Source organism: Schistocerca americana, chromosome 5, assembly GCF_021461395.2.
Source record: "Schistocerca americana isolate TAMUIC-IGC-003095 chromosome 5, iqSchAmer2.1, whole genome shotgun sequence".
NCBI lineage: Eukaryota > Metazoa > Arthropoda > Insecta > Orthoptera > Acrididae > Schistocerca > Schistocerca americana.
Genome location: NC_060123.1, coordinates 85,217,964 through 85,474,010, shown reverse-complemented (window position 1 = coordinate 85,474,010; position 256,047 = coordinate 85,217,964). Strand labels below are relative to the sequence as shown.

General features: G+C 41.3%; 1 protein-coding gene across 2 annotated transcripts; it reads right to left on the bottom strand.

Moving 5' to 3' along the window:
* Positions 1–32,097: 32,097 nt before the first annotated feature.
* On the bottom strand, positions 32,098–153,145 carry LOC124615767 (transmembrane protein adipocyte-associated 1 homolog). 2 transcript variants are annotated; one of them, XM_047143865.1, is made up of 9 exons: positions 152,913–153,145; positions 152,518–152,726; positions 151,231–151,363; positions 112,048–112,210; positions 93,038–93,234; positions 91,740–91,800; positions 78,271–78,454; positions 42,807–42,936; positions 32,098–34,287 (listed from the first exon to the last, which is right to left on the bottom strand). In XM_047143865.1, the coding sequence occupies exons 2-9, from the start codon at positions 152,655–152,657 to the stop codon at positions 34,138–34,140; spliced, it is 1,158 nt and encodes a 385-aa protein (XP_046999821.1). In that variant the 5' UTR covers positions 152,658–152,726; positions 152,913–153,145; the 3' UTR covers positions 32,098–34,137. The 2 variants fall into 2 exon arrangements, with proteins under 2 accessions (XP_046999821.1, XP_046999820.1); XM_047143864.1 differs by having other exon boundaries at positions 34,149–34,508; positions 152,913–153,142.
* Between the last annotated feature and the right edge of the window lie 102,902 nt (positions 153,146–256,047).

The following is a 256,047-nucleotide window of genomic DNA, read 5'->3' as shown; positions in this document are numbered from 1 at the left end:
TGATTCATCAGCCTTAGCAGAGAATAGGTATGGGGTTGGTCCAAAAGAACCTGTGGCCAGCCTAATATCCTCATAGTGGAAAGCATCAATGATTTTTAAGTAAGAACACCTCACCGATCTACACACTGTGCACCTATAGTCTAGCCACGAATGCACAAAAGCCATGTTTCCCAAGACCTGTGGCTAAGGCACTTTGATATTCATTGCCTTCAGGGTTCTGGCTTTCAGGTCTCTCAGGTGTGGCAGCAACTATAATTTGCAGTAAAAAATGAGGCCCAGAAACTACTGTGAGTCCTTCAAAAGTAGAACAATGTCCCTCACATTCAACTCAGGTAAATTAAAAATATGATGAGAACAGGTAAAATGAACACACACCACACACACGCTTACTTGTGGAAAACTACCTTCGCAGCCCACTCCTCCAATCTCCACACTGTGAGTTACAACTGGAGAGTCGCTGTTGTAACATTGGACGAGGAGCAGAAAACAGCAAGATTGTCCACAAATAAAGAGCATTGTATAGGACTATGTACAATAGATGTGATACTGTTTATGGCTATGGCAAAGAGGGTCACATTAAAACTCTGCTCTGAGGAACACCATTGTCCTGCTCAAAATGATCTGACAGCATGTCACCAATGCAGGACCTGAAAAATCCACTTAAGCGGGAAAAGACCATTTGAAGATGGGGAGGTGGCCATGAAAACCCCACTGATGAAGTAGGTCTAGAATACTATTTTGATGAATTAGCTCTAGAATACTCCGTCTCCAGTAGCGTTGTATGCTTTACACTTTTGTTTACACAGGAAAGTCTGCTGAATAGCCACTTCTAGCAGGGTCAGGTTGTCAACAGTGGACCAAAGTCTGCGGAATCCACACTGAAGAGTGACTAAGAAGTTGCCTGGTCTCTAACAATGAGACCAGATGTTGGTTAACCATTCACTCCAAGGTCTTTCCGACACAGCTTATTATGGTGATACTCCAGTAACTACTAGGACACGTGCTCCTTTCCAGGTTTGAAGAGAGGGATCAAAAGTCTCTCTCTCCAAGAGTTGGGAAAGTGACCCATCTGCCATATAAAATTAAAACATTTGAGTAGGATTTCCTTTGAGGCTGTAGGCAAATGTTGAAGTACACAGCACCAGATTTGGTCACGACCACGTACAGTATCAGAAGTCCCAGACACTGGTGATTCCGGCTCCCACATTGAGAAAGGAGAGTTGCAGGAGTTTCAAACACAGCCAGCTGGCTGAACATGGGGTTTATATGCCAGCGACAACAGGGAAAAACGTAGGAATTTTTTCACCTGGGAGGAAACTGGAAAAAACCCATTTTTTAGAATTCCAGGAATTTTTCATCATTTAAGTTTGAGTTAAATGTTTGTAATTTTGACTGGTAAGAAATGGTATACTAACATAGAATTTTACTGTAGCCCGCTACTGCAGAATAATACTGCAGCAATAAAACATAAATGAGAGAAAAACACCAATATAAAACTTCTATTGCAAAGAAAATGCGCCATTTACAACAACAAAACGCTGTTTGCATACAAGAATCTGCCTATAGCAAAATGTGTCAAAGGCTTTAGGACAAAACCTATGTGATACTTCATAATAATGAACTGCTTTCGATGAGTGTGGTGTTGCAACTGTTTAAATTAGATTCGATTGAGTAGTTACCAGTAGGCTCATATGCATCTGCAGAGCTGAAATCGTGTATGAGCAGCGCCTTCTCCCACTTCTCGCTACTTGAATTGTGGCTGTCAGATATGCAAGCAGAAGCTGCAAGCTACCAGGAAAAATTTTCCTGGTGCACCCAAGCTGCCAGATTCGTGCATGCGCAGAGCAGGCAACAGCTGTGGAGGGTGGAATTCTCCACAAGACTCCCATTTATGTTTCATGATTTTGCTGTTCTCTCTTCTTATGCAGCCCTCACGTCAAATGAAAACAAAACAGATTTCTGTGGCTGGGAGCTATCAAATGAATTAAAATACATTCACATAATTGTGGAAGACTAAAATATGTTATTAGTTTCAGTTTTCTGATTTTATTTCCATGTTATTGGCAATCAAGCATTAACCATTTTGCAGAGTAATGAAGTTATTTATGTCAGAGCGCTAAGGAAATTTGGCTTTTATTAATCTTTTCCACAGAGGCAGTCAATTTATTTGAAACGAAGTGTTTCATTCCACACTATTAGCGTGTTTCAGCTATTCGATGGATTTCAGAGGCACATTTTCATCTCTAGCATGCATGGTATAATGCCATAATAAAGAACCAAGCATGAAATAATACAGCAATGGTACTCCAAGATAATTGGCTTCTCAATAACTGCACCAAAAAGCTTTAGCAGAATTTTACATGTCTGCCTTCTGTGAAACACAATGTTTTTCGATCACAAGACATGTTTCAACACTTGTCTGGTACCTCTTGTACGCTTGACGTTATTACTTAATTTGTGTTGTTTATGCCTTAAATTTCCAGAACACCATTCTTCAGTAAATTACAGACTGGCAGCACACTGCGTTTTATCGTCGTTCGTGCTGCTTAACAGTGATGTTGCTATTGGTGACTACATCAAGTGTCCTATGCTCTGCATATTTCCTGTCATTTGCTGGCGAGATGACATGGCGTGATCTCTGATTGGCTGACAAAAGTGGATCACAATCTCCATTTCAGTGCTTCGGAAACTAAAATTCTGTGTGTGGTGGAATTCGTATTTATACTTTTGTAATACGAAAATATGCAGTGTACATATTGCTGCACATAAAAGATCTTTCCAAAACACATTATTTTTTTCCTGTGTTTTGTTTTCTAAAGTGACGGGAAGTTCTACAAGTCACTTAAAATGGAGAAAGTGTATTTTCACCCAGAAATTGTGTATTTTCACCTGGGAAAAGGAGTTTCTGCAACTGGGAAATCTGGGAAAAATCCAGGATTTTTTTTTTCCTTTTTTTTTTTTCTTCTTCTTCTTGTCCACGTATACACCCTGTGAACAGCATCCGGTTAGCCATGCTGAACATCCGTTTTGGTTCTTGTATGTCTGTCATTGTGACTGGAGGTCTGGAGGAATTCGGCTGTTCACTTATGTAAGAAAATGAAATGCCTACAGCCGTCATTAATTGTATGGCTATTAGTTTTGGTGCTTCAGTGTACCATCTTTAGGCCTTTGCTGATGCTGAGAAGGTAAGGCCTCAAGGGAGTAGTCAATGGAATGAAGGTCATCAGTTGCTTCCCATTCAGCTGAGTCTGCTACGGTGGAAGAGCAGAAAGAGTGGCCAATTTCTGAGGACGATCCAATAGCAGCCACGAAATGAGTGGGACTGTCCTTATTGAGGATGCATAGCTCCTGAGACATTACGGGATTCTCCAAGACTTGACCCCTAGCACAAGTGGGCATTGTGGTCTCCCAGGACATGAGGCCAGAGGAGTGGTGCGTGTTATTGATAAACAAAGTGACCTCTCTCTTGGCCTTTTCCACAGTCAGGTCATCCTTGAGGAGATGGTTGATTTGGGGGAGGGGGGGGGGGGGGGGAGGACCAAACAGCGAGGTCATCGGTCCCATTGGATTAGGGAAGAATGAAGAAGGAAGTTGGCTGTGCCCTTTCAAAGCAACCATCCCAGCATTTGCCTCAAGCGATTTAGGGAAATCATGGAAAACCCAAATCAAGATGGCCACATGCAGGTTTGAACTGTTGTCCTCCTGAATGCGAGTCTAGTGTGTAACCACTGTGCCACCTCACTTGGTCTCTTGCGATAGAATGTATAGTCTTATAGGATAGGGGCATCAGATACAATTAAATGTGTTTCCTGCAAACACATGCACAGTTTCTGTTCCTCCCGTGTCCTGAAACCTTTTATGTTCCATTGTAATATTGGAGCCATCTATCATGGGGGATGCACTTTCAACTTGTCTTTCCACCATGGACATGAGTCCATAGTGGGAGGTGTGTTTTTTGCCTGGGTAGGTTTTGTAGCCAGAGTCACGGAAATGGTAGTGTTAGTGCTGGACAGTGAACCAGTCTGAACCTGTGGAGGAGCAGGGAGCTCTGCAATGTTGGCAACCACGGCCATATCTGATGTTCTGGGAAGAGGTATGGGCTTTGAAGTAACTGCAGCAGCATAACTGAATTGACAAATTCTTGACAGTTGACACTTCATGTTTTGGAGCTGATTTCCGTCAACCAAAGTACTCAACATCATGCCCAATTTTTCACTCTCCGAACTGCCCCACTTTTAATTGGTCAATTCACTTCCAGTTCCTTGTCTGGCTTTCTTTCTTGATGTGCTTGGATCCCGAATCCTGGGTCTGACCCTTTTATTTCATACTTCATCATACGTGATAAACGTACCACAAATATCTGTCTCTCTCTCTCTCTCTCTCTCTATGTCTCTCTAACACACACACACACACACACACACACACACACACACACACACACACGCGCGCACACACAATGCTAATGAAATACGTTTCATACAAGCACCAACCAAACACTGGTGGATCCTTCTGCACAAGATGTGATTCAGCATCAAATATACATTTGTTATAATTACAGAGATTGGCTTACATTAGAAACTGTCACAGGACATTGCATGAAGCCAAATTTTAGAAGGCCACAACTCAACATTATGACAGGATCATCAGAGTTTTAAATATAACAATGTCATCCAGTATAGATTTCTGATTACCACAAAGAAGACACGTCAATGGATTGTGCGTGTCTGCAAGTTGACGTGTCTTCTTTCCAGTAAGTGGCAATCTGTCTTTTCCTATGTTGTTGATATTCCTACCTAGTTTCCATTGTTTTATTCATCCAGTATAGTGGTGAAGTGCAGTGGTTAGTGTATAAACCCTATGTGTTGAAGGTCGTAAGTTCAATTCTCATGAGATATAGTAACATTTTTTTATTTGTAAATCTAATCAAAATACTTTGATTATTATTTTTATTCAGTTAATTGGTATAAACATTCTTTTTATTCTTTAATACTTTGCCATTTCATTTTCATTGTTGTATTGACATTTTTTATGTGCTCTTTTCTTTCCTATGATTCTGTTTTCATTTGGAATCTGTTTGTGTCGCCAACAGTTGGGAATGTGACAGCTCATGTAACCAGTGTGAAGATAGTTTCAGGTAAACAACGATAGTGAGCAATTACAATTTGCTGTAAGTGCTGAAACTGACATTTTTCTGTCTCGAGTTTGGTCGTAGAGGCTAGCTTTAATCATGGTGTCCAAACAGATTGCAATTTTAGTTCTGCCGCAGATTGTTGACCACTGTTTTCTGGGATATATTGCACATCATGAGGTTGTGATTAGGTTAGGTCATGAGTTTAAATTCAGGGCTACAAAACGCATCACCTGCCTCAGTTCAATAGTTAGTCACCGAAAACCAGTTATTGACAGAGCATCTCGCATTTCTATCATACCTCGTGGTGGCTGCCTCCAAAACTGCTATGCGCTAAACTTTAACAGCATTTTTGAAGTGACCTACTGTGTTTTTGTGTCATCTATAACTGAGTGGTAGCAGGCAGCTGAAGTGACAACACTGTAGCAGAAAGTGATAGAAGTAAACTGTCCAGTGATCAGACTATAGTGCTAACACTAGTAAACCCCGTTTCTGTAGTATCACCAGGTTTTTGAACTGGTGTTTGAGATCAGACGCAAAGGAGGCAGTGAACTTTGGGGACTGTGTGACATTATAGATACTTTTCTCCTCACCATGTGAGTTATGCATAGTTGTTTTAATTTTCTGTATTGTCCTTCCTTCAAGGAAGACACTATAGTCCCTATTCCAGACAGGGTGATAACCAGAGCAGTTTACACACTTCAGAGGTGGTGAACAACCAATTTCTTCATGGGCAGCCTTACCAGATTTGCCACAAGTGGCTTCTCCCTTACAACCTAAGGTGATGTGCCCAAAGTGTTGGCATGTGAAACAGTGCATTGGGTTGCGAAAATAACACCGCATGCTGAGGCGAAGGAAACTGCACTTACATTCTCTGGAGGTTCCGTGCTGCTGAAAGTCAGTCTAAACTAGTCTGATTTCACACTTCATTACTACTACTCAGCAATAAGGTGTTCCTGGCGTTCTTAACCTTTAACTCATGAGCAGAGATCTCTCAGATCACACAAAAATTTTCGAACTAACTCTCCAAGGTCAGTGGGGACTGGGTGTTTGTGTTGTTCCCATCATTTCATCATCATCATTCCAGAAACTGGCTAAACTGGACTGTGTAAAGATTGTGACCTTGTACGGCCGCTGGTGACTGAGCAGTTGAGCGCCTTGCAAGCCAAACATCAGCATCATCCGAGGTCAGTTGTGGTGGAATGCTTCTATACACCCCCTCCCCCCCCCCCCCCCCCCTTTAAATTGCCAACCCTACAATGTTTGTTATTGGCTGCATTATCATCTTGTTTGTTCCTTGTTGACACAGATTACTGACAAGTGTTAGGGTCTCCTAGACTGTGCCTCACGAACTACATACCTGTTTTCTTCAGTATGATACATTATAGTACAAAATGTGTTCAGGAGAACGCATCAGTTTTAACTTTCTTGAGTTTGATGAAACTGTTAGTTGGTGGATGGAGGAAGGTGTCAACCACATATATCAAGAAATAGATGAAAAAGACAATGATTTTACAGAAGTCAGTGATTATAGTTCTGTTATTGAACAAGAGTATCATTAAAAGAACTTCAGGATAACTGTGTTGGGGATCTGTCAGTTTCTACAGCAATGTACTTAAAGAATTATTTAAGTGTTTGTGCGTCCACACGTGCACACACACACAATGTATGTATTGTGTGTGATAAATAGTAAAAGGCTGCACACTTTATTTAGTGCAATAAAACAGGGAGCATTCACACAACACTACATAAATTATAAATTTCAAATATTTGTGCCTCAAGTCTCAGTTTAAACATAGGGGTGCCAGAGATCCCATCTAATAGAATATGTTACACGAAAGCCACCTCGTAAGTTAAAGGTTAAAAGTTTCGTCGTATACATAGCTTGCACCTTATGCTTTGTAGTGTCAGACTGCTATGGAACTTCTGGATTTTTGAATGCTTTTGTCCTCATTCCCAAGAGCAGTGAAGCTATTGGAGACAGGTAGACAGAAGCAATCAGACTTTCAACCTTTCCTGGATCATTTCACTGATTTCTAGGGCTTGGTTATAAATCAGCCTTCTGTTCTAGACCTAACATTACTATTGCTCTATACAAAGCTTGCTAACTCTTCTTGTGCCACTGTGGAATCAGCTTGCTGTTATTCTAGTATTGTGTAGCAGCAGTGATAATCACTGCATCTACAGAAACCACCAGCATCATTTCTCACTTGGGTTGTATTAACATCATTCATGAAAATAACACTGACCTTCCTCAGATTGATTGCCACACTTGATGATTATGCACCAGTTTGCATACGTGTACATCGTGACAGTCAGGGATTTGATTCACAAGCTTTGTTGAAAGGATAATATCAAAGGGATATTGAAAACTAATGTTTTGATAAAATGTTTTGGAATGAGAATTACTTAATGACAACTGCATTATGTAATTTGAAGGTACAATAACTTTTAAGCTTAAATAATTTGCATAATCAAATTTACTTATGACCAAAATGAAAATGATTCATAAAGATAATTTAATTGCAGAAAAAGTTTTTATCAAACAATGGAAAATCCAGGCTGGAATATAACATTATGAAAAGAATAGTTGCTACTCACCATACAGAGAAGATGCTGAGTCAAAGACAGGCATAACAAAAAGACTGTCAGAAAATAAGCTTTCAGCCAACAAGACCTTTGTCAAAAAACCAGACGACACACACACACACACACACACACACACACGGCTGCAGTCTGGCGGCTGAAGCCACACTGCGAGCTGCAGCAGCAGCATTGCACGATGAGACCGGCAACTGGGTGGGGGTAAGGAGGAGGGGGAGAGATAGTAGGGTAGGGGTGGTGGACAGTGAAGTGCTGCTGGGGAGTGTGCAGGGACGAGGTGGAGAGAAGGTAGGGCAGCTAGGTTCTGATGGGAGGTTAGACGGAGGGCAGGGGGGAGAGGGGGTTAGTGAAAAAGGAGAGAGGTAAAAAGACTGGGTGTGTTGGTGGAATGAGGGCTGTGTAGTGGTGGAAAGGGAACAGGGAAGGGGCTGGATGGATGGGAACAACACTAACGAAGGTTGAGGCCAGGAGTGTTATGGGAATGTAGAATATTTTGCAGGGAGCGTTCCCACCTGTGCAACACAGTAGTTTCAGCTCTCTGAGACTGCAGACATGTGTGTGTGTGTGTGTGTGTGTGTGTGTGTGTGTGTCTACTGCCGAAAGCTATAATTGTGTGAATCTTTTTGTTGTGCCTATTGCGACTCAGCATCTCCGCTATATAATTAAAACATACATTTAATCAGAGTGCAGTATCTGTTGAATGAAGCCAATAGACAGCAGACGGACCAGCATTAATAAATTCACTGAATGGTCCTGTGTACTTTCTCAGAGGGCAGTCTCTGACAATATGATGAACAGTTTGTTCTTGGCCCTCACAATCACTGGCTGGAGAGTCTCAAAGTCCCCACTTGTGCATCAGAGCATTGTACCTGGCGTTACTGGGTCTTATCATGTTCTGCTGAGTCCACTCAATTATCTTTAGATCAAATCCTGGTAGAATGGCAGATGGACCTTGAACATCTTGATGTTTTATTGTTGCAGCATTCCACTCCTGCACCACTCATCTTTAAGGTGAAATGTAAGATGACTATTAAATGTGAATACCTCAACAAACTAGCCATTGATCATAACACCGATATCATAGCTCTCCAAGAATCCATTCTAAATGGAGCAGCAATTAAGGACAAAAAGTGAGTAGGTTTATGATTTGCAAAGAATTGAATGCATTTATAGTGCAGCAGCTTTTTATAATGACTGAGTATTTAGCTATGATTGACAGCTGCACAATGCCATTATTCTAAAATCGAGGCAGCGGCCTGGGCCATTGTATATCCAGTCCAAAAGTTCCATATTTTCCTTTATGGCATCAAATTCAGTCTCATCCCAATCATAAGCTGCTTGTGGCACTTTTTGGTCATCCTCTGCACCTCCCAACAGGACCACACAATAACTCCAGCATATCACTATGAGATTTGCTACAGATCATTAGCACAGGATGCAGATGTCCATGGGAACTTATCCAGTCTTTGAAAATACTGAGGTTGTCTGTTTTCAGACTGATGATCTTTCACAGTAAATGGTTGATTGACTACCAGTAACAGCCCATCGCATAGCCCAGACCATCCGTCACGATCCTGTACTCAGTCAGGTGGCTCAGTTTGTGTGTGATGGCTGGCCCAAGCATTTTCCCACCAAGGTGTCTGGTCACTCCACAAATACTTCGTCATCAGCTGTCAGGTGTTGATGGCATGCTGCTCCTTAGCACCAACTCTGATGAACCCCATGTAGATGTCCTGTTCCTGCTGGCTCGTATACTTGCACTCCTACACCGTGGTCACTGGGGCATGACCCACATGATGGTCCTTGCATGGCCTGGCATTGATTCAGAAATTAAGAAGGTTGTTCACGAATGCAAACAGTGTGCCAATCAGCACGCACCACCACCACGAGCAATACAATTACGATCTTACACTCCATGGCCCATGCCAAGTCAGCTGTGGGACCACATCCACATCAACATCAACTTTGTAGGACCCTTCAGTAATTCCCTGTGGCTGATAGTATTGACGCACTGTTCAACTGTCCATATGTTTCGGGCATACGCTCTACCACAACAGAGGCTTCTGTGTGGCCTCTCACCCAGATTTTCGTGATCAAAGTGTTGCCCTGTATGATCATCTCCAATAATGGCCCACAGTTCACTTCGGCATTTTTTTAATACTTTCAGCACCCACAACGGTGTTACCCACCTTACTTCTTGCCTGTTTCACCCATAGTCAAATAGGGAGGTGGAGCGAATGGTGCGCCCATTTAAGACTCAGTTAAAAAAGTGCTTGTTGGATTTGCCAACAGGTTTGACGTTTGTCTCTGTTTCTCAGCAACTACAGGACCACCCAGCTGAATGGCCTTGGCCTGGAGGAAATCCTCCATGGCTACAAGCCTCAAATGTTGCTTCATCTGCTCTGCCCTGCTCCCCATGACCTGAGGTGCATTCACGTTATGCTTCGGGTGACTCTGTTTGGGTGCGCACATTTGGTCGGCAGTGCATGTGAGTGCTGGCAACAGTGTGTACGATGAGCGATTGGTGGATTTTCAGAATAGAGGCCCATAGGGTACCCCTGTCCTGCCATCAGAACCAACTGTGCCCTCAGTGGGGCCCTGAACTAGGTAATCACAGCCACTGCTGGCAGGGAATCCTTCCTGATCTTACTGGCTTCAACCTCCAGATGTTCTGTGGTACTACTGCCAAAATTCAGATATTTGGTTTTTGTCATGCTTATTATGAGGCCCCACTTTTCACACTCCTCTCTTATCTTCCAAAGCATGTACTCAGCATCATTCTAGTCATCAGCTATGATGACCTGGTCATCAGTGAAGAGAAGTGTGTACAAGATTTTGTGACCGACAGGGACTCCCATGCCCACAAATCTGTTCCTCAGGCTTTAAGTGCTTCCTCCCCACAGATTTTAAATAGCGTCAGTACTGAAGCACACCCTTCGAGTAGCCCTTCTGTGACAGGAATATCTGGTGACACTGAATTTGCTACTTTGACAGAGCTCACAAAATTCATATAGAAACTGTTTTAATTGCTTTTGAAAATAAAATTAACTGGATAGATAAAAAATGTGGTGGCAAGAGAACATACTTACAAAGGTGTCTGCAAGATTTTGGAGCCAGTGGCTCCTTTTTCCAGCAGAAGGGTTGAAGGGGAAGAAAAAGATGCGAAGGAAAAGGACTGCTGAGGTTTGGGAAAAGGGAAGCTTGGAAAAGTTGCCCAGAACTCTGGGTCAGGGGATACCCACCAGACGGGATGAGAAGGGTAGGCTGATTTTTGGGGACTGCACCTGACTAGATTTGAAAACCTAAGACCTTAAGTTTTTGGTTTTGTTTTGCTTTACGGAGCAAGAAACAACTCGGGTCATACGCACCCAAATCAAAACTATAGAACATGAAGACAGAGAGGAGTTAAAAAATGACTATATATCAGTCCCAATTGACATAACAGAAGACAGCTAAAAACAGGCATGTGGAAAAAGGGCTAAGAAGGACACCATACAGAAACAGAGGTCCAAAACTAAGAATTAAATGGCCTTCTCCATATTGCTTTGGTAGATAAAAAGTAAGACGCGGTTGATAGCCCGTGTGTCATTTTCTAAAATGACCGATAACTCAGATGGCAAACCCAAGCAGGAACATAAACAGTTAAAGAATGGACATTCCATTAGAAAGTGGCGGACAGTTAAAACTTGAGCGCAATGTGTATATAGTGCTGAGGCAGCTCCACTTATCAAACGACGATGGCTAAAAAGGCAGTGCCCAATATGCAGCCTAGTTAAAATGACCTCCTCCTGGCGGGAGGGCCGAAAGGAGGTCATCCAAGCTGCTGGGAGAGGCTTAATAAGCTGGAGCTTATTCCCGTGAAGGGAGGACCATTGGCGATGACAAAGGGACACCACCACCTGATAGACGGCAACAAAGAGATCATCGGAGGGAACATAGGAACTCACAAGCTGAGCTACGAGGACTGCAGCCTTGGCAGCAGAGTCAGCAGCCTCATTTCCTGGCATACCGACATGACCAGGAAACCACAGAAACATCACACTGGCTCCACCAAGAGTGAACAAGTGACAGTTTTCCTGGACCTGCTGCTCTAAGGAATGTGTGGTGTAAAGCACAAATAGACTTTGAAGGGCGCTGAGTGAGCCTGAGCAGAGTACACAACCGAAAAGGCTGTGTCACCTGATGTACTGTGTGGCCTGAAACAAGGTGATGAGCTCGGCTGTAAATATTGAGCAGTGTGCTGGAAGCCAATATCGAATAAGAGCTTAAGGGTTGAAGATAGGCTACTATGTAAGACAGAGATTAGTGCCGAAACATCATGCACGAGATAATAAGAGCGTAAAGCTATGTGCATTGTATGTGACAGGGAAAATACACAGGTCAGAAAATGAAAGATACAGAAAACTAAAAGGGTGTAAAAGAAGGAATAGTTACTGTCAAGGAAAGCTGAGGCCAAAGAAATTAACATAAATTAAAGCCAGGTGGGTGGCAGGCACCAAGGAGTGTTGTAACACCAGTTCCCACCTTAGCATGCTCTGGAACAGGATATTGTGTGTTGCCAGTATACACCCTCTGCCCGTGCCCATTCATCCGAATGGATAATTTCCCCTCAAGGGGGTCATCACTTTTCGGCGGGTGCGAACTTCTGCCCAAGGGGGTCACCAGTTTTTGGCGGGTTTGTACTTGGCTACCACAGCATCTTTTCCCTTCCATGCTGCATGTCTATCTTCTTCTTGTTCTTTTTCCCCACCCTTGGGGAACATGTTTGCACTGTTTTCGGAAATGTATCTTGCATTTTTTGTAGTCAATATCAGAATACTCTCCACTATTTTTCAACTTTTTTTCCTTTCTTCCCTCACCTTCTCTTGTCCTTCCTCCGCTTTGGCATTTGAGGTTCCTCTTTTTCTTCTTTCTCCCTGTGCACTCCTGAAGGCCGGCCCAGGCATCTGATGTGTAACAGGTGACTGGGTAACGCATAATTCCCAGCTCCGGGTTGACACATGTACTCCTGATACAGGCCAGGCCCGAGCTGCTACCTTCCGAAACTGCCGACTGGTTCCTCTGTCATATGTTCAGGAAGTGTGAACAATCACCTAAGGTGGGTGTGCCCCCATCTCAAGGGGAACCCATGTTGGATGGTGCGCACCATCAGAGACGCTGGCAATCATCTTCACAGTGAATGGCTTCAAAATGTAAACAGAATGAGGCTAACTGTCCAAAGACCCCACCCAGCAGCACCATGGATCCTCATGGTTTCATGTACTGAACATTGTCAGTCTTGCTATGGTAAATCCGTTTATTATTAAGAAAGCTGTTAATGCAACTGTTGGGCCTGTAAATCCTGCTCTCGTTTATGCAATGGCATTTTGCATTTGGAGACCACTTCTGATTTTCAAGCACAACTGCTTGCAGCTTCGCTCCTCCACGGCTATCCTATTCATGTCGAGGTGTTGAGGCCCATTGAATATTGAATTCTTCCCGCTGTGTTACTTACACCAGGCTTCTTGATGGTCTGATTGAGGCAGAAATCCAAGTGTACCACTCTGAGCAGGGTGTCATTGCAGTCCATTGGGTGAGGAAAAAAGTAGATGCCTCCTTAGTGCCCACCTAAACTCTCTTTCTCACTTTTGATAGAGTGGTTCTTCTGTCAAAGATCAAACCAGGTTATGAAGCTATCACAGTCAGACTGTATATGCGCTGCTACCAGTGTTGCCATTACAACCACACTCTAGAGTCCTGTTGACATGCAGCCAAATGTGTAACCTGTGGTAGCGATGCTCACAAGGGCACCTCCTCCCACGATTGTCCCATGTATCTCGATGAGCAGGCTGTCCAGGAGATCCAGGTGAAGGAAAAAGTGCCTTACCTGGTCGCTCACAAGTTGTTGGCTAGTTGGAAACCCTGCATTCTACCATCTGACATCTACAGTACTGTTCTTGCTACATCTCATTCCACAAAGGACATGGTCACGCAAGTATGCGACCTCAAATTTAGCACCACGGTGGTGAAATTGCCAAGCGTCATCTCATGGTAGTGTTCCTATGTCCTCATCCAGCGGTGCAGCACGCTACCAAACTCTCACTTCATGGGTAGGTGTCAGTAAATGGATAGCACACGGGAAGTGGTCGCTCAAGTATGTGTCAGAGAGAATCGACCACTCAGAATGATGGGCAAGCTGGGCAGTGCAGGAGGATAGGTCCAAATGGGAATAAGTGTGCATGGAGTCTTAAAGGACCATCATGTGGGTCATGCCCCAGTGACCACGGTGTAGAAGTGCAAGTATACGAGCCAGCAGGAACAGGACATCTACATGGGGTTCATCAGAGTTGGTGCTAAGGAGCAGCATGCTGTCAACACCTGATAGCCAATGACGAGGTATTTGTGGAGTGACCAGACACCTTGGTGGGAAAATGCTTGGGCCAGCCATCACACACAAACTGAGCCACCTGACTGAGTACAGGATCGTGACGGATGGTCTGGGCTATGCGATGGGCTGTTACTGGTAGTCAATCAACCATATACTGTGAAAGATCATCAGTCTGAAAACAGACAACCTCAGTATCGTCAAAGACAATCCTGATCCTCTGTCCCAGGGCCAGACAGTGTTCACATTAAGGTGTTGCAGTGCCTTTCCCTTGAGGGCAAGCACTTTCTGCTTCATATGCACAACTGCATCTGGGCAGAGGGCTCGTTTCCCAGATGCTGGCGTGAAGCCACTGTCATACTCATACCTAAGCACAGCAAGGACAAACGCCTTCCTTCCAGCTACCACCTTATTTCTCTCACCAGCTGCATCTGCAAGGTGATGAAACGTATGATTCATGCTTAGCTGGTATAGTGGTTCGAGTCTCGCAATTTACTAACCACTGCATAGTGTGGATTTCGAATGCGCTGTTCTGCAGTTGACCATCTTGTCACTTTGTCCACCCATATCATGAATGGTTTTCAACAGAAATATCAGACTATGGCCATGTTTTTTTTATTAAGAGAAAGCCTGCAACTCCTGCTGGGGGACTGGTATCCTCTGTACTCTCTACATGTGGGGCTTCCTTCAGGAATATTGAAAAGACCGAGTTTTCTAGGTAAGCGTGGGTTCTGCCGTGTCAGACACCTTTGTCCAGGAAAACGGTGTGCCTCAGGGTTCCATCCAGAGAGTCGTCCTCTCCGCTATCACAATTAACGCTATGATGACCTGTCTCCTGGCGGGCATCTCTGGCTCCCTTTTTGTTAAAGATTTTGCAATCTATTGCAGTTCTCCATGAACTGTCTGCTCGAGCGGCATGTCTCGATCGTCTTTAATGATGGAGCATCGGCAATGGCTTTTGGTTTTTTCACTGACAAGACCATTTGTATGAATTTCTCATGGTGCGATTAGTTTCTTCCACTGTCTACATTGTGGGCCTGTTGCTCTTCCATGCGTTGAAACTACCAAATTTCTGGGGCTCCTGCTCAATAGGAAACTTTCTTGGCCCTTCCATGGGCCTTGCCTGGCAGCCCGCTGTATGCTGTCCCTCAACATCCTGTGTGTCCTCAATGGTACTTCCTGGGGAGCAGATTGAACCACCCTCCTCCGTTTGCACCAGTCCCTTGTCCACTTGAAACCTGATTATCGGTGTTTTGTTTATTCATCTGCACGTCCAACCCTCTTAAGCCATCTCAATACTATCCACCACTGTGGCATGCTTTTGGCCACTGGCACCTTTTACACTAGCCCGATTGTGAGCCAGTATGCAGAAGTAGTCGAACTACCGCTGATCTACTGCCATTACTTTCTCCTCAGCAGATACGCACGCCATTTGTGTGCCATGCATGGCCACCCACCCTATGCCGCCTCCTTCGATGACTCCTCTAATTACCAGTATGTTACCTCATGGAGTTCGCTTTTGGCTCTTGCTCCACCAGCTTAACTTCACGCTACCTGCAACTTTCCTGGTGGGTGTGAACCCTTGACCAGCTTGGCTTCATGCAGCAGCCCATGTTCACCTTGACCTTCATTCGCTTCCTAAGGATACTACTCCAGCCTAGCTCTATCACCTCCAATTTCAATGTTCATGTGGAACTATGCAATAGTACCTTTGTGTACACTGATGGCTCTTTGACTGACCGTGGTGTTGGGTGTGCCTCCGTCATTGGTGCCAACATTTTTTGGTATCTGCTTCTGGAACACTGCACAGTATTTACAGCAGAACTCTTCGCCATGTATCAGGCCATGCAGTACATCCAGTGACACAGGCTTACCAATTGTGTCATCTGCTCAGACTCTTAATGGCCTACAAAGCTTCTGTGTGCTGTAACCATCCATCCATTAGTGCAATGGGTCCAGGAAAGCTGTGACTTGCTCTCTCTTCATGGAGCCAATGTGATGTTTATGTGGGTTCCTTGTCACATTGGTCTAACAAGAAATGAGGTCGCTGACACTGTTGCCAAGGATGCAGTCCTCGTACCTCAGCCCACTAGTTCCTACATTCCCTCTGATGAGACCTGTGTTGCTGTCTGTCAGCAGGTGGTGTCACTTTGGCATCACAACTGGTTCTCCTTCAATGAGAACAAGTGTCACGTTATTAAGCCTCTCCCAGCAGCTTGGGCGACCTCCTCTTGGCCCTCTTGCTGCTGGGAGATCATTTTAATTAGGTTGCATATTGGGCATTGTCTTTTTACCCATTGCCATTTATTAAGTGGTGCTCCCTCACCGCTTTGTGCACACTGCACTTGACTTTTGACGGTCCACCATTTCCTGATGGAATGCCCTTTTTCTAACTGGTTACATTCTTGTGTTTGCCATCCGAGTTATCAGCCATTTTAGTGAATGACGCACAGGCTATTGACTGTGGTTTACTTTTTATCTGTCATAGCAATATGGCGAAGGCCATTTAATTTTTAGTTGACCTCCGTTTCCGTGTGACGTATTTTACAGACCTTTGTCCACGACTCTGTTTTTAGCTGTCTTCTCTTCCGTCAATTGGGATTGACATGTAGTCATATGTAAATCCTCTCTCTGTTCTAGTTTCCACATGGATGCGTATGATCCTAATTGTTTTTGCGCCCTAACACAAAACGACAACTAACAGGTAACTTTGTGGTAGTCATGTGGATGTAAAAGGCCAAACGGTGTTTACATAACAGCTGGTATACAACATGTGTCCTGCTCACATTAATCAACTTTATACGTTCCAATGACTACTTTACCTTTGAGGGGCAGACACACAAACAGACCAGGGGCACAGCCAAGGGAACCATGATTGCTTCTTCATATGCCAACTGTTCAAGGGTCAATTGGTGTGGGTTTTCCAGGGATCCTTAAGCCCTCAGCTCCTCGTTTGGTTTATATACATTGAAGACATCTTTGCCACATGGACTCATGGTGAGCTGTTGACCTGTTAAAATTATTGGAATCTCTAAATACATTCTCCCTACTAAATTTCACATTGTCCTATTCAGAATCCCATTCCAGTTGCCTCGCCATTGACCTCATCCTCATCTAAGGTCAGCTACACACTTCTGTTCACATTAAACCTACCAACGAACAACAGTATCTACATTTTGATAGTCTCCATCCTTTCCACATCAAATGTTCCCTCCCATATAGTCTTGGCATTTGAGCAAACACATTTGTTCAGATGCAAACTCTTCACAGCATTACACCACCACTCTCACCTCAGTCTTCACTGGGCATAATTACGCCACTAGCCTTGTTCAAAAGTAGATTTCCTGCCCCATCATATCCAATCCTGGTACTTCTGACCCTCCAAAAAACAGTTTAAGATTACATCTCTTGTCACTCACTATCACCCTGCTCTTCAATGGTAACAAGACTTGACATACTAAAATCATGCCCCAAAATGACATCCAGTCTGTTCGACATTTTTCCCACCACACCTAGATTAGCTTTTTGTTAACCTCAAATCTCCAAATTGCCTTGATCAGACCCTACGCTCCTTCTGCACCCATTTCCTGCCATATAGCTCCTACAGCTGTGACCATCCCAGCTGTAATACTTGCCCTACACACCCTCCTACCATCACCTGTATCTCAAGCATGTTGTTTTGGCAGAAATCTCTGTCTTTCGTAGTACCCTGTCTTCCACCTTTAAGCTCGTAGGTTTTCAAATCTTCTCTGCTGCAGTCCCCAAAAATCAGTCTTTCCTTCTCATCCCATCTGGTAAGCCTCTCCTGACCCACAGTTCTGGGCGACTTTTGCAAACATTCCCCATTTACTAAACCTCGCCAATCCTTTTCCTTCACATCTCTTCCTTTTCCTTCAGCCCTTTTGCTGGAAGGAGGAGTCACTTTGTGTGTGTTTTCTCCTGCCACCACTTCTTGAGTAGAGTTTTTATCTATCCAATCACATTATGTTTAATTGTTTTTATGTAAATAGTTGACATGCTACTATTCCTCATAATTGTCCACAGATTGTTATGTCGTACCGTATCATAGGCCTTCTGCAAATACATGGAGACTAAATTGGCCTCTATCCCTCTGGCAATTCGCTATGAGATTCCATAAAGTGAATATTCCATCAATAATTGAACACCCTGGTCTTAAAACCATTCTGTTCTTCAGGTATTATGGCCTCCATCTGGATTCATTCTTTTAAAGATTCTCCCATTCGCACTACCGATAGTATCAAATTTATGCCCTGGTAATTCCCACAGTCCTGCCTATAAAAGCTGACAGGGTCTGGACACACAACAACATCATGTACACCTTGTTTTGTGAAGCAAAAAGGGGTTTGTAAAACCAAAAAGACACAAAGTACATTTAATATGTGTGCAGTGCCCTCAGAACACAAAAGAAGAAGGATCAGTCACAACAAAACATGACAAGCTTATCAATGCAGGACACCATAAAGATGGTCCTGCAAAACCATGTAATGTAAAATCAAGTTTTTCAATAAACAGAGCCCACTGATAATGACACAGAGTTGCTGAAACACATATAGGTAACAGGGAAAAACAAAAAAAAAAAAAAAACAGTATTTTGCACAAAAGGCGGAACCTATATCCAATAATTTTAACTGCAAATACGAAAAAATACAAGAGCTGTAGATGCAAAAGATGAGTTTTCTCCTTCTTGCAGATTAAAACAATAATAGACTTTTTCCATTCTTTGGGTACCTGATCTCTTTTCGAACACTTATGGTTTGTTTGTTTGTTAGTTTCTTACATGTTCCATAGATCATCTGAACAATTCTTTAATCAAACTTATGTAGGACGAGTCAGTTTACAAGATACATATTATTATTAGTGTTAATATTAACGAACAAACTTACTTTTAATCCTACGCATGCAACTACATTTCTTTTATTGGCGACCAGTTTTTACGTAGAAATTTGTGGGTGGAATAGAAGGAGTTTTACACGAGAAATTATTTTAAATTATATTTAGAACTTGTTTTGCTTCCTGTCAGACATTTTATGTTGTTGGGAAAATTTTTGTTCCTGCACATTGAACTCCTTTCTGATCCAGTGACAGCTTTAACAGTGAGTAATAAAAGTCATTTCGCCCTCATGTGTTGTAGATATGGACATCACTGTTGTTCCCCCAATGGTGATGGCACAGTGAAAAAGCTTAGCTTCTACATTTACTTCCAAGATTAGTAATTATATGAAAAGGTAGCTGAACTTAATTGCTTGAGAAGCTTAGTAAAATAGTTCTTCCAGTTCAAGTTTTCCTAAATACGTACACCCAAAAACATGGAGCATTCTATCCTATTTACAGATTCCTGCTCATATGCTACATCACTTGTGGGTATGACAATCTGTTGTACAGAACAGAATGTACTGTGTTTTTCTAAATTTAGGGAGAGTCCATTATTAGAGAACCACTTAATTCTCTGGAAAATGCCAGTAACTCTTCTTACACTTTATCTCCAATGGAATTTGTTATAACACTAGTATTGTCAGCAAAAAGCACCAATTTTTCTTGTTGAATGTTAACTGGAAGGTCATTCACACACAGAGGGTGATTCACAAAGATAAGCAAATATTTTAATATGTTATTCTACAATTAAATCTAAAGAAAACAGTTCAGATAAACATAGGTCCACAAATGTTTAGTTGCAGAGTTACGGCTAATAAAAGATTTTGCCTGAATTTTAGCAACTTTGCTAATATGAAGCCATCACAAAACTGTACGAGGTTAAAGCAAGGCACGATTTCCATTTATTTTGTTGTTATTGATCTCGTGAATCTAATAAAACATGTCTCAGAAAATTCTCTTCAGTAGTTATCCAGAACATCCAGAGAAGTAAAGATGTAATTTCATAAAATTTTTAACTAACTATTAGGCGCAATTTCTTTTTTAATTCCAAACAATTGCACAAAGTTTTCAACAGAAGTTGTAGAGAATTTAATTTTGGAAAAATGATGGTGATAATGGTAACTGAAACTGTATGAAAGTGTCAGACAATTTGCTTTTATTAGTACCATAGCGCACACGAATTAATGTTAAACCAGAAAAAACAAAGCTCATTGTTAAGGAAGTTATGCAGTGTACATACAATTTCTCAATACATTCACAATAAATGTTCAAAATGTCTCCACAGAGTTCAATGCATTTAGCTGTATGTGTATGAAGAGATTTTGTTGCTCGTTTCAGTTTCATACGGTTGTTCTTCATTTCATCTATTGCATTCATAATGCAAGCAAGTAATGCCTCATGTGTATTGACTTTGTCCTCATAAGCTATGTCTTTCATCCATCCCCATACACAAAAATCCATTGGTATTAAATCAGAAGATCAGGTTGGCCACAGACGTGTAGCACCACGACCAATCCGTTTCTGGGGAAAATGTTCATTTACATGTGTAGTAACGGCATTGGTGAAATGTGGAGGTACACTGACATGTTGAAAATATATTTGCAATTGCGTAGCAGGTGGAACATCTTCAAGCAAGCAGGGCATTTCTTTTTTGAATGAACTTGTAACGCCGGAAATGCATATCCTCGTATTTCCATCTATTGTACTATAATTTTTTGCTTGTTTTGTTACCTCAAGATATGACATTTCTGTGTCTTTATATATTGTAATTGTATATATATATATATATATATATATATATATATATATATATATATATAAAAAAATAGAGGGAAACATTCCACGTGGGAAAAATATATCTAAAAAGAAAGATGATGAAACTTACCAAACAAAAGCGCTGGCAGGTCGATAGACACACAAACAAACACAAACATACACACAAAATTCTAGCTTTCGCAACCAATGGTTGCCTCGTCAGGAAAGAGGGAAGGAGAAGGGAAGACAAAAGGATATGGGTTTTAAGGGAGAGGGTAAGGAGTCATTCCAATCCCGGGAGCGGAAAGACTTACCTTAGGGGGAAAAAAGGACAGGTATACACTCGCGCACACACACACATATCCATCCACACATACACAGACACAAGCAGACATTTGTAAAGGCAAAGAGTTTGGGCAGAGATGTCAGTCGGGGCAGATGTACAGAGGCAAAGATGAAGTTGAAAGACAGGTGAGGTATGAGCGGCGGCAAATTGAAATTAGAAATTAGCGGAGATTGAGGCCTGGCAGATAGCGAGAAGAAAGGATATGCTGAAGGGCAAGTTCCCATCTCCGGAGTTCTGACAGGTTGGTGTTAGTGGGAAGTATCCAGATAACCCGGACGGTGTAACACTGTGCCAAGATGTGCTGGCCGTGCACCAAGGCATGTTTAGCCACAGGGTGATCCTCATTACCAACAAACACTGTCTGCCTGTGTCCATTCATGCGAATGGACAGTTTGTTGCTGGTCATTCCCACATAGAACGCTTCACAGTGTAGGCAGGTCAGTTCCCATGAAATCCCCAAACCACCTTCCCTACCCTGTGGCTCCTACCCCTGTAACCGCCCCCGGTGTAAAACCTGTCCCATGCACCCTCCCACCACCACCTATTCCAGTCCTGTAACCCGGAAGGTGTACACGATCAAAGGCAGAGCCACGTGTGAAAGCACCCACGTGATTTACCAACTGACCTGCCTACACTGTGAAGCGTTCTATGTGGGAATGACCAGCAACAAACTGTCCATTCGCATGAATGGACACAGGCAGACAGTGTTTGTTGGTAATGAGGATCACCCTGTGGCTAAACATGCCTTGGTGCACGGCCAGCACATCTTGGCACAGTGTTACACCGTCCGGGTTATCTGGATACTTCCCACTAACACCAACCTGTCAGAACTCCGGAGATGGGAACTTGCCCTTCAGCATATCCTTTCTTCTCGCTATCCGCCAGGCCTCAATCTCCGCTAATTTCTAATTTCAATTTGCCGCCGCTCATACCTCACCTGTCTTTCAACTTCATCTTTGCCTCTGTACATCTGCCCCGACTGACATCTCTGCCCAAACTCTTTGCCTTTACAAATGTCTGCTTGTGTCTGTGTATGTGTGGATGGATATGTGTGTGTGTGCGCGAGTGTATACCTGTCCTTTTTTCCCCCTAAGGTAAGTCTTTCCGCTCCCGGGATTGGAATGACTCCTTACCCTCTCCCTTAAAACCCATATCCTTTTGTCTTTCCTTCCCCTTCCCTCTTTCCTGACGAGGCAACCATTGGTTGCGAAAGCTAGAATTTTGTGTGTATGTTTGTGTGTCTATCGACCTGCCAGCGCTTTTGTTTGGTAAGTTTCATCATCTTTCTTTTTTTATATATATATATATATATATATATATATATATATATATATATATATATGCATTTATGTCGATTTGTAATTGGTTTATTTTGTGAATATTATTTGTATTTATACGTTGGGTCTGGCCTAGGGAAAACTATGCTATCGAACGAGTACATCGATGGGTCGTGTGAAGAACGAAAGTGTGTAGGATCTTTGGAAGTGTGAACTCTGCCGCATGAAGCGCGGGCAGAGAGGGAGTCTGGCTGGAGTCGCGAGTGGAGGAGGTGTTGTGTGACGCTCCCGCGAGTTGCCGCGCTTTCCGGGTTCAGCAGCATGTAATTGCGCTCGACTTGCGATGGTAGTTTCGGACATGGTGTCGCGGATGGGAAGCATTAGCTGGTGGACATCAAGAGCCCGTTTCGCCTGGTGACCGTGTCGAGAAGAAGGCGCGCCAGCATCCAGCTTCTGCAACAGCGACGGCCGACAATGAGTGACTGTCGCCACCTCCTCGATCGACGACTTCAAACCTTCAATCAATCAACAAGGAAGACTAAAAGCACGTAAAGTTTCAGAACTGTATGGCGGACCTCAGCTTTTCAAACTGTTCAAATCACAAAATTACAGCAATGTAGCATGGACCTTTGTTGCTCATTGTCCCAATTGCATTGCCAAGCAGGGTCCCTTCCTTTTCCGAAATGAACCTGAGTGTCGTTGAAATTCAAACGCCAGCATTAAAATAATATAATTAAATTTCACTGCTTTAATTTCAAAGTTCAGTTAAAGTATTCATAGCTGGCTACAATATTTAGCTTACACGAGCACAAATTAAGAGTGCGAGTTTTGTTAGCATATTTTAGCTTACCTGTGACTGCAGCTCAGCTTGGTATGTACTAAATTTTACTATTGTTAATTGCTCAGAATCATTTAATTCAAGTTCGAAGTTAAATCTCTTATTTCTAAATTGCGTAGATTCAAGTAGGTTTTGAAATGATTGTTGAGGTAGCCCAAGACTAATTGTATTTTACTGAATTTCGATATGCTTCAGAAACAAAGTTCACTATTAATTTCAGTCACTAAATTAACTTTCAATTTTCCAGTTTAATTAATTCTTTTGCTAAATTAAGTCAGGGTGTAGCGAAATTTATTACTTCAGGCAAACATTCAGTTTTCACACAACACGTGTCAACCTTCAGTTGCCACGCTTTTAGTGCTAATTATATGTGCAATAACCTTTCTTTTTCAGTTATTATAGTAATTGTCCACAGGACTGGCGACCGTAAATTTCCCCAAATCTCAAATATCTAATTACCGCTAGTTAATTGTTAACGTAACGGCCGCACATTTACTTTCTTTATTAACTTTACCCCTTTTCAAAATTAATTTCCACCAGTTTCATTTGCATTTTTCCTTTCATTTAGATGTAACCCTTTCCTCCCTCTTTACCAACAGATTAACTTCGGTGACGATTGCTTTTCCCAAATTTCCATTAGGTACACACGGTTTAATTTTTCATTGTCGTTCAGGTCGATAAGTGAGTGGGAGGTTACAAACTGCAAGTACATCTCACCAGTTAGACGTCCTGGGAAAATGAATGGTCCAATAAAGTGTGTGTTCCAGAATGAGATTTTCACTCTGCAGCGGAGTGTGCGCTGATATGAAACTTCCTGGCAGATTAAAACTGTGTGCCCGACCGAGACTCGAACTCGGGACCTTTGCCTTTCGCGGGCAAGTGCTCTACCATCTGAGCTACCGAAGCACGACTCACGCCCGGTACTCACAGCTTTACTTCTGCCAGTACCTCGTCTCCTACCTTCCAAACTTTACAGAAGCTCTCCTGCGAACCTTGCAGAACTAGCACTCCTGAAAGAAAGGATATTGCGGAGACATGGCATAGCCACAGCCTGGGGGATGTTTCCAGAATGAGATTTTCCCTCTGCAGCGGAGTGTGCGCTGATATGAAACTTCCTGGCAGATTAAAACTGTGTGCCCGACCGAGACTCGAACTCGGGACCTTTGCCTTTCGCGGGCAAGTGCTCTACCATCTGAGCTACCGAAGCACGACTCACGCCCGGTACTCACAGCTTTACTTCTGCCAGTACCTCGTCTCCTACCTTCCAAACTTTACAGAAGCTCTCCTGCGAACCTTGCAGAACTGGCACTCCTGAAAGAAAGGATATTGCGGAGACATGGCTTAGCCACAGCCTGGGGGATGTTTCCAGAATGAGATTTTCACTCTGCAGCGGAGTGTGCGCTGATATGAAACTTCCTGGCAGATTAAAACTGTGTACCCGACCGAGACTCGAACTCGGGACCTTTGCCTTTCGCGGGCAAGTGCTCTACCATCTGAGCTACCGAAGCACGACTCACGCCCGGTACTCACAGCTTTACTTCTGCCAGTACCTCGTCTCCTACCTTCCAAACTTTACAGAAGCTCTCCTTGCGATGGTAGAGCACTTGCCCGCGAAAGGCAAAGGTCCCGAGTTCGAGTCTCGGTCGGGCACACAGTTTTGATCTGCCAGGAAGTTTCATATCAGCGCACACTCCGCTGCAGAGTGAAAATCTCATTCTGGAAACATCCCCCAGGCTGTGGCTAAGCCATGTCTCCGCAATATCCTTTCTTTCAGGAGTGCTAGTTCTGCAAGGTTCGCAGGAGAGCTTCTGTAAAGTTTGGAAGGTAGGAGACGAGGTACTGGCAGAAGTAAAGCTGTGAGTACCGGGCGTGAGTCGTGCTTCGGTAGCTCAGATGGTAGAGCACTTGCCCGCGAAAGGCAAAGGTCCCGAGTTCGAGTCTCGGTCGGGCACACAGTTTTAATCTGCCAGGAAGTTTCATATCAGCGCACACTCCGCTGCAGAGTGAAAATCTCATTCTGGAAACATCCCCCAGGCTGTGGCTAAGCCATGTCTCCGCAATATCCTTTCTTTCAGGAGTGCTAGTTCTGCAAGGTTCGCAGGAGAGCTTCTGTAAAGTTTGGAAGGTAGGAGACGAGGTACTGGCAGAAGTAAAGCTGTGAGTACCGGGCGTGAGTCGTGCTTCGGTAGCTCAGATGGTAGAGCACTTGCCCGCGAAAGGCAAAGGTCCCGAGTTCGAGTCTCGGTCGGGCACACAGTTTTAATCTGCCAGGAAGTTTCATATCAGCGCACACTCCGCTGCAGAGTGAAAATCTCATTCTGGAAACATCCCCCAGGCTGTGGCTAAGCCATGTCTCCGCAATATCCTTTCTTTCAGGAGTGCTAGTTCTGCAAGGTTCGCAGGAGAGCTTCTGTAAAGTTTGGAAGGTAGGAGACGAGGTACTGGCAGAAGAAAGCTGTGAGTACCGGGCGTGAGTCGTGCTTCGGTAGCTCAGATGGTAGAGCACTTGCCCGCGAAAGGCAAAGGTCCCGAGTTCGAGTCTCGGTCGGGCACACAGTTTTAATCTGCCAGGAAGTTTCAAAGTGTGTGTTGATTATACCACACCAAACATTTGTGCTAAATCCCTGCTAGAAATTGCATTGCACTGTTGCATGTGGGTTTGTTTCAGACCATACATGCTTGTTATGTAAATTGTTTATACCATCTTGAGTAAATTGTGCCTCATCAGTAAATAAAATGTATTTGTGTACATGCCGATTAGTATTTAAACAGTTACACCACTCCCAGCAAAGAGCAGGATCTTCCGGATGTAAATGATGCACTTTTTGTTTATGGTAAGAATACAGATTATTGTATTTCAGTGTACACCATACCTTTGTGAAATGTCTAATCATTGAGAGACATGTCGTGTACTGGTACCTGGGCTATGTTGAACAGAATCCATATCATCATCGCCTTCACGTATCGAGCACTCTTACTGATAATGAATGCTAGATAGAGAACCTGTCTCCCGTGACATTCATTCAGAATGCTCCACTACTGGTTCATGCATTTGGAATCCTCCAAGTTGGATAATGTATGCAATATTTAACTGCAGCCGTCACATTACCTTCACATTTGCCATAAATAAACACCATACTGGCGTATACCTCTGTCATACATTTGAAAGGCATCCCTATTTCATAAATAATCTACAAACTACAACAGTTACTATGTGGTTTCACTTAAATACACTGTTGTTATGTTCTTTCACTGAACAATACACAAAACTAATTTGTTTCAGGATTAGGAAACGACAAACAACTCACTAACAGTTGCCATAAAGACAAATGTTTCTACATTCTTAATGGAAGGTGAACAAATTTGCTTGTATAATAATCTTTGCTTCTGTGGATGTTCTGGAAAACTATTGCAGATACACATCTGGGACATGTTTTATTAGATTCACCAGATCAATAACAAAATATATGGAAATTGTGCTTTACTTTAACCTCTTACAGTTTTGGGATGGTTTCACATCAGTGAAGTTGCTAAATTTCAGGCAAAATCTTATTAGTCGTAACTAAACAGTTATGGACCTATGTTTATATGAACTTTTTTGTTTAGTTTTACTTGTAGAATAACATAGTAAAATATTTGCATATCTTCGTGAATCGCCATGTATAAGGAACAGGAGTGGACCCAAAATTTAATCCTGTAGGACTCCTCTTGCGATTTTTCCTGTTACTAAAATTTTTCTACCTTTTCCACATTGCCTGAATTATTCAGTACAGCCTTTCGAATTCTGTTTGTTAAGTATGATTCAAACCATCTGTGTGTACATCAACAATTACATGAAACTTGAGTTTTTCTAATAGAGTAACATTATTTACACAATCAGATGCCTTGGTAGGATCACATAAATATACCAACTAGCGATATATTATTATTTAAGGCTTTTACTATTTGATGAATGAATGAACAATGAAATGCCAAAGAAACTGGTATAAGCATGCATATTCAAATACATCGGTATGTAAACAGGCAGAATACTGCACTGCATTCGGCAACGCCTATATAAGACAAGTGTCTGGTGCAGTTGTTACACTGGTAACTGCTGCTACAATGGCAGGTTATCAAGATTCAAGTGAGTTTGAACGTGGTGTTATAGTCGGCGTACGAGCGATGGGGCACAGCATCTGTGAGGTAGTAATAAAGTGGGGATTTTCCTGTATGACCATTTTACGAGTGTACTGTGAATATCAAGCATACGGCAAAACATGAAATATCTGACATCACTCCAGCTGGAAAAGATCGTGCAAATACAGGATCAACAATAACTGAAGAGAATTGTTCCACGTGGCAGAACTGCAACCCTTCCGCAAATTGCTGCAGATTTCAATGCTGGGCCATCAACAAGTGTCAGCGTGCGAACCATTCAACGAAACATCATCGATATGGGCTTTCAGAGCCGAAGGCCCACTCGTATACCCTTAATGACTGCATGACGCATAGCTTTACGCCTTGCCTGGGCCTGTCAACACCAACATTGGACAGCTAATGGTTGGACACATGTTGCCTGGTTGAACAAGTCTTGTTTCAAATTTTATCGAGTGTATGGATTGTACGGATATGGAGACAACCTCTGGGACTGTTCAAGCTGGGGAAGGCTCTGTAATCGGGGAGGGGGGGGGGGGGGGGGGAGGGGGGCTGTGGAGTTGGAGTGGTATGGGACCCCTGACAGGACTAGATATGACTGACAGGTGACACATACGTAAGCATCCTGTCTGATCGCCTCTATCTATTCAAGTCCATTACGCATTCCGACAGACTTGGGCAATTTCAGTAGGACAATGTGACACCCCACACATCCAGAATTGGTACAGAGTGGCTCAGGGAACACACTTCTGAATTTAAACCGCTGGCCACCAAACTGCCCAGGCATTAACATTGAGCATATTTGGGATGCCTTGCAATGTGTTCAGAAGAGACCTCCACCCTCTCATACTCTTACAGATTTATGGACAGCCCCGCAGGATTCATTGTGTCAATTCCCTCTAGCACTACTTCAGACATTAGCTGAAGCCACACGTCGTGTTGCAGCACTTCTGCGTGCTCGTGGGGGACCCTACATGATATTAGGCAGGTGTACCAATTTCTTTGGTTATTCAGTGTATAAACAGAATTCTCTGTAAAGCAATCCAAACTGTGATAGGTTAAGTAAATTGTTTCCACTTAAGTATATGACTATTTTTGAGTACATGACTTTTTGGAATGATTCAGAAGAAGATATCAGTAAGAAAACTGGACGATCACTGTTTAAGTCTGTCTTTGTCACCTGTCTTATGAAGTAGTTTGGTAATTGCATATTTTAACTTGTCTAGAAAAAATTCCTTGTCTAGAGTGCATTATATAATAGAGGGAAACATTCCACATGGGAAAAATTATCTAAAAACAAAGATGATGTGACTTACCAAACGAAAGTGCTGGCAGGTCGATAGACACACAAACAAACACAAACATACACACAAAATTCAAGCTTTCGCAACCAACCGTTGCTTCGTCAGGAAAGAGGGAAGGAGAGGGAAAGACGAAAGGATGTGGGTTTTAAGGGAGAGGGTAAGGAGTCATTCCAATCCCGGGAGCAAAAGACTTACCTTAGGGGGAAAAAAAGGACAGGTACACACACACACACACACACACACACACACACACACACACACACACACACCCATCCGCACATATCTCACTAAGAACATTACTTATTGAGTTGTAACAACTTTTCAGAATTCTAATAATGGAAACTCTAAGTTGGAATATCAATAATTTAAGAAAAAGATAGATTGCTACTTACCATAAAGATGACAAGTTAAGTTGCTAACTGCTGACAGGCACAACTAAAAGACACTTCCCCCTTAGCTTTTGGCCACAGCCTTCATCACAAAAGGACAGACGGATGGAGGCGCGCGCGCGCACGCACGCACGCACGCACACACACACACACACACACACACACACGTCCGCCTTCTCCTCATCTCTGGCAGTTTGTTCCAAGCTGCCGGAGATGATGGTGGTAAGCTAATGTGTGTATTTTAGTTGTGCCTGTCTGCAACTTTTAAGAATTATGTTTGAAATACCATCAACCTCACATGAGCTTTAGTTTTTTTTAGAAATTGCATGATTTTAACAATTTTATTGAAGGATGTTGGTGCTACATCTTGTTGCTTAAAGTTTTGTGGAATGACATTTTTAATGTATTCTCTTGCTTCTTCAACTAAACCATCTAGTCCTATATTTACTTCTGCTTTTAGAAAGTGACTCTCAAAAGAACTTGCAACTTGTGAATTATCAGTCACACATTCTCATTTAGTTGAATTGTTATGGAATCTTTTACACTGGCTGCCCTATCTCCCATTTGAAGATGTCCCATATAGTTCTGATATTATTATCTGAATTATTTAATTCTGTCCGGACATGCATATTTCTGGACATTTTAATAACTTCCCTTAATATACTACAGTATTTTTTTGTAGTATACAAGTAATGTCGAATTTTGACTTACTCTGGCTTTTCCATAAATTTCCCTCCTCCTCTTAAATGACATTTTAATTTCCTTGGTTATTCTTGGCTTACTATTTTTTTTAAACGGATCTTCTGGATAATTTTTAGGAAAGTAACTTTCAAATACTGACACAAAATTACTATAGAATAAATTGACCCCAACATTAGCATCTTTTTCTGCATATACCTCATCCCATACCATTCCTTTTGGCTTACTCTTAAAACATTGTACCCCTTCTCATTAATAAGCCCCACTGCTTAGTATGATACTGCCTCATGGTGGTACGGTGCTACACTGTTTATTTCCATTAATTGTGCATCATCAGACAGTCCATTAACAATTGGATGCACATTGATTGTTGTACTGTCTATTATACAACTGGGCCAGTATATCATATTCAACCATAGGAGCTGCCTTTATTAATTCTATTTTTATTCCATCAGGACACTGTGGTTTCTCATTTTTCATATGCTTCAGAGTTTTACAAATTTCTTATAAAGTTATTTGTCGTGGACATGGATGTTCGTCTTCTTCCATCAAATTTAATGTCTCTTGCATAAATTCCTCTCTCTTCTCCATAAGCAGGGCTTGGTAATTTTTCACCCACTCCTAGCTTATTAAGATAATCCCAACATTATCTGTTTTCAACTCTCACCATCTTCAATATCTTCCACAGTGCACTTGCTCTAGTGGCACTTAAGTTTTCTTCTACAAGTTCTTCAGCTTTCAGCTGTGCCTCATTTTTTGCATCAGTAATGGCCCTTTGTGCCAATATCCATTTAGCTGCATACGTTTTACGGTAATCACCAAGCCAAATGCTCAGCCAGCCATTTGTTGTTGGCCTCTGCTTTCATGTTCAATAATTTCTCTACTTCCATGTTCTATGATGGATTCTGCCTTTCTTTTCCCAATTTTGCTTTCTCCATCTCTCTACCCATTCTGTGTACTGAAGTCCCAATAAGTATAATTTCTTTTTGATCACTTATCTTCTCCAGTGATCCCATCGGACCACCAAAAATTTTTCTTCACTTGCATCTTGGTGTCTTTATTTGGTGCATACACAGCCATGATCACAACTGAGTGGCTCCTTAATTCTAGCTGCACCTGAAGAATTCCACGACTAATTTGGTTCCAGGGTTTTGTATCTTTCTTGTATTTTTTCATAACAACTACAGAGACCCCACTTGTGACACTCTCCTCTTAGGGGACCCCACTGTGGATATATAACCATTCCATTCTTTCATACATTTGCCCTTTTTCTTTGTTTCATTTAGGGCTGCTACATCCATGTCATATTTCATTATTTCATGAAATGTTCTCTCAGTTTTAGAGGCAATCCCCTGGATGTTCCATGTACTGATATTCATTGTGCTTATACATGCCAAATTTTGTTTTCCAGAAAGATCTACCTGTTCATCTGAGGCTATTTTAATGGGACATGTTGCCATGGAATTTTTTTTTACAGTTGACAGGGTAGTTTTTACTTATGGTTTTCTTCCATTAGACAGACTGCCTTTCTGGACTACGGAAGTCAGTCTACCCTAGCCTTCTCAACTCATGCCATCTTGAGCAAAAGTAAGCTGCTGATCCTCCTTGAAGCGGTAGGCTCATGTATGCTCGTTTGCTCTTGTTATTTAAAGGTGCAAGAGAATTGCCTTTCACTACCTTCAGTTAGCTGCATACTGCTCATCTACTGTACATCATCCATTGCCCAGCAGCCAAGCGACTTCTGTATTCTTGGACATGGAAGTAGAATTTGTTTGCAGAGTTGACTTGAATACTCAGTCTTCAACCTCTGTTAACATATGGCCCTCTTATTGTAGCATTTCTTCATCTCCACTATTAGTTTTTACTTCTTAGCCTTTAGCTTTCCCTCTCCCCTCTCCGACTGTAGCTCATACTTCATAATTCAAATTATTAAATGATACATGCATTAGGTACCACATGCATATAAAAAAGAATCAATGTTCTCCTTCACATCTTGCATATAGTTTAGAATTAAGAAAAACAGAATTCTTACTAGTTGGGGAAGAAAGTGGGCACACTCTGAATCTTCCAAATTCACCTCTCCTCATTTACCCATTGAATTTGAATATCAAATTAATTACATGTCAATAATAATCTAATCTTTGAAACCAAGAAACAGTCACAAATTTCTCTTTACTTTGACCTTCCAAGTCTGATAGATAAATTTATTTTTTGTTAGGTTTCATTGTCTTATTAATGGTAAAAGTATTAGCACTTCAGCATTTGTTTACTCGAAAAATGTGGACAGCCTGCATTGGAGTAGCAATGATTAATTTTTAAATGGTTGAATCAACATCAAGGAAACTAAGATAAAAATGGATGTATGTGTTTCTTAATATTTAATAGGAAACTAAAATGAGTTTATTTGTAACAAAACAGTTCATATCAAACTTCAGTACAATTAAGTACAATGATATTTATAAATTTTATTTCATGAGCCACAGATCTGATTTTTCAATGACAGGCTCAAACTGCACTTTATCAAGTACTGATGCACAGCGTCTAAAATGTCATCTTAACAATTCCTTTTTTCTTGAAAGTGACTGGCTGATTACTTTGGCTGTAATTAGTTACATGCATACTACACAAGTACAAATAAATATATTGAAAAATTATTTTCACAAACACATAACATGAAAATATAAAATTTTCTTACAAATTTCCTATTTAAAATGGAGTAACAATGCAAAAACATATACATTTATCTAATCTCATTGATTGCACATTAATATCACAAACAAAAAACAAAATGGGAACATTGTAAATAAACACTACATAGGAAAAGGAGAGACGGTCACTAGGACACACTAATGTAAGTAGCAGATGGTACGTGGATACAGGAAGAGGCATACTTTTCTTTAGGTGCTGTATTTAAGAAATATTTAAAACGAAAGATTCAAATTTCTCTCATCTCTGGAGGTTCACACATCTTGTGTTTTCTTAGGTTATTGATCAAGGACAAAGAAAACAAACAATTTCTACATTTGGTTCTAACACTATCATTATAAGCAAACTTCACAAAATTACTTCAAGTAGTAAGAAGCTGTTTACTGTAACAGAAACCAACTTTGAAAATCACTGGACTCAAGAACACACATGGGGTAACCTCACCGAGATACATGGAAAACTAAGCAAACAAGTAAACCAAATACATGGGGTCTGGTTTCTACCATTCAACACAGTACTACTACAGTAAATGTTTCAAAAAATTATGTATCTACTTTGATGCACAGTTTTAAAAACAACAGACTGCTAAAGTTACATGTTCCTTTCTGATATGTAAACATACATTCTTAATTGTGAGAATCCACAGCCAAATAAACTTGTGAAACAAAATTAATGCAGAATACAATGCTACTTGAGAAGTTCAAAAAACACAAAGAAGATTCTAGAAGGAATCAAGTCTTCAGCGTAGCAGTAAAGTAATTTTTTCATTTAGAGAGAATGGCCTAAAGAAATCTTTCATCCTAAACACCACACAATCTAAAGCATAGTATCAAAACTGAACACTACAAATGTAAAGTTAGGTGACACCTAAAGGAAAAATCAGTAATAGTGGAACTTTTATATAGCTCAACGAAACTATCAAGAATTTTGAAACACCTCTTTCAGGAGCTGACCAATAGGAAAGAAGTATGGCCAGATTGGGTGAGAACACAAACAGGAAAGGGTGACACATATTTGAGCATTAAGTCAAGAAGCAATTAACTACCAAAAACAGTGCACACAGGTTACATTTGTTCCAATCTGGGTTTCATTCCACATACCTTTTGGTTTCTAATTGGATATTTGGGTTTCATTTGTTATTTTACATTGCCTCTTTTACAAAACACCTTTGTTCCGTTTTCATCTCGTGCACATATGCTATAATTTGGTTGGCAGTTCACAATCTTCTGTTTATAATGAGTCTGTCTGAGCAATAGTTCCACTACTGCTGATCAGCCTTTTTTATAACACATTTATAAATCACAGTAGTGGTGTGTTAAAATGGAAATTCAATACATGTTTTAAAATAAATAACAACTAAGAGAAAATATTCTCCTGCATTTACATGCAAGTGATAGCTCTCCTATAAGTTTAGCATAATAAATGAAATACCCTTTTCAACTACACTTTAGTTTTTTCTGACTAGGCTATCACATCTGACTAACTGTCAATTATGTATTCAATTTCTAGATCTAGAAATTATTTATAAATGACAGTACAAAAAACTTTAAACAATATGAGTCAAACTGCAAAACACAGTAGCTACTGAACTTCAGTACACTGTACAACAGTAGATGGTGTTTAAACCTCAGGAGCAAAATCCATTTCAATCATTATAGTAAAGAGTTTTCACATCACATCACACATTAATTAGCAGTTCAATCACTGACAGCTGCCTCCTTAGAAACAGTGAGATCACCAGCTGTTGCAGTAGGAATGTAGTGTTTGGTAAACGAGCACACATTTCCTGAGCTTGGATGCAAAATTTCAGTTCGGCACACATTATCATCAGTCTGATGAAGAATAACCTGTAAAAGTAAGCCAACTCGTCAGTAGAAAAATGTTCTGCATCCAGAATTTACTTCTGTTGGACGGTATAGTTTGACTGGTAACCACCAGTTTCTAGAGACTGAGCACTGTCAATGCTGTAACCAGTTATGCTGTCAGGACTCTGCAGTGAAGCTGCATACAATGGGTTTACCGGAGTTGTCCCATTGTCAAACTGGGTGCTGTCATATACACTGTTATTCTGTGAAAGGAAAATTATCGTACACAGTCTTAATTAAAAAATAAAAACAAAGACACATACATTTACAGCCACTAATAGGTAAGGTAAATGAAAACAACCCTGAAAGCCCACAAGAAGTGAGAGGTGTTTTGCAGCCTGCTGATGGGATAGATTTTCACCTGTATCCCTGAATGAAATGACGAACAAGTCAAAAGATAAATACATATTTTTACAGAATTATTAATTACTTCCACTTTGAGAAACAGACAGTGAACTTAGACAGTACACATGGTTGATTAGTTCACAGTTTACTTTTAACAGCACTAAGTCAGAAGGTAAGAGAAGAGTGCTAAAGGTCTATTTCTGTTTTGGCCTGCAGTGTTTTGCATATTTGAACAGATATGCTGGATAACTGTCCTGCATTAGTTGACTTGTACTAGAGGAATATAGCCCTGGACCAGAATACAGTATGTTACTTTTCTGGGTATTAGTTTGTATTTCAGTAAGTTTCTTTTTAAATATTTGATTATTGGAAGGGTATATTAGACACTATAGCATTTGATAAATATATTTAAGTAGTAACGATCATGGAGTCACACCACACTTTTTTTCCATTGTAACGGTTACCGTTATTCCACTTCACCTACGATTTTTGCTTTGCTGCTTTATAAAGGCCAATTCTCTTAGGGTACATTACGTAATGATTTCTGCACAATTTTGAAACTGCGTTAAGAAATATAAAAAATTTTATGTGAGGTATGTTAAGATGGATATCAACATATTAACAACAATATGAATCAAGAAAGATCACCATGCAGAGGAGGTATTCTGAGCAGACAGGCACTTTTAAAACTAGACTAAGCTATTTAACACAGTCCTCTTGAGATTTAAGGACTGAAAGAGGACTGTGTCCAACAGTTTAGTCTTCTTTTAAATGTGCCTGTGTTAGTGAATGCTTCCTCTATGTGGAAAGTAGCAGTCTTTCCCAATTTTATTACTGTTATTCCCACTGAGATTTCCATTTTTTATTCAACATCTTACCTGGTTAAGAACTGTGGCTCTGCCAACTTCAGAAATGTGACAGCGATTATGCCTATGTCTCAATCTTGATCATCTCAAAACAGTGATGTGTTATTAAAACAAATTTGTGAATTTTCTTCTTTGTAAGCACACACACACACACACACACACACACACACACACACACACACAATGAGTCAGGCTTTAATGTACGGCAGTTACTTCATCGTAGTATTCAGGAGCATGCTTCTATAAAACTTTTAATCCTTTACAGACTTGTGGTTAAGTTTTTGACCACGTGAAGTAAGGGTCATCATTTATCATTTTACCGATTTATGGTCAGATTTGATCTATGTGGCTGCAGTATCTCAGCAGTAACACTTTGTGAGTGAAACAGTAGGCATACTTCTCAGATGATGGTAGAGGTTCACTATTACTGTGGTTAACAAATAGCCACAAAGCATTCCCTATGACATCTGGTATACTGGGTGCCTTTTTAGTTGTAGGGAAAGCATGTTGTTGATGCATGAATTTTGCTCTTTGTGGTTTTCTCTGAAGCTCTCGGGTATACGTAAGCAATGTTTTGAAATTTAAAGTTGATGGGCATGAAAAACTTGTTTCAATTAGTTGTTCGACAAGTGTTGTGTTACTATTATTTTGCCAAAATCCAAAGCTGTTGACTTTTGTGATCTACGATGTAGGAAGGTGCTATCATCACATAGGTATGTGTGATTTGGCAAGGTAAATGATCGGGGAACATCACAGAGCATAATATATGGACAGTAACTTTTGCAATGAGATGTTATAGCCAGTACATGCTGTTTCTGTGCTGTGTTACATAGTCTGCAATAGTACCTTATATATTTCCACTTGATGACATGCATCGAACTATTTACTTTCAGGTTCTGCTTTTTTATGAAATTCCTGAATCTCAAACATCAGTCCACAAAGGCCTTAGGCAGACCTTCAGCATAACTGAAGAGAGACTGCTAGTCTCTACAGATGCAATGACGAGAAGTGGTTAGGCTGTATGGAAGGTGCTTCTAGGTATGGAATGGGTGGCAAATGTCTCAATGGAGGTATTGTTGGTGATTGGAGGGTTTGACGTGAGAGAGATGCTGATGGAGCCATCTATGAAGTGGAGGCAGACACTGAGCAAAATGGCTCATTGGGCTGGGCCATGTGAAGCAAATGGGGGAGGTTTTGGAGGAATGTCAATAGGGTGTCACCAATGAATCTTAAACAGGTGAGAGATCTGGGATTCTGAGTTGCTAGGGAGGATTCCTCTTGATGTCTCATGAATAGCTTGGCTTAGGATGGTGCCCTGTGGGTGCCCATGACTGTATAGTGGATTTGTTTATAGGTGATGCCTTCCTTTGAAGCACCTGCATAGTTAGTAGTAGTTCTCTGATTCTCTCCTTGGAACCCCCTCCACTTTCCACCCAGAGATTTATGAAGGAAAGACTGATGATCTTAATATACCACTGGGAGTGAAAATACTACTGTCACTTTTATCATCACTTCAACACTGAGAAGACTGCTTACTGATTTAACTGCTATATGGATGGTGTAGGTAGATTAACCCTCAGCATGCTATCTATAACAATTTTTTATAAAAGACGAGACTTTAGACAGCTAGGATTTTTGTTAATAATAAAAATTTCTATCAAAATTGAACGAATGTGAATATTGGCAACCAATGATTCACAGAATGACTATAATTGCAGACAAAAAAAAAAAAAAAAAAAAAAAAAAAGATAGTGGATGATTATCAGTTTGCACCCAGAACAGAAGAAGGTACCTGAGAAGCCATTCCAACTTGCTCTTTAGTAATGGAACAAACAAACAAGGAAAATTGGGATAGTTTCTTACATTTGGTGGTCCACAAGGAAGATAAGAGTTTAATGTCCTGTTCATGATGATGAAATTAGATACGAAACACAAGTTCAGACTGGGGAGGATACAGATGAAAATTGCATGTGCCCTTTTTTCAAATGAACCAGCTTCGCACTTGTCCTAACCAATTTAGGGAAATCATGGAAAACCTAAATCTGAATGGCTGGATTGATATTTGAGCTGCTGAATACAAGTCTGGTGTCTTACCACTGTGTCACCTACCTCAGTCAGCTTATAGACCTATGGAAATTTCTCAACATCATATGATTTCACAATCTTAAGATGTGTCACATTAGACAACAAACAGATAAGTAGTCTTCTGCATCTAAAAAACCAAATGGGAGTAATGGAAGTAGGGCAAACTGGAAGCATTGAAAATGGGATACTCTTGCAAAATGTTAAAAATTAAACAGATGAGTAAAATACAGAATGAAGAGGTAATAGCAAGAATAGAACAGAAAAGAAGTCCACAGAAAACTGGAAGAAAGGAAATCTATGACATTGAGGAATGATTAACTACTTTGTGCTGCAGGGACTGATATGAGGGGGAAAAAAAAGAAGAGTCAAACAAAGACTAGGATACGCAAAACAGATTTTAAGATTTTGAGTTTAGCAGTTACACATTTGAGTTGAAAATATTATCACACTACAAGAGACAAAAAACAGCAACAAACCTGTGAAAAGACTAATGAACAGTTATTTCAAGAGGATCTTTTTTCTTTCACCATTTACTCCACCCTATTTTTCACACATTGTTACAAAAAGGATAGACTGCTATTTACCACAATGAGACATTGTGAGGTGGGGGGGGGGGGGGGGGAGAGAAGAGAGGGAGAGGGTGTTACAAATTTAGCTTTCAGCTAAAGCCCTCTTCAGAAAAGAGAAGAAAACACACACACCTCACAACTGGCACCTAGGGCAGCTTGGACATGAATGCAAATGTCATGTTGAATGAAAGGAACAATCAGGTGTGAGACAAGGAATGGAGAGGGATAGGAGGGCATGGGGGTGGGGGTGGAGGTGGAGATGGGGGGAGAGCACTGTGCAGTGGAGACTGCAAGGACTAGATGAAGGCATGACAAGACAGCTGGGGCACGGTGGTAGGGGGTGGTGTGAGGAGGAGGAGGGGGGATGCGAGCAGTAAAGGGGATGAGAGGAGCAGGGAAGGGGAAAGACAGGTGGGTATGTTAGCAGAAGGTAGTCCATAATGAGGGTGAGGGGACATAAAGAGGGAGGTGGTGATAAGGCAGAGAGGGTGGAAGCTGTTGGGTAGAGGGTGTGGGGACAGCAGGTTACCATATATTGAGAGCGTGATAATTCAGAGAGCAGAGAATGTGTTGTAAGTTCAGATAAGATGGTGGTGGAGGAGAGGGTCTGGATGGCCCGGGCTGTGAAGCAGCAACTGAAATCAAACTTGTCATGTTCAGCTGCATGTTGTGCCACAGGGTGTCTATCAGGATCTTTGCCATAATCTGGCAGTGGCCATTCATCCTGGTGGACAAATGGTTGGTGGTCATACTGATGTAGAAAGCTGTGAAATGGCTGAAGCATAATTGGTATATGACATAGCTGCTTTCACAGGTGGCCCAGCCTCTGATGGGGAACAATAACCCTTGGACAGGACTGGAATAGGAAGTGCTGGGTCACTGGATTGGGCCAGAATGACACCTGGATCTTCCACAGGGATATGTTCTCTGTAGCAAGGGGGCTTTGAATGGGAGTGGTGGTGAGGATGGATTAGGGTGTTGTGGAGGTCAGGTGGGTGACAGACCACCATTTGGGGGGGGGGGGGGGGGCACGTGAGAAAGATCTTTGGGTAGCATGTCCCTCTTTTCTGGGCAATATAATAGGTAATCAAAGCCCTGACAAAGGATGTGGTGCAGTCTTTCCAGTCCACGGTTGTACTGAATGATGAATGGCCATTCCTTTGTAGCTGCTTCTTGGGCATGGTGGGACAACTGCGGGGGGGGGGGGGGGGGGGGGGGGGGGGGGGGAGTGGAACAGGAGATCTGTTTGTGGACTAGGGCTAGGGAAGTTCTTGTCACCATGCTCTGGCACAGCCATGGGCAACCGCATGGTGCCCTCCTATGCCAACCTCCTTATGAGCCATCTATAGGAAACATTTCTTGCCTCTAAAAACCCTAAAGCCATGGTTTGGTTCAAGTTCACTGATGATACCTTTATGATCTGGACTCAGGCCCAAGACACCATGTCCTCACTCCTCCATTACCTCAACTCTGGTCCTCCTCAACCAAGTGTACATCCTTCCTGGACAGTGACAACCACCCCAATCCTTACACTATCCCCTGAAATCAGCTACAATAGAGTGCTCCCTTAGTCACCCAGTACCAGCCTGAATTGGGACAACTATACCACATCCTTTGTCAGGGCTTTGACTATTGATATCATGGCCTGAAATGAGGGAAATCCTACCAGACATCATTCCCACCCCCTGTGAAAGTGGTGGTCTGTCACCCGCTCTAGCTCCACAACATCTCAGTCCATCACTAGGTCACTTTCAATTCTAACCCCTCCCCACAGGAATCATATCCCTGTGAAATAACAGTCCAATGCACCCATTCAGAGTGCTGAGCATGCTGCTGATGATAAAAGTGACAGTAGTATTTTCACTCCCAGTGGTATATTAAGATCATCAGTCTTTCCTTCATAAATCTCTGAGTGGAAAGTGGAGGGGGGTCCATGGAGGAGAGAATCAGAGAACTACTACTAACTATTTCTCTGAAACTATTTCAGTTCTACCACAGGACTATCTTACACCACCAGAAGCCGTGCCTCCTTTAAAGCAGCCATGTCGTACACCAGCTCTGCTGCAATCATTGCACAGCTTTCTATATTGTAATGACTACCAACCAGACATCCTCCAGGACAAACAACTGCTGCCAAACTTTGGTCAAGAGCATGGTAGACCACCCTATGGATCAACATGCAGCTGAACATAATATGCTTGATTTCAAGGACTGCTTCACAACTTGGGCCATTTGGATCCTCCCCTCCACCACCAGGTAACCTAAACTGCACAAATGGGAATTATCCTTCTCTGTTCCTGATATTATCCCAGTCTCTACCTCTGGCAACTTACTATCATCACTCCCTCCACTCAACAGCTTCCCCCCTCTGTCCTATCACCTCCTCCCTATTCACACTCACTCACCCTCTTTTTGTGGCAGCCTCTGCCAACACACCTTTCCCCTTTCCTGCTCATCTCGTTTTCCACTCCCCCCCCTTATGCCTCCCCCTATCTACCTGCCACACAGCCTCTTGATTCTGCACATGGCAGCCTTGTCATGCCTCCATATAGTTCCTGCATGTTCCACCAAACAGTACTCCTCTCTCCTCCCATCCATACACTGCTATCCTCCATTCACCCCACTCCAGATTGCTCCTTTCATTCAATATGACAATTGTATTCTGGTCTGAGTTGCCAGAGGTAGTGGTCTGGAGCATTATGGGTAGAGCCCTCCAATCAGCTCAGGATTTTGACAATCTAATGCAGCAGTCTGACAGAATTAGGAACAATATCCCTCTGCAGGACATCAAACACCACCATCAATCAATGTCAAGCTGAATAACTACTTGCCTAAGAGTCAGAGGTGGACCAATGTGGTGAAGCTCTTTCCCTTTAATAAATCATTCAGTTTCTCTGAAATTATCATCATTTGTTTGTCTGTATATGTACATCACATGGCCGGACAGAAGTCAAGATGATACTTATTCAGGACTCCCTCTGATGTCTACCGACGATGCTCATGCCAGGAAAGTCAATGAAATTGTGTATGCCAATTGAACACTGACTGTCCAAGAGATTTCAGAAGAATGAAACATTTCAGTTGGGTCATGGCATGAAATCCTGACACAGCATCTTCGAATGCATTGTGTTGATGACAAGTTCAATCCACAGTTCATGAGTCAAGACCAGAAAGACATTCACCACGCAATCTGAAGAGCTTTTAATAGCACAAATGAGAATGAGATGTTCCTTACGAGAATCATAACTGGTGATGAGATGTGGGCCAATAGTTGTGATGTTGAGACCAAGGTTCAGTCTTCACAATCGGATGGGAAAGGTTCTCCAAGATAAAAAAAAGATCATCAGGTCAGATCAAATGTCGAAGCCATTATAATAAGTTTTCTTTAACTTTGAAGGATTAGTTCATCATGAATTCATGCTACAGGGACAAACTTTTAATCCATGTTACTACTGGGACAAGTTGCAATGCCCGTGAGGAAATCTGAGAAGGAAATGGTCTGAAATGTGGCGAGACAATTCATGACACTTGCAACATGATAATGCACCCACACATTCATCCCTGTTGGTGCATGAATAATGCACAAAAAAATAAAATCACTATGCTACCTCCTCCTCCGTACTCTCCAGACTTTTTTTCTTTCCAAAATTTAAAACCCCATTGTAAGGACGAAGATTTGCAATGACAGACGACAAAAGAAAATTCGCAGATGGCGCTTCATGCGATTCAGCAAGAGGCGTACCAGGACTGCTTCTGGAAGTGGAAACGGTGTTGGAAGCAGTGTATCAATCGTGGAGGAGAGTATTTCAAAGGAGACCATGCACAATAAGTAAAAGATAAGAGTAGAAAAATTTATGGTAAAGTTCTAGAATTTTCAAAACAGACCTCATATGTCTGAAATTTGCATAAATTATAAAGGATTTTCACGCTTCAGTTTTATTATTTAGCTGAAACTGCACACTATTTCTTTAGAGGCAACTGTGTATTTCTGCCCTTGATATTTTTTCTCTTGCAGACAATTATCATCAATTTATTCTGTTGTCAATCATACCTTTGAACCACCTGGGAAAAACATTCAGAAGTGAAATACATAAAATAAAAAGTACATTGTGTGTTCACAATATTTATGTTCAATGTAAACAATGCCAGACGGATAAAGTCAAAAACTGTATTTGATGTGGACTTTCTGCATGTATAAGATAATTTCTCTCTGAATAAAGTATTACCATTGATTTTTAATACCATTAAAAAGTTATTCTAATGGGGGTATGCTTTTCTTGTTCTAAGTTCCTCTATTTAAAAAAGTGTTTATCTGGAAAGGTACATGATCCAGCTCAGCTTAAGTGACAATATCTGCCGATTGAAGACTGGGGCAATAACTTGGGTGAGGAAGGATGCAAGGAAGGTGGAGGGCATATCTTCCTAACTTGCTCTCCCAGCCACCAATTCTTCCACTGGTGTATATGTATTTTTAGTCTAAAGCTACTTTCTTTGTAAAGGAGTTCATGTCCATCAACTATACAATTTAATGTAGTGCATTTTGTTTGCAATCTGCATCCTCCCTAATAATTTTGGTGAACAATCTTCTATACTAGACTGCACATACTAGCCTTTACGGACTTATACTTTAGCTTACCTGATATATATAATCTGAGTCAGTCTTCAACGATGAGAAAGATTGCTGATGAGGAAGCGAAACTGTATCATCTTCCATGTTGTCATCAACTTGCGCTTTGTATGAGAACATTATACTTGGCTGAGAGATGCTAAGGAAGAAAAATAACAAAATAAACAACTATACAAATACAGGATTAAATTAACTATTTGGTTATGCTAAATTAACAGCCAAATATTTTTTTTATTTCATTGGAAAAAGTTGTCCCTAAGGAAACAACATTCCTCACTAATAAGATAAAAGCTGGTGCTTAAATTCACTAGATCATACAAGCTCAAATATTTTCATAATTAAAAAGCCTAGCTGATTCTTTAAAAAATATCACGGCAGACTCACAACTAAAACAAACAGCTGAAAAATTACAAGAGAAAGACCTTAATAAAGGCATTCTACTACACACAAGAAGAACAATCAGGAAACAGACTAATAAGCAAAAGAATCTGAGGTGACAAGACTATAATCAGGTGGTTTGCTCATTGTCACATCTTACTAAAGAAATAAAAAAGTGACAGCCAAAGTTTTGAAGCTAATGACCAAGAACAATTATACAGTTTTACATTTAGATGATAGAGGGTGACTAACCAAAAACAGTCATTAAACAATTTAAGAAATTTTAGGAGTACAGGCAACAACCCATAGAATAGTAGAGGTGCTGACTCATCAAAAGCTAAATGCCCCTATTTTCTAAGATAAGTCATAGGGTCAGTATTGCCTCAGGTGTTCCAACATTTCTACAGAATCCAAACTGATCTTCCCCGAGATCGGCTTCTACCAGTCCATTCGTCTGTAAAGAATTCGTGTTAGTATTTTGCAGCTGTGGCTTATTAAACTGATAGTTCGGTAATTTTCGCATCTGCCAACACCTGCTTTCTGGAATTATTATGTTCTTCTTTAAGTCTGAGGGTATTTCGCCTGTCTCATACATCTTGCTCACCAGATGGTAAGAGTTTTGTCAGGGCTGGCTCTCCCAATGCTATCAGTAGTTCTAATGGAATGTTGTTAACTCCCAGGGCCTTGTTTTGACTTAGGTCTTTCAGCACTCTGTCAAACTCTTCATGCAGTATCATATCTCCCATTTCATCTTCATCTACATCCTCTTCCATTTCCATAATATTGTCCTCAAGTACATCACCCTTGTATAGACCCTCTATATACTCCTTTCACCTTTCTGCTTTCCCTTCTTTGCTTAGTCCTGGGTTTCCATCTGAGCTCTTGATATTCATGCAAGTGGTTCTCTTTTCTCCAAAGGTCTCTTTAATTTGCCTGTAGGCAGTATCTATCTTACCCCTAATGAGATGACCCTCTACAGCCTTACATTTGTCCTCTAGCCATCCCTGCTTAGCCATTTTGCACTTCCTGTCGATCTCATTTTTGAGACACTTGTATTCCTTTTTGCCTGCTTCATTTACTGCATTTTTGTATTTTCTCCTTTCATCAATTAAATTCAGTATCTCTTCCGTTACCCATGGATTTCTATTAGCCCTCGTCTTTTTACCTACTTGATCCTCTGCTACCTTCACTATTTCATCTCTCAAAGCTACCCATTCTTCTTCTACTGTACTTGTTTCCCCCATTCTTGTCTATCGTTCCCTAATGTTCTCCCTGAAACTCTTTACAACCTCTGGTTCTGTCAGTAGCAAATGTATAAAGTTTCTGTTTCAGATAGTGGCCTAAGGCTGAAATTTTACAATCATGCATGAAATAAAGAGAATGGCAGCTTAAGACATCATGAAATCATTCAAAAAATTCATCACAGCTGCAGACCCGATTGCAAGGACAATTACAAATTTAAATGTTAGGATGTCTTTCCTGAAGATATTAGTATGGAGTTTAGCCTGGTACAGAAGAGAACCAAGGATGATAAAGAGTTCAGTCAAGAAGAGAATAGGAGCTTTCGAAATCTCATGCTACATGGGACAGCTGAAGATTAAATTATGGGTAGATCAAATGGAAAATACTACATTGAAAAGCAGAAAAAATTTATGACAACTTAACAAAAAGAAGGGATTGACTGACTGGACACACCCCGAGACATCGAGGAATTGCCAGTTTGGTAATTAAAGTAAGTGTGATGAGCAAAACGGCAGAGGGAGACCAAGAAACGAGTACAGTAAGCAGATTCAGAAGGCTGTAGGTTGCAGTAGTTATGCAGAGATGATGAAGCTCCCACTCAATAAACTAGTATGGAGAGCTACATCAAATCAGTTTTTGGACAGAAGACCATCACTGCTGCCACACAACAGCGAGGTTTCTTCTATACAGTTTGTAAACAGGATGTATAAGAAGGTGCCATGTGTGTACCCATGGCTGTGCTACAAATTTGTTTGTGTATCTTCAGTTGAGAAAAGTTTGTATTCAATCTCAGCTCTCTCAAGATAAGATTTCTAATTTTTAGAGATGTGCACACATTTACTTTTCACCACGTGTGTGTGTGTGTGTGTGTGTGTGTGTGTGTGTGTGTGTGTGTGTGTGTGTGTGTGTGTGTGTCAAGTCAACTGTTCTAAAGGACACTAGTCAAAAAAGTAAGTTATTTCTGCAAATCTTCAAATACCTCATCAGTTTATGGGTCTAAGAATGGTGTGGTTTGCCTGTGATGATTGGACAAGTTGTTTTACATTAGACAAGTTGTTTTACCCCAGAAAAAACTAGTCAGTCACCATTAACAGGCAAAATTTCGTTCAGACGAAAAGTAACCTACAATGACTGAATAAGTTTCTGTGAGACATATTGCAATGTTGGCCAATAAGAGTTATTAAAAATTCCAGATGATTGTAATTCTCAAGGCCTATACAATTTTTGATGTTTTAATTGGATCGCGAGTTTAACTGGCTAAACCTGAAGATGCAGCCATGAAAGCATGGATAAGATAAAATGCCAAGGCCATGTTCCTGATTTCCACATCAGCAGACAAAAATCAAATGCAAAATGTGTGTTTGTGAGGTAGCACATGGAATGTGGACCAAGGCAAAATTTACACAAGACCAACAATCACAAGCAAGTAAGTTAACTTTAACACAGAATTTTTGTGAATATCGGATGGACACGAATGATCCAGTTGTAGTACATGTAGCTAAAACTGAAAACCTGTCACTGTAGCTGAGAAAGGTAGAAGAACTGTATTATGAAGTGGATTTGCAAACTGCAAGTATATACTGACGTCAGCGGTATCATGCATTAACAACACATAAAAATTTGTGTCGGAGCGGGACTCAAACCCGGAGTTTCCTCATTACTGCAAGCGGTCACCTTTACTACGTTGGCTATCTGTGAGCAACTCGCAAATCAAATCAGACTTCAATATGTTATGTCTGTCCATACCCCTGTGCTTGCACTTCATACTTCCCACACAGGGAGGGAGAAATTTTTTATCATCATTTTAGCATTTAGAGGTATATTTACTAATGATTTACAAAATATTTGTGCTTGTACAGTGTTTACAGCTCACACTACAGTGTTCTTCACACGTCTCTCCCCATACAGTAATCACAAAGCGCGAGCATAGGAACAAATGTGACATGGAAGTTTGGGTTGGTCCAGGAGGTGTGCATGGATAGCTGATGGGATTAAGGCGACTGATTGAGGTAAGCAGGAAATACAGGTTCGAGTCCTGGTACGGCACACATTTTCGTGTGTGATTAATAAAACTTCCACCTAGCATCAATACATATATGCAATTTGCGAATCCAACAAACTTGCCTTGGACATGGATGGATAAAATGGAATACGAAAACTGCAAAGGACAAACGGCACACAATTTAGAAATTTTAATTTTGGATCTTGGAATGTTCAGAGCCTGTATAGACCAGGAACCATTCAGACTATGGTCTCAGAAACTAACAGATATAAACTGGACCTGGTGGCAGTACAAGAGACAAGATGGTTAGGAGAAGGAACTCACAAAGATGATGGATACACACTATTCTACAGTGGATGTGTAGATAAACACCAATTCGGGACTGGTTTTGTAATACACAACAACGCAGCAAATTCAGTGAAGGAATTCAAAGCTGTTAACAAGAGAATATCCTAAATAGTACTTGGAAACCAAGTGTCAGACATCACATTCATAAATGTTCAAGCCCCAACTGAGGATAAAACAGATGAGGAACAGGAAGAGTTCTATGACCAACTAAAACAAACAATTGAGAGCACACCAACCAGAAATATCAGGATTGTGCTGGGAGATTTTAATGGAAAAGCAGGAAAACAAGAATTCTTCATACCAACTATAGGAAGGCACAGTTTGCATGATGAGACCAATGAGAATGGTCAGAGGATTATCAACATAGCTATCTCAAAGAACCTGAGAGTAAGTTCGACTTACTTAGAACACAAGAGAGAACGTGGTGTTCACCAGATGGAAGAACCATCAACCAGATAGATCACATCTTGGTGGACCAGTGCTATAGCCATAGAGTCATGGATGTCAGTTCGTATAGAGGAGCTGAATGTGTGTCAGACCACTTCCTCATTGTGTGCAGGCTTAAACTCATGTTCACCTACATGCATAAGAAGGGGACACTAGAACCTGCTTTGAATGTTGAGAAACTACGAGAAAGTGCCATTAAAGAACAATATGCTATAGAAATCAACAACTGTGTTGAGGTCCTAGAGACCCTAGAACCAAGAGAGAACATGGAGGAAAGGTGGGAAGAAATAAAGTCCATGGCACTAAGTGTAGTGCAGGATATATTGGTGAGAAAGAAGATAATGAAGAAAAGGAAATGGTACACCAGAAGGCTACAGAAAAGAGAAGGAAGACGAGAGAGAAGTGGCTAGCTGACAGGGAGAATGAGCAGAAAAGGGAACATTTTATCAACATCAGAAGGGAGACAAAACGAATCCTAAGAGCAAAGAGAAGAGAATATGTCTAACCAGTTTGCTAGAACAAGCTGAGGCAGACAGCTAAAACAAGAACTCAAGGCAACTCTCCCAATACATAAAAAAATCAGAAACTTGGATTTCAGAGCCCAACATTTTTCATTAGAGATAAGAACGGCAACTTGATAAATGACAAGGAAAGAATTGTAGAAAGATGGAAAGAATACTTCTCAGAACTGTTGAATCGCCCAGATCAAGATGGGATATTACCTCCAAACACTACGTAGGAAAGAAAAGATGAAGAATGGGAAGTTAGGGAAGAAGACGTGAAGATCCCAGTCAAAGGACTCAGAAACAACAGAGCCAAAGGGGAGGACAGAATAACATCAGAATTAATCAAGGATAGAGGTGAGAGGTTTGGGTTGTTTCGGGAAGGAGACCAGACAGAGAGGTAATCAGTCTCATCGGATTAGGTAAGGACGGGGAAGGAAGTCGGCCGTGCCCTTTCAAAGGAACCATCCCGGCATTTGCCTGGAGTGATTTAGGGAAAACATGGAAAACAGAAATCAGGATGGCCGGACGCGGGATTGAACTGTCGTCCTCCCGAATGCGAGTCCAGTGTGCTAACCATTGCGCTACCTGGCTCGGTGAGGGAGGTGAGAGCTTACACTTAGAGATATATCAACTGATCCAGTTGATATGGGAGAAGGAGCCACTGCCAGAAGAATGGAAATTGGTTATAATATGCCCAATATACAAGTAGGGAAGCAAAATGGAATGTGATAACTACAGAGGAATCAGCTTGTTGAATGTAACATATAAGGTGCTGCCCATCATTATCCTACGAAAATTGCAACCATTCATAGAGAACAACATACAGGAGTACAAAGCTGGCTTTCGAAGAAACCAATCGACAACAGATCACATTTTTACACTAAGACAATTATTTGAAAAACATTGGGAATATGATAAAGATATCTACAGCCTGTTTGTCAGTTTTCAACGTGCGTAAGACAGCATCCACAGGAATAGCCTATACAATGCAATGTGGGGCTTCAGAATCCCTGAGAAGCTAGTGAGAATGGTGCAAGCTTATATGGAAGGGTCAAAGGCAGCAGTACGTTTCCAAGGAGCTACATCAGAAACATTTGAGACAAACATGCCTCAGACAAGGGGATGGTCTCTCGTGTCCTGTTCAGTGTCATCATAGAGAAAGTACTAAAAGAGTGTAGGCAACAGGAATGGGCTGGAGTAGAGACGGATGGTAACTTCAATTGTCTCGCATATGTAGATGATATAGTACTATTAAGTGAATCAAAGCACAAGTTGAAAGAAATGTACCAGAAAATGGACAATTATGCACAGAAGGTAGGGCTCAAAGTGAGTTGAGACAAAACAGAGTTCACGCAATTAGGAAGAAGACAAGAGCAGGTAGAATTTCTTAAGATAGATGGCAAGAGGTTGAAGAGAAATGGCTCTGAGCACTATGGGACTTAACATCTGTGGTCATCAGTCCCCTAGAACTTAGAACTACTTAAACCTAACTAACCTAAGGACATCACACACATCCATGCCCGAGGCAGGATTCGAACCTGCGACCGTAGCAGTCCCACGGTTCCGGAATGAGCGCCTAGAACCACGAGACCACCGCGGCCGGCAGGTTGAAGAGAGTAGACCAGTTCAAATACTTGGGATCTTGGTTTACCACGGACAACATAGAAATGGACATCAAGGAAAGAATAGCAGTGGAAACGAAACGCACGCATTCCCTCACAGAGACACTTGGCTCTAAACCGATCTCAGTGAACACTAAGATGAAAATCTACAACACAGTGCTATGCCCAGCAGTAATGTACGGTTCAGAAACATAGAGCATGACTAAGTGAGAAAGGGAAAAACTATTAATATTTGAAAGAAGAGTAATGAGGAAGATATGAGGACCAGTTTTAGATAACGGCGAATGGAGGAGGAGGAAAAACGAGGAAATCTACCTTCTGATGCAACAACCAACTACCCTACTGAAGATAAACAGCAAAAGAATACAATGGGTGGGCCATGTAGCCTGTATGCCAGATGGAAGACAGGTGAAGATGGCACCAGCAGGGAAACCAAACACCAAACGCCTCATTGGATGACCAAGGTAGCGCTGGATGGAAGACCTGGCAAAGAACCTAGCAGCCCTGGGAATTGAAGACACCTGGAGAAACTGGGCACAAAACAGGAAGGAATGGAGTCAGTTTGTGGAAGCAGCGTGTGGTCTGCAGGGCCTGTGATAACTGAATGTCTATCTATCTATGTATCTAATAAATTTAAAAACAAAGATGATGTGACTTACCATACGAAAGCGCTGGCAGGTCGATAGAAACACAAACAGACACATACATACACACAAAATTCAAGCTTTCGCAACAAACTGTTGCCTCATCAGGAAAGAGGGAAGGAGAGGGAAAGACGAAAGGAAATGGGTTTTAAGGGAGAGGGTAAAGAGTCATTCCAATCCCGGGAGCGGAAAGACTTACCTTAGGGGGAAAAAAGGACGGGTATACACTCGCGCGCACACACACACACACACACACACACACACACACACACACACACATCCATCCACACATATACAGACACAAGCAGACATATTTAAAGACAAAGAGTTTGGGCAGAGATGTCAGTCGAGGCGGAAGTGCAGAGGCAAAGATGATGTTGAATGACAGGTGAGGTATGAGTGGCGGCAACTTGAAATTAGCGGAGATTGAGGCCTGGTGGGTAACGGGAAGAGAGGATATATTGAAGAGCAAGTTCCCATCTCCGGAGTTCGGATAGGTTGGTGTTGGTGGGAAGTATCCAGATAACCCGGAGGGTGTAACACTGTGCCAAGATGTGCTGGCCGTGCACCAGGGCATGTTTAGCCACAGGGTGATCCTCATTACCAACAAACACTGTCTGCCTGTGTCCATTCATGCAAATGGACAGTTTGTTGCTGGTCATTCCCACATAGAATGCATCACAGTGTAGGCAGGTCAGTTGGTAAATCACGTGGGTGCTTTCACATGTGGCTCTGCCTTTGATCGTGTACACCTTCCGGGTTACAGGACTGGAGTAGGTGGTGGTGGGAGGGTGCATGGGACAAGTTTTACACCGGGGGGGCGGTTACAATGATAGGAGCCATAGGGTAGGGAAGGTGGTTTGGGGATTTCATAGGGATGAAATAACAGGTTACGAAGGTTAGGTGGACGGCGGAAAGACACTCTTGGCGGAGTGGGGAGGATTTCATGAAGGATGGATCTCATTTCAGGGCAGGATTTGAGGAAGTCGTATCCCTGCTGGAGAGCCACATTCGGAGTCTGGTCCAGTCCCGGAAAGTATCCTGTCACAAGTGGGGCACATTTGTGGTTCTTCTGTGGGGGATTCTGGGTTTGAGGGGATGAGGAAGTGGCTCTGGTTATTTGCTTCTGTACCAGGTCGGGAGGGTAGTTGCGGGATGCGAAAGCTGTTGTCAGGTTGTTGGTGTAATGGTTCAGGGATTCCGGACTGGTGCAGATTCGTTTGCCACGAAGACCTAGGCTGTAGGGAAGGGACCGTCTGATGTGGAATGGGTGGCAGCTGTCATAATGGAGGTACTGTTGCTTGTTGGTGGGTTTGATGTGGACGGACGTGTGAAGCTGCCCATTGGACAGGTGGAGGTCAATGTCAAGGAAAGTGGCATGGGATTTGGAGTAGGACCAGGTGAATCTGATGGAACCAAAGGAGTTGAGGTTATACACAAATATTCCGCACGTCCAGGGCCTCGCTGCGATGGAGCATTTCCTTTCACGCCGATCACCTGCCACCCTACCTAAAACCTCTTTCCTCATCACCTTAGCCAGCTTCATCCTGACCCACAACTTCTTCACTTTTGAAGGCCAGACATACCAACAATTAAAGGGAACAGCCATGGGTACCAGGATGGCCCCCTCGTACGCCAACCTATTCATGGGTCGCTTAGAGGAAGCCTTCTTGGTTACCCAGGCCTGCCAACCCAAAGTTTGGTACAGATTTATTGATGACATCTTCATGATCTGGACTCACAGTGAAGAAGAACTCCAGAATTTCCTCTCCAGCCTCAACTCCTTTGGTTCCATCAGATTCACCTGGTCCTACTCCAAATCCCATGCCACTTTCCTTGACGTTGACCTCCACCTGTCCAATGGCCAGCTTCACACGTCCGTCCACATCAAACCCACCAACAAGCAACAGTACCTCCATTATGACAGCTGCCACCCATTCCACATCAGACGGTCCCTTCCCTACAGCCTAGGTCCTCGTGGCAAACGAATCTGCTCCAGTCCGGAATCCCTGAACCATTACACCAACAACCTGACAACAGCTTTCGCAGCCCGCAACTACCCTCCCGACCTGGTACAGAAGCAAATAACCAGAGCCACTTCCTCATCCCCTCAAACCCAGAATCCCCCACAGAAGAACCACAAAAGTGCCCCACTTGTGACAGGATACTTTCCGGGACTGGACCAGACTCTGAATGTGGCTCTCCAGCAGGGATATGACTTCCTTAAATCCTGCCCTGAAATGAGATCCATTCTTCATGAAATCCTCCTCACTCCACCAAGAGTGTCTTTCCACCGTCCACCTAACCTTCGTAACCTGTTAGTTCATCCCTATGAAATCCCCAAACCACCTTCCCTACCCTCTGGCTCCTATCCTTGTAACCGCCCCCGGTGTAAAACCTGTCCCATGCACCCTCCCACCACCACCTACTCCAGTCCTGTAACCCGGAAGGTGTACACAATCAAAGGCAGAGCCACATGTGAAAACACCCACGTGATTTACCAACTGACCTGCCTACACTGTGATGCATTCTATGTGGGAATGACCAGCAACAAACTGTCCATTTGCATGAATTGACACAGGCAGACAGTGTTTGTTGGTAATGAGAATCACCCTGTGGCTAAACATGCCCTGGTGCACGGCCAGCACATCTTGGCACAGTGTTACACCGTCCGGGTTATCTGGATACTTCCCACCAACACCAACCTATCCGAACTCCGGAGATGGGAACTTGCTCTTCAATATATCCTCTCTTCCCATTACCCACCAGGCCTCAATCTCCGCTAATTTCAAGTTGCTGCCACTCATACCTCACCTGTCATTCAACATCATCTTTGCCTCTGCACTTCCGCCTCGACTGACACCTCTGCCCAAACTCTTTGTCTTTAAATATGTCTGCTTGTGTCTGTATATGTGTGGATGGATATGTGTGTGTGTGTGTGTGTGTGTGTGTGTGTGTGTGTGTGTGTGTGCGCGCGAGTGTATACCTGTCCTTTTTTCCCCCTAAGGTAAGTCTTTCCGCTCCCGGGATTGGAATGACTCCTTACCCTCTCCCTTAAAACCCATTTCCTTTCGTCTTTCCCTCTCCTTCCCTCTTTCCTGATGAGGCAACAGTTTGTTGCAAAAGCTTGAATTTTGTGTGTATGTATGTGTCTGTTTGTGTTTCTATCGACCTTCCAGCGCTTTCGTATGGTAAGTCACATCATTTTTGTTTTTAAATATATTTTTCCCATGTGGAATGTTTCCCTCTATTATATGTATCTAATAATATTTACAGCAACTGAATTGTTGTTAACAGTGTTTGTTCTTTCAGGCAATCACTGCATCATTCCTTTTATGCCTCACTAACTACATCCTCACACACAACCACCATTCCCTTGACTGGAAAATGACAAGCTATTTAAAGGTTTGCAGAGAGAAATAACATTTTTTTTATCAATTAAATATCTTAATTTATTTGACTAGCATCCCTTACAACAGTTGAATTACAATTAAGAATAAGCAATGATGAAAAGCAAAGAGTAAATGCATTTCATCTCTGAAAATTTTGAGAGTATTGAAACTAGATGCAAGCATGCGTAACTATTTCAACACTCCCAGTGATTTAGTGATTGTATTTGTCCTTTTACAATATCAATCTCTGAATGCAAATTAATTAAGTTTTGTGATACAAGATTTCCTGCATAAACAGCATAACATAAACCTACTAGTTTTACTTCACTCCCAGTGTTATGCTCTATACCAGCAGTCGTCAACTGTTTTTTCTCAAGAGCAAATTCTGACATTGTGGGGCGACAACATAGGGCCACATATGTAACAATCTTCTTAGCGCAATTATTAACATACATAAATTAGAATGAGTCCTCAGCAGACTAACTTTAGTAAAAGCGCAATAAGCTGCCCGCCGTCCCCAACGTACTGATCGTTGAAAGTCTGAACCATTCGGAACATTTCATCTCGAATGGTCTCTGCCTCAGACTGCTGTTGCCCCAAAGATGTGACATTATAATTGCCTGAGGAAGTGTTATTGTGTTCCCTGACTGAGCGGACGATTATTTGATTAACAACAGTAACTGTGCTCATATGTAAATGGATTATCCAATACGAGATACGATCACAAATGTTTACTAAATGTTATGAACATTAATTTTGCTCCACTCATTGCGATTTATTATGACAGTCCTAATTTAATTTCATATTCCTGGCTACAAAGTTGTTTCACATTTGAAAATGATGGTTTCTATAACGTGATTCACGAATTCTGTGGCAAAGTTTAAACTGATCAGCCAAAACATTGTGACCACCTGCTTAATAGCTTGTTTGTCTGCATTTGGACAAAATATGTCTCTGATTCTGCGCATCACGGACCCAACAATTTGTTGGAAGGTTTGTGGCGATATATGACATCAGATGCCTACGCTAGGTACATGTAATTCGCGTAATAAATGATTTGTGTATGTGGTTATGGCATCCGATAGTGGTCCTGACGGCTTCCAAAGGGTTTACATCAGGCAAATTTGGTCACCAAGACATCAACGTGAGTACACTATACCACTCCTCAAACCTCTGTAGCTTGGTTCTGGCTCCGAGACACGGACAATTACACTGCTGAAAGATGACATTGCCGTTGGGAAAGACATCAAGCGTGAAGGAATGCAGGAGATTTGTAACTGTCAGTGCGTCTTCCACAGTTGGTCTGTAAGTGTAGGAGAATGTCTTCCATAGCGTAATACTGATCCCACCAGCCTGCGTCTGTGGCGTGCTGCTCGTTTCTAGCCGCTGTTCACGTCGATGACTGCATTTGTGGAGACAACCATCGACCTAATGTAGCAAAATGTGATTCACCCGAAGAGCTGACACTTTTCCATTGATCGACGATTGAATCTCGGTGGTTCCATGCCCATTGCAGTCGTAATTGACGATGTCATTGGGTCAACTTGTGAACACGTATGGGTGGTCTGCTGCAGGGTTCCACGTTCAACAATGTACGATGAATGGTGTGCTCCGAAACAATTGCGCGACCACCAGCATCATGCTGTTTTGGCAAGAATGCCACAAGCCACCACCTATCTACTTTACAGAGTAGACAAGCGTACGAACCCTGCGTTCTGTGAAGAGTCATAGACGTCCAATGATTTAGCACCTAGTGGCGATTTCACTGCCCTCTTTCCTCTTTCTGTGGATACTCACAACAGTAGCAAATGAATATTTGACCATCTTCGCGATTTTCGTGATCTTGTTCACAGACTGTGTAATATTAATCTGCCCTTTGTCAAAGTCGCTTATCTCAATGGAGTTCCCCATTTGCAGACCGTATCTTCGCTAGGGTGATCACTTGTGTGTGTCTGCTCGGCTTACATACTTTTGTTACCACGTCACGTGCCCGCAACGCCACCACCCGGCATCCAATGCCACGATTGGCAGTGGTGACAATGTTTTGGTTTATTAGTGTACACCGTAGTAACCGATTGCTAAAGTCGCATACGCCCATGAGTTATCAGTACTGGAAGACAAACAATAATACACTGCTCCTTTCACAATCTCTAACTCCGCAGTGGAGTGGCCATGCTACTTACACCTCTACCTATGAGGTAAGCGGCAAACCTTATTGAACCATGGACCTTGCCGCTGGTGGTTGGTTGGTTGGTGGGTTTGTGGGATTGAAGGGACCAGACTACTAGGGCCATCGGTCCCTTTTTTCATGTACTTTAAACCCCCACAAGAAATAAAAACAAACAAAAAACAATGGACATGACAAAGGACAAGAAAGACAGAGACAGAAAAAAGGAATTAAAATCACACCGAGTGTGACAATGGTGAGCCGGAGAAAAAAAAAAAAAAAAAAAGCAGCACTAAAAACCCCAGTCTAACATTGTAGGCCAAAGGTCAGACAACTCTCTCTCTCTCTCTCTCTCTCTCTCTCTCTCTCTCTCACACACACACACACACACACACACACACACACACACACACACACACACACACACTAACACTTAGATCAAGTGATAAAAACCCCCTGTACTAATAAAACTCAAAACTAAATCTGCCATTGCAACATCATCTGATAAAAGTGCAGGAAGTGTATCAGGCAGCGCAAACGTCTGCCTGAACAGAGTTAAAAACTGGCAGTCCAACAAGATGTGGACTACAGTCAAAGCTGAACCACAGCTACATAAAGGTGGGCCCTCGTGGCGCAATAAATAGCTAGTGCGTTATCCAGGTGTGGCCAATGTGAAGCTGGCAGAGGACAACAGAGTCCTTGTTAGAGACCCGCAAGGAGGAGCAACACGCACCAGTAGCCTCCTTGATGGCCCGAAGTTCGTTGGGTGAAAGCAGGGCGTGCCATTCTTCACCCCAGGTGCGAAGTACCTTCTGCCGCAAAACTGACCTGAGATCACTCTCAGAAAGGCCAATCTCCAAGGCTGGCGCACCGACAGCCTGTTTTGCCAGTGTGTCAATACATTCATTTCCCGAGATGCCTACATGACCCGAGTTCCACACAAAGACCACAGAGCAGCTGCAATGGGCGAGAGTATGGAGGGACTCCTGGATAACCATCACCAGACGAAAGCGAGGGGAACACTGGTTGATAGCTCGTAAACTGCTCAGGGAGTCACTACAGATAACGAAGGACTCACTTGAGCAAGAGCGGATATACTCTAGGGCACGAGACATGGTGACCAGCTCGGTAGTGAAAACACTGCTGCCACCCGGCAATGAATGTTGTTCATAATGATCCACTAGAGTAAGAGCATAACTGACATGACCAGCAACCACCAGAAAGTGGCGGCGGAGGGCCTCAGGAGGGACTGAGTCCTTCGAGCCCTGTGCCAAATCGAGCTAAAGGCACAGGCGGGACACACACCATGGGGGTATACGCAGAGGGGCCCGGAAAAGAGGTGGAAGACGGAAAACCTCAAGCCCAGAGAGAAGAGCTTTGATGCAAACCATGATCGTACACCCTGACTGGTGCCACCGTGCCAGAAGATGGAGGACCGACTGAGGGAACAGGAGACGATAACTGAGATGCCCGTGTAGCATAAGTGGCCAGTAATTGCTGGCGCTGGAACCGCAATGGAGGGGCACTTGGCTCCACAAGTATGCTGTTGACAGGGCTTGTCGGAAATGCTCCAGTGGTGAGTCGGATCCCACTGTGAAGGATGGGGTCCAGCAACCGCAATGCGGAAGGGGATGCCAAACGATAAGCCAGGCTCCCATAATCTAGATGGGACAGAATTAACGCCTGGTACAGCCATAGAATGGTAGACCAATCGGCACCCCAGCTGGTGTGACTCTAGCAACGAAAAGCGCTAAGATGCCGCCAGCACGTTTGTTTAAGCTGCCGAATATGAGGCCGCCAAGTCAACCGTGTATCGAAAACCAATTCCAAAAACTGATGCATCTCCACCACAGCAAGAGGTTCGCCTTTCGCATGTAAAAAAAGACGGCGACCAGATGCTGACGGCGGGCAAAGGCCGTACAGATGGCAGACTCCAGGTGCACCATATCAGCAGCAGAGCGGCCCTGAGACGGAGCCAGAAGGTGCCGAGACGCAAGTAGCCAACTCAACCTCCGGCTCACCATGCGTTCGAGCAACTTGCACGGAACATCAGTGACACTAATGGGGCAGTAGCTGTCCGCCTCCAGTGGGTTCTTGCCAGGTTTCAACACGGGGATTACAACGCTTTCCCGCCATTGCGATGGGAACTCACCCTCAACCAGATACGTTTGGAAAGGTCTAGGAGATGTCGCTGGCAGTCCACCGACAGGTGTCTGAGCATCTGACAGTGGATGCAATCTGGCCCGGAAGCCATATCAGGGCAAGCGGCTAGGGCACTTTGGAATTTCGACTCACTGAACGGAACATTGTACAATTCAGGGTGACGTGTGTGAAATGAAAGACTCTGATGTTCCAACCGCTCTTTCAGGGAGTGGAAGGCCAGTGGGTAATTCGCAGAAGCAAAACTCTGAGCAAAATGCTCCGCTAAGCAGTTTGCAATTGTGTCGGAGTCAGTACAGACTGCTCCATTCAATGAAGGTGCAGGTATGCTGACGAGGGTCTGATAGCCATAGTCACCTAATCTTGGCCCAAACCTGCGATGGAGAGGTACGGAGGCCAATGCTGGAGACATACCTCTCCAAGCACTCCTGCTTGCGTTGGCGAATGAGGTGGCGGGCTCGCGCATGAAGCCGTTGAAAGGTAATGAGGTGTTCCAATGAGGGATGCCGCTTGTGACGCTGGAGTGTCCGCCTGCAATCTTTAATTGCCTCAGCAATCATGGGTGACCAACAAGGCACAGTCCTCCGCTGAGGGGACCCAGTAGAACAGGGAATGGCAGATTCTGCGGCACTAATGATGCCGGTGGTGACCGAGTGAACCACCACATCAATGGTGTCATTGGAAAGACACTCAATAGTGGCAATGGAGGTGAACAAGTCCCAGTCAGCCTTATTCATAGCCCATCTGCAGGGGTGTCCAGAAGAGTGACACTGTGGTAGTGACAAAGATTGGAAAGTGGTCACTACCGCACAAGTCATCATGCACACTCCATTGGACAGATGGTAACAAGCTAGGGCTGCAGATTGAAAGGTTGATGGCTGAGTACGTGCCATGTGCCACACTGAAATGTGTGAAGGCACCATTATTTTAAAGAGAAAGGTTGAGCTGTCCCAATACTTGCTCAATGATGCTGCCTCAGCCTGTTGCCACTGATCCATCCCACAGAGGGTTATGAGTGTTGAAGTCGCTCAGTAACAGAAAAGATGGAGGCAATAAGGCTATCAGCGCAGCCAGGACACTCTGCGGAATGTCACCATCCAGTGCAAGATAGAGACTGCATACAGTAACAGTCCGAGGCATCCACACCTGAACAGCGACAGCCTCTAAAGGTGTCCGTAGAGGGGCAGACTCGCTGTAAAGGGAGTGAAGGACATAGATGCAGACACCACCAGATACCCTCTCATAAGATGCCCTGTTCCTATAATAACCCTGATAGCCAAGGAGGGCGGGGTTCGCATCGCCGGAAACCAACTTTCTAGAATGCAGAGGAAAGGGTGAAGGCTGAGAAGTTGTCGGAGCTCAGCAAGACGGTGGAAAAAACCACTGCAGTTCTACTGGAGGATGACATTATCCATGGCCGAGAAAGGCGTGAAGGGACTGAGGAGGCAGATTACGCCACTGGTCACCTGCTACAACCAATTGAGTACTTGTGCCGGTGACATCCATTGTGTCTGCGAGTCTGGCGAGATCTAGGTCCTCAGCGGACGCCAGAATCTCTACCTCGCCCTCAGACGCAGAGCTTGTAGGTTGTGGTGGGGTGGGTGCCACCGCAAGTTCCTTCGTTTTAGAGGTCTTCTTCTTGGCCTTTTCTCGCTTCTCCTTGGGTTTCACTGGCTGGGAGGGCTTCACCGATTCAGTCTCCGGAACGGAGGAGGATCGCGAAGCCCTACGACCAGCTGCTTGTGGGCACTTATGCCACTGCCGAGCGTCATCCTTCCCCCTTGTGGAAACCCGGGAAGGGAGGGCCTCCAAAGGACCCCTTGCAAGTGAGAGGAGCCTAAGAAGTTGGGCGCTTCTCCAGCTTATAAGCGGGGACAGACATCCCTGATGGGTGGGGTGGGGGGGTGGGGGGGTGTTGCTCCTGAGGTAGGTGGTGCAGGAGCAACAGGGTGGGTAATGCCCCCCATGGGCAAGGGGGCATGTGGAGTTGTTGTACAGCTCGGTGGGCCAACTAGAATTCGCTGAACTGCTGGGGCTATCACGGTTGTTGTAGCGGCAGCATATGAGGAAGTCATGAGCACAGGATGGAGTCGTTCATATTTCCTCTTAGCCTAAGTATAGGTCAGTCGGTCCAGGGTCTTATATCCATGATTTTCCGCTCTTTCTGTAAGATCCTGCAGTCTGGCGAGCAAGGTAAGTGATGTTCTCTGCAGTAGACACAGACGGAAGGCGGGGCACATGGAGTATTGGGATGTGATGGGCATTCGCAATCTTGGCATGTGAGGCTGGAAGTACAGCGGAAAGACGTATGGCCGAACTTCCAGCAGTTAAAGCACAGCATTGGTTAAGGGTTATAGGGCTTGACATCGCAGCGGCAGACCATCACCTTGACCTTCTCCAGTAATGTATCACCCTCTAAGGCCAAGATTAAGGCACCAGTAGCAATCTGATTATCCTTTTGACCCCAATGAACGCTCTGGACAAAATGAACACCTTGATGCTCTAAACTGGCGTGCAGCTCCTCATCAAACTGCAAAAGGAGGTCCCTATGGAAAATAATACACTAGACCATATTTAAACTGTTCTACATCTACATCTACATACATACTCCGCAATCCACCATACGGTGCATGGTGGAGGGTACCTCGTAACACAACTAGCATTTTCTCTCCCTGTTCCACTCCCAAACAGAACGAGGGAAAAATGACTGCCTATATGCCTCTGTACGAGCCCTAATCTCTCTTATCTTTGTGGTATTTCCGCGAAATGTAAGTCTTGTGGGGTGTGATAGTAACTGAAACGTCCCCCAACCTGTCAAAAGCAAGTAACCTTCGTGACTGGGCAAAGGATGCCGCTTTTATTAATACTGACCCAGAGTGCATTTTGGACAAGCCTTCCACGTCCCCAAACTTGTCCTCTAAATGTTCTATGAAGAATTGATGCTTTGTTGACATCAAAGGCTCCCCATCAGCTCTTGTACAAATTAGGAACCCGGGCAAATAAGTGTCACTGCCATCCTGAGCCTCACGCTCCTCCCACGTTGTGGCCAGGGAGGGGAACGATTTGGGATCATATTTCTGAGCATTGAATTGAGCCAGAGAATGCTTAGAGACTGCTAGTGGCTGGCCAACAGCAAGAGATGATGTACCGCACTTCATTACGGGTCATCTGCCCTGATGCCACCCACTCTGACCAAGGGTTCTCCCCACAGGCGCCACCCACCCTCAGCAAGGGCCACCTGGCAGGAAGGCCATTGACTGGAGTCTCGATGCCCCAGGGAGATAGGCATCTACTCCTTGGTATACGTGGGGAGTTAACGGCGCAGGCGTCAGCAGAGCAATCCCTGTGTTGTCAGGGGGCTACAACCAACAGGGTACACGGTGGCCCCACCACAAAAGACTGGCTACCGTGCTGGATATTAGGTGCAAGGAAGTCCATGGTGGTCGTCTTTGCAAAAACCAACACTGCACAGTGCATTGTGGAAATCGCACCCAGGAAGGTACCCCTGCCCAAGAGATGGAGACTGAGCGGGACAGCAATGTGACGACGAGAAAGCTGGCTAAAGGTCTCAATGCACCATGTAAGGTGCCCTTCCCCAATTGGTTCGCTCTTCGGAAGAATTTGGAAATATGGAGGTCAAACCAGAGAGGGGACCATCACATCTAGGCCAAAATGCTTGAGACTCCTTTTAGTCGCCTCTTACGATAGGCAGGAATACCGCGGGCCTATTCTAACCGCCGAACCCGCAGAGGGGGCCGTTGGTGGTGAGGCTTGCATGCCTCAGCAATACATACAACCATACCGTAGGTGCAACCACAACGGAGGGGTATCTGTTGAGAGGCCAGACAAACGTGTGGTTCCTGAAAAGGGGCAACAGCCTTTTCAGTAGATGCAGGGGCAACAGTCTGGATGATTGACTGATCTGGCCTTGTAACATTAACCAAAACGGCCTTACTGCAGTGGTACTGTGAATGGATTAAAAGAAGGGGGAACTACAGCCGTCATCTTTCCCGAGGGCATGCAGCTTTACTGTATGGTTAAATGATGATGGCGTCCTCTTGGGTAAAATATTCCGGAGGTAAAAATAGTCCCCCATTCAGATCTCCGGGCGGGGACTACTCAGGACGATGTTGTTATCAGGAGAAAGAAAACTGGCATTCTACGGATCGGATCGTGGAATGTCAGATCCCTTAATCGGGCAGGTAGGTTAGAAAATTTAAAACGGGAAATGGATAGGTTAAAGTTAGATATAGTTGGAATTGGTGAAGTTCGGTGGCAGGAGGAACAAAACTTCTGGTCAGGTGAATACAGGCTTATAAATACAAATTCAAATAGGGGTAATGCAGGAGAAGGTTTAATGACGAATAAAAAAATAGGAGTGCGGTTAAGCTACTACAAACAGCATAGTGAACGCATTATTGTGCCCAAAATAGACACGAAGCCCATGCCTACCACAGCAGTACAAGTTTATATGCCAACTAGCTCTGCATATGTCAAAGAGATTGATGAAATGTAAAATGACGTAGAGGAAATTATTCAGAGAGTGAAGGGAGATGAAAACTTAATAGTCAAGGGTGACTGGAATTTGATAGTAGGGAAAGGAAGAGAAGGAAATGTAGTAGGTGAATATTCAATGGGGGTAAGAAATGAAAGAGGAAGCCGCCTGGTAGAATTTTTCACAGAGCATAACTTAATCATAGCTAACACTTGGTTCAAGAATCACGAAAGAAGGCTGTATACATGGAAGAATCCTGGAGATACTGAAAGGTTTCAGATAGATTATATAATGGTAAGACAGATATTTAGGAACCAGGTTTTAAATTGTAAGACATTTCCAAGGGTAGTGTGGACTCTGACCACAATTTATTGGTTATGAACTGTAGATTAAAACTGAAGAAACTACAAAAAGGTGGGAATTTAAGAATATGGGACCTGGATAACTGACTAAACCAGAGGTTGTACAGAGTTTCAGGGAGAGCATAAGGGAACAATTCACAGGAATGGGGGAAAGAAATACAGTAGAAGAAGAATGGGTAGCTTTGAGAGATGAAATAGTGAAGGTAGCAGAGGATCAAGTAGGTAAAAAGACGAGAGCTAGTAGAAACCCTTGGGTAACAGAAGAAATATTGAATTTAATTGATGAAAGGAGAAAATATAAAAAGGCAGTAATGAAGCAGGCAAAAAGGAATACAAACATATCGAAAATGAGATCGACAGGAAGTGCAAAGGGTTAAGATAGATACTGCCTACAGGAAAATTAAAAAGACCTTTGGAGAAAAGAGAGCCACTTGTATAAATATCTAGAGCTCAGGTGGAAACCCAGTTCTAAGCAAAGAAGAGAAAGCAGAAAGGTGGAAGGAGTATATAGAGGGTCTATACAACGGCGATGCTCTTGAGGACAATATTATGGAAATGGAAGAGGATGTAGATGTAGATGTAGATGAAGATGAAATGGGAGACACAATACTGCGTGAAGAGTTTGACAGAGCACTGAAAGACCTAAGTCGAAACAAGGCCCCGGGAGTAGACAACATTTCATTAGAACTACTGACAGCCTTGGGAGAGCCAGCTCTGACAAAACTCTACCATCTGGTGAGAAAGATGTATGAGACAGGCGAAACAGGCTCAGACTTCAGGAACAACATAATAACTAGAACATAATAATTCCAATCCCAAAGAAAGCAGGTGTTGACAGATGTGAAAATTACTGAACTATCAGTTCAATAAGCCACAGCTGCAAAATACTAACACGAATTCTTTACAGACAAATGGAAAAACTAGTAGAAGCTGACCTCGGGGAAGATCAATTTGGTTTCCATAGAAATGCTGGAATACGTGAGGCAATACTGACCCTACGACTTATCTTAGAAAATAGATTAAGGAAAGGCAAACCTAAATTTCTAGCGTTTGTAGACTTGGAGAAAGCTTTTGACAATGTTGACTGGAATACTTTTTTTCAAATTCTAAAGGTGGCAGGAGTAAAATACAGGGAGCAAAAGGCGGGGTAAAATACAGGGAGCAAAAGGCTGTTTACAATTTGTACAGAAACCAGATGGCAGTTGTAAGAGTCGAGGGGCATGAAAGGGAAACAGTGGTTGGGAAAGGAGTGAGACAGGGTTGTAGCCTATCCCCGATGTTATTCAATCTGTATATTGAACAAGCAGTAAAGGAAACAAAAGAAAAATTCGGAGTAGGAATTAAAATCCATGGAGAAGAAACAAAAACTTTGACATTTGCCAATGACACTGTAATTCTGTCAGAGACAGCAAAGGACCTGGAAGAGCAGTTGAACGGAATGGACAGTGTCTTGAAAGGAGGATGTAAGATGAACATCAACAAAAGCAAAATGAGCGTAATGGAATGCAGTTGAATTAAGTCGGGTGATGCTGAGGGTATTAGCTTAGGAAATGAGAAGCTTAAAGTAGTAAATGAGTTTTGCTATTTGCGGAATAAAATAACTGATGTTGGTCGAAGTAGAGAGGATATAAAATCTAGACTGGCAATGGCAAGGAAAGAGTTTCTGAAGCAGAGAAATTTGTTAACATCGAGTATAGATTTAAGTGTCAGGAAGTTATTTCTGAAAGTATTTGTATGGAGTGTAGCCATGTATGGAAGTGAAATGCGGACGATAAATATTTTAGACAAGAAGAGAATAGGAGCTTTAGAAATGTGGTGCTACAGAAGAATGCTGAAGATTAGATCAGCGGATCACATAACTAATGAGGAGGTATTGAATAGAATTGGGGAGATGAGAAATTTGTGGCACAACTTGACTCGAAGAAGGGATCGGTTGGTAGGACATAGTCTGAGGCATCAAGGGATCACCAACTTAGTATTAGAGGGCAGGATGGAGGGTAAAAATCATAGAGGGAGACCAAGAGATGAATACACTAAACATATTCAGAATGATGTAGGTTGCAGCAGGTACTGGGAGATGATGAAGCTTGCACAGGATAGAGTAGCATGGAGAGCTGCATCAAACCAGTCTCTGGACTTATGTCGTCGACGACAAGCATGCGGCCCGCCGGCCACAGTTTGACGACCAATGCTCTATACCATAACCTTTTTTTTTTTATGAAGTACTAAAAAATTCTCAATCACTTGCCAGTATGCATTAATCTGATGATTCAAACACTGTTCACTGCAAATGAAATACCCGGTTGCAAGACAACAGAAAAAAAATATATGAATCGAACGATACAATACTTTTACAATCTTGGGTCCTTTTCCAACAGGAAATAAATGCACATGAGGATCAGCTGGAACACTTAAATCATGTGCATCGTCCATTCCAAACTTTTCAGTTAGTCTTCTAGTATGTGTAGATTGATGTGCTAGCATTTACTTTCTCACCTGATCTTGTTTGAGTTCTACTCCCCCAAAATAATGATCATCTCTCATTGTAATATGAAAAGATTCTGCCAGTGAGATTAGCAAAGTTCTAATCACTTTCATTGAATTTGATGCAACAAGTTCATCATCTATAAACAATGCTAACATAACTTCAGCAGAGATTTTGCCACGAATGAATGTGAATCAGTTTCATTTGCTTGAAAATTAAATTGCAAAAGAAAATTTAGAAACTTCTTGTTCAACCATCGAGGAATTTGCTTGACCTCGCACAGCAATTTCTCAAGCTTGCAGACAACAGGATTCTTTCTGTCAATCAACAGGCCCAAAGGTACTTCCGTATAGATTTCTTCTCAAAAGTTATCATTTAGAAATACAGTGCTAATGTCCAACTGTATCTTGTGTATATCATTGCATGTGACTGGCGAATTGGTCTTGTAGTTGTTTCAGTGTTTTTCAATCCTGTTGTGCAAAGCCTAGCTTTGTACAGAGTGGTCCTACCATTTGTGTCACATGACACCTTGAAGGCTCAATTTCAGTCAATAACTTGCTGAATGTTGGCTCTGGAACAGTCTTCCAAATTTTGTTGTCCTCACAAGCTCACAGTTATTATAATTTACACTGTGTATGCATTACCACTACACTGTCCAACAGACAGACGGAGGGTGAAGGACGAAGAGAGAGTTTACAGGGTCCATGGTCCTTTACTCAAAGATAAGCATATATTACTCACAAAGGTCGAGGGTACAGATTAATCTAGACTCAAGTGCCAAATGCACCCAGTAAGTGTTACTGTTGACAGATTTGAGATGCAGTGGAGGCGTGTAGTTGTGATGGCGTTGTGAGAGGAGTAATACCGTACCAGCTGAGAGCGTATACCCATCAATGTGGGTTGACTGGCAGCAAACCAAATTATACTGGTTATTGGCAAAGTGTTTTAACAAAAAGTGGTTTTATACAAAGTGCCAATATTATGAGTTTGCATCTGCTTTGATGGTCAATGGACTGCAGTGAAGGATAATGTGCAGACCTTTACAGCAGTGTGTGGCAATATTTGAATGTAACTGACCTGTGGTGAGATTAAAGTGAATAGAAATATACAACAATGGTAGTGATTGTCTCCATTCTCCCATAGCTGTCAAAACTAATTAACACGTATCTATTAGGTCATGGACATTTATATGAAAGGTTAGGCTACTACATTATTTGACCATTAACAATATCATAAGTTTGATCTGGGGTGTTCCATGAGTAAGCGTTTAACAGTGGCAAGGCCATGGGTATGGACACTGTTTATGTACAGGGAGATGGCATCAACAGTGGTGACTGGAGTCCAGTCAGTGAAGGAACTAACTCATATTTTTAATGCAGGAGGTTAGGTGGTGGCCACTTGGCTTGATGTGTTTGCCAACAAGAGTCCTGAGAGTCTCAGTGGGAGTATAGTGTCCAGGACTGTTGAGTTTATGGCTTTTAGGAAGGAAAAATTTAGAAAGTGGGTATGCAATGGATTGGTGTAGTGAGGAGAAGGATGATTCTAGGTAGATAGTTTGGGTGGGGCCTAAGGATTTGAGTAGGAATTTGAGATTATGCTGGACTTCTGGGATAGGATCACCATGTCAGGGCTTATAGGACGAGAAGTGAGACAGTTGGCAGATGCTTTCTGACAGGTAATTACTGTGGTTCATATCAACAGTGTTGGAACCTTTACAGGGAGAATGATTAAATTAGGATTAATTTTGACACTGTAAATGGCTGTTCTTTCCTTCATTTAGAGGTCTGTATTTATGGAAGGGATCTTGGAAGAGAGGGTGAGACCAAGTTGAAAGTAAGGAATTTCTGGAAGGTAACCATGGGATATTGGGTGAGAGTGTCATGGCAGGTAGGTATGAAGTGGGAGGTTCGATGTAGGGATTAGGTTGGCTCTGGTTGTCCCCACAGAAGGGACTGGGAACAGAGAGTAGGTTTTTCTGGAGTTCGGCACAAGTGAACTTGGATATGGGGCTAAGAGTAAAGCTTTTGGATAGGACCGAATTCTATAGGATTGGTGTTTTTGATGGACAGGTAAACAACAGTGTTTTGGGTTGGTTAAGTTCTGAATTTTGCAGAATGTTGAGAGGGCATTTTGTGGAGTGTGGAAAAGGTCACCAAAGCACGGTTTGGATGCTATGTGGAACTCACTAGTGGGGTCACTGAGGGAAAGGTAAGTATTGACAGCTTGTGGTGGTCTGAGTTGGGAACAGAATGTCAATAAATTGAAAAAATTTTGGAGATGGTGTTCTTCCATGTTAGCGAGCAAGGGTTTCAATTTGAGAGGTGTGTTGTAGGTAGTTGGGGTTGCACAGTAACAGTATCCTGTGGAGGGAGCAGAGGAGGTTCAGAGGTGCCTGTGCCATTGAGCTTTGTTTTTCAAGTTTGGTTAGTGAGGGATAAGGATACGGACTGGTGTGGAATAACAAGATTTGAAGGTCACTGTAAAGTAGAGGGTAGAATACAGAGGGGAATTTTTATGGTTAGATCACTGGGGAGGGGGGAAGCTGGGGGTGAAATTTCTGATCTTGTTACATGAGATGATTAATTTATGTAATAGGAAACACGTGAAGCAACAGAGACAACTTTATTGTTTAAATAGCACTAGAATTGGGAGTGTTAAAGTTTAAACTATGGAATATACATCTGCTGAGGAAATTTATATATGTAACAATAATGAGTTGAATAATTACACAAACAAAAATGAAAAAAAATCATAGTTATCAAGAAATTTAGCACAACTGCTAAATTAATAGTTGTAAAAACTGAGGTCGTGCACACTTATAAATGGTGCAAAACAATCCTTAGAAAATACTGTATCTTGGCAGCAATAGTAAGTGGAAGAATTAACAAATGGGCCTCATGAAGAAATGAAATATGAAGCAAACAGCATTGAGTAAACTGTGGAGTAATGCAATACAGTTTACTAGTGCTTTTCTTTAATCAAAATAGTGGATTTATTATTAACTTTACAATGCTCCTTTATAGTTTATGAAGGAATAAGCATAATATAGCAGTTTAATGGTAGTTAATATTCACCCCCCCCCCCCCTCCCTCCCCAAGTCGGGATTCTGAGAACATACTCACTGATTGTAATCATCTACACTGGCAGTACCCTGACCACCTATTTCCCAGTTGCAGTCTTCCAGATGAAACTTCATAGCCCTGCATCTGTTCAGGATTGGGAACACTACTTCACCAACTTAAGTGTACACATATCTGTACTGCCATACAGGAAAAATGTGTAAAGTGATGCATGAAAAATTTTAGAAGGTCAGTAACAACAATGTAGGAAAAGATAGATTGCTCCTTACTGTAAGGATGACACATTAAGTTGCAGACAGGCACAATTACAGTACATTTACACATAAGCTTTTGGCAACAACATTCATCAGAAAAACAAACATACACCATTCATTCATAAAAGCAAGCTCACACCACACACATGACTGCCAACTCCTGCAGCTCAAGCCAGAATGCAACTATCACATGGGATAGAAGCAGTAGTCTGGGGGGAGGGGGGGGGGGGGGGGGGGCGGCAGGAAAGGGGATGGGATAGCAGCATAGGGGTAGGGGGAGAGAGGAGCCCTGTCTGGCAGAGCATACAAGGAGTAGAATGCCAATAGGTGGAGCATCAGGAGGTTGTTGGGCAGGGTGGTTGGTTGGTTGGTTGGTTGGGGTTTAAGGGACCAAACAGCAAGGTCATCAGTCCCTTGTTTCAAATGTGGTCCATTCCGCTAATATGACATCTCAGGAAAGTCAGAACAATAAAAGGGAAAAGGCTAAAAACGTAAAAGGGCAGTCATGTTGTCCATGGTAAAAACAAAATGAGGAAAGACAGCAAGAGAATGAACCCAACGCTATGCTGAAGCAGCATAGACAAGACCACCTGTGACTTAAAAGGTGCAACCGCTAGAATGTAGAAGTACGTATGGGAAAAGGAGACTAACCAATCCTTAAAAAAAAAAAGGGGTAAAAACAGAGTAAAAGGGGAAGAAAAGAGGATCTCAGTCAGGGAGGTGAGTCAGGAATCTCCAAACACAGCTTACAGTGAGAGACACCCAAACACTCACCGCCCTGCCCCAACACCAGAGAGAGATTAGAAACTCTAAAACTGAGAATAAAAACCACTTTCCTGGAGGAAACCGACAACCAGAGAGACCATCCGGGAATCGTCAGCCAACATCAAAGGTAAAGCGTGGGGGAATCTGTACTTAGCACGCAGAGCCAAAAGAAGGGGGCAGTCAACCAAAATGTGAGCTACTGACTGGAAGGCTCCACAACCACAAAGTGGGGGTGGCTCATCACGCAAAAGAAAACCATGGGTCAGCCTGGTATGGCCAATGCGGAGACGACACAGCGTGGTCGAGTACTTTCGGGAGAGGCGAAAGGAAGAACGCCACAGGCCTGGTGTCACCTTAATTGCACGAAGTTTATTAGACAGGGGAGTAGCCTCCCAAAAATTGGCCCATGACTGTGCAAAGTGGGATTTGATGTGAAGCTGTAAATCCGCTGCAGGAGGGGTTACAGAAAAAGGGGGGTAAGTGACTGCTCCCCCAGCCAAACGATCAGCGAGCTCATTACCCGGGATACCCACATGGCCAGGGACCCAAAGGAAGTCAATGGAACAAGCAGCACGGTGAATATCAGCAAGATGGTCACGGATGGCAGAGACCAAGGGATGGCGCGAAAAACACCGGTCAATAGCAAGAAGGTCATTCATCGAGTCCGTACATAACAAAACGCGATTGTGTTGGGACTGTTTAATAAAGGTAAGGGCCTGGGAAATTGCCATCAATTTCGCAGTAAACACCCCACATGTAGGTGGTGGCAGCAGATGATTTTCCGTTCCAACAGAGGACGTGAAGGCATACCCCACATGATCAGCAGATTTAGAGCCATCAGTGTAAAAAACAACAGCATCCCGAAACTCGCATAAAATTTGGTGGAAAAAGGAACGGAACACCAACGGGGGGATGGAATCTTTCGGACCTCGGTGGAGATCCATCTGAATTCGAGGAACTAACCAGGGGGGAAGGGGGGGGGGGGGTTGGAGGGGAGGTAGCGAGGAAGACAGGACAAAGAAGGAAGCTGAAAATCACGGCAAAGAGACACGAGGCGGAGCCCAACCGGTAAACCCGCCCGAGGGCGGGAGTCGGGTGGGCGACGTCCATGGTCTGGGAACAGGATAGAATAGGAAGGATGAGTGGGAGAGGAACGGATAACGAGTGCATAAGACACCAGAAGCTGGGACCGCCAAACAGAAAGGGGGAGGGGATCCCAGCTTCAACCAGGAGACTATCAACAGGGCTAGTAGGGAAGGGCACCGGTGGCCAAACGGATAACACGATGGTGGACTGGATCCAGCACATGCAGTGTGGAAGGAGCAGCTGAACCATAAGCTTGACAACCATAGTCCAAGTGAGAGAACTAGAGCACGATAAAGACGGAGAAGAAGGGAATGGTCCGCACCCCAAGAGGAGTGGGCAAGGAAGCGAAGGACATTGAGTTTACGGAAACATCCTACCTTCAGAAGTCTGATATGGGGCAGCCAAGTGAGCTTGTTGTCGAAAAGAAGACCCAGGAATACTGTGGGACCACAGGCAATCGTTGTGCATCGAGATAGAGCTCTGGATCAGGGTGGATCGTAGTACGGCAACAGAAGTGGACCACTCGCGATTTTGAAGGAGAGAATTGAAACCCGTGTGAAAGGGTCCATGCAGAGGCACGCCGTATAGCTCCCTGGAGCTGCCGTTCTGCAGATGCCATTGAAGAGGAACTAACCCAAATGCAGAAATCTTTCACATACAGGGCAGGGGCGACCAAAGGACCGACAGAGGCCACGAGTCCATCAATAGCAATGAGGAAAAGAAGGACACTCAAGACAGAACACTGTGGGATGCCCGTCTCCTGGGGCTGTGGAGAACTAAAAACAGTACCAACTCCAACTCTGAATGACCGATGGAACAGGAAATGGCAGATAAAAATCGGGAGTGGGCCCCGAAGGCCCCACTGATGAAGGGTAAGTAAGATATGATGGCCTCAGGCCATATCATAGGCCTTGCGAAGGTCAAAAAACACTGCAACCAAATGGCGGCACTGGGAAAAAGGCTGCCGAACTGCGTATTCCAAGCGAAGTAAATGATCGATTGGAGACCGCCCCTCTCAAAAGCCACACTGGTAAGGGGACAATAGATCCCGAGATTCGAGGACCCAATTGAGCCAACGGGCTACCATCCGTTCAAGTAACTTACAAACAACACTGGTCGAACTAATTGGCCGATAGCTGTTAACAGATAGGGTGTTCTTACCAGGCTTAAGGACAGGAACCACGATGCTATCCCTCCACTGAGAAGGGAAGTCACCCTGGAGCCAGATACGGTTAAACACCCGAAGATGATGTTGCCGTTGTGGAGCACTGAGATGTTGAAGCAGTTGGCTATGAATGGAATCTGGGCCAGGGGCCGTATCATGAGAAGAAGATAGAGCAGAAAGAAATTCCCATTCAGTAACAGGTTCATTGTAAGATTCTGACTCACAAGGGGTAAAACATACGGTGGAAGCTTCAGCCCACTGTTTCTGGTGAAGGAAAGCAGCTGGATAGGAGGCTCATGCTGATGCCACTGCAAAATGGGTCGCAAGATGTTCTGCAAGAACTAATGGGTCCGTAAAAAGGCCATCTGGGAGGTGAAGGCCTGGGAGGGTGGACTGCCGATGGCAACCTTGGAGAGAGCGAAGTGTAGCCCATACCCGTGACAGAGGGACAGTAGAACCAAGGGAAGAAATAAATCATTCCCAACATATCCGCTTGCTCTGTTTGATTAAATAACGGGCTGTAGCGCGGAGGCGTTTAAAGGTAGTAAGGCTGGCTACGGATAGGTGCCTCTTGAAGTGTTGCAAAGCTCGATGGCGATCACAGATGGCAATGGCAATGGCCATACTCCACCACTGGACTTGCCGGTGACGAAATGGTCCAGACGAGTGCGGGACAGCAAGGCTAGCAGCGCGAACAATCGCGTCAAACACGTCACGTAGGATGTCATCAATACAACCCGACAAAGAGGGACAAAACACAACCTGTGCAGTGTATAGAGGCCAATCGGCGCGTTGGAAAGACCAACGAGGTAACCTGTCCATCGGGGAGCGGGAAGGGAGCGAGATAGTCAACGGAAAATGGTCACTATCACAAAGGACGTCGTGTGGCGACCAGTCTAATGAAGGGAGGAGAGAGGGAGAAGATAGAGAAAGATCAATGGCAGAAAAGGTAGCACGACCGGCACTGAAATGAGTAGGGGAGCCATCATTAAGAAGGCACAAGTCGTGCTTTGCAATAAACTGGTCTACAAGAAGACCTCGTCTAGATGGAAAGGCACTGCCCCACAGGGCATGATGAGCATTAAAATCCTCAAGGAGGAGGAAGGGAGGAGGAAGTTGCTGAAGAAGGGCAGTTAAGGCAGCAGGCGTAAGAGTCCTGTCAGGAGGGAGATAAAGATTGCAAGCTGTGACCTCAGTGTCTAGGTGGACCCTAACTGCAACAGCTTGGAATGTAGTTTGAAGAGGAATTCACATACTAGCAATATCTGTACGGACCAACGTACAAACGCCACCAGAAACCCGCAGGGGCCTGACCCGATTTCGACAGAAAACACTGAACCCACGGAGGGCCGGTGAGTGAGCATAAGTAAAATGAGATTCCTGGAGAACCACACAAGCTGCAGAGTAAGACGAAAGAAGGGCTTTCAATTCTGGAAGGTGACGATAGTATCCATTACAATTCCATTGGAGAACCACAGAATGATGATGTAAATGGGGGCTGAACACGCTAAAGCCAGTCATACCGCCGGGTCCCCACCCGTCACCGACAATGAGGGGGCGACATCCATGAACGACAGGTCAGAATCCGGTTGTGAAGTCGGGGATGGGACCTCCGGTGACACCAGAGGCTCTTTGTCCGGGGACTTATGTTTCTTCTTCTTTTCAGGCTGAGATCGAGGAGGGCTGTGTGGCATAAAGGAGCCAGCTGCAGCACGATCAGGAACAGAAAGAGACCGGGCGACCTGGGGGCCGACAGACCGCGGCTCTCGCGGTCGTCGCGTTGCAGCAGACCTTTGGCCTGGAAGGTGCCGGGAAGGGGCATCCCAGGAGAGGCGCCCTTAACCGGCAGACGCCGAAGGAGTGGGACGCTTCTCCGGCTGGGGAGGGGGAGCAGCGCCCAGAGAAGGTGTGGGAGCCGCAGGGGAGGGGGGGAGGAGAGGTGTCTGGGATGGGGGAAGGAAGGGGTGAAGATGTAACCAAAGCGTAACTAGATGTCATGGACACAGGGTAAAGACGTGTATACTTCTTACGGGCCTCTGTGTAGGTTAAATGATCGAGGGACTTATACTCCTGTATCTTCTTTTCCTTCTTATATACTGGGCAATCTGGTGAACGTGGAGAATGACTGCCATGACAATTTACACACACAGGAGGGGAAACACAGGGACTCACCTCATGGAGTGGATGTCCACAGTCACCACAGCGAGGGGCCTGTGAACAGCAGGAAGACATGTGTCCAAAACGCAAGCACTTAAAACACCTCATAGGAGGCGGGATGTACGGCTTCACATCACATCGATAAACCATAATCTTAACTTTTTCAGGGAGGGTATCCCCTTCGAAGACCAGGATAAAGGCACCGGTATCAATTTGATTGCCTTTAGGAACCTTCTGAACACGCCGAACAAAGTGAACACCCCGCCGTCCGAGATTGGCCCGAAGTTCCTCATCAGTTTGAAGGATGAGGTCCCTGTGAAAAATCACACCTTGTACCATATTTAGAGACTGGTGGGAGGTAATGGATACAGGAATTGTGCCAAGATGGGTACAGGCACGAAGGGCTGCAGATTGGGCAGCTGAAGCAGTTTTGATCAGCAACAAACCCGACCGCATCCTGCTCAGGGAGTCCACTTCGCCAAACTTGTCTTCAATGTGTTCCACAAAGAATAAAGGTTTGGTATTGGTGAAAGTATCTCCATCAGTCCTGGTGCAAACTAGACAACAGGGGAAAGGTTTCACCCCTAGGCGACGGGCCTGACTCTCTTCCCAGGGGGTAGCCATGGAAGGAAGGCCGAAGGTGCAAGAGAAGCAGCACTTGAAGAATCAGTTCCACGGAGAGAGACGGCCGCAGAAGAATGGCCAGAGTTCTGGACCCGTATGCGTTTCATTTGCATAGCGTCTGCCCTGATACCACCCGCTCCGATCAGGGTCTCTCCTCACGGGCGCCATCCAGCCACAAGCAAGGGCCGTCTGGCGCGGCGGCCATTGCCGGGAGTTCCGATGCTCCAGGATGACGAGCAACCACTCCAAGGCACGCATGAGGAGGTCACAGCTCAGGTATCAGAAGTGTGATCCCTGTGTGTTCAGGGGGCTCAACCAAAAGGGTACATAGGAACCCCACCATACGGGCTGGCTACCGTGCTGGCTATGCACCCTAGCATCAGACAACGACGTGAAAGAAAAGGTGGAATGTACTAGGAGGGCGCACGTCGGAGACACTAGGTAAGGTGCTCTTCCCCAAATGGCTCACACTACGGAGGAGAAATTTTGTAATGGAGGTCAAACCCCAGAGGGGGACCAGGGAATGCCAAAAGGAGGAGATGATTATGCAACAAAGGCAAATTGTAAAACCAACAGAACCAGGAGGGTAGCGGGGGGCCAACATAAGCAAGGACACCAAGAGAGGGAGAGGAGAGGGTGAGGGGAAAGGAGCAAGGAGGGGAAGGGGAAGGAAATGCAGCCCTGGAGGGAAGGAAATGCAGCCCTGGAGGGAAGGAAATGCAGCCCTGGAGGGAAAGAAGGCTGCAATAGCTCGGGGCCCCGTGCTCGCGACGCACGTATCCACAAAAGAGTTGTGGATCCCCTGGGGGGGAGGGGGGGGGGGGGCAGGGTGGTGGAGAAAACGAAGTGAAAAAGGAGAGGAACGGGCAAAGATGGGCGGGTGTGTTAGAAGAGGGTGGCAAACTAAGAGGGGAGGAGGTGATAGGACAGTGGGGGTGAAGACTGTTGGGTGCAGCATGTATGGACAGTATGTTACTCTAAGTTGAAGTTGGCATAATTATGGGAGCAGAGAATGTGTTGTAAGGCTAACTCCCATCTGCACAGTTCAGAAAAGCTGGTAGTGGAGGGGAGGAACCAGATTGTTCAACTGCATGTTGTGTCACAGAGTCGTCTACTTGTTTTTGGCCACATACAGTGTTGGTCATTCTTCCTGGTGGACAGATGGTTGGTAGTCACACCAATATAAAAAGCTGTGCAATGACGGCAGCAGAGATGGTGAATGACATGGCTGCTTTAACAGGTGGCCCAGCCACTGAGGGGTAGAATAAACCTGAAAGAAGACTGGAATAGAAGTGCTGGGTGGGTGGATTGGACAGTTCTTGTACCTGCATCTTCCACAGGGATATGATTCTTGTGGCAAGGGGTTGGGGTTGGGATTGGGAGTGGCATAGGGATGGACTACGATGATGTGGAGGTTGGATGGGTGATGGAACACCACTTTAGGAGGGGTATGTCCCTCATTTCAGGGTACGATGATCAGCAATCAAAGGGAAGGATGTGGTTCAGTTGTTCCTGTCCCGGGTGGTATGGGTGACTAAGGGGGCACCACTCCTCTGCACTGGTTCTTTGAAGGCTAGGGGGTGTGAGGGGAAATGGCATGGGAGACCTGTTTGCATACTAGGTCTGGGGGGAAGTGCCGGTCTGAAGGCCTTGGCGAGACCCTCAAGCATACTTTGCAAGGGAGTTCTTGTAACTGCAGATATGCTGTCCCCAGGTGGCCAAGCTGTATAGGAGGGATATTTTGGTGTGAAATGGATGACAGCTGTCAAAATGGAGGTACTGTTGTGCTTGGTGGGTTTAATGTGGACATACGTGCAGATGGAGCTATTAGGGAGGAAGAGGTGGTGGTTAGGAGGCTAGGAAGGTCTCCTCTAGATGACCCATAAACAGGTTGGCACAGGAGGATGCCATGCAGGTGCCCATAGCCTTCCCTTCGAAGGAGAGGTAGTATTGGGTTAGGATAAAATTAGTAAGGTGTATGAGGAATGAGGTAGTGGGTTTGGAGTCTGAAGGACATTGGGGAAGGTAGTGTTCAGCTCCGGTAAGAAAATAAGAGTGAGGTATGTTAGTGTATAGTGAGATTGTGTCAACAGTGACGAGTTGGGATCTAGGAGGTAAAAGAGTGGCAATGGTGGATGGTCAGTGAAGGAAGTGGGCATCTTTGACGTCGGAGGCTAAATTACAGGCATTTGGTTGGGGGTGCTGGTCAATGAGGGCCAAATACTTTCACTGGGGGCACAATAACCAGCCACAATTGGGTTTGTAGATTTTGTGAAGAGAGAGAGAGAGAGAGAGAGAGAGAGAGAGAGTGTGTGTGTGTGTGTGTGTGTGTGTGTGTGTGTGTGTGTGTGTGTGTGTGGGGTGTGTGTGTGTGTGTGTGTGTGTGTGTGTGTGTGTGTGTGTGTGTGTGTAGTGGTATCATTGGGTTGAAGAGGGAAATGGATTCAGGGGAGAGGTTCTGGGAAGGGCCTTGTGTTAGACTTCTGAGATGGGATCCCTCTGGCAGATTTTATAGGCGGGGCTGTCAGATAACTGACATATGTCTTCTGCCAGATAGTCACTGTTATTTGTAGCACTGGTGGAACCTTTGCAGATAGAATGACTAGGTCAGGATTTGTTTTGAGGTTGCGTATGGCTATTCTTTCTTTTGAGGAAGGAACCAGGGGAAGGATGGTGATGCTATGTTGGAGATAAGGAATTCCTGGCAAGTGACCAGCAGGTGGTTAGGTGGGAAGGGGGTGGGACCACAGTTGGATAGTGGTGTGAACTGGAAGAGGCAAGGTTCAATGTCAGAATTGGGTTGGCTTTGGTTGGAGGGATTGGCAGCGAAGAAGTTTTTCCACTGCAGGGATCAGGATAAGGAGAGTATGTCTCTGACAAATCCAGCACCGTTAAATTTGAGTGTAGGACTAAAGGTGATTCTTTTGGATATGACAAATTTGTGTGGAGCTGAGGATTTTGGTGGAAAGGTTAACAGCAGCATTACAGGAATGTTTTGACTCTGGATTTGATGGATTGATGCTAGGGAGTTTTGGGAGATGTGGCAGGTTGAAAGGTCAGCTAGTCAGGGTTTAGATGCTATTAAGGGGTGGACAAGGAGGAACACTGTGGGCAGGATAGCAGTTGGACAGTGGTGCCTCGAGATGGCAGAAGCATGTCACCAGGTTGGCTAACGTAAAGAGATGGTGTCTGGAATGCTCCTCCAGGTGCTGGAGAGCAAGGGAGTCAATCTCAGAGATGTGATGTATGAAGCAGGGATTGCATATAGCAGTATCTTGTGGAAGGAGCAGAGGTGGTTCTGGGATGCTTGTGCCATGGACATGTGGTTTTGCAGTACCAGGTTTGTGAGGGCAGAGACTGGCAGAATCTGATAAACTGAAGATCACTGCAAAAGGAGGTGTTGGATACAGAGGTAGGAATTTTTATGGTTAGCCCACTTGGGGGGGGGGGGGGGGGGCGCGGGGATTCCAGCATTTGAGAAATACTATGTGGGACTGTGTTTTAGCCAAGGAAAGGGATATTTTTCTGAACTGGGGCACTAAGATGACACAGGGGTCCATTGTGGCAATAACTATGTAAAGGAAATGTTAATGAAGTGGAAACGGGCAAAATAGGTGTTGATTACCACTAAATATTTCAGTCAACTATGCATTTGTTTATCAAGCTACTGGAAAGGCAAAAGAAGATGTGCATACAAATTTCAGGCACACTTCATAACAGAACTGCTGAAAACTTGTGGAAAGAGACTGTGATGTATGATTTTGAAAGAAAGTTTGCTTCACAGAATACTGCATTGAAAATTCATTTTATGTGATCACTTAAGTTTTAATTCCTGATAATTTCATTAATTTTTGACGAATTATTCCTGTGATAGAGCAATTTAAAAAAACTGTGAGCACATGAGATATACTACTGTTGTACAAGTTTATTACATTTAAGAACTCTGTGAACTACATGAAGTGTTCGGCATAAATACAGAACAAGAAGTGACTAAATGTTTTGATATATAGACATACAATTGAAATTATTTACAAAAAAAATTATAAATTAATTTATTTTCTCATATAAAATTCCCAGAACACACAAACCTACCTGAAAAACTCACTCAGAAATGTGTGATACACAAGTGGTGTTAACAGGGTGAAGTAGATGCATGTCGTGACATCAACCACACAGAGACCATCAACAATACCATAATTCAGAAGCCCACTTCCAATTGATTGTGTCAAATTCAGTACAACGAGGAAGAAAATGTAGAGGTAGAAGGAACGTTTAGCTGTTGGAGGAAAGAAAGACAGTTTTAAACTCAGTGGAAAAAAAGTGCAAAAAAAGACATCATTTATCTTTGTCAAACTCTAGAACTAACTACTTTTAGAATTTATAATCCTACCACATTTGAGAATAATTAGTGCTAATCAAGAAATAGCACCACATACACAGTGCTAAATATTCCCATGTTTAGCTGTCAGATAATTATTATGTTTCTCATAGTTTTCCATCTTAACAACTTGCAAAAGATTTAGGACTATGCTAAGTGCAAAACAAAGAATATAGTCTATAACATCAAATTAGCAGCAGCATAATCACAATATTCACTGCCTTGTAGTACTTACTTACAAGTACGTACCAAGGCAAAATCTGGCCTCAGAGTTTTGAAGTTTTATAAAGAATTATCAAGATCCAAGAAGACAGCTCTCTCTGAACTGCACAATGACTTTACAACTGAATACTATGAAAATAACTTCTCCCAGTGTATCAAATGTTCAAATAATTTATGTGACGGCACATGCCTGTTGAGAATGTAAATTATTTGGACAAGCGGATATTCTACAAAAGATATATTCTGGCAACAATAAATAAGACTGAACAACATAGCTATTAACACAAGTGAAACCACCATTCCAAAATGATATCATTTATTCTTCACAAATACAAAAGTTACATACTTATCACAACACTGTAACTGTATGATACATTTGAAGTTCACAAAAGCAGCATTTTAAGACATTATATCACGTTACCTGCTGAAAATAAATCTAGACAAATCTTGAAGTGTGTGCAAGTTGTAGCAACATTCATCACTTCAACCAGAGTGACTGAGGATGATTACTTATAAAAATTTAATGCAGGTCGATCTTCAGATGAGATTGGAGAAAGTTTGTTGGTTGATTTCAGGGAGGTACCAAACAGTGGGTCACTGGTCCCAACAGATTAGCGAAGGAAGTTGGCCATGCCCTTTCAAAGGAACCATCCTGGCATTTTCCTGAAACGATTTAGGGAAATCATGGTGTGGGTTCCTGTAGTCATGTCCTAGTTCATGAACCATGGGCAATGTATGAATGGCCAAATAAGTGGTCCCGAGAGTCGGGATACCAGTTACTTTGGAATAAGGCTGGGCTCCTCGGACATATTCTAAGTCGTCGTCACCTTTGTGCTCATACGGCAAAGACTACCAAATCCACCGGTTAGTCCCTCAACCGTTAGTGGTAAAACTCAATGGGACTCGGGGCAAGTAAGTCTAGCAACCTGCTTCCCTGGTACTTTAAATATGATGCTGGCAATGATCAGAGCAAAATGCCTTGGACCTTTGGAGGTGACGAGTCCCACCTCTAACTGACAAACCAGGGACTCCTAAGATACGACTCGGCAAACAAATGGTAATGAGATGGGGAGCTATTAATATCAATGGGGGCTACTCTGGGAAGAAGGTAGAGCTGGCAGAGGCTGCAAGTAAGATGGGGCTGGACGTTTTAGCTGTTAGTGACATTTGGGTAAGGGGTGAGAAAGAAGAGGAAGTGGGAGAATACAAGGTCTACCTGTCAGGAGTCAAGGCAAGAATAGCACAATGGGGTGTAGGGATTTACATCAGGAAAGAAATGGAACCAAGCGTAGTCGCAATAAGGTATTTAAACGAACGACTGATGTGGATAGATTTGACAGTGTCTAGCAAGAAAATTACGATTGTGTCAGTATATTCGCATTGTGAAGGGACAGATCAAGATAAGATGGATAGTTTTTATGAGGCACTCAGTGATGTAGTTGTTAGAGTAAAGGACAAGGACAGCGTTCTGCTCATGGGTGATTTTAACGCCAGGATTGGAAATCGAACAGAAGGGTATCAAAAGGTTATGGGTAAATTTGGAGAGGATACGGAGGCCAACAGGAACTGGAAACAACTCTTGGATTTCTGTGCCAGTATGGGCTTAGTAATCACAAACTCCTTTTTTAAACATAAGAACATTCACCGGTATACTTGGGAAGGCAGGGGAACCAGATCTGTCATTGACTATATAATAACAGATCAGGAACTCAGGAAACTCAGGAAGGCTGTGAGGGACACACGTGTATTCAGGGGATTCTTTGATGACACTGATCATTATTTAATCTGCAGTGAAATTGGGATTGTGAGGCCAAAAGTGCAGGAGGTAAGGTCCATATGTAGGAGGATAAGAGTGGAGAAACTTCAGGATAAGGAAATCAGGCACAAGTACATAACAGCGATCTCAGAAAGGTACCAGTTAGTTGAATGTAGTCAATTACAGTCATTAGAAAAGGAATGGACAAGGTACAGGGACACAGTACTAGAAGTGGCTAAAGAATATCTTGGAACAGTAGTGTGTAAAAGTAGGATGAAGCAAACAGCTTGGTGGAATGACACAGTCAAGGCAGCCTGTAAAAGGAAAAAGAAGGCGTATCAAAAATGGCTACATACTAGAACTCAGGTAGACAGAGAAAGTTATGTTGAAGAAAGAAACAAAGCCAAACAGATAACTGCAGCACCCAAGAAGAAATCTTGGGAAGACTTTGGAAACAGGTTGGAGATTATGTATGGGTCAAGCTGTTGGAAAACCATTCTGGAGTGTAATTAGCAGTTTTCGAAAGGGAGGTAGGAAGGAAATGACAAGTATTTTGGACAGGTCAGGAAAACTGCTGGTGAATCCTGTGGATGCCTTGGGCAGATGGAGGGAATATTTTGAAGAGTTGCTCAATGTAGGTGAAAATACGATCAGTAATGTTTCAGATTTCAAGGTAGAATGGAATAGGAATGATGATGGAAATAGCATCACATTTGAGGAAGTGGAGAAAATGGTCAATAGATTGCAGCGCAATAAAGCAGCTGGGGTGGATGAAATTAAGTCGGAACTCATCAAATACAGTGGAATGTCAGGTCTTAAATGGCTACACAGGATAATTGAAATGGCCTGGGAGTCGGGACAGGTTCCATCAGACTGGACAAAAGCAGTAATCACACCAATCTTTAAACATGGAAACAGAAAAGATTGTAACAACTACAGAGGTATCTCTTTAATCAGCGTTGTGGGTAAAATCTTCTCAGGTATTGTTGAAAGGAAAGTGCGAGTATTAGTTGAGGACCAAATGGATGAAAATCAGTGTGGGTTTAGGCCTCTTAGAGGTTGTCAGGACCAGATCTTTAGCTTGCGGCAAATAATGGAGAAGTGTTACGAGTGGAACAGGGAATTGTATCTATGCTTATGACCGGGTTCCTAGGAGGAAGTTATTGTCTGTTCTACGAGATTATGGAATAGGAGGCAAACTTTTGCAAGCAATTAAAGGTCTTTGCATGGATAGTCAGGCAGCAGTTAGAGTTGACGGTAAATTGAGTTCATCGTTCAGAGTAGTTTCAGGGGTAAGACAAGGCTGCAACCTGTCTCCACTATTGTTCATATTCTTTATGGATCATATGTTGAAAACAATAGACTGGTGGGGTGAGATTAAGATATGTGAATACAAAATAAGCAGTCTTGCATATGCGAATGACTTAGTTGTGATGGCAGATTCGATTGAAAGTTTGCAAAGTAATATTTCAGAGCTAGATCAGAAATGTAAGGACTATGGTATGAAGATTAGCATCTCCAAAACGAAAGTAATGTCAGTGGGAAAGAAATATAAACGGATTGAGTGCCAAATAGGAGGAACAAAGTTAGAACAGGTGGACGGTTTCAAGTACTTAGGATGCATATTCTCACAGGATGGCAACATAGTGAAAGAACTGGAAGCGAGGTGTAGCAAAGCTAATGCAGTGAGTGCTCAGCTACGATCTACTCTCTTCTGCAAGAAGGAAGTCAGTACCAAGACTAAGTTATCTGTGCACCATTCAATCTTTCGACCAACTTTGTTGTATGGGAGCGAAAGCTGGGTGGATTCAGGTTACCTTATCAACAAGGTTGAGGTTACGGATATGAAAGCAGCTAGGATGATTGCAGGTACTAGTAGATGGGAACAATGGCAGGAGGGTGTCCACAATGAGGAAATCAAAGAAAAACTGGGAATGAACTCTATGGATGTAGCAGTCAGGGCGAACAGGCTTAGATGGTGGGTTCGTGTTACACGCATGGGAGAAGCAAGGTTACCCAAGAGACTCATGGGTTCAGCAGTAGAGGGTAGGAGGAGTCGGGGCAGACCAAGGAGAAGGTACCTGCATTCGGTTAAAAATGATTTTGAAGTAATAGGTTTAACATCAGAAGAGGCACCAATGTTAGCACTGAATAGGGGATCATGGAGGAATTTTATAAGGGGGCTATGCTCCAGACTGAATGCTGAAAGGCATAATCAGTCTTAAATGATCATGATGGAAAACCCAAATCTGGATGGCCATCCTCCCGAATGCGAGTCCAGTGTGCTAACCACTGTGCCATCTCACTTGGTAAGAGATTGGGGAAGAATTATATTCTAGAAACACTATAGTTTTATCATGTTGAATCACCCTGCAGATATGCTGTTTTCTGGATTCTTAAAGATAACATGAGCTGTAAAACGTGCTCCAAGAACACCCCCCACCCCTCTCCAAGAATCTCCCCTCTTTTGTTATCCTTCAGCATATTCACGAGGATAATACATAAATTTCATTGATTTGTATAGTATTTTTACACACATGGGCTACACAGACAATTAATAACATTCAAAATCCAAACACATCTGAGAGTATAATTTGGAATCTCTCTTTTCATCTGACAGCTCTTAAGAGTGTATTATTCCATGTAATGATTAGAAGGCTAATTAGATTACCATTATCACAAGGAAATGGAACTCAACATGCTGAAATATATATGAATGCTTATAATCTGTTTTGTTACTGAGGTTAATAGAAAGAAAGTGCACAAGAATTTTTACATAAAGTAGGAGAGAAATAACATGGTGAAATAAGAGGTATAACAACACGCCAGATATGCTATGCTTTCACACGTCGGAGGAGAGTCCATATTGCAGTTTTTCCATGGTATTACTAATTTTTCTGGACTGAAAATGTCCCAAGATATAATGTAGGATACAGACTGGACTGAAGACACCTCTATTATTAGTTCGTGGCATGCAAAATACACAGTAAATACTAATTACTTTTACGTGGGAGAAACCAGTGGAAAACTGTACCTCATTCAGACAGAACAGTTATCTTAAGGATAACAATTTGTTGCATTCATTTTACACGTGTTACTAGAATAATATACTGTAGGGAAGATGGTGTTAAAACAATACATACGGCTTACAAAGGATATCATGTATGCACAACTTATTGAAGAGTTAGACATTCCCACTCTCCATGTTGAGAACATCATTTCTATCTTAGATGAACAAAATGAACTGAATAATATATTCCTGTAGATTTTGTGGGACTCTTCATAGTGAGTGATTAACAAGTTCAGAATATTGGAGGAAAGTGTAGATTCAAGCCTATTTCAAATTATTTTAAAATAAAGATTTTACTGTGTTCCTCTTTTTATAATGGTCTTTGCTGAGGTTTGTTGTACATGTTTAGTTTACAATTTTCCTCCTCCTTATACATTTTCTCAATTTTTGTGCAGTGTTCCTTTGGGTGCCCACCCTGTCCCTGACACCTTGCCCTTCATTTTAGGGCTTCCATAGTTCATACTTTCTATTTTATGTTTGTGGGTTACATTCCTTCTTTCTATTCATAGACTAATCCCAAATGTGCTTCACATGCAACAGATTTTACATGTGCAGTTATTTCCTACTTTTCGACAGTTTGGTGTGCTTTTGTACTAGATTTCTATCTGACCACACAGTGCTATGAAGACACTGACTGTCATCGTTTCGCCAAAATTAAATATTCAATTAAGTGTAAGGTTTGAGTACTGTAAGTAGGTTTGTACTTTTATTTTTATTCTTGGTTTTGTCCTGTGTTCATTCTATAGGATATTTCAACTACAATTCTTGAACCTAATGGCATTTACACAGACATGCTAGAAGACTGTCGTGATCAAATCAGTTACCCAATAAAACATTGCTTCAGAAACAGCTTTTGGTGGTACTTCAACAACCTAGAAAAGACAGATTGCTACTTATCGTAAAGAAAACATGTTGAGTTGCAGACAGGCATAATTAAAAAGACACTTACATAAAGCTTTTGGCCACAGCCTTCATCAGTAAAAGAGAACACACACAAACTATTAATACATACAACAAGCACAAACATCTCACACACACATATCACCAACTCCAGCATCTCTGGCCAGAATTGCTTGTGTTTTTGAATGGTGTGTGTTTCTTTTACTGATGAAGAATTTGGCCGAAAACTTTAGTTAAGTGCCTTAATTGTGCCCGTCTGCAACTTAACATATTTCTTTACAGTAAGTAGCAATCTTTCTTTTCCTACATTGTTGATTTTCTCACTTTGAGTTTCCATAGTTTGATTTTGGTGTTATTTGCAAGATTTAATGATTTAAATACGTACAGGCAAATTTTAGCCAACACGTCAAGTCCTGCTTCTTGCAGAATACTCAAATCTCGGTTAGAAGGTGAGGCTGAATTACTTCAAAGAAATGGTCCTGAAAACATATGGACAGGAAATTCGGCAAAATACTTCCCTGTAGGCTTGCTACGGTTCTGAGGCTAGTAACTTACGAATTCAGGACCAAATCTAAATGTATTTACGACAGTTTTCTCATTGAAACAATGCTGTATGTCCTGTTTCAATACAAATGTCATTTAGGCAAAGTTTGAAGAATTTTTTGCCTTCAAGTGTCAAGTTAACTGTCTGTGGATGACTCAGATAAATTTCATACAAAACATCTATAAAACTATGAAATTTCAACAGTGCAAGTTATTTTAAAAATCTACGAGGTTGGCCATTCAATATAGCATGCGGGTGCCACTCTAGTCTTATTAGCAATGGTGTTTGATACACTTCTGAATGTACTAGTCACACATATTTTGCCATAAAACTCTGAAAGCTTGAGCTTGTTTTACAGCCTGTTTGTCAAATGGCAACTAGGTCATTCAATGACTTACAATTATTTCCGTAAATATATTTGCAAATACAGCACGCAACAAATAGAACAGAACAATGAATGGACCACATCTAAACATGTTTTAAAAATCTGTGCTTGTGCAGGGAGACAAGTTTACAAATACCATGTAGCACTGAACATACTAAGCTGAAACATATTTGTTTGCTGAATCCAGTCAGACATGATGAGAGTGAATATACATTACAAAATGTGATGAAACACATAAAAATCAAATTTTATTAAAAATTACAGGAACCAGGAATAGGTAGGTAGGTAGGTAGGTTGGCATGTGTGTGTGTTTTGTCATCAGAAACTATGAGTAGAAAATGCGTTGATTTGAAAAATGCTTAAATGCTTTCCACAACATAGATGGAAACAGGTTTCACTGATACATGATGGAGCCATTTTTCTAAGCCAGCATCACAGTTGGATGAAACCTGGTGGCACCAGTTCAGTCCACAATCCAAGTGACACTGGAATGGTGTACATCAGCTTTTGCACATTCCGCAAAGGTTGACATCTAAAAGTTCAGGATAAAGTTAATGTTTGTCACCATTTCTGATGACAAGGAATGATCCACCGCTAATTAGTACCCGAATGTCAAACTATCAGTGACAAATTTTATAAGGCAGGTTAGAAATGGTTGCCCCTATGCATATGGTTTATTTGCTCAAAGTTCTATAGGACTGGAAAATGTATGACAACATCCACCCACACTATGCAATCTTGTGCATAACTACTTGACTAGATGACTTAGTTCTTCTCCAGTGCACACTGTACTCCACAGCACTGGTACCTGTAGATGTTTTTGTTTCTCTGCCTCACAGAAATCACAGCAAATGCTCATTTTTCAGATGTTCTAGATGCCCAAAGATGTCTAAGCCCAAGTCTCAATGTTTCCACGTACTTCAAAGAAATCTTTCACTTGCAGTTTTCCGTGACTCTTGCAGATGTAGCCAAAAGCGTATTGTACTTGATGGAGATTATTTTGAAGCTTAGTAAATGTAGGTAGTTTAAATCTTTTGTTTGCTTTGTTTTACAACAGCACCCACAGGAACTTTGTAAGACCACCTTTTCAACAAAACCTTTCGTAATTCATGCAGAATATTGTGGTAATAAACTTACCAAATAACTGAAGAAAGGAGCATTAGATTTTTAAACCTAATATAATGGTATCATTAGACAGAGCATACCTCTGTTGTACAAGTATGGGAAAGAAATTTGCCATGGTATTACTGAAGAAACCATTCAGGCATGCACCCAAAATGACTAAGATTTATTGTTTTTCTAAGGCAGACAGCCAGATGCAAATCAAGTAAATGAAATCTTTACTTTTCAAATTAACTTTAAGGATAAAACTTTCAGGAACAGAAGTTAATGATGTCTCCAATTATTGTGCATAATACGGCATACACTCTTCAATCAGCTTTTGTAGCTCTCTGAAAATGAAACATGCAGTCTCTTCAGCTGTAGCACACTATTGTTACATCACTGATACTTTGAGACCAATGCCCGAGCACAGTATTAAAGCAGCAAATGCCCCACGCCCAAGCTCCACTCTTTTTTTAACCATTCACACTGTTTTCAATGTACTCACAGCTTCCACTCGCGTTTAGCGTGCTCTGAATCAGCCTCTGCACGGTATGGATGTTTCTGAAACTTTCTGGCATTCATTAAAGACAATGCTTGCTCAAAAACGCTTGATCGACATGTGGTGCCACAGTTCTCATATATTTCTCACTGTGCTAGTACTGAATTTTCTGATAAACCTTGAAAGAAAAAAAATGTGAATACAGTCATTTTGCCTCAATCAGGCTGGCATACAGAAATACGAATTTGGTATTACCTCTCAGTCCCTTTACATAATTCTGCTTGCAAAATTAGCTATGCAAGTTACATTCCATTCTGTTTTCAGACAAAATTTTACGTCCAACAATGAATAATACACTTCTTAACAACCAAGTTAATACTTCAGATGTACTGCCATCTGTAGTGGCACCATGTAAGAATAAGTCAGTCTACTTTTGCAAAATCTTCAGATGCTGAATTAGAATGGACCACATTAGATGGCACGCACGCTGCAAAGGGTGCGGGGACAATGTGTTAATGATCCAACATTACGACCATTCTTCAAGGTGAACTTCTGTAGTCATTGGTCCTAGTTGTCATATTCAAGCATTGCAATTCCTCATGTCACTGTGTCTTAAAACGTCCTCTCCCTCAGATCCCTCTTACCTCAACATCCATTATTCCAAGTTCTGTAATGGCCAGTGGCCTGGAAATAGTAATATTTCTTTTGAAAGTATCAATGTACATGTATTCAATAACAGACCAAGGGATGAGTTACCTACTTTCCCCAGGTATATTAATCTTGCATCCCAAAAATGCTCTGAATGCAGAATTGAGAACTTTCCACTTTATGTTTGCCTCACATCAATTTATCATCAACTTGGTGAATCTGAAGTGGTGTTTCACATACCTGCTCAATTGCTTGTGCTCTCTTACCCCTACTACATTTTGATGCACACATAGAAATACATTCACTTTAGATTGCATTTGCTCTAAGGCACTCATAGTTACTAAATTCAGACACGAAGAGAGTCTATGAGAGATGTGTTCCTCAGGTGCTCCAGTTTCATCGATTTATTGAATGACATACCTGTGTAAGTTCATTCAGTGTCAATTTTCTGAATTATATACTGTTGTCTGAACAAGTGAGTGCACTGCTCTTCAGTGCACACTACAAGTGTAGTGAAAGCGAGTCACATTGTGGGCACACATCTAGCAGGCCGCACTGTTCTGTCACAATTATTGAGTAGCATAATTTTCTTATGTATGGGACTGTATGTATGGAAGTGGCACATGGTTGTTAAAAAAATAACAATAGAGGTTTTTGTGGAGTCAATAAAATAAGCGTAGTCTTTGTTCTGTATTGGTCAACTTGTGTGTTAACTTTTGACAGTCGCAGACCTTTCTTGAACCTGGCAATACATGATCCTACCAATAAAGTTTGTGAGATTGCTCTCTATGCAGGCAGCATGTCGGGAAAAGGGCAAAAATAATACACAGGGAGAGGATAACGGGAGGAGTTAACTAATATTGATAAATGGTGGTCATTTAATGTTGAAATTTGACTGACATTTTTAATGAAGGCAAAAGTTCATGTACAATCTTCAAATGACAGTTAATTTCCCATGTAAATAACTGGTGCCTAGATGTGAGTCAGTCAGTAATAGTTTTACCTGCTGACATAGTATTTGCCGAACTTTTGCAAAAGCAAATCGCAGCAAAACTGATGCATTATGGAGAGATCTTTTATGCAGTGCATCAACTTAACAGTATATTTTCACAGCACAAAGAAATTACAAGAAAAAACCACCAAATAGAGCCCTTTAGCTTTGCAAACACGCAAATCAACACAACACCTGCAAATTTTGCTTCTATCAACCAATCATACCTCAGACTACACTACAGAACAGGCCATCACGACAGACATCAAAGTAGCATAATAAATTAATATTGAGATATTAATACTGAGATGAACATTCCCAGTGTTCTGTTGTACCTCCAGCAAATCAAGTAAGTGCAATGTTGCTTTATGAATTGCGTGGTTTTTCTGTTTATACTTGTGTACTAGGAAAATAAGCAGTTTAACTAGTATACCACAATAATGATGTCTCCAAAACACATCTGTTTTTACAGCTTTATTGTGTGAAAGTGTCTGGAAACATGACATTTTCAGATAAAACTGTTGCCTACTCTAAGTTAAACTGGTTCATTATTATGAGAAGGAATTCATAATAATGAAAGTAGCAAATTTTTGGAAAACATGAAAACAAATACTTCAGGCAGAAGGAGGGAAACAATGAAATGCGCTACAACGCATTTTCAGACTAGGCTGCCAACTCGTGTGGCCACAGATCCATGCAAGTCTGTGTTCACAGCTCTAGGTTCTTGGTTCAACCCTACAATAATGATGATGATGATGATCTGTATTAACTCTCAAGTGGGCGCACCAATTTTTGTAACACAAGCGGGCACGCAGTGCATTTTGTACACATTTAAAGAGTAACTGTGCTCATGTTACCAAGGCAAACATGAATGAGCAAAATCAAAGTTTAATCTTGGTTTAATTAAAACAACAACAAAATAAACTTCTATTATATTAGCTAAATCACTGTTCAATGAAGAAAATAACAATAAATTTTCAATCACTCTGACGCTGGGACAAGTCTTACTCCACAGTAATGACACACTAAGCATTAGACAGCACACCTGCATCAGATCACAGTCAACCACTTATTAGATTTCTAATTATCTCTTACACAGCTGCCTCATTGTGGGGTTGTGCCACTAAGTGCGGAATCGGGACATTTTCCTGCACAAATTTTACATTTTTTCTCGTCTAGCAGGCAGTTTATTTTATATGACTGCTGCTCACTTGGGCGTATGACAGCACAACTTAACACTGGGCTAGCTGAAGCAATAATTAAGAAATAGGCATGTAAAGCAACAATGGAATGGTACGAGACTGTGTTATTTACGGTTGGCAATGGATAAAATATACCCAAGAACTTTTGACACTACAATCAATATTGTTACTAATTTGTACTGATTAATTCTGCATAATGTCAAGTGTATATTCTTTACTAAGTAATGTCTTTGATCTACTGTAAAGTGGAAAGGTAGTGGGACACATTTACTCTTTGCAAGTTGAACCAGTAATGTGTTTGGTTCTGCGCAAACATGCACTTATCCATGTAGGATCCTCTCCTTTAAGTGATGAAATCTGAGAGCGTCCTTTGCATAAAAGGCATTAACAGTTTTATAGTGCATTTTATTGATATGTGGCAAAGTTATGCCAGTACTCTTAATGTGCAGGGTAAAATTTACTTGTTTTTCATACATATAAAACAGACTATTTATGTTTGAGTACTTTGAAACTTAACTAGAAAATGAACTAGAATATCAGTTTAGGAAAGAGTATTACTTGGAAAACAAGTGTTCTAATGTCTCACGTTTTAAAGTTTTTTTCAAAACTACTTGCTTCACAAGGTGTTGGAGGATGCTTGCAGTAAAATTTTTCTGGAGATCTCTGATTTGTAGAGGTTATTGTCAGGGTAAAGAGTGTTACATTAGTAGAAACGTAATGATCTCAGATGAAAGAGTAACCCAATTCTACCTTAACAAAAAGGATAAACCAGATTAGTAGGTTTGTAGCTAATGATTCTTGCAGTGATTACTGAGAAGCAAAGGTAGAAGGTTTGTATACTGTGTCTCCTTATTGCTTTTGTATAACAAATGTGTGTATTAATTGTACTTTATTATTATCATGTGCTATCTGGTCTTGTGTGGGTTGTGAAGAGCAAGTTTAGGTTATATTAGTTAAAATCAAAAGTAGTGATTAAAGTAAACAAGAAAAAGGGCTCATTTGCAAATCTTGTGACTGCTTAACTGCTAAAGTGACAACTGCTGTTAACCACTGTATAATTTGTCCAACTGGGTGTGTTCATTGCACTTCACAGAACAGTATTTAATGAATGTTTGCTTTGAATAGGTAAAAATAGGTTCTTTATAAATAATGCTTTTACATTATTATGCCTAATTAGGCTGGCGACCATATAACTATTTCAATTAAGAGTAATCAGTTACTGTTAATTTTTGCAAAATTATTTTCTTTTGCTAACTACCTACAGCTATTCTTACGAAATTAACGTTCGATACCAAATTTCCGTAAAGCAATCTCCGTCAATTTTCTAAACTTCTCTCAGAGGGTAACATTTACTGAAAGTTTAGGCCATATTTGGTAAATTTACTACCGCAGTAGTGCTATAAACCGATAAAAAAACAAAATGATTTTTTCCTGTCTCTAAAGTCAATATTTTATGTAAGACTAAACTATTTTACACTCAGCCTTTATAGTCTGGTGTGTTTTTCAACTATGTTTGCTGCCCTGGAACTGCAGCAACATCACAAATGCTGTAACTAAAGGAACCCAATTTAATTCCATTTTTCACAACTACTAAGGAAAAACTGACTTCCAAATATTGGTTCTGTTGATATGATTGCCTTTTCTGCCTTATTTACCCCTATAAGCTATACATACAGATTTTATTGAGTGGGAAGCACCATAACAACATTAATAAAATAATACAAATAATATTTAAAATCACAATAAAAAGGTATAAATTACTTTAGAGTGTAGTTATCTGTGTTCCAAGAAACTTTTCAATGCTGATTCAAAAAATATTTCATTGTCACCAGTTAACATAGAAAACTGGAAGCTTTACTCACTTGGCAAGGCAAGACGTTCTCTTAGTCTTGTCCATGGTAAGATTAAGATGACAAGATAAACCTACAACAGAAATTGTAAACACATTAACAGTTTTTTGCAGCACACACCCTTCACTCTTTCAGACTGATGGGAGGTGGTGGTGGTGGTGGTGGTGGTGGTGGTGGTGGTGGTGGTGGGGGGGGGGGGGGGGGGGGGGGGGGGGAGCGAAAGGCTACTGCATATAACGAGGATTTCAATAATATCAAGCAGCAAGTAAGTAGAAGTTATTCTTTTAACATCTGGCACTGCACTACTACATGAAGATTAAAGCCATACTACTCTAAATACTGCACTTGCTAACAAATGCCAGTCACTGAGCGTTCTCCAATCAACATTCTTCCATGGGCTTAAATTACATAACTAATAATGCCCTCTTCTCCATGGTCATTTGCCATTGTTTTTCTGTCATCAGGTTACATGGTGTGCAAAATCTTTCAAAGTCTGTCTCCTCATTTTATTCACTCTTTAGGAGTAGACTGACATACTGTATCTGCAGACAGTTAATTTGACTCAACACACTGGTAATGACTTGATCCAATGATTGGTTATACACAGATTATGATGATGTATTTACAGTGGCCTATTTGGTCTGTTCCCTTATTCCACAAAAACTGCAATCACAGACATTGTTTGTTTTTTATTTATTTAGCGCAAAAGAATGTTCATGTACTCTAACACTAAAAATATACTTTACCTTTGCTTCAAATGTATAGCTTCACTCTTATGTCCAAAAACTCTTATGGAGTACACAATTAAGGGAACTATATCAGGTGTGGTTTGTACCATCTGCCAATAGAATAATAAGATTTTCTCGAATTCTGGAGAGCCTGTCTAAATCAAACTCTCCCCATAATCTAACCCACTACCTCCCCTGAACAATCCAACTTCTTTCACACAGCATTGAATTTGATTTCACAGCTCTAGAAAGGATCTACACCACACTGTGGCTTGTGCTGAATTTTATTGCGTTTTGGCTGTCGGTGAACATACAGTTTATCATGTAAGAACAACCACATTAACCATCTAAGTTTAAACTCTAGGTACCCCAAATTTTTACTTAAGATGACAAAAATCTTCTCTTGACTCTATGGACAACTTAAGCTTTTCTCAAATACAAGGATAATTTACAAGTCCTTACAAAATATTACATTACATGAATCCCAATGCCCTACATGCTAGATACTTTTAAGTAATTTTAATATACAAATAAATTATCTATGAACTGTTAACAACCCATTATTTTTAGATTGTTTCTTACCAATGTAAATACAACCGAACTGGTAAACCAGAAAAGCATTCCTCCATGTCCAAATAAATTATAATCTTTCGACAGGATGTGGAAGCTCTCATCTGGTGAAACAATCTCTAGCACTCCTTGGGTAATTGTGAATCCTAATGATATGAAGGACGTCGCTAGCAACACATGGCGTATGCTGCTACGGCTGTCCAGATGACCTGCAAGCACAAATAAGAGGACATCAAGCTCAAATGTATGTTAATGACATACTCTATCACATTAAAATGGCATACAAGACCAAAACCTAGGTCTAATTAAATAAACAACAATACAGCCAAATGGTGTGTTCATTTAAAAATTATTGAATGACTATTGCACAGCAACATCAAAAACAAGTAAGAGTGTACTTCTACAATCAGTGTCAAACATCTGGTCTCACCATCAGCGTTAGCACAAGAAATCACGTTCACCCCCCCCCCCCCCCCCTCTCTCTCTCTCTCTCTCTCTCTCTCTCTCTCTCTCTCTCTCTCTCTCTCTCTGTGTGTGTGTGTGTGTGTGTGTGTGTGTGTGTGTGTGTGTGTGTGTGTTATAATTAATGGTGTAAACACATAAGTTGAAAGTACATGATACCAGAAGCAAAAAAACTCTCAGTAAACATAGGGGCGAAAATGCGTACCTGAAGAGCTACGAGCAATTTTTCATCTTTGATACTGTGAAGCAAATCTCTTCTACTGCAAGCTCCTTGCTTTTCATACTTTGGGAAGTGATAATACGGACCAAAACAGGAAAAAAAGGTCCAGTAAACATGTGCTCTAAAATGCTAACCTTAAGAGCTATCAGCACTTGTTCATCTTTGGTACTCTGGAACATAACTCTTCTAATGAAGAAGTTCTCATAATTTTTAAGGTATGCATTTTAGAGCACATGATTATTTGACATTTTTTCCTTGTTTTGGTTCATGTTATCACTTCCCAAAATATGGAAAGCAAGGAGCTTGCAGTAGAAGAGATTTGCTTCACAGTATCTAAGATGAAAAATTGCTCGTAGCTCTTAAGGTACGCATTTTCGCTCCTTGTTTACTGAGAGTTTTTTGCTTCTAGTATCGTGTACTTTAAACTTACATGTTTACACCATCAATTATGATACACCCTGTGTGTCTAATTCATTTTTTCCTTGCCCTAAATAAAAACACAAACAAGCACTGTGTAAAGAGCAAAGTTGTGTAGGTGCCTTTAGATACTCTCATTAACTTCTCTTACCATTATATGCATCACACTAAACTCACACAGCTACAAAATGAAAAGTGAATAATACTCTGAATGACTTTTAGCGGCTACTTAATAAGAACACAGTGGTGCCACACTTCCACTGACAGCACCAAAACTGCTACTGGAAACTGCAACCCAAGTCAAAGTCCAGTGCACAATTGGTGCAAATGAAATGCAAGAGGAAGTTTTCCTGGATTGCACTCAAAACATGTGGAATAGTAGTTACTTTAAAAGTTATACAGAAATGGTCCTGTCTGTATTCTAGACCTATAATGAGAAGGTACAAAAGCTTTTATGAAAATAAAATGTAGCATTTAATGCTACAGATTTACAGTACAGACCCTTTTCATAGAAATTTTGTCTGACTGTCATTAATTGAATGGTCACCCCACAAGGCTTCCTATGTATAGGGGTAGAGGTTTGACTTCATGATAATGTGTAATACGAGGGCAGTTCAATAAGTAATGCAACACTTTTTTTTCTCTCGGCCAATTTTGGTTGAAAAAACCGGAAATTTCTTGTGGAATATTTTCAAACATTCCCGCTTCGTCTCGTATAGTTTCATTGACTTCCGACAGGTGGCAGCGCTGTACGGAGCTGTTAAAATGGCGTCTGTAACGGATGTGCGTTGCAAACAACGGGCAGTGATCGAGTTTCTTTTGGCGGAAAACCAGGGCATCTCAGATATTCATAGGCGCTTGCAGAATGTCTACGGTGATCTGGCAGTGGACAAAAGCACGGTGAGTCGTTGGGCAAAGCGTGTGTCATCATCGCCGCAAGGTCAAGCAAGACTGTCTGATCTCCCGCGTGCGGGCCGGCCGTGCACAGCTGTGACTCCTGCAATGGCGGAGCGTGCGAACACACTCGTTCGAGATGATCGACGGATCACCATCAAACAACTCAGTGCTCAACTTGACATCTCTGTTGGTAGTGCTGTCACAGTTTTTCAGCAGTTGGGATATTCAAAGGTTTGTTCCCGCTGGGTCCCTCGTTTTCTAACCGAACACCATAAAGAGCAAAGGAGAACCATCTGTGTGGAATTGCTTGCTCGTCATGTGGCTGAGGGTGACAATTTCTTGTCAAAGATTGTTACAGGCGATGAAACATGGGTTCATCACTTCGAACCTGAAACAAAACGGCAATCAATGGAGTGGCGCCACACCCACTCCCCTACCAAGAAAAAGTTTAAAGCCATACCCTCAGCCGGTAAAGTCATGGTTACAGTCTTCTGGGACGCTGAAGGGGTTATTCTGTTCGATGTCCTTCCCCATGGTCAAACGATCAACTCTGAAGTGTATTGTGCTACTCTTCAGAAATTGAAGAAACGACTTCAGCGTGTTCGTAGGCACAAAAATCTGAACGAACTTCTCCTTCTTCATGACAACGCAAGACCTCACACAAGTCTTCGCACCCGAGAGGAGCTCACAAAACTTCAGTGGACTGTTCTTCCTCATGCACCCTACAGCCCCGATCTCGCACCGTCGGATTTCCACATGTTTGGCCCAATGAAGGACGCAATCCGTGGGAGGCACTAGGCGGATGATGAAGAGGTTATTGATGCAGTACGACGTTGGCTCCGACATCGACCAGTGGAATGGTACCGTGCAGGCATACAGGCCCTCATTTCAAGGTGGCGTAATGCCGTAGCATTGAATGGAGATTACGTTGAAAAATAGTGTTGTGTAGCTAAAAGATTGGGGAATAACCTGGTGTATTTCAATGCTGAATAAAACAACCCCTGTTTCAGAAAAAAAATGTGTTGCATTACTTATTGAACTGCCCTCGTAATTTTGTTTTCCCTCTTCCTTGCCATAAGGGACTTGTATGACATGAAAAATATACCTCTGTTGCAGCGATTTTCAGTTAATTTTCAACAACAGATGCGACAATTTAATAGAAGGGCTAAGCTCATCAATAGTTGACTACACAGTCCATACTTGGATCTGAAAAACAAAGACTGACAGCTAATTGTTTACAGGACAGCTACCAGCAACAACAAATCACAGCATGAGTTTGGTCACAACTGCCCTGTGTGCAGTTGTAATATTGTTCTGTTAGCTCAGTTTGGTGTTTGTTAGTTACAGGTTTCAGAGATAATTTGAACACTTCTTTTATTGAAATAATGTGGAACAAGTCAGTTTACAAGATAAATATACATGATTACTGTTAACATTAACACATTTTTTGTCCTACTCATGCAACTACATTAAAAAAAATTCTTATATCCTTTGTTTCTCAGCATGATATGTTTCTTTTATGGATTGTGTGAAGCTAACTGTGAAACTGCTTAGGAAAGTGTTAAGACTATCGCAATCCTGCTAAGCAAACTCAGCATTGCTTGCTAATAAGGAATGTCCTCAATATGAAATCATACAGCTGCTGATACTGGTACTAGAAACATATTGTGGTTGCACATAATGGCAAACTGAGAACATCCCCCTCCGCCTCAATCAATTTGTTATTCTGATCCAGGTATACACAATAGCATCAGAACGATAACTAAGTTTTTCTTATGATAACATTACTGAATTCTGGGAAGGGTATGGTACACTTCACAAGCCACTGATTGCAGTGCAATGAAACAAACTGATTGGGGACCACTCTAATGCAAATGTTGCAAAAGGGTTCAGGTCACTAGGTCTTAGTTTCTGAATAAATAGATATGGTAACACAATTTTGTATTATCATTCAAGCAGTTTCTCTTTGAATTGTATCTTCACAGTGCATCAGGTAATAAATGTCATAAAAGCATTGAAGAGACACAAATCTTTCGAATGAGACAGTTTGGCATATATGCACATTGTTTTTGCCTGATAGGAGACAGAAAAGAAACTAATTATATTCTTGAAAATGTTTGAGCATAATCAGTTAACAGTAAGAGTGTGTCTTAATGATGATAAAAAGTAGTATGCATTATGATTATCTGTAACTGCATACCACGTTATTGTAAAAAAAAGTATGAGGCAGAATTGCTAGACAGTACTTACCTTTAGAAGACAAAAACTGAGTACTGCCAATAGGCACATATAAAAGTACATGCCCCTATTTTAGCTTTCAGAACCGTTAGTTCCTTCCTCGGGAGGGAGGAAGGTAGGGACAGGTTGGGGAGATTAAAAGGTAAGATAGATCACTCAGGCCCAAGGATGAGAGAGACCAGCTATTCTGATGATGACAGGAGACAAAAACCTTTCAGGTCTGAGTGACCCATCCTTAATTTTCTGCAAATTAACTTTTGTCCCCCAAGAAAGCAACTGTTAGTTCCGAAAGCCAGGATAGTGCCATATTTCCATATGTGCCTGTTGGCAGTACTGAAATGTGTCACCTCCTAAAAGTATTGACCAGTAATTCTGTTTCAAAATTTTGTTTTTATTCTTACTTACATTATTATATTATCCTTTAATTATTGCACAAAGTAAAGGGTGGTGATATACAGGGGTTTCCCTCATGGAATGGGTGCCCACAGTCACTACACAGAGGGTATCCTGTACAGCAGGAAGACATATGCCCAAAACACAAGCACCAAAAACACCTTATCGGTGAGGGTATCCCCTTCAAAAGACAGAATGAAGGTGCCAGTATCCGTGTGGTTGTCTTTGTGACCCTTCTGCAAATGTCGAACAAAATGAACACCGACACGCTCCAGATTAGGCCGGAGTTTCTCATCAGTTTGCAGGATGAGGTCCCTATGAAAAATCACTCCCTGGACCATATTCAGAGATTGGTGAGTAGTAATAGACACTGGGACATTGCCAAGATGATCACAAGCATGAAGAGCTGCAGATTGGGTGGAAGAAGCAGCTTTGATCAACAAGACGCCAGACAGCATCTTAGTAAGAGACTCCACTTCGCCAAACTCGTCCTTGATATTCTCCACAAAAGACAACGGCTTGATGGCAGTGAATGTGTCCCCATCTGTCCTAGTACTGACGAGATAGTGGGGAAAGTATTACATTCTCCCCCCCCCCCCCCCGCCTATGTGGAAGCTAAGGAAGGGAAGCAGCACTCAAGAGCTTCCACCATTCGAAGAGATGGCTGTTTGAGAACTGCCAGATTTTTGCAGCTTGATATGCTTTATGTGCCAAGGATTTGCCCTGATGCCACTCACTATGATCAGGGGCTCTCCCCAAAGGTGCCACCTAGCCACAGCAAGGGCCGCTTGGCATGGTGGCCGTTGCCGAGAGTTCCAATGCTTCAAGAACACAAGCAACCACCCCTTGGCATACATGTGGAAGGAACAGCTCAGGTATCAGTATTGTGCACCACAAGGACTGGCTGCATGTTCTGGTGACCTAGCAGGGTAGAAGGGGGGAGGGGCTACAGCAGGGAAGGGGGGAGGGGGGTGGGGGGTGGGGGAGGAATCCACACCACAGATGCTAGGGAGGGAGTTGTTCCCCAAATGGCTCACACTAAAAACAGAAAATTTAAAGTGGAGGTCAAACCTCAAGTGGGGACCGTGATGCCAAAAAGGATGAAAGAACAGGCAGACAGAACAAAATTGCAAGCAATAAAGGGAACCAGGTGGATAGCCAGATCGATATAAATTGGAACACAGAGAGAGGGGAAGGAGGGGGCAACTGGAAAGGAGTGATTAATGGAAGGGAAGGCAGGGTGAAGGAAATGCAGCCAGGGAAAGCAGAATGGGCTGCAACAGCTCAGGGCCTCCATGTGCCACACATGAACTCTCAAAAGAACCTTGAGCCCCCTGGGCGGAGAGGTGCTATTACCTTCCCCTCCCTACCTCAACCTCCTCTTTATCCCCCACCACCCACACAGTTTCTCCTATCATGCACTGCTGCTCGCAGTCTGGTCTCAGCAGGAAGAGACAGTGGTCATGTGTGTGTGTGTGTGTGTGTGTGTGTGTGTACACCGGTAAGTTGTCTAATTCAGAAGAAGGACTTTTGGCTGAAAGCTTACTTGTTTAACAGACTTTTTTGTTGTGCCTGTCTGTGACTCAGCATCTCCTATGTTCAGTAGCACATTCATAATATTGTCAAAGTCTCAGGGAACAGTTTTTCTGCCTATGTTTATTTAATTTATTTAACGTTAGACCAGAGTTTCAAACACACAGTACATTTTGTACATCACAGTTACTTAAGAAATAATGATTTTAATATGGCAACTAGCATTAAAATGATCTAAGTGTCTGAAATGGCATGGTGAGTGAATTAAAACTGACTATGAACTAATACAGTTACATGGTGTATACGTAGACAAGGAAAAAAAAAAAAAATTCCCAGATCTCCCGGTTAAAAATACATTTTCTCCCGGGTGAAAATACACTTTTTCCATGTTAAGTGACAGTATACTTTCCCTCGGAACTGAAAACTTAAATGTGATTTGAGACTTTCTCGGCGTATTCCATTCGTGAAATCTTCTCGGGTGATCAGCCGAGTAAAGGCGTCGTCTTCTCGCAACGTTTCGAAGGGTTTCGCCTTTACTCGGCTGATCACCCGAGAAGATTTCACGAACTGAAAACTTATTTTTTGAATGGATATAGTTTTATACAGCAGCGTAGAAATTCCCAGCACTTTAGAAAATGAAACTCAGGGGGAACAAAACACGTTTTGGAAAGATCTCTGATATGCAGCAACACGTACACTGCATATTTTCATATTACGAAAGTATAAATTTGAATTCCAACAACAGGAAAAGTTAACAGTTTAAATTAATATACATAGTGTTGCTACAAGAAAAGCAAAGATTTCGCATATAATATTTGTCTTTAAGATTAATTAGCTACAATAGAAGCTCAGCTTTCACATATAATGTTGATCTGTTTAGCGCATGTTACACTTTGAGATACATCACACAAAAACGCCAGTACAATTTTTGATACCAACATAAATCTCTGATGATCTGCGCTTGAAATTCTTCTAAATGGCTTGTCATCAAAGAGTTGATTTTTAAAAGAGAGCAAATGCTACGTGATTTAAGAAATTCATCTTACATTCTCGCACATAGTTCATCTTGTGTAAAAGGAAATTTACTTTCAAAATAACGCTTTTTGAACAACAATTCACAAAGTTCCTGTGACCTGTTAGAAATAGATTCATTTCAGCCAGGGAGCGCCAGATAAGAGGCGTCACTGCACTTGCACGCCTACGGTGACATAGGAAGCCCTTATGTTCGAATGTATTAAGATCTTACAGTATGTCATAAAAGAAAAAAAGACGTAAGAGGATACTCCAAGAGCGTCAGAATTTCATGAACCATACTAAAATGCATAGTTCGCCTTACAGTGCACATTCGTATGTCCAAATTCCCAATGACTTAGGGTTCGACCTTATATGAAGCTTTTCAGTGTGGTTTTCGGGACGTAAATTTTCTTGGAGCACTAGTAGTGTATTATCTCATGTTTGGCTCTTTATTAGGGTGTAATGCCATATGTGCTAGAAGAGGAAAACGTGCACCTGAAATGCGGCGAACAGTTGAAACTAGCCAATAGTGTGGAATTAAACACTTTGTTTCAAATAAATTGACTGCCTCAGCAGGAAAGCTTAATAAAAGCCAAATTTCTTTAGCAAACCGACAAAAATAGCATTGTTGTGCTGCAAGGCAATTAATGCTTGACTGTCAGAAAGGTGGAAATAAAACAAAATCTGAAACTAGTAACATATTTTAGCCTTCAGTAATTATGTGAATGTATTTTAATTCACTTGATAGCTCCCAGTACAGAAATCTGTCTTGTTTTCATCTGACGTGAGAGCATTAAACGGAGAGGAAACAGAAAAATTCTTTCTTACCTATTAGTCATTCTATATGTGATGAGGATGCCCCTGGCAGAGACATCATGTACACTATGCACGTATTCAAAAATCAACTTATAATTCATTCAGAAATAAACTTGGAATGTGTTCAAAATCCAGCAGGGGTGCATTTCAAAATCATATGAATAATTGATAGACTGATGTGCGCTGGATGCTAGGTGCCTTGTGAAACAAGGTTTTTTCCCCTCAATAATATGAATTTGCCCCCTTCCCCCGAAATTGCCGCCCAGATCAGATACCCCGGTTTGCCCCCAGCCCCTCACTAGATACGGGCCTACTGCGCATACACGAGTCTGGCAGCTTGGGCGGGCCAGTAAAATTGTTCCGGGTACCATGTGGCTGGTTGCTGCTACTGCTGCTTACACAGCCAACAGCCACATTTCTGTAGCCAGAAGCAGGAGAAGGTACTACTCACACACGACTCAACTGCGCATGTGCATGAGCCCGCTTGCAACTGAGTAAATGAGTCTAACGTAAACAGTTGTGACATCACGCTCATTGGAGGTAATTCGTTGTTATGAAGCATTGCATAGTCTTCCAAAAGCATTTGACATATTTTGCTGTTGGCGGAAGCTTGTACGAGCACTGTGTTATTTTATATTGCACATTTCCTTTGCAATTTAAGTTTTATTTTCATTTTTTCCTCTCGTTCATGTTTTAATGCTGCAGTATTATTCTGCAGTAGTGGGATACAGTAATATCCTTTGTTAGAGTATCAGTCCTTACCAGTCAAAATTACAAAAATTTAACTGAAAACAAGAACAACAAAAAATTCCTAGAATTCTAAAAAATTCCCGGGTTTTTCCTGGATCTCCCGGTTCGTATACACCCTGAGTTAATATTGCCACAGCTACTGCCACTAATAGTGGTAGTACTAGTAGTAGTAGCAGCAGTAATAATAAGACAACAACAACAACAACAACAACAACAAAACTAATGATAGATGTTAACTAATACAGCAAGTTCTGGGGAAAGGAAATTTAAGGAGACTGCATAAGCTAAAAATACAGGGAAATAAGGAAAAGGGTGTAGAGAAACAATGGTTATCCTTATTGTTGCTTTAGAGATATACCTTAACTGTCTTCTGAAGCTGGAGATGTTATTCACTTCCCCAATCTAATGCAGGAAATTATTACAGAGTCCTATACCTGTTCTGAGGACTGTGAGAAAGTGGCTGAATGACAGAGTGGGACAGAAAGGCTTTTGCTCTGATGGGAGTGGTTGTTTCTGCATGTTGTTCAGACAAGAACAGAGGTTGAGGAGACATACGAGGGACAATGTTCATTGACAAGACAGTCGAGAAGACAGAGGGTATGGAAATGTCTGCACCTGTCAGCAGGCAACCACAATAGCTGTGCATATGATGGTGAAATGTGATCAAAACAGTCAAACGTCACAAATACGCTGAACAGCCAAAGAAAGTGCTACCCCTTCCCAATATCGTGTTAGGCACCCGGAGCACACACAAGTGCCGCAACATGATGTGGGGTGGATTCAACTAATGTCTGAAGTAGAAGTGGAGGGAATTGACACCATGGACCCTGCAGGGATGTCCATAAATCTGTAAGAGTACGAGGGGGTGGAGATCTCTTCTGAACAGCTCACTGCAAGGCATCCCAGATATGCTCAATAATGTCATTGTCCCACCAGTTTGGTGGCCAGCCCAAGTGTCCAAACTCAGGAGAGAGTTTCTGGAGCCACTCTGTAGCAATTCTGGATGTGTGGGGGTCGAATTGTCCTGCTGGAATTGCCCAAGTCTGTCAGAATGCACAATGGACATGAATGGATGTAGGTGATCAGACAGGATGCTTATGTACGTGTCACCTGTCAGTCATATCTAGATGTATCAGGGGTCCCATATCACTCAAACTGCACATGCTCCACACCATTTCAGAGCCTCCACTATCTTGAACAGTCCACTGCTGACATGCAGGGTTCACCGATTCATGAGGTTGTCTCCATACCCGTACACGTCCATCCACTCTATACAATTTGAATCGAGACTTGTCCAACCAGACAACATGTTTCCAGTCACCAACAGTCCAATGTCGGTGTTGCTGGGTCCAGGCAAGGCATAAAGCTTTGTGTCGTGTAGTCATCAAGTGTACAAAAGTGGGCCTTCAGCTCCAAAAGCTCATATCGATGATGTTTCATTGAGTGGTTCATATGCTGACACTTGGTGATGGCCCAGTATTGAAATCTGCAGCAATTTGTGGAAGGGATGCACTTCTGTCACACTGAACAATTCTTTTCAGTCACCATTGGTCCCATTCTTGCAAGATCTTTTTCCAGCTGCAGTGATATCGGAGATATTCACGGGTCACTCGTGAAATGGTTGTATGAGAAAATCCCCATTTCATCGCTACCTCAGAGATGGTGTCACACATCGCTCACACGCCAACGAACACCACATTCAAACTCACTTAAATCTTGATAACTTGCCGTTGTAGTAGCAGTAAACAATCAACAACTGTGCCAGACACTTGTTGTCTCATATAGGCACTGCCGACCTCAGCACCATTTTCTGCCTGTTCACAAATCTCTGTATTTGAATACGCATGCCAATATCACTTTCTTTGGAGATTTGGTGTACAATGAACACAGGCATTCATAACCAGACCCAGGTGCCATGAGCTTTCCTGAGAAAGGCATTGCAGGATAACATTGCTCTAATCAATAGCTGGAAGTATAAGCATTTGTTGTACAAGGTTTGTTTTCACGTTGAGAGGGGAGAGCCATAGTCTGTTTTGTTGTGCTTAGTTGTCTGACATATGGTTTCAGATGGTGGCTATTCAACAGACACCAGGACCTTCTAATGTGAAAGAGTCTAAGAATGAGAAATTCACTAATGATCAATTAAAGAACAAATGAGACTTTCATTAATGATGAATTAAAGAGCAGATGTGAATTTAGCGACAAAGTTTAGAGACAACAAATTGGAGGATGATGATTGGATTCACCAGAATGCAAAAACTCTGTATAATTATGATAGTGTGGAAGTAGAACTTTCAAATACATTTCAAACAATTTAATACCTGTCGGCAAAAATGTTGTAACCCTCACTTTTCTAAGAAATTTTTTTGTCACGTATAAACGTTGTATGTGCCAAGAGTAAGGCATGTATGAAGTTATGTTGGCAAACATGTACATTAAGCGCCATTTTTCGTCTGTTTCCTATTTGTCATGAGGCGGTCGGATGCAGAAACGTTGTAAACATGGAGCAGGAACGTTGTGTGATTAAGTCAGAGCATGTGTGAAGATATAAATAGGGGCCAGAAACGGAAAATTAAGTATAGTGAATGGAAGAGGAATGTGAAGAAACACAAATGGAATTTGGGGCAACCATATTTGGCCCACAATAGCAAACAAGTGAGTGCGTAAACGCTGTATGCCAATCTAACACAATATTTCTGTGAAATAGGAGATTCCATCTTTGGCGTTAATGTGGTTAACCCCTTTATAACTCCCTTTAGAGATTGCTACCTCTCCCTTTAGAGATTGCTACCTGCATATGTAGATACCAGCGTAACACAAAAAAATGGAGGACAACAGAGAGCTGTTTCAAGAATTCTACACTTCAGACTATAAAGCACAGACCAGACATTTGGCATCGTCGAGTGTTGAAATAGTAGACATCAAATGTAGGGAGACTGAGACCATTTCGCGCAGACACTGCACATTCAAGTACTTTTTAAGAGGAGCAGAAAAACTGCAGGTATGTCAAAAAATGTCGTGCATGGTGTATAGGATTACAGCTAGACGTGTACAAATGCTTCAACGGAAGATGAAATGTGGTGTGCCATTAGAAGACAGAAGGGGTAAGCATGTGAATCGTCCAAATAAGCTGCAGGACAGCTTGAAGGACGTGATAAGAACCCACACTGAGAAGCTACAAAAAACAAGAAAGCCACTACTCAAGACATAAGAATGAAAAGCTCTGCCTGAGATCCGATTTGAATATTTCTAAACTTTACTGACTCTTTAAAGAAGATAATCCAACAGTACAGTGCAGTCAAAGAGCTTACAGAGATATTTTAGGGGGACAATATAATTTTCGCTGTGGAGTACCACATTCAGATTCATGTGGGTATTGTGACACTGTTCCTGCAGTTAGTTAACAGTAAAAATGAATCAGAGAGAAAGAAAATCAACAAAGAAAGCAAACTGCACCAGTAACATGCAGAAGCAGCATGTTCAATGCTGGAGAAGGATACAGCAAAAGCTAAAGCAAACGAAACCTATGTTGTGATATGCACAGACCTCCAACAGGTGCTGTATTGTCCTACCCTTACCCATTCTGCAGTTTTCGATCAACATCAGCTGTCAACCTATTATCAGGCAATGCAGAACGTTGGTGACAATAAGGTGTGCATGTGTGTGTGGCCTGAAACTGTTGCTAAGCGGGGATCAGCAGAAATTAATTATGAAGTATGTAACATCTACATTTTCAGTACTAAACCCATGTGAAGAAAAAACTTTAGTGGTGTGGTCAGATCGATGTACAGGACAGAACAATAACTGGAAAATCATTGTTTTGTATCAATATCTTCTGCACATGAAGTATTTCACCTCTGTGGAGCAAAAGTTTCAGGACACAGCTTTTTGCCTTGTGGCAGGGATTTTGCATTAATTGAGAGAAATAATAAGAACTACTCTGTATATGAACCATTTGAATGGGTTCAGGTAATAGCTACTGCATGACCAAACAACTAGTTTCTGGTTTGTTACATGGGGTAGGACAATTTTATTGGTTTAAGTAGCATTGAAAAGCACGTCCGCAAAGATCAAAATGCAAAATAACGGATTATGTTTGGATGAAGATATCTTTAGACTTCCCAACAGTACTTAAGTACCGCAAGAGCCACAACTACTTGTAGCCTTGGTATTCAGCAGACTTAGCAAAACGCTCCAGGGGTAAAAATAGTATTACAGTTCCCCTGTGGTGTTAGCTTGAATGACCTACCTAGACTTTATGGTGATCCATTGCCTGTCTCTGCAGAAAAGAAAGCTAATCTGCTGGACATGTGTACATATATTCCTGAAAAATACAAACAGTTTTATGAGAACCTAAAGATAAAGTAAAGTGACAGTGTCACGGTTGGTCACACAAAATGTATGTTTGCAACAATACGTCTTGTGTGCCGTGAATAATTGTGTTATACAGTGGGAACTATTAATAATGTTTTGTTTAAACTGCATGTGCAACATCGATCCTGTTTCATTATATTCTTGTGTGAAATGAAAATGTGAACGTTCATCACTGCAAACCCTTCTTTTGTAACAATATTTCCACCTTCAGTTGAACACCCAGAAGTTCCGACATTGTATAATGCAAGTTGTATTTACACCTAATCAGAATAAAACCAATAAACAGTATTAGAGGTTAAATAATATCAGTGGTATAAACGTTGTAACCCACAAAAGTGTGCTACTCTTGTTAGACTTACAATGTTTTTGCATGGATGCCAAAAGAAAATCTGTAAATCTTGCTTTTCAGGTCACGTACTGCCACAACTTGTACACATTAATCAGTAATGGACTAATTTAATCAGTAATGGACTAATTTCAAGTGATTGTGAATGCTATTTCTGCTGTTCGTAAACCAGTTGCATAGGTAATGGTTTTTCGCGCCTCCTGTACAATTTGTATTTTGAGTGCTACAACATTTTTGCCGGCAGGTATTCAATTGTGATGGGTCATGAACCCACACTGGCAAAAGTAACTAAATGAGGTAAGACTTTGCACTATGAATCACATTACAGTAGTATCACCAGTTTACAAAGCTCGAATCTTTACACGTTCATCCCATTAGCAATAAACCAGCAGATTTCTTTAAACTGCCACTTACAGATGACATCCTTCAGTTTGTCAAAAATCAAACAATGGAAAATCCAGGATGGAATGTAACAATACGAGAGAAGGAAAGTTGCTACACACCATATAGCAGAGATGCTGGGCCATGATAGGCACAATAAAAAGATTCACACAATCATAGCTTTCAGCCTTTAAGACCTTTGTCAGCAGTAGACACACATACATACACGCACGCACACACACACTGATGCAAGCGCAACTTGAACACACATCTGAAGTCTCAGAGCTGAAACTACACTGCGAGCAGCAGCACCAGTGCATGATGGGAGTGGCGACTGGGTGGGGTAAGGAGGAGGCTGGGGCAGGGAGGGGGAGCGGTAGTATAGTGGGGGAGTGGCAGACAGTGAAGTGTTGCAGCTTAGACGGAGGGTAGGAGCGAAGGTGCGAAGGGGGTAAGTAGCGGAAAGGAGAGAAATAAAAATAAAAATAATTAAAAGACTGGGTGTGGCGGTGAAATGACGGCTGTGTATGCTGCTTCGTTAGTCACTGTCCTCACCCATCAAGGCCCCTGCCTGTTCCCATTCCAGCACTACACAGCCGTCATTTCACTACCACTACCACTGGAACACAAATTTCATAAGAGCAGAAAAAATATTCACACACAATGTTGCGCCAAACATTGGAATAACTTCAGTGGTTCATCTGTGCAGTCGAGGATATTGCTCTTGGGGTAACATTTTATACAACTCTCTTAAATTCCTGAACTAGACGAACAGGTCATTGAGCTGGGTGCTTCACTGGAAAGCTATCACCTCAAATATGAAGTAAAGAAGTACATTAGCAGCTGAAAGCTAAAATGGTGTGACAAATAAATCGAAATCCATCTTCAGTTGTGCAACAGCTTGCAATTTCTTTGAGAACTCATGATGAAACGTTTCAATTATTGAAATGTATTCAGTCATGTCTGGTCCACAAATGGCTGCCTTGAATCATAGGAAATTTTTCATGACGTGAATTCTAAGCCGATTTTTTCACTGGATTAATTTTTGTTTAATAGCATCAGTCTTGTCTGCCACATCCATTACCAAACGATTCTTCCCTTGCATTACGACCCTCAATGAATTCAAATAATTTTTTATGTCAACATTAAAAGATTTCATTACCACTCTACTTACTCTGAATTCAGTTTTATTCCCTAATGGCTGCCTTCATTCATAACATTCATCAGAAAACAAGTACACTGTACCATCTTTGCGGCTGATGTTGTAATTATCTTCCACTAAATGTTTTTCTAGCTTATAATTGTGAGATGGCAAACAAAGCCCTTTGCTGGGCCTTAAAATGATACGAAAAGTAAGGCAATTTCCATTTGTCATCAAACAAATGATGTCTCCACGTTTTCTTCTCTGGAGAAGTGTGTAGATACCATAGAACTCCTAATGCAGAGTCAAAATCTAATTTGATGCAAGAAGTATGTCAGCAAACTGCTTGGCATCTCACAAAGTGAATGCTTTGCTCTAGTGGCATCTGGATGCACCTTCACTGTCCTCTTCTTCCTCGCCCCTCAGTCCTACTCACCACTGCACTCTGAGCACTACACAGCAGTGTGGCCAGAGCACTCACGGAATGCTGTACGGCCAGGCCTGCATTACACGATGTGCAGACAGTAGGCACTGTTGAAAACCTAAATCATTTCACCAAAATTACTTGAGTGTTGTGATAAGTGTCTTAGTTATGAAGATGCTGCATCATGGAGGACTGCCCCATGGCGGGTGAGACTGGAAGGAGGGCCCACGCTCAAGTCCCGGTGTGATCAGTCACCCTGCACCTCGCACACTGTACAGGCATCTCTTGGGCAAGGGCAACCACAGCATATTGTGGCCAGTAACAGGTTCCAAGTAGAACTCAGATGGCAGCAACTGCCTCTGTTAACAAGGCAATCATTGATCCTAATTCTGTCCTTTATTATACTGTACCAAAATCCACTGGTTCTGCACACCACTCTCGTCTATTAAAAATAGACACGCAAGCTTTCTATTAAGCTATGTTCAGTGATCAATGATTTATCTTTCTGATCCAAGTAAATGTACATTGTTTGCTCCAAGCAGTGCTACTAAATGTGATGTTCTTTCTGCCTGAGGTACTGCAAAACGTACTCACATTGAATGCTATAAACAGCAGTTGTGCAGTCCCACTGGATACTTGAACGAGCCAATTCGATCATTAATCTTATGTGATGGTCAGAAGATTGTTTTAAAATAATATTTATTAACATCCTATTGATCTTCGAAGTTGGTTGTCCCTCTTATGACAGAAATACCAGTCACTTGTCCTTTTTCTGTGATGTTTCGGAGCTGCACATTGCATGCATTGTCTGCTTAATTTATGACCCACTGAAGTCATTCCTCTATTGTATGCATTGTTTGCTTAATTTATGAACCACTGAAGCCATTCTCTGGAAGACTTCCCTCAAATGTTTCAGTTCAGCAGGTAGACTTTCTGATCCCTTATGCTGGGGCATAATGGACTAGAAAGTCTACCTACCAAACTGAATGAGAGTCTTCAGAACAGTGAGTCCTTTTGACTGGGAGGAGGCATCTAGATGCCTACAAATACAGGAAAGTGTGCATTAACTTTCTATTTACAGAAGGACCTAATATGCCATCTTGCTTCCTCTATACCTAATTGTCCAGGAATGAGAGAAAGCCATCTTTCTCAGTTTCCATCATGAATTTGATGTTCACACGGATGGTGTCAATATACGACAGAAATTCTTCAAAAACTCCCCAGCTATTTGGCGACAACAAAGTTGTCATTTACATGTCTGCAGAAGCGTTTCAGTTTGAGGCATATGGTCTCTGGTTAATTCCTAAAATAAGTCCATATATACGTTGGCAATGCCAGGTGTCAAAGGAGACCCCATGCCACTCTATCCACCTGCTCATAAAAAATGTCTGCCACACTGAAAGTAAGTAGGTAGGTAAGTAAGTAAGTAAGTAAGTAAGTAAGTAGTAGTAATGACAGATTGTGATACATTCCCCAGTATCACCATCTGAGGCTCTAAATGTTTTGCCAGCAATGCTACACGATTTTTTGGAGGGCACTCTGGTGAATAATGACTTTACATCAAAGGTTATCAGCAGTTCATCTTTCTTGAGACTGACCTCCCTCAGCAATTTTACAAATTCGTCAACATTTTTCACACAGTGTTTCAATAATAGTGGCAGATATTTAGCGAGTCATATGCCAGTGAGCTGACTGTGTTTACAACTGGACACAGGGGAATTTTTTCTTTATGTACAACCAGAAGTCCATAAAAGTGAGGAGGTGCTGGAACCTCAGGTTGTAGCTGTAGTTCTTTTATAGATTCCAGTCGCAAATCAGTATCATCATCCTCCTCCTCCTCCTCTTCATCTCCATTATATTAAATAAATAATGGAACTCCAGTTGTAAATTCTGAAGACCCTAACACACTTTGTTATCTAAACATAGGCTAAGAGAGTTCACTCCAGCCTTATGTGAATTTCAGCAAGAAGTTTAAACAAATTTGGATGATATAGGTGGAGGACACTTATTTTGGCTTTTGACTTGACATTTCACAGTTTCTGGAAAAAAACACTTCAACAGAATTTGTTGTTTTTATATTTTCAGCTGAATTTAGTCCCAATTTATAGCTTACAATTGCAAGATTTCCCTTATGAGCAATATTATTGTAATCACAGCTACTCTATAATATGAAAACATGAAACGTGAAGTTCAATAACATTCAAGCAGACTTTACAGTGAAAAGAATAAATAAATCAATCACAAATAGTGACAACGCCTATACGAGGGGCATTTGAAAAGTACATGCAAAAATAAAAACTACTTATGCGTTTGTTGAAAAATAAAAAAGGTTTACCCTAGAGTCTCCTTTTAGACTTATACACTTCATCCAACGCTGTTCTGATCTGCTGATCTCTTCCGAATAATAGGAATTGTCCAAGTCTGCAAAACAGCTATTAGTTGCTCCAATCACCTCCTCGTTTGAATAAAATCTTTGTGCCGGCAGCCATTTCTTGAAATTGGGGAACAAATAGTAGTCCGGGGGAGCCAGGTCTGGAGAATAGGATTCCAATTTGTTTCACATCCCTCCTATTTCCATTAATTTTGCGACCACAACTGCTGAGGTGTGTGCTGGTGCATTGTCGTGACGGAAAAGGACTTTTTGGCAGTCCAATCGCTGGTGTTTTTCTTGCAGCTCGGTTTTCAAACAGTCCAATATTGATGAATAATATGCACCTGTAATAGTTTTACTCTTTTCCAGATAGCCTATGAGGATTAGCCCTTGCGAATCCCAAAAGACAGTCGCCATAACCTTTCCAGCCAAAGGAATGGTCTTCGCCTTTTTTGGTGCAGATTCTCCCCTGGTAATGCATTGTTTAGATTGTTGTTTGGTCTCAGGAGTATAGTAATGTATCCAAGTCCTGCGGATTCTTCCTGAACAGCTGCAGACCATCATTGCAAACACTTCACACAATTCCGCTTTTGGTCAAGTGTGAGCAACCGCAGAACCCATCTTGCAGATAGCTTTATCATGTCCAAATGTTTATGCAAAGTATTATGTACCCGTTCATTCGAGATGCCCACAGCACTAGCACTCTTACGCACCTTAACTCTTCTGTCATCCATCATCATATCTTGGATTTTATCAATGATTTCTGGAGTCTTAACCTCCACAGGACATCCAGAACGTTCAGCATCACTTGTGCCCATATGGCCACTGTGAAAATTTTGAAACCACTTATAAACTGTTCTAATCAAAGGTGCAGAGTCACTGTATTCTTTATCAAGCTTCTTTTTAGTCTCCTGAGGCATTTTGCCTTTCATAAAGTAATGTTTAATCACCACACGAAATTCGTTTTTGTCCACTCGACTTCCTTGATTCACACGAATACCAAACACAAGGAAAAAAAAGAGACCAATATGTCCGAAACTTGGTGTGTGTTCTTTCCAAAGATGCCACTAAATAAACATGACCTCGATACGTGCCAGTGGTGCAATCTCTTTGACTTTGCACAGACCTTACAAATGCCCCTCGTAGAAGCCACGAAAGCAAGATATACAATGTGAAGATAGGAAACTTAAGTATAACTCCTAAATACTTATATTCTACATATACCAACAAAGTAGCATTACTCACCAAATGCAAGGCCAAAAATAACAACACTCAGTTCCATTGCTAACAGGAAGAATCTCACAATTATCCACAGAACTTTATCTGTGTAATCACCAACAGAGACGGAGGCATTTACTGTCATGGAAACCACACAACGAATTAAACTGATGACCACATTTACCAAAACCTGTGAACAGTTAACATACAGTGCTAAGTATGTATATAATAAACAATGATATGCTTTCATTCACACAAAGCAGGATATAAAACAACAACAACAACAATACCAATAATAATAATAATAATAGTAATAATAATAATAATGACAATTATTGTAGTGTGTAACTGCCAATATCCTCAATTTGCATGTGAAAGAATCACTGTGCTTTTAAGATAAATTTAATTCTGAAGGAAAGGTGCAGAGAAGTGAAAATGAAATTAACTGAACTGCCAGCATTGATAGGCATATGTCGCTTGCTGTCTTCTTGGGAATTACAAAGAGGACAACTCACAGTCCAGTGAGCTGGCACCCCATTGCCAGGGTCCGCATGATGATCTTAGCATGAACTATAGCTTTGATTGGACATTAGTGTACAATACAAAGTCATGCTCAGATATTTCCACTATGTACAGTTCCCTGTCATGTGATCAACTTCTTTTAACACTTCTCTGATGTTGAAGCAGAAAGGTCAGACCTGTGTCTTACTAGAGTTCAGTTTCATATGGTTTTCTTCACAGTGGAGGGAGAGTAAATCTACACACTATGTCATTTTCTGTTTTGACTGCAATGCTCAGGCCTTGAAGTGAATTGCTTAGTGGAATTTGATATTAGATGGTCGCTTGTGCACATATCGTATTGCCCTGTTTCCGAGGAGCTTCCTTACTGTAATCCATTCTTCTGGTTCCTACCAACAAAAATGAACATGGAATTTTCTGCTATGATGGAAGGTGTCAACTAGGGATGTCACATAGCACTCTCTCATCAGGATGTACAGTTCAAACAGCGCTATATTGTGGCTGACAATGTTATATGTGGCTTTTGTGTTAATGAAGGCCACTTCAATACTCTCCTTTTTAATGTAATGGCTTCTTTATTTCCAGGTTTTTCCATTATGACTGATAATCTTCATGCTATACCACTGTTTACAGTTCCACTGCTCTGACGAAATCTGAACAGTTGTTCTAATCATATTCATTAGGTTTTGCAACAGACTGGACATTACCCAGTTAGACAGATATACCCAGACAGAAATATCTAAGGTTAGTTGTGGATGCAAATTTTGAACTTTACACTGAGGTGACAAATGCGATATGTACATAGACAGATGGCACTAGTTTCACATACATAAGGTCTAAAATGTCAGTGCAATGGCGGAGCTGTCATCTGTGCTCAGCTGGTTCATGTGAAAAGATTTCAGATGTGATTTTTATGGCCACATGGCAGAAATTAACAGACTTTGAATGTGGAATGATAGTTGGAGCTAGACGTATGGGGCATTCCAATTCAGGAATTGTTACGGCATTCAATATTCCGAGAGCCACAATAGCAAGAGTGTGCAGAGAATACAAAAATTCAGGCATACCTCTCAACACAGATAACATAGTGACTGACAGCCTTCACTTAACGATTGACAGCAGTGGGGTTTGTGTAGAGTTGTCAGTGCTAACAAAGCAGCAACACTGCTTGAAATAACTGCAGAAATCAATGTGGGATGTACATCTTATGTATCTGTTAGGACAGTGTAATGAAATTTGGTGTTAATGGGCTATGACAGTGGACGACTGAAACTAACAGCACGACACTGCCTACAGTGCCTCGCCTGGGCACGTGACCATATCGAATGGACCCTAGATGACGAATACAGTGGCCTGGTCGGATGAGTTCCAATTTCAAATGGTGCGAACACATAGTTGCATTTGGTCGTGGCACAGATCCTACGAAATTGAGGACACACACTGGCAATAAGGCTCTGGTGTAGTGGCTCCATACTGGTGTGGGGTTTGTTTACACGGAATGGACAGGGTCCACTGGCCTAGTTGAATAAATCATTGACTAGAAATGATTTTGTTCGGCCATATGGAGACCATCTGCAGCCATTCATGGAATTCATATTCTCAAACATATCACCATGCCACTAAGTTCACGACTGGTTTGAAGAACATTCTGGACAGTTTGAGTGAATGATTTGGTCACCCACATCGCCCGACATGAATTCCATTGAGCATTCATGGGACGTAATTGAGTGATCATGTTAGCGTAGAAAATTCTGCATCGGCAACACTTCTGCGATTATGGACAGCTATAGAAGCAGCATGGCTTAATATTTCTGCAGGGGGCTTCCAACAACTTGTTGAGTCCACGCCAGGCAAAAGGAGGTCCGACACGATATTACGATGTTTCCCACGACTTTTCTCATCTCAGTGTGTAAAGCAAGTTTACACAACCAGAGGCCAAATTTAAGGATTTAGAAGCATATTTCACTAGGAGAAAAATGGATATTGTCTTCATGAAAATTACAGAGGCCAATGAGGAAAAGAAGTAGCTGTACGAGTATTAAGACCTCAGATGGAAAACCAGTTCTAAGCCAAGAATGGAAAGCTGAGAGATGGATGGAGTATACAGATGATGTGCGAAAGGACTTTTAGGCAATATTACAGAATTGGATGAGGGCATGGATGAAGATGAGATGGGGAATATGACACTGTGAGAAGAATTTGATAAAACAGTGAAAGACCTATGTTGAAACAAGGCCCTGGAGTAGACAGCATTTCCTCAGAACTGGTGATAACCTTGAGGGATCCAGCCTTGACCAAACTATTCCACCTGGTGTGCAAGGTATACAAGAGGAGGGAATACCCTCAGACTCCAGGAAGACTGTAATAATTACAATTCCAAAGACACAGATACTGAGAGTTCTCCATCTTACCGAACTATAAATTTAATAAGTCATGGTTGCAATACACTGACACAAATTATTTACAGAAAAACTGAAAAATTGGTGGAAGCTGACCTCAGGGGAAGATCAGTCTGGGTTCCAGAGCAATATCGGAACATGTGAGACAATAGTGAACCTACGACTTATCTTGTAAGATAGGTTAAGGAGAGCCAAAACCAACGTTTAGTGCATTTGTAGATTTGGAAAACGCTTTTGATAATGTCAAATGGCATACTCTCTTTAAATTTCTGAAGGCAGAAGTAAAATAAAGGCTATTTGCAACTTATACAGAAACCAGATAGGAGTTATAAAGAGTCAAGGGGCACAAAAGGAAAGTACTGATTGAGAAGGGAGTGAGTCAGTGTTATAGCCTTTCCCCATCTTATTCAATCTGTGCACTGAGCAAGCAGTAAAGGAAACCAAAGAAAAATTTCAAGTAGGAACTGAAGTTCAGGGAGAAGAAATAAAAACTTTGAGGCTTGGCAATGCAATTTTAATTTTAATTCTGTCAGAGACAGCAAAGGACTTTGAAGAGCAGTTGGACGGAATGGACAGTGTCTTCAAAGCTGGATATAAGATGAGCATCAATGAAAGCAAAACATAGATAATGGAATGTAGTCCAATTAAGGGGAGCCGGAACGATCCATCTCCTCCATGTTAATTTTAGCAAATAGAAGGAACATTTTTTCTAAAACCATTAAACATATTGCTCTGAAATTTGGACTACATGTTCAGTGTCTGTTTCTCTACAAAGTTATAATATTACGAAATATTTAATGGTTTTTGTTTTACAATTTTTTTAAACAGATGCTTATTTTTTCTCTAAAATTTTGCACTTTTTCTTCTATAACTCTTGAATTATACAATATTTTTTTTACAATTTGTTACAAAGATGAAGGAAAAGAAGTAAACAATATTGTGTATAAATTTCATTGGTATACTGGTATCAGTATTTGATAAAATGTTCCTCAAAGATTAAAATTTTAAAGTTACGGGAAATGGCTTCCAAAGTTTGTTAATATTCCTTCCCCATATGACGGATTATCAGAATCCTCTTCTTTTTCCAGTGTTAGTTTCCTTTTCACTAGTCTTTTCTTCCCTTTTGCTGCATGTTGTAGGCTTTTATCTCTTCTTCCTGCACCTCTTAGTCTTTCTTCATCAATTAGGTGCATTGTGGAAATGGTGGTGTGTCCTGTTTGGAAACCTAAACGTTTCAGCACATCACATTTGATAATGTTTCCTTCATGGTATGTTGCCACTGCATCATACACTCCAAAATGCAATGTTTTTATCTGTACAAACACTCTTTTGGGAATCCTAACCCAAACTAAATTATTTACACTTTCATCTGGATTTTGTATTTTCGCATGTAAACACTTGTCCAATAAACTTGGCAGTGATAAATCTCTGAATATGGGCTTAATTACATCAATTACAGCATTTGGCAAACTGTTTTTATGGGCATATTCCTTTCCCGATTAGTACTTACACCATAAGTCATCACTTGTGGGGCACAGTGCATGTTGTGGGTGCTCATTTGTTGAGGCAGTATGTAAAAATAATGCCCATACTGCTCTCCTCATATGCTCAATGCTTCTTTTATTTTGCCTAATTGCACACCCATAATACCTCTGCAATCTATCAATTGCTTCATTTGTCAATCTTCCTCTTCCTCCTAGGGTCTTACCATCACTAAGCTTCTGGGATCCTAACGTCTGCTTTAGTTTGCACAAGTGAGCCCCCATGCACTTCTCCACATGTCCAATGCACTCCAGTTTTTTAATGTGAATTTCACTGCCATAAGGTTTGAGTTCCTCGACAGCTTTATATCCTTAGAATATCCTAGATAGTTAGTGTAACATACATTGTACCACTCCTGTGATCTGGAAAAAATTGCTTTCACTCCCTCTACTTCCATTGCTCCACTTGTGCCATGAAAATTTGCTTCACAACTTTCACTATATTCGTCCTTGGTATTGCCCTTACATCTACAATGTTTTGAGAGAATAGCAACATCAATTACTTTGCAACTGTCTCCACTGGTAGCTGTCACAACTCCATTTAGAGATTTATGACCTCTACACTGCCATGATCCATCAACAGCAACAGTTAAATCTCTACAATCCCATTATCTGTCACAGCTTCTTCAACTGCTTTCTTCATTATTGCTTGAGCAATATCTTCAGCAGAAGATCCCACCAATTCATTATAAAATCTAAACTTGGTTAGTGGTTTTGGCAAGTTCATAATCCCACATAACATTGTCCCTGCAGCACTGCCCTTGCCAATGCAATGCAAGCCACACACTAGCCTAACATTTGTATCATACACCTTCTTTCCACTATTACCACTACAAGGAATACTGTTAGAATTAGAAAATGAAACTTCTGCAGCACATTTGTTACATTTCAATAACATTTTACATGGCAAACCAATGTGTGAAGTTGTTTTCAATTCCAGTCCTCTTTCTTTGCAAACTTGGCATAATATGTTATGTTTCAAAATATTAGAGAGCAAGGAAATGTTAATTATTTTATTCACATCATTACTGTCACTTTCACAGTTTTCAAATTTATCTTTGCTGTCACAAAGTTTCTTGCTGGAAGAAGTTCTATCACATTCATTTGGTGTAGTCAGTGAAGCAGTCTGAGCAGCATCTCCCTTCGAAACAACAAAAGATTTCTTCTTCCACTCATTGTGCCTCTTCTTAAGCACTAGATTGCTGAAACGGGACATACTGATATCCACAAACCAAATACATAAAACAAGTACAAGCAAAATTCGTCAAATATGCAAAACTGAAGAGCTAAACACCACAAAGCAAACTCCACAAGTCAACACACATGGTATAGCATTTATGTTTACTGATATGAACAGTCACTTGTCACAGAGATAAAGCCATACAATGTTGGAAAACAAAAACACTGTCTAATTCCTCAAAGATACCCCCTGCTTGCACCGAACGAGCGGCGCAGTCAGAGGTGACACACTAAGTCGCTACAACTGTTTATGTGGTGCGTCAATTTTGCAGCAATAAAAAACATGCTTGGAATTCACTTAGAAGGGTGAAACTTTATTTGTTTTATTCAGAAAACTCCAAATAATTTTATAATGAAAAAACCAAAAAAACGTTAATTTTGTCATTTTCATCGTTCCGGCTCCCCTTAAATCAGATGATACTGAAGGAACTACATTAGGAAACGGTGACATTAAAATTTGAAGACGACTTCTGCTATTTGGGCAACAAAATAAGTGATGATGGTCAAAGTAGAGAGGATATAAAATGTAGACTGACAATGGCAAGATAAGCATTTCTGAGGAAGAGAAATTTAAGCATTAGAGATTTAAGCATTAGAATGTCTTTTCTGATGATACTTTAGTGGAGTGTAGCCATGTATAGAAGCGAAACATGGACGTTAAATAGTATAGGCAATAAGAGAACAGAGGCTTTTGAAATGTGGTGCTATAGAAGAATGCTGAATGTTAGATGGGTGGATCACATAACTAATGAGGTGGTACTGAACTGAAATGAGCAGACAACAAATTTGTACCACAATTTGACTAAAAGAAGGGATCAGTTGATAGGACACATTCTGAGGCATCAAGGGATCACCAATTTAGTGTTGCATGTAAGTGTGGAGGGTAACATTTGTAGAGGGAGACCAAGAGATGAATACAGAAAGCAGATTCAGAAGGTTCAGGTCTTAGTAGTTACCAGGAGATGAAGACGCTTGCACAGAATAGACTTTCATAGAGAACTGTATAAACAAGTCTTTGGACTGATGATCACAGTAACGATGACAACACAACTGTAAAGAACTAGAATGGAGAACATCCGACATGTCAGTTTTGCGGATTGCTCTGCTATGTGAAGTTCATGAGTATCAGTTCTTATTTTCTCTACAGCTTATATACAAAACACCAATAGAATGGAAGGAAGGATATCACAGTAATTCAACAATTCATGAAGTAGGGATGAAGATTAATATGGCATAAGAAATCTCTGCTTACACACACCACCCTGCCCCCCCCCCCCCCCCCCCATCCCCACCCACCCATCTTTTCTTAGAAACAACTCTTCCACCTACAACTACAAGAAATACAGGACACTATGGCAGCATTGAAGCCAAAGATAGGATGTATCTTATGGATACAGATTACATAACGAAATAAAATAGCTGCAAGTTCTTAAAAACATAGGGAAACAGTTTGGAGAGAAAATTAATCGAATTTACAATGCAAGTTACAGTAATTTTACTTAATGCAAACTTCAGTTCCTTTAGTGGCACTAGCACACTTACCCAATATTGATCAGATTCTGAAGGTTTGGACTAGAAAATTCTTTACATGTGATAATAGGTAGAAGTCAGGTAGTGAAAAAATCTAGTGACCAGAATGGTCGTTCAGACATATTCCAGTTTCCCTACCGCCAATGCACCTTTGTGCACTGTACACTGCCCTCATGGAAGATTTCAGTCCCCCTCCCCTCCCCATTCCCAATAATTTCCAACTACAATCATGTTCCTTCACTGATCCTTTTGAAATCATCGAGCATCAGTGTAGATTCACTACACATGTTAAAAAATTTGACAACCCCACAGGTTTTATCTACTATTGCACTTTTTGTACAATTCTTCATTCTTTACTATGCTTCCTATGCTTTGAAAAATTCTCCCACTTTTCTTCCCCTTTCATTTATGTTTCTCCAACCTTCCTCAATCACACTTTAAATTCTTTACTTTTTGCAGCATTTCTCATACAAGTCTTTTCTTTCCCCATACTGTTATTCCAATGTTGCAGCCTCAGTACCACACATTCCCAGCATGGATTTACTCTGTACTTCAGAAGACTTGACTACCTGTGATAAGAAGGTCAAGCTGCATCTAGCCAGTGACCTGGTTTGACAGCAATTGTAATCAGAGCTATGAATAACGTTGTAGAATAAACTGATGTGCTACCATGTATCATCTAAGCCTGCTTGTACCCACAAATGGTGACCATACCATGAGAATGAAAACTTTGTGAGTACACAACGCTGAGTACCGACAATCTGCACGACATGAACGTCGATGGCCTGCCACCGTCAGATGTGAATTTGGAGCAACTGAGGGTACAGGTACCACTGTCAAGTCAGTGCCAGCTATGAAATCATCATCACTGCCACTGCCACCACCTGCTGTATCAGGAGCAAGGATTCCTCCAGGAGCAAGAGTGATAGTACCAGGTGTAGGTCAACACTTAAAACAAGAAATACCAAGAGCAACTGCAAGTATTGCTGGAGCACCACCACAGTAACATGCCTTTAGTGCAGCAAATCCAGTCACAAATAGGCCAGCAACAAATATGCATACTAAATGCAAGACAAGTCACTAACACAGATCACTTTAATCAGTCTCACTTGCACTGTTACATTCAGGTACGGAGACACATTATGTGGCTTTCAAAGCACCACAGAGCTAGACCAATTGCCCAGCTCTACGATTCAATCATCGTGATTAGCATTCTGTCACTGCCAGCATTACGCAGGAAGCAGCAAAATATAGTCGTATCAAGGCACTGGTTGACATCTGAACTGCTCTGTGATGTGATCATGAAAGCTCCTGGGAAGACTGATGTAAGCGGATTTTCAGGAACTATGGACAGAAATTCTGAGGCTACAGCTCCACAGGTGTTTACCATTTGCAGTGCATCATATAAGGACTCTATGGAAAAATTAACATCACGGCCTGATAAGCTCATGTGCCAGATGGTGGCTTTCTGAACACGAAAATGATGGAAAATTCCACAAGCAGCCCACAGGAAAAGGGGCTGCACCATTTCTTGTGGATGTGGCAGTGCATACAACTCTTATAGATGCTACATGGGTATATCATATCACCACAGATCACCAAGCTCATTGTCAGGAAAGACAAATGGTATCCCCCTGCAACCAAGGGACAAGCCTGCTAGTAACAGCAGCCTAAGACCTGAAGTGTCAATCTGTGACAAGTAGAGCCCAGGTACTGCAGTTGGAAGCTCAAACTGGATCGAATGTATGCTTATTCATGCGGGCACTCTTACGGCAGAGGATATGGTGCAACAGCTTTGACCTTGCTGCAGTAGATGATTCCCCATAGCAACCTTGAGCGCCACTTCATTGTTATCAACATCAATCATCCAATTATAGGACTGAATTTCTATCCTATGATCCCATACTCAACGTGCAGAGTGGTTGCATCCTGGTATTAATAATCTGTAATAACAACCCGCAAGCTAGCACAATTTAGTGACCGGACTGTGCATTTTGCAACAGGTATGTCTCCAGTCTTGCACCTCTTAATATATTTTCTGTTACTTAGGCACCCAGCAGATGTGCTGCCTCATCGTCGTCTTAAGAAAAGAGTAAGAGTAGAAGATTGCAAACTCATCCACAAACAAAGAGCATTTGACAGTGCTCCTGACTGCGGAAAACAATGTGACATGAGGACACTGCTTTGGGGAACCCCATTTTCTTGAACATAGCAGTCAGACAAGGCATCATCAATGTGATATCAAAAACGCTGGTCCTCGAGAAACGATTGAATAAGAAGTGGCAGGCGTTCAACAGTCACCACTCATGAAGATGGTGAAGGGTGTAGTATCTCCAAGTAGTACTGTATGCTTTTCCAAGGTCAAAAAACCATATCGCCATCTCCAGTGTGGAATGGTAGCGCCTCAAACCCCACTGGGAGCGGCTCAGGTAACCTCGAGACTGGAGCAGCCAGATGAGATGGTGGTTGACCATGCGTACAAGAGTCCTACCCATACAACTGGTAAGGGCTACACTCTGGTAACTGTGAGGGGCACTACGGTATTTGCCTTGTTTCCAGAATGGAATTAATATTGCCTCCTTCTAAGTCATAGGGTACTGTCCTTCAGACCATATCTGATTGAAACAAGAGAGGAGCTGTTCTTTCACTTCAGGGCACAAATGACAAAGCAAGGCATACTGAATGTCATCAGGTCCTGGAGCAGTGTGTCTGGCTGCAGAAAAAGCTGATTCCAGTTTCCACATGAAGAATGGAAGGTTGTAGACTTCCTCATTACGCAAAAATAAATTGAACTTCACCATCTCCACAGTCCTACAGAATACCTGGAAAGCAGGAGCTTGTCTGGATGATGTAGTGACAGTAAAAAAGTGTTCAGGTTTGTCCACCAAGATCTCATTACTTCACAAGGCCCTTGCCTGAAATCTGCCTTATTTAGTCCCAAACTTGTGCAGTGAAAGTGGACCGATTAATGGAAGTCATGAATTCCTTCCAGGAAGCCCTCTTCTGTTCTTTTATCACTTGCCTTGCATGTGCTCTCTCAAATCTGAGTGCATGAATGTTTTCTGTTACTGGACGGTGTTTGAAGCTCCATAGGGCTGTTCATCTGGCCCTGACTGCAAATAGACAGTTGTCATTCCAACAACATAAGGCTGTCGTCTGAGGTGATTACTAGATTGGAGGATGCACTCCGCAGCAGCCCATTGGCCCCCAAGTGATATGGGCCACTGTCTCCTGTGCACAATCCTTTTATTCAAAAATAGCCTGTTGACTGTACTGCAACCAATTTGCCCCTTGTTTCATCCATCTTCGTGGTCTCCTGTCAGCCACCATTCTAGTCAGCAGACAGATCCACAGTGGGAAGTGGTCACTAGACTGTAAGTCTGTAGCCTCTGCCCACTGAACTGAATCTGCAATAGTGGGGAACAAAACCAAAGGCCAATGGTTGAAAAATACCCTTTAGTTGTTGAGAAATGTGTTATGTGACCTGCATTCAGAAGGCAGATATTCTCAGAACAGATGAGTCGCTCAATCATCCGACCCCTGGAACAGGTGGAAGCCGAGACCCACAGCACATTGTGTGCATTGAAGTCCCCTACTAGGAAGAAAGGGCATGGGAGTGCCTATCAGTGCATTTGCACCCAAAGCATCATTAGGTGGAAGATACAAAGAACACACTGTGATTTTAAAGGGTGCTAGAACTTTCATGGCAACTGCTTGTATGGTTGTGGTAAGAGGGTCAGGAGAGGAGTGGCATCTGTCATAAATGAAAACAGCCACTCCACCTTTAGCCCTGTCTGCAACAATATCGTCCATCCTGTAGTGGCAGTAATCCTGTAATGCAGGTGTATCTGTGACTTTATGATGTGTTTCTTGTAAGCAGATGCAGAAAGGTTTCTTCTGGACCAGGAGTTTTAATTCTCCCAAATGTGAGCGATATCCATTTAAATTCCGCTGTAACACAGAAGTCCCAGTGGGAGCCATTGTTTAGTGATGGTTATTGTTTACTTTCTTTCTCGGAGGCAGTGATTTACTGAGGAGGTCAGGGGAAACATAAGCCGGTTGCTGGCTCTCCAGTTTCTCCAACTGGAAGTTCATATTCGCAAGAGCATATTCCCCATCAAACGGGGAGAGACCTCTCCAATCCAAAGGTTTAAGTACCACTTTCTTTGACTTTTAATTACTTTTGAAAGGACATTTTTCTTTACTATACGTCGTTGCTTGGGTTGAGGGGAAGAGTTAGTAGGCTAATGATGGTGGGCACTGGTATATGGCTTAGGTGGTAAGCCCATTGCCAATGGCTTCCAAATGACTTCTGTTTCAAGTGTAGCATTTCCCCCCCACAGGTACAACAAGTGCATGCGCTTGTACTTGATCTGTGGTCAAAGTTTAAGTGGAGGCATCACACTTGGCAACTGGTGTCCTAAGGGTTGATGCAAAAGAAGTAGCAAAAACCAGAGGTTGCACAGCTTTGAAAGATTTTTTAGCTTCAACATAGGGTATACGTCTTGACTTTCAACTCTTTAATTTTCCTTTCCTCATTGTAAACCTCACACTTTCTGCTCCACACTGGGCGATCCACGGAGCAGTTTATGCATTTCGGAGGAAGTGTACACGTATTGCCCGATTTGTGAGCTGAGCCTGCACAATCGCCACACACAGCCCTCCCATTACATCCCATAGTGGTGTGGCCAAATCTTTGACATTTGAAGCATCGCACTGGGTTAGGAACAAATGGGCGAACCTTAAGATGGCTATAGCCTGCAAGGATATGTTCAGGTAATTCCGGAGTACTAAACGTTAGAATAAATGTGGCAGATTTTTTCGATTTGCCACAGACTTTCCTCATATAGTTCTGCACTTCTGTGATGCCCATATGTTTCCATTCTTCACGTAACTCCGCAGGGTCCACCTCCATTGCATTGGAGCAGGTAACCACACCCTTACTAAAGTTAAGGGTGATATGCAACTCAGCCTCGACTGGGTAGTCACCTAAGGCCTTACATCCCAGAAATTTAGATACTTAGTCTGAATTAGCATTTTCAACTAGAAGCGTTCCATTATGAAGTCATTGGACTTTTTTAGGGACCAAGCAATACCTTCCAATGCCCTGTGAATATAGAAAGGGGACCCCTTCTCAAAGGTTCCTCGGTTCTCTTGATTACAATAAAAGTGTTACGGTACACTAACGCCCTGTTACTATGATTCTGAGAGTTCTTTTTGGGGAGGAGGAGACCTGTCTCTGATGATTTGATGAGTGGGTGTAGGTACTACCTGACTGTATATCCATCCTGTCATGGGTAGTAAGTTGAGACCATTCCATAGGGATCCCATGAGACACTAAGGAAACAACTGTAGACCCAAGCAGAGTCCTTCATGCCTGAGCAAGCCTTATACACTGGAGGGTGGCAGGTGCTCCAGAGGTTGCCCGCTAGAGAGTGATTTACCTCAACAGCCATTCACGTCGTCAGCATGTAGCACACCTTGAGGTTGAAGGTTTTTTTTATAGAGGTGTGTATCTTCCTCGGAGTCCAGGCAGTGAAGCCAAGGCCCACACTCTCCGAAACACACATTACACTGCTGTGCCACATGGTGGTCACTGAAGCATGCCCAGAGTTTATGGTACCAGAGGACTGATGGCACCATTCCCCAGGCCAAGAACCCAGGGTCGCCAAGCCCGTACCCAGCAACCAAATGCTGGGCTCCTGGGGGCTCACCACCCTGAGAGAGTACACAGTCTCAACAAAAGAGTGAGAACTGTGTCAATACCTAAGGGTGAGGAACTTATGTTACCACTTTGCTGAAGTCAAGCATTACTTCATTTGTCACTTGGTGGACAAACAGTGTAGTGTTTCACACTTCATGTGGATCTGCAGGTGTTTGAGGGGTACCAGCCAATCCAGACGCTGGTTGAACTTCTTGCTCATCTTGTTGATGGACCCGCTATGGCAACATTCTCAAATGTGTTAGGCCTCACTGTCAGTCTGGTTCTACAGCAGTGCATCAACAAAGCCTGGGAAGCCGCAAGTTTTTCCTCCAAAAAGCTGATACAACAGTTTTAACAACACAAAGTATTTTCGTTGCATTTGTGTGACATCACTGGATAAAGACTCGCAAGTTAGCTCACTCAAATAGTTTATTGTAATCGAGTAATGTCTTTGAAAGAGATGAAAGTATAAAAGAGCAACTGTTATGAAAAAGATTAGTTGTCTTTTTGGTGTGTGAATGTGTGTTGCAGACTTTTCAGAGCAATGAGACGAGGCCATGTAATGCAACAGTGAATCTCTCGAGTTTGTACAAAGTGTGCCTGTCGTGAAGCTTCCAGTGTTCTGACTGATCTGTTTTCAAGATCCGAAAGTCCCATAACAAACACCAAGAGTTAGGGTATGCTACAAGAAAAGATTTTTTAAGATTATTAATATTGAGAACTCTGGTCCAATGAGATCTGCACAAGCTACTAAGAACTGGATAAATTAGTCTGGTTCTCATAAAATTCTCTTCTCTGAAGTAATTAATAGCCAAATATTTTCTCAAAGAAAATGGCTCTGAGCGCTATGGGACTTAACATCTGTGGTCATCAGTCCCCTAGAACTTAGAACTACTTAAACCTAACTAACCTAAGGACATCACACACATCCATGCCCAAGGCAGGATTCGAACCTGCGACCGTAGCAGTCGCGCGGTTCCGGACTGAGTGCCTAGAACCACCAAATAAAGAAAAATCAACAACAATGTGCACAGATCCATCACATGTGGGTTCTGTCATCAGACAAACCTTTGGATTGGAAATAAGAATTATTGTTTGAGAATTTTGTCCACAGTGAATAACAGAGAAGCTGGTCAACAGTACTGAGCCCAACCAAGTGCTAATAGAAGAATAAATAAATTCTAATCTACATTCTGGTTATCTTATGTCTGAGCATATGCTAGAAAGCAAAGGAATTCCTAATTAATGGCAGTTTGGCAACAACACAAATGGGATCAGCCGTGTTCATCCATGACGGTGAGTAACAACTACACAGCTGGGGGTCAACCAAGTGCAACCCAGCATCACAGCCAGGTCTCCACTGATCATGAATGAGTCAATAAAAACATTGAGTAGCATTGCTTCTATTACAGCAACAGATTCATCGAGTGGACTTTGATGTGTTAATAGAATCACTAGTATTGATGACTACAGGGTCAATTTGCTTGAAGAGCTGTAAGTTGTTGAAAGAGGAATTTATTCTCTGTGGTGGTGAAAAAGACAGAGTGGTGTTAGGCTGGTGTTTGATGCCACAGCTTTAAATGAAATCATAATTATGTAATGGGGCAGACCACTTATAAAGTAAGAGTTGTTGGCTAAGTTTATGGTGGTGAAATATATGAGCACAATGGACTTGGCTAGTGATAAGTTCTGTTTACTGAGGAGTCGAGGCTAAGACAGGTAGTATTTGGAAAAAAAAAAAAAAAAAAAAAAAAAAACGAAAATTTTACATGTAGCATCTAAAGGAATGATGTCAGACATATTTGACAAATGGGAAATATATAAATGAGCCACAAAAATTGATGAACAAACAGTCCAAATTTAAATACAATAATTTTTTGCTCTTTTTTAGAAATGATTGAAATTCTGTAAAGAAATTAGCTGTTGACATACCAGTAAGCTACCAAATAAAGCGACAATCTCCTAGACCTTTCTCAATACAATATCTATGTATTTAATATGAAGAGACAGACCATATGAACACACAATAAACAGCTCAAACATGGCTGTCAAATTTTATGTGTAAACAACTAAAAACACCTACTGAAACTTGAATGTACCAAGACAATCTTAACAGAGTCAAAACCAGTTGTTGTATTGATCTAATGTAGAAACAAATGTATTATACTAACGAGCCAAAACATTATGACTTCTGCCCACTGCAAGGTTGTATGTCGCCTGGTGGTGCTGAGGGCGCATGACGCAATGAAATAAATACATCAGCAGAGCAGAGGCAAATGGGGAAACGATCTAGTGGTGATAAGTGGCAGAAATACGGAAATCTGCCACTTAAGCGACTTTGACAAAAGCCAAACAATGGAAAATCCAGGATGGAATGTAACAATACGAGAGAAGGAAAGTTGCTACTCACCATATAGCGGAGATGCTGAGTCGCGATAGGCACAATAAAAAGATTCACACAATCACAGCTTTTGGCCACTAAGGCCTTTGTCAGCAGTAGACATACACGCACGCACACACGTCTGCAGTCTCAAAGAGCTGAAACTACACGTGTGTATGTGTATGTGTGCCTACTGCTGATAAAGGCCTTAATGGCTGATAGCTATGATTGTGTGAATCTTTTTATTGTGCCTATCGCGACTCAGCACCTCCGATATATGGTGAGTAGCAACTTTCCTTCTCTCGTATTATTTTGACAAAAGCCAGATTGTTGTGGCTTAGCACCTAAGAGTGAGCATCTTTGAAACAGCAAAGCTGGTCAGCCATTTGTGTGCTACCATCATGAGCCTCTTTGGAAGGTGGTTGAAGAATGCTGTAACCACGAGTAGGAGACAAGAAGCTGGACATCCATAAATCATCACAGAGCATAGTGTTTGGAGGCTTGCCCGCTCTCTCAATCAGAATAGGTGGCAATGTGGCAAATTTGCCAATAGATTACAGTGCTGGTGCGGGCAGAAGTGTTTTGAAACACTTCTCACCGTATGGTGTTGAACAGGGTGTTGTGCAGCAGAGGACCCCCTATGTGTTCCCATGTTGATCCAACAACGTTATCAATTACGATTACAGTGGGCACAGAATCATCAAGTTTGGACCACAGATCAATGGAATCTGTGTTACCTGGTTGGATGAATCCCATTTATTGTTTAACAAGATTGATGGTCGTGTCCAGACACGCTGTCATCCAGGTGAACAGGTGCTCGAAACATGAAGCACATCATGGATGGAGGCTGATGGGAGCAGTATTTGTTCTGTGGGACATTCACCTGGGTTTTCTGTGGGACCTGTGGTAGTAATTCAAGGCATCATGACAGCTGTGGGCTACATGAACATTATTAGGGGCCACCTGTGACCCCTTATGCTTTATGTCTTCCCCAACAGCGATGGCATCTTCCAGCAGGATAATGGTCCATACCACAAGACCAGAAACATGCTGCAAAAGTTTGAGGAGTATGATAGTGAACTCACGATGTCTTGGGCATCAAATTCGGCTTATCTGAATCCGATGAAACCCAACTGGGATGCTATCAGGTGCCAGCTCCGAGCCCGCAAACCAACTGCCTGCAAATCACGGGAAGTGTGCGCGACCTGTGCATACGCATCTGGTGCCACAAACATCTGAAAACTTATCAAGTACTTGTTGAATCCATGGCATGCAGAATCACTGCTGAATTGCATTCCAGAGGTGGACCAACTTGCTATGCAGGTAAGACATAAAAGATTTATTGCACTACTGTAATCTGTACACACAATATCTTTGAAAATTTAGTATGTCACATTTTGTTTATAACATTGTACCTTTTAATGTAGGCAATGGTTTGAGAATGAATGAAAATGTTCGAAACTAGCTACTAATAAAAATATTATATGTAACATTGACAAACATATTTATTAATAAATTACAATTTTATATGGGTCATATGCCAATTAAAATATTGTTTCTAATAACACCTAAGGCTGTTGACACTATTATATCAGTGGAAGCCGTACTTCAGCAACAGTTACTGACGTGCTGAACAGAAGTTGCACTGAGTTTTTAGTAGCAAGTTTGTAGTTACTGCAATACAGAGAGCAAGTGTTGTAAAAGTGTAGTTCAGAAATTAATTACAATAAAATGGAAAACTTATTTATTGGATGGAATTCGACTTCTCATTTCAAAAGTTACCAGTTCCAAATTGAAAATTAGATACCAACATATTCCTACAGCAAGAACTTCTGAAGCAGCAGCAATCAGATAGAAATATCAACAGTTCTTGCTGACTAATTATCAGCTAAGTATAAATAACGAATGTTCATTATCTGTTCAAACAATTAGTAATACAAACTGTAAATACGCTTCACTCACAGCCTGTGGCATACACAATCAATAAATGGGAATTTTTTAATTTTATTAATCTATTCTCATGACATTTAAGAACAAGAAATGATACACTACGGAACCATAAAATACTTCAGGATTACGCTCTAGGGCCACTACTTCACCATATTTGCCAAGCACTGGTTCCTGACACTTGCAGTCTCTGAGCAACTATCTGCCAGTCCAATTGAACCACCTCATTTTCACTGCCCAGTTCATGGGTTGGGGTCGATTTGGGGGAAAAGACCAAACAGCGAGGTGACTGGTCTCATCGGATTAGGGAAGGAAGTCTGCCGTGCCCTGTCAAAGTAACCATTTGCCTGAAGTGATTTAGGGAAATCACAGAAAACCTAAATCAGGGTGGCCGGACACAGGATTGAACCGTCATCCTCCCAAATGCGAGTCCAGTGGGCTAGCCAGCCCAGTTCATAACTGACATTATTCACATAGCAGGAAAAAAATGTGGTTACTGTTTTTCTGCCTCAGTCAACAGATGTTAGTGAACGTCCAACAGGAACTGGCAGGTTCACAAGGCAGCTGGATGTTGTACTGGTAAAAGGTCATGCAGCAGGTAGTGTGACCCGTACCTTTACCCCCAGTCCGAATGTGTGTTTTGGCAGCCTGGAATAGGTGACACCTGACCAATGTCACCACGGGAAGCATTGGGGCTCCCATACCGTGGAGTAATTTTACTGCTGGTAGAATGACTTCACTGTTCGCTTTAGGATGCCACTATGTGCCACATGTCCAAGTCTTAGTTATACATACTCCCACTAGTATTGCTCAGACAGCACAGTGTACCAAACAATGACTGTCAGGTATGCGCAGCAGAGCTCGTATATGGTGAGCCACTATGGCTGCTGAGAGAGTTCTCACTACCATCCTGCACAACACCTCAATTCATAATGGACCTCTGGAATAGAACAACCAACTCTGCCTCGCACCACAACAAACGAGCCACATATGCTTCCACGACTTTATCACAATGAAACAAGTCTTCTTGCACTGAAACCTGGCACGTAAAACTTTGGAGCTGCCTGACTAATGCAGCTATGCAGTTGCAGAATGAGGGGATAGGAAAGAGACTTTCTGGTTAAAAGAGGAAAAGAAAGTCTTGTCCATCAATCAATGTAATATTGTGTACCTGATTGCCTATGTCGTCACTCAACCACTGGACACCACCCCACAGGGCCGCGTGCTATCCCAAAACTCAGCAATTCAACTGCCTGCTGCCAAACCCAAGACATGAGAGCAGCACAACACCAAAAGTCAAGAGAATAGAGCACAACTGTAATGCTGCAATGCAGATGTAGTGCTGCGAATTGTCTTTGGTTAGAAAATTATCAGTCTTTAATGAAAGTAAGGGAAAGTAGCACTGAAGCATCACAGGGCATTCCACTAACAGCAACAGGTCAGCAGATGTGTGTGTGGCAACCGGTGGGTTAAAATAACAGACATTCCAGTACATTGTGCAGAAAGAAAAGTCTAGCTCAGTGATAAACAGTGCTGTACAGCTGCAACCCTTTAGCAAGTGGGGCAGTGTCACTACACCAGGGCAAATATCTCTTTTTGGCAACATGACTATGCACTGGGTTTTAGTGAAACAAATGGGCACTTCAGACATACAAATATGTCTGGATTTTAAGGCAGGGATTCCTTGTCATAAGCCAGCAGTACCACCACGACACCAGTGCAGCATCAGGCAGCTTGATGACTGGCTCAACCAGCTGCAGCCATGGGTTTGAGACAGGGCTGCACTTGATGTCTGCAATCAGTCTTTCACAGGACTTGGCTTCTCAGCCATGGCTGTGCCTGCTGACTGATGACGAGTTCCTAGCGGGACTGTACTACAATGCCAGCTGTCGGCCAACTACTGTCCGAGGGCTGCAAGTCATACTGCATGCATAGCCGTCTTCGCATTCCGTTGCAGTGAAGTGAGGGTTCGCTGAGACTACATGATGCCGACAGAAGAAGCACATACCAGCCTCCTTATGTCACCACTGTGGCTGCATACGAAATAGAGGGGCCATCTCCCATGTGGGGCGCCACCTTGTCGCAACATAAGGTGCTGCTGATGTCGGTGCCTACGTGAGGTATCACCCAGCAGCATCAGGCAGAAGCTGCCACCTGTTCATCAGCCCCAGCCATGGTCAGAGGGAGAGGAGTCCCTTGTCTTCCTTTGCCATGTACCAAGATCAGGATTAATCAAGTTCTTTGTAATTGTTAACAGTACCTGCTCTGAGCCCCACGGCCGGTCACCGCCAGCCAGATCTCACCATCTGCAGCATCGTCGATAGGACTGACTGCGGACCTTTGGTACAGAGCCGAGTGGAGGGTCTGAATCAGAGGCTGAGACGGTTCTGCGACCGTGTGGGCTGCGGATTCCTCGACTTGCGCCATAGGGTGGTGGGATTTCAGGTTCCGCTGGATAGGTCAGGAGTCCACTACACGCAACAAGCGGCTACACGGGTAGCAGGGGTTGTGTGGCGTGGGCTGGGCAGTTTTTTAGGTTAGATGGCCTTGGGCAAGTACAGAAAGGGCAACAGCCTCAACGTGTGCGGGGCAAAGTCAGGACATGCGGGGACCAAGCAGCAATCGGTATTGTAATTGTAAACTGTTGAAGCTGCGTTGGTAAAGTACTGGAACTTCAAGCGCTGATAGAAAGCACCGAAGCTGAAATCGTTATAGGTACAGAAAGCTGGCTGAAGCCAGAGATAAATTCTGCCGAAATTTTTACAAAGGTACAGACGGTGTTTAGAAAGGATAGATCGCTTGCAACCGGTGGTGGAGTGTTCGTCGCTGTTAGTAGTAGTTTATCCTGTAGTGAAGTAGAAGTGGATAGTTCCTGTGAATTATTATGGGTGGAGGTTACACTCAACAACCAAGCTAGGTTAATAATTGGCTCCTTTTACCGACCTCCCGACTCAGCAGCATTACTGGCAGAACAACTGAGAGAAAATTTGGAATACATTTCACATAAATTTTCTCAGCATGTTATAGTCTTAGGTGGAGATTTCAATTTACCAGATATAGATTGGGACACTCAGATGTTTAGGACGGGTGGTAGGGACAGAGCATCGAGTGACATTATACTGAGCGCACTATCCGAAAATTACCTCGAGCAATTAAACAGAGAACTGACTCGTGGAGATAACATCTTGGACCTACTGATAGCAAACAGACCCGAACTTTTCGACTCTGTATGTGCAGAACAGGGAACCAGTGATCATAAGGCCATTGCAGCATCCATGAATATGGAAGTTAATAGGAACATAAAAAAGGGAGGAAGGTTTATCTGTTTAGCAAGAGTAATAGAAGGCAGATTTCAGACTACCTAACAGATCAAAACGAAAATTTCTGTTCCGACACTGACAATGTTGAGTGTTTATGGAAAAAGTTCAAGGCAATCGTAAAATGCGTTTTAGACAGGTATGTGCCGAGAAACTGTGAGGGACGGGAAAAACCCACCATGGTACAACAACAAAGTTAGAAAACTACTGCGAAAGCAAAGAGAGCTTCACTCCAAGTTTAAACGCAGTCAAAACCTCTCAGACAAACAGAAGCTAAACGATGTCAAAGTTAGCGTAAGGAGGGCTATGCGTCAAGCGTTCAGTGAATTCAAAAGTAAAATTCTATGTACCGACTTGACAGAAAATCCTCGGAAGTTCTGGTCTTACGTTAAATCAGTAAGTGGCTCGAAACAGCATATCCAGACACTCCGGGATGATGATGGCATTGAAACAGAGGATGACACGCGTAAAGCTGAAATACTAAACACCTTTTTCCAAAGCTGTTTCACAGAGGAAGACCACACTGCAGTTCCTTCTCTAAATCCTCGCACAAACGAAAGAATGGCTGACATCGAAATAAGTGTCCAAGGAACAGAAAAGCAACTGGAATCACTAAACAGAGGAAAGTCCACTGGACCTGACGGGATACCAATTCGATTCTACACAGAGTACACGAAAGAACTTGCCCCCCTTCTAACAGCCGTGTACCGCAAGTCTCTAGAGGAACGGAAGGTTCCAAATGATTGGAAAAGAGCACAGGTAGTCCCAGTCTTCAAGAAGGGTCGTCGAGCAGATGCGCAAAACTATAGACCTATATCTCTGACGTCGATCTGTTGTAGAATTTTAGAACATGTTTTTTGCTCGAGTATCATGTTGTTTTTGGAAACCCAGAATCTGCTATGTAGGAATCAACATGGATTCCGGAAACAGCGATCGTGTGAGACCCAACTCGCTTTATTTGTTCATGAGACCCAGAACATATTAGATACAGGATCCAAGGTAGATGCTATTTTTCTTGACTTCCGGAAGGCATTCGATACAGTTCCGCACTGTCGCCTGATAAACAAAGTAAGAGCCTATGGAATATCAGACCAGCTGTGTGGCTGGATTGAAGAGTTTTTAGCAAACAGAACACAGCATGTTGTTATCAATGGAGAGACGTCTACAGACGTTAAAGTAACCTCTGGCGTGCCACAGGGGAGTGTTATGGGACCATTGCTTTTCACAATATATATAAATGACCTAGTAGATAGTGTCGGAAGGTCCACGCGGCTTTTCGCGGATGATGCTGTAGTCTACAGAGAAGTTGCAGCATTAGAAAATTGTAGCGAAATGCAGGAAGATCTGCAGCGGATAGGCACTTGGTGCAGGGAGTGGCAACTGACCCTTAACATAGACAAATGTAATGTATTGTGAATACATAGAAAGAAGGATCCTTTATTGTATGATTATATGATAGCGGAACAAACACTGGTAGCAGTTACTTCTGTAAAATATCTGGAAGTATGCATGCGGAACGATTTGCAGTGGAATGATCATATAAAATTAATTGTTGGTAAGGCGGGTACCAGGTTGAGATTCATTGGGAGAGTCCTTAGAAAATGTAGTCCATCAACAAAGGAGGTGGCTTACAAAACACTCGTTTGACCTATACTTGAGCATTGCTCATCAGTGTGGGATCTGTACCAGATCGGGTTGACGGAGGAGATAGAGAAGATCCAAAGAAGAGCGGCGCGTTTCGTCACAGGGTTATTTGGTAACCGTGATAGCGTTACGGAGATGTTTAACAAACTCAAGTGGCAGACTGCAAGAGAGGCGCTCTGCATCGCGGTGTAGCTTGCTCGCCAGGTTTCGAGAGGGTGCGTTTCTGGATGAGGTATCGAATATATTACTTCCCTCTACTTATACCTCCTGAGGAGATCACGAATGTAAAATTAGAGAGATTAGAGCGCGCACGGAGGCTTTCAGACAGTCGTTCTTCCCACGAACCATACGCGACGAACAGGAAAGGGAGGTAATGACAGTGGCACGTAAAGTGCCCTCCGCCACACACCGTTGGGTGGCTTGCGGAGTATTGTACTGAATCTCTAGCAGTGAATTGCTTTCATGTAATTCTTTTGGCCACACAGTGTGGGGAGTCCGCTCATGATGAGACCAAAGAAGTAGACTGGCTACCTGTTCTACCTGTTTGGTATTGCTATTTCTCTGTGTTTGTCTGACTTGTGAGTTACAAAAATGAGTAAGGTCGAGGCACAGTCAAAGCTAGGACACAAGGTGTTGCCAGTGAGGTGGTTTTGTAATCTTTAGTAAATCAGGTGGCTCAGTAAGGAGTGGATAAAGTGGTTGCAAATGATGTATTGGCAGAGAAGGATCAGAAAATATAATTACTGAGTCGTGCTATTGCTAACCTTGTTTCTCCCTTCTCTGGCAGGGCATCTGAGGATGCGATAGCATTCGTGGAAGATCTCAAGCCATTAGCTAACTTAGAGGGTTGGCTGGATAAGCAGTTATTGCAGATTATGAGGTTACATTTGACAGGGAAAGAGGAGTTGTTCTTAAGGCAAACAGGTGTGTTATGTAATGTCAAGACTATTGACCAACTGAGACATGGGTTGGAACGATGGTACACGAAGCAGAATAGTGTGCAGGTTTTTTGGGAGCAGTTGGGTATTGTGTCCAGAAGATAGAATGAGGCAGTAGAGGACTTCACGGACAGAATTACAAGGTTGAATGTTCACATCTATGAGTTATCGCAGAATGACAATGTGAAGAAAGTGGTGTTGCACAAGGCTAGCAGTGAGCACTCTATGCTTTTCTGTAGGGTTTCGCACCAGAGATGTCCAATAGGGTATTTATGGGGGCACCTGAACATCTTCACACTGAAATTAAGTTAGCATTGGAATATGAGGAAACAGAGATCTACAGGGGTGAGGTATTGAAGACATGTATTTGCATCAAATATAAAGTATTTTAATTGTAGACAAACAGGTCATATGCAGAGCTACCAGCAAAGGAGTGAAGAGGTCAACAGGGATAGCCAGTGATTTAATGGGAATGGTAGCAGGGGGGATGTAAGTAACCAACAGGGATATTAAGGTAGTAATACAGGTGGTCCAGAGAGAACAAAGGATCCATTAATCTTAGAGAACCGCAGGACCACTGACACGAGTTTACAGTAAAAATAAACCAACGGGGAAAAAATTTTGCAACACCAGAAAATAACTGATGTAGAGCAATGTAATTTCAGGAATACATTTGTCTAGATGGCTAAGTTACAGCTCTTTGACATTTGATAAAACCCACATCAAATAAAACCCACATCAAACAATAAAGCAAATCTTAATACATTTGCAGTCTCAGAAAAAAATAGGGTGCATCCAATGACCAACAATACCTCAATATGTTTAAAACTACAGATAGTAGGTTGATGGCGTTACTGGTGGTGAATTCTACAATGCATTGTTGGACATTATGGATATTTTAAGGAAGGAAGCTTATGAGTTATTGATGGATGTTAATGGAGTTAATTATGATAGAGTTTGCAGTGTTTTGGTGGAAATAAGTGAGGATTTGTTTAAGAGAGATAAAATTTTAAGGTGTATGGTTAAGTGTGAGAATTTAAGAGCTACTGATACTGTTAATTTGGAGGAAGCAAACAGTATATTTGATGCTTACAAGTATGATGAAATGATGGGTTTTGAGGGTGATTTAAATCCTACAGATGTGTTGGAGATGTATCAGGAGAATCTAGGAGTGAATAATGAAATAGAGGGTTGTTCTGAAATTATAATTTGTACCATAAATATGGAAGAAAAAGAAAGACATTGAAACTTATCATCTGAAGTCACAATGGTTAGAGAGGGGTGAAATTAAAAACATGCAACCTGTAAGTCAACTGATCAATGTTAATGACGAAAGAAAGTGTGAATATATCAAACCTAAAATGGGGTTCCAGTGGTTGTCAAAAATTTTGTATACGAACAAAAGACTGACAGTGAACAAGGAAAGAGGGCTTTAATTTGAGCAATTCAAAAAATGTAGGAAAGTGACATACAGGATATTCACAATGGCAGGATCAATTTAGGCAGTAAGAGTCGCAATGCTACGGCGTGTGTAAATAAGTGTACTTCATGTGATGTTTTTAAGAATTTTGGCAGCTATTTCTGTTTGGTGTGAAAGGTAAAGTTGGTGAATTTAAGTTGTATGTACAATGTAAGGTGGCATAACTTGGTGCACGATTTTTGATGTGCAGAGGTCGGCAAGACAATTTCATTATTTACATAAAAGAAAAATATAAATTGTTCTGTACGTAAGATTTGAGGGGAAAATTAAGGGGCTATTTATTTGTGTTACTTGTATTTTGGATGGGTTTTTCAGGTAATATGTATAGTTTATTTGTAATTAATGTCCGCACAAAACTTGGTGCGCAGAGATCATCAGACCTCATTAAAATTTTAATTGTGCGTGCGAGTAAAACAATTAGTTGCATGCCAAGTTTGAGGTTGTTTTTGATGGTATATTAGTGGGTTAATTCTATGATGTATGTTATTTTGGAAGGGTTTTGAAAAGATGTCTACGTAAATGGTTGGCGACAAATTCATAATATGTTTTAGAGAAAAACTCTGGTGATAGGTGGTATTTTACTGTAGATATAAGTAAACACTGCTGAATGCATGATGCAGTTATCTGCTGATTTCAAATGATGTGGGCAATTGTGGCACAGGGTAGTATTAGTTTTAAAGTTTCTAATCAGATGTGATAAAATTTTAGAGAAATGATAAAATGTTATTTGATTTATAGTGTTGAACAAATATTTCCTAGCACAAAAGATGTGTTTTATAGTGGGAACATGGAGAGTGTTTGAAACGTCAATGATTCCACTGAGAAGGGTGTTCAGTGCCTGATCTATAGGGTTCTCTAACTCTTATGATTACTGTTAATTAGTTGTGTGTTTATTTGTACATTTAATTAATGTGCCAAAATTTTTTAATTTGTTTTACATTAGAAAATTTATGATAATAGGACATGTCCTAGAAGGTACGTGCTGTTTCATACACCACCACAAAGATTATTACTCTTACACACAAGTACAGTATTCCATTTATTATGTTACATACTTACTTATTATGGTATGTATGTCGAATGTGATGGTACTTAATGTGCCAAATTAGTGGGCTAATGTGCCAAATTAAGTGAGAGTGTGTTTTACGTTACGAGAATGCAGGCGAGTTACTCGTCCACCTAGGGCTGTTATCAAGGAGAGCTGAATTTGCTTGCTTGGCTGGGTACGAGCTGACGGAACAAGGTTATCATGTGATCATGTGACCACCTCGCGCGCGTTCTTGTGAGTGTATATTGTCAAGGCCACATTCATGCCAAGTCTTTCTTTCTCCTCACACCCTATTACACACACACACACACACACACACACACACACACACACACACACACACACACACATCTGTGGGGCAGTAGACATAGTTCTACTTTACCACACTTATCCCTAAAATAGCATGTGTTCACGACAGTGGAATTACGAGTGTGTCTAGAATCTACCCCGAAATTCTTGAGGCACTACACCCTCTTGGTAGCGCCACACGGCCATCTCGAGCCCAGCGTTCTTGTGAGTGTATATTGTCAAGGCCACATTCATGCCAAGTCTTTCTTTCTCCTCACACCCTATTACTTGACCTCACTAACTGTGGTGTTGATAATGGCATCTTTGTCACTTTAAAGGCATTCCTGACTGTCACCACCTCACCACATCCCATCTCATGCACTCATGCCACTGGTGTGAAACTGAAAGAGTTATAATCTTTCAGATGCACAAACATGCCTACCAACTCTCATTTATGTGGCGCAACTCCTTGGTGTTGCAATTCCAATGACTGCTGGATGGAATGTTAGAGAACTGAAACTACATCTATACCTCTCATATATTGCTGATATAATCGCATTTTCAAGCGATATGCAAGAACACAGAATGTCATAGAGAAGTGTTCAAAAGATTATGAGCAGCTCATTTGATACCCAGCACGGAAATACGTCGCTTTGTGCTGGAAAAGGTTAACTATCTGGGATACATCATTAGTAGGGACAGGGAAAGGATTGATCTTAGGTTAACAGAGGTGATGCAAGAGTTTTCCGATACCATGAACAACCCAGGAATTACTATTTTTTTCTCTGTCGCACAAATTACTGTAGAAAATTCATGAAGAGTTTTGTGGATATTGCTGGGCCACTTACACAGCTGCTTAAGAAGTACCTGTCAAGTTGCAGAGCACATCAGTGTTGAGTCCAGTGTTAGTGTTTCCAGACTTTCAGGAGGAATTCATATTCTAGTGTGATGTATCAAATCATGTTCTGGGGTGCATTTTGAGACAGGAGATCAATGGGCAAGAGCATCATGTTGCCTATGCATCAAGACAGTTTAACACAGTGGAGAACAACTATTCCACAACAGAAAGGGAAATGCTTAGCTGATATACAGAGCGACATACTTCAGGTGTTACTTGTATGCAAGGAAAGGCAAGGTAGTCACAGCGTGTGCTGCTTTGGTTACTTGGTTTGAAAGACCCATACAGTAGACTGATGAGGGGGTTATTGAAACTCACTGAATTTGAGCATGAAGTAATCCAAAAACCAGGGAAGAAACACAGAAATACAGACAGGATAAACAGAAAAATCGCTTTAATAGGCACTAGGGGTCACGATCTTGGAGAATGGTTTGTTGGCTGACTGAGGGAGCAAGTGAGGTCAGGAACCAAACAACGAGGTAGTCAGTCCCTTGAGTGAAAGTGTGGTGAATTCAGAGGTAGAGACATCCGCCACGAAAGTTTTCTCATCTAGCTGGGAGCTTCATTACAGTACAAGCTAGAAGGCCAAAAATGTAATAGTTATCTTTTGTAGTGTCCACAAAAAAAGCAAGATGGAGGAGATAGTGAAGCTAGGAGGTGGGCGTCCTTGGAGCTCTGATGCAACAGGAAGTATTCCACTACTAATGTGATTTTCACTCTGCAGCGGAGTGGAAGGCAGGAGACGAGGTACTGGCAGAAGTAAAGCTGTGAGGACAGGGCGTGAGTCGTGCTTGGGTAGCTCAGTCGGTAGAGCACTTGCCCGCGAAAGGCAGAGGTCCGGAGTTCGAGTCTCGGTCTGGCACACAGTTTCAATCTGCCAGGAAGTTTCAATCTAAAAGTGATTAAAACCAAGCAAAATAGGAAGTAGGATCTGGGATCCCCCAGACCTAGCATATGGTGGGACATATGCTTCACAACCACCCTGGCTGTGCTCCAGAGGCAGATCAAAACCTTATAACTAAGAATAAAAAACATTTTCACAGAGAAAACTAAGAACCCGTTCAACCATCCATGAATCATACAGAAGTCCGTTCTTATCATGAAGGGCCAAAAGAACGGTGCATTCCTCCTAGATATGAGCTATTGTCTCACAATGTGGGGGTGGCTCATTACACAAAAGAAATTATCGATTAACCTCATATGATCAACGCGGAGATGATGCAGGACTGTGGATTCTTTCTGTGAGAAGTGGAAGGATGAGTACCATGTTGCAATTGTCACTTCAAACTGTGGAGAATTTATCAAATAGGTCAGCAGTGCACCAGACGTCATTGCATTTCAGAGGAAGCAGAGATCTCATATGCACCCGCAAATCCAGAACTGGGTTTTATAAAAGGAATGGGGGGTGAGTAAGTGCTCATCTAGCCATGTCATTGGCCAGTTCATTCCCACAGTACCCCACACGATTTGGGACCCACAGAAAGACAATTGAGCAGGCAGCATCATTAAGCTCAGTGAGAAGATAATGAATAGTGGAGACCAAAAGTTGGAAGAATAGCATCACTCAATAGCCTGGAGAATGCTTACTGAGTCAGTACATATTAAAACATGGTCAGCAGTGACTTGTTTAATAAAATGGAGGGCTCTGCTAATGGCTTTCAGTTCAGCCATACACACCCACATGTTCCTGGCAGCAAACGGTGTTTCACACCAGCAGATGTAAAAGCATGCCCCGTCTGATTCACAGTTTTAGAGCCATCGGTGTAAAAGACAGTAGTACCCTGGAAATCTTAAAGGACTGTATGTAACAGACACAGAAAGGTCACAAGAGGAGGAGGAGGAGGAGGAGGAGGAGGAGGAGGAGGAGGAAGGGGGGGGGGGCGCAACTGAGACTTTAAGATCTAGGAAGATGCCAGATCTAATCTGAAGCCTGGGTACCACCCAAGGAGAAATACATGAGACAACAGCAAGAGCACAAGCCAGGGAGGGGAGATGGAGATCCTGGCAGAAGGAAGCAAGGTGCAATCCAATTGGTAGCCCCAAAAAACCACTTGTTCATAAATGGAAAGGGATATTTTGGATGATCAAGGAATTGTCAAATGACAATTGCATAGGAGATCAAGAGCTGGTACCATCAAATCTGAAGGGGAAATATCACTGCTTTGGCAAGGAGACTGTCTATAGCACTAGTTTGAAAGCCACTGGTGGCCAGACACACATCAAGATGGTGGAGTGGGTCTTTTAAAGCTGAAGGAGCTGCCAAGCCACAAACCTGGCAACAGAAGTCCAGTTAAGATGAAACCGGGGCATGGTAAATAATAGGGATAACAATAGCATGACCTATGCCCCAAGACGTGTGGGCTAGGAAGAAGAGAGTTAAGCTTCTGCATGCAGCTAGTCTTCAGGTGACAAATATGAGGCAGCCAGGCTAGGTCAGGAAGTCGAAGAAATGAGACTGCGCTACAACATACAGGTGCTGGTACAAAAGTAGTCCCAGATCAGGATGGGTCTTGGTATGATGGCAGAAATGCATGAATTGAATTTTTGTTTAGAGAGAACTGACAAGCACAGGAAAGTAGCCATGCAGAGGCCCGCCAGGTGGCACCTTTGAGTTGATGATCAGCAGAGGCTACCAAGTGGGAGTTGTACCAAATGCAAAAATTGTGAACATACAACCCAGAGGTGACCAGCACCCCAACGGAGTTCACTGATCCATGAATGGTGATGAGGAAAAGAGTGATACTCGATACAGAGCCTTGTGAGATGCTGTTCTCTTGGACCCATGAGGAGCTAAGTGAAGTGCTGACAAACATAGAACAACCAGTGGGATGAAAACTGATGAATAAAAGTTGGCAGTGTGTCTTGGAAGCCCCAGTCATGGAGGGAGAGTGAAATGTGATGACACCAAGCTATGTCATATGCCTTATGCAGGTCAAAAAGAACTGCGACAAAGTGTTGGCATTTAGAAAAATCCTGCCTGATTACTGTTCCCAACCTAAGCACATCGTCAGTTGTGGATTGCCCTTCCTGAAATAACACTGACGGGGAAAAAGGCCCCAAAATTTGAGAAACCAGCATAATCTGTGAGTAACCGTCCTTTCAAGCAACTTTTACAGTACTTTAATTGGGCTAATTAGCTGATAACTATCTAGAGACCTTCTTGCCTGGATTAAGACTGCATCAACTATGCTATCTCACCACTGCAAGGGGAAGTCATCCTGGAGCCAAAGGTACTTGAAGACCCTGAAGAGATGTTGCATTCGGGGAACATTCAGTTGTTGGATCATCTGACAGAGAACTGAACCACAGCCTGGGGCTGTGTCGTAGACTGAGCCTGAAGTAGTTCCCAGTCAGTGAGGAGCTCATTATAGGATTCTGTTTGGTGGGGAGTTACACATAAGGGGAAGTCTTCGATTTGTCACTTTTGTAGTACAAAGGTATCTTGATAGGAAGAAGACACTGATACAGTCACAAAATGAGTTCTGAATCGATACAAAGATCAGACCCGGAACAGCTGTTACATGATGAAGGCCCCCACCCGAAATGAAGAGGCACATTTCAAACAGGGATGAGACATACCACTCCCAGCATTTCTTCTTACTGCGTTTGATTAAACAGCGAGCCTTAGCATGAATTCGCTTGAAAATGGTGAGGTTGGTCGGCAAAGGATGTCATTTGAATTGCTGCAGGGCTCATCCGTGATCCTGAATACCTACTGCAAAGGCTTGATGGGGAGAGGAATCCCAAGAGGGTGCCCTATTATGAATAGACATCAAAGAAGGATGCTTCTCTGCCTGGATGTGACAAGTGGCTCCTGAAGAACCTACTGCAGGAACCACAGGAGAGGAGGTTGGTGGGAGATCTCTTTGGGGAAGGGGTACATTAAGGTAGGGGTGGGGGCTGCAATGGTCATGTTAGCATGACTGATTGTCATACCCATGAATGAAGGCATTCTTATCTCTCGCGTGCCTTAGCATATGACAGTCAACAGAATTGTATTCCTGGATCCTCTGTTCTTTCTTGTGTGCCGGTTGGTGGTCTGCCACAGCAATTTGAACTCCTGCTGTAATGACTTTTAGCACCCACACCCAAACCTCCAGATGTCAGACACACAGATCAGTACCAAGCATTTGTCAATAGAGTATCACTCAAAACACCAATTTAGTTCGTGCTGTGTGCTGTCATCCAATGGATGTGTAAATGGTAATTAAAAATAACACCAGAACTATGGAGTCTACCCAAACTATACTTGTGAGCACTGAATGTAAAGATCTCTGGTAGATGAATTGCTTCAGCATCAGATTGTTGTACCAAAGTCATGAGTTCGAAACCCACTGATGGTGATTTTTTTTTTTTAAACAGATTATGCGTGAATATTGTGGAAAACATTTTTCTGCCACGTAAAAGTACGTTTCAGAGTTTACAGCAACGTTTTTTTGGCAGTCTGCTTTCGCTTCGTTATTTGAAAGTAGCAAACCTGTAGAGTACATTTGTACAGATGGGTGTGGTGGTGTTATCCACACAAACATATGCTATAGGTTTGCTACTTTCAACTAATGACACTAAAGCAGACAGCCAAAAGACTATCGCTAAAAACTCCGAAATGTCTTTTACGTGGCAGAAAAATGTTCTCCCGTATAACAATTTCACGTGTAACCTGTTAAATCACCATCTGTGAGTTTTGAACTCGAGACCTTTAGCACAACAATCTGACACTAGCAACTCATTTACCAGAGATCTTCTTATTCAGAGCTTCCAGGTATGGTTTGCCTATACTGTGTACTTCTAGTGTTACTTTTAATTACCATTTATGCATATTCTACTGGATAACAGCACAAAGTACAAATTAAATCGGTGTTTTTCTTGATACTCTATTAACACACGAAGTCTAGTACCGAACTGAGTGTCTTACATCTGGAGGTTTGGGTGTCAATGCTGAGGGTGCCACTCTGTGCCAGCAGACAATGGCAAGGAGTGGCCTGTGTACCAAGGAGGGGAAATAACGTTTGGGCATCTGGGAGAGGGCATTTCCGACCAGTGGACAAGCCCAAGAACCTACGTTGACATGGTGGCAGAGTGTGCATTGTGGACTATGATTTCTGAGTCACACGGAGACTTGTCGTCGTGACTGACTGTTCATCAATGTTACCCAGTTCTAACACATCATTGCAGAAATGTGTGTGTTCTGTTCTAGGTGTTTCATTATCATAAGTATGTTCGCCAAAGTTTTGTAGTTGCTGATGGCTCGTTATTACGAGTTGAAGATCAGCCTACATGGCTTTAGGTTCTTTTTTTTGTGATGTTTGTCATTGTGAAGCTTATCTGAAGCACTGGCTGCTGATATTTTGATGATGCTTGTTTTCTGGCGCGTAAGGTTACTTTATGTAGAGATCATTGGGGGCAGCCTCTCAATTGCACCGTTGATTACAGCTGAGTGATATGGTATGCCATAAGGGCACTTCCTGATAGGTCAAAGTGATTGATCTGTTGGCTAAAAGCATTTTATGGTGATTGTTCAGACTATGTATGGTTTTCTGTGTTTGTGTGCTCCTGAGCAATCGATGACAGATGGGAAATTGAATTCTGTTCCTGCATGAGTGTTTCAACATCTACGTTTTATTGCTAGTTGGGAGATGCTTGCTTGCTTTCTTGCTTGCTTGTAGTAAGCATTGGCTTCCTTGTAAGAAGTGTTTACTGGAATACAGCAATTAGCTGTTAGTAGGGAGTGTAAGACTGGTCTCTGAGGAGTTCTGAAATTTGCTTGAAGCGTATGGATGATTAAATGAGGAGACACAGAAGTAATCTGAGTGGTTCCACACAAATCCACGAGAGTATAAACATGGACAGATGATGGTGTGGAATATTAAAGAATATCTTTAAGATGGGAAACTTGAGTAATGCAAGCAAGCGAAACGGCAGAGACTGGAAGGTGGTTAGCAGAGGCAAGTGAATTACCTGTGGAGTGGCAGATCATGAAGTTGGAGAGTGGCATGCTAAACACCACATGCATGCTCCAGAAACTGACTAAGGAACTTTGGGATTATGCCAGGGCCTCGGTTAGCATTCTGACTTGAGATTTGGAAGCAGTACAAGCTTGAATACAGGTACTGGATGCAAGACTAGCCTTAACAAGGCTATTTCACTCCCTGGGTGATACTATTTGGGAAACTAGGGTGGAGTTAACCATCTACAAGTGGTCATCCACGAAGTGCTACGTGGGCAGTTAAGTCCCAGCTTGCTGTAACTCTAACAGTATTTGAGAGGATTGAGAAAGATGCAAGAATTGCCACAATTATAGCTACTAGTGGAGTGGAGCAGCCAAAGCTTGCCACTCTTCTAGCATGGTGCAATGATGGGTATAACAACAGAGTATGTATAGGTGAAAGTACAGGTAATCGGCAAGCATGTAGTGTTCAGGTTTTACATCATATATGCTTGTCCAGTGAAGTTAGCAGAAACTGGAAAATTTGTGCAAATAGCAGAAGAAGGGATGCTGTTACTAGCAGAAGATGGGGATCAACATGTGATGATGACCAAGGGTGAGCTCCAGCAACGCCATAGTGGGGTAGTGATCATATTTCAAACTTGAAAAATTTTGGGAAGTAGGAGAACATGCAGCATGCAACTCTTCAGGGGTAAAATAAGAGGGATATACTTGCAAAAAATATGTGACAGAACCGGAACCATATTTTCAGAAGGCAGATTTACACTGGATATACTTCTTTTACAATTATGTAGTGGTGGGCATTAGTTGTTATAACCAGTGGAAACTAATGAGGGTGAGATGTTTGGAATTATGAGACCGTGTGTGATGTTCTGGGACCCACATTTCATTTTCCAGCTACTATGACAGGAGTTACATCTATACCGTCCAAATGAACCTCTAGAGATGCAGCAAACTAAACCTTACATTCCTTAACAACACCTGGGAACTTAGCCTGGACCGCTCACTAAGTCAAATGGTAGCAGCCCAGGAGGATCACTGCAGACCTATTGTTGCAGCATGTGGAACAGTTCTGGTATGGTAGGCGTCAAGTAACTGAGCGTCACAATTCCCAATGCCAAGTGAGTTATTTTGCTCTGCCTCGCTCTCATGTATTTAAACGACAAACCATGGCAATCCAAGATCCTACCACTGGCGAGAGGTGATAGATAGATTTATGGAGTCAGGGATGAATGCAGTAATTAGCACAGTAGTTACTCTTCAATCTGTACATCGAGGAAGCAATGATGGAAATAAAAGAAAGGTTCAGGAGTGGAATTAAAATACAAGGTGAAAGGATATCAATGATACGATTCGCTGATGACATTGCTATCCTGAGTGAAAGTGAAGAAGAATTAAATGATCTGCTGAACGAAATAAACAGTCTAATGAGTACACAGTACGGTTTGAGAGTAAATCGGAGAAAGACGAAGGTAATGAGAAGTAGTAGAAATGAGAACAGCGAGAAACTTAACATCAGGATTGATGGTCACGAAGTCAATGAAGTTAAGGAATTCTGCTATCTAGGCAGTAAAATAACCAATGACGGACAGAGCAAGGAGGACATCAAAAGCAGACTCGCTATGGCAAAAAAGGCATTTCTGGCCAAGAGAAGTCTACTAATATCGAATACCGGCCTTAATTTGAAGAAGAAATTTCTGAGGATGTACGTCTGGAGTACAGCATTGTATGGTAGTGAAACATGGACTGTGGGAAAACTGGAACAGAAGAGAATCGAAGCATTTGAGATGTGGTGCTATAGACTAATGTTGAAAATTAGGTGGACTGATAAGTTAAGGAATGAGGAGGTTCTACGCAGAATCGGAGAGGAAAGGAATATGTGGAAAACACTAATAAGGAGAAGGGACGGGATGATAGGACATCTGCTAAGACATGAGGGAATGACTTCCATGGTACTAGAGGGAGTTGTAGAGGGCAAAAACTGTAGAGGAAGACAGAGATTGGAATACGTCAAACAAATAATTGAGGAAGTAGGTTGCAAGTGCTACTCTGAGATGAAGAGGTTAGCACAGGAAAGGAATTCGTGGCAGGCCGCATCAAACCAGTCAGTAGACTGATGACAAAAAAAGTTAAAAATTGCCCCTTTTATGTATTGGCTATATGGATTGAGGGCAGAAGTAATTACAACAGAGTTCAGAGCTGGGGTAAGACCCAAGAGACAAAGTCTCCTACATAGGCAGTCACAGTAGTGTCACAACAGTGATTAGTCAGAAAATGACTAGCCTTCATCAAAAGTAAGGAAAAGCAGCATGAAAGCACCATATGATATTGCGTTAACTGCTGCAGGTCAGTAGCTGCAAGTGTGCCTACAACCACCCACCCACACACACACACACACACACACACACACACACCAGTGGATCACACAGCAAGGAAAGGCTTTTTCATTATATGCGATTTCCTCCTGGCAGCGCACGATCAGGCTCATTTTGTTTTGGCCGATCCCTTGTAAATGTGACTATTTTTCAGTACATTAGTGAGAAACTATTAACTTTAAACATATATATGTGTGTGTGTTTAATTACTGGTCATACTGACAATATTTTTATATAATCATTTACAGACACATTTAGCTGAAATTTTATGCAAGATATGCATTTTTGCATAGGCTGCAACTGTCGAATTCCACCCTCCTTAATGAGCAGCAGCCATCTACAAGGGAACCTCCACCACTACATTTGTCCCCCTCCTGCCACGCCACTTGCACAGCCAGGAACCAATTTATTTTTTGTGTACTGTAATGGGTGCATTCCTTTGATTGTACCCAACAGCAGTAGCTTCTCATATTAGGCACATACATTTGATATACTGTATAAAAACCTAGCTGGTTCATCAATACAGTCAGACTACGGAACACATTTCATAAAAAATCGTCACATGGCGAGTCCATAAAAATGCAAGCTGGGGACCTTCTTGCAAGAGTATTAAGTTTTGCATGTAAGGATTATAATGGGGAAGGCAAACGGTCGACTTCGGTTTATTGGGAGAGTTTTAGGACAGTGTGGTTCACCTGTAAAGGAGATCGCATGTAGAACACTAGTGCAACCCAATCTTGAATACTGTTCGAGTATTTGGGATCCCCAACTGGGAAGACACTGAAGCAATTCAGAAGTGGGCTGCTAGATTTGTTGTCGGTATGTTTCATCAACACGCAAGTATTACAGAGATGCTTCAGGAACTCAAACTGGAATTTCTGGAGGGAAGGTGATGGTCTTTCCAAAGAACGCTACTGAGAAAATTTATAGAATCAGCATGTGAAGTTGGGTGCAAAATATCTTACTGCTGCCAACATTCATTTTGCGTAATGACCGTGAAGATAAGGTATGAGAAATTACGGCTCACATGGAGGAATGTAGACAATCGCTTTTCCTTGCTCTATTTGTCAGTGGAACTGGAAGGGAAACTGATCAGCAGTGGTTCAACACACGCTCCACCATGCTTGTGGATTATGCATGTAGATGCAGATGACTTTCCCTTGTGCAGAGATGCAAATGGCTGGTATTTACTAACAACAACTTCTTGTCCCTCTGCTCACACTAAAATGTCATGGTTTTCTGGCTCAACTGAAAAATCACAGACTAAGAGAATTGTACATTGAGTTCTCTGTAGGCTGCTTTCACTGCTACAGCAACTTGTTTCCTTAAGAGTTCAATGTTAACTAATACCCACTAGTATTGTCAAAATGCTGAGGGAGACCTTTTATGTACTGGACAACTTTCTTTCCTGGGTAATAAGAGATATCACTCATAGTCCACTAAGTGGCTTGGAGCAGGTGATAAATTCTTCTCTCAATGACTTATCTCCTTCAATACACCTTCAGGATTACATGTAGCTCAGCAATAAATTTTGTGGGAGATCTGCTCTCAAAAAACAGTAACGAAAGACAATGGAATTGCAACACAAGTTACCTTGCTTTGAACTATTGGCACTTATTTTAATAAAACTGTGATGCTTATTTATTTATTTTACTTTCTACATATACAGTCACACTTCGTGACTCACTGTTAAGTGCACATACTTCCTATTCTACCATTAAATGCTCCTGTGTGTGTTTTAATTAGTCTAAGCTTTCCTTCAGGTTCCCTAAAGAAATGATTCGGGGTGGGGGGCTGAAACAGTTACAGACTCCCACCACTTAAAATTCTTTCTCAAAACTTTCTGATTAGACTTTTGGGGATAATTGACATCTATGTAAATTCAGGTTTCCTGGTCTTTCTGCGACACACACCTGAGAGTAATGCAAACCTGTGACCATTCATGGTGTCCATCTCTGACCACTCATGCTGTCTGTCTCTGCACAAGTTAAAATTTCCCATTAGTCTGATTTAGTACGAGTTCTGCACACTTGAGCAATATTCTGGGATGGGTCACCAGTATTTGTAGGCAGTGTCCTTTGTAGACTGATGCAATTTCCCCAAATCCTGCTAACGAACAGTTGATACATTTAGGTATTAGGAAAATTTTACATTTATTAACACTTAAAACTAGTTTCTAATCTTTACACCACACTGAAATCTTGTCAAGATCCAAGTGAATATTCGTGCAGCCTTTTTCAGACTGTAATGCATTACAGATACCTGCTTCATCTTCAAAATGATCGAGGTTACTACCATATTCCAAGTCATCAACCTGAAGTACTAACAGTAAGAGTCCTCACATACTTTCCTGGGGCACATCTGAAGTTCATTCTGTTTCTACCAATGGCTCTTCGTGCAATATAATGTACTGCATTCTCCCTACCTAGAATGCCTGAATTCCACCACTAATTTTGGGACCAATCGTGCTACACTTCTTGTAGAGAGGGACCAATCCTGCTACACTTCTTGTAGAGAGGTGTGATCAGTTCCTTCTTCCAACTATTGGGTAGTTACCTGTCCGAGTGACCTACAGTGTTTTATGTTTACAATAGGGTTAATTCAGCTACAAATTCTGCACATAATCTGACAGATATAACCGGGCCCTAAGGCCTTGTTCAGTTCAAGAGATTTCTCCTGTTTCTCAAAATAAGTGACAGATATTAATGCATTCATCTTTGCAACAATTCGAGAATTTAACTAACAGAACTTTACAATCTACCTTTGTAGAATTTCTGCTTTTGCTGCGTAGCGAATAATTTCAGCTTCTTTATCAACCATGAATGTCAAAATACTAACTAAGGTGCCTCTAAAACTTTAAAATGTGACAAAATTTCTTTTGTTTTTATGAGAGGTCCTTTAATTTTGTCATGTAGTCTAAGGAATTACATACTGCCCTTTTTACAACCAAATCAATTTCATCTACCCCCTCTATCCATAGTTTTAGGCTCTGTATGCCATTTGCACAATAGTTTATGTTTATACGTTACTTACTGAGACTTTCTCCTCTGTCACTTCTCTCGCTTTCAGTCTAATAAGTGAATTATCCTTTCAACATATCTTTATTTTCCTCATCTCATCCATCTTTACTTCAAATACCATGTTTTAAATGGGACTGGCACAAAACTTTTTGCTGTATTATTTCTGGTTTCCTACTTTTGCCTCCCTTTCTCTTCATGGCAAGTAGGTTCCTCTTAACAATCTGAGTGATGACCCCCCCCCCCCCCTTTTTAAGCAAATGTACTCTTTCACTGATAATTAAGTTTGTTTCTCATTAGCATGAATTCTTGCAGTTTTACATAACCCAATCTCTGTTTCATACCCTCGACTTTTTGGCGGGCGCTGATAACCTCGTTGTTGTGCGCCCTAAAACACTATTGACTTTTTGGGATTTACTCTCTTCCTGTTGTGGTCAGCAGTGTTGAGACTGGTCATTCATTGGAAATACAAATACACTGGTGTAGCTCAGAGTAGAATTTTTCACGTTACCCCTCATCCTTGAGGCATTTCCATGCACAGTTATCTAAGGGGAGGGGAGCTGGCTAATGTGTGTGTATTCATTTAACCTGCCTGTACTATGGATGCAATGGCAAGGACGCTTGGCATTCCGCACATTCAAACATTTATTATTAGACATGGCAGCTTGCAGGTGTGTGTGTGTGTGTGTGTGTGTGTGTGTGTGTGTGTCACAGATGCTAAAATTGTTAACACCTGAACATATGCAGTTTCTAATATGGTCTGTTGAGAGGTTCAGTGAGATGCAGCAAAGCAAGACAAAACCAATCTCAATTCTTAGTCCCATCAACTACTGACACAGAGACAGATTCATTGGTAGGTGGGTGAAAATTACTTTTGGTAGTAGTAAATCCATACATTTGTTCTAACTCCTTACTGGCTCGCACCTGTAGCAATGGCACTCTACATGCTGATTTATCACAACTGTAGCCTACACAGTTTTTAGAAAGGTACATGATACTTACCAGTCCATAAAACGCAAGAAAAATTGGACTGCTTGTTGCCCGAAGTTTCAGACGAGCTCTATTGAAACGGAATGTCAGGAACACAAGGAAAATAAAATTTGGCATCAAGATGATGACATCCCAAATTCGTACTCTGAAAATAGCAGAAGTATGTATTTGAATAAAAGGGTTTTGTTTCCCATTTTCTCACACAAACTGACAAAGTCTACACAATAATAATAAAAACTGGGTTCTTTACGGCAATTAAATCAAATTTCGGACAAACAAGCCACTATTGTAGCTGAAATTATATCATCCATATAAAATTATATTTTTTTTAAATAACTGGTTAATTTTGAATTTTACCTGGCCATAATACAATAAACAATGCAACCATAACAGTACCACAGAATATATCAATGAAGGTCTTTTACCTTAAGATGGCAGCTGTCTTTAACACATTGACTGCAATACAACACTGAAATTACATTACAAAGCTTTTCTTTCCCAAGTACGATGTAGGCTTGTTAACAAAGGACAGTTTCAGTCATCTCATTCCATTGCTCACGTGGCAGTTATAATGGATAAACAAAAGAACTGTAGAACATGAAAGCCTACGCTTTTAATGTGGTACAATGAGCCATATTTTTGTCTGTAGGTGAATATTGATTGAAACTGAACAAATTTTAAGCCACATAAAATCAACAGCATATGTCTCAGAAGGAGAAAACTACTTAGTAATTGTGGTGATGATGATGATGATGATGATATGATACCATAATTATTAGGAGGATTAACACTGGCGAATAACGGGGCCTGACAGGCAAACATTATTTGTTTGTGTTGTTACAAGGAAAAAAGTTAGGCCTAAACCTGCCACATGTATTTTCCTTGTTCACTGGAATGTTTCGCTGATGTTTGCAGAAATTAGAAAAGATGACACTACTATGTCATAGTAAACTACAGATGACATTCAAGGATGTGAAATGGTCAAAAGTTCACAGGAGATAGTATAATCCACACGCATGTGAAATCAAATAAGAAGACAAAGTGCTGAATCACGTCATACACATACATAAGAGTTCAAAAAATACAACAGTATGAGTAGTGAACACTGAATTGCTGTAAAAATTCTTCCGAAGTATACTAGCAAAGATTTGGCTGACGCGCTTTTGTATGACAATGTAGACGTTATATAACTTAACTGATGCGTTACATTTAACATTAGGTTTCTTTGTACACAAACGATTGGTGTTCCACCTCGCAGGTTGGGCATGAAATGTAATAATGAATATGCATTGTTATTACCTTGAGTTTGCGATTTCGTAGTACAGTACTAGCTTACAAATATGTTCTTCCTGAATCGGTTCTGAAGGCGTTGTCGCATTTGGCTCCCATGTAGAAGACATCATGGTAATATATCCCACGAGTTCTCGGTTGAACAACATACGAGTGGATTCTCATCGAGTTCTGATCGCGTCCTGGCCCTAAATATTGCCATCAGCGATCGAATGATACTGTAAAACACAAAACAATATCCATTTCTTCTATTAAATTCCTCACAAACCACGGGCAACAAAACACTTCCAGTTCAAAGTTCGAGAACTATTTGCGTCACATTATCAACACCTAAACAAATATTACACACGTATCAAACGACTTTTGGGGAAAACCTATTACTGGGGATGGCAGAAATTGCTTACTACTCTCAAGTCTTCCTCCAGCTAAGTGACACATGAGGAGCTCGCAGGAATACCCGACACAACTTCAGCATTTGCAACTTATCCTCCAGATAACATGCTTTGGGCACCCATGCGTGAAACCTCACATTTCCACAAACGTCAAACTTTTCAGCATTCTCCGCCAGTCCATGCCAACGATGTTATTATCAAACTTGTGCAATAATAAACCCACTGTGTACAGTTGTTTTGCCCTAAATCAAAGTTGGTATTAGTACAAGTACCAATAAAAATTGCAAACCATCGGCATACAGTGGACAAGTCGACAAACAATTTAAGCATTACCAGGATAGATATCAAACTACAAATATTAGGACACTTTTTCCTAAATTTTGGACACACACAAAAAATCGTCTTCAGAAATAATTACAAGTGAATCGGAAAACAACATTTCATATCTACTTTGCATCACTAGGAAATTATAAAGAAATTTATAAAATTTCCTCCACGAAAATCCCTACCTTAAACAACTTTTTTTTCAGATACCAGCACACATGTTGATGACAGTCTGTTTTTTACTATTTTCTTAAAACGCATAATCTTTTGACTTTGAATATGTGCCAATTAACGAAACAATTGATTATTTAGAAATCATATTCAGTATATTATTGCATCTGGATAGGGACAACAAATACCAAAGATATGAGACAGCCTTCTTGTTAATAATAAGAACAATAATAATAATAATAATTCAGTATATTTCTTTCTTTATTGCTTATTTAGCCTGAACAGATTAGGGTCCTAAGGACCTCTCTTGAATCTGATCAGGGACAACACAAACCAAAGATATTACAAAACGTTCTCAAAAATAATAATAATAAAAAAGTAATAATAATAGACCTAATAATGATAATAATACCAATAACTTATACTAATGACAATAATAACTACAGTAAAGGGAATTTCGAATTAGCTTAGCACATTTGAAGCCACTGCAGTATCATATGTGTAAATTGTGCAATATTGTGATTACTTGGGTCAGTAAACTACAATACATTACAATCTTCAGTATTATCAGAATTGGAATGGACAAAGGAAGTGAAGAAGATTGAAATGACAGAAACAGTGGCTGATTAGGAAAGAACAATATGTAAATAGATAACTCTGCTGACAAGGGGTAGGAAGATGTTCTGGAGCAGGGTGACTGACGAGAATGAGCTGCACAGAATGTAGATAAGATGGGTAATGTGATAGAAAGTTGACCATTAGCTGTCTTTTGAAGATAGGAAGGAATTTAATTTCTCAGACTTTTGGGGTGTTGTTTGGTTATCAGTGTACTGACTGGTTTGATGCGGCCCGCCACGAGTTCCTCTCCTGTGCTAACCTCTTCATCTCAGAGTAGCACTTTCAACCTACGTCCTCAATTATTTGCTTGACGTATTCCAATCTCTGTCTTCCTCTACAGTTTTTGCCCTCTACAGCTCCCTCTAGTACCATGGAAGTCATTCCCTCATGTCTTAGCAGATGTCCTATCATCCTGTCCCTTCTCCTTATCAGTGTTTTCCACATATTCCTCTCTTCTCCGATTCTGCGTAGAACCTCCTCATTCCTTACCTTATCAGTCCACCTAATTTTCAACATTAGTCTATAGCACCACATCTCAAATGCTTCGATTCTCTTCTGTTCCAGTTTTCCCACAGTCCATGTTTCACTACCATACAATGCTGTCTGTACTCCAGACGTACATCCTCAGAAATTTCTTCCTCAAATTAAGGCCGGTATTTGATATTAGTAGACTTCTCTTGGCCAGACTTTTGGGGTGTTGTTTGGTTATCAGTGTACTGACTGGTTTGATGCGGCCCGCCACGAATTCCTCTCCTGTGCTAACCTCTTCATCTCAGAGTAGCACTTTCAACCTACGTCCTCAATTATTTGCTTGACGTATTCCAATCTCTGTCTTCCTCTACAGTTTTTGCCCTCTACAGCTCCCTCTAGTAACATGGAAGTCATTCCCTCATGTCTTAGCAGATGTCCTATCATCCTGTCCCTTCTCCTTATCAGTGTTTTCCACATATTCCTCTCTTCTCCGATTCTGCGTAGAACCTCCTCATTCCTTACCTTATCAGTCCACCTAATTTTCAACATTAGTCTATAGCACCACATCTCAAATGCTTCGATTCTCTTCTGTTCCAGTTTTCCCACAGTCCATGTTTCACTACCATACAATGCTGTCTGTACTCCAGACGTACATCCTCAGAAATTTCTTCCTCAAATTAAGGCCGGTATTTGATATTAGTAGACTTCTCTTGGCCAGAAATGCCTTTTTTGCCATAGCGAGTCTGTTTTTGATGTCCTCCTTGCTCAGTCCGTCATTGGTTATTTTACTGCCTAGGTAGCAGAATTCCTTAACTTCATTGACTTCGTGACCATCAATCCTGATGTTAAGTTTCTCGCTGTTCCCATTTCTACTACTTCTCATTACCTTCATCTTTCTCCGATTTACTCTCAAACCATACTGTGTACTCATTAGACTGTTCATTTTGTTCAGCAGATCATTTAATTCTTCTTCACTTTCACTCAGGATAGCAATGTCATCAGCGAATCGTATCATTGATATCCATTCACCTTGTATTTTAATTCCACTCCTGAACCTTTCTTTTATTTCCATCATTGCTTCCTCGATGTACAGATTGAAGAGTAGGGGCGAAAGGCTACAGCCTTGTCTTACACCCTTCTTAATACGAGCACTTCGTTCTTAATCGTCCACTCTTATTATTCCCTGTTGGTTGTTGTACATATTGTATATGGCCCATCTCTCCCTATAGCTTAACCCTACTTTTTTCAGAATCTCGAACACCTTGCACCATTTTATATAGTCGAACGCTTTTTCCAGGTCGACAAATCCTATGAAAGTGTCTTGATGTTTCTTTAGCCTTGCTTCCATTATTAGCCATAACATCGGAATTGCCTCTCTCGTCCCTTTACTTTTCCTAAAGCCAAACTGATCGTCACCTAGCGCATTCTCAATTTTCTTTTCCATTCTTCTGTATATTATTCTTGTAAGCAGCTTCGATACATGAGCTGTTAAGCTGATTGTACGATAATTCTCGCACTTGTCAGCTCTTGCTGTCTTCGGAATTGTGTGGATGATGCTTTTCCGAAAGTCAGATGGTATATCGCCAGACTCATATATTCTACACACCAATGTGAATAGTCGTTTTGTTGCCACTTCCCCCAATGATTTTAGAAATTCTGATGGAATGTTATCTATCCCTTCTGCCTTATTTGACCGTAAGTCCTCAAAAGCTCTTTTAAATTCCGATTCTAATACTGGATGCCCTATCACTTCTAAATCGACTCCTGTTTCTTCTTCTATCACATCAGACAAATCTTTACCCTCATAGAGGCTTTCAATGTATTCTTTCCACCTATCTGCTCTCTCCTCTGCATTTAACAGTGGAATTCCCGTTGCACTCTTAATGTTACCACCGTTGCTTTTAATGTCACCAATGGTTGTTTTGACTTTCCTGTATGCTGAGTCTGTCCTTCCGACAATCATATCTTTTTCGATGTCTTCACATTTTTCCTGTAGCCATTTCGTCTTAGCTTCCCTGCACTTCTTATTTATTTCATTCCTCAGCGACTTGTATTTCTGTATTCCTGATTTTCCCGGAACATGTTTGCACTTCCTCTTTTCATCAATCAACTGAAGCATTTCTTCTGTTACCCATGGTTTCTTCGCAGCTACCTTCTTTGTACCTATGTTTTCCTTCCCAATTTCTGTGATGGCCCTTTTTAGAGATGTCCATTCCTCTTCAACTGTACTGCCTACTGCGCTATTCCTTACTGCTGTATCTATAGCGTTAGAGAACTTCAAACGTATCTCGTCATTCTTTAATACTTCCGTATCCCACTTCTTTGCGTATTGATTCTTCCTGACTAATGTCTTGAACTTCAGCCTACTCTTCATCACTACTATATTGTGATCTGAGTCTATATCTGCTCCTGTGTACGCCTTACAGTCCAGTATCTGATTTCGGAATCTCTGTCTGACCATGATGTAATCTAATTGAAATCTTCCCGTATCTCCCAGCCTTTTCCAAGTATACCTCCTCCTCTTGTGATTCTTGAACAGGGTATTCGCTATTACTAGCTGAAACTTGTTACAGAACTCAATTAGTCTTTCTCCTCTTTCATTCCTTGTCCCTAGCCCATATTCTCCTGCAACCTTTTCTTCTACTCCTTCCCCTACAACTGAATTCCAGTCGCCCATGACTATACTGCATTACCCTTACATACTGCATTACCCTTTCAATATCCTCATACACTTTTTCTATCTGTTCATCTTCAGCTTGCGTCGTCGGCATGTATACCTGAGCTATCGTTGTCAGTGTTGGTCTGCTGTCGATTCTGATTAGAACAACCCGGTCACTGAACTGTTCACAGTAACACACCCTCTGCCCTACCTTCCTATTCATAACGAATCCTACACCTGTTATACCATTTCTGCTGCTGTTGATATTACCCGATACTCATCTGACCAGAAATCCTTGTCTTCCTTCCATTTCACTTCACTGACCCCTACTATATCTAGATTGAGCCTTTGCATTTCCCTTTTCAGATTTTCTAGTTTCCCTACCACGTTCAAGCTTCTGACATTCCACGCCCCGACTCGTAGAACGTTATCCTTTCGTTGATTATTCAATCTTTTTCTCATGGTAACCTCCCCCTTGGCAGTCCCCTCCCAGAGATCCGAATGGGGGACTATTCCGGAATCTTTTGCCAATGAAGAGATCATCATGACACTTCTTCAATTACAGGCCACATGTCCTGTGGATACACGTTACGTGACTTTAATGCAGTGGTTTCCATTGTCTTCTGCATCCTCATGTCGTTGATCATTGCTGATTCTTCCGCCTTTAGGGGCAATTTCCCACCCCTAGGACAAGAGAGTGCCCTGAACCTCTATCCCAGGCTGTTCCAGCCCGTCGGCTCCATTGTGAGCCGTGGAGCGCTCCCTGCTCCAGGGAGCCGTGTCGCTCGCTGTGACCAGTCAAGTGGGCCGGCACGCCGGCACGTGGCACGGCTGGCTGAGGCAGGCGGCAAGGCAAGTGTTCTGATGGTCCAGCTGTGTCTTACAAGATCGACAACCTCATACTCTTAGCTGCTAAGACGCGGTGACATTCTACACCAAGAAATACGATGTTCAGGAAATAAATAAGAAACAACTGTTTTACAAGAAATAGCGTACTAAATCTATTGGGCCTCTGTAGCTTGACATTTTCTTTTGATTACAAGATCGGAAATAGGCGTCAAAGTGTTCGCAGCGTTAATGCGGAGGATGGCCTTCATTGTTGCATCCTGAAGAAACGATCGTTCCTTACTTTTTACTGTTTTCATTGCTGAGAAAAGCTGCTCACAACAATACGTAGCTCCAAACATGCACATGATCTGAGCGGCATTGTTGTGAAGCTTGGGAAGTGTTTTTGCTCTAATGAAAGATACGATCGTGACAAATCCAACGTGTTGTAGTACCTCTCCTTCAACAAAGTTGAATTTTACAAATCAATAACCTCCAATTGAAGTGACAACAAGTCATCAGGGGAAACTGAAAAAGGAGTGCTGAACACCTTAAGTTCAATTTCCAAACTAGTGAGGTCTCGGAATCGTGTTTCAAACGACGTGATGAGCTGATTTAACTTTGCTTGGTAATCGCCGAAAGTAGTACCTTCAGGTAGTTTTAAAGAAGCAAGACGATTGAAGAACATTAAATGTCCATTACTCATCTGCCTCTCAGATAAACGTAACTTTTCCATGAACGCTTTGATCTGGTCTTGCATGTCAACAATTAGCTGCCCTTTGCGCTGCAATGACAGATTTAAATCATTCAGATGCATAGTTATGTCAGATAGGAACGCCAGGTCTGATATCCATTTTATATCTTTCAGACAACGCATTTCTTCCCCTTTCATTTCGAGAAAAAGGGATATTTCCTCACAAATGGCAAAGAAAACATAAAGAACTTTTCCCCGACTCCGCCAACGGACTGTACTGTGGTAAGGTATATCCCCATATTCCGCTTCCATATCTTTCAGGAATCCTTTGAACTGGCGATGATTCATACCGTGACGCCACACAAAATTCACACACTTCACGACATATTTCATCACGCCACCTAGCTCTACTGTTTCAGCACACAGTGCCTCTTGGTGAATAAAACAATGAAGAGTTAAAATGTCATTCCCGAATTCGTCCCGAGTTTATTTTTCACACGAGAAGCAAAACCTTGGTGACGCCCGATCATTTGTGGTGCACCGTCTGACGCTACAGAATGGAGCTTATCCCACGGCAAATTTATATTGTCCACTGATTCACAAACAGCTTCAAAAATGTCACGTGATGTTGCGGTGTAATCGAGTGGTACCACATCCAAGAGTTCTTCAGTTACTTGCAGCTCCATGTCGACACCACGCACAAAGACTGCAAGCTGAGCACAGTCCGATATGTCGGCGCTTTCGTCAAGCGCTAGCGAAAATGCAACAAAGCTCTCCGCCTTTTTCCTGAGCTGTGTCTCTAAATCCGCTGCCATGTCCAGGATTCGACGAGACATTGTTTGCTTCGACAGGCAAACCCCTTCAATTGCATACATCTCCCTTGGAAACAAACATTCTGCAACTGCTACCATTCACGATTTTACGAGTGGTCCCACCGAAAACGGCTTGCCACTCGTCGCAATGATGTGAGCGACCCTGTAGCATACTCGAATTGCAGATTCAGTAGTGTTTTCCCCACTCTCATTCACCTGAAAATTATAAACGCATTACAGAAGACGAACTGTTTTGCATGTTTTGATACCCTCCGTATTACGAAACCGTTCTTAAACTTACTCCTCCTGGTTTGTCGTTCTTAAGCCCGGCTACCAGTTCTTTGCGTGCAACGCCTTCTACCTGATCGTAGTGCGCTGCGTGAAGACGTGCATAATGTCGTTGTATATTGTACCTCTTCGCAGAATTAAATACTTTGTGACATACAAGACACTGCGGACGACCATCCCTCTCAATAAACAGAGAGGTATCCTCCAATAGAGGTACAGGGCTCCCGCGGCTAGTCATAGCTGTCATTGAACACGGATTATTGCGTCAGTTGCGGCTGCATGCGGCAAGGGGGCCGCGAGTTAGCTTTCCCCCTCCACGCGGGCTCCGAGCTGCCGCAGTGAGCGCTCCGGAGCGCTCCGGCTCCCTGGAGCTCGGTTGGAACAGCCTGCTCTATCCACTCCTCCGCCCTCTTTGACAAGGCCATTGGCAGAATGAGGCTGACTTCTTATGCCGGAAGTCTTCGGCCGCCAATGCTGATTATTTATCAAAATTTAGGCAGTGGGGGGAATCGAACTCAGAACCGAAGACGTTTTGTTTATGAATCAAAGACGCTACCCCTAGACCACTTTTGGGGTAGATTGTTCCAAAGTCAGATTTCTGATATAGAAATGATTCAGAAAACGTGTCAGTGCTATGTGACGGTACAGAGAGAATTTTAGTTTGCGTAAAAGGAGTATTTCTGCTATGCTGTTCAGACAGTATAGTAAGAGTAGAGGAAAATGACTGAGAAGACTATAAAGAAAATACAGAGTATGATAGTCTTTACATTCATCAGCACACAGCCATGATAATTGTTTATAGGCTGGTGTGATGTGATCTAAAAAGTGCACATCACGAAAGTATCACAAATAAACATTCATCACCAGTTCCAGCTTATGTGACATTTCATATGAAAGTCCTTGGAGAACAGAATCACCATAATCATGTATGAGGAGTTTTAGTGTCTTTACGAGATTCTTTTTAAGATTGGAAGGAGATACTTTTTTATATTTCTGTAGTTAATAAAGTGACACTGGCACCTTCTTACAGTTGCAGTTGTGTGCTCAGTCCATCCTAAATAATTATCTCCAAGCTCTTTGTAGAATAAGAAAAGGTTATTTCTGTGACGTTTAGGATTAATGGTGTAAGACACTCTCTGAACTGGGGAGTAAATAAGTCATTTTTGAGCGACTAAAATTGCTTGCGCTTTATGGGTTAAATTTGAAATCTATGCCCTTAGTCCTGAGACCAATACTGACGCTTGTGCCATCCCTGATATCACAAACCGTTATAGAGACCTTCTTGTGCCAATCATAAACTTGCTTAAAAACAAAAACTCACATGGAATTGATGGCATTTCCAGCAAAATACTAAAAGCTTGTTCTCAACAGATAAGTAAGATTCTCAGCCACCTGTGTAATAGCTCTCTGGAACAGGGCATTTTCCCTGATAGACTGAAATATGCTATTGTTATACCTTTGCATAAAAAGGGGTATAGATCTGATGTCAACAATTACCGTCCAATCTCCCTTCTAACAGCTTTATCCAAAATTTTTGAGAAAGTAATGTATTCAAGAGTAGCTTCACATATCTGTAAAAATGAAGTACTAACAAAATGTCAGTTTGGTTTCCAGAAAGGTTTTTCAACAGAAAATGCCATATATGCTTTCACCAGTCAAATTTTGAATGATCTGAATAACCGAACACCTCCCATTGGGATTTTTTGTGATCTCTCAAAGGCTTTTGATTGTGTAAATCATGAAATTCTGCTAGACAAGCTCAAGTATTGTGGCATGAGTGGGACAGTGCACAAATGGTTTAATTCGTACCTAACTGGAAGAGTGCAGAAAGTTGAAATAAGTAGTTCTCGTAACATGCAAAGATCAGCACATTCCTCAAACTGGGGAACTATCAAGAATGGGGTTCCACAAGGGTCAGTCTTGGGTCCTTTGTTGTTCTTATTATATATTAATGACTTGCCATTCTATATTCATGAAGAGGCAAAGTTAGTTCTCTTTGCTGATGATACAAGTATAGTAATCACACCTGAGAAACAAGAATTAACTGATGAAATTGTCAATACTGTCTTTCAGAAAATTACTAAGTGGTTCCTTGTAAACGGACTCTCACTGAATTTTGATAAGACACAGTACATACAGTTCCGTACAGTGAATGGTATGACGCCATTAATAAATATAGACCTTAATCAGAAGCATATAGCTAAGGTAGAATATTCCAAATTTTTAGGTATGTCCATTGATGAGAGATTAAATTGGAAGAAACACATTGATGATCTGCTGAAACGTTTGAGTTCAGCTACTTATGCAATAAGGGTCATTGCAAATTTTGGTGATAAACATCTTAGTAAATTAGCTTACTACGCCTATTTTCACTCATTGCTTTCATATGGCATCATATTTTGGGGTAATTCATCACTGAGGAATAAAGTATTTATTGCACAGAAGCGTGTAATCAGAATAATAGCTGGAGTCCACCCAAGATCATCCTGCAGACATTTATTTAAGGATCTAGGGATATTCACAGTAGCTTCTCAGTATATATACTCTCTTATGAAATTTGTTATTAACAACCAAACCCAATTCAAAAGTAATAGCAGTGTGCATAACTACAATACTAGGAGAAAGGACGATCTTCACTATTCAAGATTAAATCTAACTTTGGCACAGAAAGGGGTGAATTATACTGGCACTAAAGTCTTTGGTCACTTACCAAATAGTATCAAAAGTCTGACAGATAACCAACAAGTATTTAAGAAGAAATTAAAAGAATTTCTGAATGACAACTCCTTCTACTCCATAGAGGAATTTTTAGATATAAATTAAGAAAAAAAATATTTAAAAATAAAAAAATAAAAAAACACAAAAAAAAATAAAGTTGTTATATTAACTTAAGTATGTTGTTAAATTAACCTAATTATGTCATGTATTGGAAAATTCGACTCGTTCCACATCATTACGAAATATCGTATTCATGATCCATGGAACTAGTATTAATCTAATCTAATTACACTCATTGGGTAGATATAAGGCATGAGTGAAATCACTGTACAGCACTTGAAGAAAATTTTTGACTTGTGAGTTTAGCAAGTAGAATGCCAAAGTTGACATTGTCAAAAGGTTTGCTGTAATACAAAAAGCACATAATAACCGCTTGTTGTTTATCTACAGCTTGTTTCAGTTTGTCAGTCACTTTTATAAAAGTAACCATTGTACTGCAATTTTGCTGGAAAATGGACTAGTAGCCATATAAAATGTTATTTGCTGTTACACAGTTAGCGAACTGTTAATGAACTGTTTATTCTAAAGCCTTGGATAACGCTGGTAGAATGCAAATGGGCCTGTAGTCGTAATAATGTTTGGCAGATACCTTCTCGAGTGATAGTTCTCTGAGTCCCTGCTCCCAGGCTGTTGGAAAGGTGTTGGCAGTCAGAGAATGGTTAAAAATGTCCTTTATTATGGGCAGTAGAGGACTGATGAGAAGATTGGTCGTTTGTGCTGTTATATTCGGACCATTTTAGGATTTACTAGATGTAGAAAAATTTTTTCGCTTATACCAGTCACTGATACTTTTAGGCAATCTATGGTTTGCACACTTGTGCTTTGGTAAAATAAAGATATGGGCTTGCCTAATTTCTCATTTAGATCCTTGATGGGAATTAGCAGTTCAGCTGCAGATTTGGGTTTCCCTATTTCTAGACCTTGTAAATTTTTCCACAGGACAACAGGTCTGTGAAAGTCTCCTGCTAGTGAGTGGGAATACCTGAGCATTGCATTCCTCAAAGATTGATTTACACTGTTGCATTGTTGATAGAAAGTGATACGATTCTCAGAGGTTGATGGGCGTTTGTACATTCTGTGTGCTGTAGCTGTGATACTCATAAGGTGTTTGAGGTGGTCTGTAAGTTATGGTGCAGGTTCTCTCCTTACTCGCACTGTTTCTCCACTCTTCATTTCCTTAAAACCATTATATTATCTATTAAAAAGATAGAATAATCTTTCTAAATTATCAAATATTTCTATCGGTGTTCAGAATTTATCTGTTATATGACCTATGTTAAACTTTCTACCTCAAATTCCTATATTTTGAACATTAATGTGCATACATTTTCAAGGAAAAAGTACACTAGTCCAATAATTTGAAAGAGTAAAAATTGAGAAAGAAGAATTATTTAGATATATAAGGGAACTTCTGTACAGACACCATCAATTAAATCAGGTCAAATATTGACTTCAAATTATAAATATTTCAATATCTTGTTCCCCCAGTGTTGAATAATTTATGTTTGAACATTTCTTTAGCGTGTAGACAACAGATTTTAAATTACATTGATCATTTTCGATGTGTCTCATGTAGAGGTCACTCAACTATGGACATCATACTTGGTAGTTTGCCGTGTCTGGCATTACTGATTTAGAATTTCTGTGGTTTTCCTAAATTCTTTCAGGCAAGTGCTGGGATGTTCTTCATCAAGGCCACAGCTGATCACCTGTCCTGTCCTCATAAAAACATAATTATATGTCCCGTGTATATGTGTATTGTTTAGCTATGTATTTATACAATAAATGTATTATGAGGGAAATCCTATATCATTGTAAGATGATCCCTGGGTGAATAACTAAGTAAATTAAATAATTTACATACGTACATATATATGCAATTAACATAAGAGGGGCAGCAGCCTTTTCAGTAGTTGCAAGGGCAACAGTCTGGATGATTGACTGATCTGGCCTTATAACAATAACCAAAACGGCCTTGCTGTGCTGGTACTGCGAACGGCTGAAAGCAAGGGGAAACTACAGCCGTAATTTTTCCCGAGGGCATGCAGCTTTACTGTATGATTACATGATGATGGCGTCCTCTTGGGTAAAATATTCCGGAGGTAAAATAGTCCCCCATTCGGATCTCCGGGCGGGGACTACTCAAGAGGATGCCGTTATCAGGAGAAAGAAAACTGGCGTTCTACGGATCGGAGCGTGGAATGTCAGATCCCTTAATCGGGCAGGCAGGTTAGAAAATTTAAAAAGGGAAATGGATAGGTTGAAGTTAGATATAGTGGGAATTAGTGAAGTTCGGTGGCAGGAGGAACAAGACTTCTGGTCAGGTGACTACAGGGTTATAAACACAAAATCAAATAGGGGTAATGCAGGAGTAGGTTTAATAATGAATAGGAAAATAGAAATGCGGGTAAGCTACTACAAACAGCATAGTGAACGCATTATTGTGGCCAAGATAGATACGAAGCCCACACCTACTACAGTAGTACAAGTTTATATGCCAACTAGCTCTGCAGATGACGAAGAAATTGAAGAAATGTATGATGAAATAAAAGAAATTATTCAGATTGTGAAGGGAGACGAAAATTTAATAGTCACGGGTGACTGGAATTCGAGTGTAGGAAAAGGGAGAGAAGGAAACATAATGGGTGAATATGGATTGGGGCTAAGAAATGAAAGAGGAAGCCGCCTGGTCGAATTTTGCACAGAGCACAACATAATCATAACTAACACTTGGTTTAAGAATCATGAAAGAAGGTTGTATACATGGAAGAACCCTGGAGATACTAAAAGGTATCAGATAGATTATATAATGGTAAGACAGAGATTTAGGAACCAGGTTTTAAATTGTAAGACATTTCCAGGGGCAGATGTGGACTCTGACCACAATCTATTGGTTATGACCTGTAGATTAAAACTGAAGAAACTGCAAAAAGGTGGGAATTTAAGGAGATGGGACCTGGATAAACTAAAAGAACCGGAGGTTGTACAGAGATTCAGGGAGAGCATAAGGGAGCAATTGACAGGAATGGGGGAAATAAATACAGTAGAAGAAGAATGGGTAGCTTTGAGGGATGAAGTAGTGAAGGCAGCAGAGGATCAAGTAGGTAAAAAGACGAGGGCTAGTAGAAATCCTTGGGTAACAGAAGAAATATTGAATTTAATTGATGAAAGGAGAAAATATAAAAATGCAGTAAGTGAAACAGGCAAAAAGGAATACAAATGTCTCAAAAATGAGATCGACAGGAAGTGCAAAATGGCTAAGCAGGGATGGCTAGAGGACAAATGTAAGGATGTAGAGACCTATCTCACTAGGGGTAAGATAGATACCGCCTACAGGAAAATTAAAGAGACCTTTGGAGATAAGAGAACGACTTGTATGAATATCAAGAGCTCAGATGGAAACCCAGTTCTAAGCAAAGAAGGGAAAGCAGAAAGGTGGAAGGAGTATATAGAGGGTCTATACAAGGGCGATGTACTTGAGGACAATATTATGGAAATGGAAGAGGATGTAGATGATGATGAAATGGGAGATATGATACTGCTTGAAGAGTTTGACAGAGCACTGAAAGACCTGAGTCGAAACAAGGCCCACGGAGTAGACAATATTCCATTGGAACTACTGACGGCCGTGGGAGAGCCAGTCCTGACAAAACTCTACCATCTGGTGAGCAAGATGTATGAAACAGGCGAAATACCCTCAGACTTCAAGAAGAATATAATAATTCCAATCCCAAAGAAAGCAGGTGTTGACAGATGTGAAAATTACCGAACTATCAGCTTAATAAGTCACAGCTGCAAAATACTAACACGAATTCTTTACAGACGAATGGAAAAACTGGTAGAGGCCAACCTCGGGGAAGATCAGTTTGGATTCCGTAGAAACACTGGAACACGTGAGGCAATACTGACCTTACGACTTATCTTAGAAGAAAGATTAAGGAAAGGCAAACCTACGTTTCTAGCATTTGTAGACTTAGAGAAAGCTTTTGACAATGTTGACTGGAATACTCTCTTTCAAATTCTAAAGGTGGCTGGGGTAAAATACAGGGAGCGAAAGGCTATTTACAATTTGTACAGAAACCAGATGGCAGTTATAAGAGTCGAGGGACATGAAAGGGAAGCAGTGGTTGGGAAGGGAGTAAGACAGGGTTGTAGCCTCTCCCCGATGTTGTTCAATCTGTATATTGAGCAAGCAGTAAAGGAAACAAAAGAAAAATTCGGAGTAGGTATTAAAATTCATGGAGAAGAAATAAAAACTTTGAGGTTCGCCGATGACATTGTAATTCTGTCAGAGACAGCAAAGGACTTGGAAGAGCAGTTGAATGGAATGGACAGTGTCTTGAAAGGAGGATATAAGATGAACATCAACAAAAGCAAAACAAGGATAATGGAATGTAGTCTAATTAAGTCGGGTGATGCTGAGGGAATTAGATTAGGAAATGAGGCACTTAAAGTAGTAAAGGAGTTTTGCTATTTGGGGAGCAAAATAACTGATGATGGTCGAAGTAGAGAGGATATAAAATGTAGACTGGCAATGGCAAGGAAAGCGTTTCTGAAGAAGAGAAATTTGTTAACATCCAGTATTGATTTAAGTGTCAGGAAGTCATTTCTGAAAGTATTCGTATGGAGCGTAGCCATGTATGGAAGTGAAACATGGACGATAAATAGTTTGGACAAGAAGAGAATAGAAGCTTTCGAAATGTGGTGCTACAGAAGAATGCTGAAGATTAGATGGGTAGATCACGTAACTAATGAGGAAGTATTGAATAGGATTGGGGAGAAGAGAAGTTTGTGGCACAACTTGACCAGAAGAAGGGATCGGTTGGTAGGACATGTTCTGAGGCATCAAGGGATCACCAGTTTAGTATTGGAGGGCAGCGTGGAGGGTAAAAATCGTAGAGGGAGACCAAGAGATGAATACACTAAGCAGATTCAGAAGGATGTAGGTTGCAGTAGGTACTGGGAGATGAAAAAGCTTGCACAGGATAGAGTAGCATGGAGAGCTGCATCAAACCAGTCTCAGGACTGAAGACCACAACAACAACAACATAAGTGCTGAACAATGAAACTATAGTATTGTTGTTGTAGTCTTCAGTTAAGAGGACTGGTGTGAAGCAGCTCTCCAAACTAGTCTATTCTGTGCAAGCCTCTTTACCTCTAAATTATTTGAGCCTGCTTTTTGTATTCATGCACTACTTAAGGTATTATATTACAGTGCAAATTTCAATCATAAAAGGATTTAAACTATAATATTTAAAAGTTTATGTTAACTGAGTAATATGTGTGGGTATATACTGGCATGAGAGTAGGATAGAAAAATCGTGCCTGAAGTGGCTGAGATTTTTTGTTTGGTAAATTTCAGTGGCATCTTCAAGCAAAATTTATCTATGTTTTATCATTTTGTAGGGTTACTACTAGGCAAACTTTGTAGGTTTACATGGGAATGAAGTGCTCGAGTTGCTCAGAATGCCACTCCATGACTGTGAAAAAGGTAATAATAAATGAGCCATTTTAGTTTAAAATTAAAATATTGACTTTTCAGTATATTATTAGAAAGCATGGATGATTTATAACAGAATTTTAAAAATACTTAGGCTGATACTCAGTTTTGATTTTTCTTCATATGAATAGTTCATTTGAAACTATAACAAGCAGTGTTTTATATTCTGATAACTTCTAGCCAAATATATGATGCAAATTATTAGAGAAAAGATATTGCTTGCTCACTGTAATATAGTTTAATAAAAAGAAGGGAAAAAGAAAGAAAAAAAAGCGAAGTTTGCATACTCATATTTGTGACTTAAATTGCAAAAACTTCGTTAGTTGATTGCCAGTCAGCTGTGCATAATAAAGAAAGCAGATACCTGTAATCTTTTTATCGAAATAGAAGTTAGATTTGTAGTTGTTCATTTAAATTTCGACGCACTACTATTGCTGGTGCATACAATACATCATATTGCCAAAATAAAAATATAACAATGGGAAATGAAAGAATTAACAAGCAATATATACTAAATCTTCACCACTAATTAACCTGCCTGAAGTATTTCTGTGAGGAACACATGAAATAACACATTGCTAATGTTGTGTTCCTATGTCAAGGAGAGACTTACCAACTGAGTCCACGTAGCTTAGCCTCCTGGCTGTGTTGCGTTTATGTTGCACAAAATTAAAATTAAATGTTCAGACATTTATTGTGACCCTTCCAGGTTGACATCGGTAAATTCTTTGCCTATTACAACTTTTTGTAGTAAAAAGGAACATCTGATTTACTATGTAGAGTTTAGGGAGATAAATTGTAGGAAGGTAATTTGTAGAAAAATAATTTGTAGGGAGATAATATGGACCTTATTGCGATATCAGTTGTTTTTTGCATTGTGAGTGAAACTTGATATAAATTATAGACAAGTTAGATCTTCCAGTTCTGTCTAGTGATTTGAGTTCCTCAAAGGAGCTTATTTTAATCCAGCAGGTTGCAGAAGCTGACTGCAGTTGCAGAATTCGACAATTACAACCAACTTTAGTCGTGTCATCAACACCACTGTCAGCTGACATCCAGAACCAATGTACTGTCCTCAAATAGGTGGTGAACAAAAAATTTCTCCCCATTTAAAAACTAGATACTTCTTTGAATGTTCAGAAAGTATAAGTAGAACCTAAGCAGAACTGAATGCAGAAGTCAGAACAATAGTTCTAGAAGTACTATTGTCAGGTCTCAGGGAAAAGATAGGATCAGCGAAACAGAAAATGCAAGAGACAATAAAAAGGGAAGTTCAGGATTTAGTAGATCAAGGTTATCTCATTATAGAATTTGCAAATGTACCGTCAAATAGAGGTGAGGTCTGAAGGAACAATGAAGGAAATAGATGAGCTTAAACATGATGTCACTCACACCAACTAAAAAATTTGTCTACATCATCTCGGATCTTCCAACAGTTACTCAACTTCAACTCCTCACCATACCCCCCAGCAAACAACTGCAGATTGCTCCCCACCATGTCCACCTAATCATTTATCTATGTAGATGTCCTGACGACATCCTTGATAAACACTAGCCATCGAGGGCAACATACTGGGCTCTATTATGTGAGAAATCTTCGAGCCACTCACATATCTTTGAACTTACTCCATTTGCTTGTACATTCATTAACAGCCTGCAATAAGGTATCGTGTCAAATGCTTTTTGGGAATCTAGAAATATGGAAGCTGCTTGTTGCTCTTCATCTAGTTTATATCATGTGAGAAAAAGCAACTGAGTTTCACTTGAGGGATGGTTTCTAAAACCATACTGATTCATGGACATAAGTTTCTCAGTCTCAAGAAAGTTTATTACATTCGAACTGAGAATATGCTCAAGGATTCTGCAGCAAATCGAAGTAAGGGATTTTGGTCTGTAATTTTGCAGGTCTGTTTGTTTACCCTTCTTATAAGTAGTAGGGCAAACTGGTTCTGGTGTGTTTTGTTCATGTGGATTGCATACATTCAGCAGCAAACAAGCATATTTTGTTATACAGATTGATTTATAACCTGTGTGGATAATCCATCCTTGTGAGAACCCTCCACCCCTACCCATTCCCGGCCTCCTCCCCCACCCTTCTGGGAAATCGTCAACCCACTCACCTCCCCATTGCTGATACAAGCACTCTTCTTTTATCAAATTAATTGACTAATTAAATAAATTGATTCATTAATTATCCTCTCCCCCTCCTGGAAAATACCCCATCTCTCTCCTCCCACCTACTTCCCCCTTCCTGCCCAGAAAAAAATTGGACCAAAAATCACTCAGTCTATGTAGAACTGTTGGTGTGGAAGGTGAAAGTATTATCCTGTCCAGCAACCACTTCTTCTAATTATGTGATTGCACAACTGCAGATTGGAGGTGTTGTCTTGTTGGAAAATTTTCGTGTGTGTGCTCACCTTTATGTGCAGGGAACGACTGGGCTAGTGCACAGTGCCATCACCCGAGGACATCCCGCCCATCACCACCTCCCACCTCACCTCTTCCAGAAAAAAATGGCCAGAAAAATCACTGAGCTGGTAGACTGGAAGGATCTCAAATAGGAAATTCAAGTACATGGAAGAAAATATAATAATATTTTGTTTATTTATAAAATCCAATTTACAGGAGTTGGATCTCTCTTTTATTTGGTGGAAAAAGTTCATCATTTTCTGCTGTTTTGGAAGATGCAGGTCGAAAAGAAGTAATTAAATATGTAAATAGAACGTCTTTTTCCGATCGTGCATGGAATACCATCACGAAATTGACATCAACATACCTCCCCACACGAAATTACACTGTTAAAAATCTTCACACTGACCACAGGCCAGATGAGCTGGGTGGTCGAGCCAGCATGGACATTGCTTCTTTTTACACCATGGGCCACCGTCGTCAGCAGGGGCAAGACTGGAGGTGTCAACATTCCCAAGTGTCTACTTCCCCTCAAACAAAGCATTAGGTGCCAGCATCCCTTTGACCCCAGGCTCACTTCTTGTTTTGCTCCCAAATACTCACTTCCCACACCAGTTCAATGGAAGCAGCTGCTCTACTGTGCAGATACTGACTGAGTTAGTTTACAATGCCACCAGTAGAGGATGCTGGGAGAATCAACCTCCCTCCAGTCCCTTCCTCCCCACTTCTTCACCCCTTCCTGTCGGACAAAGCATCAGGTGGTGGCAGCTCCTTGACACTGATTCCTGTCGAGACACACGTTTTCTCTCTCTCTCTCTCTCTCTCTCTCACTCTCTCTCTCTCTCACTCTCTCCCTTCCTCTCTCTCTGTCTGTCTCTCTCTCTCTGTTTCTCTCTCTCTCTCTCTCTCTCCCTCAAGTAGCTACTTCCCACCCACCGAGCGTCTGTCATGTACCGCACTAACACCTCCTTTGTCGCGAAAAAACTAGGTACACCTTTGGATGTCTTGAAAATAGACCCCCCCACTTTATCAAACTGGTTGACTAATTAATTAAATCGATACCCTCTGTATGGGAAAGTTTTTCCTTGCTTCCTATTGGTGGATACTAGGACTGGAATGTTAGGTATGAAATTCTCATATTCAATTTCGCTACTGCCTGCTTTCCATACCACTCCTTCCCCTTCCAATGTTTTCCTAATTTCATGTTGGCAGATAATGGCACAGGTAGGTCGTTTGGCAGGAAGTCCTTTATGTTGTAGGTAGCTGAAAATTTCAAATTTCAGATTAGTTCGATGCAATGTCCTTAAACAATTTTTCAGGAGACAGGACATGGGGATGGACTGGCATATGTGCTCATAATACCACTATCGGAAACAATAAATTGATCAATTGGGAATTTGACGTTGCGATTAGGTTTTTAAAGCACAATGTAATCCCTAAGTTAGTTCTCTAAGCTATAATTCAAATCAAATCAAATATTATTCTCGTTAAATAACTTAGTGTTGTAATAGACAGCATCAAAAAATACAAGGAAAGGTACCAAAAACACAATACAATACATGCATACAGGTTTTTTTAAAGGTAGCAAATAGTTTTTAAAAAATATACAGAAAAGAAAAGTATTTACAGTTATACGTCACCCTGGATCAAATTTGTCACAGTATATGATACCGCCTATATTTTCACTACATGCTATAATCATCATTCATTCTGGAGGCGTCTCAAGTTTTCTTCGAATTCCAGAATGTTGTAGGTTGTATTCAGAATCAGCCAATTTTTTAGTTTCTTCCCTAGTTGCTGTACTGGCTTTTCCCTCAGTGTTATAGGCAGTTTGTTGAATAGCTTAATCCCCATGTAGTTATGGCAGTTTTGGGTTGATTGAAGAACGAGAACCAGAATGAAGAACGAGAAGGAGGAAGAGAAGAAGGAAGAGGGGTACACCAGGTGATAGAACAGTAACAACAAAGTATACCACTGCAGGATAGAGTCCACTGTGATGTACTGAAAAGCACTAACCACTACACACTTAAACCATGAACCATTCCATAGTAGCAGTTGTCATGGCTAGATTCCAGAAACACTCATGCATCCTGTGTGCTCATGCCCCAATGTCCATACGCAGAATGCCCAGCCAGAGGTCATGCAGCGCTAGTTGTCTCCATGGACTCGTGTCTCAGCAATAGTGCCAGGTATGCAGCTGGACTTGCCCCCCCCCCCCCAAAAAAAAAGGAACGCCCAGCCATGGAGGGTGTCCAAGATGACTGGAGTGATAGAAATTCAGATGTTATGGACATGTCCAGTGGCAAGACTTGTCAGTGATCGACACAGTTAGGTCAACTGCAACCACCTGACTGGTTTGGGAGGCTGAGTGGTGAATCGCCCCTAAAGCCAGAAATGTCCATTTGCTCCAGTCACCAGATATCTCCCCCATGAACCCGGACTCCGGACAGAGTCTTTGTAGGAAACAAGCCACATATTTATCAGGGTAATTACAACTAAATATTAGGATCTTAGTGCCAGACTGGTGACATTCGACGCAGACCAAAGTACAGAAAATACCTCCTCCTGATGACTGTAGTTCTGGAAACAAATTTCCCCTGCAAATCTTTATTCTTCTTATGTCTTGAAATAATTTTCCACGTACAATCTTTCATCCACCTTAAGACTATCAATGCACTGAAATTGCAATTCTCCATATAAAATCTATACTCCCTTATGACCGAACATAGTCATTTTCTTTGCACATGTCGGAATGCTGACCACAATAACTTTATACTCCAACACATTCATACTTCCTATTACCGTTTATATATGTATTGTATATCCACACACACACACACACACACACACACACACACACACACACCACTCACACCGATTCTCCTCTGTTCTAGGAAATTATTTCACATTTAAGCCTCCAGAGGCATTCAGATTCGAGAACAAACAGCAAGTATTTTCAATCAGCAGTTTCAAAATGTGTTGCACTCTGCCAAGACGTCTCTCAAAGAAGTGTTGTAAAGCACAGGCGTCCAGCACTATGTGATAATTAACAGACATCACCAATATGGGTTGGTGTACTCTAATAAATATCGCAGTCAGTAGAGCGACAAAGAAGATATGAAGGTCTGCTTAGGGCAGTTTATGAGAGGACTTACTGTATATCCTTTTGGTTACAGCTGTATTGCCTGCCCTGTTTGTACACTACAGCAATCCAGTTGAAACCTGAATACATCACCCCTTACAGTCGGATATACTCTTCAATGCGTTGAAATCGGAATTCCCTATGTCAAATCTATCTTCTCCTTACGATCTAAGTTTTTACAATAATAGTAGTGTGATCACTTCCCACACACATGTGGTGATATGTCGGATCAGTAACCACAGTAGCTTTACATTCCAACAGCATGACATACGCCACAAGTAGCGTGATTATAGGTGTATAGCGTCAGAAAAGTTATGGTATGTCCGCACATACTCCAGCTGCATGCCATTTTGCACGGCCAACCATAGCTTCCGAGCAGCAAGAGCCTCCCCACCACATCGTTGTTATCACATATTTGTCGAGGAATAAGGGGCATAATTACAATTAAAATTCCTTACGTCTTTTATTTATGTTACTTATGTTCTTGCACAGTAGCTGGCGTTTCCCAGAGCAGATGAACTGATAGCCCCAGCCAAGTCACAGTCCCCTGCTAATTCCCTCGATGTTTCATCATGTACTGTTCCTTAGTTAGAGGCTGTCTAGTAATCCATCCGTCACTGACTACGTAGAGAGCTATCACAACGATAAAAATAGCACACTAACTTAAACAGCACTAACTGATAGTGTACAAATAAATTCAGAAGCATAATACCTACAATTCATTGACAGTGAATGACAGTCTATAAATATACCCTGCACATGAAGGGCTTATTTCAATAGTGATACAAGTCCACTTTTCAAAAAAAAAAAAATGGAGTCATCCTCACGTACGTACTCACACAAGTCGTTTTTAATTTATTTGCATTGTGGGACAGCTCCTGGGTCGTCCTGCTGAGCAGAGAGCACCTAAATGTTGACACATTAGAGAAAGCAAGCATGAATTTATTTCAGTAGTGGTACAAGTCCGTGTGCATTTGTGCATTGCAGCTTGTTGCTGTTTCTTGCGAAGATGGTGGATTCAGGAGCATTATCAAGTGACTGTGTTACAGTTGATGATCCAGATTTTCAAACGATTGCAGGTAAAAAGAATTTACTTACTTTTCTCTCAGCATTATAGACATTTTGTTCCAAAAATGAAATATGCGAGAATGAAGGTCATACTGACAATAACAATGGAAAATGACGGTGTCCATCTTAATGTATTTCACATATACATATGTTTCTATCATCTGGTGCTGTATAAATCATAACTTGTGTTACTTTCTATCTAGATACCAGTACCTATGACGATGAATCTTCCAATGAAAGTGCAAAAAATGACGAAACAGGAGACACTGTTCCTGATGCCTGTGCGAACGGTGCAGCCGTAAATATGGGGACAAAAAGGAAGCGTAGTCGAAGCAAGAAGGATACAAGGAAAAAGGACATATATGAAAAGCATATTCGAAAGAAAAAAAGGAAGACTGGGGAGTTATATGTCACAGCAACTGGTAAAATTTCTCCTCCAAAAACATTTCGCAATATAAACTGCAGGTGTGCATGTATATGTTTCAATAAACTTTCCAGAGGATGAGGAAGAAGTTATTTGACCATTTCTGGGCTATGGGTGACATTAATCGCCAAAATAGTTATCTGAATGGTTTATGCACGTATCATTCAGTTAACTGCCGACAGCCAAGAGATGGCTCTGGTTCTCAGAATAGCTGTATTTATGAATATCGATTACATGTGAACAGAAACTGTGCAATAGTATGCAAGAAGTTTTTATTGAATACTTTTGAAATTTCTAATGGATGACTCTCTAGGCTTTTAACAAAAACCAAAGAAGAAGGTACAGCTCACGTTTATGGAATGGGGAAACATCAGAACAAATTCTCCGTACCAGAAGGTCTGATCGAGGATGTAAAGGTACACAATAAATGCTTTACAGTTCCCGAGAGCCATTATGCAAGGAAGGATAATCACCAAAAAAGTTTTTAAATCCTGAGCTGTGTGTGGACAAAATGTACGATTTGTGCAAAGATAAAGGCATATCTCAGAATTAAGAAATTGTGGGGGAGCACATCTATTGAAAAATCTTTAACAAAGACTTCAACTTGTCATTTCGACCACCAAGTAAAGACACTTGCTCTTTTTGTGACAAATTGAGCTTTAAAATGGACGCTGCTTCAAAGTGAAAAGGAGCTTCAGCTTAGGAGGGCTGAAGCTGCAAGAACAGCAATGGCTACAGACACAGCATGCAGTGAAGAGGCGGATTCCCAAATGTTTGTGTTTACCTTTGACCTGCAAAAAGCACTTGCATTTCCTAAACTGACAACTCGATATCGTACTACAAAAGAAACATGTACATCTATAATTTTGGTTGCCACAATTTAACTGACGGAAAAATCCATATGTTTGGGATGAAATGTCTGGATCAAGGGGTTCACAGGAAATTGGTACCTGTTTATTGAAACATATTGAAAAGTGTGTCACTTCTCAAAAACAGGTAGTTGCGTACAGTGACATGTGTGATGGGCAAAACAGGAAAATAAACATTGCCCTAACACTAATGAAAGTAACACATTAACAGGTTTATATACAATGTTCAATTTATTTTATTTCAATAGTGGTACAGCTAGATTACATCCACTTTTCTGCCTAAAATGCTGCTGAAATTAATGATCCAAACAAATAGAAAGAAAGGTTCGTATCTAGCAACAAGCCATAAGCTTAAATATTTCTGATATCTCAACTGCAGATTTTTCAGCGCTCATTTAACTTTAGGACTCTGTATTTCAGAATGAACAAAAATGAACTTGTACCACTATTGATGTAAGCCCTTCACATGTCCTAAGGTGTCAGAGTCTTCGCTGACAGCACAGCGTCTCTCTCTCTCTCTCTCTCTCCCTCTCCTTGTTATTTTTGTAACATTCAGTGGAGTCAAACTATGAACTACGAGGGTTGTAACTTAAGCAGTGGCAACTATTTATTCACAACCGATACAAAAGAGTTTCATGTTTGCACCTGTTACTGTCCTTCAAAGTAGTCACCAGCATTGTGTAGAACCCGTTGCGAGTGATGTGGAAGACGTAGTATATCGTTAGCAGAGTCTCTTCTGTTGATGGTGCGAATGGAGCGGTCTAAAGTTATGGTGATTCTCGTGTTCGACTGTGGTGGTGTTATCCTAACGCATTACATTCCTCCATGGCAGACCGTCAGTGCACAGTATTGCTGTTTGTTTTTGGAACATCACCTGCATCCAGCTTTGCGAAAGAAGAGGCGACACTTTCTGGTCAATCCACCCATCATTTTTCACGACAATGCGCGGGCGCATACAGCGCAAGCTGTGGCTGCTCTGTTCGGTCAATGGGACAGGGAAGTACTGTACCATCCACCATACTGCCCGGACTTAAGTCCTTGTGACTTTGATTTGATTCCGAAGATTAAGGAACCACTTCGTGGCATTCGCTTCAGAGCTGTTCCAGAGATTCGACAGGCAGTAGACCGCTCCATTCGCGTCATCAACAGAACAGGCTCTGCTAACGGTACACTGCTCCTTCCACATCGCTGGCAACGGGTTGTAAACAAAGCTGGTGACTACTTTGAAGGACAGTAACAGGGGTGAAGATGTAAATCTTTTGTATTGGTTGTGAATAAATAGTTGCCAGTATTTAACTTCCAATGTAACCTGGTAGAGAACTCAATAAGATTTTACTGTCTCTCTCCTCCTATTATACCATATGTGTGTGTTGACATCAACCATATCTGGTGATCCTATGTGATCAAAGTCGCTTTCGTGACCTGTGTACAGTTTCGTTGACTGTACTGGAGGAAGGTCATATCCCACAGACTATCAATCATAAAAGTGGATTCTTGCATTGTTGTTTCATAAGCAGTTTGATATATTGTTTTTTGTTGTAACACATTGAAGCAGTGTATCACTACAGTTATGTTCACATCCAAACATTTCATTTTTCTACCATGACTTTGATATCTGTGTCAGGTATTAAACCGACATTAAGGATACAGGGTACTTAAAAATGGTGGAAAAATCGAAATTTTTTATGGCTTTATTAAATTGTATAGTCTTTCCTGATTATGTTGATATATACATTATAGGGTTTCAAATGAAAAATGACCTATATATACAAAATTTTAAAGTTACAGTCCACCCCCTTTATTTCTGTTACAGAAACCAGCAGTATTTCGCAAAGAACTGAGAACTTTCTGTTTCCAGCGATTATGCGAATGATACATTGTATATATTGGTACAAGTGTAGGTTTCTAGTGTCTGTAAGTGATTATCTTTGCTAGCATTCACTTTTGTTTCTCTGAAGCAGTTTGTTCATGTGTAACTGAATGTTTGTTGCCCAATTGCTACATGTATTTGTGGAAGTACATATCCTTTAGTGTGCTATAAATACAAACTACGCCACACATCAAGAAAATCAATAAAAGGAACTTCCTTGATAACGAGTTCACAAACAAAGCAAGCCACACTGTTGACAGCAACCTATGTATCAGTTCTTCTGGGGAGAAACTCCCACTTGGCACACTTCCTGGTGATTCAAATTTTTGTGTTAACAATGATGCTGTTTATAGTGAATTTGTTGTTGTTGATGTGGGCATCTTACCTTTTCGATAAAGGAAGTGGCGAAATGCAAACAATGTGATGGTGTAGGCTGTCTGGAAATAACTGAACAACAAAGTAGCAGGAAGGGTTTAGCATCAAAATTAGTTGTTCTGTGCAGATCCTGTAATAAATCTACCTCTAAAATGACTTTGAACGTTGTGCATAATTCATATGATGTGAATTTGAAATTAGTGTATGCAATGTGTGCAATAGAAAAAGGAAAAAAGGCTGTTCAAACGTTTTGTGGTTTGATGGATCTTCCTCCTCCTTCCAGTAGGTTCAGCAAGTACATAAAAATATTTTTACATGCCTTGATGGTTGTGTCTAAAGGATCTATGAAACGTGCAGTAGAAGAAACTGTATTAGTGGAACCAGGGACATCGCTGTTGCAGTTGATGGGACATGGCAACATTAGGACATCATTCCTTTAATGATGTTGTAAGTGCTACTTCTCTGGAGAATGGGAAAGTTGCTGATGTTGAGTGCTTATCTAAGTACTGCCACACCTGCCATGGTAACACTGAAGGACATATTGAACATCAGTGTTCTAAGAATTACGATGGTTACAGTGGATGTATGGAGTGTGATGGAGCTCTAAAAACATTTCAGAGGTCGGTGCCCGCTTATAACGTTAGATATACGAAGTACCTAGGCCGCCTACTTTCATAAGTTGTCCACAGATGACTACCCTGTTCACAGACTTTGCTGTAAAGGAGCATATCCTTAGTGTGGTTACCAAAAAGTAAAAAAAGTGGTCAAATATACCATCATAAGCATTCTCTTCCTGAGCCTGTTATGAATGGAATAAAACTAATTTTTAGAGACCCGAGTGACCATGTTTGGTAAGTAAATGTCTTCATGGGGGCACTCAGAATACAAATGAAAGTTTCAACCATTACATATGGGAAAGATTAGGCCCAAGAATGTTTTTGCAGGACTAAATACATTAAAAGTTGGTGTACTAGATGCAGTGATATGTTTCAATTATGGATTGATAGGAAGGTTGGAAGTCCTGAGAAATTTAGGCATAAAATGTGGCTCTAATATGGAAGGTCAATTGCTTGCGCGTGACAGACAATGGGTGCATGAAGCTGAAAGATTCGCTCTTCAAGCTACCAAAGAAGTAAGAAGTGCTAAAAGGAATGCCAAGAGGAAGTTTGAAGATGAAGAAATGCTGCATAATGAATACTGCTTCAGGAATGTTCTTAGACACAGTTTAATTGGACTTATATCCTCATTCACAATTTCCCACAAGTTGTATTTTTCAGAATTGAGGTACAAATATTTCCTAAACTTTATAAAGCATTGATCTAATTTTTTTCTGTAACTTGCATTAGTCCATACTTATGTAGTAGGCCTAAGCTTTGTTGCAGAATCAACTAAATTTTAGAAAGAATAACATTTTTGTTAGGAAAAAATTATAAAAATTAAAATATAAGATGTAATACCTTTTTATCCTTGTAATATACATAATAGACGGAATTAAATAGGTCTAGTACCTCAGCCATCATGTCATGCATATCTGGGAAAAATTTGGTCTCCTTCAAATGTATATCATGGATTAAATGGTACCTCAATTTGAGGAAGCATTTTGGAAAAAAAGTTTGCATTCATTTCTTTGTAATTTTTTAATAATCCTAAGCAGATTCAAAAATATTACAAATGCTTCTAATCTGTTTAGAAAGTGTACTGCATTACTTGATATCAACAAAAAAATCTGTAAAGCATATACATTATAAACAGTTTCTGAAAGAAGTAGGTGTTGATTTTTACATAATATTGAGCCAGAAAAGTACCCTGTATCCTTAACACATTTCAATCCACTGACTCTCACAGAAAGCTGAATATCGCATGGTGTAAACTAAGCTGCTCCCACAACAGAATGGTTGAAGTAAAAGACAGAGGCAGTGTTTCTTATTGACAAAAATGTGTAAGACACCTCATTATATGGAAACTGGAAGAGTTTGCGGTATTGTAGAGCATTTCTGAACAGCTGTCTGAATGTAACAGCCTCTACATTTAATGATGACCTCTACATTTAATCCCATCTTCTACCATGACAGGGTACCAGATGCTTTGATGCTCTGTTTTCGAAGAGACCCGGAGCACTGATTCCCCATATTGGTGGTGCATAGTGCACCCAGGTATGTGATCGCTGTTTCAGTGTCCTAGGTGGTAGTCATCCTGACCTGAACCTTTGGACACTGCGTCTTTCATTTTTACGACTTACAATGCATAACTGCATGTGGAACAAGAGAGTATACTGCAGGCAAGGATAGAATACACCTTCAGTCCCATTGGTGGAGGAATGGAATCATTTTCACACACCCAGGTGAGCAGGTAAGTATCCTCACCCCTCCACATTCTTTGTCATATTTTCATCAGTTTTACGTATTTTGGACCAATTTTCGTAATTTTACCAGGTTTTCCGAAATTATAACGCACTTTACTCAATTAATCGAGGTCCAGACCACTACCCTTGAAGAGTTCGTGATCGAATGTGTTGAGAGTATTTTTCTATTTTTACATGGATACCTGAGAAGATTCAGCATTGATGGCTCTGATCACTATGGGACTTAACGTCCGAGGTCATCAGTCTCCTAGAACTTAGAACTACTTAATCCTAACTAACCTAAGGACATCACACACATCCATGCCCGAGGCAGGATTCGAACCTGCGACGGTAGCGGTCAAGCAGATCCAGACTGTAGCGCCTAGAACCGCTCGGCCACTCCGGCCAGCATTCAGCATTGATCACTGACAAGTGTTGGCAATGGATATATTGATAATATCTGAATTACTACCACTCCAGTCGTCCTGGACACCTTCCATGGCCAAGTGGTCCTTCCCAGTGGGCTGAGTCCAGCTGCATACCTCGTGTTCTTGCTGAGAAGCACATCCATGGCGGCAACTAGCGCTGCGCGACCTCTGACCTGGCGTGCTGCATATCGACATTGGGACATGAGTGCATGAGATGTATCAGTATTTCAATGATCTCCAGCTTCTAACCATGACGACTACTACTGTGGAATGGCTCGTGGTTTAAGTGTGTAGTAGTTAATGCTTCTCAATACATCACAGTGGACTCTATCCTGTAGTGATACTCGTTGTTTTTACTATCATATGACATGGTAGACCCTTCCTCCTCCTCCTCCTCCTCCTCCTCATACTTCGTCCTGGTGTAGCTGAGAGAAACAACTTAGAGATTATACAATGCTTTAAAAACATAATTGCAACGTCAAATTCCCGGTAGATAAATTTATTTTTTCTGATAGTGGTGTTGCGAGCACACTTACAAGTCCAGCCCCGTACCTTGACTCCTGCAAATTTTTTAAGGACATTGTTTGCAGCTGAGCTGAAATTTGAAATTTTCAGCTACCTCCAGCATAATGGACTTCCTGCCAAATGACCCACCTGTGCCAGTATACGACAACAGGATGCAAGGAGAAAACCCAGAAGGTGGAAGAGTAGGTTTTGAAAACCAGACAGTTGCAGGATCGCATCCCAGAATTTGCCACCACATTTTCCAGTCCCTAGCATCCAGCAATAGGAAACAAGGAAAAACTGCACCACACAGAGGGTATTGTCTTAATTAAGTAGTCAATCAATTTGATAGAGTGGAGGGCCTATTTCCAAGATGTCCACAGCTCGGGACGTAGCACATATACACTACTTTGATCAGGACGAAAGAAGAGTTAATGAGGTATACAAGAGATCCTCGCTGGGCGGGAAGCAGCCACTTGAGAGAGAGAGAGAGAGTCTGTTTCAACAGGAATTTTTTAGATATCAATAACAAAGTGTTGGGGCAATGTGATGCTTTGTTCGATAGGAAGTAATCAGAGGGGCGAGGGAGTAGGGAGAGGGGGATTAGAGGGATGAGGAGTGGGGAGGTGGCATCTCCCAGTATCCTCTGCTGGTGGCATTGTGAACTAATTCAGTTGATATCTCCACAGCAGGGCGAGCACATAGAGCAGCTGCCTCCACTGACCTGGTATGGAAAATGAGTATTTCGAAGCAAAACAAGAAGTGAGTCTGGTATCAAAGGGACGGCGGCACCTGATGATTTGTTCAGGGATTAAGGAGCAGGTGACCAGAAGCTGCTACTGAAGGTGGTGGTCCAGTACTCCCGCAGTTGCTGCCTGCTGTTCATCGTGCATGCAGCCGTGATCCCGTCGTCGCCTGGTAGTCTGCGGACAGCATGCATGAAGATGCAAGTGTGTACATTCAGAAAGTTCCAGGTCCAGAAATCTGGAGCCAGGACTGTCAGACTTAGATTGAGATCCTCAACGGGGCTTCAAACCAAAGGATCTTCATCAGCTCTGGAAACAACAGTGCAAATTTCAAGCTCTGCTTGCACTCCACGAGTGAGGCCAGCAGTCTTCACCACCTCCAACAGCTGCCAGTATGAACTGAGGGCCCCATCAGAACCCATACGATGGATATCATTGGTGCCAACATGAGCCACAACTTTCAGATGACTGAACCCTGCACACCCAACAGCTGCGGGCAGGCCGCCTCCACATCTCAAATGGGGCCACCTGGCAGACATGTCGAGTGCACATTGGCTTTTTATCCAGCCCTGAATCCCATCTGTCTAAGGCCTAACGCTGGAACTCCCAATAACTTGTAAACACCTCCCACTGTGTGCCTTCTCGGAGCTTGCTGAAGCAGCGGCCACAGCAGGGTTACCACCCACTACTCACTCTACGGTAAGGTTGGAGCCACCATGTCGGGTACACTAAGAGATGCCTTGGCAGCAGAGCCCTTGGGTAAAACAAGCGACACCTGAAGAGTCCCATGTGATGTGCCAGATTCTCTGCCATCGCTAAACCCCAAGTCAGCAGCCTGAAGGTGACTGACTGAAGTCAAAAGCTCATTCAGCTGTTTGCAAACTGTGGCTAGCTACTCCTGCGTCCACACACAGCAAGCACACATGGCAAGACTAACTGAGGAAGAAAACTATAAAAGCAGGCAGGATCACAGATATACAACTTTCTACTGTCGTGAAGTGTCACCAATGGACACTGATGGGTTAATGAGCTATGTAGCTGGCTGTTCAGTGAGCAACTACTGTACTACAGACTGAATGAATTTATCCTTACAAAAACGTGAGATTAAACCTCTTAAACAGAACAACAAGCATGAAATTTAATAAATGTACCATGAGGTTCATAATAAATCATGTGGATGTGGACATTGATCAATGAGTAATGCTAAATATGGAAGAGTTTTATACTATGTACCTGCTCTTGTCATTTTAAATTAAAATACTGGTTACAGAGCTGAAAGCAAATTCAGGCTAGAATTATTATGACACAGAAGAGAAACCAATATGGTTATCATGTAACTGATATGGAGGAGGTGTTGAAAGACAGAGAAATTTCATGTCTAGGAGTAATCAGCGTAATAATAGAGGAAAAACTCAGGAGAGGAATAATACGGCGATTCTGGGACTTACCCCTCAAGTAAATGAAATGACTAATGAATTTTTAGGTACCAAGATGAGAACTTGCTAAAGGAAGAACTACTGGAAGAACATGAACAACCAGATGCAAAAACAGTAACATTAATAATGAGAGGATCAGTATGGGGATAGCCTGCGTATTTCTTGCTTGGCACTGGATCAGATATAAGCATTATTTCGAATGAGTTTTGGAAAAGAAATAAGGAAATTGGAAAGTCGATCATATCCTGTTACAGGACTATGCATTATAGGCACTGCAGAGTCAAATTAGAAAAAGAAATGGCCAAAGGTGTTAATAAATTTTGAATTAAGGAACACAGATACCAACAGTTTATGCCAGTAGTGTCAGGTATGAATGTAAAAGTATTGTCAGGTATGGACTGGATGGTGGAAATTGGTATAGTAGCTAATTTAAATTATGAACAAAAAGGGGAAAGTGTGTATCCCCTCAAAGACGAAAGATAGAGGTAAGAAGCAACTGGTTTCTTGGAGAAAATTGTGAACCCAGAGATGAGGAAACAAAGGTTAATCTAAATGAGAAAGAGAAAGAGGTAACAAAGAAATGGAAAGAGGAAGTGGGAAGGAAATATAATGGAACTACTATCTTAGATTAATGCGAGAAAAAAATTGAGAAAGTACTAATAGTATATAGAGCGTATGCAAGTAAACTTAAGGACAAGAATTATACTGCGTTTTTAAACCTCCTTACCTCATATTTATGAATGTAAGAGACAGTACGTAAAGAGTTAAACAAGATGATGACATGGGAAATTATTGAACGAACAGATACCCCATACAGCAATGCATTGTAGTTAGAAAACCAAGTAAGAAAATGCACTTAGTTCTAGATGCTCGTACACTGAAGCAAGCACGGAAGTGAAGAAGGATTGCCCCATGCCTATAGATAAGAAGTGAGGAAGTGCGTACATAAACAGCAGTTTAGAAATCAAAGAGACCACGCTTACAACACACCTTTAAATAAAATGGGTTCTCCAAAGAAGATTAAAACCCCAGGCAAATTAGAAATTCCAGCAGAACTTTCTTTAGCATGGTTTTAAATGGAATCTTCCATAACACAGCTGAAGTAGACATATAACAATAGCTAATAGCACAAGAAATTGACTTCTACAAGGTGTGGTACACCATCTCTACCGAGAAACATAATCAGTGACGAGATTTTAAGTGTCCTATACAGTCAGTAGGTGGAAGACCAAGTTCTGGTAAACTGTGTCATGAAAGACTACCACAAGACTGAAGGGTGAACCATTGTGACTGCCCCACTCCAAGTGGCCCAGTGTGGCAGACAGCTGAAGTACATAGATAAGTCTGAAAGGAGCACAGAGCAGCAGAGATGCTCTGGCCCCAGTACTACAGAATACCCAAGAACACACTAGGGAAGTCACAGTCATGGACGACCCTGGACAAATGATCAGAGGTATCTTGTCAATCTCTTTTAAGACTGCAAAACTGAAACTGAAGAAGTTTGAAGAAGAGCAGGAAAACGGTACTGCATACACTGAAACTCTGGAAAGAATCGAACATGAGAATCTAATTAGTAAAACAGCAAAGAGCACATGCAAACACACAGTGCATCACAGATGAAAGAATACATTTATTTCAACATATATGCTTATCGCCTTCACAATACATCATAACAAGGAGATGACAATAAGTACTTCAAAGTTCATAAGAAAGGTACTTCACTCACTGACACGCCCTCCTTCACCCTTGTCCTTGACTTCCACTAACTTCTGAACCTCTGATGAGTTTTCAACCTCAGGTTTTCAGGAAGCCAGTGACGTACTAGTCCCTTGCAATTTATTCCAAACTTACGTTGTTGTCTTCCACTTCCTTCTGCATAAAGAAAATCTCCAGATGCATGATCTGCACAATCTTCAGCAACTTTCTTCACACCATGATTATCGATGATATCTTCACAGGATGGGACAGCAAAGAATTTGATTAATCTCAATGAGCAAACTGTTCATCCACTTCGCCTATCTTACAGATACACTCACTACAGCAAACTCTGCTTCAATGGTAGTTAGTGCAACAGTTCACTTTTTAAAGTACTACAGCTTATAACAGCTGTCAGATATCCACTGAAGGATTCACAGTGATCTGGACCGGCTTCCCAGTCTACATTGGTATTCATATTGATTTTCTTAGGAGTCTTGCAGTTTGTGAGCACTTTATTTATTGTAACTCGCAAATAATGTAGTGTGTGTTTGATGGTACATCAGTGCTCCTCTCACGGATTGGTGCTGAACTAACTTAAATAAGTCATTGGATGTGTTAGGTCTGGCCTTGTACCCACTGCCAAGTATAGAGGACTTCCAATTGCAGTTCTGTATTTTGATACATCCTGTCGTTGAGCTTGCCTTCATCTGCCACTTTTTGTAGCTGTACATTCATGATGAGAGTATTTTCACAGATATGCAGTTTTCATTTTGGAATTCCTCGAAGATTTCTTTTGCATATGCTGTCTCGTATAAAATCATTGTTCTATATTCTCTTTTAACTCAAAATGACTGAGCCACTCAAGGTCCCTTAATTCGAATGTAGCACTTATGATATTTTTAATTTTCTTTGTTTCGCTGTACAACATTATTTCATCTACATATGCAGTCACAAAGAATTCACACTGTAGATCATAGTAAACACATTAGCTAACTACAGACTATGGCATACCTTGTTTGTGCAGAAACTCATCTAGTGTTCCACTACATCTTTTACTGAACTGATGCACTTGTCCAGTCTGCAGATCCACTCTCCATTATTGAATTCCTCTTGTTCTGGTATGTCATTGAATTTCTTTAGTTTGTCTGTGAAACCAATTGGTAGATACACATTGACTCCATCTTTTACATCAGCATATGTCACAATGACATCTAACTGATGAATTTCCAATTGCATTCAATAGCTAGTACCATCAACAGTCACACAGTTTTCAGTTTTACAAATGTACTGTATTATTTATCAGAATCAATTCTTGATCTTTGCTCATTTCCTAAAGGTACCACTGCGTCTGGCAATTCCTTCATTTTCATCACACTTCGATTTGAAAATCCATTTCTTCAAATCGTCTTTGTGTTGTTAGTTTGTGGCGTAGTTCGGTTCTGAATTAGGTTATCCAGTTCAAGTGACAATGCATTTTGCCCTTTGTTTTAAGCAGTAGCTGACGTGTCTTCCTGTGCATTATGTGGATCTTTGTCTATTGGTATATTCTCCTTTTCAACTGCACACCCCTTCCTTCCATGTCCTGAAGTCTGTCAGACATTCTCCTGGTTTGACTTGTCACCCAGAACACGTTCTGTAGTTTTCGTTTATTTTAGGTTCTCGTAGTTTACAGATACTACTATCTGTTGTAAAGTAAACGTTCTGAGCACTTTCATCCTCCCCTTCAGTCTCCTATTTTACATCATTGTGTTTGGAAGCTATGCATTATTTTAAATCTTCATTTTGTTTGCCATCTGGTACTTCCCCTGTTTCCATAATATCTACATTCTGTAATGTTCAGCCATCATCTACAATGGCTGTGGTCTTCATATCAGTCACAAGGTAACAACTTTTTTCAACTTTGAAGGACAGATATTTTCATGAAATACAACATCTCTGGCAATCATTATATTTTCCTTTTCTGGTTGCCACAATCTGTAGGCTTTTAAGATTTCTGAATATCCAACCATTAAATGAGACTATCCTTTTGATTCAAATTTGCCACACCAGTTTTTATTTTTTGCCCACAAACAATATCTGAATAATCATAGATGATCAGTATTTGTTTCTCACCCTCGCCATGGTTTGTAGGGACTTTCTTCACCATTTGTTGTTGTTGGACATCTCTTTTGCAAGTAATTTGCTCTTGCTGTTGCTTCGCCCCAGAAATTTTGTGACATTCCATTCTCCAAAAGCATGCATTACGCAGTATTTAAAAAGGTTTTTTAGAACCATTCTGCAACACAGTTTTGTTGAGATGTACCAGGTGTGGTCAACTGCCTCCAAATTCCTTTATGGAAGTGTTCCCTAGCAAATGACAGGGAATATCACAACCATGGAGTCAAAGCATTTAAATGCACATACAGGACGTTTCTGTAAGAGCGTGCAAAAATATAACGGGATATAGAGAATGCTACACTGAACAATTTAGAGATGGGAGACATTGGTCGGAGAAGCCAGCTTAAGGAGGAAGTAAACTTGTTTACCTTTGTGTCTAGGATTACTGTTTTCCACCTTATTTACAACTAACATGTGTACAAAATTACACATACAGTGCTGCTTATATATATTCTTTATCTCCTGCATGGAAAGAAGGAGGACGAGCCTGATTACCAGGAAATCATGATGCCGATTTTCTTTACTTTACTAGTCCATAAGGTGGTTCTGTTGTATAGTATTTAGATTGTCCCATGACAGAATGTGCTATGAAACAACGACAGATCCATTCATTAATCAGTGCTATTTGGAGTCGTGCATTACAATATGATGGAGCAGTACCTGTAGTTTCGCAGAACTCACTGACATGCAAATTGAGTAAGGGTAAGTACATTGAATGTTCTCGCTGCTGAAACGCTGTACAGGGAACGATTTCCTAACAGGCATAATCCGTCATGACGAGAATGCAAGAGACTAGTTCATTGGAAAGAGCGAATGAAGGCATGGCATGAGGACCACTCACACACCCGATTTTGAGGAGGAGGTGCTGGAATGTGTTGCTGTGGTCCCCACTACAAGTACTTATCGTGTTGCACATGAAATGGCCGCTGCACAAGTAGTTGGGCTGCGTTGTTACCAAATTTATTGAGAATGGTGGTTCCAAAATGGTGGCCATGGATGTGGTAATGTAGCACTGATGTCACGGTGGGGAGTTCAAATTTTGGCGGGAAAATAGGCAAATTGGGCTATCTCCGCTAACCTCACTCCACCTCCTTCCTTTCCCCAAATGGAAATTGGTGGGTTAAGGACTCAGACTATGGTGGGCTGCTGGACAGGATGGGCGTAAATCTTTTATTTTGTATGCATTGTGGTATATTGTTTATTTAAACAATTTGAACTGTCATGGATAGTAGCTCTACCCAGAGTGTTCAATCTGAGGTCTGTAGTCCAATTGACCTAGTTCATAATACCACCACCAGAGGTCGCTGTTGGCCCTCCCCATATCCCCTCCCCTTCCTTATCATAATCCAAGATGGTGGTCTGGGGAAATAATGGCGGGAAATTCGCTTGGTCTCTGCTGAGATCTCCAAGAGGATTGACGTAATCCTTTACTGTATACAATGCATTTGATGGATACAATGTCTATGCTGGAGAGGGAGGAGTTTAACAGGAATATTAACTGTAATCACACAGCTGAGGGCTGTATCAATAGCCACCTGCACGATGCATGGAAAGCAGTGATATTTGGTGAATGTATGAAGTAGATGAAACTCTTAATCAAATAATGAAGATGCAATTGAATGAGGCTAAGTTACACTTTGTAACTCATTCTGACAAATGCATGTGCTGTAACTGTAGATCATTCGATAAAAGTCCAGTCAGTCTTCTGAAATGCAAGAGGCAAGAATTTCATCCACTCTGGTGCATGCGCTCACGGCGCCAGCACAAGACGGTCACAGTTCGGCCATTCACTAAGCACTTCCTGTTGCGCTGGAAATATCTGCAGTATTCCTCCTTTCCATCCCTAGTGCATGGAAGCACCTTGTCGTTGAACACGAATTACTTCAGGAATTGTTAAATCCGATGTTAAGCGATGTGCGGAATATTGTCACATACATATCTTGAAGATGTCACAGGAACTAAATCTACGACTGCACAAAGAGAGAGAGAGAGAGAGAGAGAGAGAGAGAGAGAGAGAGTACTTTGCAGATGACACAAGAATATTTAATTTGAGGAGAAATTACACGTTTTATTTCGAGGAATACCATCACCACACTTGAACACTGACTCTAAAAGAAGATTGAGGCTCATTTGTGAAAGCTTCCTGAGACAGTTTGCACGCTTTTACGGAAAATATCAAAATTTCCCCTTGTCCTTGAGCAGAAGCTGCTTCATGTGCTATTAAAGCCAATCGAATATGTCTCTAAATACTCTTTCAAAAAGATCGCTGCACAGTAGTTTGCTTCAGTTTTGCGATGTATATCGCCAAACTCGAACAATAACTCTAAAAAGATCAGGGCACACTTGTAAAACCTCCTAGTGTTCCTCCCTGAGATAGTTCACGCGCTTTTGTGGGAAGTAGATCCCGAAACCGATATTAGCTGCAATGTCTCATTTTACACGCCAATGCAACTATATCTGGAAGTCGAAACAAATATCTGGGGAAACCAAACAGCACACTGACCACTAATACGTCCAAGGAGGTATGACTACAGCTTTGTTCACACCCACACGTTTTGTTTTTCCATCAGGACTTCGAGGTTCACAACTGACATTAACACATTTCGATTCACTGGCTCACACTGAAAGCTAGACATTGCATGTTGTAAATTATGTTATTGCTGCTCACACAACACACAGAATGATTGAAATAAAAGACAGAGTTGTGTCTCTCAACGATAAAAAAATGCGGACGACATCACAACATATGAAAAATGGAAGAGTTCCACAGCATTGTGGAGCGTTTCCAAACAGCTGTCTGAAGGTGATTGGTGACCTCTACATTTAAACTCATCTTTCACAGTGATGGGATAGCAGACAACCCAGTATCCCATTTCGATTGATTCCTTATATTGCAATCATGTACGTGATCACTGTTTCAGTACTAGTCATCCCCGGAAGTTGTTGCTCCCACCAAAACTCTCTCTCCACTTCTCTGTACTTTTCACCAATAGCGTTCTTGCGGTGTCAGCTATCAAATATCTGATAGAGAGTTGCTGTATGGTTTTTTTAACAACATTCCATTATATGTCTATTGAGGTAATAGTGACACATGCAAGTTGACCACTGTCTTTGATGCTTTCCTGGAAAAAAGAGAACCATCTGCCTCTAAATTGATTTACATCTGCTTTAAAGGATGACAGCAAGTGGATGAAGTGATCGGTTGAAATAGGATTGTAACGAGGTATGATTTAGTGGTGGACTGATGATGCATTCTAGAGAGAGGGAGATGTTACTGCAGGTCATTTATCATGCATTTGACATCCTTTTCCCGTTGTTCTCTTGGGATGTGTTAGTTGTGTGTCCACCCAGGAATTAGTTCCTGTCAGCTCAGCAACTATTTTAAAAACATTACAAATTCAAGAGAAAACATCGAAAAAGAAGCGAACAAAAATTACAGAGCTGTTTTCATCCATGTTGGGACAAATTCCCTCCGCGGATACAGCGAAGAGAAAATTATAAACGAATCAAAAAATATAATCCGATCAGCCAGAAAAATTTACCCTGCTTCCAGGATAGTGATCAGTGGAATCATAAACAGGTGGTCAATGAGTGACATTTATATCAATCGTATCAATTACAGAATTTATGATTGTTGTGACAGACTAGGTGCTATATTAAAAATTATTTGTTTAAATGAACACAGTCTTAGCTCTAATACAATAAATATTTTAAATAAAATTGAAAATTTCAATGTTGCAAGCAGCTACTGCAGGGAGAAAAAATCTAATGGACGTTGCTGCATACTCCTGAACTCTTCTATAAGCTATGAAGTGAAAACAGATTTTAATTGTTTAAATGAAGACTGTATATTCGAAAGCTGTTGTGAAGAGATTAAGGGCCTAAATATGTTAATCATTCCAGCTTATAGAGTTCCAGAAAGGGCTTTAGTCACACCATTCCTCTCCAAATTCCAGTACACACTAGAAAACTAAAGAAAGAAAAGAAGGAAAAATTGTAATAACAAAAGATTTTAAATAAACATTGCAAATGACAATGAAGAATCAACAGAATTTATTGATTCGGTTAAAAGTCTGGTTTTAAATTAAATTTTTTGGAGTACACCAAAGAAAATATTCACTAAGCAACATGCATTGACAACATTCTAACAAATTACTACTTTGATAATGTACTTAAATTCTCTCAAGACTTAGGACTTTCTGATCACTCAGCCGTGTTTGTCTCACTGCCAAAAACTGATAAACGTAATATGAGAAAAACTTATATCAGGAGAAGTTCAATAAAACAAATATTTAAATATTCTATGAGAAACTAAGTAAATTTGAGTGGTGTTTTGGGTTGATGATTCAACAAATGAAAACTTTAGTACATTCTTAAACAGTTTTCTTGAAGTATTTAATGAAACTTTCCCACCAAGATCATATTGCAACAAAACAACAGTAAGGTAAGATGTATCACACCAGGAATAAAAATATCCAGTGAGAGGAAAAGGAAACTACACAATCGGCTGAAGTACAACAAAGATCCTGATTTTGTAAGATATGTTAGGAACTATAAAACTATTTTTAAAATAGTTGTGAAAGCTTCAAAACAAATGGCAGATAAAAAATTCATTCTAGGGCAGAAAACTAAAACAAGGGCAGTACGGTCTGTAGTTAAGTCTGAATTAGGTGTACCAAAACACAAACAAGATATTTCAAAAATCAAACTTAAGGAAAAATCGGTTGTAAATCCAGCTCAAATATCTGACAGCTTCAATGAGTACTTCATAAATGTAGCAAAATCTGATTTAGACATAGCAAATTATGGGCAGAAAGAAATAGTTTTGGGGTAAAAGGCAATACCAGTGACTGTCTTAAAAAATTCAACAAAAACTCGCAAAATTTGTTGAAAATGTAATACTCATCTTAAAAGACAAAACCTCTGCTGGCTGGAATGGGATGCCCACCAAAGTAATTAAAAAATTTTATAATATAATAGCTCATCGTCCCTCCCCCCCATAATAAACAAATCCTTTGAGTAAGGTCACTTCCATAATCTCGTGAAATATGCGGAAGTAAAACAATGTTTATAATTGGTTCTGGGGATAATATGGGAAATTATCGCCCCATTTCAATACTCCCTGTCATATCAAAAATATTTGAAAAAATTGCTGCTTTACATATACAAAGCTTCATCACACAGAATGATAACATTTCACATAACCAATTTGACTTCCAACAAGGCAAAAACACAGTAGATGCAGTGAAAGAGTTTATTGAAAAAATTGCTTCAACACTAGATAGGAAAGCTAATGTTGCAGGAATATTCTGTGATCTTACAAAAGCATTCGGCTCTGTAAACCATGCTCTGATGCTTTTGAAACTCAACAGGTATGGAATAAGGGATATTGCTTTGAAATGGTTTGAATTACATCTCTTGGAGAGAAAATAAAGGGTAGTAATCATATCAGATGGAGCAGATTACGTCTCAGAGTGGAAAACTGTGTCACATGGTGGACCTCAAGGCTCAATGCTTGGACCTTTTTTTATTCCTGTTCTGTGTAAATGACTTTCCTCTCAATATAAATACTCATTTAACTTAGTTCACAGACGACACTTCTGCTCTAATTGAAAACGAAAATTCTTACTATATACCACAGAGTGCTATGAATACCTTAAGTAACTTGAAAACATGATTCAGTCTAAATGGCTTAAGGTTAAATATCTCAAAAACCCACATGATGTGTTTTAAAACCAAACAGTCGAACACTGAAGAAATCTGTATCAATCAAAACAATCAAAAAATGGAAGATCTTGACTCAGTCAGGTTCCTGGGAATAAACATAGACAGAACTTTGAGTCGGAATTCTCATATAGGATATCCAGCAAATACATTAAACAGCCTTGCATTTGTAATAGAAGTTTTAGCCATTGGGACTAATATGGCCACCAGAAAAATAGCATACTGTAGCTACATTGAAACTGTTATTCAATATGGAATAATTTTATGGGGAAACTCTGGAAACGTCAAACGAATTTTAAAGTTGCAAAAAAGAATCATTTGCAACATATACTCTGCACAGCCAAGGGCATCGCATTATTTAAAGACCTAAAAATATTAACTGTCCCCTCTTTATACATCTTTGAGGTGGTTCTTTCCTATGCATCAGAGCTGATCTATTAAAAAAAATCATTTTGAACACTCATACAACACAAGACATAAGGAAACCTTTTTGCTCACCTCACATTGCTTAAAATTGCATATTCAGATTCCTCAATATTTAGTCATAAAAATTCAGTACACAATAAAAGTGTGTGACATAATGAATATGAAGATAAATATTTTAAAAAGCGAGTGACATGATTGTCTAATTGGACGATGCTACTAGTCTGTGGAAGATTTCATGAAGGACGAAGCAATAGTTTGAGCTGGATCCCTAAAATGGAATAAAAATTTCTGATAATAATAGCAGATGTAAATACTGTAAAAATACTGTAAGTTTAACAAATTTAAAAAAAGTAAATTCTCTACAAAGTATTATTGTGTGAAAAAATTTCAAATAAGCTAATTGTAACCTTGACATGTCACCTGTACATCAAACATATGTTCTGAAACTGTGAACACTATGAGACAAATAAAACACATTACACATTACATTACATTACAACCCGCATTTGACTCATATGCAATTGCGTGTTCTGTGTGTGACTTAGAGCACTATCTACATGTAATCGTTAACAGCAAACCTCTCCATACAACAGTCATCAATGGACTTCCAACTCATGTGTGATGATCATGAAACATGTCCATCCTGTTTTGACATCCTCCTCTAGCTGAACGAATATTTATGTAATGTACTCCATTCCCCTACTGCATCTTGGGCATAAAATCGAGTCTCCAGTTTCATAACTACGGTGATTTTAAGTTAGTGGAAGGTGTTTTTGAGGTACTGTTATCTCTGTGGATACATCTGCTTGACAGATGTCCTGTTTATGGAGTTAGTGGCAGTATGACATGGAATTTCACATGTCTTATGCAGCTGCTATTCGTTTTTTGTTTCCTTGTGAGAGGCATTCTCTGATGCAGACGATCATTTTATAGGACTGATGTGAGCATAGTATAATTTGTGAACCACGATCCGATGCGAACAGCAGGTGCTACACACGCCTGGAAAGTTGTATAGTGCATGTATCACAAAGACTCTATATTTTTTCTCTTTGGTGTAGAAGAAAGTAGTCTTATCATCTTAGTGTTTGTCACCATAGTGAGTGGGATAGAAAACTTGCAGAGTGGATGTATGTCACACGTTGAACGTTTATGCTCTGCATTAGAGTGCATGTGTTTATGTTCTATGATCATTTGTCTCTTTATCAGTACCTTCTTGGTGGTGACCCCAGACACTAGAACAATTCTTTAGAATTGACAGCGTAGTTGATTTACGTAAAATGCTTCAAACTCCATCCGTCTGGAGCTCCATCATGCACAAAACCACACTTTCTTCTTAACCATCTGTTATATCATCACAACACGTTCATATCTACTACACACTGATAAGGGATGCTAACATACCTTACAAAATCAGGATCTTTGTTGTACTTCAGCTGATTGTGTAGTTTCCTTTTCCTCTCACTGGATATTTTTATTCCTGGTGAGATGCATCTTATCTTACTTGTTATTTTGTTGCAATATGATCTTGGTGGGAAAGTTTCATTAAATACTTCAGGAAAGCTGTATAAGAATGTACTAAAGTTTTCATTTGTTGAATCATCATCCCCAAAACACCACTTAACTTTACTTAGTTTCTCATAGAATATTTCAATATTTGTTTTATTGAACTTCTGGAGAGATTTGGTGCCCATGGATGGGTGCCATGAGTAAGACTGGTGCAGAACAGTCTTAGCTGAACAGCAGTTATGGACTTGGTTTGCACTGCTCCTTCACGAGAAGTGGAACGTAGCGGTCTACCTCTTGTCAGCTGCAAATTAAATCGGTGACAGTGGTGCAGGGAGAGTCGGCCAAAGACAATGCGAGGAGCTCATTCATTCTCTAACTTTATCGTCAGAATGCGAGAATCCTCTATGACTCCCATCTGAAAAGGGAAGACGAGCAGTCGTAATCGTAAATTATGCACTATGATCTAAGTGGTAGAAATATAGCGTGGACTAGACTAATGTCTGAAGCGGTGCTGGCAGGTTGATACCGTGAATCCTGCAGGGATGTCCATAAATCCGTAAGAGTACGAGGGGGTGAAGATCTCTTCTGAACAGCATATTGCAAGATATCGCAGATATGCTCAACGATGTTCATTTCTAGAGAGTTTCATGGCCAGCAGAAGTGTTTTAACCCAGACGAGTGTTCCTGAAGCCACACTGTAGCAGTTCTGGGCGTGTGGGGGTCGATTGTTCTGCTGGAATTGCCCAAGTCCATCTGAATGCACAATGGACATGAGTGGATGCAGGTGATCAGACAAGATGCTTACATACATGTTACCTGTCAGAGTCCTATCTAGACATGTCAGGGGTCCGATGTCACTACAACTGCATGCATCCCACACCATTACAGAGCCTCCACCAGCTTGAACAGTCCCCTGCTGATATGCAGGGTCCATGGATTCATGAGGGTGTCTCCAGTCCAATACAAGTCCACCCACTTGATACAATTTGAAATGAGACTCGTCCAACCAGACAACATGTTTCCAGTCATCAACAGTGCAATGTAAGTGTTGATACTCCCAGGTGAGGCATAAAGCTTTGTGTCATGCAGTCATCAAGGGTACATGAGTTGGCCTCCATCTCTGAAAGCCCATATCGAAGATGTTTCATCGAATGGTTTGCACGTTGATACTTGTTGATGGCCTAACACTGAAATTTGCAGCAATTTGTGGAAGGGTTGCACTTCTGTCACATTGAACGATTCTCTTCAGTCGTCGTTGGTCCTGTTCTTGCAGGATCTTTTTCCAGCCACAGCGATGTCAGAGATTTGATGTTTTACCAGATTCCTGATATTCACAGTACACTTCTGAAACGGTCGTACAGGAAAATCCCCACTTCATCGCTACCTTGGAGATTCTGTGTCCCATCGCTTGTGCGCTGACTGTAACACCCATCCAAACTCACTTAAATCTTGATAGCCCACTACTGTAGCAGCAGTAACCGATCTAACAACTGCATCTGACACTTATTGGCTTATATAGGTGTTGCCAACCACAGCGCCGTATTCTGCCTGTTTATATATTGTATTTGATTATGCATGCCTGTACGAGTTTCTTTGGAGCTTCAGTTTATATGTTTGAGAATTAACAATGAGTGATTGTACTGCACAGTCATCTATATACATTTGCTATCTAGTAAATGGTTTAGCGATGATACAGAAAGAGTGTCATTGGTCAGTGCTGAAATTACAAAAATCTGGTAAAACTGCTGAAACTGACTGCATTATCAACTGTGATGCTTATTACAGCACACTGTTCCATATTGACAGTGTCTGTTCCATCCCATCCGTCCACTGGTACATTGTTGATTTCCACTGAATGATGACTGACATCACTTGTTTGAGATGGAGGGAGAGTCATGGTGTAGACAACACCTCCCAGGGATGGATAGCACTGAAATAGTGATCGTGTACATGGCTGAAATATAAGGAATCACTCGAAATGGAACATCAATCCATCTGCTACCCTGTCACTGTGAAAGATGAGTTTAAATGTAGCGGTCATCAATCATCTTTGGACAGCTTTTTGGGTTGAAATGCTCCACAATGCCATTAAACTCATCCACTTTCCATGTGTTGTCCAGCCTTCTGCATTTTTTTTTTTTTTTTTTTTGTCGGTAAGAAACACCGCCTCTGTCTTTTATTTCAATCATCCTGTGTGTTGTGGGAGCGGCAGCGACGTAATTTACACAACTTTCAGTGAGAGCCAATGGATTGAAATGTGTTAATATCAATTCAGAACCTGTCACAGACCTCGAACTTGTAGCAGAAAAAAACAAACCGTATGATGGTGTGCAAAGATGTAGTCATACATTTCTTGGAGGTGTTACAGCAGAAAAAACAATTTAGCAACAACGACGCAGGAACCCTCTCCAACTGATAGTCTGTGGAATATGGTCCTCCTACAGTACAAGTGACGAAACTTGACTCTGGTCTGTGTAGGTGAATTCAATCAATGGCCACCTGTTCCAATGGAAGCTGTATGTTTAACAGGATCGCCACATCTGATCGATGGCAGCACACAGGTACTACATGTTTCTCGATACACTGGAAAGATGCGGTAAAAATCTCATCAGTTCTCTATCAGATAGTTCGTAGTTTTCCTCTATGGTATGGTACAAAATAACGATGGTAGAGAGAATATATGGGTGAGAGACGTGAGATGCATATGCCCTTCACTTTGCAGAAACGGTATGTAGTTTGGAAATGCACCACAATGCAGTAGCAAAATCCTTGTCCTTCTTCGAGTTTCCATAACTGCTCGTATAGGTCTTTACTGCTACCTGGTGTTGCAGGGGAAAGTTTCCTTTGGCGCTGGCCTTACACATTGTACATGGTTGGCAGAGCTATACCAACATGTTCCTGTTAGCACCGAGTAGTCAAAACACGGTCCTGTCGCAGTTACTCACCTCATCCTGTTTCTCCACGAGTTGCAGAAGGTAGTAGATACAGCACTCTCCGACTTCTGGTCAGTTTTGACTTAAATTGGAACGATCACATGAAGAAAGTTCTAGGGAGGGCAGGGCAGAGACTGAGGAACAGTTACAAGATGCATAGGGACTGTCTAAATGGATATTGGAGTTTTACTGTATGGGTTTCTTAGCAGATAGGTTCGAAAAAGGTGACTCTTTTCGAGATATGAGAGTGTCACAAATACGATTCACTAGTGGCCATAATCATTAAAAGACATCTCCATAGGATTCAATGCAGTTATGTGGGTGAATGGAAAGACTTGATTCCAAATCGCAGACAGCATTTCTACCAGAATGCGTAAGACTATAGATCTGGAAAACCAGTGTATTGCTCATAGGATTTTGTACATTTCTTAGGACCTCAGTCTAGCATTGCATTTTTTTAAAGGGATTCATCACATAGCACACCATCTACTGTGTGTGATCATTTTCAATCAACCGTCATCCTGCTCTCCTACAACCCAGTGGATATATCACAGGGCCTCTGACATGGCATTGAGATAGAATGCGTTTAAATACTGTTTGTTAGCGTAAGAAGTATCTTGCGGCAGCATGAGAGAGCTGGAGATATCGGCTTAACAGCATCTCCCTCAGCTGAATAACTTTCTAAATTCAGTGAAAAGTGTGATTTTATTACGAGCTTAGACTGCTGGCGAAGTGCAGCTGCGCTTTCGGTCCGTTAATACACACTCTAGTGATCACCGACTGCATTCAGTGTCGCGGTATTTTTGTGGAAGACCACTTCATTCAGAAGCAATACCACACCTCGATTTATAAAGCTTGTATAATTTTGAACATGGATATCGCTAGACCGATTTTTATGCAGGCTGATAGTAACATAGTCGTTGCAATCGTGTTTTTAAAATCTGGCCGCTTATAAGACGATTATGTCTCTCTTCCTAAGACACAGTGGTACCACTCGCAAAAAAAGCAAATGAAGCATGTCCATTCATCGTGGATTTTCGCTCAGTAGAGTTTGGTGTCAACAGCATTCAGTTATAGGCGAAGTATTATACTTAGTAGAGGATGTATGATAGATTCGCTGTGATCAGCAGGCTTATAAAGTATGTGTTGGGGTGTTACTGTGGTCAATATTCCGACATGTGCAAAGAAAATCACTATGTCCTGCCGCAAGGAAGGTTGGATTTGATGAGGAAAGTTGCAATTTCAGCATATCCATAGCTGTAAGGGGAATGAAAGATTTTACGTGGAAAGCTATGTCCAGTCATAAGGAGGATATACACTCCTGGAAATTGAAATAAGAACACCGTGAATTCATTGTCCCAGGAAGGGGAAACTTTATTGACACATTCCTGGGGTCAGATACATCACATGATCACACTGACAGAACCACAGGCACATAGACACAGGCAACAGAGCATGCACAATGTCGGCACTAGTACAGTGTATATCCACCTTTCGCAGCAATGCAGGCTGCTATTCTCCCATGGAGACGATCGTAGAGATGCTGGATGTAGTCCCGTGAAACGGCTTGCCATGCCATTTCCACCTGGCGCCTCAGTTGGACCAGCGTTCGTGCTGGACGTGCAGACCGCGTGAGACGACGCTTCATCCAGTCCCAAACATGCTCAATGGGGGACAGATCCGGAGATCTTGCTGGCCAGGGTAGTTGACTTACACCTTCTAGAGCACGTTGGGTGGCACGGGATACATGCGGACGTGCATTGTCCTGTTGGAACAGCAAGTTCCTTTGCCAGTCTCGGAATGGTAGAACGATGGGTTCGATGACGGTTTGGATGTACCGTGCACTATTCAGTGTCCCCTCGACGATCACCAGTGGTGTACGGCCAGTGTAGGAGATCGCTCCCCACACCATGATGCCGGGTGTTGGCCCTGTGTGCCTCGGTCGTATGCAGTCCTGATTGTGGCGCTCACCTGCACGGCGCCAAACACGCATACGACCATCATTGGCACCAAGGCAGAAGCGACTCTCATCGCTGAAGACGACACGTCTCCATTCGTCCCTCCATTCACGCCTGTCGCAACACCACTGGAGGCGGGCTGCACGATGTTGGGGCGTGAGCGGAAGACGGCCTAACGGTGTGCGGGACCGTAGCCCAGCTTCATGGAGACGGTTGCGAATGGTCCTCGCCGATACCCCAGGAGCAACAGTGTCCCTAATTTGCTGGGAAGTGGCGGTGCGGTCCCCTACGGCACTGCGTAGGATCCTGCGGTCTTGGCGTGCATCCGTGCGTCGCTGCGGTCCGGTCCCAGGTCGACGGGCACGTGCACCTTCCGCCGACCACTGGCGACAACATCGATGTACTGTGGAGACCTCACGCCCCACGTGTTGAGCAATTCGGCGGTACGTCCACCCGGCCTCCCGCATGCCCACTATACGCCCTCGCTCAAAGTCCGTCAACTGCACATACGGTTCACGTCCACGCTGTCGCGGCATGCTACCAGTGTTAAAGACTGCGATGGAGCTCCGTATGCCACGGCAAACTGGCCGACACTGACGGCGGCGGTGCACAAATGCTGCGCAGCTAGCGCCATTCGACGGCCAACACCGCGGTTCCTGGTGTGTCCGCTGTGCCGTGCGTTTGATCATTGCTTGTACAGCCCTCTCGCAGTGTCCGGAGCAAGTATGGTGGGTCTGACACACCGGTGTCAATGTGTTCTTTTTTCCATTTCCAGGAGTGTAGTATTTGTATTTGCAGAGCCACAGCCGTCAGGAGGGGATATTTCTGATACTTCGCTCATAGTCGAATGTCATCAGATTGAAGCTGCTATCGTGATATTTAACTGTAATTACAGTGATAAATATATGGCTGACTTCCTAGGACGATTCTGGCTGGTGTGCAGTGCGTGTGGCTGAGGTAGTCTGTGGCCGGAATGATTGACACTTCCAGCTTATAGCGGCAGCCGTGGTCTTGAGCTCCCGAACTGGACAAGCTGAGGGACAAGAATGCAGCTGATCTAACCGTGTCGCCCTCTAGGCAGGTGAATAGCGAACTAAAACTCAGTGCATGTTGGGCAGCTTTCGTGATCTCGTTTGTTGGGAGTATTCTCCGTGGAAATGTGAGAAGATTCAGTATGGGCGTCTATTTGTGATGTACAGTTATTCACTCCCATGTAAATTGACTGGTTGACTGCTTGAACTGCCATTCTGTACATTTCCCGTCTTTTCTTGGTTGAGACAACATCGATTGTGATGGGTGTTGTGTACATCTATGTGGTGAAAAACAGGCGGAAGAGACATTTCCTGGATCTCTAGACGTGAGAAACATCTTAACTGACTTTGTAAAGTACAAGGATGATTTGGAATCTGTTATCACTGATATCGATATTCGTTAAAAAATACGAGTGGAACTAACACTTTCCCCTGTTTTCGAGTTTTCATTTAAAGATCTTCGCAGATGAGACATGTTTATAGTTACTCAGTGTTTTGGAGCACGTCCCATATAATGAGGTAGCTAAAGTGTCGATATTGTAGGGATGTAATTTCCACTCCTTATCTTCGGATTAATAATGCGCAAGCGATCGTTATCGTCCTGCTATGCGCTTCATATCGAAAAGTATACCATAAATGATATGATATTGTGGCACACCATGTGAGTCTGGAGATGGCTGTAGAAGGCATGGCAACAAGCAAGCAGGTTGTGGCTAGAAACAGTAACGCCTTTGTGCCTGGGGAACCAGCCCAACCTTTGTACAACAGTTCAGAGAGTGGCTGCCGTCCACGGAGGGCACTCTAATTGACATTAGCCCAGCGTGTGTGGTGGGCCAGTTGCCTTGTGACTGCGGGCCACAGTGAATGACCGACTGACCTCCCAGGAAATATCTAGTGCTGAGACTATATACGGTGCAAGTGCCTATGTTTTATGGGCTCTGTCTGTCTTCGCGGTATATGTATAAGTGTCTGGTGGTCGATAGCTATATGCAGGATGCAGAAGCGATGCTTTGTATGGTGCAGGATACGAGTTGTGTTTACTACATCGATACGGTATGGTGGCACAATCGTTTGTTGTCACATAGTCTAGTTGGGGAAATGTTTCAAACCAAATAATTCAAGCTTTTCTCGACAATAGCACAGTAGTGTAACTGAGGAAGTGTCTTTGGCGATAGTTTCCGTAAATCGTGATCTGTATACCACTTTTGAGGTTCAAATGGTCCAAAGGCTCTGAGCACTATGGGACTTAACATCTGAGGTCATCAGTCCCCTAGAACTTAGAGCTACTTAAACCTAACTAACCTAAGGACATCACACACATCCAGGCCCGAGGCAGGATTCGAACCTGCGACTGTAGCAGTCGCGCGATTCCGGACTGAAGCGCCACTTTTGAGGGTTTAACAGTCAGTGCAATATGACTTCTGTATGTTTTTCGATCTGTACAAATAGTCCGCCGTTCAAAGTCTCGTAATTTGTCCGTCTGCAGAAAGTGGTGGACAGTGGTCCCACACCGGCAGCAGCAGTTTGACCCGTAAATTCAGTAAGAACCAATGAGAATGCTCCATTCACAGGATGTTCCATGACATCAGAGAGGCACAAGAGACCATTTGTGTGGTGCATAGGAGTCTCATTTGTGTGGTGCATAGAAGTCTCTACAGACTGGTTCGAACAAGTCAGGGGCAAGGTATCTAAAGAAAGTTCCATGACGCCTGGGAGTCACGTGATGACTTCTTTGTTCGACTGTTCACAGACAAGTCCAAGCAGACCATCCTTCTCTAGTTCGGGCAGGCAGGATGCTGTCTCCCACTCGCCACTGTGGCTTTAGATCATCTCCAGACCAGCAGCTGTAAGACATTGAAAATTCACCGAAAATTCCAGCCCCTTTTCTCGTCTGTAGGACAATACTCCGCATTTTTTTTCATGATCTGTTGTGGGATTCGAAATACCTCATGAACGTTTAGATATCTAAATGTTCTGATTTTTCCATCTGTGCTTAGACAGCAGTGTGCTTTGAGAAGTGAAAAAAATGGTTGAAATGGCTCTGCGCACTATGGGACTTAACATCTGTGGTCATCAGGCCCCTAGAACTTAGAACTACTTAAACCTAACTAACCTAATGACATCACACACATCCATGCCCGAGGCAGGATTCGAACCTGTGACCGGAGCGGTCACGCGGTTCCAGACTGAAGCGCCCTTGAGAAGTGAGAAAGATAAAAGAAGAGCCTTAACATCCCTGACTCCAACAGCAAATGTAAACTAAGCCCACTCAGCGTTTCAGAAAAGTGATAAACACTACAGCAGCTGTAGGACTCAGAAATTTTTCTCTCTCTGGCAGTGTCTTCAAATAGGCCGCTAAAACTCGAAAAGTATTGAGCGTCCTGATCAGAGTTACAGACATACTTATTTCGACTTCCAAATATAGCTGTTTTTGCGTGTAAAATAGGGTATTCCAGCTGATATCGGTTTTGGAATCTATTTCCCACACGAGAACGAGCAAACCGTCTCAGGGAGGAAGTTTGGGAGGTTCCTGCCGTGATCTTTTTAGAGTCCGTGTTCGAGTGTGGCGGTATACAATGCGAAATTGAAGCAAACTACTGTGCATCGATCTTTTTGAAAGTGTATTTAGAGACATATTCAATCGGATTTAGTAGCTCCTGAAACAACTTGTGCTCAAAGACAAGGGAAGGATGTGGTATGTCCCACAAAACAGTGCGAAGTGTCTCAGGGAAGTTTCACAAGTGGGCCACGATCAATTTTTTGAGTTCAAGTGTGGTGGTGGTATTCTTCGGAATAAATGTGTATTTACATGGCACATTGTTTAAATATTCTTGCATCATCTTCAAAGCTCTCTCTCTCTCTCTCTCTTTCAGCAGAAGTACATTTAATTCCTATAACAACTTCAAGATATGTATGTGACAGTATCTGCACATTTTTAAACACCAGATTTAACGACTCCTGAAGCAGTTCATGTTCCACGACAAGGTGCATCCGTGCGTCAGGGATGGAAAGGAGGAAGGGAGGAAGAATGCAGGAATTTCCAGCGCGACAGGAAGTATTTAGTGCGTGGCGGACATGTGGCTGCACCATGGTGTGAGCACTTGCGCCGGAGTGGGTGAACTTCTTGTCTCTTTCGCTTCAGAAGACTGCCTGGAATTTTATCAAATGATCTACAAATATAGCACATGCGTTTGTCAGCACGAATTGCGAAGTGTAACTTAGCCCCATCCTGCTGCATATTCATTATTTGATGAAGCATATTCATCTTCTTCATATATTCACCAAATATCATTTTTTTCCAGCCATCGTGATGCTGGCTATCGACACAGTCTTCAGCTGCATGATTACAGCTAAAGTACCTGTTAAATTCCTCCTTCTCCAGCACAGACATCTCATCCACTGAACACATAGTACACAATAAACAACTGCGCCCATCCTCTGGGGAAGCTCAGCACAGACTGATGGAATTTCCCACCATTTTTTCTCAGACAGCCGTCTTGGATTATGACACAGGAGGAGTAGGGAGGGAAGAGGGGGAGGGCCAACATCGCCCTCTGGTGGTGGTTTTGTGAACTAGATCCATTCCATTCCGGACCTAAAAGTGAGCACGCTGGATGGAGCTAATGTGTGTGACAACTCAAACTGATTAAATAAACAGTACACTACAATGCATTCAAAATAAAGACTTACATCCATCCTGTCCAGTAGCCCAGCAGCAGACTGAGTCCTTTTCCCACCAATTTCCGTTTTGGGGAGGTGGGGTGAGGTGAGGGGAGTGGGTAGAGTTAGATTAGTGAAGGTAGGTCAATTGACCTATTTTACCGCCAAAATTTGAACTTCCTGCCATGAAGTCAGCACGATGTTGCCACATTTATAGCCGCCATCTTGGTACTGTCATCTTGAATAAATTTGGCAAAAGTGCAGAGTGGGATGGTGTCCTTGCAATGTTTGTGATTCACTTTGCACCAAGGGTCGCATTGTGTCAGTGGTTGTTCCAACAATGGACTGATCGACCACATTTCCTCCAAATCGTGCTGTTTACTGTTGAGGCCTCGTTTGATCATGGTGATATTTCAAACAGCAAGAATAGCCATGTGTAGGATGACGTAAACCTTCATGCTGTGGTAGAGTCACACCACCAAATACTTCTTGCTGTGAATATCTGGGCCAGCATTGTAGGTTATAATCCCATTGGGCCATATTTTCTATCTGGTCACCTGAATGGCCATCTGTATTTGAGGTTCGTGCAAATAATTCTACCTGAGTTAATGAAGAATGTAGCCCTAAGTGCTTGTGACAGGACGTAGATACATGATGGTGCACCACCTCACTTCACTGTGGATGTCCACAGCCACCTCAATGCTGTATTGTCTGGTCGCTGGACTGGAAGGGGAGGTCCTGTTCCAAGGCCTGCGAGATCACCTGACCTGAACCCCTTGATTACAGGGTGAGGCAGTGAAACGGCACGATTTTGTAAAACCACCAAAGATTTATTTACAAGTAAAATCATAATAGTTGAACATGGATCTCAAGTACAAGAGTGGAAATTAAAGATTTAACTTAAAAACAATCATCTTTTAAATATGGTGTCAGTGAGGTGTCGTCCTTGGTTTTGCACACATTGTCTAAGCCTGAGATGAAATTGTCCCATGACGTTTCGTAGCATCTGTACTGGAATGTTGTTAATTTCCTGTCGAATTCGCTCCTTCAGGTCTTCTTTTGTTCTTGGTGGATTTTCCTGGAAGACTTTGCACTTGAGGTAGCCCCAAAGAAAAAAGTCTGGTGCCGTCAGATCTGGTGAGCGGGCAGGCCAGGGGAAATCGCCATTCCTGCTGATTAGACGTCGTGGAAATGCAAGTCTGAGCAATTCCATTGAGACATTAGCAGTATGGCTTGTTGCACCATCTTGCTGGAAGAGTGTTTCAGCATCTGGATCATGTCGATCAATTCCAGGCAGACCAAAAATGGTCAAAATGTCAGCATAACGTCCAGAGTTTACCGTCACTGTGTTGCCATCTTCATCTTCAAAAAAATAGGGCCCCACGATTCCACGAGATGACACTGCGCACCAGACTGTTACTTTTTCAGAATGGAGAGGTTTTTCATGAAGTTCGTGCGGGTTATCTGAGGACCAATATCTGAAGTTTTGCTTATTTACGTACCCACTAAGATGAAAGTGGGCTTCATCACTCATCCATAAGTTATGCACTCTTTCTTCATTTCGTTCAATAACGTTAAGCATTGACTGGCAAAAGCGTATACGGTTATTGTAGTCATTAGGTTTAAGGGCTTGCACTACCTGAATTTTGTATGGATGATAGTGAAGGTCACTCTTCAAAATCCGTCTTACTGATCGATTGCTGAGACCAAGTTCTGCGCTGTGCCATCTCGCTGATTTTCGCGGACTTCGTCCCAACGCTTCGCGCACACGATTAATGTTCTCGGGTGTCCGGATTGTTTTTGTGCTGCCGCCTCTTTTCTTTGTTGTGCTAGCAGTAGCTTCAAAGGTTTTAACCCAAAGGAGAATGGCTTTCCTTGATGGCACGGGAGCCCGTGGCGGCAGGTTGAATTCACGACGAAAGGCGAGTTGAGCACCAACCACACTATCCGCGTTTTTGTAATATGCCTTTACGGCATATGCACGTTGCGCACTCGACCAACGCTCCATGGCTACTGAAACTTCCACCACTCTAGACGCCCAAGGTCACTTCCCCCACTCTCGCAACCCCCCTCCGCGCCCGACAACCACTATCGAAATCGTGCCGTTTCACTGCCTCACCCTGTATTTCTTATGGGGATATGTAAAACCACTTGCGTACGAGACCCCAGTGGATATGGAGTTGGAATTAGTTGCCAGTATTGTAGCTGTCTGTGATGTGATTCGAAACATGCCAGCGATGTTTGTCAGTGTGCTTCAGAATCTTGTTCGCTGATGTCATGCTTGCATTGAGGTTGATAGCCGTCAGTTTGAGCACATTTTGTAAGATACAATACAAATGGTGCGTTCATTGTGTCAGTGATGGTATCTGCAGTTAACTATAATTAATGTAAATAAAAAAGGACACAGTAACGTGATTTTATTCCTATTACCTCCTTAAGTTGGCTTCTCCAGCCGCAGCTACCATACCTCAAATTGTTCAGTGGAGCATCATCTATATCCGCTTAAATTTTTGCGTGTTCTTACAGAAACATCCTGTATATTATATTCATGAAGCATGTCCACAGTGTATAATAGCTCAGATCGCACTGAAATCTTTGACTCTACCCCAGACGTTCCTTTCCTCGCTCACCAGCGAACAGTGTCCCACTCAAATCCTCACAGATTCTTTTTGCAGATAGTCTTCAGATTATTTATCACATATTCGCTTCTATTGCCTGAACAATGCATTGCTATTCTTTTCTGCTGAAAATTTTCTGTACAGACTTTGCATTCTTTGAATGACTGAATCACTTCAGTTTTGATTTTAAGTAAATATGTGGGGACACAGAGAAATCGATATGAAGGGACTTTCTGACCAGGGCCACGGAATGGTGATGTGGAACCTCTGTGACCAAGAACCCAGTTCGGACCGAGCGATTCTAATGGAAGTGGTCTCTTGTATTCTCGTATGTTGACCAAACGTTTGTCCGCACATAATGGTGTTTGTATATTATTATCACGTGACCTATTACCACCTGGAGTTGTACTTCCATATTGGTGAACCTGACACAAAACACTGTAATGTGCCATGAATTAACAATGAGTGCGAAGTTTAATCCATTTGCTGTTACACACAGCTCTAGAGCTACAAATCCTTCCATAACGAAGGGAGTGCAGTGTGCCTGTTACCTCAAGCAACAAACTATGTGGGATATGGAGCAAAATGTGTGCAAACGCCACTTCACAAAACACAGTGACTGTAAATCAACGATGGCTACCTTCCAAGTCTTTATTAACAGACTTGTGGGCAGACATCACGCAGGCCTGCTTACAGGACAATTCATGTTCTGTTTTAGTGAGAGCAGACGCCATGCAGATTGCGTCTTCCACATCTGCCGTGCCACGACCACTAACGGTCGACATAGACCCCTCGCACACACAACCTTTTCGCAGTACTAGCGCCATGTTCACTCCCTCAACCATGTTGCAATCGATGGACCCAGCATTTGTCGTCACATATCATTTAGTTCCAGGTGTGCGTCAGATGTTGGGATTCAAAGGCCAGTTTACTGCTACACCACAAGTAAAGCTACCACCATTCCAACCTGAACAAATGTTGTTGTGGTTCACAATGGCTAAGAGTGTTTTCGCCACATCAGGCAGTGTGAATGACAATTCGAAGTTTGTAATGGTAATCTGTCATCTTCCAGAACATGCAGAACTCATAAGCGAAGCAGTTCTTTCTCCTAAGCTGCTCAACAAATACGACTTAGCGAAAACAGCCCTACTAAGATGCATCACCTGCACCCCTGAACAGAAGGTGCTGCAAGTAATTTACAACGAAAAGCTCACTGAGGGAACTCTCTCAGAATTATGAAGCCATCTACTTTCTCTGGTTGATCCCTCTACACCATGTGTACACCAAGGAATACCCACAGAAGAGCTTTGGTCCATGCACCTCTGTGGCACATGAGAGCTGTCTTCATTGTGTGGCACCATCTCTCTACTCAGCCATTGCTTTGAGGATGTTACGCCATTGTACAATGGCGAGAGATGCTGCAGAGGTTACAAAGAACTGTAATAAGTGCCAACACAAATTTTCGTCACTGGCTCGTAGTGATAGTATTCTGGACAGCCAAAACGCGGTACCCAAGCTTTAATAAATGTCTTAGCTAAGGATTACACTCAGTAGAAAACTCTGTCGGCAATGGAGAGGGAATTTGTAGCCATCTGACTTCAGTAGCGGTACCTTGAGGACTAGGTGTACGTCGCAGAAGTGCCTGCACAATATTTCAAAGCTGCCTATTGGTGTTTCACATGTCAACCGGCTTTACTTTATTGAAAGTCGCATCAGCACACAATCACCATCTGCCTTGATAATACCCAAACGATAACTGTGCGACAAAATAGGTGCAGAACCCCTAATTACATCAACCAGTCACCTCCCCTCATCCACAATGACTTTCTTTTGAATGCATTGCGGGAACAGCAGTGATCAATGTCTTGTAAATAATTACTATTAAAAACAGTCTTGATCACGATTTATTTAACAAGGTGACCGGTTTCGGCCACTACTGTGGTCATCTTCAGACCATTGAGTAGGAACCCCTTTCTGTTGGAGAATCCAACAGAAAGGGGTTCCTACTCAATGGTCTGAAGATGACCACAGTAGTGGTCGAAACCGGTCACCTTGTTAAATAAATCGTGATCAAGACTGTTTTTAATAGTAATTATTCACAATGACTTTGCATGACAGATGCCTCTACATCTGAGGTCTTGACACATGTGCACCATGCCTCACGTGTTATTTGAAACGCACACTGCAAACATATGACTGCAGCTGCAGGTGGCTAATGACATTTCCTTGTACAAGGCACTCGAAATCTCATAGTTCATCTTTCTGACAAACTGTACTGTAAGTGGATCTTGTATGTCACTGATGTCGCCGAGCCGGTGATAGGACTAGACTCGTCTTGTACCACCATGCCTCACAACAGCTCATCCAATTTCATCATGAGCCGCAAATTAAAATTTGCTCCTGCCGATGGCCCACATCAAGCACCTACTACTATGCGAGTACATTACCATACTACAAGAAATCGACACAGATTAGGATCAGTTTATGAGACCTGTGTCGACTCCCAACGATTATGTTCTCATTATGATGACCTGTGCCATCAGATAATTGAAACGTCGCTCGCACACGCTGATGCAGCTGACCAAATCCAATGCCTGAGATATAACAACACGGCAGTGGCGGACACAGCCACGCCCCCACTGGATGGGCGTGCCTCGCTGCTGTAGCCCAACAACACTGCAGGGCACAACATGGCGGGCTGTCAAACAACAAAGGTTAATATGGCGCTATCTGCTTCGCTTACCCATCTGCAGCGAGTGCATTCCAATCTGTTGTGTGACACTCCAAGGGTTAGATGCAATTAGGAACGATTCTACTCTCCATATCAACACCACACTGAGTGTGCCCATCCACCACAGGATATGACGCCCTGCATCTTCTCCTCTTCAGGCAGCTAAGACAGCAACAGATGAGATGTTGCAAGTGGGTGTTGTCTGTCCTGACAGAGACTGGGCATGCCCCATAAAGTTAGTGCCAAAGAAAGACGGTACTATGAGACTACAACTCACACAATCCTCGCACAATTCATTATGTCAACCCAGTACTGAACATCCAAGATTTCACACATTTGTTTGTGGGAGCAATGATTTTCAATGTAACTGACTCTCGGAAAACCTACTAGTTGACACCCGTGCACCCACATGATAGAAGTAAAACCGCCATCATCACTCTATTCAGAACTGTCTGAAGTCTTGGTGATGTTATGCAAACTAAGAAACGCAGCACAGTCATGGAAATGATTCATAGATGGTGTACTTTTCAAGACTGATTGTTGCTGTGCCTACCTAGATGACATCATTTTTTCTGCTGACACACTCAGCCACAAACGGCATTTCGAAGTAGTTATCACTATTCTCTGTGATGCAGCTGTCACCATCAATGAAAATAAATCGCCACTGCGAAAAATATGAAAGCATGTTCCTTGACCCTATTCTCAATGCAGAAAGCATAAAACCGACTTCAGATCGAGTTGAATCACTTTGCCAACTGCCCCCTCCGCAAACTTCCATGACCTTCGTCGGTTCCTTGGCATTCTGAACATTTATCGATATCACTTAACCTCATGCAACTGAAGTACAGGCACCTCTCACTAACGTCCTAGGCTGCCATCACATACAAGGTAAGCGAAAATAGTGTGGATTGCAGAAATGCATTCGATTGCTGTAAAGAATTTCTAGTGATGGCAGTATCCTTGGCACACCCGATACTGGACGCCCAAATTATACTTACAACTGATGTCAAAGACTGAGCTATCAGCCCTGTACTGCAACAGGAGATATCAGGTACCTCACAACCTCTCAGATTTTTCTCTAAGAAACTGACAACGCTGCAGTCAAAATAGTCAGCATTGGACTGGGAGTTCATGGCAGTGTATGAAGCCATACGGCACTTTCATGAAGATATAGAAGGGCGCCACATCACCATTCACATAGACTGCAAGCCGTTATCATGGAGCTTCGGCGACAGAACCCCAGGGAATACCGACATTTCGATTTAATCGCGCAATATTTAACCAGCAGTCGGCAGTCGCATGTAGCTGACAGCAGAGTAGCGTGCTACCTGTCGTGAGTGCGTACGATCTTTCTCAGCCTGGACTGTACCAGACTGGCGGAAGAAGAAGAAAAGGAGCTGTCAGACCAAGCCTTGTTCATGGACACTTCGTTACATCTCACATTCGGACGACGATCAATTCCTGGGTCACAAGTCAATCTTCTTTGCGATTATCTCACCACAGCATCCACACAATTCTCCCCAGCTCCGTGAGCCGAACGGTCTTCGACTGTACACAAGATCTTGCGCATGCAGATGCCCACCCCACGGCATGGCTAGTCATTGAGCAATTTGTTTGACTGGGTGTTACATGTGAATGTCGCGACTGGACGCGCACATGCCTCGACTTTCAATAAAGTAAAGCCGGTTGAAATGTGGAACACCAATAGGCAGCTTTGAAATATTGTGCAGGCGCTTTTGCGACGTACACCTAGTCCTCAAGGTACTGCTACTGAAGTCAGATGGCTACAAATTCCCTCTCCATTGCCGACAGAGTTTTCCACCGTGTGGAGCCATCCCATTAACAGCCATCACAGTGTAATCCATAGCTAAGACATTTATTATAGCTTAGATACCGCGTTTTGGCTGTCCAGGGTACTATCACTACGAATCAGGAACGACAGTTTGAGTTGGCACTTATTACAGCTCTTTGTAACCTCTGTGGCATCCCTCGCCATTGTACAATGGCATACTATCCTCAAAGCAATGGCTGAGTAGAGAGATAGTACCACACAATGAAGACAGCTCTCACGTGCCACAGAGGTACATGGACCAAAGCTCTCCTGTGGGTATTCCTTGGTGTACAAATGGTGTGTAAAGAAGATCTACAAACCTCACACATAGAGATACTCTACATTGAGGCAATAACACTGACAGTCGAATTTGTGCAACTGGCACACACACCTGAACCCTCAGCCCTTCCAGCAATGGCACAACGTGTGAAGAACCATGTATGCTATTCACTTGCAGCTCCTCTGGCGTCACACACCTCAACCAAACCGTTCATAGGTAAGAGACTTATGCATTACAAACACATCATGATTCATGATGATGCTGTACAAATGACATTACAACTGCCATACAATAACTTGTTCTGAGTAGCCAAATGGAGAAACCATGCCTTTGACACTGATATCAATGGGAACACCACAACGACCTCAGTCACCAGACTGAAGTCTGCGTGGACACCTATCACTAAAGATGACATGAATATTTTACAAAATTACGACGATACAGACGTCTCACACATCTGTGAATTGTGTAAGGCCCAACCAGAAACAGTCACGATCGATGAACAAGGGTTTCATCCAGATGAAGCTGCGGTCAAGTTAGTCGACAACAACCCATGCATTGAAGCGAAACATGCTACCCCACAAAGCACTACCAAGGTGATTGCTACTTGTACCAGTCTTCTTCGGACTTATAGTCTTCCATCAATGGTGGGTTTCACAACAGGCGAACTAACAGTCAATCTGCCTACAAACACCACGAAAGATGTGGTTATCCCGGACATCCCCCCATGAACCATGGACCTTGCCGTTGGTGAGGAGGCTTGCGTGCCTCAGCGATACAGATGGCCGTACCGTAGATGCAACCACAACGGAGGGGTATCTGTTAAGAGGCCAGACAAACATGTGGTTCCTGAAGAGGGGCAGCAGCCTTTTCAGTAGTTGCAGGGGCAATAGTCTGGATGATTGATTGATCTGGCCTTGTAACATTAACCAAAACGGCCTTGCTGTGCTGGTACTGCGAACGGCTGAAAGCAAGGGGAAACTACAGCCGTAATTTTTCCCGAGGACATGCAGCTTTACTGTATAATTAAATGATGATGGCGTCCTCTTGGGTAAAATATTCAGGAGGTAAAATAGTCCCCCATTCGGATCTCCGGGCGGGGACTACTCAAGAGGACGTCGTTATCAGGAGAAAGAAAACTGGCATTCTACAGATCGGAGCATGGAATGTCAGATCCCTTAATCGGGCAGGTAGGTTAGAAAATTTAAAAAGGGAAATGGATAGGTTAAAGTTAGATATAGTGGGAATTAGTGAAGTTCGGTGGCAGGAGGAACAAGACTTTTGGTCAGATGATTACAGGGTTATAAATACAAAATCAAATAGGGGTAATGCAGGAGTAGGTTTAATAATGAATAAAAAAATAGGAGTGCAGGTTAGCTACTACAAACAGAATAGTGAACGCATTATTGTGGCCAAGATAGACACAAAGCCCATGCCTACTACAGTAGTACAAGTTTATATGCCAACTAGCTCTGCAGATGATGAAGAAATAGATGAAATGTATGACGAGATAAAAGAAATTATTCAGGGAGTGAAGGGAGATGAAAATTTAATAGTCATGGGTGACTGGAATTCGTCAGTAGGAAAAGGGAAAGAAGGAAACATAGTAGGTGAATATGGATTGGGGGGAAGAAATGAAAGAGGAAGCCGCCTTGTAGAATTTTGCACAGAGCACAACTTAATCATAGCTAACACTTGGTTCAAGAATCATAAAAGAAGGTTGTATATCTGGAAGAATCCTGGAGATACTAGAAGGTATCAGATAGATTATATAATGGTAAGACAGAGATTTAGGAACCAGGTTTTAAATTGTAAGACATTTCCAGGGGCAGATGTGGATTCTGACCACAATCTACTGATTATGAACTGCAGATTGAAACTGAAGAAACTGCAAAAAGGTGGGAATTTAAGGAGATGGGACCTGGATAAACTGACTAAACGAGAGGTTGTAGAGAGTTTCAGGGAGAGCATAAGGGAACAATTGACAGGAATGGGGGAAAGAAATACAGTAGAAGAAGAATGGGTAGCTCTGAGGGATGAAGCAGTGAAGGCAGCAAATGATGATCAAGTAGGTAAAACGACGAGGGCTAATAGAAATCCTTGGGTAACAGAAGAAATATTGAATTTAATTGATGAAAGGAGAAAATATAAAAATGCAATAAATGAAGCAGGCAAAATGGAATACAAACATCTCAAAAATGATATCGACAGGAAGTGCAAAATGGCTAAGCAGGCATGGCTAGAGGACAAATGTAAGGATGTAGAGGCTTATCTCACTAGGGGTAAGATAGATACTGCCTACAGGAAAATTAAAGAGACCTTTGGAGAGAAGTGAACCACTTGTATGAATATCAAGAGCTCAGATGGCATCCCAGTTCTAAGCAAAGAAGGGAAGGCAGAAAGGTGGAAGGCGTATATAGAGGGTTTATACAAGGGCGATGTACTTGAGGACACTATTATGGAAATGGAAGAGGATGTAGATGAAGACGAAATGGGAGATAAGATACTGCGTGAAGAGTTTGACAGAGCACTGAAAGACCTGAGTCGAAATAAGGCCCCGAGAGTAGACAACATTCCATTAGAACTACTGATGGCCTTGGGAGAGCCAGTCATGACAAAACTCTACCATCTGGTGAGCAAGATGTATGAGACAGGCGAAATACCCTCAGACTTCAAGAAGAATATAATAATTCCAATCCCAAAGAAAGCAGGTGTTGACAGATGTGAAAATTACCGAACTATCAGTTTTATAAGTCACAGCTACAAAATACTAACGCGAATTCTTTACAGACGAATGGAAGAACTGGTAGAAGCGGACCTCGGGGAAGATCAGTTTGGATTGCGTAGAAATGTTGGAACACGTGAGGCAATACTAACCTTACGACTTATCTTAGAAGAAAGATTAAGAAAAGGCAAACCTACGTTTCTAGCATTTGTAGACTTAGAGAAAGGTTTTGACAATTTTAACTGGAATACTCTCTATCAAATTCTGAAGGTGGCAGGGGTAAAATACAGGGAGCGAAAGGCTATTTACAATTTGTACAGAAACCAGATGGCAGTTATAAGAGTCGAGTTGCATGAAAGGGAAGCAGTGGTTGGGAAAGAAGTGAGACAGGGTTGTAGCCTCTCCCCAATGTTATTCAATCTGTATATTGAGCAAGCAGTAAAGGAAACAAAAGAAAACTTTGGAGTAGGTATTAAAATTCATGGAGAAGAAGTAAAAACTTTGAGGTTCCCCGATGACATTGTAATTCTGTCAGAGACAGCAAAGGACTTGGAAGAGCAGTTGAACGGAATGGACAGTGTCTTGAAAGGAGGATATAAGATGAACATCAACAAAAGCAAAACGAGGATAATGGAATGTAGTCAAATTAAGTTGGGTGATGCTGAGGGAATTAGATTAGGAAATGAGACACTTAAAGTAGTAAAGGAGTTTTGCTATTTAGGGAGTAAAATAACTGATCACGGTCGAAGTAGAGAGGATATAAAATGTAGACTGGCAATGGCAAGGAAAGCGTTTCTCAAGAAGAGAAATTTGTTAACATCGAGTATAGATTTAAGTGTCAGGAAGTCATTTCTGAAAGTATTTGTATGGAGTGTAGCCATGTATGGAAGTGAAACATGGACGATAACTAGTTTGGACAAGAAGAGAATAGAAGCTTTCGAAATGTGGTGCTACAGAAGAATGCTGAAGATAAGGTGGGTAGATCACGTAACTAATGAGGAGGTATTGAATAGGATTGGGGAGAAGAGAAGTTTGTGGCACAACTTGACTAGAAGAAGGGATCGGTTGGTAGGACATGTTTTGAGGCATCAAGGGATCACAAATTTAGCATTGGAGGGCAGCGTGGAGGGTAAAAATCGTAGAGGGAGACCAAGAGACGAATACACTAAGCACATTCAGAAGGACATAGGTTGCAGTAGGTACTGGGAGATGAAGAAGCTTGCACAGGATAGAGTAGCATGGAGAGCTGCATCAAACCAGTCTCAGGACTGAAGACCACAACAACAAACAACAACATCCCGGACATGCATCCTGACATTCAATCACGGTGGACAATTTGAGCCAAACATCAAAAATGAAAGAGCCAACACCAGCCACGCCCATTTCTCGCTATGGTTGGTCACTGTGCCATCCTCCATGAATGGTGTTGTACCAGATATATGCCCTCTCCATGCTCCAATAAGTAACACTGATCAACATTTCACATGATCAGCAATCACACCTTCCAGTACTCCAATCTCTGTGGGGACATCGAGACAGTGACATAAAGAGAATGTAGGTCCGCCCCCAGTAGCTGAGTGGTCAGTGCGACAGAATGTCAGTCCTAAGAGCCAGGGTTCGATACCTGGCTGGGTTGGAGATTTTCTCTGCTCAAGGACTGGGTGTTGTGTTGTCCTAACCATCATCATTTCATCCCCATCGATGCGCAAGTCACTGAAGTGGCGTAAAATCGAAAGACTTGCACCCCGCAAACAGTCTATCTGACAGGAGGCCCTAGTCACACGACATGAGAATGTATGCACTGTAAATGTTTACTGCACAGTTTTGACATCTTCGGAAATGGCGTTTTCGACTTTGTTAAGATTATTTGAAAATGGGTCTTGGTCCAAAACTAGTAACTGAATGAATAACAAGTAATAATTTGCAACTTGGACTGGTTTTTCGTTCTATTGATTAACAGAAGTTGCTTACCCAAGCTACTCCAACATGCTGGAAGTTCATAAAGAGAATCGCTGACTACAGTGCAGAGTGGGGATGTGGAACCTTTGCAAACAGATTCCAGTTCAGACGAAATGATCATAGATGGTACTCACCTCCTGTATTCTTGTATGTCGAATAAATCCTTATCTGCAGATAAGGTTGTTCATATATGTTATATCATCACCTACTACTGTACAGAGGTGTACATCCACAAATATATTAGCACACATCTCGAGTAATCATTAACAAATGTGACAACATAAGTAGTAGGGCAATGTTCGTTCTGGGACATTTTGTTTGTATGGGTTGAATACATTCAGGGGCAAGCATACATACAGTGGAAAATATAAAGCTCTCTTATTTTATTTATGACATCCTGGGGTTGATTTATGACCCCCTGTGGATAATTGATCCTTCTGAGAAACACCCCATCCCTCCCCCTCCACCTCTCCCACCCCTCTGGGAAATTCTTAACCCCTCCACCTACCCCTTGCTGATACAAGCATGCCTTTGACATCATATTAATTGACTAATTAATTAAATCAATCAATTAAAGAACCCCTCCCCCTCTGGGAAATCGTTCAGCCTTCCTCACCCCTACCTCACTACCCTCCTACCATCCCTCATCTGGAAAATGGTGGGGAAAAGAATCAGTCTGTGATGAGCTACTGGTGGGGAAGGACATAGGGTAGTTTATTTTCTTTATTTTGGATGCTAATCTGTTGGACATTAGCGGGAAAAGCTCAGCCCTAGTTTCCTCTCCCCTCCCCCTACCTGGAGAAACAGCGGTAAACGCTCACTCTATGCTAAGCTATTGGACTGGAAGGTGCAAGTATTACCTTATCCAGCAACTATATGTTCTAATTATGTAATTCCACTGATGCAGATCGGAAGTATTGTCTTGTTGGAAAATTTTCGTGTATGAGCTCACTTTGAAGTGCAGGGATCGGTTGAGCTAGTGACAACGCCACCACAGGAGGACATCCCATCCCTCTCCTTGGCCGATCCCTCCCCACCCCTCCCAGGAGAAAACTGTCGGGAAAAATCGCTGAGCTGATGGAGTGGAAATGTCCCACGAAGGGAAATTCAGCTTCAGTGCAGAGGACATAATAATACATTGTTTATTTATAAAATTCATTTTGCATACCAATTTGTGGGGATTGGATCTCTGTATATGGCGAGAAAAGCACATCATTCTCTGCTGTTTGTTTAATATTGGAAGATGCAGCTCTTGAAAAATACATCGAAAACAGGTAATTAAATACATTAATAGATCGATTTTTTCCGATCGCACAAGGGATTCTGTCGTTAATTGACATCAATGTAACTCACCACATGTAATTACACTGTTAACTACCTCCTGGCTGCATCTTCACACACATGCCATCCCTGAGCTGCGCCACATACTGTTGTCCACAACAATGCTCCAAGCCACCTGAGAAGCATGCACGTGCTGTCAATTAGAAGCCATGGCGCACCTGGGCTCGAGACATCGACCCACACTGCTTTGTGATGGACTGCCAGCTGTCTACCCTTAAGTTCACATCTGCAGTATTAGTGCATACACCATATAGGGACCGTCGGTCAATATCGAAATTACATGATGGATACTCAACGCCCAGAGAGCTCCACTGTCTGGGACAGCAGGCACAAGATACGTTTTTTTGCGACTGTCCGGCAGCTAGATCATACCTCCTTTGTTCACTGTGATGTTCTTCACTGGGGAATTCCCACCTTAGGTTGCTACTTCCGGTTGTAGCACACCCACAATCTGCTCCCAAACGCTAACCTTCCACCCCAGGCCAGTGGAACCAGCTGTATATGTGCTCACCCTGCTGTGCAGATACTGGCTGAGTTAGTTCACAATACTACCAGCAGAGGAAACTGGAAGAGGCAACCTCCCCACCCCTCCACCCTTCAATTCCCTCCCCTCTTCTCCCTCGCCACTCCACTTACTTACTGTCAAACCAAGCATCAGGTGGTGGCAAACTTTGATACAGGTGGTGACAAAACCTTTGATATTGATACTTGGGAAGTTCTTGTTGAAACACATGCTCCCTCTCTCTTTCTCTCCCTCTCTCTCTCTCAAGTGGCTACTTCTTGCCCAGGGAGCATCTGCTATGTACTGCACTAACCACTCTTTTGTCCTGAACAAAGTAGAGGATACCTGGTTAATTCCAAGCTTTGAATGTATTGGAAATCGTTCAAATTGGTTAACTACGTAATTAAATCGATATCCTCTGCGTGTTATAGTTTTTCCTTGCTTCCAGTTGATGGATACTAGGAATGGAATATGTGGCGGTAAATTCTGGGAATCTATTCCGCAACTGCCTTGTTTCCAAACCATACTCTTCACCCTTTCTTGATATTCCTTGCATCCTATTGGTGGATACTGGCACAGGTAGATCGTTTTGCAGGGAATCCATTACACTGGCGGCAGCTGAAAATTTCGAATTTCACCTCAGTTGAGCGCAATGCCCTTAAACAATTTGTGGGAAACAGGGCATGTGGTTTGACTGGCATGTGTGCTCACAATACCACTATCAGAAACAATAAAATGATCAGTCAGGAATATGATCTTGCGATTGGGATTTTAAAGCACTATATAGTCCCTATAAGCTACACCACGAAGATGAACGAGGAGGAGGAGGAGAAGGGATGGTCTACCACGTAATAGGGTGATAACAACAGTGAACCACTCCCACCTTTCTGCTGCAAGACAGAGTCCCCTGGACTTTACTGAGAAGTAGTAAACACTGCACACTTAAACCATGTTCCACTCCATATTAGTACCTATCACAGTTAGATGTCAGAGATCACTTAAACACTCTTATATACTGTGCACTCATGTCCCAAATTCCACATACAGCTCCTCAGGCTAGAGGTCTCACGGTGCTAGTTGCTGCCATAGACACACGTCTCAGCAATTGCTCCAGACCTGCAGTCGGATTCACCCTGCCAGAGAGGACCGCCCAGCCATGAAGGGTGTCAAGATGACTGGAGTGGTAGGAAGTTGCGTGTTATCAATATATCCAGGGCCAAAACTTGTCAGTGACTGATACTGAATCTTCGCAAATATCCATGTAAGAAATTGGAGAATACTTGCAACACACACAATAACAAAGGCTGTCAAACACATACTGGGCATTAGTTCGCTGTTCAGCCATCCAGAGGGCGACATGGTGAGGTCGACAGCATCTCCCTAGCCTGACTGGTTCAGAAGGCTCAGTGGTGGCTTGCACCTTAAGTCAGAAATGTCCATTTGTTCCAGCTACAGGGTACTTTCACCATGTGCCTGCACACCAGGGAGCTGTCCTAGGATGCCAGCCACAAATTTATCAGTCTAATTGTAATTAAATATTACTACTGTAGCGCTAACCTGGTGATATTTGACAATGAGCAAATCATCAGAAAGACCTCCTCCTAATGACTGTGCCTCTGGAAATTTCAATTTCCCACATAAATCTACATCCTTCTTATGACTGGACATAATTTTTCACACAAAATCTTTCAACCCTCCTATGGCTATCGATGCACTGAAATTGCAATTTTCCATGTCAAAGCCATTTGTCCCTTACGATTGGACGTAGTCATTTTATTGATTCTGTTGAAACACTGACCATAATAATATTATTTTCCAACAGTAAAACGTCTCTGACAAGTTGGATGATTATCATTTATAGGTGTACAGCGTCCGAATAATTATGGTATGTCCACACTCACACCAGCTGGGTGCCGGTTTGCAAGGCCTACCATAGCTTCCCAGTAGCGAAACCCTTGCGCCACAACGTCGTTACGACATATTTATCGATGAATAAAGGGCGTAATTACAATTAAAAAGCTCTCTTGTCTTTCATCTATGTTATGTAAGTTCTTGACAATAACTGGAGTTTGCTAAAGTAGGAAGAACTTATACCCCAGCCAATTCTCTCGAAATCCCATCATGTGCCGACAGCACTGTTCCATAGTTACAAGGTTGTCTAGTTATCCACCTGTCACTGACTAGGTAGAGAGCTATCACAACGAGAACAACAGCACACTAACTTACAGGAGAAAATTCAAAACACTGCAGCGTATTCTCAGTTTACACAAAGAAATTCAGAAATATAACACCTACAATTCATGGATATTATGAATATCCCTCAGTAGATGTCCTAATCTTCTTTATCCTATTCCTGTGATTACCAAGTTATAAATACGACAGTGTAATGGTGTCAGAGTCTTCGTTGACAGCACAGTATCTCTCTCTGTCTCTGTGTTGTTTTTGTAATACCCAACATAGTAAAATTAGGAGCTATAAAAGCGTCGCTAACGTCATGTGGTAGATACCTCAATAAGATTTTACAGCGTCTCTCTCTTCTGATATATCACAAACACGTACTGTCTGCGTGTTGATATCGACCATATGTGGTGATCCCATTGGTCCATTGGAGCAGGCAGATAATAGTTAAATAGTTAAATATACTCGTAAGAAACCTTGTAACAAACCATGGCTTACTAAGGGTATAAAAATATCTTGTAACCGGAAAAGGGAAATGTATCTGTCAGCAAGAAAGAGTAGTGACCCAGAAACTATCAAAAATTATAAAAACTACTGTGTTATATTAAGAAAAGTTATTAAAAAATCCAGGAGTATGTGTATCATGTCTGAAATCAGCAACTCTGATAATAAAATTAAAACAATTTGTAATATTATTAAAAGAGAAACAGGTCAACCAAGAGCAGAGGAAGACAGTATTACCATCAAATTGAATGAAAACTTTACCAACAATAAGTCAGAAGTTGAAAATATTTTTAATAATCATTTTCTAAATGTTGTGGATATAGTAGGATCCAGGTGTTCATTAGAAGATGCTAGGCTGTTAATGGAAGAGGCCATACCTATGCAATTTGATACAATTGAAATCTCACCCACTTCTCCCTCTGAAATTAGGAAAATAATAAACTTGCTTAAAAGCATAAACTCACATGGAATTGATGGCATTTCCAGCAAAATACTAAAAGCTTGTTCTCAACAGATAAGTAAGATTCTCAGCCACCTGTGTAATAGCTCTCTGGAACAGGGCATTTTCCCTGATAGACTGAAATATGCTATTGTTATACCTTTGCATAAAAAGGGGGATAGATCTGATGTCAACAATTACCATCCAATCTCCCTTCTAACAGCTTTATCCAAAATTTTTGAGAAAGTAATGTATTCAAGAGTAGCTTCACATATCTGTAAAAATGAAGTACTAACAAAATGTCAGTTTGGTTTCCAGAAAGGTTTTTCAACAGAAAATGCCATATATGCTTTCACCAGTCAAATTTTGAATGATCTGAATAACCGAACACCACCCACTGGGATTTTTTGTGATCTCTCAAAGGCTTTTGATTGTGTAAATCATGAAATTCTGCTAGACAAGCTCAAGTATTGTGGCATGAGTGGGACAGTGCACAAATGGTTTAATTCGTACCTAACTGGAAGAGTGCAGAAAGTTGAAATAAGTAGTTCTCGTAACATGCAAAGCTCAGCACATTCCTCAAACTGGGGAACTATCAAGAATGGGGTTCCACAAGGGTCAGTCTTGGGTCCTTTGTTGTTCTTATTATATATTAATGACTTGCCATTCTATATTCATGAAGAGGCAAAGTTAGTTCTCTTTGCTGATGATACAAGTATAGTAATCACACAAGAATTAACTGATGAAATTGTCAATACTGTCTTTCAGAAAATTACTAAGTGGTTCCTTGTAAATGGACTCTCACTGAATTTTGATAAGACACAGTACATACAGTTCCGTACAGTGAATGGTATGACGCCATTAATAAATATAGACCTTAATCAGAAGCATATAGCTAAGGTAGAATATTCCAAATTTTTAGGTATGTCCATTGATGAGAGATTAAATTGGAAGAAACACATTGATGATCTGCTGAAACGTTTGAGTTCAGCTACTTATGCAATAAGGGTCATTGCAAATTTTGGTGATAAACATCTTAGTAAATTAGCTTACTACGCCTATTTTCACTCATTGCTTTCATATGGCATCATATTTTGGGGTAATTCATCACTGAGGAATAAAGTATTTATTGCACAAAAGCGTGTAATCAGAATAATAGCTGGAGTCCACCCAAGATCATCCTGCAGACATTTATTTAAGGATCTAGGGATATTCACAGTAGCTTCTCAGTATATATACTCTCTTATGAAATTTGTTATTAACAACCAAACCCAATTCAAAAGTAATAGCAGTGTGCATAACTACTATACTAGGAGAAAGGACGATCTTCACTATTCAAGATTAAATCTAACTTTGGCACAGAAAGGGGTGAATTATACTGGCACTAAAGTCTTTGGTCACTTACCAAATAGTATCAAAAGTCTGACAGATAACCAACAAGTATTTAAGAAGAAATTAAAAGAATTTCTGAATGACAACTCCTTCTACTCCATAGAGGAATTTTTAGATATAAATTAAGAAAAAAAAGAAAAAAAAACAAAAATATTGAAAAAAAATAATAAAAATAAAAAATAAAGAAAAAAAAACACAAAAAATAAAGTTGTTATATTAACTTAAGTATGTTGTTAAATTAACCTAATTATGTCATGTATTGGAAAATTCGACTCGTTCCACATCATTACGAAATATCGTATTCATGATCCATGGAACTATTATTAATCTAATCTAATCTAATCTAATCTAATCTAATCTGACCAAGGTCACTTTCATGGAACTGTGAACAGTTGTGTCACCTGTACTGTAGGAAGACCATATCCCACAGACTATAAATCACAACAGAGTGTTCTTGTGTTGTTGTTTCATAAGAAGTTTGATACTTTGTTTTTCGCTGTAACACATCGAAGCAGTGTATGACTACAGCTGTGTACACATCCATGCATTTTGTTTTTCTACCATGACTTTGAGGTCTGTGTCAGGTACGAAAACGACATTAACACGTTTTGATCCACTGACTCTCATGGCAAGCTGAACATTGCATGGTATAATTTAAGCTGCTCCCATATCACACAGAATGGTTGAAATAAAATACAGAGGCAGTGTTTCTTTTTGACAAAAATGTCGAAGACAACTAAATATAAGGAAACTGGAAGGTTTCGGGGCATTGTGGAGTGTTTCCAAACAGCTATCCGAAGGTGATAATCTCTACATTTACTCTCATCTTCATCGACATCTACACTCTGCAAATCACCGTGAGGTGCACCAGTCATTGCAATTTCGTTCCATTCCATTCGCATATGATGCACAGGAAGAATGATTGCTTGAATGCCTCTGTGTATATTGTAATTATTCTTATCTTGTCCTTATGACCTCTATGTGAGAGCTAAGTAGGGGGTTGTAATATATTCCTAGGCTACACATTTAAAGCTAGTTCTTGACACTTGGTCAATAGACATTCTCAGGATAGTTTACGTCGGTCTTCATGAGTCTTCCAGTTCAGTTCCTTCAGTATCTCTGTGTCACTCTCCTTATGATTAAACACACCTGTGACCGATCGTGCTGCCCTTTTCCGTATTCATTCAATATCCCTTCTTAGGCCCAGCTCAGCTGCAAATTCAGTATAGAATCTGACAGGGATTCCATTGGACTGTGGAGCTTTGTTTAGTTTTAACGATTTCATCTGCTTTTCAGAACCACTCACACTAATATTTATTTCATTCATCTTTTCAGTGTCATGAGGATTAAATTGGGGCAATTCTCTTGGGTTTTCCTTTGTAAAGGAGCATTTGAAAACAGAGTTAAGCATTTCAGCTTTTGCTTTGCTACCCTTCAATTTCAATTCCTGTCTCATTCCTTAGGGACTGGACACTAACTTTGATGCCACTAATAGCTTTTACATACAACCAGAATTTCTTTGAATTCTGTGAAAGATCACATGACAATATTCTGCTATGGTAGTCACTGAAGGCGTTTTGACAGCCAAACGCATTTCATTCAACATCTATCTATCTATAGCGCTATTCTTTGTTTTACATCTGTTATGCAGTAATCTCAGTTCCTTTAGAAGTTTCTTTACAATGACCGTATACCATGGAGGTTCCCTCATTATATTAACTATTGTATTGGGTACTTATCTGTCCAGTGCATGGTCAACTATTCTTTTAAAATTGAGCCAGAGCTACTCTAGATGCTTCTGCCCTAAGCTGAAAGTTTCACACTTGACATATGACACTACTGATCTTTTATAAAGTTTACTGAACATATAGATCTCCTTGCTTGTTTTAGTTGTCCTTTGTACTTTGGTAATCATTGTTGCCACAAAAGCAGTTTCGATGTGGACATCCACAAAGAGCTCGGGTCTTTTTGTTACCATTAGATTCAATATATTTGCATTGTGAGTCGGGTTCCTAACTATCTGTTCTAGGTAGTTTTCATATAAGGCATTTAGTAAAGTTTCACAGGAAGTGTTATCACACCTACCACTAACAAAGCTTTAATTTTCCCAGTTGACTGTTGGATGGCTTAAGTCTCCACCAATGATTACAGTATGATTGGGGAAATTATGTACAAGTGAACTGAAGTTTTCTCTTAAGTATTTAGTCACATCAGGAAATGAGTCTGGTGGACGATAGAAGGATTGTATTATAATTTTATGCCCACTCCTGATACCGAATCTTGCCCAGTCTCACATGCAGCTTCAATTTCCACCTTGGTGAATATGCGTTTCTTGTCTACTGCGACAAATACACCACATCCATTTCCTATTTGCCTATCCTTTCGCTATACACTTAAATTTTCCGCAAAAATCTCGTTGCTATCAATTTCAGGTTCCAAAAAGCTTTCTGTACCTATTTTTATTTGAGCTTCACGCTTTTTGTGAGTGCTTCAATCTCTGGCACTTTCTTGCGAATGCTTCGACAGTTTTCCATTAGGATTTTAATACTCTCACTGGTGTGAGGCACTTCTTTCGATCTGGATCTGACACTTCTGGGTTTCCTATGGCAAACATTATCTGGATTGGATGGAGAGTCGCCCAATCTAAAAAACCTTTGCGTGCACCCCACACATAGTCAGCTATCTGAGTAGCAACCTCTGATGTGTAGTGCATACCTGACACATTTAGGGGTGACCCTACAGTTCTCAATCCTATGGCGCAAGTCCAGGAAGTCGCAGCCTACCTTGTCACAGAACTTTCAAAGTCTCTGGTTCAGTCCCTCCACTCGACGCAGCACCATTGGCCCATTGTCAGTTCTGGGGACAATGCTGCAAATACCGAGCTTCATTGAAACTCCATGTGCAAGACTGATCTTCTCTGCCAGTCGCTAGAATAATCCAAAAATGACCTATGATCACAGACGACTGGCCTCTTTTGCTTTTGTTTCACTGTGCGCTACAATATGCAGTTGGTTGCACCCTGTTCCCTCAGTGGCTGCTGGAATAACCTCTTCAACACATTTAATGAGGTCTTCAGGCATACACACTGAGTGCACCTGGAGTCCTTTCCTTTCCCTTGCTGCCATTTCAGTAAGGGGTACAGTCATTTGTCATACGATTGAAATGCTGATGATTAACGGACCCCTATCACCATGCATTTGCCTCCTTCTGACACCAGACAAAACAGGTTTCCACAAAACTGGTGAAGTGAGCCCCACTGGCTAAGTTTCAGTTTCAGAGAGAGAGAGGGAGAGAGAGAGAGCACCTCAAACTTGCTGTGTCGAGTCCTCCCTGGTTCCCATCCACCCTGTACAGGATGCATAGATCTACCATTGGCACACTACTCACAGTCAAGTGGACAAGTAATGACAGATTCTGTACATTCTGCAGAGTAAACAGGATCCACAGGAGAGGGTGGTTCTGGGGTACTTCTGGTACAGGTATAAATGATACATGACTCTTGTGAGCTTTTCCAACACACCGATTTGCTGCAAGTACCAATCGTTTGACAGCAGTCAGGGTGATTTCCAGCTGCTCATGTATGCTTCTAATTTATTTATATGTATTTTTCATTAATTATACCACCTTTAGGCTGCAGTTTGTTTCCAAAAATGTCTATTTACTATATTCAAAATTTCATTAAATTTATAATTCAAAATGTTCAAATGTGTGTGAAATCTTATAGGACTTAACTGCGAAGGTCATCATTCCCTAAGCATATACACTACTTAACCTAAATTATCCTAAGGACAAACACATACACCCATGCCTGAGGGAGGACTCGAACCTCCGTCGGGACCGCCGCACAGTCCATGACTGCAGCGCCTTACAAATAGACAAATAGAAATAGACAAAAATGACCGCAAATTACTCCATTAAAAGGATATTTAACCAGTTCTTTAGGAATATTTCCTCCAAGTGAATCAAATAGAAAAGTGTTTCCTTATTCTTGTGATAGCAGATCCAGTGTGAGCCAGCATGATTAGATGTATTCCAGATTCATATTCTCTTGGATGATTAGGTAATTCATCAATCATAACAACACCATGAAAGTATTCGATTTTTAACTGTTTAGCAAATTTTCTACATCAGAATTACTTAGTGCATTATGATACATACAGATTATTTTTTTCAGTTTCTTATTTCAGCTTCCCCAGTGCTAAATTACATCTTTTTTGTTCTTCTCATTCCTTATCTTTTTGTTTCTATCTATCATTGTTTTTGCTACTGCACTGGCATCAGCTAAATGCTATAATGCAAACAATAATAATGTTAAAAATCCAGCTCCGTATTATGTTAATCCAGACCTTTCTTTCTTTTTTGTTAGATATTCAATAATTTTTCTTACAGCAGGAATACCACATGTTATTAGCAAATTTCCACCTATCTTCTTATCTCAGTTTCTTTTTTCTGCATCATTGAAAAAATTATTCTAGTTGGAAAACCAAACTATTTGTCACGCTTCTCAATTGGTCACAATCCCACTTTATTTATGAACTTCTCTGAAAATAACCCAAGTCAACGAAATTGGTATACACCCTCCGAAACTTCAAAAGCATCAAAGACAATATCTGACAGAATTTAGAAAAGGTAACAAAATTACGTGAATCACATACAACACTGTTAATAATTACATGAATACTGGGGGGATTCACCAACATCTACCCACTTTTGAGTATAACCATCATCTCTCAATACTAAAACTTGAAGCAATACAATATCAAAGGTTTTAATACTGTGTAAACATTCCCCACATGTTTTGACAACTGGCATATATGATTCACGGTCACGGCAGGAAATGCGCAAATGGTGAAATAGCAGCTTTTATGTCATTGGTCAGATCTCATCAATTATGGCAGTTAAATATTTTTTTCATAATGTGGGGCCGCAGTCATAATACATTTCCTTAAAGTCAGTACCACCATTAGACTGTTGTTTATTTACAGTGTTACATTTACACTTACACAATCACGATTTCGGCTTCAAAGCCATTACCAAGTGTTTTCTTAAAGCAGGTTAGACAATAACAGTGAAATACATACCAAGTGATACAACCATATAACAATCCATATATGTAATGCTTACTTACAAGTGTCATAATTGGCTAAGATGACACACTGTCGTTTTACAAAACACTATTAGACACATTGTCTAAGAGTCGATATTTCTGGCAGAGCCTACTGCTTTGATTCGTTATTGAGTACACCATCTTGGCTGAATTACAGTTGGCTAAGTGTCAAATAGTCTTGGTCAAAGAAATTCCTATTACAAGCAGGTGACCTTTTTTAGTCTTTGGACTCAGTGTCCAGTAGGATAGGAAAGGTTAGGAGCAATCGATTTTCTTTGGTAGTTGTTACATCTTTGCAGTACCTGTTTCTCTTAGTACAAAATGAAGTTGCCTGCTCAGTTTAAAGTACATTTTTGTAGCTAAATATATAGCTTTGTATATGAAATTAACACGTGGCCAACTCTAAGTATATTTACCTACTAAAATGTACTTTAAACAACGTCAGTGACTAGCTGGAATTTTATATTTATAGATGCAGCGAATATTATCGAGAGGTTTGTTACTGTTTATGTTTATGAGCAGGTAACTTCATTATATACTAAGATAAACAGGTACTGCAAAGATGTAACAACTACCAAAGAAAATAAATTGCTAACCTTTCGTCGGCCATAGATACTAATAGACTGGGCAAGCAGTGCAGCAGCTATACATCTGGCGTGGATGCAACATAGAATCACCCTGACTGTTGGCAGAACTTCGGCGGGAGTTCAAGGCAGCATTCTGTTTCCTGATTTCACTTCCAGTATTTCTCAGTGGATTTCCTGCTAACTTCACCACATTAAATGTAGTTTATGTAAACACAGCTAGAAGTGATAAATTATTGCGTAACCACTGTACAAATTTAGTTTTACAGCCATTACTTCACAATGAACTTTGTGAACTGCTGAAACACTTTCGATGTTCGGCAATATATTCGCCGCGAATATTTCAGTGTTACCAATTATGAGATGAATTCTCTACTAACAATACACGTTATGTACTGCATAAAATGTAAATATTGCGTGTGTGTGTTTTAGTGCCTTGGTTGTAGAAAGTTTTATAGACTTCATAAATCGGCATAAACAACGAAACCTGTAACGTAAACATACGTGTTCACATCGAATGTAACGAACTCAATTGTGTCGTTCACCCACAAAACGTAAAGCAGTTTCATTTGAAAGCTCTATTTTGGTTTAAACAGTTTGTTTCGTAGATGTATCAAATAAGATATCTACAAAATCAGTACCTACTTACATGAATACTTGTTCCACAGATTATGAATACGATACTTCACAATGATGTGTCAGTTTAATGAAAGGTAGACCTATCATTACATGACAAATCTTCCAATCACTTATTTATACCTAAAAAATCGTCTACTGAGTAGGAGCTGTCATTCATAGATTCTTTTAGTTTGATTTTAAATGCTGGTTGACTATCTGTCAGGCTTTTAATGCTTTTTGGTAAATGACCAAAGATTTTTGTAGCAGCATATTATTTCTCCCATACATTACAGCTTATTATCTGGAAACTAACATAGGCCATACAACTACCTTTTTGCAAATGGTATTCAGTATTTGTTTCTGATATTCATATGTTTTGTAACTGGGAAGTACAAAATAAAACTAAACCCTGATGAGAAATCAAACCCCTAACTTGTTTTTGCAAATTGTTCTTTAAAATAATACCAGCATAATTCACCCCTTTTTGTACCAAAGTCAGATTTAATCCTGGATAGTAAAAATCATCCTTTCTTCTTATGTAGTAGCAATGCACATTGCCATTGCTTTTGGAGTGGGAAGGGTTATTGGTAATAAATATCTCTCCCTCCCTCTCTCTCTCTCTCTCTCTCTCTCTCTCTCTCTCTCTCTCTCACACACACACACACATTATATATATATATATATATATATATATATATATATATATATATATATATATATATATAGGTGTGTATGTGAGGACGGATATGTGTGTGTGTGTGTGTGAGCAAGTGTATACCTGTCCTTTTTTCCCCCCTAAGGTAAGTCTCTCCACTCCCGGGATCGGAATGACTCCTTACCCTCTCCCTTAAAACCTACATCCTTTCGTCTTTTCCTCTCTTTCCCTCTTTCGTGTCGAAGCAACCATTGGTTGCGAAAGCTTGAATTTTGTGTGTATGTTTGTGTTTGTTTGTGTGTCTATCGACATGACAAAGCTTTCGTTTGGTAAGTCACATCATCTTTGTTTATACATATATATATATATATATATATATATATATATATATATCTTCTTCAAAGTGCTTCGAACAGATGCGTGTGTGCGCAGTAGGCTTGAAATCTTTTCATTTCACTGCCTGTATCCACATCTGCCTGCGCCCTTCATCCTTTGGAAACCTATACGAAAGAGAAAAAGCAGCTTTGTAGCTTACCACTTCAAGAAATATATACGATTGCAATGTGCGCCTGGAAACACACACAGCACTTCAAACCGCCAATTTACGTAACTGTGGCGTTCTGGGTAAGGATATTACACACAATAGTTTATCAGTATTCAAGAAATGCTGCTAAATTATACTAATAATACTTACACGTGAAATTTAATGTTACTTCCCTTCACAAAATGCTCGGTACAACCATAAGCACAACAGGATACCACCATTGTTTTTTTCAATAGCACGTGGTATAGCAGTAGAGATGTTGGTGCCATGAAATATACGTCATGACCAGTCTACCAATATCTATGGTCGAAGTAACCTTTCCTATCCTACCGGACACTGAGTCCAAAGACTAAAAAAAGGTAACCTGCTTGTAATAGGAATTTATTTCCAAGATGACCGCCGAGTAAGTGACGCCAGAAACCATTTCCAGAAAGTTAAGTGATTTAGACAGGAATATAATTTAGTTTAACGCCGACAACAAATGAAATACGTGCATTAGTGTATCGTTTAGTCTTGCTGTTAAAGGTTTGACTTTTCTTTGCGTATTTTTTCAGAAAACACGAAAAGATCGTAACTTCGCGAAGTCGCGCTTAGGCTTAAATTTTGTAAACGTGTTTGTTTCTTGTTTCACGGTAATTTAACTAGTTTCTCGGTAACAAATAAGGAAACTACCGTAAATAGCGTATAACTTCATTGTTTTAATACAGATTTCAGGAAAACAGCGTAACTTTATATCAGATACTTGCCTATATACATTTGTTTATAGGCCTAATTCTCGTAACGTTTTCGGAGAATCAAAGTTAAAGTATCTCGTTTAATTGTCCTTTTTTTCATTCCATCGAGTGAAATATATAATAAATAGCGTATACCTTCGTTGTTTTAATACAGATCTCAGAAAAACAGCGGAATTTTAAACCAGAAACTTGCTTATATACATTTGTGAATAGGCTTAATTCTTGTAACGTCATTTTTGATTTTCGGTAATTTAATTGATTTATTCTAGCTAAAGTATTATTTTTGCCATGAGTGAGAAGTGCCTGACATGCCATAGAATTGTTAGTTCTGGGGTTTGGTGTGATGGATGCAGTAGTTTTTTTCACTGGGGGGACTGCAGTGGCGTGGGTGTTGGGAAAGTGGATCAGGCTCATCAGTGGTTATGTAGGATTTGCAGCAGAGATAGGAAGATAGTGGAACAGGAGGGGAAAATTGCTGCCCTTCAGGCTGAGCTAGATCAGGCTAGGGAAGATCTGGACAGGTTAAGGAGGGAGAAGGGCAAAGAGAGGTTGGATGTGGCAACAGGTAGCAGAAGGAACAGGCCTAGAACTAAGTCTGACAGTTTTGTGGTGAATGTCAAAAATAAGTTTCACCTGTTGCTTCAGTTAGAAACTGATGAGCCTCAAGCAGAGGTAGGTGTAGACAGGACACAACAAACTTTCAATAGGAAATTGAAAAAGAATGTAGGAAAGTCATCGAAAAGGAAGAAAGTTTTGTTGTTAGGCAGTTCTCATGCCAGAGGTGTAGGCCAACTTCTGCAGGAGGAATTAGGACCAGAATACCAGGTCACAAATTTTTTCAAACCAAGTGCTAGTCTGGATCAGGTGACAGAGGATTTAGGTTCACTCTGTAAAGGATTTACCAGGGAAGACACCGTGGTTATTGTGGGAGGGCCAGGGAACAGCATCGACAGAGATCCTGGGTACAGTATAGAGTGTGACCTGGTAAAGATTGCGTCGGCATCGAGACACACCAATGTTGAATTTGTATCTGTCCTGAGACGCCATGACCGGCCTCATTTGAACTCTTCTGTTGGGAGAGTTAATTTGGAGTTGGAACGGCTGCTTGGGTCGGGTGCGGGGGCTCATATTGGTGTGGTTCCTGTTGATTATCTCAATAGGTGGGACTATACCAGGTACGGCCTACATCTCAACAGGAAAGGGAAGGGGAAACTGGCTGGGGTAATAGCAGGAAATTTAAGGGGGGGAGGCACTGCCATGAATGGTAAAATACCAGTGGTTACAGGTGTTGGAGCAGCACCTTTTTTAGGATAGGTAAGACAGAAAGATGTCAAGTTCTACGAGAGGTCAGGATTGAAACAAATCTTCAGTTTAGGAAAGAAATTCAACAGGACAATTCTAGCACATTGGATCACCAATCACAACTATCAAATATAAATTTTCACCAATCACCAGAAATTTTATCTCCACCAAGTTGTATCTCAGTCCCAGGTAATTGCATTGATAAATTAAAGTCACCCAACCCAGTTGACATAATCTGCCTCTCTGAACACCATGTGACCACTGGTATAGGAACTAGGTCTAAGCACAATGAGAAACTAAGACAGGAGAGTACTGCAAATGTTAGAATAAGGAAAGGTTCTCATAAAAGTATAATTAAAAATAATGTAAGTATATTTCATCAAAATATTGGGAGCTTAAAGAACAAAGTAGATGAGCTTCTGGTTTGTTTAGAAGATTTAGAAGCTGAGAATGAAATAGATATACTATGCCTGTCTGAGCATCACATTGTTACTGATATGGATAAGGTAAATGTAAGTGGTTATAAGCTCTCTGCACATGCAATGAGAGAAAATATGGAGAAAGGAGGAGTTGCCATATATGTCAAAAGTTATCATTGTGCAAAAAGTATAGAAACAAAAAAGTTTTGTGTAGAGAAACATATAGAAGCATGTGCCTGTGAGCTTAAATTAAATAAAGGCACATTTATAATTGTAACTGTATATAGGTCCCCATCAGGAAATTTTCATCTATTTCTGAAAAATTTGGACTCCTTGTTGTGCTATCTGTCAGACAGGGGGAAGCAAATTATTATTTGTGGGGACTTAAATGTAGATTCTCTGAAAGAGGGTAATAGGAAAAATGACCTTAAAGTATTACTCGGTTCTTTCAATTTGACACCCGTTATTGATTTTCCTACTCGGGTGGTAAAGGATAGCAGCTCACTGATAGATAACTTCTTTATAGACCAAGATAAGTTTAACCAGATAAATGCTCAGCCTCTTGAGAATGGTCTTTCTGATCATGGTGCACAGCTAGTCACAATATATGACATAGCTCCATTCAGCAATACTAAACAGTCCTCCAAAGTAGTACGTTCGGTCAACGATTTAACAATTGCAAATTTCAGGGAAAGCCTACAGCAGTTAGACTGGGATGAGGTGTACCGTGAACCTGATGCCAATTTAAAATATAATTTATTTCATGACATTTTTGTAAATGCATTTGAAATCTGCTTCCCCAAGAAAATAGTTAAATATACTCGTAAGAAACCTTGTAACAAACCATGGCTTACTAAGGGTATAAAAATATCTTGTAACCAGAAAAGGGAAATGTATCTGTCAGCAAGAAAGAGTAGTGACCCAGAAACTATCAAAAATTATAAAAACTACTGTGTTATATTAAGAAAAGTTATTAAAAAATCCAGGAGTATGTGTATCATGTCTGAAATCAGCAACTCTGATAATAAAATTAAAACAATTTGGAATATTATTAAAAGAGAAACAGGTCAACCAAGAGCAGAGGAAGACAGTATTACCATCAAATTGAATGAAAACTTTACGAACAAAAAGTCAGAAGTTGAAAATATTTTTAATAATCATTTTCTAAATGTTGTGGATATAGTAGGATCCAGGTGTTCATTAGAAGATGCTAGGCTGTTAATGGAAGAGGCCATACCTATGCAATTTGATACAATTGAAATCTCACCCACTTCTCCCTCTGAAATTAGGAAAATAATAAACTTGCTTAAAAGCATAAACTCACATGGAATTGATGGCATTTCCAGCAAAATACTAAAAGCTTGTTCTCAACAGATAAGTAAGATTCTCAGCCACCTGTGTAATAGCTCTCTGGAACAGGGCATTTTCCCTGATAGACTGAAATATGCTATTGTTATACCTTTGCATAAAAAGGGGGATAGATCTGATGTCAACAATTACCATCCAATCTCCCTTCTAACAGCTTTATCCAAAATTTTTGAGAAAGTAATGTATTCAAGAGTAGCTTCACATATCTGTAAAAATGAAGTACTAACAAAATGTCAGTTTGGTTTCCAGAAAGGTTTTTCAACAGAAAATGCCATATATGCTTTCACCAGTCAAATTTTGAATGATCTGAATAACCGAACACCACCCATTGGGATTTTTTGTGATCTCTCAAAGACTTTTGATTGTGTAAATCATGAAATTCTGCTAGACAAGCTCAAGTATTGTGGCATGAGTGGGACAGTGCACAAATGGTTTAATTCGTACCTAACTGGAAGAGTGCAGAAAGTTGAAATAAGTAGTTCTCGTAACATGCAAAGATCAGCACATTCCTCAAACTGGGGAACTATCAAGAATGGGGTTCCACAAGGGTCAGTCTTGGGTCCTTTGTTGTTCTTATTATATATTAATGACTTGCCATTCTATATTCATGAAGAGGCAAAGTTAGTTCTCTTTGCTGATGATACAAGTATAGTAATCACACAAGAATTAACTGATGAAATTGTCAATACTGTCTTTCAGAAAATTACTAAGTGGTTCCTTGTAAACGGACTCTCACTGAATTTTGATAAGACACAGTACATACAGTTCTGTGCAGGGAATGGTATGACGCCATTAATAAATATAGACCTTAATCAGAAGCATATAGCTAAGGTAGAATATTCCAAATTTTTAGGTATGTCCATTGATGAGAGATTAAATTGGAAGAAACACATTGATGATCTGCTGAAACGTTTGAGTTCAGCTACTTATGCAATAAGGGTCATTGCAAATTTTGGTGATAAACATCTTAGTAAATTAGCTTACTACGCCTATTTTCACTCATTGCTTTCATATGGCATCATATTTTGGGGTAATTCATCACTGAGGAATAAAGTATTTATTGCACAAAAGCGTGTAATCAGAATAATAGTTGGAGTCCACCCAAGATCATCCTGCAGACATTTATTTAAGGATCTAGGGATATTCACAGTAGCTTCTCAGTATATATACTCTCTTATGAAATTTGTTATTAAGAACCAAACCCAATTCAAAAGTAATAGCAGTGTGCATAACTACAATACTAGGAGAAAGGATGATCTTCACTATTCAAGATTAAATCTAACTTTGGGACAGAAAGGGGTGAATTATACTGGCACTAAAGTCTTTGGTCACTTACCAAATAGTATCAAACGTCTGACAGATAACCAACAAGTATTTAAGAAGAAATTAAAAGAATTTCTGAATGACAACTCCTTCTACTCCATAGAGGAATTTTTAGATATAAATTAAGAAAAAAGAGAAAAAAACCCAAAAATATTTAAAAAATAAAAAATAAAATTTAAAAAAACATTTAAAAAAATAAAGAAAAACAAAAAACACAAAAAAATAAAGTTGTTATATTAACTTAAGTATGTAGTTAAATTAACCTAATTATGTCATGTATTGGAAAATTCGACTCATTCCACATCATTACGAAATATCGTATTCATGATCCATGGAACTAGTATTAATCTAATCTAATCTAATCTAAGACAATTTGACACTTAGCTAACTGTAATTCAGTCAAGATGGTGTAGGGCCTACTCAGTAATGAAAAAAAGCAGTAGGCTCTGACAGAAATATCGACTCTTAGACAAAGTGTCTAATAGTGTATTTTAATACGACAGTATACCATCTTAGGCAATTTATAACACTTGTAAGTAAGCATTACAAATATGGATTGTTATACTTGTTATGTATTTCACTGTTATTGTCTAACCTGCTTTCAGAAAACACTTGATAATGGCACATTGAAGCCGAAATCATGATTGTGTAAGTGTAAATGTAACACTGTAAATAAACAACAGTCTAATGGCGGTACTGACATTAAAGAAATTATGGCGGTCGCCGTAATTTACGCGCGCAGCTGTATTTCGCGACAAATTACTCTTATTAGTCACTATCAGGATGCTGTACTCATAACAGTACAAAATATCAACTAAAATAATGCGGCTGCAATAATTTTGACACGCAAGAAGAAATAGTTCTAATGAGAGGATGAAGTTTATATGTACTGGTGTTTCAACAATGACTATCGTGCAACTATTAGTTCACTAATGGTACTTTTATTTTCGATAGCAGAAAGCAAACATAAACAAGCAAAGAATTGATTTGAATTGACTCCATAATTCTACTACTTTTAATAGAGAAAGAAAGTTTTTAAATCAGGGGATAGCGTTTGGCGAAATATCTTAACTTTTCGTTGCATACCACGCCATTGCGCTCGGCAGCACGACGTCGGCGGGTTACGATGTGAGCCGGACACAGGCAGTTCCGCTTGTTAATCTTCTTCAGCGAAACGCGAACAAAGTTTCTGCACGCCTCTATCAGTAATCCGGTGGCGATTAACAAACCACAAGACGCTGTTATGCGACCGTTGTTGACATGTCCCCTCTTGCAAATGACATCACACAGACAGACAGCGTTCGTTTATACATTTTGTGCACTCTCTGTGACGCTTTTGTCTATAACTACACTACATAGCCGTAGCCACAAATACACAGCTCATAGAATTGTTCTTTTACGTGATGCACACCATAAATAATGACCACTCTGTTCTCGCAGTTCAAACTTCTGTAATGTCATTGAAAGTCAGATATACTGCACAGTTAATTTAAGTCTCCACTTTCACGGCTTGATAGAATGCGAAAGACAATAGTTCTACCACCTGAATATCAAAGCCAGCAAAGTTCATTCGCATAAAAGCACTGTTCGTGTCGGTCACAACGAAGTCTTCTTACCTGCACTTTCACAGTCCGGTTTACTTGCTCCTGAAGCCCGCTGGCGATTGCATTTCGTACCGCAGTGGTAAAGCGAATTGACATTCTCATAGTTCGGTATCACTGTCCATACAATCATGGGTGCTTTTCGAAAAAACGTAGTATCTTTTTCCCGCGCACGCTTCACACACGCATCGTCCACCATACGATCTACTTCAGATCCTCTGTTCGACTATCAATCGTTATCGCTTTCCCCTGTCATTATCGTAAAGTACATAAATCTTTATCAATGTTCTTGACTGCATTTTTCACAACTAATAATATACCAAAAAAGAAATTTACAAACTTTTCCACAGCTACAAAGCAAGAAACATATTTATCCATTGCAAACGACATAATCACAATTACATCTTTACATTTAAAAACCACAGTAGTACGTTCATCACCATAATTACGTATGCTGGTAGGAACAAAAGAAAAAAAACGAAAGAAAGTCATGGCAAAAAAAATTTATATGCGTAATTAGCAATGCCTTCACAAGTACCAGTCGTGCTTTAATCTACAGTTATCCGAAATTCCGGGGTTAAGGACCTGGCTGCTCAGCTCTCCAGTGACGCCTGGCTCCAAATTAATCAATATTTATGCAAAACCTATATTCTCACAAAGAGTGTGTTACATGGTAGTCATTCTAACCTACCAACGACTCTGAATAAAGTTTTAACTTGAACTTACTGTTAACAATCTGAAAATGTTCTGAGACTACTACCCGGAAGTTAACTAGCCATAAGGAAAGTCAGTAGTTTTCCTGAGCTTGGAAATTTAATACGAGTAACTCTCAAATCTGTTCTACGAAACGAGATCAAAAGTTTGTGCCAGTATTTAGTAAAAACATCAACTATGTAGCAAAAGTTTACTCTCAAACTCTCTTTCACACATCGACGGCGGTTCTGCAACATAAATGGTCCACTTACCTCGATATTGCTGCAGATCTGCGCACGTAACTCCTGACTGCAGCTACATAAGAGATCTCAGAAAAGCAGTGTTGAAGAAACTGAGATTTCATAACTACACGTTTGAGGCCGCTATAAGCAAAAATAGCTGAAAATAGTCTCATGGACTCTAAAGAATAAATCGGAAATGGGTTGCTGTTCAAATTTCTAAGTTCAAAGGTCCTTTTAAACTTGAATTAGGATTTTTTTATTGCTATTAAGCAAGATCATCAGCCCACATGTGTTCAAATCATTAAAGTTCCTGTTCACAGTCCTCATCACACTCAAACAGCCAGAACTTTTCCTATCCAATTCCGAAATCATTTACGAGAGTAACACAGTCAATAAAATGCTATCTACTTTTGCACTCGGCATTCAGTGGTTGTCTTTGAACAAAGTTTTTTGCTCGCCATAAATATTCAGTAAAAAAAATACTTAGTACCGCCACACTTTTAGTTCAAAGTTTACACACGCCATTTTCTCCAGAACAAAATATCTCTCGACTCTTAAAATTTCGCAAATAGTTAATGGTAAACACCAGCTACCTTTATCAGTGTACCGAAACGCCGAAGTCACAATATCACTTCATTTTACACATAATGCGTTCGGACACTTTCAGCACGACCGGCTGCTTCGAAAGCTAGTCCACTACCTGCTCCTTCTCTCTCTGCCTCTACAAGCAATATCTCACGCGTTAGGTGGCAAACCATCTCTCTTCTTATTGGCTGTGCAGAATTACGGCCAATCAGAACTGACTTTCAGGGCGCGGCTCGCACCAAAATCTATTAAGAACCAACCACTACTCTCAGCTCATTGACGTCATTAAAATAAGCAACTCAAAACTCTCTCGTTAAATAAATAAGATGAAATAAACTTTAAGCTGTACTTTACATCTGGAAATTAACTATATAGTCGCGAACGTTCTGGCTGTTTCTTGCATATTCAAACATGCTTGGACATCCGTCTTCCACTAGTAGGGGAACCACTGGTAGATTCGTTCCCACGATACAAAGCTGAAACACTTGCAAGTTCCTATAGAGAATTACAAACTGAAAATTTAATATTGGCAAATGTCTCACATACACTCACACAAGTACTCTCTTTCACACTCACCCTAACACAAAACGTAAATATCTACTTGCAATTCTTAAAGTTATTACTACAGCAAAATTACGAAAGGTTTTCTAAAATGAGAACTTTCCAGATTTGAATCTAAACACTGAAGGTGTTATCACATCTTCTCAAATAGTCACAGCTGGTGAACTATTAACATATATTGATTTAGTTTTTCAAGTGTCGGATAATTATGTTTTTTACTGACTTTTCTTTTTTTTTGAACTTCCAAATTATGACAGTTATCGACTTCAGATTTTGACACATTGTTCCTTTACGCAACACAAGGTTATGTACCTAATATGAAGTTCCTCAGGCTACTTCTAGATCAGTTATTAACTTTTTTTAGTTCCAGAGAATGTAACTACTCTGCAAGCGCCTCTCCGCTACTTTCACACGCTGCAGTCACGCCATATGGTCATGACGCACGTCTGCAGGACACAGCTCGCCCATTGCAGATTGTATAAGATTCTGACTGGGTACATTGGAATCCACATAAATTCATACAAGAAAACTTTAATAGACAAATTGGCAATCGCGTCCTAGTTGCGACGCCTCATGTGCGTTATATCTCAAAGTCGAACCTGTGCCTATAAGTTACGAGGAAGAGCACCAGCCACGCGAAGAATCGGTACATTTAGAAAGGTGATATTTTCTGAATACTTTCTGGTAGAGATTAGGAAGGGGGCCTTTCTGGGTTATTTTCGAAACATTTGCAAAATTGGGACACATACTGTCTTTCAAGAATTGTTTTCTCTTTGCTATTGTTGACGGTAACAAGCGAACGCGATGCAAGTGAGTCGCAGAGAAACAATCGATATGTACAGTACTAACTTCGAGATATATCGCATACAGAGGGCATGCTCACAAACTGTGTAATGCTTTTTTAAAAAAAAAAAAAAAAATGCAATCACGATGTTTTTGAGCAGCATTAACTTTTAATTAATGCTATTGGACCAAAGCATCATTTACAATGTATTTTACATTTTCCTACTATTGCAACGACCAAGGACTGTTCCAAATGTTCAGTAGTAAGATTGTATCTTCAATTACTCACAACATTTTTATAAGCAGAAAAGGTCCGTTCTATATCAACTGAGATAGCTGGGCAGTATTTGAATTTGGGTGCTATGTTGATACTTACTGTTTTTGGTATAAGTTCAGCTATCTCATTAATAAAACTATCAATTTGGCACAATGGTTCGAATCACAGGTTATAGTTTAAAATGTTTACGAACTTTTCTTTAAGTTTTCTTGGGAATCCCTCCAGCAATGACGAGTTCACTAGAATAATTTTATTCATTAAGATTCAACGCCAAACGTTGAGTTTCAAACTTTAATACTTGCAGGTATAGAGGAAAAATGAGAGCAAATCACAGCAATGTCTTTTAATACCGGAATCATTAAAAGCTTCCTTGCACTGGCAAACTGCCAAAGCCTCTGCACTATCGAAGTCGTTTACCACCACTTTAATGGCCTCAAAACGTTAATTGCAAAACAACACAGCTTCTACCCACGTACCCCAACGATTACCACTGGTTTGGGAGGTAAAGGCACATTTGGTGATTTTTCTTTGAAGGTCTTGATGCGAGCAGGAGCCTTTAGGAACAATTTCTGTGTGGATGAAATCAGTTTATTTACATTCATAAACGTGGAACGCATTTCTTCAGCAAGCCTATGTACCCCATGAGCAAAGCACGTCACATGAAGCAAATTTAGATAAAATCTTTGGAGGGTTTTTCCTGCTTTAATCATATAGGGAGCAGCATCTGAAAAAAACACAAACGCCCTTTCATCTGCAGAAGATTCTGGAGATATTTTCCTAATACCCTCATTCACAAATCTGGCAATTGTAGAATGATTTAGTAAGTTCTTTGCAGGCCACGAAATAGGAAGAAGAAGGCTTTTCTTCTAAAGCACCAATAATTAAATTTGCAATGTAACGGCCACACGTGTCTGTAGTTTCGTCAGCTGAAAACCGGATAATGCTGTCCTTCACTTCATTGCGTCTTCCAGAACATTTGCATAAAATGTCGGTATGTAATTTTTGTGCAATATAGATTCATCTTATATATTCTGATTTAAGCAATATTTGCGCAGGAATTCTTTGAGGATAAGATTTGTAAGTTTGTGAAGAGGAATATTGCTTGCAATGAATGCTACATAGATCCCTGTTAAACCGACTTCTTTTCGTACATTTGGACAAATCCCTGCTACTGCAACTAACTCCTGCGATATGAAGACTTGTCTTGACCTGCTGGTCTATTTGAAACTCTTTTTTTTTTCTTTTTTTTTTTTGCACGAAACGTTTTTCTCGCAAACGCGACCATATAAAACTATTCCGTCATGTGTAAATGTCCCAGGATGGTCAGCTATCGTTTCTGTTTTCGGGCGGCATGGCACACAACACGTTACACACTATAAACATCGCAAACACGTTCAACTGTGCACAAGTAAATAGAAAGCTAAAAATGACAGCGGATGGGATTAACCAGGGCGCGGGCGCAGGAGCATTGACTCTGTCTGCCTGTTCCTGTTCTGTAATGATTTCACAATGCAGTGGCCTCTCGGTTAGCGACTGCACGCAGCTCTAGGTCGCGGTCAATCTGTGAGCCATCAAAACTAGATCGAGCTAGAGACCACCGATCTAAATTTTTAAAATATTGTAAACATAGAGTGAAAATATGCATCGTCACTAGTTTTCAGTTAAAATATGCCATAACCGGTGAAAAGGAGCCAAAAGGAGCCAAACATGCAAATACAAATGCAACATGCAAATGCATACATCTAGTCTAGTTATGATCCAAATGCTATACGTAGATATTCTTGTGAGCCAGTTCAGCAACAAGTGTATGAACATGTATCGCCGTCATATAGCAGCAATACAAATAACATACCGTCTCCATTGTATGTGGGAAACGAGCATATTTTAAATCATGGAGTAGGAAATGCATTAGCAGAAGTGTTACAGGATGAAAGTCTATTAAAATACAGTCAATTCCAAGTCTTCATCCGTGAAAAGAGAACAGTCCATTCAACTGTTTTTCTCAAAGTTTTTAGAAACGCTTTTTCGCTGTATATGGACGGATAGGCAAAAGATATGTTATGATCATCAGATTCATACTAGCTGAAGCAGCCATGCATGTAACATTGCCGATCGTTGTATATATTATGAATAATTCCAGTGAGCTTTTCTGAACAAATTATGGTCAGCTTCGGTTCAGGAAAGGCTTCGAAAAATTTTGTTCGAACCAGAACCGTTCAATTCACGCCAAGATAATCTTCGTCATTACTTTGAGAAATATTTGAACATGACACATTGCTGGGATGAGCCCGTGTCTTCGCGAGACGCAATACGTGTATTAAAAACACGATCACCATTCCACGTAAGGGAAAAGTTAATAGAGGTACCAGACAATGACGTAGAAGAATTTCTTTAGGTGTTACAATTAGATTTACTTGATATCATTAAAGAAGACGTGCGTAATGTGCGGATCAACAGTTACGGCATGCCTCAATCTGAATTGGAAATAGCGCAGGTTAGCCAAACTAATCCACGTGCGCAGAATACTGCCAACAGCATGGCACAGCAAAACATGTCTTCACAAAAGAAGACGAAGTAAATATTCTAGAATTCGAATCGAGAACAGCTGTCAACATGAGTAACGTAGAAGTAAATATCCTCGGAGTAGTGAAGCAACTTAAATCACTTAATAGAAGGAAGTCTTCTGGTCCAGACTGTATACCATTTAGGTTCCTTTAGGAGTATGCTGATGCATTAGCTCCATACTTAACAATCATATAAAACCGTTCGCGTGACGAAAGATCTGTACCCGAAGACTGGAAAGTTGCACAGGTCACACCAGTATGAAGAAAGGTAGTAGGAGTGATCCACTAAACTACAAGTCCATATCGTTAACGTCGATATGCAGCAGGATTTTAGAACATATATTGTGTTCGAACATTATGAATTACCTCGAAGAAAACGGTCTATTGACTCACAGTCAACATGGGTTTCGAAAACATCGTTCATGTGAAACACAACTATCTCTTTCTTCACGTGAAGTATTGACTGCTATTTACAAGGGATTTCAGATCGATTCCGTATTTCTGGATTTCCAGAAGGCTTTTGACACTGTACTACACAAACAGCTCTTAGTGAAATTGGGTGCTTATGGAATATCGTCTTAGTTATGTGACTGGATTTGTGATTTCCTGTCAGAAAGGTCACAGTTCGTAGCAACTGACGGAAAGTCATTGAGTAAAAAAGAAGTGATTTCTGGCGTTCACCAAGGTAGTGTTATAGGCCCTTTGCTATTCCTTATCTATATTAACGATTTTGGAGACAATCTGAGCAGCCGTCTTCGGTTTTTTGCAGATGACGCTGTCGTTTGTCGACTAATAAAGTCATCAGAAGACCAAAACAAACTGCAAAACGATTTAAAGAAGATGTCTGAATGATAAGAAAAGTGGCAGTTGACCCTAAATAACGAAAAGTGTGTGGTCTTCCACATGAGTGCTGAAAGGAACTCGTTAAACTTCGGTTACACGATAAAGCAGTCTAATCTAAAAGCCGTAAATTTATCTAAATACCTAGGTATTACAATTACGAACAACTTAAATTGGAAGGAACACATAGAAAATGTTGTGGGGAAGGCTAACCAAAGACTGCGTTTTATTCGCAGGACACTTAGAAAATGTAACAGATCTACTAAGGAGACTGCCTACACTACACTTGTCCATCCTCTTTTAGAATACTGCTGCGGGGTGTGGGATCCTTACCAGATACGGCTGATGGAGTACATCGAAAAAGTTCAAAGAAAGGCAGCACGTTTTGTATTATCGCGAAATATGGGAGAGAGTGTCACAGAAATGATACAGGATTTGGGCTGGACTTCACTGAAAGAAAGGCGTTTTTCGTTACGACGGAATCTTCTCACGAAATTCCAGTCACCAACTTTCTCCTCCGAATGCGAAAATATTTTCTTGACACCGACCTACATAAGGAGGAACGATCACCAACATAAAATAAGGGAAATCAGAGCTCGTACGGAAAGATATAGGTGTTCATTCTTTCCGCACGCTATAAGAGATTGGAATAACAGAGAATTGTGAAGGTGGTTCGATGAACCCGCTGCCAGGCACTTAAATTTGATTTGCAGAGTATCCATGTAGATGTAGATGATGCAACCATATCAGAATGCGTACAATAATAACAATGACACGCATTCAAATGGAGGCAATACAAACAAAAATCGTGAATCCGGGAACAATAACAACAGTTATCGACGTGGAAATAATGACAATCACACTCAACGTAGCATGCAAAACTCAACGTGTCAAAACAATTGCGGACATTGTGGTTTTCCATACTTTAATAACCAGCAAAGTCATTGGCAGCCACCAACAACTGTTACGCAACAAAACTGTAATTTAATGAATAATGGTCAACCAAGCAACAATAATACAACAAATCAAAACATGACACCACGCGCACACCAAGACAACCAAACGAAACGGTGACTGGAAAAGATAGTATCTGAGTGTAAATATTGTGGACGTGGCGAGTGAAGTCATTCCAGCAACCACACCCCCAGGTGGCGACTGAGGAATGCGTGGGGGACGGTGACACAATAACAGACATATTTTATGTACCGAATGAAAAACGGTACAAAAACACAACTAAGGATGTAAACAAGCCACCATATACTTTTACTAAAGTACAATTACAATGCAAGTTTAACAGGCGGTCTACTTGAGGATCATACTAAGTGTCAATCACAAGTAAAAGAGATCGATCTAGCAACGAGTAAAGGTATTGTAGGTGGTGTACTGACGAGTATTAGGATTGATACAAGAGGACTAGATTCTAAATAAATTCACTCTTCATTATTAATAATAAGGGCCATTAGGGAGTAAATGGTTTAGCAAGTAAGTATTAGAATTTCAGTGTTAGAATGGACAATTTTTAGATCTTAGCTGCGCTGCTTGGAAAAAAAAAATGGTTCAAATGGCTCTGAGCACTATGGGACTTAACATCTGTGGTCATCAGTCCCCTAGAACTTAGAACTACTTAAACCTAACTAAACTAAGGACATCACACACAGCCATGCCCGAGGCAGGATTCGGACCTGCGACCGTAGCAGTCGCGCGGTTCCGGACTGAGCGCCTAGAACCGCTAGACCACCGCGGCCGGCGCTGCTTGGAAAGAAAATGCTGTAGGACAGATTGAATATAAGTATTCTGTTTGTGGGCCAGTACAGTGAGAAAGATCTCCTAAGTACAAAGCAGGCAGTACTGGCCTTTTTGGGTTGTACCAAAAAGATGCAAACTCTGAACAAATGTTCCAACAGTAATTAAGTTTCATTCTTGATAATTTAGTCTTGTTTTCTTGCCAAACGGCAATCATCGCCTTATCACTATTTCCTACCTGAGGCTAGCTTGAGGTTATTCACACAAGGTCAGGTGCTGATGCTATACCCATCTATTTTGACCTGCAATATTATGGTGAGCCTTGATGTTTTTGAGTCTTTGTCTTTGTAGATTGTGTGTTGTAGTCTTTGGTGGCTCTCTTGTAGCTTGCAGGAGGCCTTTGTTCTCAATGGGATAACACAGGCTACTTTCATTCATTCATTTATTCAAACCTAAAGACATTGTAGAGACAGACATAGGTGGACCGCACCCTAGAAGTAGAGGTAGTGTCAAGTGTGTACTCGCTCTGTATGAACTTTTCTCAAAATATTTGAAACTATTTGCCATAAAATGTGCGACAGTCAACACCATCATTAAACAGGTAAGTAGAGATTATATACCTAGCATTTGCAAACCTCTCTCCATTCTTTTGGACAATGTATCATCACACAGGTTATAAGTGGACGAAGTTTTTAAAAGATAATGAGACCAAAATTATTCTAATCTCAAGATTTAGCTCTCAATCTAATCCTTGCAGAAGGGTACACAAGAAACTAAACCATATTATCCAAACGTATGTATCAGGAAATCATTCCAAGTTGGTGAACTATTTGTCCCTTTTCGAGGACGTTTATAATAATTTGCGAATATATGACTAATTATGCACCTACAGAAATTATTTTAGATGTAAAGGATCCCCTTCCGAAGATTCATGGACAACCGGAATCCTACAAAAACAAGGTAAGACATGTATTAATTACCCTAGCAAATAACGCCAGAACCAGAAAACACGAATTCGACAAAACTGTATAACGATTTCAGCAATTTACAATAGATGTACAAATACTTTTGTGTACTAATCCAAAATCTTGTGCATTGGAGCGACGTAACCCTAGGTGGGTGCTTCTTTATGAAGGTCCATACATCACTACTTGCATCCCATGTGCTGGATCGTATTTGTTACAAAATCCTAGAACAAACGAAAGAGCTGGATTATACCATCATAGAGAGTTACATAAGTTTCATATACAGGTATAAACAAAATCATTAAGAAAAAAGTGGGTAGTTGCGTCACAGATCACGAATGTATAGCACAACACCCTGTCTACAGTGTACAAATATACAAAATAAGATATTTTATTTCAGGTCAGCAGCTAAGATGAAAGAAGAGATGGTTAGGAAAACTGCTTTATTATGATTCAAATGATCTCTATATGATGAATGATTTACTTAATTTATTATGCTACATTATGAAGGTTATGCTATCCACTCAGGAATTTTGTACATAACAGTAATGACAGAAGATGGAGCGCATATGAACCTGACACAAACAGAAATCATTCTTAGAAACAAACTACTTTTCAAGACACAGAATGAAACAACATATTTTCAGAATATAATGGAAAATGTCAAAGAAAGCAGACAAATGATGTAGATGAACAAAATCATTAGACAACATTGGAAAACAGATTAGGCCCCACAAGTACATCACATGCTGCATTTTGTAGCTGGTTTTAGAGCATTTTAAATTCTTACTTTAACTGTAGTATTTGACTCATAGGTATGCACTTGAGCTCACGTGTCATTGTGTGAATACGATTTATTCAATTACTACTGAAACCTGAAAGAAAAGATTAGTCTTTTCTTTCAGGTTTGAGTAGTAATTGAATAAATCGTATCGTGACATAAACGAAACATAGAATTGCTGCATAAACAAGTGTATAGTAGAGTGCTTAGAATGGTAGAAATAGTTAGACAGAAAAACTTTTAAAACAACTAATGAAATCATATAAATGATGACAGGAATGTTCTAAGATAGCATAAACTGTGATAAATTGAAACATTGAAGTTCAACGTAGTCTACAGTGAAAAATGGACGACACTATCGAAAATAGTAAAAAAAAATATCAAAGACTGCATATGATGGACAGTCTGCAAAGACATTAAAAATCATTAATAATTTGATGACATGAGTAATATATATTGTACATATAACGAACATTTACTTTGTACATAAAAATACGAATTGTATTTATTGTACTCACTGTTACATATTTACCTTGTTATTTCTATGTTAAAATATATGATTTCCTCTTCTATTGATGATCTTGATGTAACAAGTCAAATGTTTAACCACCTGTGACAAAGTATCACAGAGTTGCACACTGTACTGTGCAAAGACTGGGATACAGCGGGCTACCGTGCATATCTGTGACTGTTGAAGTATGAACGTTGCATGACGTCGGTTGTGACGTATTCTGCACGCACTGAGACTGCAACAATGCGCCAAGAAGCGTGGCGCGAGAATTTATACTTGATTATTGTATAAAAATATGACACGGAATTGTTATATGTACGTTTTTGAAGAATATTGTAGACAAACCTTAGAAGTAAATAGTTCGACTGTAGTTAGACACTCAGCCTCACTATTTAGGGGGCAGTATAATAGATCATTAAAAAATCTGTAAGGAATAAATACGTGGAGTAGCGGAAAAGAATTAATTTATATACATGAGACAGGCAACAAAAAGACAAAAATTCCAATAATGATTATTCTCCTGTCAAAGTTTGGAGAGGAAGGTATTATCATCATCTTAAATAAAGTAAGTCACCAAAAACATTAAGTTTCATTTAAGAAGGCAGTATCAAGACTATTTGCTTCTGTCATGACTAGTCAGTGTTTGTATATCACAATTTCGCAGCAATCAGCCAAGATCATTGATGTAGCATTATGATGTTTAACTAACATTTTATCTGCGGTCTTGTATTATAGTACGTGTCCTTTCAGACCAGCAACCTGTATCTTCAAAATATTGGTCTGATGTTTCGTCTGGCGACAGTAGAAATTCTAAATTGTGAGAATGCAACTCAAATCTGTAATAAGTATTTTTATTTTTTATTTACACATCAAGTTCCATAGGACCAAATTGAGAAGCAAATCTCCAAGGTCATGGAACGTGTCAGTACATGAAATTACAACATAAAAGTAATAACAGATAAAAATAAATGTTTATGAACCCGAAAAAAGCCAGTTCAAGAGTTTAAGTAAACACAATCAACAATACAACACGAATCAGCTTGATTTATTAAGTAACTCGTCGATAGAATAGGAGTGACCCATGTTCGATTTGAAAGCATGTGAATTACTGCTAAGATTTTTGAATTCCAGTGGTAGCTTATTGAAAATGGATGCAGCAGTATACTGCACACCTTTCTGCACAAATGTTAAGGAAGTCCGATCCAAATGCAAGTTTGATTTCTGCCGAGTATTAACTGAGTGAAAACTGCTTATTTTTGGGAATAAGCTAATATTGTTAATAAGAAATGACAGTAAGGAATATATATATATATATATATATATATATATATATATATATAATATATATAAACTACATGAAATTTCACAAAAAACCGGACTACAGATATCTTATGAATAAACCCAATATATGGAAAGGCAGCCAGAAAATAAATCCCCTTTAATAACAAAATATGGTAAAATTGCACAAGTCTGCCATTTTAAATACCTCGGTGAAACTATACAGTCCTCAGGATTAAACCGAATTGCCAATGAACAAAGAAAGAAGTCCAGAGGGATTTACAGCAGATTAACATAAGAAATCTCGAAGATCGCGTCAGGCTGGTAAAAAAAGGACAGAGGAACGGAAGAAGGAGCATTCTGAGAGGATGAGGAGGTTTTGGGAAGCATAGAAGAAAAACATCCGAAGATGAAATTATGAATTCAAGTTCAATCGCTCTCCTAAAGGGGAACAATCGTTATAATAATAATAATATATATATTGAGAGGCCAGTGTCAAAATACCCAGACTCGTGAACAGGGGTCAACAAGAGGTTCGAGAAATTACACCACTTATTGCCTGAACCACCCATTTTAGAGCCAAAAATGTCCTTTTAGAATGGGAAGAGTTACCCCAAAATATAATACCATAGGACATAATTGAATGAAAATAAGCAAAGTAGACTAATTTTCGTGTCGAAGTATCACTCACTTTCGATATTGTTCGAATAGTGAAAATGGCAGCATTAAGTCTTTGAACAAGATCCTGAATGTGGGCTTTCCACGACAGCTTACTATCTACCTGAACACCTAGAAATCTGAACTGTTCAGTTTCACTAATCATATGACGATTCTGTGAAATTAAAACGCCAGGTTTTGTTGAATTTCGTGTTAGAAACTGTAAAAACTGAGTCTTACTGTGATTTAGAGTTAGTTTATTTTCTACAAGCCATGAACTTAGGTCATGAAATGCACTATTAGAAACCAAGACAATGTTGCACACAACATAATTTACTACCAAGCTAGTGTCATCAGCAAACAGAAATATTTGAGAGTTTCCCATAATACTAGAGAGCATATAATTTATATAAATAAGGAACAGTAGTGGCCCAAACACTGATCCCTTGGGCACCACACACTTGACTGTACCCGACTCAGACCCCACATCACAGCCATTCTCAACATTGTTAATAATGACCTTTTGTTGTCTGTTGCTAAAGTAAGAGGTGAACCAATTATGAGCTACACCCTGTATTCCTAAATGGTAAAACTTCTGGAGCGATATTTAGTGATCAACACAATCAAATACCTTAGTTAAATCAAAAAATATGCCTAGTGTACGAAACCTTTTGTTTAACCCATCCAGTACCTCACAGAGAAAAGAGAATATAGCATTTTCAGTTGTTAAACGACTTGTACATTTGACAGCAAATTGTGTGATATGAAATGATCAATTATCCTTACATACACAGCCTTTTCAATAACTTTTACAAACACTGATGGCATAGAAATAGGTCTAAAATTATCTGCATTATCCCCTTCCTCATTTTTATAGAGCAGTTTTACTACTGAGTACTTTAATCGTTCAGGAAACTGACCATTCCTAAAGGAAAAATTACAAATATGGCTAAATACAGGGATAGAATGTGCAGCACAGTACTTCAATATTCTTCTAGGCACTTCACCATAACAATGAGAGTTCTTAGTCTTCAGTGATTTAATTATTGATTCAATCTGCCCCTTGTCTGCATCACAGAGGAGTATTTCAGACATCAATCTTGGAAAGGCATTTGCCAAGAAAGTTATATGATTCCCTGTAGAAATCAAAGTTCTATTTAATTCACCAGCAATGCTCGTAAAATGATTGTTAAATACTGTACATATATCTGATTTATCAGTAACAGAAATATTTTTACTGTGATCTGACTTTATATTGTCGACCTTGTGTTGCTGACCAGACATTTCCTTCACAACTGATCATATGGTTTTAATTTTATCCTCTGAATTAGCTATTCTATTTGCATACCACAAACTCTTTGCCTTCCTAATAACATTTTTAAGCACCTTGCAGTACTGTTTGTAATGGGCTACTGTAGCTTGATTGTGACTGCTTCTAACATTTTGATATACTTCCCACTTTGTTCTACGTGATATCCTTACCCCACTTGTCAGCCACCCTGTCTGACTATTGCTGCTAGTTCCATGTTTAGAACATTGTAATGGAAAGTAACTCTCAAAGAGCATGAGAAATGTGTTAAGGAAAGCATTATATTTATCATCTATGTTATCGGCACTATATACATCCTGCCACTCATGTTCCTTGACAAGATTTAGAAAACTATCTATTGCTGTTGGATTAGCTTTCCTACATATGTGACATTTGTTTGAGTACAAAAGCCTTTTAGTTTTAAAATTTGTGCATCATGGTCTGAAAGGCCATTCACACTTTTACTAACAGAATGCACCTCTAGTAATGAAGAATGAATAAAAATATTGCCTACGGTTGCACTACTGCTCCCCTGCACCCTAGTTGGAAAAAACACAGTCTGCAACTGATCATATGAATTTACGAGATCCAGCAACATCCTTTCTCTTGCACCATTGTATACACAATTTGTACTGAAGTTCAAAAATGGTTCAAATGGTTCTGAGCACTATGGGACTTAACATCTGTGGTCATCAGTCCCCTAGAATTTAGAACTACTTAAACCTAACTAACCTATAGACATCACACACATCCATGCCCGGGGCAGGATTCGAACCTGCAACCGTAGCAGTCACGCAGTTCCAGACTGAGCGCCTAGAACCGATAGACCACCGCGGCTGGCATGTACTGAAGTCACCACATATAACTAATTTCTGGTACTTCCTACAAAGTGAATCAAGAACCCTCTCTAGCTTGAGCAGAAATGCTCTGAAGTCAGAGTTAGGGGACCTATAAACAACAACTAAAAGTTTAGTTTCACTAAATTCAACTGCCCCTGCACAACATTCAAATATCTGTTTAGTGCATTCCCATGATACGTCTATTGACTCAATTGGAATACTATTTTTTATGTACATAGGCACTCCTGCACCCTGCAAGGAACTACTTGTTAAATAGCCAGCTAATCCGTCCTGGTAACGGAAGCCTCTGAATTGCCAAATTATTTAAGTGGTGCTCTGATATACCAATAATTTCAAAGTCAACATTTATAAGCAGTTCACTAACTTTATCTGTAATAGCTCTTACATGTTGATGAAATATGCTAATTCCATCTCTACTTGGAAACATGATGTCCTCTGAAGGTGAGCCCTTAGTTAGAGAGACTTCCTGTAAGCAGGTATATGTATCAAAAAAACGTGCAGCTCTAACACTAACTACTTCAGGAAATTTTCCATGAGTGATCCTACCACCACCACTCACTACACTGTCACCTTTGCCAGCCTCCCCTTCCCATACCTATTGAGGTGCAGGCCATGCCTAGTGAAACCCGATCTTTTGATAGACCCAACTGGCACCACCGAGATGTGACCCATGCCCTTTGCCATCAGCGCCCTCCACAGCCCCATGTTAACGCGCCTAACAGCCATATTAAGACGAGGCCGATCGTGAGGCTGAAACTGTTGCACGAAATGCACATTAGTGCCACCAGTTTGAATAGTTATCTTTACCAAGTCACCACCTACAACATTTTCCTCATCCCTATCAAGATTGTTCTCTGTTCCAGCCACTATCACTACCTTATCCTCCTTTGTAAAATTCCTACATAACTCCCCTATGCTGTCAATCACTTGAGCCAACCCTGCACTATGCTTCACAATGCTAGTGACCTGGCACTCACTCCCTAACACTTGCTGCAACTGCTGGCCCACGCCTCTACTGTGCGAACTACCTCACAGCAGAACCTTCTTCTTTCTGTTAGGCTTTGCAACTGACCTAGGCCTCCTAACTGCTGAGGACTGCTGCAAGTCCCTACATCTACAGCAACACGAGTCTCCTCTCCACATTGGCCGGCCGGAGTGGCCGAGCGGTTAAAGGCGCTACAGTCTGGAACCGCATGACCGCTACGGTCGCAGGTTCGAATCCTGCCTCGGGCATGGATGTGTGTGATGTCCTTAGGTTAGTTAGGTTTAACTAGTTCTAAGTTCTAGGGGACTTATGACCACAGCAGTTGAGTCCCATAGTGCTCAGAGCCATTTGAACCATTTTTTTCTCCTCTCCACTCAACTCTGACAGTTGGTCAAATCTGTTGCATATACGCAATGTATAGCTGTCTGAATACCTCCTCTTCGTAGCTGCCTTCTTGCCAACTGCAGATTCTGCATTCCCAGGAGAGGATCTCTATAGAATGGCTACATGCTTCCCCACTGCATCCCCCCCCCTCCCCCCAATGAAAATACTTTGAACAAATCCCACACCGTAACCCACTATTCACAAACCTACGACCGAGCCCACACTTCTCACTCGTGGCAAAATTTACAGTTACTAAAAAAAACTGTACGTCTATGTTACCAAAGATCAGTTACACCAGTAGAACTATTTATAGAAGTAACAATAGCGGTCTCGAAATTCTCTGTCTACTAAGAAAGCAACTACTTGTATTAATACTACTACACCACAACCAATACCAAAATCAATAAAACTTCACAAAATTATTAGCTAAAACCAAAAATTCAGACAGCCATTGAAACACTCAAAAACGTCAACTGAAAACTAAAACACGAAATTTAGTAAACGACTTCAACGCACAGAAAACTCCAAAAAACACAGCGAGGGAACGTTTCTAACAGTTTATTAAATCGTTATTTCGCCACAAACAGCACGAAACATCGCCGAAAACCATTAAATTTAATAACTGTATAACAGTGCACAAATAAGTTTATCAGTACTTAACTTTATAACCGCTACAGCTGCAAAATGTAAACACACTACTGAGGCGTGAGGCGCTCTCATTTGCCGGTTAAGAATGATCTCGGTCTGAGGAAACGTGGTGTGTACAAGAGTCCTTGTCAGTGTGGGGCGGCATACATAGGTCAGACATGTCGCACAGTACAAGAACGTTGCGATGAACATCAGCATCATACACGCCTACGCCAACCGGAGAAGTCGGCAATTGCAGAACACTGTCTGAACGCAGGACATCACATGATTTATGAAAAGACGAAAGTTTTATCCCCAGCATCCTCTTTCTGGGATTGCGTCATTAAGGAAGCAAGATATATCCGTACAGCAGATAACCATATCAACAGGGATGTGGGATTTCAATAGAGAACAGCCTGGATGTGGTGTCACCGCAGGTGGTAGCCTTTAAATCGGCCGCGGTCCGTTAGTATACGTCGGACCCGCGTGTAGCCAGTATCAGTGATTGCAGACCGAGCGCCACCACACAGCAGGTCTAGAGAGTCTTCCTAGCACTCGCCCCAGTTGTACAGCCGACTTTGCTAGCGATTGTTCACTTACAAATTACGCTCTCATTTGCCGAGACGATAGTTATCATAGCCTTCAGCTACGTCATTTGCTACAACCTAGCAAGGCGCCATTATCATTTGCTATTTATCTAGTGATGCATGTACCGTCAGACCGATGTTCACCAATTATGGATTAAAGTTAAGTATCCCAGAAACTCCGTACTTTTTTTACTAAACTCAATTTCTTTAACTGTTCCAGACCTCACGCCAGCCTGCGTGAGCTTAAACGCGTGCTTTTCGGCTACCTCCTAGTGGCTTGGCTGTCTTGCCAAGTCACAAGAGTTTGGCGCCGAGGATTGGCGACGAGCCAATTCGCATTTGTACCAATGCAGACTGATTTACTTGTGTAATGGCTTCGCCACAATCTCCAGATGTACTGTCCGAATTTTATTGCTTGCAGAATCAGCAGATGCAGGCCTTATTGGATGCCCTTGGACAGCTCTTCCAGGGTCAACGTGCAATGCAAAACGATGCGGCAGCCGCCGCTCCACCGCTCCCGCAGTCACAACACGCAGTTGCACTACCTTTTCGTCCTTTTGATGCGGCACTGGAAAGCTGGACGGAGTGGTCATGCCAATTTGGATTCCATCTCGCCGCCTATAGAATTCAAGGTAATGAGCGGCAGCCTTTTTTGCTTTCTTGTGTCGGAGTGTCCACCTACCGTGTGATAGTGAAATTATTTCCCCGACGCGACGTGGCAACGCTGTCCTACGAAGAAATTTTGTCTGCAGTAGATGCATATATCAAAGAATCAGTCAGTGTAGTTGCCAAACGGGATACGTTCTTTCGTACAAAACGTACGGCCGGTCAGACTAATAGAGAGTGGGTTGCAACCTTGCAAGGCCTTACTAGGGATTGTGCTTTTGAGTGTGAATGTGGACTCCCTTATTCAGATACGTGATGCTATTGCACAGAACGTTTCTGATGTTCGTATAAGGGAACAGATTTTGAAACTAGTCAATCCCTCCCTTCAACAAGTGATGGACATATTGGATCGGCAAGACACACTTGACTTTGCTCAGGAATCATTTCAAACTTCACCATCCGTGTGTCGCATTAACCGGCCCGCCGGGCGAGCTACACAGAAACAGTCCTCGCACCCGGCCGCGCCGAAGCCGCCTGGCTCTCGGCCGCGTGTACCGCGCCAGCAACCAATTGCTGTGAAATCATGCCCGCGGTGTGCTACTAGACATTCGCGTGAGAATTGCCCGTCACGCCAGGCTATTTGCTTTTTCTGTAATAAAAAAAAGGACATGTTCAAAGTGTTTGCCAGAAAAAGCTCCGATCGGACGCT

Bases quoted from the DNA above. Each gene is read 5' to 3' on its own strand.
- LOC124615767 (XM_047143864.1), bottom strand. From the start codon at position 152,657: ATGTTGTTCAACCGAGAACTCGTGGGATATATTACCATGATGTCTTCT. The intron at 93,235-112,047 runs GTGAGTAATGCT...TTGTGCTTGCAG, and splicing joins TATTTTTGGCCTTGCATTTG to GTCATCTGGACAGCCGTAGC. The intron at 91,801-93,037 runs GTAAGAAACAAT...TTTCTGTTGTAG, and splicing joins GTTCGGTTGTATTTACATTG to GTTTATCTTGTCATCTTAAT.